We start from the raw sequence: 240,923 nt of genomic DNA, 5'->3' as shown, positions 1-240,923 counted from the left end.
GGGGGGGAGGGGGGCAAGGAGCCCTCCTAGTGGCCTAATGGTGATCCCCTGGCCGTTCCAGGCCATCTGCTCTTGAAACCAACAGCTGTGTTTTGCTATTCTTCAGCCTAGCGTTTTCTTCCCTCCTTCCCTCCATTCATCTCCCATTCAATGCATCCTTCACCTACCAGGCGGAAAGCCTTCCCAAGATCCTCAGGTGATGCACACCTCTTCCTCCTCCAGGTGTGACCTTGCAGCCTGGGATACATCTGTTCATGCTGCTCTCTCTTTATGATATCCTCCATCAGCCCCTTGAGGGCAGAGCTCTTCATTCTCTTTCAGTTCTCCCCCATTTAATACATGCTGAGCGCCCAGAGACATCTTAAGTAGCTCATCAAAACTTTACACAGACAGAGGCTAAGGATTGGAGGACCCTGCGCTGCAGAAACAAGCCTTGCTGCATTGTACCATGTGGAGGCCATTTTACAGCCAGAGCTTGTCAGCTGTCTCAGGGCAAACCTCGGGCAGGCTGGGAGTGGAAGTGTACATTCTGTAAGTTCCGTAAGAGCCCATTCCCACCAGACATGTAATCCCTACATTTGGAAGGCAGAGACTGAAGGGTCAGGAGTTTAAGACTCTGTCTCAAAGGCTGGTGAGATGGCTCAGTGGGTAAGGGCCTGTCAGCCGTGTCCAGTAACCTGGGTTCAGTTCCCCAAGACCCATTATGATAGGAGAGAACTGACTCCTGCCAGATGTCCCTTGACCTCCACATGTGCGCTGTGGCACAGGTGTGCAAACACACACGCTCACACACAGAAAAATAAGCAAACAAATAAATGTAACTTTAAAACCAAGCAAACAGAAGAGAACCCATCCTCACACTGCAGGGGGCTAACTGCAGGCGGTAATGTGCTCGGCAGATCACACATACAGCCAGCAGAGAAGGCTGGACTCCCAGCCAGTGCCCTTGGCAGCCCAGCCCAGCACTACTCTCAAACGGGAAAGTTCCAGAACAGGTCCAGATACCTAATCAAGGACATGGGGTTTGAAGTTGAGTTACACCTGTCTAGTGAAGAGCTGTGATGACAGGAAGTTACACTGTATGCAGGGGACCTGCCTCAAAGGGGACTTACTATCTTTTAGCAGCTACCATTTTATACCCAGCTAAGCAGTCTGTTGTTGTATCTTATCTATTCCTCACCACAATCCCACCGAGACCATGGTGCTAGTGAGAACAAAAGCCTCATTTACCCCTCCCCCAAGATCACATTGATAGAGCCTGTCAAAGGCTGGATGTGAATGCACAGCCCACAGGTCCTGTGCTTCACACACTCTTGGCTGCCTCACAGCCCCTCCCATTGGATGCTGCACCCCTGGGATCCAGGATAATGGGGCCCCAGCAGGAAAGGCAGAACCTGTCAAGTCAAGAGTCTCCAAGCTCCAGGAGATACACCTGGTTGGCAGCCCAGCTCCAGCTGCCCAGGCAGGCCTGGCTGGCACAGGGCACGGGCTCATGGCCAGCGCCTGCTGGCCCTGGGCCAGTCTCTTGGGGCCAAGGTAATGTGGGGCCCAGAGCTGAATGCCCCTCTCCCCAGCTCATTAGCAAACATCTGGGCTCAGGAAAAAGGCTGACCTGGAATGTGACTGGGCTGCAAGCAGCTGCCCCCTCCAGAGTCCCTGGGGAATATGAGCTCCCTCCTGCAGGGCATGGGGCTTGAGCCAGCTGTTTCCTCTAATCCTGTCAGCCTGGCCTCCTTGGGGGTCCAAACTTAGGGCCGTCTCATGGAGAAAGAGTGAAAGCAGCCAGAAGCCTTCCTTCTCGCTCAGACCCCTGTCAGCGCTGTTAAGAACTGATGAGAACAGTCGGGGTCTCCCTACATGCTCTTCATCATTCATGGACCCTGTGGCTCTGTGCAAACTATTTCATGCTTGTGCCTTGGTTTCTCAATCTGTCAAATGCAGTTAGGAAAAACATACAGTCCGGCGTGTGCTAGCATTCATTCATCTATTTAACAAATATTTATCATGTTTACTGTGTGCCAGGCCACCATGAGATGTTGGAGGTCCAACAATGGACTAGTTCAATAAAGACCCAACCTTCCAGAAACCTAAGAACAGAGCAGAAGATACCATAGAAAGTCAACGGGCGGGAGGATTTTATGCTTGTATGTGAACTAAGCTGGGTGAGGTGAGGTACTGGGGGAGGGGAGAGTTGAGAGGCTTCCAGAAAACAAGGCAAAGAGGTGATGTTTAAGGTGAGATTCTGAGAAGGAGCCAGGATTGAAAGAGATAAATGGATGCAAAGTGCTGGGCACAGTTCCTGGAAAATAGCACGTGCTCCATAAAGCGAAAGCTATTTTAGGGAGGTTCGTATACACAGTGCAGCAAAGGCGCTGGAGTCAGATTCTCTGGACGGGGTCCAGATGCTAGCACGAAGCTTCCCTGCCTTGCTCCAGGGATGAGCTTGCTGAGCCTCAGTTTCCTCATCTGGCAGTTAGGAACATTAGGGAGTTCCTGCAGCTGAGAGACACAGGCAGTTGAAGGCTGCTGCGGGAGGGAGTCATGATCCTCAGTGGTATCGACACTGGTAGGTTGTCCTTGCTCCAGTAAATAGCCCAACCTGTGTCCTTGTAAGCATCCCTACTTCAGCTCAGTGGGTGAGAGCTGGAGGGGTAGCTCAGTGGTTATGGGCATGTACTGCTTGCTCTTCCTGAGGACCCAAGCTGGATTCCACATCAGAGCTTGATTCCCAGTACCCACATCAAGAGACTCACAACCGCCTGTAACTTCAACTCCAGGGGGGGTTCGATGTCCAAACCTTTTGGCACACACACACACACACACACACACACACACATCTCTCCTTCCATGATATAGGTTCTGGGGAGACAGAACTCAGGTTGTTGGACCTGGTGGCAAAGCTCCTGCTGAGCCATCTCTCCAGCCCACAGAAGAGATTTTGATGGTCTTTTCAGGGTTGGGAAACCAAGAAGTAAGACAAGGACTCCACTATCAAGAGGGGCAGGGGGAATGGAAAGAAGAGGGCTCGAGAACCGAAATTGATGGATTCTGAGATGGAAATATAAACCCGTGGAACTGTCCATTTTCTGCTTCCCTGAAGCAGTAGAAATCCTTCCCTCACCAGCAGAAATCAGCTTGTGTGCGCCTGACAGGGGGCGAAGAAGGTGAGCTGTGTCCCACGACCCTCATGTTCCTGTTATGGCCCCACCCCACCCCAAAATGAACAGCACTGAATTCTGTGTCACTCAGACTGGAAATGACAGACTAGTTCTGGGTTCACTCTCCACATTTTCCCTTAGTTTCTTCCATTTTCCAGCTCCCAGTGGCCCACCGTACCCAGAATGAGTGGGAGAAGATTTTTCCTTCTCAGAGTCAGCCTAATATCCCACGGGGCAGGGTTTCCCTCGAAGTTTTTGTGCTCTAGGTGAATCCATTAGGGGGAAAATAACAAACCCCCATCCTGCCCAGTGGAATATAGCTTAGTGGTAAAACACCTGCCTAGAACGCTTGACATGCCAGGCCTGAAACAAACAAAGCCTTTGTGGACATGATGTACTCATGCTTTACCTTCTGTGACTATCTTCCAGCCCTCATGGGGAGGGGACCTCTCAATAGACAAAGGAAAGATCTACTACAACCATTTCTATGGTCAACAAAGCAAGCAGAACTTTCTCTGTAACAAAGGGAGGGGTAGGCAAAGTCCAGGGGGCAGCAAATCTTCTCAGGCACAGTCTACTATCTGAGGACAACATGGACCCACAATCTATATGGAAAGCGATTCTCTGGATGGTGATATGTGTGACCCTGTTATTAGTTCACTAGCCATTTAACTTTCTTCTTAGTATTGAGTTCCAGGATAGCTAAGACTATATATTTATGAGACCGTGTTTCAGAAAAAAAAAAAAAAAGGTGAGAGGGTTGGAGGAGCTTTTCTCACAGAATGAAGAATAATGGGTTTAGAAAGTCATATACAGATGCTAAAGCTGATGATAGTTTAAGAGACAGGATATTTGGGGTTTCAAAGGTGTCACCGCAGGGGCTGTGGAGATGGCTCAGTAAAAAGCCAGCCATGCAAACCATGAGGACCTGAGTTTGGATTCCTAGAACCCACACCAAAACAATAACAAACAAAAAGGCACTCTCCCCCCCCCCCACACACACACAAACAAGCATGGGGCTGGTGAGATGGCTCTACAGGTGAGCCCTGGCTGCTTTTACAGAAGACCCAAAGTTTGTCCCCAGCAGCCATACGGCAGCAGCTCACAGGCACCTGTAACTCCAACTCCAGAGGATGCAGTCACCTCTCCTGACCTTTGCTGGCACGCCATGCACCCGTACACATCAACTCACACAGGAACACACACACAAAAATAAACTAAATCTAAAAAAACCCAAAACTAGAACTATTTCTGAATAATAAATGGACTTAACGAGAAAAACATTGCTGATTTCAATTCGGATCAACTATTCTTACCAAATTCACATCAACGAGATAGGCCATTAACAACAACTGGCTTAAGAGTATCAAATCAAGTTTAAACTGGTTTCAACTGGTTTAAGTCAAATCGAATTTAAACGCAATCAAACCACCAGGCAAGAACCCATCCCAGGGCTTTTGAGGAGCACAGAGGCTGAGGAAGAGCCTGGCTGTGGGGTCAAGGCCAAAGGCCGCCTGTGCAATTACCCCCTATCTGCCTGTTTGTGGGTAAGCTCATTTAGCTCCCAAACCTGTCTTCACCTATGAAGTGAGGATAACGCTATTCTCTCCCAGGATTGTTACAGCAAGTTCACAGTGGACAGCAACCAGTCTGTAAGACATGCCCAGTGCTAACTATATAATCATGTACAGCGATCGAAGGAATGTTGGCTCAAACCGGCTAGACACAAAAGAGAAAATAATGGCAATAAAAGCCAACTTTATCCTACCTTCCCCTCACCTTTTTTTTTTTTTTCAACTTTTTTTTCTTTTTTAAAGAGATGGGTTTCGGGGGCTGGAGAGATGGCTCAGAGGTTAAGAGGACTGACTGCTCTTCCAAAGGTCCCGAGTTCAACACATGGTGGCTCACAACCATCTGTAATGAGATCTGGTGTCCTCTTGTGTCATACAGGTATACATGTAAGCAGAACTCTGTATAAATAATAAATAAATAAATTAAAAAAAAAAAAGAGATGGGTTTCACTATATAGCCCTGTCTGGCCTAGAACTCAGAGATCCACCTGCCTCTCCTTCCTGAGTACTTAAAGTTGGCACTAAGTCCAGCTTTCTACCCTCTATTTCTTCCTTACTTATCCCACATCTTCCAAGAATCCTTAACGTCTCACCCCCCAACTTGAGCTTCCGGCTTTGGAACTCCAAAGTGAGGATCAAACAATCAAAGCCTCTAAGCCTGCACACAAACACTCAGTAGCCATTTTGCAGGTTGCTCATCTCTTCGACTTTTTTTTTTTTCTCCCATTTCCATCCTAGCCTGGTACTGACAAAGTCCATGTGTTCAACAAACAAGTTGGAAAGCTACGTCGGATTTCAGGCTGGAAGTCCCATGGTCTCACGAATATGCATCAGAATGAAGCGAAGTGGGGGCAGAAAGGACACCTTCACTCATCCCGGAGGACAGAGCATTTCCCACCAAGGTCTCCTTTGAGTGGTTCACTTACCGCTGCTCACCTCTTTTCTCTCCCTGGGAGCTTGCGGATTTCCACAGTTCTCAGAAACAGGCTGACTACGTGCCGATACCTTACATGTCAGTGTGCCTAGGGCCTTGTGCTCCGCTAAGTCCCAAGCTCAGTATTTTTATATGCTTGTGCTAAAAGCACAGCAGGTGAGCCTCAAAGCCTGCCGAGTGGGAATTCCCCTGATCTCATTTACAGGTGAAGAAGCTCAAGTTTGAAGACTAGGAACCTCCCGTGGTGCCTGGCGGGTGAGGGATGGAGGAGGTGCTTGGATCCAGGCGCTTTACTGTCCAACCTGGAGGTCTGCGGTTTCCTACTGTATGGCCTCCTCTCCCTTCTGCCCATCTACCCTCTTCTTCTGTCCCTTTACTGCTGTCCTATCCCACACAGAGCTGCTTGCTGGACACAGAACATCTCCCCTGCGCCTGCCCAGCTGTGCCCCGACACCATCCACCGGCGTTGGGAGTTGAGGTGGGGGTCTCGGCACACTTGAAGGAAATGGTGATGGCTTCCAGATGAGCTTATTATCCTAAATTGAACATTTTTTTCGGCACTTAAAATTTCCACTTTCTCCCTTCTACCCATTTGCATCTACGCAATTAGAAAGCATGTAACAGGAAACCATTTGGGTCTCAGACCAGTCCAGAGGAAGGCAGCCTCAGCTCCGTGGACTACATCCTTGTGGAAATACTCTGCAGAGTTTATTTGGACAGGCTCAAAAATAGTCCTTCCAACAATGCAATCAGATTGAACCATGACAAGTAAAATGCAATTATGGGTTGGTTACATTAAAAAAAAAAATGTAAACAGAGGTTTGAAAACCAACAGCAAAAACAAGAGGCATCTCAGCCCAATGTCTGTTTCCTGCAGCAGGATTGTGGGACTGCATTCTTGGGCCTTTTGAAAGCGGTGAGAGGATGACATTCACTCAAAGGGACAGCTCAGCAAAGTGGCCAAGAGGCCACATCCCAGAACAAAGGCAGGCTTCTGCAGACAGCAAATGTGCCCCAATAAAGGCTCCCCAGCCATTCGGAATGCAACAGTCATCCACCTAAATGAGTTCAAAATACATATTGTTCTGAGCCAAATTATACAGTGTCAAGTTCAGAGCGTACGTATTTATATATGTTGGCAGTGCAGGCCACTTCTGGGGCGCCACAGCTTTGCCCTAGTATCCTGTGCCCAGCTGGGTGCCCATCACTGGCTCCTTAAACCCCTGAATTTTCTTGTCTGGTTCCAGAAGGGCAGAGGAGAGGTGAAGTAAGAGCTTCACAACTCCACAAAGGTCCAGGGGCCCCAGACGACTTGAATTTCGAATGAAACTTCAAGTAAAACAGAACGCTTCCCTTTGCCAACAAGCTGGACCGTTCTGAAGGCTTGTCCGAGGTGGGGGCAGGAATGAGAGGACAAGATCAGGCTTCGTGCTTCCGATGCTCTCTGCAAGAGCTACAAGTTGGGAATACCAAACACTCTGGGATGAAGACAAACAGCCAGCCTTCCTTTGCCTGGCTAACGTCCACAATCATTTCCTCCATGAGAACACTGGTTCCTGGGGCACTTCTGTAGAACTCCAAAGGTGCTGAGGGGCCCAGATCCATGAAAACAGGGGCCTAACACTTAGCCAGAGACAGGAATTCAATCCTATGTCCCTGTCCATTCTGTGTTCCCATCATTGTTTCTATCTAGAGATTGAAGAGCACAGTTTTCCCTTTGTCTCTTCGGATTTGGGGAGGGCTGTCTCTTAACTCTGATGGTAGAAAAACAGGAGGGAATTAGAGGGATACTAATATATAAAGCAAATATGGAAAAGAGCTGGAAGGGAGGAGCCCAGCTGTGTGACCGCTCTTGTAAAGGCATGGGCTGCTCTGCACAGGATAAGACCGTGTGAAAAACAGCCAAGCGGCTGAAGCATGCCATGGCTATGACTTGTTGTCCTGGGCACAGCCCATCTTTGGCAGAATACCCCTGCCGCCTATTCAGGTCCACATTTCTGGAAAGGGAAATGGAACAAAGAACAAGGGAGGAAAAAGCAGAGGGAGGGGAGAGGCCACCCTGAATGTATTCACCAAAGCTCCTCTGAGGACTGCGGTCTAATGGAGGTGCCCGTTTAACTGACCCCTCTGCACTCTAGTGCACGAACTGCTTGTCCTTTCCCAGCCACAAACACTCCCACCATCCATTCACAGTGGACACCTACCAAATCCTGAGCACAGGTGTGCTGTACACCGCAGAAGAAACTGGAAAATAGTCTAGGTCATGCCTGACGAACCCACAAGAACAAAGCCAGAGGGCCACTGCAGTGGCCATTTGCCTCAAACCTCAGCATGTCCTTCCATTCAGGTTGTGGCTACCAGCTCCATACGTCAGCTAGAGCTGAGATGGCACCAAGTTTCGTGCAGCATTGGGATTGACATCAATGGGGCAGATGTCAGCACAGCAGGTATGTCGGGGAGCAGCCATGGTCCACCGGTGAACCTGTGTGCAGGCCTAGAGCAGCATCAGGACAGCGCTCCTCAAGACTTCGCAGGGCCACCACTGCACAGGGCTACCACAATTGGGGGTGGGGAGGGGGTGCATTAGGGGAGTGGGGAGGACACACCTGACTGCAGCTTCAGGTCAGAGAAGCCACAGCCTGGCCATTCAAAGAGAACCCTCCTGCCATATAAAGGAATGAAAGTCTTGTACTGGGCTTGCCATTTTTAATTTATTTAAGACCACCTCCTTACAATTTCCAAAGAGAAAATACAAAAGAAACAATTGGTTTCAAACACATAAACAGTGGCTGGAGTTGAAAGCATTGCTGATGGCACTGTCATAGGACGTCAGCGCACTCCAGGGCACTTTAGTATTCCTGAGGAATAAACATGGTTTTTCTTTCCTCCCGCTGGGATTTTCTCGGCATAAGTCACTGCTCCTATGAAGCAAGGACACTCAGTTAGAACAGGAAGGAGACGTTCTGATACCACTGGCTGTAGCCTCGGTCAGACCCCAGGATCAATGGCTCCAATCACTTCAGAATTTCTCTTTCATCTGTTTCACAGCAGAGGCTCCCCAGCCTGAGAGGAGAAGACTGGAAGGGGCAGGCATGGACAGTTAGTCCTGACTCAGGAGGTCACAGGTGAGTGCCAAGCACAGCTGAGTCAGCAGCTGCTAACTCTGGTCTGGCAGCTCCCTCACCTCTGTAAGACTCTGCCCCTCTGCTGAGAGAGGATACAGCACCTCCCCCATAAGCCACTGGGAAGTGAGGAAAGAAAGACTATGAAGAAAGTCCTCAGGGTGGTGCCCGGGGCCCAGCCAGTGCTTGCCCAGCAGTTATCACAATGCAGCCAGCCATGCCACATAAGCCTCCAGTGGGATCTTGTTCCTAGGCGGAGAGCAGGATGACAACATCCAGGCACAGACTCAAGTCCAAATGAAGTTACGAGGCCATTGGAGAGAGAGTGTGCAAGGCTGTAGAAAATGTCATATTTTCCACAGTACCTCCCAGCCATTAGACGCCTAATATGCATAATCACCTCTGGTCCATCATCCAGCACAAGCAGCCTGGAACAATGGCAACGCAACAGTGTAAAGACCCAGCACTCCGCCTGCTCCCTGCTGTCCACCCTCAGCCGCGCTCTGCTGCCAGGGCGGAGAGGAGCTGGGAGCGGTGGGGCAGCCTGTGCCCTGGTTGGTGCGCCACACTCAGCCTCTCCACGCCCTGACATTAGAACGAAGCACTGGATGCGCTAACAGGGGGCACGGTGGCTCACAGCATCCGTACCTCCAGTCCCAGGGGATCTGATGCCCTTTTTCTGGCCTCCATGGGTGCCAGCATGCAAACGGTGCACAGATATACAAGCAGACTGAACACCCATCCTCATAAAGTAAACTAAAACAGCACAGCTAGCAAGGGAGAGGTGCCGGTTCTGGGCTTACTTTGACAAATTTTCCATGCAGCATATACGGAGACTGCAGGTCGTGCTGACAGTTGGAGTAGGCCATCCCCAGTCCCACGCCAGAGCCAAAGGCTATGGGCCACGTTCTTCCTATTGGGCGAAGAGAAACCCCAACAGTCAACTGTTAGGCGCAGAAAGGGCCTTCACCTCAACGTGTGTTTAGCATGTTCACAGGTCCTTACCAGGCATCACACTGCCGACCGACACATGACAGGGCAGCTCTGTAATCCAGCACATTCCTTAAGTACCCAGGCTGCTAAATTTGATGCCATAGCCAGGCTGCTGTTAATTGTGCACCTGAACTAGTTTCTTAACCTTGTCAGAAGGAACATCTGTCGGTAAGATGTTAGTTGTTTAATTATTAATTTCACCAACATTCACAAACTTTGGTTATACTTAGTAAGTCATAGAGTTGACTTGCATACTCTGTAGTTCCAGTCCTTGTCAGTTTTCCATGGAAAGAGGTTTTGGATTCTAGTCAATTCTCAAACTTAAGTTTTCCCAAGAAGGAGATCCTGCTTGTCTGTTGCTCAGACTCTCAGGAAGAAGCAAGGGCACCGCTAGCCCACTTGCCTTTACTGCCAGCAAGCCTCCTGTCCAGGTCACTTTAAAATATGTGGGCATGCACACTGGCCAGCATGAGACTCAGGCTTTTGAAAGGATGTCATGCTTAAGATACCAGACAACCCTGACTCACTGGCCCCCAGGGAACACTGGAGATGTCCAACCCATGCAGACTGAGTTGACATTCTCCATCTAGCTCATTGTACAATGGACAGGTTGGCAGGGTTAGTAAAACAGACATTGTAGTGAGGATCCAGTGAAAGTCACTTACTTTTAAAGAAGGTGAGGGAGAAGACAATTCCTAATCCAAAACCAGTACCTGCAAAAATGGAAAACAGTGTTACAGTGCAGGAAGCCAGTGACCCAAAACAAAGGTGAACTAAGTCTCTTCCAGATGAACATTACAGGCCAGGCGGACGACTTGGAGGTTAGCTGTCTAGCTGCTACTACGCTCTCTCATTGTCAGGAATACTGCAGGTGCCTTCAGTCTCACTGCTCACAGAAGGAAATGAGAAACTTTATTCCCTATCATGTTCTCCTGGAGTGTTGCACAGCAGGAGTGAGGGTAGGAAGCCTGAGAAATTGTTCTGACTCTTTTTGCACTCTGACCCACAGTCTCCTATTTCACAGGAGAGTCACTGAATAGCTCTCCTTGTCACTTTGGTTCTCAAGGTGATGCTTACCTTTTTTCTTTTCTTTTCTTTTCTTTTTTTTGAGGAAGGAATGATCTAGAACAATTTCCAAAGGTTATACTATCACACAAGTCAGTGTCAAGACAGAAAGAAGCGCTTCCCTCTCCCAGAGCTAAGCCCTATCCCCTGCTCTAGCAGAATACTACATCCCCAGCCTCACTAACACCTCACTAGGAATTTCAGCTTGAAAAGAGCTCTGGCTTTTAGGATAAACTGAGTCAGACTTTGTGAAGCTCTGGTGCCAACCTCAGAATTTCTGGTCAGCCACACACGACCTCCACCCTTACTTGGCTGTTTGCTTTAAAAGAGAAAAAGACATACGTAAACTGAAGCCTGCTTTAAATAGCAATACTGGTGTGATCAACAGGCCTAGCTGTATGTGCATGAAAAGTTTCTACAGCACTATCTTACAAGAAACTGACCCATGTTACCTCACATGATCCTCACCTGCACAGGAGTGTACATGAATCCACTTCTCCACGAGAGCCAAGCTCTGGCTGTTTCCCTTTGCAAGTTCTATTATACCAACGCTCAACTCATGAACTCTGATGCTCTGTTTTGGTTTTGAGACATTCTGGCTCTGTAGCCCAGGATGTCCTCCTTCCTACCTAGCCCCACTGGGATTACAGGCTGCACCACCATGCCCACCATGCCCAGATTATTCTGATGTTCCGTGTGTCTGCTCTCTGACCCAGCAGAGCCTCGGATCAACATCATTGAGTAGATCACATACAAGAGCTGGTTCTCACTTGCTACAAATGTCTCACTTGCTACTTGTGCTGTTGAAATCTGCTAAGCTTTTGCTGTAGCTTTGCTCTTTGAAGCAGCACCTTGCCGAGCAGCCCTGGCTGGCATGATACTTACTTTGGAGTCCAGCCTGGCCTCAGCCCAAGTGCTAGGATTCTAAGTGTGCACCAGCACATTCAGCTTTGTGCTGCTGGGATTCCAAGTTTCTTCTTACTGGGCTGGGGATATGGCTCAGTGGGACAGTACCTACCCCACATGCACAAGTTTCCAGAATATCAAACCTCAGAGAATTCCTCAAGCAAGTTAAATGTTCTGTTCTGAAGACGGAAAACCAACGTGAACAGGCAAGGTATGTATTTTTAAATCTTCATAGGTATGTATTTTTGATCCAGTAACTTTTTGTCACTTGTGCACAATCTAGATGGTGTTAGATTTAATAAAGTGTACACGCTACTCATACAAACTCGTTTCTTCTTATGAATTTCCTTATTTGTTTGGTGTGCATGTGTTCAGATTCATGTGTAGAAGCCAGAGAACCACCTCAGGTGCTGTTCTTCAAGAACCACCACCTTGGTTTTTAGGAGAGGGTCTCTCACTGGCCTAGAGCTCACCCAAGTAGGGTAGGCAAGCTGGCCAGAGAGTCCTAAAGCTCCACCTCTCCCATGCTGGTATTACAAGCACATCTGCAAAGCTGGGCTTTTATTTCTTTTTAATATGGGTTCTTAAAATTGAGGTCAAGTCCCCATGGCTGAATAGCAGGCACTTTACCAACTGAACCAGCTCCCTGGTCCCAGGATGACTATTAGTCCTTTTGGGGGAAGGGGTATATAGGGTCTCACTATGTATTCCCGAGTAGCCTGGAATCACTACTTAGACAAAGCCAGCCTTGAACACAAGACACAATTCCTGTCACAAGACAAGGTCAGTTTCTGCAGCCTCTGCTGAGATTGAAGACATGCACCACCATGCTCAGCAGGTTTCAATCATTCCACCACATATGGGGCCATGATGCATTTCTTCCACAGACAGACAAGCAACATGTGGTCAACGGCAAATTTCCATTGGGTTGAAACTGGAACCAACAGTGGAAGGGGAAACCAGGGAAAGGCAAGCACAGGAGGAAAAGGCAAGAGAATTCCCCATGAAGGGCCCAACAGATATTTCTGAAGACCCAACTAGCAGGATTAAACAACAGGGTTAAACAAGACCCCACACCAAGAGGTTTCTATTAGCAAAGAAGAATGTTCACGGTACATTCTCTGCCACCAACAAACCTGGGGAGGAGAGGGAAGGCAAAACAAAGTAGAGTTTCTAAAGAGAACGCCTCTAGCAGGCCAGCCAGGTGCTCTGAAGTGTCACTGTCATCACAGGAGGGAACAATCCTGTGTGCTTTAGCTGGAAGATGGTGTTATGAATGACTCTGACCTGAGGAATGAGTACAGGCCTAGGACAGTGTGTATATGGGGGGGGGGGGAGGGTTGCCAAATTTTAGCAAAAAGAATTCTTTTTAATGTAAAAAAGAAAAGTTAAAAACAGAAAAGATAGCTCGGTGCGGTGGTGCACGCCTGTAATTCCAGCACTCAGGGAGGCAGAGGCAGGAGGATCTCTGTGAGTTCAAGGCCAGCCTGGTCTACAGAGTGAATCTAGGGCAGTCAAGGCTACACAGAGAAACCCTGTCACAGAAAGAAAGAAAGAAAGAAAGAGAGAGAGAGAGAGAGAGAGAGAGAGAGAGAGAGAAAGGGAGAAAGAGAGAAAGAGAGAAAGAGAGAAAGAAAGAAAGAAAGAAAGAAAGAAAGAAAGAAAGAAAGAAAGAAAGAAAGAAAGAAAAGAAGGAGGTTACAGAATATGAATATAAAGGAAACACCAATACACTATGTTTGTATTTTAAGCTACATGCAATCACAAAAGAACAAAAAGTTTGCCAGGAATGGTGGCCACGCCTATAACCCCAGCAGAGGCAGGAGGATCTGCGAGTTCAGACCAGCCTGGTCTACACAGTGAGTTCCAGGCCAGAGCTGCACAGTGGGGATGCACGCTGTATTGGCATTGCTACCCAGTCACGCTGGCCCTTACACTATACTCAATAAGCCTGTTTCCTCCTAAAAACCACCACCACCAAAACACCAAGAGAAGATGAGCTAAGGTTTAATTTACTGTTGATGAAAAACATTTTTAACAAGATTAGTCTTGCCCAGCAGTGGCGGCTCACACCTTTAACCCCTGAGCTTGGGGGGCAGAGGCAGGACTGGTCTACAAAGAGAGTTCTAGGACAGCCAAGGTTGTTAACACAAAGAAACCCTGTCTCAAAACGCCACCCCCACCCCCAACAACACCACCCAGGAGGAGTGTAAACACACCAAGCCATGTAGCCTGTAGTGACAGCCCGGGTGACAGACCCCTCCAGGGCGAGCTCTCACATTTATCACTATGCTCTGCTGTGCTCGGGTGGCTTTGGGCACAGGCTCTTGCCACTGTGATAGAGCTACCACACATTCAGTACAGTAAGAAATGTGCTGCAGAGGTTCGCAGCCCCGGATCATCAGTCACCATGACCTGCCTAACTGTGCCCGGTGAAACAATGACATCATCTAAGGTTGCAATTCTAAGAATACAGCCACACAGCTGACCCACACCTGGATACATGGCCGGCCTCTGTGCCATGGGAATTTTAACTAAAGTCAGCCATGGTCCTTCCTGTCCAAAAGACCCTACGCTATGAACTAGTTTGATACCAAATTTAAAATTCAGTATCTGAAAATCAGTAATGCAACCCCAATTTCCATTTTAAAAAATCTTGGGAAATAGTTTGTCAAGGTTGTTCTGGTAAGTAGCCAGTCGAGGCTGGCATAATGAAAGGAAAGAGAAGGAACACTGTCACTCATGAGCGCCCGGCGCCTCCTTTCCGAGGAAAGTCTCTTCCTGTGCTTTACGGCATGAGGGTTTTGCCTGCGGGTATGTCTGTGCACCATGTGCATGCCTAGTGCCCATGAAGGCCAGAGGAGGGTGTTGGATCTTCTGGAATTGGAGTTACAGATAGTTTAAGATGCCGTGTGGGTGCTGGGAATGAAACCTGAACAACCCCACCCCCACCCTGCCAGGAAGAAAGTCAGTGCTCTTAACCACTGAGCCACTTCTCCAGCCCAAGAAAATTCTTTTTAAATCAAACAACCTTTTTCCAGTATGTTAGTACAATTCCAACACATGGGAAAGGAGGCAAGAGGATTAGGAGGAGTTCAAGGCTGTCCTTAGTTACATGCCAAGCTCAAGACAAGCCTGCACTACATGAGACCCTGCCTCAAAAACTAAAACCTCTATGGTAATATACCCTTGTTTTCCAGATGTTGAAAACAACTTGCCCAGAACAACCTACTGCTTATAAAGTAGTCAAGTGGGCCCAATTTTGCCAGTCTCATTAAGCCACTGTTCCCAGGACATCCAGACACAGGATTCTCCTCTATTTTCAGACCACCAACAATATCTTCCACAGGAAATTGGAGTGTCCTGATCTGTAGCAGAGTGAAGCAAGATACAGTTAAACACAAGCCATGCTCTCTATGCAACAGCCCAGAGTGCTAGGCAACCAGGCTAGTAACAAGCCCACACAAAGCCAACACGGCTTGTTCAGATTCCTACCAGACTAATCCAACCACATATATCACACAGACTCGTCTACCCGGCAGGACAGGAGAGCTTCAGAGGACAGACAACACTGCCATCACTGCTGGGCTTACAAAATGGCAGAAGGTTCGTTTTCAAGGCACTACCCCAGCTCCACAGCTGCAGTGTGAGGAGGACAGCAGATCACTCCTGGAGAATGAGGTAAAGGGTTAGTTGACAGAGGCAGGTCAGCGTGAGCAGGTGGGCCTACAACAGGGCTTTTCACAGTCACCATCTGGAGGCAAGGGTTTGGAAAGGAATCAAAAGCCCAGAGGAAACTATTGCAGCATTTTTCTTGTCCATTTGACTCCATGCCTGTTCTTCCATTTTTCCCAAAGAAAGAAAGCTCTGATGATCAATGCTTCCAAGCAGCAGACCACAAGTGATGCTCAGCTCACTGCTACCAGCATCAGTCAATCAAAAGATGAGACATGCCCACACCACCAAGAACCTACATCTCAGGAACCCAGATATGCACCCAGCTAGCCAGTTCCTGCCAACTGCACTTATCTAAAAGTGTAACCAAGCTCAAAACTCCAGGCAAGTCAGCCAAACCCAGTTCTCAAGGAACCTTCTCTGTGGTCTTAATTAGATGGGGCTGCTACATTTTTAATTCTTAACAGCAACTCCACCCGCCATTTCTGTATTTTTAAAGACACAAACTACCAAGACGACTCTATTCTAGAAAAAGGATTTCCTATCTTTTCACCTGTAATATCACACGCGCAGAGATGACAACGCTGGAATGCTGCTGAGCTCCCCGGAGTCAAGCCCTCGCTCGCTCCCTCGTTCTCTTTGAAAAGGCAGCATGCTGCTTCAAAGACAGTCCCACCTGGCCTGGGGACGGCTCTGCAGCTGCTTCCACTCAAGACTGGCACCTCTAGGCCAGGTTTAAGCTTTGGAACAATAAAACAGGAAAGGTTTGCCTTACAATAAAAACAAACTAACAGGGAAAGAGAAGAGCCGTCTCTGCCGTTGGCCACTTTTTCTTGTTGCTGCGTGACAAGCTCTTTTGGAGGAAAAAGCCAAAGGGAAAAGTACAAAGCATTTTTCACCTCCCCCTGGAAGCAAATATTTAACTATGAATGCAGTTTATATAACTTCGCCTCTCCGGCTCAGCGCTCTCAAAAGCTCGTGCTGTCTGAAATGACAAAGAACCCTCGGGTAACAGAGCACAGCTTATCAGCAAACATCTCCGCATGGCAAAGTCCAGTTGTCAGGGAGAGAGGGACAAGGAGAAAAAAACAACAGAGGGGCCTTATGGCATTGACATTAGGCCCAGAGCCCATGTTTTCTGCAACCATTTCTTTTAGAGAGGAAAAAGAATTGGCACAAATCCTTTCAAAGACATTATTTCAAATCATTCTAACCAAGCAACCTGATGGGTGCTTAGTGCCCAGGAGGGTGTCAGTAATCAGCAAAAAAACATTTTGGGGCGGATCAACTGGTCATCTGGTACTAGTTTTAAATTACTATCATTACATTTGCGTTCACGTGCGTGCGTGCACGCGTGTGTGTAAGAATGACTTGCAGGAGTCGTTCTCCCTACGAATCGTTTAAGTCCTGGGAATGGAGCTCAAGTACCTTTACCAGCTAAGCAATCACCCATCCAACACCGGTTGCTTGTTTTTGTTTTTAATATTAAAGATTTTATTATTTATTTATTTATTTATTTTATGTGCCGGTTTGCCTTCGTGTATATGTGTGCACCAGTGTGTTCCTGGTGTCCCTGGTCATCAGAGAGTCATCAGATCTCTTGGAGTTACGGAAGACTGAACCATATGTGGGTGCTGACAACCAAACCCTGGTCCTTTGCAAGAGCAGTAAGTGCTCTTAACCACTGGACCATCTCTTCAGCCTGTGATACTGATCAACAACAACAAAAACTAGAGAATGCAATGTCTAACAAGTACACATGCAATGCAGATTTATCTTCTGCCTAAGTGCACCTTGAAAAGCAACTTTAAAGGTAACAAGTGCATGCCATAAGCCATCACGGGGAAACATACGCTGGGGCTCATTACGGGCATTCCTAGTTAAAGGCAACTTCAGACACAGAATCTGCTGGCAGGCTACATATCAGGCACAAAGTCCAAGCCACTGCAGATGAGAAGGAAACCCAACCAGCAGGAATCCCCAAGCAGGCTCTATAAACTGACTGCTCTCACGATCAGCCTTTGTACAGAATAAGCTGGAGCAACACACGAGCCTGAAGAACGCACTCTGCAGAGGCTGCAGCTGCCATCAGTTGCGAGGAGGATCAACCCCAGAGAACGAACAAAAAGTCACGCAGAAATTTGCTATAAATTTCTTTTAAAAAAAGCAACAAAAACAAACAAACAAAAAAGCGGTGGTTAGGGGTAGAGACTAGAGAGATGAACACTGGCTGCTACTGCAGAGGACCCAGTTTGATTCCCAGCACCCACATGGTGACTCACAAGCACCCATAACTCTAGTCCCAGGGGATCTGATGCCCTCCTCTGACTTCTGCAGGCACCAAGCATGCATGTGGTGCATGAACATACATTCACATAAAGTAAAGTGAGTGAATCCAATAAACAATTTAGAAATAAACATTAAAAATTCATTGGGGATTAAAGGCTGTAGGCCTGGGAACAAGGGAACCCAGATATTTGAGGCCAGGCTGTACAATTCCATCTTGGGGGTCACATACTGGGAGGGGGATCTATTACAGATTCTTTTCTATTTGCCAACCACACAAATTCTTGTTTTTGTTTTTGGAGACTGGATTTCTCTGTGTAGCCCTAGCTATCTTTGAACTCACTCTGTAGACCAGACTGGCCTTGAACTCAGAGATCTGCCTACCTCTGCCTCCCAAGTGCTGGGATTAAAGACGTGAGCCACCATCATACACCCTCACAAAAGCTTCTTAACCATTACTAAGACCTCACCTTAGTGTACATTTAACATTTTAAACAAGGATTCACTATTCATAAGCCTGCAGCCAACATAGTTATCAGGACTAAGAATTATTTGTATCTAAAAATTAAAACTGGGAGGCAACTCCACTTGATTTTGCACAGCTCATATTAGTACTCTGAAGAAGATAAAAACTCATGTACCACTCAACTGCTGGTTTACAGATGTGAAAAGCTACAGAAATTCCCCAGTCTTTAGTGCCTTCACTGCTGTGTGCCCAACAATTCCTGACAAAATAGGCAAGAATTAAACACTGGAAGATTACTCTCCTGACAGTGGCACGGTATCCCCCAGGCAACACCCAACTTTGGGTCAATCACTTTACCAGGCAAAACCCCAACCTGCTCAGCCACAGGGAAAGCCACCTGCCTCCAAGGGTCGCTGTGCTGCAGCTCTGCAGCCTCTAGCCCTGCCTGCTGAAGAGCTCCGTAAGTAGTACTGAGCTCTGTCACTGTCATCATAGAATTCAGAGATGTCCACAGCCTAACAGTTAACCCTCTTAGCGTACAGCTCGCTGACTCACACAGACTCACACAGGGTCGCGTTCATCAGGTGAGCCACAGCTCACAATCTAATCTTTCCTACTCCGAGCACTTGTCTATATCTCACTGGCATTAGCATCTGCTTGTATGAACACACCAGGTGTGTGTGTGTGTGTGTGTGTGTGTGTGTGTGCACAGTCTTGCTATGTCACTCAAACTAGCCTTGCACCTCAACCTCTGGGATTATAAGATATGTACCACCACACCCAAGTTTTCTTTTCTTTAACAGAGGATCCCTTCAGCTTTATCACAATTAGGCCATTTGCTTTAAAATGTAATGAAGATTTCCCTAGAATTGTCTTGTTTAATATGTGCAAACTAAAATGAACTAAACCAAATTGACCCATTTATAATGGGCATGTTTTCCTGTCAATCATGTTTCTATCATGCTATTACACAGTCAAAAGCATTTGTTACCACAGAATAAACAAGAGCGTGCTTTTACAGAAAAGAACACTTGGGACTGACTTCAATGAGAAACACATTTCCAAAAAACATTCCTGTTATGAAAGATACTCTAAGCCCAACTTTTGAAAGAGAGAGAGAGAAAAAAAAACAGTTATAAGTCAGCTGTAAACGGTACTACTTAATCCTCTGGGGCAAAGACAGGCTGTTCAAGTGTCCACAGGTAAATGCAAAGTCCTATGAATTAGCCAAGAAAAGATGACAGTGACAGAGCGAAGAACTCGGGCTGTACAGACCTGCTCTCAGGAGTCACTCTTGCTTGGGCTCTGTAGGAAGAAGAGGGTGGCTGGCCGTGGAACTCTGCTCGACTATGTGAGTGAATGTTCATCACGAGGGTTCTGATCAGAGCAAGCAGAGCAGAGCGTGAGAGTGCTGTGCTGGAGGAAACCCAGGTCTCTTAAAGCAGCGCCTATAGAACACACTTCAGCTGACAGCCACACAACCCTCACTCAAGAAGGCTAAAGCAAGAAAGAAACATGGTTGTAGACTTAAGTTTTATTTATACAGTATTCTGCCAGAAGAGGGCACCAGATCTCACTATAGATGGTTGTAAGCCACTGTGTGATTGCTGGGAATTACTCAGGACCTTTGGAAGAACAGCCAGTGCTCTTAACTTCTGGGCCATCTCTCCAGCCCCGTTGTAGACATTTTACTGGCATGCCCTAATTTATTCCCATGTGTTAACACTATGTGGGAAAATGAGATGTGGCTCAAAGATGGGGAAAATAAAACACAGAATTCTCAAGCTCCAATAAGCACATTACGTGCTCTCGTGCAATGGGTTGGCCGTAGTCCTGACATTAGCAGCAGTGTGCACTGTGCGACCTTGCAAGCTCTACTATGAACCCATCTTACAGGAAGAAACAATTCAGAGGGACTGAGTGACTCACTCAAGCACACAACACCTGAAAAGGCACAACTCAAGCCCGGGCTGAGCAGATGAGGCAGGTCACTCTACAGAAGTCCCTGGCTCCGGAGGCACAAACATTCCCAAGCAGGTGAGTAAAGCTACACTCTGGCTTACCTGAGGGAGGCGCAAAACAACGTGGAGTGCAAGAGATGCTTGGCTGGTGGGACTGTACTACCTAACAACTGATGTAGTATGTGGGTATATGCGTATATGCGTGTGCGTGTGTGTGTGTGTGTGTGAGAGAGAGAGAGAAAGAGGGAGAGCACTATTCCTAAATGGCAGTAATTGCCTCTGAACAGCAAATTCTCTTAAATATGACCAATATTTCAAAACATCTACATTGGGCTGGAGAGGTGGCTCAGCAGTTGAGCATAACTGGTTGCTCTTCCAGAGACCTGGGTTAGAGTCCCAGCACCCACATGGCCGCTTTCATCTGTAACTCCAGTCTTGAGGAATCTAACACCCTCTTCTGGCCTCTTCAGGTACTGCACACAAGCGGTGTAGACACATACCCAGGCAGAACACCCATACACAGAGTAGCAGAGTGAAAGCCCTCACCAGGCAGGCACTTGTGTTCCTGGATTCAGTTTTCTCACTTAATCTTTACAATAGACTTCTATTAGGCTCATTTCAGAGAAGAGAAACAAAGTCACAGCAAGGTTAAATACAGACTTGCCCTCAGTCACATAATCAATTTATACTGAGTACAAGAGACCACCCCTTCTGAAATGCATTTAGGCCAATAATTTAGGCATTTCCTTAATTATGGAAACTGAGTACCTACTGTGTGCTATTCTAAGCTCTGGGAAATGCTTTCTCCACATAGGTGCACTGTCCAGTGTTGGGGTGGGTAATAGCCAGAAACCAGAAGTATAAGGAACAATGGCAGAAGAAAAGGAAGGAGGCAAGAGTCGGCTGTCAGAAGCTCCCTGATGAAGCAAACCAGCCTCTGGGTTCTACTACCCCACAGCTGAGCCTCGTGGCTGCTGCCCACTGGGCCTCGTGGCTGCTGCCCACTGAGCCTCGTGGCTGCTGCCCACTGGGCGACGCGGAAGCAGCAGAGGGCTTACAGTGGGCAGCAGCCCATCAGATGTGCACTTTATGCAGCTGACTCTGGCAGAATGAGGACAGAGCCAGAGAAGTTCCATAAAAGGTGGGGACAGCAGTTAGGGAGAGCCCTACAGCAGGAGGCAAGGGGCAGATTTCAGTGTTCCTTCCATAGTAGCAGACTTGTTTTGAGGCACCTCTCATAGAGCCCAGAGCCTGAGCAGCAGGGCAAAGCCCCTAGATGCAGTCTTTCTTTCTTTCTTCTTTTCTTTTTTGTTTGTTTGTTTTTCAAGACAGGGTTTCTCTGTGTGCCCTTGGCTGTCCTGGACTCCCTTTGTAAACCAGCCTGCCTCAAACTCACAGATCCACCTGCCTCTGCCTCCCGAGTGCTGGGACCACAGGTGTGCGCCACCACACCCGACTTCTAGATGCTGTCTGAAGCTTCTCCTCTCCGCCCGTGCGGCTCACACCTTCTGTCTGTCCTCCCACCCCAGACCTCCGTGCTAGGCAAGGTGGAGCTGCTGCTGAGGGCAGCACAAAGCAAAGGCTTTGGCGGCGCTAGGGGCTTCTGAGGGGCAGAAGTGGCTGTTCTTGGTGCCAGTGTCTGGCTAGGGATCCAGAGGGAGGGACGCAGCAGAGAGCCTCCTGGACAAAGATAATAGAGTTGGCAAAGGGACAAATGTTTTCTTTAAAAATATATTTTTTTAATTTATTGTGTGTGGATACTCACATATGTGAGTGCACGTGCCTGCCAATCCACAAGAGGCCAAAAGATCTTCTGGAGCTATAGTTACAAGTGCTCTGACCTGGGCTCTCTCTGGGGAGGGGACTGGGGTCCTCTGGGTTGGTTGGTCTGTTGGTTGGTTGGTTGGTTTGCGTTGGGTTGGATTGTCGTGACAGGGTTTCTCTGTGTAGCCCTGGTTGTCTTGGAATTCACTCTGTAGACCAGGTTGGCCTCCAACTCAGAGATGCACCTGCCTCTGCCTCCCGAGTGCTGGGATTAAAGGAGTGAGCCACCAGCATTCAACTTGAATTTGTGTTCTCTGTAAGAGCAGTGCATGCTTTTAACCACTGAGCCATCTCTCCAGCTCCAGAACAGACATTTTTGGCATGAATAAATATTTTTGAACACATAGAAGTGTTTGCAAACGTGCAGGATGGACCAACTGGAATTTCAGGGCTTCTGTGAGCAGCGACCTTCTCTCACTGTTCAAATCTGCCAGACTATAAGGTAGGAAACACAAGCGGCAGCTTGTCCTCCAGCAGAGCTGTCCGCCCTTAACTGCCCAGCACTACAAGCCTCAGAACAAACCTCTCCAACAAAGAACCCAAGAACTTAGTTCTCATAAACTAAGAAGAAAAACTCTAAAGTACAAGTTACAAAACATAGAAAACTGTAAATTGTACTTAGAATATAGCCTCTTTGTGAAAAGCTAAGATTGGTGGCATTTATTCTGATTTGAAGCCAAAATCTACAAGTAACAGATTTCAATGTCATCATAGGAATGATGACAAGAAGCTGGACGTTTTCTAGGACAAACCTTACTATTGAGTGAATAACAGAGCTTAGTCACCTGACTTCAGGTTCAAATCTACCAAGAAAGAAGTCTGAGTGGCATAACTGTGCAGGTTCTGATAGAAGAGGAGGCAGAAGTATTTATTTGAACTCACAAACACTTGCCAAAGCACTGTGAGAGATGTGCCCACCATTATGTCAGCACAGTGCCAAAACAACAGATGAGTCTAGGCACTTCTGACTTAGGTTAGACAGCCAACACTAATGCACTGGGGTCCGGCTCCTCCCAAGCTGTCAACTAGGAACCAGTTTCATTACCCTACCATAGGGTAGGGCTTGGAAAGACTACACAACTTTATAACACACCCTGCCTCTCGCCTTCCCCTGTTCTTCCATCTCCCTTATGCACCGCTAGTGGCCCACTAGCTTCTAAGGTAGCCTCCTCATCAGGCAGACTCCCTCAGCCACCAACACTCACCCCTGTGTGCTCAAGTCTAGCCCTCAGCTTTTGCTCCCTCTCTGCTGCCCCAGTATTTCAAATTAGCTTTCTATCGTTTTAAAAATGACAAGCTGGCCTAGAGGTGGCTCAGAGGTTAAAAGCACTGGCTGCTGCTCTTCCAAAGGTCCTGAACTCAATTCCTGGCAACCACATGATGGCTAACAACCATATATAATGAGATCTGGTGCATCCTTCTGGCGTGCAAACAGAACATGTATACATAATAAACAAACCTTTTTAAAACTTGACAAGCTAAAGAAACTACTAAAAGGCAGGCACATCTCTTGAGTTGGACACCAGCCTGGTCTATATAGCAAGTACCAGGCCAGCCAGAGTTATATACTGACTGTCTCAAACTTTTTTTTTTCTTTTTAAAAACAATTATTATCTATGGATAGGGAGATAGCTCAAACAGGCAAATCTTTTGCTTCATACCAAGCAAGCATGAAGACCTGGGTTCAGATCCCCAGCACCCACGTAAAGGACAGTACACATCTGTGATCCCAGCATGCCAGATCTAAAGCCTCTGAGCCAGCTAGCCTGCTTTGCATAGCAGCAAACAGAAGATCCTATGGAAGGCAAGGAACAACACACATACCATCCATACATACAATCATACACACATACAGATTTAAAACACTATTCTCGTTCCTGTGCTTTCTTTCATACCCTTGCACGGTGAATTTTTGTCATTTTTACCCCTTCTTACCGAAACTCTTTGCCCCCAGCAAGTCCCCCTATTCCTTCCACATCTTCTCTTGTGTGTGACCTACAGGGTTCAATTAGAATCTTTTACCTAAGCAAGGAATGGGAACACATATAGCTGTTAGCGACAGAACACTTACCCAGTATGTATGAGGTTCCACCCGCAAGAGCCCAGCACGCCCTCCCCATATACATTTTGGCCCAGCAAGATAGAGGGAACTGTCACCAAGCCCAAGGACCTGAGTTGATATACCAGAACACACATAGTAGACAGAACCAACTCCCACAGATTGTCCTCTGACTCTACACACAAGCCATGGCATGCATGCATACACATACAATAATGCAAACACTTTAAGTTCTGATTATGTACATGTCTGTGTTGCCAGCACTACAATCAACACCACCATCACTTGCAGCCCTCTTTGGTCTGTTCTCTCTCCTTAGCTTTCTAAAATCCCTTACTACTTCCTTTCATTATATTACAGAGTACATTTCCTAATGTTACATATAACTGGAATTGTAACGTCATAGATACTAGCAACGAGATCCTTATTACTGAGTTTCTCAGTGTAAAGCTAGCCCATGACTGCTGGTTCACCTAAGACAGCAGGTAGGTTATTTGAGCTGTTTTCAGGTTGGGGCTTAGGGACATTCATGTGTGCCTGTGTGGCCTTGTCCTCATTTCTGTTAGCTACGTCACTTTGTAAGGAACCACGGATACTCAGGCAAGGTGGTCCTAGCAGCTCCTGTTTCCGTATCTCAGTGGTACTATTCTCTGACTTGTAAAGCTCAGTGATTTTAATGGCTTTGTGGGGTACCTCATAATCTTGCCACCACGAGTTTCCCCTGCAGCTGCTGATGGAGCTGTCCTTTCCGGTCCTCCTTAGTTCTGTGATTCAGTGTTCCCTCTGTGCTGAAAACAAGTCCTCCGTCAGCCATGTGCACTGCTAACACTCTCTCCCTTTCTACAGCTTTTAAAATCTTGAAGGTGTCTTTCAGAAATCAGTTTTACAATGGAAACAAACCCAGTGTATTCTCTGTAAATCCTGCTTTTTGTGCTCTAGGAGCCTTTCTCCATGCCTGGTCTCAGAGCCTCCTGTTTGCCCCTGATGGTTTTGTGGCTTCAGCTTTACACTCAGATCAGGTCCATTCTGTCTCTGTGTGGACACAGCTGTTCCTGCAGTTTGTTGAAAAGATTTCCCTCTCCCCATTAAACTGTGGGTCAAAATGAACTGGCACACATTCGGGTCTTTTTTGGACTCCAGACTATTCTGTGTGTATATCCTTCCTCCAAGCCACCCTGCTTTGTACTTAAGGTAATGTAAGGCACCAGCTCTGTTTCTGTTAAAAATTCCTTTGCTAACACCTGTAATCCCAGTATTTGGGGGTCAGTGATGGGAAAATCACTATAAATTCAAGGCCAGCCTGGACTACAGTGAAACCCTGACTGAAAACAAACAAATAACAACAAAAAACTCTTTTGTGAATTTAAACTATTTATAATTTTACAGATTTCATTTTTTAATTTTAATTTTGGACTTATTTTATTTTATGAGTGTTTTGTCTGCATACAAGCATGTGTACCATGTGCATGCCATGTGCAGGTCAGAAGAAAGCACTGGGTCGCCTGTAGCTGGAGTTACAGATGGTTGTGAGCCACCGTGTGGGCACTGGGAATCGAGTCCAGATCTTCTCTAGAAGTAAACAGTGCTCCTAACCACTGAGCCACCTCTCCAGGCCTCGTGTAGACTTGAAAATCAGTGTAGCTCAGTGACAGGGTCGGGGTCAGCTGCACCACTACCTAAGCTTTGATCCCAGCACCAAAACCACACCACAAGCCAGCCTCTTAATTCCTAGGCAAGCTTTGAGCAGTATTTTTCCTGATAGAAATGCAAAAACACTAGCAGGGTGTGGTGGTACATACCTGTGAGCTCTGCACTTAGAGAAACTGAGGCAGGAAAATGCCTGTTAGCTAGAAGCCAGAATGGACACACAAGCTAGCCATGGCAACAGAATAGAACCATTTCTCAAAGAAGAAGATATATCAATTTCTCTAACGAGTTTCTAGTTAAGAAAAAAACAAAAACGGGAAAAGTGTCCCTGTACCAAACATGTTCAGCACTGAGCATCTGTTATGTTAGCTGCTGCTTCTTCCCTCACTCGGACTCAGACTGCTCCAGTGGAGCAATGCCTGAACATTTCACTAGGGGGTCAACAGCCACAGTACAATATTACCACACCAAATAACTTCTATAAGTAAATATTTAAATTTTTACTTGGATTCAATCCTGAAATACACTTGCCAAAGAAAGCAATTCAGCATATTTACTAATAAACTGTTTCAGGCCACATTTCAGGAAAGCATAAAACCACAGCAGAACAAAATTTAAATGTTTTCAAGTCCCATATAGTGCCTAATTACATTATCCTGCAATGCCTGCAGGAAATTCTCCTCCAACAAGACCACAATGTTCCTTCTTACACTACTGCTACAAACAGAAAAAGTTTGCTCACACTGCTTTGAAAAACATACAGCAAACATGACTATCAATTCAGCAATTCACATGGACTAATTTAAAAACCCAAACCATACAGATCCAAAGCCTTTCAAGTATTTAGTTCAGACTGACTGACACTACTCCATGAAGAGGCAGGTATTAACCTGCAAACATGGGGTACCAAAAGGCAGGAATAGTTCCTGCTGAGCCGCCAATACCCAAACTCATCAGATGAACTGGTACTTTAAGAAAAAACATCAATTTGCTTTTTTTCCATGACTTCACTCAATGGCCTCTTTCAGTAAAATGTTTAGTAAACAGCTTTAAGCGATCAACCCAACCAGACTTGATTATTGGCTCTGCTGGCGAAGGGGAAGCAGGTCAGGCTAAGAAGTCACTTAGTGTCTGCTTTCCTATCAACAAAGGAACAAGGCTAAACTCTGTTTTCACCAACAAGACACTGGGCAACTTCTCCCTCTATTGACTGAGCTGCAGATAACCAGGCACCCATCTCCAGCCATGCCACAAAGCCAGAAGTCATCAATTTCAGTGCACCACTGTCTTGGGTCAGCTTGCCACCCTTGGGCTCCTGCTGTTCGCCTCATATGGGCTCCTGCTGTTCTTACCTCAGCCATACTTTATCATAACACACTAACCCACTCCCCACTCTCCTTTTGCTCAACACCCCTCACCAATTTATTTTCATGTACTTGTGTGATTTTTCTAAAATCTGAAATTCTACCCTGTCCCTCTTAAGGGACAACAGTCAATAAATGTTCTCGCCTTAGCTGAGTGGTAGTACACACCTGTGCTCCCAGCACCACGGAGGCAGACCAGTCGATCTCTGTGAGAAGGCCAGGACAGAACTCTGTGAGTTCCAGGACAGCCAGGGCTACACAGAGAGACCCTGTCTCAAAAACTAAAAACAAAACAAGTGTTTTTCCATGCTCTGTCACCCTCATGGATGTGCACAGGATAGACTACTAAGCACATAAAAGGAAAACAAGCAGCACAGCCCTTGATCTGAGTGGAGAAAGAAAACCAGAGCAGCACATAAACCTGATAAAACTTAAAAATAAATCCACAAAATTAGCAAAAACCATTAATGACGCATTCACATAAAACTAACGGAACATGCCATTCATAAAATGTAATATTCTTCACTCCTTTTTAATTTCCTGCAATAAGGCTCTGGCACTGCTCTTAAAGCAACATCCTCCTCTGCTTGTTTAAACACGAGTGTGCTCTCTGCTCTCACTTGACCACTCCCAAACATTCCTTACTCCACTTTTTATTTTTTGTTTGTTTGAGATAAGGTCCTTGCCATGTAGCCTTGACTAACTTGGAAATCACCATGTAGACCAGACTGAACATTCTTGAACTTGTAGCAATCCTCCTGCCTCTGCCTTTCAGGCTTTAACACTACTTCAAAACTAAGATCTCTTGACCATAACTTAGAACCAGCAAGAAAATAAAAGTTGCAGGGTGCGGTGGTTCATGCCTGTAATCCCAGCACTCAGGGAGGCGAAGGCAGAGGCAGCCAGATCTCTGTCAGTCTGAGGCCAGCCTGGTCTACAAAGTGAGTCCAGGACAGCCTAGGCTACACAGAGAAAACCTGTTTGGAAAAACAAAACAAAAAACAACAACAAAAAAGAAAAGTTGGTTTTAAAACATACTCTGAGTCTCGGATATGAGCAGCGACTATGGGCTCCAAAATTCTTAGCAATGCCTGCCATTTGCTTAACAATTGCCGTGTCCTTTCCTTAAACCAGGGGCTGGTAGGGATCTAGAGTGAACAGGACAGCCTCTGGTTCTGAAGGAAGTGACATTCCAGAGAGGATGACCAATCAAGTTCAGAAGCAAACTGCAAATTTCAGACGGCATGCCCACTCCTAGGGAAAAAGACTGCAACCTCAGCAAACAGGACACTAAAGAGCATCCTAAGCATCCAACAGGATTGCCAACACAGACAATGTCAAATTTATAAATAAACATGGCCAAAGAGAAGGGTAAAATGTGAGGGAGGGCTACAGTCTGCCACAGAGAGCATGTTTAACATGCTCTAGAGCCTGAGTTCCATCCCCAAGATTACAAACTCTGTGTGAATGCAAGGGACAAAAAAAAAGGAGAAAATAAGGGTTGGAGAGGAAATGAAAAAGGATCTGTTATGTCTGTCCCTTGGTACCTCCTGTCCAAAGTCAGGGAACCATGTCAGATAATCATCAATTATCTATTCTTCAACACTAACTGCAACAAGAAAATAGATATTTTAAACTGGAATTAACAGGGGGAATAGAACTGTTTCTGTTGGGGGCTGGAGAGAAGGCTCAGTGGTTAGGAATGTTTGCTATTCTTGCAGAGGACCTGGGTTTGGTTCCCAGAACCCAAGTACATGGCTCACAACTACCTGAAACTCCAGCTCCAGGGGATCAAATACCATCTTCTGACTTCTGTGGACATCCACGCTCAGTGGTCCATACAGAAAGAAACACACACGCGCGCACACACACACACACACACACACACACAAATCTCTTTTAGAAGGGGTCTTGGAATAGGCAGAGGCTAGAGAGTTGGCTCTGCATTAGTTAGTTTGTGCATGCAAGTGCAGTACCCAAAGTGGTCAGAAGAATGCAAGTGCAGTACCCAAAGTGGTCAGAAGAGGGCTTCACACCCCTTGGAGTGGGAGTTAGGGGTGGTTGTGAGCTGTGCTGGGAACCAAATCAGGTCCTCTGAAAGAGCAGTAAGTACTCTTAACTGCTGAGCCCATCTCCAGCCTAAAGAACACTTAAAAAAGTACCCAGTTGTACATACTTGTAAGAAAAAGTCCTCTTGGGGCTGAGGGTATAACTCAACAACCGAATGCAAGGCTGTGGATTTCCATCCCCAGCACTGAGAGGGCTCAGAGAGGCCGCTGTCCAGGCACAGTAGCCTCTCTGCAGTCTGCAGAGCCAGAGCAAAACCATCAGCAGACAGAACTGTAAACTGCAGTGATCCTTTCTTCCCTGCCTGTATCTTCCCATACATCTCAGTGGGAACGGCATCCTCTGAGACTCCATCTCCATTCTGAAATGCCAGGAAAGCAGTCAGCAAGGGGGCGTTGCAATATTACTGTGGGAAGAAAAGAGCCGTGGAAGAGCAGCATTCTTCACAGTCTCGGGGCCGCCAAGCTCAACCTACCCTCCTCTCCCTTGTGCTGTAGCTCTTTTTCTAGCCCACTGTCTGTGGATCAAGCCACTCAAAACCTGGACTCTGGTATTCCCTCAAACTTGGAAACCTTTCTCAACTGTTACTGGAGCCGGTTTAAACCCAATCGCTAGAAGTAACGAAAACCAGCCTGGCAGTGGTGGCAAGAGGCAGAGGCAGGTGGATCTCTGTGAGTTTGAGGCCAGCCTGGTCTACAGAGTGAGTACTAGGATAACCTAGGCTACACAGAGAAACCCTGTCTTGAAAAACAAACAAAAGTAAATATACATATAAATAAAAGGAAGAATAGGAACTGACCGCATACACCGCCTGTCCTCACTGTGCTCTTGAATGGTGCACCCACTTCTACCATGTTACTTAGTGTGACAAGGCTCATGTGCACCCCTTCTGTTTACTTCCAAATTCTGATCACACTTTACCACTGGACCAATGAGATGGCTCAGTGGGCAAACATGCTTGCTGCCGAGCCTGGTGACCTGAGCTGATCCCCAGGACCCACACTGTGAGGGAGATAACCGACTGCTACAAGTTGTCCCACTGACTTCCACATGCACACCATGAAACAAACATACACTAAATAAATACATTTTGAAATTTAAAAAAAAAAAATTTACCATGAAGGAAAATTCTAACCTTGGTGTTATCCTTCTAAGAAATGAAGACTGTTAAACAGATGAGACCAAGGAGAGAGACAATTACCTTGACTGAGTACAGAAAAGAAGTACTACAGAGAAGACAGGCTAGCTCAAGAAACCTTTCATAGGTGTATGCCTTTAATCCCAGCACTCAGGGAGGCAGAGGCAGGCGGATCGCTGTGAGTTTGAGGCCAGCCTGGTCTACAGAGCAAGTCCAGGAGAGCCAAGGCTACACAGAGTAACCCTGTCTCTTATACACTATCTAGCCCCACCTCATTATCCCACTCACCTGCCCCAACCCCCACAGCAGCACAGAACCCAGGGCAGGCGCTGCTACCTCAGATTCGCATCAGCATCGACACGGCATAGCCCATCACCTCCTGGACTTGTACCCGAAGCCACAGTACTAAGGCTTTTACATCTCTCTCCACTTTAGGCTGCTGTGGAGGCAGGTGTTTGTCTTGAGACAGGGTCTATCTGTGTAGTCCAGGCTGGCCTTAAACTGGAAGGGACCCACCTGCCTTGCCTCTTATGCTGAGGCAAAAGTGTGCCACCATGCCCAGCTCCTATAATTGTCTTATTCTTTTAGGTTACTCTCCATTTCAGGTTGAGGAAGACTCCTTAACCAATGGGGGAGGGAGGAGACTAGTGAAGGACAAGGAAGAAAGTGGGTGACTAAATCACATCTCTGCAGATCCCAAAGGAACTGTGCTGGCAAATAAATGTTAAATCTTTTCTCAAACTGCAAACTATTAAAAACAGACTAGAGAGAGGACTAAGTGGTTAAGAGCACTTGTTGCTCTTGCAGAGAATCCAGGTTCAATTCTCAATTCCCACAACTGTCTCTAACTCTGGCTCTAGCAGATCCAACACCCTCTTCCAACCTCTTCTGGCAACAGACATGTACCTAATGGGCAGACATACATGCAGGCAAATCACCCACACATCTTAAGTAATAAATATTTTTGGCCACTTCCAGAATAATTCATTTCTAATAGCAAGCCAGACCATTTAACCCTCCCAACCACCCAGAGATAGCAATAGTGACAATTTAAAACACAGAAACAGGCGCGGGGATGTTAGCTAATTTGCCCCTTATAACAGAACTGGTCCGGGCTGAATCTGGGAATTAAAAAGTAACTGTGATCAACTGCCATGTTTTGATTCATTCTGAATAATTTCTACACTCTACACTTCTGGGGCCTAGGGCATACAGTGAGAAAAACAGAAGACACACCTACTTTCCTGAGCTTATGATTTTATTCTTTCCAAATATCTTCATCTGAGGATATAATCCTAAATTCTCTTAAATAGATTTCCATGCAGGAGTGTAAAATATGAACCTATGTGATGGCACACACCTTTACTCCCAGCACTCAGGAGGCAGACACAGGCAGATCTGTCAGCTGGAAGCCAGCCAGGGTGACCCAGTGAGAGACCCTGTCTCAAAAGTGAGAAAGAAAAAAATTCTAATTTGCAACAATAAATATTAGTATAGAAGAAAGAGTGGGGGGGGGCTGGGGAGATAGCTCAGTCCCTTGTCTTCAAAACATGAGGACCTGAGCTCAAATCCCTTGCACCGAAGCAAAAATCCCAGCACTGGGGAGGGGGAGAAGGACTATAAGAGCTCAATTGGCAGCCAGTTTTGGCAAACTGATGAGCTCCAGTCCTTTCCAAAATATAAACTGGAGTGGGGTATAGTGGTGCACAGCATTAATTCGGCCACTCCCAAGGCAGTAGCAGAGGGTTTCTGAATTCAAGGCTAATCCGGTGAACATTGTTTTCCAGGCCAGCCAGGGCTACACAGTGAAACACTGTCTCAATCAATCAATAATGAATAAGGAGAAGAGCTATTGAGAAAGATTTCCAACATCCACTTCTGGCCTACACACCGATACCTGCTGACAAAGGTGACATGTATATACACATATTCACAAGAGAAAGATGGAGCGAAGGAGGAACATCAGCAGAGAGCCCGAGAGCCGAAGTGAGAAATCCTGGGGGGAATTCTCAGCTATGCCACAGATCAGCAATGAGATTTCAGTCCTTCACCAGACTCCAACTCACAACGTGGAAAAAAACATTTTTGAGATACTGTGCTGAGCAGCGCGCCTTACATCTGTATCACGGTCACTAAATGGGATTCCCTGGATCCTCCTTCCCCAACACCATGACCTCATAAAGTATGTCGTCACAGAACGCGTGTCGAAAGACAACCTGGAGTAACAAGGGGGGCTGCAGTGGCCATGATCTTACTGTCTGGGGCAATTCTTCCAGAGTATCACCACCGTCTCCAGTTTCAGACCCGAATCGGGTTCAGATAAATGAGGTCGCGCATGACAGCGATTCCCACCGCGGCCCGGCGGCGGCTATAAAACGCTGCCGTGACCTTCTTCCCAAGGCAGACTTCTAGCTGGGGAGCAGTGTGGGCTCCGGCAGGCTGCTCGCCCCGACAAGGGGACATGTGGCACGGAGTGGCAGAGGTCCCCGACGCATCCTGCACTCTCTCCCGCGCCCAGAGCGCCGCTGCTCTCCGGGACGTGCACCTCCATCCACCCGGGAGGCCGCCGGTCGCCCCCGCCGCCCGGGTTGACAGTCACCTGTCGGCGCCCCACAGCTCAAATGTGCACCGCGGGGCGGCACCAGGCCGCGGCTTGACCCCTGCGGCTTTCCGTCCACGCGCGGGCCGCTCCGCTCTAGCCAGAGCCTACCGGAGAGAAAAGCGCTCACCTAGCTTCACCACTGCGTCGGCCATGCACCGGTCCCACTTTCTGCCTAGGTCAGACTCCGACATGTTCCCCTCCGGCAGCAGCAGCGCTCCTCCAGGCCGGGCCCCCCCGCGCTCTGATGGCAAATATCGCGAGAGCCGGCCGCCGCCGTAGGCTTCCGGCTGGAGCCGGCCGTTCCAGATATCGCGAGAACATTTGCGTCTTCCGTCTTTTCCGGTTTTCTTCGCCCTGTCGTCAAGGTGACAGGTTGCGTGGAAGCCGTAGGTGACCCTGACCTTGGAGCTACGCGGAAGGGTGGCGGGGACCAACAGCTTCCAGAGTCTAGATACCCAGAGTCCATAAGGCCATTTTTCTCCTCTGTTTTTCATATTTGTATATAATGTATTTGGGTCATTTCCGCCCAAGTTACTCTCTCTGAGTTCTGAGTTCCCCATCCTATACCCACTGAACCCCTTCTTCCTCACAAACCTCCTCCCCCTTTTAGGACCCAATGAAGATTTTTGTTGTTGTTGTTGTTTGTTTTAAGGTTTTTTTGGTTGGTTGATTGGTTGATTTGTATTTATTTATTTATTTATTTTGAGACAAGGTTTCTTAGTGTAACTGCCCTAGCTGTCCTGGAACTCGCTGTGTAGACCAAGCTGCCCCTGAACTCAGAGATCCACCTATTTCTCAGAGTACTGGGATTAGAGTGTGCCAGCACACCCGGCCAGGACTCACAGAGTTTAAGTAGGGTTGCTAGCATGGCCGTGGGAGGGGAATATTTACTGGAGCAGGAACAACTTGCAGATGGATTTTAAGACAACCAAAAATCTTGTATTTTATGTACCGTGTGTGCACGAGCATGCCTCATAATGGCACATGTGGAGTCAGAGGACAACTGGTGGGAGTGGGTTCTCCGCCACATGGGTCCCAGGGATTGAACTCAGATCACCAGGCTTGGAGGCAAGTTTTTTTGTGTTTTGCTTTTTGTTTTTTTAACTAGTTGAGTCATCTGGACAGCCAAATAGACTTTCTCACCTTCCTTATCATATTCTCTATTCATAACTGCATGACACCACTCTTCCCTAATTCTGAATTTCCTTCAGGCCTCACCTCTTTTTTTTTTTTTTTTTTTTTTTTTTTTTTACCTGTTTAGAATGTTGGTTCTCAACGCTTCCATCTAATCTCTTTTCATTCTAAGTAATTAGAACCACCGTTGTTATGTATTGCTTTGATGAAATAGCTGCCTTATTCATATGAGTGTATAAGAAACATTAATTAAACCATTCATGGTGGTGAATGCCTATAATCCCAGCACTCAGGGAGGCAGAAGCAGGCACATCTCTGTGAGTTTGAGCCCCCCCCCCAAAGAAAGACCCATAGGAAATGCCAGGTGTGACTGATTGCTCATGCTTATAACCCCAGCACTGTCGGTGGTAGAGATAGGGTGATTACTACAGTTGGCTGGCTGCCAGTGTAGCTGTGGGTTCAGTGAGAGACTGTGTGTCAAAGAAATAAGGCAAAGAGTGATCAGACACACCTGGCAGCCTCCTCTGGCTTTCAAGTGTACACACACACACACACACACACACACACACACAGGTGCACTGTGGTGGTTTGGAAAGGAATGGCCCCCAATACGTTCATCTATTTGAGTTCTTGAGTATTGGAAGGGAGGGATTAGGAGGCATGGCCTTTGTTGGAGGAAGTGTGTCACGGGGGGGGGGGGGGGGGGGGGGTTGGCTTTGGGGTTTCAGAAGCCCAAGCCAGGCACTCTTGCGCTGTCTCTCTCTGTCTGTCTCTCCTTGCTGCCTGTGGATCTAGATGCGCAACTCTCAACTATGTCTCCAGTCCCATGTCTGCCTGTGTGCCCCCATGCTTCCTACAATGATGATAATGGACTAAACCTCTGAAACCCAGCCTCAATCAAATGCTTTCTTTTTTTCTATAGAAATTGCAGTGGTCACGGTCTCTTCCCAGCAATAGAACACTAAGAAAAGCATACAACAAACGCAATAGGCAGATAAACATGCGGCCCTCCTGTGAGTTTATGAGTAGAGATGCTTATTTCTTGACCCTACCCAGGGCGCACTAGTAGTGATAAGCAAGGTTAGATCTTGGCTCCTAAATAATATTTTCTGGACCTGTGTGTCTACATACCCCATTTTTAGTGGGTGCTGGAGTTCAAACCTGGGGAAGCTGGCACTCTCCCCACTGAGCTGTGTCCACAGCTAAATGCCATTTTTTAAACTGTCACTGAGGCGCCTAAGTAAAGCACCATTAGCTGGACATGGGGATGCATACCTTTAATTCCAGTAGAGATGTTTCAGTCCAGCCAGCACTACATAGTGAGACCCTGTCTCAAAAATGGATAGAATAAATAAATAAGGGGCTGGAGAGATGGCTCAAAGGTTAAGAGCACTGGCTGCTCTTCCAAAGGTCCTGAGTTCAATTTCCAGCAACCACATGGTGGCACAGCCATCTATGGTGTGATCTGATGCCCTCTTCAGGTATGCATGCAGGCAGAATACTGTATACATAATAAATAAATCTTTAAAAAAGAATAAATAAGCTCCATATGTCTTTGGGAAAATGACTGAGATTACAATTTTGGACAGAGAGGATACAAGATAAGTCTAGAGTATCTTGTCACAAAATAAGAAAATTTTCAAAGAATTTGAAATTTTCAAAGTGACATGTCCAAAAAATAATTTTTAAGATTTTTTGTGTGTGTGATGGAGTCTCACTATGAATGTGGTCTGAGCTGCCCTCAAACTCACAGAGATCTACCTGCCTCTGCTTCCAGAGTGCTGGGATTAAAAATGTTTACTGCTACACCAGGCACTAAAGATTTTCATCCATGTATGTATGGCCCCTATGAGTATAGAAGGGTCACGTGTGTGCGCGCACGCGCGCACAGAAGAGAGGACAAGAGAAGGTGTTTGATTCCCTGGAACTGGAGTTAAAAATGTATGCTCTGGCATTTGGATGCTGGAAATCAACTTCCCAAATCCCCACACACCTGTCTTTTTTTTTTTTTCCTTTCTTTTTTATTTTATTTATTTATTTATTTATTTATTTGAGACAGGATTTCTCTGTGTAGCCTTGGCTGTCCTGGATTTTCATTGTATACCAGGCTGGCCTTGAACTCACAGAGATCTGCCTGCCTCTGCCTCCCTGAGTGCTGGGATTAGAGACATGCCCCATTGATAATTTTCTTTTTTTTTTTTAATTTTTGTTTTTGTTTTTTTTTGTTTGTTTGTTTGTTTATTTGTTTTTTAGATGAGTCTCATGTGGCCCTGAGACTAGAACTCATAATTCAGCCAAAGCTAGTCAGGAATTGCTGGTGGTCCTGTCTCCACCTCCCAAATTTTGGTTCCACAGATGTGCACCACCATACCAGGCTCTAAACTTTTAGCCCTCCCAAGCTGTCTTGAAGGAGTGGCTGGCTCCTAACTGGATCCTCAAGAAGCCTGCACCCTAGAGCAGGCAGGTCTCTAATCACCAGGCTTTAGTTTCACAAGGGACGCTGTTTGCATTTCAAACAGGTTAAGATGAACGTCTGTGATAAAACCGCTTTGCATCAAAACAACCGATATCTGAACTGAAGAAAAATTAAAAAGCCACAGCTGTGGTATAAGGGCAGGCTTTAATCTCACCTGGTTCGTCAGCCAGAAATAGTGCCTTTGTCTGACTTACTGGATTGTAAAGTCTGAGCCATTAACGAGGGCGATTCACTGCTTTATTGCAGAACACCTGCATAAATAAAGATGCCATTGACTGCTTTATGCTTTCCCTTCAGTTAAAGCAAACTTGTTAAAGGGGACTTCACACCTTCTGTTTTACATCTTCATTCCCCAAGATGGGTGTTGCATCATTTGGCTCTCTCTGGAATGTACCCAGAGTCAGAGAGCTACTACCCACTTTTATTTGGTTCCGAAGTCCAAGTGCCCCACTTCATGTATGTGTCTGTAGGAAATACGGCAAACACAGGCAAAAAGTGCTACACACACACACACACACACACACACACACACACTCAAAACCCTGAGCACTGATTAAGGGCCAGGGAGATGGCTCCATAGCTCAAAGCACTTGCCTTGTGGGCCTGATGATCCCAAGTAAAAAACCGGGTGTCCTGTGTCCAAAGCTGTAACCTCAGCACTTCTGCAGCTGAGGGAGGGTGACAGGCAACCACGGCAGGGGCTTCCTCTGAGCTGTTATTTTTCTTTTTTCTTGTTTTCTTTTTAAATATTTATATATTCATCTATCATCTGTCTGTCCGTCTGTCTATGAGTCAAGGACTCATAGTCCAGTTTGGCCTTGAACTTGATATGTAGAAGAAGATGACCTTGGACGCCTGAGGCTCCCACCTCTGCCTCCCAAGTGCTGGGGTTACAGGTGTGGACCACCCACACTGGGGCTCTGCTCTGTGCTATATTCCTGATGCTTTGCACAGCGGTTGCTCCTGGTAAGCGTTTAGTTAACAGTTCTTGAATGCATTAATTAACAGGAATACTTTCCTTTTTCCTCTTTCTTTGAAAGATAGGGTCTCTCTATATAGCCCTGACTGCCTGGAGCTTGCTCTGTAGACCACACTGTGATTGAATTTACAAAGATCCTCCTGCCTCTGCCTCCTCAGTGCTGGGATTAAAGGTGTATGCCACTGTGCCCCATGCTTGCCCTTGATTTTTTTTTTTCCCATTAAAAGAAGACTTCTTAAGCAATTAGTGTATTTACAGGTCTTGGGCAGGATGCCAATCTCTCCAGCAGAGGGCAGTGGTGCTTGCACTCACTTTGACCTTGACCTTGGTTATGAAGAATTTTGGAGGCTGAACAAGCCTGGCCTAACCCAAGAACTCCAAAAACAACTCTAACCTTCCTTTGCTTCTCTCTCTGGGATTGCCTTTAAAATTCCGCTTCTGACCCCCAAGGCCACATAGAGATCAAAAGCCAGTGAACTCATTGGTTCCCCAGAGTAAGCTTTGGCCAAATCATGCCTTGTTTTGTTATTGGAGCCGTTAGGAAAGGGGTAACATTTCTATGTCTACTCCTGTGTATTAGTCATGGTTCTCTAGGAACAGAACTGATAGAATGAGTCGGGGGGTGAGGGATTTATTAGAATGGCTTACATGCTGTGGTCCAGGTAATCCTCAAATGGCTGCCTACCAACAGAAGACCCAAGAATCCTGTAGTTCTTGTGGTTCAGTCTACAAAGATGGCTGTCTCAGCTGGACTTCAGTATAGGCCAGAATCCTGAAGAATTAGTTCTAATGCCACTGAAGGAATGAACTTACTAGAGAGATTTCGAAGGGGTGACCTGGATTAAAGGTGCATCTTCTCACTTCCAATGATCAGGATTAAAAATGGGTCTTCGCTGGAGGAATGGTTCAGTGGTTAGGAGCACTGGCTGTTCTTCCAGAGCACCTGGGTTCAATTGCCAGCACTCTCATGGCAGCTCACAACTATTCTGTAACTCCAGTTCCAGGGAATCCAACACCCTCACACAGATATACATGCAGACAAAACACCAATGCACATAAAACAGAATCAGTAAGTTATTCACCAGATGTAGTGGCACACACCTTTAATCCCAGCACTTGGGAGGCAGAGGCAGGTCTGTGAGTTAGAGGCCTGGTCTACGAAGTGAGTCCAGGATAGGCAAGGCTATACAGAGAAACCCTATCTCGCTGTCTTGGAAAATAAAATAAAACAAAAGTGAGTCTTCCTACTTGAAATGATTTAAGTAAGAAAAATCCCTTACAGGTTTACCCAGCCACCTGGGTTTTAGTTAATTCCAGATGTAGTCAAGTTGACAACCAAGAAGGCCACCATCCCCAGGGGAGGAACTTTAGCAACACTAACTTTCCCATCTTCAGTCCCTTCTTCCTCTATAGAGCCTCCTTGGGCTGACAAGCAATGGAGTGTACAAGTGACATATCAAAAGGTCAGAGGGAGCAAGCAACACAGATAACGGGAGAGATTCTAAAGGGCCCAGGGAGGTGTAAATACAAAGATCCTGGGGCAGTACCCTACTGAGCTCTTTAGAGACACAAGATGGCTGGAATAAGGTGCATGAGCCAGGCTGAGGCAAGTGCATAGAGGAATCTTAGACACCCTGGCCAAGACTTTGGTTTTACTCTGAATGGATTGAGAAGACATATGATAGATCCCATCACAGGTACATGGCACTGGGACTGGAATGGTGGGCACAAAGGCAGAAGCAGACAGATTGTGGCAACTCTGTAAAAGTGATGCAAAAGGAGGCAGGAGACAACCTTGGCTTCCCAGGGTAAGACTCATCCATTGGGCTGGTGAGATGGCTTAGCAGATGAAGGTCATTGTGGATGTGTCTTCGAAACTTTAATTCCAGTAGAGGCAGGTGGATCTCTGTGAGTCTAAGGCCAGCCTGGCCTACATTGTGAGTTCCAGGCCAGCCAAAGTTATGTGGTGTGAGCCTGTCTCCAAGTAAATCAATAAATAAAAGGTGCTTGTTGCCAAACCTTAACAACATGAGTTTGATTCCGGGAACCCACATGGTGGAAGGAGAGAAGTAACTCCCAAAGGTTGTCTTTGGACCTAAATAAACATTCTCTTGCTCAAACACACACACAGAAACACACACAATAAATATTAAAAACAGCTCTGTAAATTTGTAGGTTCTACATCTCTATATATGGCCAATTATGGGTTAAAATATATCTCAAAATGTGTAGTTGTAGAGTATGTGCCTAGCATGTGCAAGGCCCTGGGTTTGATTAAAAAAATCTGTGCTTAGACTGAGAATGTTATTTCCTAAATAACACAGGATAAATGTTTACATTGTATGGACCAACAAGATGCCTAAGTGGATAAAGGTGCTTGTCACCAAGCCTGATGACCAGAGCTCAACTCCCAGGACCCTCATGGTAAGGAACAAACCCTGATTCCCAAAAGTTATCCTTTGTTCTCCACATGAGTGCTTCAGAATCTGTGTATGTGCACATGCACACAATAAAAAAATAAATAAATGCAATAAAAATTTCACATGGTTTCTTATTATATTAACTATAAGCAAATCTAGAACAGCTCATCCTGCAGCATTTTATATTAGGGAACTTACATTTCTGAGTCTTGGTACCCAGGGTTGGGGGAATCCTGGGACTAACTTCCACGGATACCAAGGGATGACTGTGCTTTCTAAGCTCTCCATTTTTATCTCCAGCAGTGACCTCTCCCTGCTTGCTTGCTCGGTGTGTCCACTGGAATGTTGACTTAGCCTGGGCTCCATAGAAATCACAGCCTGAGGCAGAGTTTCCAACCCACGCTCTATTAGAGAAGAGGGAGGAGGGAAGGAAATGAGGCAGGCAACTGGGGAAGGCGAACACGAGGTGGTCCTGCGGCCAGCAACACACGAGCAGGAAAACATAACTGGGGTTTCACTTGTACAAGAGCGGCTCCAGAGTTTCAGGACAGAACCGCAGCACCTCTGCCTCCTAAAAAGAGGAGGTACGGGGCTGAGGAGCTGGCTCAGTGTGGTAGAGCTTGCTGCTCAGGCATGAAGACTAATTCAGAACCCCAAACCTATATAAAGCCAGGTATAGTGTCCCATTTTTGTAATCCCAGTCCTTATATGGCACAGGACATGAGAGATGGAGACAGGAGAATTCTGAAATGCTCACGGACAGCTCACCTAGTACACCCAGCAGTAAACAATAAAAGATGCTGTCTTTTTTTTTTTTCTGTGTAGCCTTAACTGTCCTAGACCCAATTTATAGACCAGGCTGGCCTCGAATTCACAGAGCTCCACCTACCTCTGCCTCTCCAAGTGCAGGTGTGTGCCACCATGCCCAAAAAAAGACTTAAATGGTGTGGATGAAGAGAAAGGGAAGGACTGATGCCCGAGGTTGTCCTGTGACTTTGGCATGCACAAGGCATACAAATAATTAAGAAAGAAAAAAAGAAAAGGGGGAGGGAAGGATACAGACAGAAAGATAGAAGGAAAGAGAATGAAAGAAAAGAAGTAGGAAAAAGGTTCAGTGGGTTAAGAACTTTGAAAGGTACCAAAATGCAGGAACGTTCAAGTCCCCCACATAAAATGAATAGTGTTTGCGTATGGCACAATGCAGACTTTACACCTATTATAGGAGGACATGTTTTGATCTTAGCACTCTGAGGAGACTAAGGAAGGAGATTCAGTAGTTTAAGGACAATGTGGAGTGCTTGTGTGATGCTCTCTCTACAAAAGGAAGAAAAACAAACAGACACACTCAGCCAGGTTGGTAAGAGCATAGCGAATGGATCACTGGAATCCGCATCAAGGAAGTAACACCGGTGATGCTGGAAAGGATGTCATCCTCACATCGACCAGAACCAAACTGTCCAGAGGTAAATGCTGAAGGGAGTGAGGCATTGAGGCAGACTGGGATGAGGAGAACCTGGTCTGGATAGCAGGTTCAGACCATTTCTTTCATTTAGTGTTTATTTTTGAGACAGGGTCCCCTATAGATCAGGCTGATTTTGAACTTGCTGTTCGTAGCTGAGGATGACCTTGAATTCTTCCTTCTTGCTGCATCCATCTCCTAACTTTTGGGCTCATGTAACTGTACCACCACATCCCATTTAGATGGTTCTAGGGGCTGAACGAGGCTCACAAGCACCGGCTGAGTTAATCCTGCCCAGCCCCACAGGACACCATTGTGAGTTTTTCTCTAAAAGGGAACAAAGAGAAGGGAGCAAAACTTAGGAAGAGGAGGGGTCCGTAGTGGGCTTGCTTTTCCTCGGAGAAGTAATCACCTGTGTTTGGTTGGGTTGGAGAATGAGTCAGTAGAAGATACAGGCAGATCTCTGAGTTCGAGGCCAGCCTGGTCTGCAAAGTGAGTTTCAGCAGAGAGGGTAGAGGCAGTAACAGATGATGATGGTGAGGATGAGTGAGACCGAGAGGGAGAAAAGAGGAAGGGAAGGAAGGAGAAAGGGGGAAAAGCAGCAGGGATAGAGGGGTGAGGGGGGAGTCTGGAAATTCCCGAAAGAAACACTGAGATTTGAGGTCTGAAGACCTGGAGGCAGGAGGTCTGCTTTTGAGGCAAAGGGAATTCCAGACATCTGGAATCTCCTCTCCATGGCTGCCTGCATCTCTGGGGCCCAAGTTTTAAAGCTGAACGCTTACTTTTTGATGTGGTCACAATACCCAGGCCCGCAATATGTTCCCAAGAGTATTTAATTAAATGGGAATCTGGTATACATCTGTGACTAATTAATGCTGATCAAAAACAATTAAATATTAAATGTCAGTGCTGTTACCTGGTTCCTCACCAATAATTGCAAAAGGCTGAATGTAATTATCAAGTCTTGACCTCATGGGAACCAAATTCATGTTAAAATAACGAAAAACCAAAAGGGGGCTAATGAAGGGGTGGGCTTTGTGAATTTAAAAATGTACCTTGGGGTGGGGGGTATATAGATCAGTGGCAAAGCAATTACCTAGCTATGCATGGAGGCCTGGGCCCGAGCTCAGGCTCTGCAAAACAGCAATAACAAACACCCCCTCCACACATATAAGCGAAATACCTATTTGGAGCTATGAAATGCTAAGTAGCAGGGCAGAGGTTTCTGGGAGTTCTCGTCCTCAGCCTCTGGGTCTACAAAAGCTCCCTCCACACATCCCCCAGTGAATGGAAGCTCTATTCAGCAAGGTCGTAAACATGGATTTTAGAAATTTTATGTGTGTATTTACCTACTTGTCTGTAAGTTCACTACTTGTGTGCAGTACCCACAGAGGCCAGAAGAGGGCATCAGATTCCCTGGAACTGAAGTTATAAGTGCTTATGAGCAACCACGTGAGTACTGGGAATAAGACCTGGGTCCTCCGTAACAGCAGCCAGTGCTGCCGACCTGTGAGCCATCTCTCCAGTCCGCAGTAAGCACCTTTGACAGTTCGTTTTATGGTAAAAGGTCTCGGATGCTGATGACTGCTCTGTGAACTAGACAGAGTGGTTTCATTAGGTGTTTAGCAAGGACTTGACTTGAGCAAGTTCCGTGCTAAGTTCTGGAAATAAACACCAAAGAGATTGTAAAAATATAAATAAAATAAAAACAAAGACCTGCATGCAATGAATTCTGTCTTCAAGATCTAGGTTAAAGTCTGGACTGATGTTTCTCGAGAGTATGCAAACGGCTGCCACTGTGCCAAGAACCCTGGGAAAAGCCAGGGATGTGACTCAGTGAGCGAGGACTTGACCTGCATGTCTGAGGGCCTAAATTCAACACACCCTGTGTCACCTAAAGTAGAACCTGGAGATTCACCTGTGTCTCCCAGTGTTCTCTGCGTCCACAGGAGAGAGGTCACTCCCTTCTAGTTTCCTGCGCAATACTCTTGCTTCTATTCTATTTCTCCCCCTTCTCCCATCCTCTCTTTTGTTTTGTGTTGTTTCTTTGTTTGCTCTTATTTTTGTTTTTGAGACAGGATCTCTAGATATAGCCCAGTACAGCAGACTAGCCTGTTCTAGTCACGGTGTGCTGGAATTACGGGTGAGTGTGCTGTTGCCTGCTGTTGCTTTTCTTCCTTTTGGGGAAACAGGGCCTCAAGTAACCCAGGCTAACCTCAGACTTAGCTGCTAAGTGTCCTAGAGCAACCTTGACCTTGAACTCTTAATCCTTCTGCCTCTGCCCCTGAATGGCTGAGATTAGAGGCATATACCACCAATTGTGGCTTTTGTTTTCATTTGCTGTACTGTTTATCTTGAGGTGGTTTTTGTTGTGGTTGCTCTTGATACCGTACGTTGAACCCAGGTTCCACACAGTGGGTAAGTGTTCAAAGTTGTAAAGCTATAATTTTAACCCTTCGGAAGTGATTTTTTTGTTTGTTTGTTTTGTTTTCTAAGGAAGCAACAGTGGCTTTCTACAATCGCAAAGCTGCAGGCCAGCACAACCACCCTTGTGGTCCTAGTGAGAGGTGAATCTAGCAGATACCCGAAGATAGGCTACACCCAGGGGAACAAGTGTGCATATGGGGCAAATTCAAGGACAAAGACCCAGAGCAATGGCTTGGAACACCGTAGCTACTGAGATCCAGAAAAATGAGTCACGCCCAGCAGACCAGCAAAGGGATGGGTGGAGGAGAGAGACTGTGTCCAAAGCCAAAACTAAGTGAGTTGAGAACCAAGAAATTTCTGCACAAGGAGTAGCAGGGTGGAAAAACAAGGAGGTGGTCGGGAAAGGCTCCAGAGACAAACCGGGGGTGTATGCCGTGACTTTGAATCACATCCTGGCCCGGCCTAGATACGCCACTCCCCACCGTTTAACAAGATGTCAATGGACTGGCAGCCTGACAGCTCCTACACAGCCCATCTCAAAAGGGAGGCCCAGGGCTGGGAGTGTACCTCAGTTGGTCCAGCGTTTGCCCAGCATGCATCATGCCTGGGGTTGATCCCCAGCATAAAGTGGGGGTGGTGGGAGTGGAAGCAGGAGGATCAGAAGTTCAAGGTCATCTTCATTTATTAAAAAAAAAAAAGGGAGGATGCATACAGGTGGGTGGAAAGGATGGCTCAGCAGTTAAGAAACACGTTCCCTTCTTTTAGAGTGTACGAAATAATATTAGTCTTTCCTACCCAGAACCATAAAACTGGTGTTTACAACAAGGAATTCAAATATTTTTGTTTGTTTGTTTTATTTTTTAATTTTTTTCTGAGACAGGGTTTCTCTGTGTAACCTTGACTGTCCTGGACTTGCTTTGTAGACCAGGCTGGCCTCGAACTCATGAAGATCTGCCTGCCTCTGCCTCCCTGAGTGCTGAAAATACAGGCATGTGCCATTGCTACTGGCTAATAAAATCATTCTTAAATCTTAGAAAAAAGAAAGAAAAGAAAAGGGAAGCATGAAGAAATGAAGATCTTCTTCGGAACTCCTAATTTTGGAGCCAGTGAAATAGCTCACCAGCTAAAGGCATTGCCATTGAGCCTGATGGTCTAAATTTTATTCCTGAAGCCCTCCATGGAAGAGAAACGACTTCCAAACACACGTCTTAACACACTTACTTACACTTACGCTACTTCGTTTTCCACACACACAGTAAAGCAAGCAAGCAAACAAATAAATAAAGGTAACGTAAAACTATTATTTAAAAAGATTTCTTTTTTGCTTGTACCATATGTGTGCAGGGTTTCTCTGTATAACCCTGGCTGTCCTGGAACTCACTCTGTAGAACAGTCTGGCCTCAAACTCAAAGAGATCTTCCTGCCTCTGCCTCCTGAGTACTGGGATTAAAGACATACATTGCCACAGCCTGGCCTGTTTGTTTGTTTGGTTTTTTTTTTTTTTTTTTTTTTTTGTATCCTAGTTTTGTGTGTGTGTGTGTGTGTGTTTTAATCCCTAGTGCCTTGTTTTGTGTTGAATTTGTTTGTTGTGAGGCTGAGGTTTGAACCAGAGCCTTTTACACCCATGTAAGTATCCGGAACTGTACACCAGCCGTTTAAGATTTGACTGCGTCAGACATTCCACAGAAGCCTCAAGAGCAATGAAATAAGGGGGGAGAAAGTTCAGCAGACTCAGGAGAAGGGCTGAGAAAATTGTTGCTGTTGAAAGAAAGAAAAATAAGGCTGGAGAGATGGCTCGCTGTCAAGAGCACAGACTGCTTTTCCAAGGGATCCAAGTTTGATTCCTAGCACCCACTTTGGACAGCTCACAAGCACTTATAGCTCCAGCTCTAAGAGATCCCATGCTCTCTGATGACACACTCAGTGCACACAAACTCATATGGGCACACACCCACATATACAAATAAAAATAATAAATCTTATAAAGCCAGCACTGTGGATCCACATTCTGTTCTCCCCTTACAGACTTGTGCCAACAAAATTATTTATCACTCTCATGAGATTTACAAAGAAACACACACACACACACACACACACACACACACACGGTGTAAGCTGGTTGAGTTATATACACAGGTATGCATGTCTTTTATATAGGCTTCCAACAGAAGGTGTGGCCTGGATTAAAGATGGGTCTTTCCACCTCTAAAGAACCAGATTAAAAGCCAGGCATGGTGTCACATGCCTGTGATCCCAGAACTCTGGGAAGCAAAGACAGGTGGATCTCTGTGAGTTTGAGGCCAGCCTGGTCTACAAAGTGAGTCCAGGACAGCCAAGGCTACACAGAGAAACCCTGTCTCAAAACAAAATAAAACAAAACAAACAGAAAAAGAATCCAGATTAAATTGGGTCTTCCCACTTCTCCTTGCAGTGGTGGCCTGAGTGCAGAGTCCTAGCTTTGGCAGCTTTGGCAGTCATGGCTGGACAAGCTTTTAGAAATGTTATTCCCCTCTTTGATAGAGTATTGTTTGAAAGGAATACTGCTGAAACTGTAGCCAAAGGTGACATTATGCTTCCAGAAGTCTCAAGGAAAGGTATCACACCCAAGCAACAATAGTGGCTGTGGGACCAGTTGTGAAAGCAAAGGGTACGGAAATTCAACCAATCAGTTGAAAGTTGGAAAAAAATGTCTTCTGCCAGAATATAAATGCACCAAAGTAGTTCTAAATGACAAAGATTATTTCTAATTTTGAGACGGTGGTGACATTCTTGGAAAGTATGTGGACTGAAATCACTGTTGAAATGGGGTCACATGAAGTTGCTCATTCTGCTGATGTTCTCAACTATTTCATCATGTATAATAAACCTATGGTGTCTAAACTAAAAAAGTAAAAATAACAAAGGATCTTTCCATGTCAAATGATTTTATTAAGGAAAGTCCCTTTTATTCCCAGCACTAGGCAGAGGCAGGTGGATCTCTGTAAGTTCAAGGCCAGCCTGGTCTACAGACCAAGTTCCAGGATATCCAGGACTACACCAAGAAACCCTGTCTCAAAAATAAATTAGAAAGAGAGAGAGAAAGAAAGAGGAAAGAAAAGGTCTCTCAGGTGTTCCTGCCACTTGGGATTTAGTTAATTCCACACACAATATAAAGTGGAACCAAGAACAGCCATCACACTAATAAAACTTTCTCTGAATAATGGCTTTAGACACAAACAGTGTATGACTACCCGGGATGAAAAAAAATATATTACTGTCAAAAAAATGTTGTCAAGGAAATAGTTTAATCTGTAAGAATGTTTACTGGTCAAGCACGAGGACCTGAGTTTGGATCCTAGAACCAGAAGCCTAGAGAGATGGCTCAATGTCGAAGAGCACTGGCTGCTCTTCTAGAGGACCCAGGTTTGGTTCCCAGCACCCACACAGATACAACTGTCTATAAACCCAGTTCCATGGTATCTGCCACCCTCTTCTGGTCTCCATGGGTACTGCACGCACGATATACAGAATACACGCAGGCAACAACATCCATACATATGCAATAATAAAAACAATATATTTAATTTTTTTGTTTTTCAAGACAGGGTTTTTCTGTGTAGCCCTGGCTGTCCTGGAACTCTCTCTGTAGACCAGGATGGCCTCAAACTCAGAGATCCTCCTGCTTCTATTTCCTGAGTACTGGGATTAAAGGTATGAGCCACCATCACCTGGCAATATATTGGAGGTGATGGTAGTGAGCCCTACTCCTACCAACAACCATTTTGTTGTTGAGATTCACATCAGGAGGAAATACTCAAGGCCATTAAGAAGTTAACCAATTTTCAAATGGAATTGTGCATTTTTCATTTGGGGTTCCAGGGCCCTGAGCTAAGAGCAACCACACATCACAGATTCACTATGCCCTAAACCAAATTCTTGGTCTTCCCTATAGCCCCATATCTGCCTCCCAAGTTCAGCTCAGTGGATGCTAGCTTCCTCTCTAGCTGTCCACAGAAACTTTGGGATTCCATAGCATCTCGGGTCCCACCAACCTATCAGGACGGCTGGTTGCTCTGCCTCCTGATGTCTCCATATCCGACCTCCTGAAGCTCCCAGTCTGGGCCCCAGTGGAGTCATCATTACCCATCACCCTTGAACTTCATTCTCACCTTGTGAGCAGAGTGGCCTTTTCCTATGCATGGCCTCTGGCTGCTCTGTCGCAGGCACACTGGCCTCTCTGGTCACCGATGAACCAAGCAAGCTCCAACCTTGTCATTAATGTCACTATTGCCTTTGACCATGTTAATCTTCCCTTTGGTGCTGACATTCCTACCTCTCACATCTCCTTGAAGTTCTCAGGCGTATGTCACCCTCTCTACTCATCCAACCCTGACTATTCTATTTAAACATGCAATTATTTTCTCTAGCCCCCCTCCTCCCTCCCATTGCTCTAATATCTTTATCTTTAGCTTGTAAAACCTCATGTGATGTAATTTGCCCAGCTTCAACTACAATATACAATCCATAACAAATCTTTACTTTTTACATTTGTTTATTCCTCCATGTGTGCACACACCCTCATTACATGGCACCCATTTGGGAGTTAAAGGACCACTTTAAAGAATTAGTTCTCAAGAGCGGTGGTGGCACATGCCTTTAATCCCAGCACTTAGGGGGCAAAGGCAGGCAGAGCTCTGAGGGTTCCAGGCCAGCCTGGTCTACAAAGTGAATTCCAGGACAGCCAGAGCTGTTACACAGAGAAACCCTGTCTCAGAAAACCTAAATAAGCAAATAACAAACTAAAATAAGAAAGCAGACTGAGAGCTCATGATGTCAGGCTTCTGTAATCAAACTGTAATGACCGGTAGGTGTTGTGGCTCATCTTCAATTTCAGTTCTTGGGAGACTTGGGGATCCCCCAGGGCAAGCTGGTTACACTGACCAGAGGAACTCAGGCTTCAGATGCGTATATACACACAGCAATGCTTTTAGAAATATATTTTTTTCGAGACAGGGTTTCTCTGTGTAGCCCTGGCTGTCTTGGAATTTGCTCTGTAGACCAGGCTGGCCCCCCAAGTGCTAGGATTAAAGGTGTCCTTAGATCTATTTATTTCATGTGTCTGGGTGTTTTGCCCACATGAGTCTATGCCCCATGTGCATGCCTGGTGCCCTCAAAGGTCGGAAGAGGGTGTCAGATCCCCTAGAACTGAAGTTACATGTGGTTGTGAGCCTCCATGAGGGTACTGGGGCCAAACCTTGGTCCTGCTGTAGAGCAGAAAGTCCTCCTCCTCCTCTTCTTTTTCAGACAGGGGATCAAATGTGTGTGCCTCCATGCCCAGGTGCTCTCTTCTTTTTTTTTTTTTTTTTTTTTTTTTTTTGAGGTGTGTGTGGGGGGAGGTAGTTTTAAGACAGGGTTTCTCAATGTAGCCTTGGCTGTCCTGGACTTACTTTGTAGACCAGGCTGGCCTCGACCTCACCCAGATCAGCCTACCTCTGCCTCCCAACCACACCTGGCTGCTCTCTTAACTTCTATGCCATCTCTTCACACAGCCCCATATATAAATATTTTTAAAAGCAAAAACAAACAAACGAAAAACCTGAGTTGCCAACTGTGCTGCTAAGCTCTGTGCTGCCTGGGGCAACCCACTGCCCCTCTCTGAGCTATCTGTAACAGGGAAGTCATAAAGCATATCTCGCGGAGTCTGAGGGCTAAGCCAGCTGGTTGGAGAAGGGCTTGGCGCCTTGTGGATGTTTCATAGATATGATTTATCTAGAGCAGTGGTTCTAAACCTGTGGGTCAAGACCCCTTTGGCAAACCTCTATGTCTGAAACATACTTAGGTTATGATTCAGAACAGAAGCAAAATTACAGTTATGAGGTAGCAACAAAGATAATTTTATGGTTCGGGGTCACCACAACAAAAAGAACGGGTGTTAAAGGGTTGTGGCCTTGGGAAGGTTGAGAACCACTGGTCTGGGAGAAGTATCTTCCTCTTGTTGACACGGGGTTCCCGGAACTCCCTTTAGAGGGCGGGGCTTAAGTCGTCTTTCCTGACCTGTTCTCAAAAAAGCTCAGAATCCACCTGGAGCCAAGGCTACCAACCACAGGACCACTTTTTCCTGTCCACTATTTCCCTCTGAGGTGGAAAGAAGTTCACTGGAATAACTTACCGAGGGGCAGGGAAAGGAAAAAGCAGCAAAAAGTGTTTTAACAGGGAGGTACCCCACCACAGGCAGGAAAACCCCACTGCGGGCCGTAGATGCTGCTGCAGGGAGGAGTGGACACAAACTTGGACCGTTTACCGGGCCTTCTCTGGACCTGAATATCCTCCCTTCCGTCACACTTTTTTTTTTTAACCCACAAAATGGGTATTAAAAAAATAAAAATGACAGTTTGAAAAATAGACCATGTAGAAAAAAGGGATTAGGAGAGGATATTTAAGGTGGGTCTTCAGCCAAAGTATTCTTCCTATTACAGCCAGCTCCGAGAGTCAAGATGGGGAAAGACAGCCTGGAACACAGGCAGTGCTTCCCCAGGGAAGGAGCTAGAATTCTGGATTGCTAATGGAGACAGTTCTGCAGGGCAGCTTTGATCTCTCGCCCGGTGTGGAGCTGGAGACCAGCAAGCCGGGGACTCCAAGACAAACGGTTCTCCAGCAGCTGTCTTCCTGCTAGGGCGTGTGCCTGAAAATCCGGGAGGGCCTCCCGTCCAGTCTGGGCTGGTGCCCCGGCTCCCATGCCCTTGTCCTCAGTGCCCAGAAGTTCTGCTTGCCTGTTCCTCCCTGCCCTGGACTGAGCTGAGCTGGGGCCTGAACAAGAGTAAGTGTGAAGCGAGTTGCTCATTGGCCTTTAATTGGTTAGTTTTAAACCTGGGTTTGTGGAATTTGATTTGGAAAAAATGACAAGATGACAAAATAGAAAGTTATGAGAGGCTAGTGGCTCTGGGCATCCTTTTGAGGAGTCATGATGAGGGCTTCCTGGAACCCAGGGGGCTTAGGCCGTCAGAGGGTAGGGGAACCAGGGTTCTGGGTCAGCTCTGCACAGCATGTGTCTGACATCTGAATTCCAAAGTGTCAGCTCTCGCTCTTGGGTTTGCTGCAGGATCCAGCTGTGTGCTTGGAGATTCAGCCAGACTTGGTCCTGCATCATATGAGACTCTCAACATAGTTACTATAAAAGCTTGCTAGTTTGATAAAATCCAAGATTGGAGGTGGGACTCCAACCTAGCAGAGAAAAGACCCAAAAGGACTCCAGATGAAAGTGTGATGGGACTAGGGAAATGGCTCAGTTAGTCAAGTGTTCACCAAGCAAGCATGGAAACCTAAATTTAGCCCCCAGAACCCAAGTAAAAGCTGGGTGTGATGGCCTGCAGCTGTTATCCCAGTTCTGGGGACAGAGAGATGGGAGAATCTCTGGGATTGACTGGCCAGCCTCACTGAACTATGAACGCCAGTTTCAGTGAGACACTCGAAAATTAAGGTGGAGAAAGATTGAGAAAGACACCCAAAGTCAGCTTCTTAGCCTTTAAATGTGTGCACAAGTGTGAGCATGTTTGAGCATGTTTGTGTGTGTGCGCACACACACACACACACACACACACAACATTTTAATGGAACCTGTTGTGTAATGAAGGAGCCAGTCAGAAGCTCTTGGGAGTCCAAATATCCCACGATGCTAATCAGAGAGGGAACAGCGCAGTGAACTTTCAAGCAGGTTCCCAGCTGGCGATGCTGGCCAATAGCCCCACACGGGTTAACTGCCTCCCAGGACACACAGTGCGCATGTCCGCGGGCTAGGATCGTTGTGTCCCTGCCAACATTGTACAATTTACAAAGCGCGCGAGCAGTTCAGAGAAAATGAAAAGCAGAAGGTGACCCTAACGGCCAGGCTAAGGGCAGATGCGACATTTCCTGGACTTTCAAAGAAGTATCCTTGATCATAATCGGCTCAAAGAAAAATCATTCTCTTTGGTTTTGGGATGAGGCCTTACTGCGCAGCTCTGGTTGGTCACAGACTAGCTTCCTGCCGTAGCCTGCTCACAGGCTGGGATTATAAGCATGCACCATTAATGGGAACTTCAGTTGTTTGTTTGTTGTATGTGCGAGTGTGGGTGCCATGGCCTCGTAAGGAGGTCAGAGGGTAACTTGCAGGAGTTGGTTCTCTCCTTTCACTATGTGGGTTCCGGGGATCAAATTCAAGCTCCATCACCCCAATGGGCCAGGAATTATTTTTTGTTTGTTTTGACAGAGGGGCTCGCTGTGTAGCCTGTCTGGCCTTGGATCTCCCTACCTAGACCAGACTGCTCTCAAACTCACAGAAATCAGCCTGCTTCTACATCCCAAGTCCCTGGACTAAAGGAGTGCACCACCACCCCTGCCTGGGAACTATTTTTAAGCTGACATACAGACTCTACATGCTGCTACAGTTTTTCAGGGCTGAAGATGCTGCTCAAGGGTGGAGAATGGGCTTGGCATGCGTCAGGCCCTGAATTCATGCCTCAGCACATGAACTAAATAACAAAATTTCCGGGATGATGATTCAGTTTCACTCAGTGTAAATTAACATTTGCTTATTACTCCAAATGTTAAGTAGGAGTGCTGTTAGCTTACTTGATTAGTAAACCAGAATAACGAGAAAAACAAACTGATAATTTCTTATTTTACTTTTTTTTTTTGGAGGGGGAGTATTCTGAAACAGGGTTTCTCTGTGTAGTCTTGGCTGTCCTGGACTTGCTTTGCAGACCAGGCTGGCCTCGAACTCACAGAGATCCCCCTGCCTCTGCCTCCTGGAGTGCTGGGATTAAAGGAGTGCACCACCACAGCCTGGTTAAAACTGGTCAGTTCTAAATTACATTTAGTTGTGGGTGTGTACACGTGGACATGTGTGTACGCGGGTGGGCACGCATGTGGAGGTCAGAGACAGCTGTGGGAACTGGTGTTCGTGGTCCCTCCGTCACGTGGAGAGAGTCGAACTCAGGTTGTCAGGCTTGACAGCAAGCTCCGTAACCCACTGGTTCTCGCCAGCCCCCACAGAGTAGTGTTGCAGAGTAAGTTTTCCCGGTCCTAACTTGTTCATTCACAGATCCGGCGGCCACCTCTGACTCCACCCCGCAACGCCCGTGCCTCTCCGCTCCTCGGGGCTCTGCTGTTAGAAACGTGTGCTTCCTGTTTACAAAGGGTTATGAAACACGCCGGTTGAGGGGTCTGCCCTGCCATTGCGCTGGCTCTTCCTGCTCCATGAGATGGGTTTTCTCGTGGTCCTGGGGTTTTGTTTATCCTTGGAAGGCATGGCCTGCCGATGCTTAGAAACTCACAGCCCCATAAGACCGTGTCTGTTTATGGTGTTCCCTCATGTTTGATTTATTTGTATATTCTACCATGTTCCAAAGAGGGTTTACTAAACACACATCGGGCAGTGTCTTTCTCTTTAAGGCGACTGCCGAAGTCAGGACCGAGCAAAAATTAGGAGAGAAAAGCAATCAGCCGAGTTAGGAGGCGGGCTAGGAGAGGAAGTTGCCTAAACCTTGTCATTTCAAGTTTTGCACGGACGGGAGAGACGTGTATAAATCTTGCCCAGAGTTTCTGCACCAAACAGCGGAACACTTTGTTGGAGGACTTAAAAGAACTGTTCAGGGACCGGAGAGAGCGCTTAGTGGTGGTTAAGAGCCTGAACTGCTTTTGCAGGGAATGTGAGTTCAGTTTCCAGTACCCCGGTGTTGTTGCTGCGGCTACAATTGTCGGTCAGTCTGGCTCCAGGGGCTTCCGATGCCTCTGACCTCTGAGGGGCATCTGCGCTCACTCGCGTGCACATACCCACACCCAGGCAGTCACATATGCACAGAATTTGGAAATACTTTTAAAGTTTATAATTTAAAAAGATTGCTTCCCTTGGTACTTTAAAGAAATATTGGGGGCTGGAGAGAAGGCTTAGTGGTTAAGAACACTTACTGCTCTTACAGAGGACCCGTGTTCCGTTCTCGGCACCTTCAAGGTGGCTCACAACTACATAAAACTCCAGGTCCAGGGGCTCTGACGCCCTCAGACCTCCATGGGTGCCTGAAAGAATGTGGTTCACACCTCAAAGTACACATTCATACATGTAGTAAATAAATACATATTTTTGTTTATTTGTTTTTGGTTTTTCCAGACAGGGTTTCTCTGTGTAGCCTTGGTTATCCTGGAACTCACTCCATAGACCAGGCTGGCCTCGAACTCAGAGATCTGCCTGCCTCTCCTGCCCAAGTGCTGGGATTACAGGTGTGTGCTGCTATGCTTGGCTTATTTTTTCTTTTTTGAGATACAGTTTCTCTGTGTAGCCTTGGCTGTCCTAGAACTAGCTCTGTAGACCAGGCTCACCGAGATTCTCCTGCCCTTTCTTCCAAAGTGCTGGAATTAAAGGTACACAACACCACCAGCCAGCAAGTACATGTATTAAAAAAAAATAAATAAATAAAAAAAAAAAATAAAAAATAAAAATTATAGATATTGGTAGTATGTCATGTGTCCAAGTGATAGTTGATACAAAAATACGTTGTATAACATTTGAATCAAGCTAAACATACTTTACATACCCTCTAAATGTTTCTCTCTCTTATCTCACCCAGCCCGGCTTCGAACTCCTTATGCTGCACGGATGACATTGAACTTCCGATGCTCCTGCCTCCACTTCCCAAGAAATTCTATTACAGGTACATGCCAACATGCTTCTGCAACGCTTGGCCGTAATCCAGGGCCTAATACATGCTAGGCAAGCACTCTACCCTACAGGTTAACCATGTCCACCAAAGGTCTACCCTGGTTCCGAGGCTTTGCCCTCAGGACAGTGCTGTGGGTGGGGGGAGGGGTCAGAACCTTTGAGAGGAGCCGGATGACAGGTTGCCGAGGCTGTAGGTTCAGAACACGGTGCCCAAAGAAACTGCAGTGTCAGCCTGCAAACTGAAATATTTGGCTTGTGGTGGAGGCAACGGTGACCCTGCCTGGACACCTGCAGGCTGGTGACGTTTCCAGATGCGTGATGACAACTGAAGGCTGCCAGGTCTCTTGGCACTATGTGGGCCACCTAATATCCTTTCTTTTCCCCCTACACTGGGGACCCAATCTGGAATTTCATGCATGCTACACTAAAGTCCTTCTCACACATCCCTTTTCCCTTTCAGTCAACGAAAGGTGGTTTCTCTCAGTTTGCAGATAAGAACAACTGTCATGGTTTCCCGCATAGTTCTGGGCAGAGCTCGTTTCCCGGGTGTGTGACTTATGCAGCTGTTTGGGCACGCACTCAGAAGAACCGTGGCTGCACAGAAAGTTTGAGGCCAGCCTGCACACGAGACCCTGTTCACTCATACACATGCGTGTGTATGTGTGTGCGTGTGTGTGTGTGTGTGTGTGTGTGTGTGTGTTAAGAGAAGTGCTCTTAACTGCGGCCCATCTCCCAGCCCCTAATCTGTATTTTTTTACATTTTATTTTATTTTACGTGTATGGGGGCTTTGCCTGCATGCATAGATGTGTACCGTGTGCATTCAATACACACAGAGTCCAGAAAAGGGCATCGGCTGCTGTGGACTAGAGTTAGGGGTAAGTGTGAGTCACCCTGTGGGTGACAGGAACTGAATCTCTGGGAAAGCAACAAGTGCTCTTAACCACTGAGCTCCTTATTTGTTTGTTTGTTTGTTTGTTTTTCAAGACAGGGTTTCTCTGTGTGGCCCTGGCTGTCCTAGTACTCACTCTGTAGATGAGGCTGACTTTAAACTCACAGAGATCCACCTGCCTCTGCATCCCGAGCGCTGGGTATAAAGGTGTGTCCCACTACCACCACCACCACCACCACCTGGCTTTATATTTTTAAAACACTAATTTGAGGCAGGTGTGGTGGCCCTGCCTATAACTCCAGGACTTGAAAAGCTGAGGTAGGCCAGGCTGGTGGTGGCATGTACTATCGGTTCCCGTACTCGGTGGATTTCTGTGAGTTCAAGGTCAGCCTGGTCTACAGAGTGAGTTCCAAGGCAGCCAAAACTACACACAGAGAAACCCTGCCTCAGGAGGGGAAAAACTGAGTTAGAGGGATTATCACAAATTTGAGAACAGCCTTGCCTACATGATCAGGCTAACCTGAGCTACAGTATAAGACTGTTGCAGAATCATTGTGGCTGCCCTGTGGGGCCCGAGTTTTGGGGTCAAATGTAGAAATGAACGGGGGGAGGGGTGTAAAAGCAGCCTCATTAGGCAGTGACAGCAAGAACTGCAAGAACTCTGTCAAGAGGGGACAGTAGCCAAGACCTGGCTCCTGTGAGGAACTGAGAAAAGTCTGCACTCCCTGTTGTCTGGGCTCCTTGCCAGCAACTGGGAGTGGGTTTGTGGGTCTATTTTAGCGAGATTTCCCTTCAAATAGCAAATCCAGTTTGCTTGTTGGTGTTTCCGCCTGACCCTAAGAAGGACGAGAGAAAGGTAAGTTAGATTCTAGCCACTCCAGAAGTGACAATGACCAAGCTTGGGGCGGGGGGGGGAGCTCTATGGCTCACCTCCAAAGTTTGGAGACCAGGAGTGATGGCTCCCTATTTGTGGTCCGAAGCCTTGTATTTGCTGAGTGTCTCCCCTTGTCTCCATCCCCAAGGCTACTTCCAAAGCTGGCTGCATCCTCCGCAGGAGTCCCAGCCTTGTCTCCTGTCTGCAGAAGCTGCTGTCCCTCACATCTAGGACAGTCCCCAGCTCCATGCCATAGTCAGCAAGGCCTTCCTCCACTTCACGATTCCCCACCACATGCAGCCTTCCAGGTTAACTCAAGCACAATTGGGCACTTCCCTTTGCCTAGGAAACCATCCCTAGCTTCTTCCACGGAGTTAATTCTCCCTCTAACACCACTGGATCAGGAGCTCCGCCTCCGAAGGCCCAGGGACCCTTCCTGCTCCCTGTGATCTGTGTTCAGCTCCTGCAAGTAGGAAGCCCTCTTCTGGCTGCTCTGATGGGTTTGCTTGTCTCCCCCACCCAGACTAAAAGAAATATAAACTAGGAGCAATGGCCCGGTAGTACTTGCTTCGCTACCAGAGGACCAGAGTTTGGTTCCTAACACCCACCTCAGGTAGCTCAAGGGCAAGGACCTTGTTCGTTCATTTTTGCTATCTCGTCCTTATCCACAGAGATTGACACAATAGCAAGGGCTTATAAGCTGCTGAACTTGGCCCTCTCATGGCCATTGCTCTCTCAGACCCACCCAATTGCTAATGTGCTTACTATGAAGTGAAAAGAACTCCCTGGTCCGACCCCATTTTCTTGGGCGCAAAGGCCTACGGGAGCGCTCTCCGCTCAGTGCTAATGGAACGCTCGGCTTGCCAGGGAACGAACTCTTGTTTCCAAAGAAGGTGAAAGGATGAGCTACTGCCGGAACAGCAGGGGAACTGTTAGTAAGGGAATATTCTCTCTGAGATGGACACTTTTGAAACAGACAAGAAGATGCTTCCAAATATGAGCTACCGATTGGACGGAAGCCTGCTTGTTCCCGAGCCTGACTCCTCCCTCCCAGTCGGGTGGAATACAGACACTGTCAGGATGAAGCCAACCTGAGATCTTGAAGGGAGGGGATTCCTAATCGACCGTTAGTCACTGTAGGGCTTTCTGAACTATGCTAAAGCAACACGGAGAACGAACAGAGACGACTCCATAAAGGAAGTGCGCGTGCGCACGTGTGTGTGTTGCTGTGTAACAAATGATCCTCCAGCACAACAAATTAAGATAGCACCTAAGCGGGGTTTGGTAGCACATGCCTGTAGTCCCAGCATTGGGAGTCAGGAGGATCAGAAGTTCAAGGGTCGCCTTTGCTACATAGTGAGTTCCAAGCCAGCCTGGGTTTCATGAGAAACTATTTTTAAGAACAAATACTAGCCAGACCTGAGTGTGCACGCCCATAATCCCAGCACTTGGAGAGGCCGAGGGCAGGCAGATATCTGTGACTTCGAGGCCAGCCTGGTCTACAAAGCCAGTCCAGGACAGCCAAGGCTACACAGAGAAACCGAGTCTAGAAAAACCAAAAATTCAAAACTAAAACTAAAACTGAACTTTAGCCTTAGAAAAGGGAAGAACTTCAAGGGCTGGGACCCGCAGCAGAACTGAAACCTGACTTGGTGCAACAAAACTATCTCCGACTGGTTGGCTCATGACCGACATCTATTCTTCATAGACCCAGGGGCGGGCAGGGACAAGACAACAAAGTTAGCAGGCCTAGGGTGAAGGAAGGGTCACTTTTTGGCTCATAGGGTAGAGGGTCTCTCTCCAATCTCTTTACAAACATATTTTAAGTGGTGTGTGTGTGTGTGTGTGTGTGTGTGTGTGTGTGTGTATGGTTTGTTTGGTTTGTTTTTGCCTGCATGTCTGTCTGTGCTCCAAATGTATGATGTGTGCCAGGTGCCCACAGAGGCCAGAAGAGGGCATCAGATCTCCCAGAACTGGAATCATAAACTGTTGTGAGGCACCGTGTGGGTGCTGGGAATCAAGCTGGAATCTTCTGCAAGAACGGTGCTCTAACCGCTGAGCATCTGTCCCTCCAGATCCTGTGATTAGCATTTAATTAATTAATTTACTTGTTTTTGAGACAGGGTCTCTATATCCCTGGCTGTCCCAGAACTCACTGTGTAGACAGGCTGCCCTCAAGCTCACAGATATTATTAGCATTTTAAGGGTGTAGATCTGTTACTTGCTTGAGGACTGCACAGAGTTGACTTATCCCTGGTGGGTTCTTGGCCCAACCCCCCAAGAGCTCCCAATCTGAGCCCCTTTTTTTGCACTCACTCAACATGGAGCATGTTCTGTCCTTCTTCCTCTACAGCCAAGATGGGAAGGGTCCCCAGGGGCTGGAGAGGAGGTGGGAAGGGGGAAATTACTTCAGAGGTCTGGAAGCTTTTATGAGCATGGATCTCCCCTCAGTCAGATGAGGAACCCATCAGAATCTCTCTGGAGGCTGCAGTGAAGGTGTTCTGGAATGGCTGGTGAGCCTGATGAGGTGTTGGAGCCGGGTGCTGTCAGCTCGCTGGCTCTCAGAGCAGGTCTGGTCCCTGCTGCTGTCCCAGGATGAGGTCAGGTGTGGCTCATCACACAGAAACCTTGCCGAGCAGTAAACTTCATGTGTATGTGCTCCTTTACTCTGCACTCCATCTGACACAGGCAACCACGCGGCTTTCTTTCTCCTGTGGAGACCTAGACACAGGCAACCACGCGGCTTTCCCTTTCCTATGGAGACCTAGACACAGGCAACCACGCGGCTTTTCCTCTCCTGTGGAGACCTGGACACACAGACCTACTTAGAGGAGTTACTTGGGTGCTGGGGCGACTGCTCAGCTGTTAGGAATACTGGCTGCTCAGGATAGCTAAGGGTACACAGAGAAACCCTGTCTTGAAGAAAGAAGAAAAAAGGAACAAATACTGGCTGCTCTTGCAGAGAACTCAGGTTGATTCCTGGCACCCACATGGTGGCTCACAAGTGTCTGAGTCCCAGAGGATATCATGCCCTCTTCTGACCTCTGAGGGCACCAGGCTAGCATGTAAGCACTTAAACACTTGCAGGCAAACACTTAATACACATAAAATAAAAATAGATCTTTTATTTAAAAAAAAAAGTAGTCTCAGAGTGAGACTGAGAATGAGTGGACTCAGAGTGAGTGGTTACAGGACCCTGATTTCATGGGCCTAAGGCAGTCTTGCCTTTGTGGGTCACTTCTCTACTTTAAAATGAACAAACAAACTAACAAACAAGGGCTGGCAAGAGGGCTCAGCCAGTTAACCATTTGATATCAGGCTTTACAGCCTGAGTTTGATCCCCAGCATCCACAGAGTAGAGAACTAAGTATATAAGTTGTTTTCTGACCTGTACATACACACACACACACACACACACACACACACACACCATCACCACACTACACACAAACGTACAGAAATATAGATCCCACACATCTACCCAAACAACACACATAAACCACACACACAAGCATACACACAAATACACAGGCCACACACACAGATCACACACCACACACACCTCACACACAGAGAAACACACTACACACACACACACGTGCGCGCACACAATCATACACACAAACACACACAACATGCTTTCTCTCTGTGTGACAATAATGATGGTGAAAGTTAAAAAAATTAAAATATCTTAAGCAAAAATACATTCAGATAGAACAATTCTGTGGGCTGCTGAAAGAACCCAAGGCACATGCTGGCTGGGCCTCACCGGCGGGGGTGAGCGTGGACTGTGCTGCGCGTGCATCCCAGGCTTACGTGACCCTAGAACCACCTTGCTCAGAGACATTAGACGCTTGAGTTCTGGGACAGGACTATCTAGGTCTGAACCCTGCTCAGTGGCTGCCCGGCCTTGAACAGCTTACTCCACCTCTCTGGGTCTCTGCTACCACATATAAGCGGTGAGTTGAAATAATGCCTTCCGCATAGGATATTTAGGGGACGTACGTGAGGCAGAAAATGACTTAGGGCAGACCAGGTGTGCAGTCACGGCATCAGAGCTAACCTAACCCTAAGTTAGGCGTGGAGAGGAGCAAAGGACTGTAGGAAGAGACGGAGGTGGAGGGTGGCGTTAGGGGAAGCGCACATAAGCTTCTGGTCTGTATCAGAAAAAGAGACAAAAGGAAGGAAAGGAAAAGTTGTGCTTTTAAAATTAGAATTCAGAAAAGCAATCAGGCAACAAGTGTAGCAGTGAAGATCCCTGCTACATGTAACAACAGCGTCCTGTTACATGATGTAGCCCTGGCTACGGAGCTGTTGATCTGGAGCTCCTGAACCTCCTGCCTCAACCTCCCGAATGTTGAGATTATAAGGGTGCACCACCATGCCTGCTTTATGCGATCCTAAGGATGGGACCCAGGGCTCATTCATTCTATGGAAACACCCTACTAATTAGCTACATCTTCATACCTCTTTAAATTTCTTTTTGTAGCTTTTTTTCTTTTTTTTTAACATAGCCCAGGCTGACCATGAACTCCTCCTGCTCTAACCTCAGCCTGTCTTGCTCCGGGATTACGAGAGTATACTACCATGCCCAGGGTTCCTTTTCCTGCCTAGAAAATAGTGTTACAAGAATGAAACTAAGCCTGGCGGGGGGGGGGGGGGAGGTCAACTTCCTCTTCGCACTCAAGTTCTGCTCTCTGGTTCTAGCCTCCGTGTGTTCACTGTGACAACCCGGGGTCTCGGAGTGGCTGAAGATAAACACTGTCTTTGTGTCATACCTCAAGGTGTCTGTTGGTGGCAAGCTCCAGGTTTCCAAGGAGCTGGAGCCATCATGGTAACGTCTTAGCTGTGTTGTCCCTCCTTTTTTATTTTATTTTTTTATTGATTGGCTGATTGAGACAGGCTGTAATGTATCCCAGACTGGCCTGGAACTCATTATGTAGCCAGAAATGACCCTGAACTTCTGATTCTCTTTCCTCCACCTCCTGAGTGCTGGGGTTATGAGTATGCACCTTCATGCCTAGTTTATGAAGTGTGATGGATAGAACCAGGGCTTTGTGTTTTCTGGACAGACACTCTTCTAAGTTAGCCGTATCCCCAGCCCCTTGGTTCCCTCTCTTGCTGATTCCCACAGGAGGAGCGGTAACTAACTAATTGATGGTCCAGAGAGAAGGAGCTGAGATGCTTAACTTGCCCTGGCTTGGATGTGGTTTGTTCCTGCCAAGCCTGCTGCAATTCACTGCTGGGGTCACACCACTGAGAGGTGATAAGGCCTGCAGGAGGTGTCTGGGTCATGTCACAGGGGCTTGCCATCACGAAAGGAATCTCATAATTCCCACAGGAAGGGGTTATTATGAGAATGGGCTATCTGACCTTTTTGCCCCTCCCTCTTTTCCACTCTATACCAACCATGGGGTCAAGCCACCTTATAGTTCTTACCAGAGGTTGAACAGAAGCCAGGGCCAAACACTTAAGCCTTTATAACTATGGGCTCAAATAAACCTCTTTCCTTTATAAATTACATGACTTTGGTGTTTTGCAGCAAACATTTGCAGCAACAGAATGCAGACCCAGAGTCCCTGCCCCACCTCATCGCTCTCTCCCCATTTGTTGTTCTCTTGGAGAGCATGCATGCCTTCAGTCCTGGAGGCAGGCTTGGCTTCAGAGGCCTGTCCAGCATTGTTCTGGCTTGAGTGGCTAACTCTGCCTAATTCTAGGATGGGCAATTAGATAGACACATACAACCTATTTCTTCATAATCAGCCTTGTTATTCTCCCTCAGGGTTTTTCCCAGCTCCGGTTCCTAGATTTATGCCTATGTCTGCTCTTCTTTGCTGTTGGATTCGATCAGGAGGAAGGGGCATGTTATCTACTTAGCTCCTCCCACACTCCAGCAACCTCCTTAGGGACACAGCCAAAGGGGTTACAATCGAATTGGAGGCCTGGACTTCCCAGCAAGTAGACATAACACACAATTAATTTCCATCTAATAACGGAAGCAACGTGCCATTCAGATCCATGTCTGGAAGAGAAGGGATGACATCCCTAAAAACACTATGTTCTCCAAATCTGCGGCTGAAATATTTACACGGGGCCCCGCTGATCTGTACGTGGTGCTTTAGGGGGCACAGCCTGCTCGGACCAAACAGCGTTCCTGAGTTTTGGAAACTCACCCAGGAATCCATGTGTACTTAGACAGCTTAGGTCCCAAGTGGCTCTGTGTAGGCTGGATTCAATCCAAGGAGAAGCCATGGCTCTGGGACAGTCCTTTTTCTCCCAGGACCATCAGAACACAGACTGGTCAGCTCTCAGGAGCCTTCAGGAGGGCATCCGATGGTCCGTCAAACTGTCTAGTTCCCAGGCTGGACTGTGAAGACCACCGACTGTTTTAGAATCAGGCTCCGTTGGTGATCGACATAGTGAGAAGTCCTGGGCATGAAGGTCTCATTCATTTAACCCCCAAAGAGAGCACAGGCATGAGGGTAAAGAACTGGACTTAAACCATATCATCTCGAAAGAGCTGGGTCGGCTATGAGAAACAGGTTATAGACAAGCTGGGAAGGCCAAGTCTGAATGTCCAGAAACTACAACCAGCTTCTACCCAAACAAGAAAACAACCTGAACCTTATTGGAAAACAATGGAGCTCCAAGCGTGAGCATACATGGGGCCTATGCCTTCAGTGATTGTCGGGACAGTTCTCAAGTTAATTCACAAAACGAGATCGACAAGTCAGTAGGCTCAATGGGCGGGACATTGCTGGAGCTGAGGCAGCCAGTGAGTGGCAGGGCTCCCTTCAGTCTGCCCTCATCCTCCCCTCTTTGGTTCTCTGGTGGTTCTGATGGGATGGTCAGTCACTGTCCCTATCTGCATTCATGGCAGACCACACATACAAAATTATATGGATTTATTTAGAATGCTAAAGCGTGTACGAGGGGATGGGAGGAGGGGTGTGGTTCAGCTCTAAGGTTTGAGCAGATGCCAAAGGAAATTCACTGGTTTGGTTATCGATCTGAAACAATCCTTGCTGCCTTTAGCCATGTGTGCAAAGCTACGGTGTTCATGAGAAGAGGCTCTTAATTTTGTTATCTGACATCTATCTGTCTGTCTGTCTATGTTCTGTCTGTCTGTCTGTGTTCTGTCTGTCCATCATCTATTTATTTGAAACAAGGTCTCACTATGTAGATCAGCCTGGCCTTGAACTCACAGAGATCCTCCCTGCCTCTGCCTCCTGGGTGTTGGTCTTAAAGTTGTGCACCACCATACCTGACTTAATTTTATTTGAGATCTGTAAGATGCAAAAAGTGTTTATTTGCATTACAGCAAGATTAGCAACTAGAGAGAGAAATGTCTTTGGAGATATCATCACATGATTATGGACATCCTCAGAAGTTTCCTCCTGTTTTTCACATACGTGCTGTTCTACTTCACATGCATGCCGGGAAAGGCGTTTCTTCTGTACATTGTGATTTTTATGTACCTCAAGCACTTCCTATCAGCACATTAAGTAATCTCCTTATTTCACTCAGTAGAATTTCCATAGACATCTTACTATGTACATTTCCTTTTTGGGTTTTTTTGAGACAGGATCTTACACAGCCCAGGCTTGCCTAGAACTCTCTATGAAGACAGAGGATGACCTTGAACTTGTGATCCTTCGGCCTCTGCCTTCAAATGCTGGGAGGACAGGTCTGAAGCACCATGCCTGGTTTATGCAGTGCTGGGGATTGAACCCATGGCTTCATGCATACTAGGCAAGTGCTCGACCCATTGAGCCACATCTTCATCCTTGACTTAACATTTCAAACAGATCACTTTGGTGTACTGTGATTACAAACATGTGCCACCATGGCTGGCATCAGTTCATGACATTTTGATATACTTGAACAGGCTATACCACTTGCTGGGTGCCAAGGATGGCTCTGTTTGCCAGGGAATCCCATGGAAGAAGTTATCCTCGAAGAAGCTGCATTTACTCATAGGGAGACAGACAATGCAGCTACAGGGTGCATGAAAGAAAAGCAGACTGACTCTTGTTAGATTAAGTTGTGTTACTTTAAATTCTGCATAATGCATATAATGATAATTATGATAATTATTCATAATGCATTATGAATGTCTGCATGTGGGTGTGAGCACGTGAGTGAAGTTGCCTGCAGAGGACAGAGGCATGTGATTTCCTGAAGCTGGAGTTATAGATGGTTGTGAGCTGCCCAATACGAGTGCTGGAAACAAAGCTCCAGTCCCCTGGAAGAGCAGCAAGTGCTCTTAACCTCCGGGTCATCTCTAGAGCCTCCACGGAAATAGTGCAGCTTATGTCCAAATGTCAGAGAAGGTTCTGTGGTAACCAAAATCACACTCAGTACTCAGACAAGAATGCAATCTTCATCAAGGATGTAAGGTCCTGGGTCTCAACAGGTAACGGCACGTGCTGCCAGGCTTGATGACCTGAGTTCCATCGCTGGAACCCACATGATGGAAGGAGATCAACTCCCACCTGTGAAACATGGCACATGCGCACACACAGACAGGTTATTAAACAATACGATCTCTGGGGAGCTGGAGAGATGGCTCAGAGGTTAAGAGTAATGGAAGTGTTTTGGTTTCTTTAAAAACTCAGTTATGTTATGTAAATATGTTTTTGTTTTATCCCAAGTGTGGGATTTCAGTCCGGACTTTAGTTTGTCCGCAGCTGATAACTGTCACATGTGAGGTGCGGTCATCGACAGCTGGTAACGGCCTGACTTGTGCAGCACGGAGAGGGGCGTGGTCTAGGTCTCTGAGGGATACAAATATGAGAGCCCAGAAAGTGGTGTGGTGTGTGCAGACAACGGTGAGATGCTTTGTGGCACAGCAGCTTGGAGGAGACCACTGCCTTTGCTGTCGATGGCGCCCCAAAGAACCCATCATCCCAAGCAGCTGGTGTCTGCGGGCCCTCTCCCCACTAACCTTCTCTCTCCTACTTAGGGCTAGGAGGTTGGAAGGGAGGGGCTCTAAGGAACCCCAAATAAAAAAGGAGTTAAAAAAGAAAACACAAAGGCAACAATTAAGAGCCCTGGCTTCTTTTCCAAAAGCCCTGAGTTCAATTTCCAGCACCCACATGGTGGCTCACACCCATCTGTGATGGGGTCTGATGGCCTCTACTCATTTCCAGGAGTACCTGCAGACAGAGCATTCATAGAAACAAATAAATCATTAAAAAACAGTTAAACAGGTGCAGTGGTGCACACCTTTACTCTCAGCTCCTGGGACCAAAGGCAGGAAGATATCTATGAGCTTGTAGTAAGTCCCAGACAAACCAGGGATCCACTGGGAGACTTTCTCCAAAAAGAGGTGGCTGTGGAGAGGGTGTTTAGCGTGTGTGGGGTCTTTGGTTCACTTCCTTCTTTTGGAAAGGGAAAGATCCTGGGAACCGGCTCATCCCTATGGCTCCGTTTACAACTAAGTTCTAGTAGGTATTCAGTAAGCACTCCTTGAATAAATTCTCCAACCCCACTGGAGAAATGTCCATTTTAGGATAGGCAGAAGATTTCGGATTCAGCTCCTACTGGCTGACCTAGAGCACTGTCTTTGTGTCTGGCTCTTCACTTTAGCAGTCTGGAAGGCAGGGGAGCAAGGGGTTAAGTCGGAAGAGGAAGTGATTCAGGGTCAGTGAAGAATTTAGGGTCAGTGAAGAAGCAGGCAAAGCATACTCCCTGAAGTTTTTCCTTAGCTTTAGGAAAAACAAAACAAAACACATAGCTAGTTCTGCTCTTTAGTCTGGAGCTCGCTGAGTCAGGGATTCAAAGAGGGTAGCATGGGACCAGGAGTGGCAAAGGAATCTGCCGCAGATGCAGATGCCCCAGAGACACGGTGGGGCTTGAAGATGCTTCTCTCCATCCCTGCCATTGGCAAAGGAATCAAGGTCAGGCGCAGGCAACCAAGCCTAGTTCCCTGGAGTCGCAGAGCCAGAGTCTTTCCCAAAGAACATGAGCTTCGTTCCGCCCTTGGCCTCCATACAAGGCTCAGCTGAGTGTCCCAGGCAGAGGGTGTGAGAAGAATCCGAATGTCTGTTCATACCCGGTTATTTCAGTTCTCTTGGCTGCACTTTCTGAACCCTGAAGACGCTGGGCCTGGGCTTCTTTCTGTGATCTGCCAGGCCTTTGTTCACAAAAGGAAGGGAGGATGGTTATTAAAAGAACAGATTCCTCATTCCTCATGTCACCCCACATGACATGCCTTGATCCCTAAAATAACTCCAGATCGCCGGAGTGGAAGTTTCTCCTTCCTCTTATTTTATTTTTCCAATCTGGTTATTTTGCAGCTGTTTATGGAGACCATCACCATAGTGACAGTATCGGAGCAGGTCAGATGGAACACCGAATCCTTGGGTTATTAGTGGCTTTGCCTTTGTACCCGGAAGCATGACTTTTTCACCCCAAACCGTGTCTTTCATTTCTTATAAGCACTTACGGCCTCAGCTGCAAGTCAACCAGCCTCCCTTTTTGATGGATTGCCAGCGGTTTTAACCACAGAGGTGGTCCGCTCCAGGAAGAGGGATGAGGAGACTTGGCTTGGGGCTCCTGACTGGAAACTGTATTTACCAGAAACCTTTCCTTCAGCTACAACTTGGGTCAAAGTTTCAGGGTGTTGAAAGATGAACTATATAAACTACAAACCTAAAGGACCATGGCTGTTTGGTCCCTGGACGTGGAGATAGAGCTCAACAAATAAACACAGCTGGTGTGGGATGGCCTTTAGCGAAGACTTATCTCTTTTTTTTCCCCCACAGTCAACTCCTCGGTAGGAGTAATAATAATTGTTGTTTTTCTGGCATTCTCATACACTGCCGGTGAAATTGTGGCTATTTGTCAGAGGGATAACAAAAAGTCAGCTCCCAAGCTCTTCTTTTGATATGGAATTATTTTCGTGCACCCAGAGAAAGTGATTAAGAGAGGGAATGGAAGGGTTCATGCAAAGATGCTCAGTGATGGTGAAAAAAAAACAATTGTGAAACGCTGGTGGGTCATTCATTTTTTTCTGTTTTAATTACTGTTAGTTGGTGTGTGTGTGTGTATGCGTGCGATGAGGCTGTGTGTGTGTGCGTGCTGAGGGTGTACATACACGAGCACACTTGAGCATGAATTCGTGGCGTGTGTGCGTGTGTGTGTGTGATGAGCATGTGTGTGTGTGCATGTATGCCTCCACGTGTGTATATGTGTGTGTGAGATGAAGGTGTGTGTGTGTGTGTGTGTGTAAGTAATGAGGGAGTGCAGGGGAGAGGGCATGGCAGAAGACTCCTTTCACGGTGGGCTCCAGGGATTGAACTCAGGCTGTCTGGCTTGGCTTGCAGGGTCCAGCTTTTACATACTGAGCCAGCTCACCAACCCCATCTTTTGTTTTCAATCAAGATGCTCCCATAAAAAGGTACTGAGAAACCATTAAGCGTTCTGCCCTGGGAGAATCCTTAACTCGTAAACTGTCCGTGACGTGTTATTGGTTAAGAAAAAAGCAACTTAAAAACCTGATTGCAACATAAGCTCATTATGGTAAGTTATACATGTATGTGTGACAGAAAAAGATTAGTTTACGTTCTAAAAAGAAAGCAGCAGTTGTTTCTAGGCTATTTTTCTTTTTAATTTTTTTTGTACTTTCATCTTGCTATAAATTCCCTTTTTTGCTTGTTTGGGTGTTTTTGCTGTTGTTTATGGTTCTGTGTATCCAATTTAGTGCCTTGCACACATTAGGCAATTTCTATATCACTGAGCTACACCTCCAGCTCTAGCTATACTGCTTATGTACACACACATATACCTACCTACCTACACACATAATACATACACACACATATGTTTTTTTTTAAAGGCAAGGTATGTAGCCTTGGTAGGCCTGGAACTGGCTATGGAGCCCGGGCTGGCCTCAACTTCACAATGCTCCACCTACTCAGCTTCCTGAATTCTAGGACCACAGGTATGTACCACTTCACCTAGCTTTGCCTGTATTCTTGAATGATGACTGCACCTAGGTGGGAGTGCATCCCCATTTGATAGATGATGTAGGATACAGCAGGAGCCTCATCCACCTGCTCCTTTGTGACTGCAGCAAAAAGGAAGATGTGGCTATTTAGGTAGGAGAGATACAGAGCAGACTGGTTGCTCTTTTGATGCTGTGGTAAAAATGAAGAGTCCATTTTGGCGTGTGGTTCCAGAAGGGTAAGAGTCCATTCTGGCAGAGAGGGGATGGTAGCCAGGGGCAGGAGCAGAAAGCTGAGAGCTCATACCCTCAACCACTAACACCAAACAGTGAGAGCGAACTGGACTCACAGACCGTGGCCTCAATGACGGATTTCCTTCAGCACCTTCTTCCCAAACAGCACCACTGGCGGGGTATCCAACGTTCATCTGTCTGAGCCAATGGGAGACACTTCTCACTTGAATCACGGCACAGACTTCCTGACTGGAATGAGAAGGCAGATGGGGCAGGCCAATCTGTAGCGTGGTAAAAGATGGGTTCCGTAAACACGGAGCTAGAGAGCTGGAGAAGAGGGTCATCGTTTTCACTGCCCTCTTCTGAGTGCTTGGGAATGATGGGGACATAGGTCACAGACATCATGACTCTCCGGCTGATGTCACTACCTGTGGGGAGAGGTGGGGGCTTGGCTGTAAGGTGCAGCAGCAGATGAGCAGAGAGCAAGGTCCACAGAAGCCTGGAGCCTGTGCTCATCTTCTTAACGCCTCTTTGTTTGCACTGAGGTGGAGGAATAAAAGAAACACACACTTGGAGCAGATAGTGCTCAGCTCAAAGCCTGGCTTACCATGAACGGAGCTGTAGGGTCCCTGTCCAGCCTCCCCACTCGACCTACAAAGATCCATGGAACTGAACCGCTGCACTTTCATGGCAATCCCAACGACGCTTAGCATTCCAAACATTTCTGGATCCATGGGGAGCTACGAAGGGGAACTTTTCAGACATTAGCTGCTGGAACAATCACTCCTCAACAATGATTTAACCCCTTCCTCCCCAGGCATCATCTGATTGGATGATCCCTTCCACGTTTTACCATTGGAGGAGATACAGGCTTCTTTCTACACCTTGGTGTCTTCCCTTGGACCTTCTACATTCATTCAGGTCATGAATATAGGACAGGACACAAGGGACACATGATGGCCATGCTTTGACGTGGCACCATGTCATTGCCTCTCACGTGCCACTGGCTGACAAGTAGTCACATGGCTTACAAGGGACGCGCATGGTTCCAAGGGAGATTAGACAATATGGAGAGTGTGCCCAGAAGTGGACAGGGTGGTCATGTAACTGGAGAGTGTCAAGGTGCCTCAACTGATCATGAGTGGTATGAGGTAGAGTAGTGGAGTCGAGTGAAAGCTCAATAGAACCACAGTGGCCACCCAGGCACCTAACAGAGAACCTTTGGCAACTAGTTTCCTTGACAGATGGGTTTCATGCTATGCTGGTTCTACAAGGTCCTGGACCATAGATGTCTGATCTTGCCTTGAAGGTTTTTCTTCTTTTATAAGATTTGTTTTAATTCTAAATTGAGGGGGGAAGGGAGAGACAGCCAGCAGGGGGAGTGGGAGAGAGGAAGGGAGGGAGAGATCATGTACATGGATGTAGCCCCTGAGGAGGCCACAAGAGGGCATCAGAGGTGGTTGTGAGCTTCCAGACCTGGGTGCTGTGAACCAAACTCAGGCCCTCTACCAGAGCAGCCAAGTTCTCTTCTAACCCCTGTTTAGCAGTTTTAAGTTGTCAAGGAGCAACATTAATGACATAGGCTCAGTCACCACGTCACCTCCCATGTCCTTAGAGTATTTTCCTTTACATTTTACTCTCTGTCTGCCCAGCTTCAGGTTTAATGGGTGTCCTAGTTGGTTTTCTATTGGCGGTGATAAACACCATGACCAAAACCATGTTGGGAAGGGTTTATTTCAGCATATAGCTCATACTCCGTCACTGAGGGGACTCAGGGAAGGAACTCAAGGCAGGCACCTGGAGGCGGGAACTGAAGCCACGAAGGGCTGCTGCTTACTAGCTTGCTCCTCATGGCTTGCTCAGTTTGCTTTTCTCCTAAAGCACCAGGACCACCTGCCCAGGGCTATCGCCACCCACAGTGGGTCAGGCACACCCATCATTAATCGAGAAGATGGCCCACAGGTGTGGCCATAGGCCAGTCTGACGGACATTTTTCTCAGTTAAGGCTCTCTCTCCCCAGAGGACCCGGCTTGTGTCTCTGTCAGGTTGATGAGACAAAGCTTCGCCTGCTGATGACTGCTGAGCCAGATGTTCGCCACTATCCCTCCACCTCTGAAGACAGGGTCTCGTGCGCCCTAGGGTGGTTCCCAAGCCCCCTATGCAGCAGCGGATCGTAAAAGTGATTTTTATTCACCTGATGTACTTGTCATCTTGGAGGCTACTTCCTCCGACTCCTAACCTAGGCCTAGTTCTGGAAGCTTCTAGCCTCTGAACAATCTAATCTAGGCCTAGAATTTTTTTTAGCCTCTGAGACTTACTGCTGGATAAGCTCACCTTTAAAAATATATATATATATATATATTTTACATATGTGAATGCTCTATCTGCATGCCAGAAGAGGGCATCAGATCCCAGTGTTGATGGTTGGGAGCCACTGTGTGGTTACTGGTAGTCAGGACCCTCTGGAAGGGTAGATAGTGCTCTTTACCTCTTAGCTAGCTCTCCAGCCCCACTCACCCTTTCTTGTTATCAACTCTGGCTGGCTGGTTCAACTCAGCTGTTCTGGCTCAAACTCCTCTCCAAGATGACTGATTCAATCTGGCTTCTCTCCCAACCTCTGGTTCAATTGCTCTGCTTGGCCTCATACTGACTCTAGCAATCTGTTCTAATTTTCTGGCTCCTCGTTCTCTGTTCTTTCTGTCTTCACCTGTGTCTAGCTTGCTCTCTGTAACCTGTCTCTGTAAAACTGTCCCCACAGAAGCATCTCCTCCCTCTCCCGCTATGTGCTGCTCTCCCAAATCCTCGTTTTCCTGTCTCTTCTGGTGAGTGTTAGATGTATCCTATCCACACTAATCCGCCTCTTAATTAGATGGCCCTTTCAAACATGGCTGCTTCCTTCTAAAAACAAACTTTGCCTTCATTGTTTGGGATTAAAAGTGTGTAATAAGGGTGTGTCTGTGTTCCAGCCACATTGCTGGATTAAAATTTCTCCACAGGGGATGACTTTAAACTTTTCTTCCTCCTTCCTCCACCTCTTGAATGCTGGGTTACAGTCATGCACCATTATACCTGTTACGAGCAGTTGAGTTGAACCTAGGGTTTAGTTGTGTTAGGCAAGCAAGCGCTGAACCAATTTGGCTATATCCCCAACCTTCCATGTTCCTATTTTTACTTCAGTCTTGGTAACAACAGAGATATAGATGGCCATAGGTAAATATGTTCTCAGGTCTAGTCTGGTCCTAGAAGTTGAAAACCTCAACAAAGGTCTACTTACAATGTCTGTTCAATCGATTCTTTTGAACAAAAATTAGGCTGATATACTTATATTTTTACTTTTTTTTGTTTTTTTTTTTTTTTTTTTTTTTTTTTTTGAGACAGGGTTTCTCTGTATAGTCCTGGCTGTCCTGGACTTGAACTCACAGCAATCTGCCTGCCTCTGCCTCCTAAGTGCTGGGATTAAAGGCATGTGCCACTATGCCAGGCTCTTTAATTTTATAAGGTCTCTGTCTCTGTCTCTGTCTCTCTCTCTCTGTGTGCCTGCATGAATATCTGTGCATATGAACATGCAGTGCCCATGGAGGCCTGAACAGGGCTTTAGAGCATCTGAAAATGGAGTTACAGAATGCTGTTAGTGCTGGAATTTGAGCCCTAAAACCAGGCCCTCTTTTCGAGCAACTGGTATTGTGTTTGTTTGTTTTTGAGGCAGGGTCTCACCATGTAGTTCTGGATGGTCTACAACTTGCCATGTAGACCAGGCTTACATGAAGTCAAAGAGATCCACCTGCCTCTGCTTCCTGCGTACTGGGATTAAAGGCATATGCTACCATGGCTGGCTCATAGTTTTCTGTCTGCTTGTTTGTTTGTTTGTTTGATGTTGTTATAGTGTTTAAAGTTTTTGTTTCCAAGTTTTTGTTTTCGTTTTCTTTTTTTGTTTTGTTTTGTTTTTGGTGTTTTTTGAGACAGGGTTTCTCTGAGTAGCCTTGGCTGTCCTGGACTCACTTTTCAGACTAGGCTGGCCTTGAACTCACAGAGATCCATCTGCCTGTACCTTCACAAGTGCTGTGTTTACAGGTGTGTACTACCTTGCCTGGCACTGTTTCCAAGTTTGTTTGTTTTTTATTTATTTTTCATTTATTACAATTTATTCACTTTGTATCCCAGCTGTAGCCCCTTCCACTTCCCCTCATCCCCTTCCACTCCCACCTCCCTCCCTCTTCTCCTCCCATGTCCCTCCCCCAGTCCACTGATAGGGGAGGTCCTCCTCCCCTTCCATCTGACCCTAGTCCATCAGGTCTCATCAGGACTGGCTGCAGTGTCTTCCTCTGTGGCCTGATAAGGCTGTTCCCTTCCTCAGAGGGAGGTGATCAAAGAGCCAGCCACTGAGTTCCGTTCCTGTCAGAGATCGACCCTGTTCCTCTTACAAGGGAACCTACTTGGAGACTGAGCTGCCATGGGCTACATCTGTGCAAAGGTTCTAGGTTATCTCTAGGAATGATCCTTGGTTGGAGTATCAGTCTCAGAAAAGACCCCTGGGCCCAGATGTTTTGGTTCTGTTGCTTTCCTTGTGGAGCGCCTGTCTCTTCCAGGTCTTTCTATCTCCCCCTTCTTTCATAAGATTCCCTGCACTCTGCCCAAAGTTTGGCTATGGGTCTCAGCATCTGCCTTAATGCCCTGCTGGGTAGAGTCTTTCAGAGACCCTCTGTGGTAGGCTCCTGTCCTATTCCCTATTTTCTCCTCTTCTGATGTCTATCCTGTTTGCTGTTTCCAAGTTTTTATTGCTTGTATTTTTCTGTTGTTATTTGCAGTGTTTTGTCTTAAAGAGATAGCATCTTTCTATGTTGCCCAGGCTAACCTTGAACTCAAGCGCTTTAGCGATCCTCCAGCCGTAGCCTCCAGTAGCTGGGACCACACATGCCTCATCATTTATTCCAGTCTCACTAGATTGTGCTTTCGGTTCCCTCACTTTATAAGCTCTTGGCTAAGTTCTGCATCTGGCTGAGTTTCACTGGGACCACTTGCAATGTCTAATCTGAAGGAGGAATGGGAGGAGTTGGAGCTGACCAGAGTTTACATCCTGGATGACTATACTTTTTCTGGGTCACCATTTGACAGGCTCCATTTGTGGCACTAGATTGTATCTCAGGAACTACATTAATGGTTAGGGAGTGCCTCACAGTCCCACCTCAAGGAAGCTCTGGAGCAGTAGGGAAAAATGATAAGGGGGAGAGTAAGAGATAAGATGTACAAAGTGCATGGTTTCTATGGGAACATGAGCAGGAGGAAACTCCAAGCCCAGCTTTTGAGGGTGTGTTGGAGAATACCGTCTGGAAAGACAGGGTCTACTTATCCTAAGGCCAAGGTGAGAATCGGCCTGGGGTATATTTCATACATAGGTCCAGCCCAACCTGAGGGGCTGGCTGGCTGGCCGGCTGGCCGGCTTGATTCACTGAACATGAATTCTCCCCAGATGTGCATATAAAATCTCCAACAGCTGGCCCACATGTGAGAGGCCTTTCTGCATCTCTGATCAAGACCCCCCAGATGGACAGGATGAAAACACTTTTGGTCCAGCAGCAGGCAGCTGGGAGTTCTCCCAGGTACCTATTAGAAAATCAAAACAAAACCCCCAAGATGATTGTAACAAACCCCAGAGTAAAGGATCCTCTCGGCACCACAGCCTTGGGCTGTATTCAACAAATGGGTCACCAGTGCGTTGGCCTCCTCCCCTTTATGGCTACATGTTCTGTCAAGATGCTGAGTGGCGGGAAACGCGGCCTCTTTTACTACAAACCACAGTTTTCTTTTTTCAAAGGAGTCAGTGTATCCCACCACCACCCCCGACCTCCAGCCAGTATTCAATTCTACTTTATGCTCCAATTGCTAAAAGTTTCTATGACTCAAATGCCTCTTGTTTTTATTTTTTGTTTGTTTGTTTTCAGACAGGGTTTCTCTGTCGTGGAACTCACTCTGTAGACCAGGCTGGCCTCAAACTCACAGAGATCCACCTGCCTCTGTCTGGGATTAAAGGTGTGCACTACCATGGCTTGGCTTTAAAAGCCTCTTTTACTTTTTGGTATATGGTTATTAAAAAAAAAAATCTGGGGCTGGAGAGATAGCTCAGCAATTAAGAGCACTTGGTGCTTCTCCAGAGGACCTGAGTTCAGTTCTCAGCATTCACATAGCAGCTCACGGTTGCCTGTAACCAGTTACAGGAGACCCAGTGCCCACTTCTGATCTTTGTGGGCTGGGCATCTGCACTCATGTGCATATACCAATACACAGGCACACATAATAAAATAAATCTAAAGATAATTTCTTTAAAATTCCAGGCTGGCCCTTGAACTTGCTTAATTTATGTATTTAAGGATGACCTTGAACTGGTGATCCTCCTGCCTCTGCCCCTCAGCGCTGGCATAAGAAGCATAGACCATCATGCTCAGTTCTCTATGGTGCTGGGGATGGGTCCTGGGGTTTCATGCACAGCGGGCAGGCACCCTGACCAACTGAACTACAGTCCTGTCCCTTCATTTGTATGTTTACCCAGAATTCCTGGGGTGAAGATGTTTCTTCTTAAAAATTTTCTACTCTTCAACATCCTGTTCTCCTTCTTTTGGTAACAGTTGCCCAGTTTCCTCAGATTACCAGGGTCTCACCTTTGCCAACCTGAGGCGAGCAGCTCATGGTCAAGGCCATTGGCTGTTGCTATGGTCTGAGGCTGAGTAAAAAGAACACTTGGTGAGAGGAGGAGGAGGAGAGAACCTACTGCCACGCTCAAGGAGTCCCAGCGTTTAGTGGCTAAGGAAATGGGTCTGTAGAGGACATAGTAATGGAGCATCCTAGAGGCAGGGTTAAGACAAGGAGAACCCTGCGATGTCATAGCAGACCATGAAGAGAACGCCTGTGAGAGAAGGGAGCTAAGGGTGTCAGCCGCTCCTGGGGAGAAAAAGGCCCTTACAGATGACCTTAGAGTTGCTTTAGTGGATGAGGGAAGAGAACTGGAGGTTAGGAAGTGAGAGAAAGGGCTTTCCGTTTTCCAGCAGGAGATGGGGTGTGGCAGATAAGCTGAAGTGGGTGAAGGAGTCATATGAAAATCTCTCTTAAAAAATATTACTGGGAGGTGGTGGCACATGTGTTTAATCCCAATACTCGGGAGGCAGAGGCAGGTAGATCTCTGTGAGTTCAAGGCCAGCCTGGTCCACAGAGAGAGTTCCAGGACAGCCAAGGCTACAAAGAGAACCCTGTCTCAAAAAACCAAAGAAGAAGAAGAAGAAAAGAAAGAAAAAAAAATGTTGATGGGCTTCAGAGATGGCTCAGTGGCTAAGGGCACTTGTTGCTCTTGCAGAGGACTCAGGTTCAATTCCCAGAACCTACGTGGGAGCTCACAACCATTCATAGCTCCATTCCCAAGGCATCTGATGCCTTCTTCTTACCTCACTGGGCACCACACACGTGTGGCACACGTCCACACGCAGAGACAAAACATCATACACAAAAAGTAAAATAAATCTAAAATAAAGATTTGTAAAGATGTTGGCTAGGTGACACAGGTCTTTCATTAGCACTCAGGAGGCAGAGGCAAGTAGAGCTCTGTGAATTTGAGGCCAGCATAGTCTGTATATCAAGTTTCGGGCCAGTTGGCATTATATAGTTAGACTCTGCTCCTTCTCTCCCTGCCCCTAGAGGGTCATCCTAGGTCTTGGGAAGCTGAGGCAGGAGGATCATGAGCGTGAGGCTAGCTTGGGCTATACCTATCTTAAAATAAAAATAAAAGCAAAGGCCGTGAGTAGTGACACATGCCTGTAATCCCAGCACTCAGGGAGGCAGAGGCAGCCAGTTCTCTGTGCGTCTGAGGCCAGCCTGAGCTACAAAGTCTAGGACAGCCAAGGCTACACAGAGAAACCTTGTCTCAACCCAACCAACTAAACAACCAACCAAAGAAACAATCAAACAAACAAACCAAACCCAAGGATTAGGAAGTTGGTTCAGAACTTCTCAAGAATCCATAAAACCCTGGATATGGTACCTAGCACTAAAAAAGACCATACACACATGTGTACATACATACACACATACATACAGACGAACTACTTTAGTAACTTGAGAACACTTTTCACCATGACCAAATATGTGACAGAAGCAATTAAGAGAAGAAGGATTTCGGGGGTACAGTCTTTCATGGGGAAAGGCATGGCAGTGAGAGCTGAGACAATGGCACTCCAGGTAGGGCCTGCCCTCAGGGGCCCACCTCCTCCAGCTAGGCTCCATAACCTCACCAAATGGCACCACTAACTGGGGAACAAGCGTTCAGACACCGGAGCCTGTGACAGACATAGCATTTTCATACCTTGTGACCCCAGGAAACAGGTGCAGGCCTGTAAATGGGAGGAGATTTAGCAGCCAGTTCCTGGTGGACCCCTAGTTCCTGGGATAACTGTGCACTCACTAGCCCAGAAGTCTCAGCTGTAGGACTTAATTGAGGAAGGAAGGATAGCTAACTGGGCAGTTCCGAGCAGTGAGTACTCAGAGGAGTCCTAGACCAGTCAGTGAGCACCCCCACCCCACGTGCAGTGGGAGGGCTGATCTGCGGCTCCTTCCCTTGTGTGATACACTCAGAGCTTCCTTCCCATTCTGCCTAAGTTCAGGAGATGCTCATGGTTAGGTGCCATGTGGAAAAGGCCATGATGGCGGAGGATGGTGCATGCTTGTCTTCTGAGGCTACTTAGGATATGTCACGTGGTCCCAAGGGCAGATGCAGATGCAGAAAGAGCAAAATGATGGAGACTTGTTCATTTTCACCTCAATCTCTTCTACGATGATGAGGAACAGAGCCTTAGCTCTGTGGATAGAGTACCTGACCACTGTGTAGGAAACCCTGGATTCCATCTCCGCTCCCCCAACACACTAACTAAACCAGGGGTGGTGGTGCTCACTGGTAATTCCAACTCTCCAGAGATGGTGGCAGGAGGATCAGGAGTTCAAGGTCATCTTCAGCTACACAGTGAGTTTGAAACCAGCCCATGAAACCTTGGGTTTGATGCCTAACATTGATAAATAAATAGACTCTATCTCAAAAACAGACAAAACAAACAGTCAAGACTCAAATTGCTAGTTCCAAAGATTTATTGGAAGGAGTTAAGGAGATAATAAGAATGATGCATACTTTTATTCCCACCATTCAGGAAAAGGAGGTATCTTGGAGTTCTGGGCTAGCCTGGTCTATATAAGAAATTCCAAGGTTACATACAAAAACAAAAGCACATTGTAGGTACCTATAAAAAACAAGCAGCCTATAATCCCAGCACTTGGAAGGCAGAGGTAGGCAGATTGTGAGTTTGAGGCCAGCTTGGTCTACAGAGTGAGTACCAGGACAGCCAAGCATACACAGAGAAACCCAGTCTCAGAAAGTAAATACAACAAAAAACAAACAAAAAAACAAACAAACACACAAACAAACCCCTCAAGCAGCCAAAGCTTCATTATCCATCTTGGAACACTGGCTCAGATTCATCTTCTCATGTTGATTCTATGAAGTTCGTGGACTTTCACTGAGCTCCTCCCACATTCTATGTGCTACAGGCATTGGGACTGAAAGACTTACCTCTGAAAAGCATACATTCAGAAGAGGAAATTGAGAGGGAATGTGAGGCCATGTCAGGAAAGGTTGCAGCAGACACCAGAAGGAAGGAGTGAGCCGAGGCATAGAGAGACGACTGATTTCCTCAAAATGAAATTCTCAAGTGCATCTTGAGAAGTACGACATCTGTGGGCAGGTTGGGGTTGTGTAAAAACCTAAGCCTTGAGGGGAACCTGGGCTCAATGAAGAATCATCCCTGGCAGCTCGTGTGTGTGTGTGTGTGTGTGTGTAGTATATGCATGAGTGTACACACACAGCATGTGTGTACTAGTGTACTTGTCCATGCAGACACACATGTGGTTAGAGGCTGATATCAGGATGCATTTATTTCTCAATTGCTTCTCCAGTTTATTCTGTTAGACTTTCTTGTCCTGTGTATGGGGGTTTTGCCTGCGTACATGTGTATGTACATTTGTGCTTGATGCCTACAAGAGGGCACTGAGTCTGCTGGAACTGGGGTTGCAGATGGTTGTGAGCCACCACGAGGGTGATGGGAATCGAACCTGGGTCCTCTGCAAGAGCAACAAGTGCTCTTAATCACTGAGCTATTTCTCCAGCTTCCCAGCACTCCAGCACTCAGAAGGCAGAGGTAGGCAGATCTGTGAGTTCGAGGCCAGTCTGGTCTACAAAGCAAGTTGAGGACAGGCTTTTAAAACAGAGTCTCAGGGAACCTGAAGCTGGCCACCTTGACTACTGTGAGCTGACCACTGAGCCACACTTTTCCTGTCTCCAGTTCCCAGCACTGGGGTTGTAAATGTGCGCCTTCATGCCCAGCTTTTCTGTGAGTGCTGGGGATCTGACTACACAAGCACGTTATCCACTCTCCCCAGCCCCCATGAACTCACAAGTTTTTATATTATCAGGAACACAAGTTTGGAGGAGGTAGCTAACAGATGCGGGACCAAGCAGGTTGTTGGCATTAAAACTTTTTTTTCTAGACATGGTTTCGCTGTGTACCCTTGGTTGCCCTCAATTTGCTTTGTAGACAGAGATCTGCCTCTGCCTCCCGAATACTGGGATTAGAGGTGTGTGCCACCACGCCTGGCCTGGGCATCAAAACTTTTATGGCAGCAGATATTGAGATGTGTCTTTTGAAGCTGATGGGAACGATCTAAACTAGAGGGAGAACTGGTGGCCAAGAAGGTGCCATGTTCTGGAGAGGGTGGGCTACAGCAGGGGCACCACCTTTCATTCTATCTATCTGTCTGTCTGTCTATCTATCTATCTATCTATCTTTCCTTCCTTTTCAAGGCAGGACCTCACTATGTAGCTCTGGCTGTCCTGGAACTCACTCTGTAGACCAGACTGGCCTTGAACTCCCAGAGATCCTCCTGCTGTGCCTCCTGAGTTCTGGGACTAAAGGCGGCACCACTGCTGCCTGGCTGGCCCCTTCCTTTTAAAAGCAGGAAAGGCAGAAAAGAGAAAGAAGATGAAGACTTGGGAAGTGAAGGGGCTTCCGTGGGGCTGATTCTTTTGTATTTGTGAGGCAAACTTTTAGGGTTAGGGTAAAATGTGAGAGGACAAATAGGAAAGCTTGAGAAACCCCCACTTTACAGTGTGAGGAGGTAGAGTAGGATGGCCAGGCCCACCAAGTCTGTGGCTATCAAGTAAAAGTAACGGCAGTTGCTGTGAATCTTCCAGAAAACGGTGAAATGTTCTGATGCAGGGTTGAGGGAAAACTGAGCTTCACGGGGGTTGGTCAGATGAAAAGTGGGGGAGCAAACGGTGAATGGATGTTTGTAAGGAAATATGACGACTGTTGCTGAGGGAGGGTGCACGCATGCGCGCTCACACACACACACGCACGCACACACACACGCACACACACACACATTTTATCACATGTGCCCGTATGGCTGTGGGGTAAATGTGAGAGTCTGGCAGGGTCACAGGTATGCAAGTCTCTCTGAGGCTCAAGGGATGCTAAGGTGTTGAAGCAGTCATGAGGAGGTTAAGGTTAGGTTGAGATCTCTGAGAGCTTGCTGAAGATAGACAAGCCCATAAAACCATGGAAGCTGTGTCTGGGAAGAAAGGAAGGACAGTTGTGGGTGGAGAGGGAATCAGTAAGGAAGAAGAGACACTGATAATGCTTATAGTGTGTACAGGTGCCGAAGTCACAGGGCACGGTGGTTGTGGGGGGGTGAAAATCAGTTCATGACAATCATCAGCAGTCACAGGTGGAACAATACATCATGGACCTGTCATCGGGGGCAGGCCAGGCTGTCCTCATCCTCCTCAGTGCTGGGGCTACAGGTATGCCCTACCAAGCCTGGCTAGGTTAGGCTTTCAGAGCCGGGAGAAGAGTTCACTCTGTAAAGTGGTTCTTTGAAAGAATGAAGACCTGAGTTTTATTTATTTATTACAGTTTATTTGCTTTGTATCCCAGATGTAGCCCCCTCTCTCATTCCCTCCCAATCCCACCCTCTGTCCCTCATCTCGTCTCTGCCCCTAAGTCCACTGATAGGGGAGGCCATCCTTCCCTTCCATCTGACCTTAGCTTATCAGGTCTCTTCAGGTCTGGCTGCAATGTCTTCCTCTGTGGCCTAGCAAGGCTGCTCTTCCCTCAGGGGTGGGGAGGTCAAAGAGCCAGCCACTGAGTTCATGTCAGAGACAGTCGAAGATCTGAGTTTTAAAGTTCTTGCCTCACATTCACAAGGACCTGAATTCAGTCACCACAACAAATATAAAAAGTAGACATGGTCACATGCAGTTGGAATTCTAGCACTGGGGGGCAGAGACAGCAGGATGCCTGGAACTTGCTGGCCAGCTTGCCTGGCCTAGCCTTGCCTAGCTGGGCAAGCTCCTGGACAATGAGCTTCTATCTCAAAAAAACCAAGGCCATTCTAAGACCCAAAGCCGACCTCTGGGCTATGGACGCACACACGGACGCACGTATGCATGCACGCACTTCTGGTGTTTCTACCCAGAGCCTTGTGGGCTGTTATGTACAGGCTTCATGCTCACAGCACTTGGTGACAGACGTAGAGGTGGGGTCTGCCATATGGGCAGCCAACTTGCAGACTGAGCTAATGACCTGTCCTGTGAATGAAAGATGCTCTGGCCAATCAGACTTGGTCTTGGGAATCTGAACTATGAAAGACATTACCATTGCTGGGTAATAGAAGCTGGTGCAGAGAATAAGGAGAGCTAAAGGTCACCAGAGTGGGCCCCATATACCTTAAAGCATTGACAGCATGCGGCTGGAAGCCAGCCGAGGAGAGGATCCCAGCTAATAGCAGAGGCAACAGAAGCAGCAGAAATAGGCCCTTGGTGAGATGGCAGAGAGGCAAAGCAATGTGCCATCAGGCTGGACAACCCGAACTCAGTCCCCCCAAAACCCACCCAGAAGACTGACTCATGAAAGCCCACTGCAGGAAGTTCGTACACCTGCTTCCCACGCAAAATAAATACGCTGAAATGGGACTCCATGCAGAGATGGAGTACGCACCGCTGAACCCTGTGGGGCCCCTGTGCCCTTCTATTATGAGAAACTTTTAAATTATGTAAGGTTGTGTGATACGTGTGTACATATCCATGTACGCATGCTCACGAGTGGGCCGGGGCTTATATCAGATTACTCTCCACCATGTAAATGTATTTTTAGAGTCTTAAAAGTTTTTAAAAGATTTATTACATTTTGCCAAGTGGTGGTGGCACACACCTTTAATCCCAGCACCCAGGAGGCAGAGGCAGGTGGATTCCTATGAGTTTAAGGCCCAGCCTGGTCTAGGTTTTAGGATAGCCAGGGCTACACAAATAACCCTGTCTTGAATAAAACAACAACACACTTTTATGTATGTGTGCATGCCACGCGTGTGTGCTCTCAGAAGCCAAAGAGTGTTGGATTCCTCTGGAGCAGGAGTTCCATGTGGTTGAGAACTGCCTGACTTGGGTCCTTTGGAAGAGGTGTTCTTGTGCCCCCGCCCACCCCCAGGAAACAACAGATTAAAATGTACTTTAGTGAGAAGGGTTTACTCAGTAACTATATTTTATAATCTGAAGCTGTGTGGCATCAGGACAGAAACCACTCACTGCATTACCAACTCCCAAGTTGTTTGGTTTTTTTTTTTCCCTCTCTATGTAGCCTTGGCTGTCCTGGACTCACTTTGTAGACCAGGCTGGCCTCAAACTCAGAGATCTTTGGCCTGCCTCTGCCTCCCTGAGTGCTGGGACTGACTACACCCAGCCCAGCCAGAGAGCCTTTTCTATGCCTTTCCAACACTAAGATTACAGGAGCACCCCCCCCCCCCCACCCAGCTTTTATGTAGCTGCTGGAGATACAGACCCAAGTTCTCAGGCATGTGTGATGAGAACTTTACCCTAGAGCCACCTCCCCCAGCCTCCAGCCAGTCTGAGGAACCTCTGAAAGGGTTTTAGGCACAGAAGCAATGTGTTCACACTGCGGGCACTTGGTTCTAGGCTGCCTCGAACTGAACTCATACAGATTTGGGCACATTGCTTAGGTCCTCTGAGGATTATAAATAGTACTGATCCTACAACGTTGAAACAGATTGAGAAACTCCAGACAAAGCTCTCTGGATAAGGCTCTGGTCAGTCTTTTCTTCAGGTGTCACTTATTTCATGCTCTTATCCCTCGGCTTTTTGGAGGGATATCTACTTTGTGGGTTCGTTCTTATCTTCATAATGTCTTCCCTCTACACCTACCACCAAGAGTGAGCCCATCCCAACATCTTGGGGTTTAAATACCTTTATATGCTACTCACTAGCAGCAGGCTTCCACACCCAGTTCCTTACTGGGCCTCTCCACTCAAGTTTCCAACAGGCATCTCAACTATAACTTGACTCAAAGATGCTCTCACTGTCCCACTCCCTACCCCACCTCATCCCTATCCCTCCTGTAGCCTTGCCCAGTTCAATGGCAGATCTTTTCAGTGTGGAAGTACTCAAATCTTGAACATCTTGAACTCCTTCCTGCTTCCCATTGCCAGTAACACATCAGCAAACATGAGAATATAGTTCTCGTTGCCTTTTCCAATACCCTTCATCTCTGCTGCACGACTCGAGAGAGGTTCTTTATGTTTGGGGTGCCCTGTACGAGGGAAAGGGCTTAACAGAATCCACCACAGAGGAAGCCTCATATTGGTCTATGTGTGTGTGTGTGTTTGATGAATGTATGAGTGCATGCATATGTATAGGTGTGCTGGCCTGTGAGTATGAATGTAGAGGGTAAAAGTCTATGTCAGGTTCTTCCTTGATCTTGCTCTATCTTATTGTTTGGAAACAACGCCTCGCTATTTATTCCTGGCTGGCCCTGAACTCAGAGATTTTCCTGCCTCCGCATCCTGACTGCTGGAATTAAAGCCATGCACCACCACACCAGGACCTCTCCCTGAATTTCAAGTTTGCCATTTGGCTAGGCTGGCTAGTCACCGAGCTCCAGAGATCCCCCTGCCTCTCACACACCTCGAAGATTACCGATATGCATTACTGTACCTGGTTTTTATATGCTATGGCTCTTAAGCTTGCACAGCAAGAGCTCTACACAAAGTGCCATCTGTCTAACCTCCATATCAGTGCTTTCAATTTTTTTTTGTTTGTTTGTTTTGTGGAGCCAGATGTGGTGGTGCATGCCTTTAATCCTAAGACTCGGGAGGCAGGGCAGGCAGATCTCTGTAAGTTTGAGGCCAGCCTGGTTTACAAAGTGAGTCCAGGATAGTCAGGGCTGTGTTACACAAAGAAACTCTGTCTCAAAAAACAAAACGTGTGTGTACATGTGTCATTATGCTTGTTTGCATGCAGGAATGCATGTGTTTGGAAAACAGAGCATTACCTCAGGTACTATTCCTCTGACACTGTCCATGGTGACATCTCACTGGCCTGGAGCTAGACTATGTGGTCAGCAAGTCCCAGAAATTACTCTGTCTCAGCTTCTCCAGTACCAGGTTATCAACTCAGGTTATCAAACTCAGGTTATCTCAGCACACTGTACCAAATGAGCCTTCTCCCTACACGGTGCTTTTTAAATTAAAATGTTTGGGACACACAAATTGCTTTCTGGTACCCTAATTCACCCTACAGTCCAGCCCATAGTAAGCTACGGTCTTTGGGGACCTAGGTCAGAGCTTGTTGCTGCTCCTGAAGCTCTCTGCTGACACAATTCCGGCTGGCCACAGTGGCCTCCTTGCTGTCTGTGGGTACACCAGGATCTCTGCTGTTCTGTGTGGCTATGCTAGGTACACGGCCTGTTCCACCGCACCTTCAGCTCTCTGATCAAATGCCACTTCCTGAGTTAAAGGCCCCTTGGACCATCTCTAAAATGGTTGTCTATCTACCTGTTCCATCCACTCTGTTTTTCCACATCTCACCCCCAACACTGTCTTTCCAAGATCAGTAACTGTCTCCTGCCAGCATTTAAGCTCAACAGGGCCTAAACTCAGGGCAGGGGCACTTATCCAGTAAGCAGGAGACTCCATCCCCAGAACAGAAAGCTCGCCCACAAGCTCTATGCTGAACATGCGCTATTCTGCTCAAAGCTGTAATCTCCACAGCCTGCCTACACAGTGCTTGGCCAATAGCTACACAATAAATACTTAGGGAGTAATGACTTTCTAAGTGCCACTCCCTTCTCTGAACTCCTGTAATACTGGTCTATGCCATTCTTGAGGGACACAGCTGGATGCGGAGTTCACCTCGAATGAAGTTTACTGATCCCCTTTTCCTGATCTTATGACCTGATTACAGAGGGTGAGCAAGCCGTGTAGGGAGGTATTATGAACAAGACTTGCATTCTACGCGTCTTGCATTCTAGATAACGCAACAAAACGAAATTCGATGTTCTTCTGAACAGCTACTTTCTGGTTGGGGCTGCGGTTCAGTGGAAGAGAATTAGAGTAGCATGCCTAAGACTCTAAGTTCACTCTTCATTCCCCAAAACAAAGAGGGATTTCTGAGTCACCATACGGAGCGAGTAAGTACATTAGCCAGATAATGTAAAAAAAAAAAAAAAAGTATACGTAACAGCCGGCATTTATTGGGCCAATGTTTACCCATGCCTTCCTCACAACTACCCTGTCTGGTAGCCATCAAGTGCGGGCAGGGATCTTTATCCACCTGTCATCTTTTGGTACCTAAAGGCTGCAAGCCTGGTAGTGATAGCAGGCGTTCAGCAACAGGGGCGGCCGGGCCGGCATCCCCTTGTAGGTTCCGTTCGCTCTTTCAGGGCCGGGCCTCGTCCGGCGCACCAGTTCCGGGTCCGGGTGGGGCGAGGAGGGCCGGTCCTCGGCTACTTTCAGCGCCTTCCGCATCCTCCGCCTAGGGACCGGTGAACCGCTCCAGCTTCAGCTACCCCGCGTCCTGCAGCCGCGAGGCGCGAGGCTGGCAGTCGGATGGGGCACACGGACTGCCCTAGACCCTCCGGAAGCCGGCAGCCCCCGCCTCACAGACGCATCGTGCCTGGCCCGCCCCTCCCGCACCAGGGCCCGCCCACTCGGCCGCCGGGCCTGCCCCCGTTCACGCCCCCCGCGCACCGCTCCTTACTTGGCGATCGCCGTGGCCCCGCGCGCTCATTGGCCGCGAGCTGGCGGCGTGGGGGGCGGGCCGGGCTGGCCGGGGCGGGGAAGGAAGGTGGCGGCGGCCCGGCGCGGGAGGGGGGAGGGGGGCTCTGACCCGGATGTTCACTCTTGGGCACCCGGGGAAGTGGAAGCGCCGGGCCCTGCTGCGGGGGGGAGAGCCACAGACGCCGGGACAGGGACCGCCGCCGCCGCCGCCACCATGGTAAAGGGACACCCCCACGGCCCCATCCCGGGACCCCCTGTGGGAACTCGCGTCTCCTCCCCCGCCGACCCGCCAGCCCGGGGAGGGTGGGGACCCGGGGTGGGGGAGGGGCGGGGTTCGGGACCCTAGGTAGACGCCTCTCTTCGGTTCCGGAGGGGCGGGCGGGAGGCCCGACTGTCCCGTGACCTCGCCCTGGGCTCCAGAGGGAGCTCAGTTCTTCCCCCAGCATGTCTAGGCTAGTCTCGCCTATCCCAGGTTAGACCTTCCTTCCTTCAGGGGCCTGACCAGGCACCCCTCTCGAAGGCCTTCATCCCATGGCCTGAGCTAGGCTCCTTTACCTCGGTCCCAGGGTCCAGGCTAGGACGGTGCTTCTCGCTGCGGTGGCCCAGGCTAGGCCCCCTTCCCCCAAACTCTTCTCCTCTCCATGGCCCCAGCCTGCACCTCGACAACCCCTTTGCAGTGGCCTCAGTCTAGGTTTGTTTTCTTCACGCTCATAGAATCTTCTCTCCGTGGTTCTCAAGTCTGGACTCTCCTCTGTGTCCCCTTCCTGCACCTCCCTGCCCCTGGCCCTAGCCTTCTCCTACCCCTAGACTTCTCACGACTTCGCTCAGCCTGCGTCAGCCCCGCGCTGTCTCGATCTCACCCTCCCATCAAGACCCTGCTTGCTCCGTGTCCTGCTCCTGACTCAGGTGTCCCCTCCCCTGTTCCTAGGACGCTCCTTCTTGGCAGCCTCTGGCGAGCGGGGGAGAGCCCCAGCCCGGGTGGGGGTAGTCTGAGTGCTGCTGCCTTCCCTAGGCTCGAGGCTTGCCCCTTGCTGGGGAGAACGTGGTGTGAGCGAGCAAGCGAGGGAGAGAGAGAAGGGCGGCATCTGTGTGCCCGGAACGCAGAGCAGGGCATTTCCCGTGGCCGCCGCCTCGGTGCAGGCTAGTGCAGCGCGTCTTGTGGGGCGCCCTGCCTGAGTGGGGTGCAGAGTGCTGACGGTGGGTAAGCCAAGCGGGCAGGGATGAACGCACAATCGCTCTTGTGAGGCCACAGCCCTGGGCCTGGGGGTCACCGAGCTCGTAGCCCAACATATGGCCCGGACACGATGCACCCTAGCAGGCGCAGCCTCCCTTTCCCCCTGAACTGTCAGCTTGTAAGGGTTGGAACTGCTGATTATGGAGGTACTTCTGATCAGGTGAGCCAAACTTACCGCCCCCAGACTTAGCTCTCTGTCTGGCTCAGCTAGTGGTGTTTGTTTTGGTAATGAAGTCAGGTACATGATGCTAGCAAGTTGTTTTTGAGGATCCTTAGATGTGTCTCCCCCATAACCCTGCACCTCCCTCAGTCCACCTGGATGCTTACAGAGCAGGCCCAGTTTCTAGGTGGAAGGGTTGGAGAACTCCTTCACATGATCAAGGAAGCCTTGTAAGGTTGATTGAGAGGGAAGGATGTCCACCTGCTTAGTCTATCACAGCCTGGGGCGCGGGAGGCTCCCCTCCTGCCTGGTAGATGTTTGGGAGTGGACTTTGGGCCCTAGGTGATTTTGAGGAGTCCTGTTTCTTGTTTAACCAAGGGTGCAGCAACTGAATTGGGGGAATGACTAATTCTGATTGGCTAATAAACTTTCTATATGTTGATTAAAAACATAGGTAAGGCTGTTATTTCGTACTATTGCTCTGGACCCTGAACTTTGTATGGAGAAGGACTTCCCAGGACAGTTTTGAGTGAGACTTTGAAGAGTAGAGTGAAGTTTTCTAGGTGTGCTCCCAGTGCCAAAGTGGGAGATGATGGTGGAGTAGCCAGATGGGACATAGTCCGACCCCACAGAGTCCTCTAGGCTTTAGCTCTCTTGGGCCGATAGGTGAAGAAAGGCTGGGGCATTCACTGTGCCATGTTGAACCTGTGCTCACATCACTCGTGGACATGGAAGCATGTCTGGCAGGCACCCGTGATCCTCCGTGTGTTTAGCAAATATGATGGGAATGTTCAGATACGACAAGGGAGGGTCAGGCACTTATTTCTGCAGACCGTGTGGCTCTTCCTGTTAGATAGTGCACTTGTGAGGCAGTACTAGGGCCTGTGGGCCCGATCCCCTAGCTCTTTGGGGGCAGAGATTTTGGTCGTGTGTTTTCTGTTCCTGTCTGTCTGGGTCCTAGAATAGTACCTGACACTGAACAATTTGGCTTGGAAGGCTGGCCGTGGTTCCACACACCTGTAATCTCAGCTGTTTAAGGCATTCAGGGCCAGCTTGGGCAACAGTGAGACCCTGTTTCAAAAAGAAACAGGAGATTGCCCAGAGTGTTCTGGGATGTGTGTGAGCTTAGCCACCTGGGGTTTGGCAGCCATTCTCTCATTAACTTGTCCTTTGTGTCCCCCAGACCCCTACGGAGTTTCTGACCACCTCTCTTCAGATTTGTACCATGATAGAATGATCCAATGTTCTGGGTAGTGGGACAAGCCAGAAGTGGCAGAGTGGGGCCTCATCGTGGCTTTGTTTTTAGTGGGCTAGGTGGTAGGGCACAGAGCGAGCTCCAGTTTCCCCTCTGAGGGGAGAGAGGCCAGAAATTCTAAATTCATTTTGCTTTGGAGTGGAGTCCCTGATTTTTCTTGGAGTCAGGTTCACCATCCCTATTAAGGACACTTAGGCAAATGGGGTTCATTTGCATTCCCTTAGCAGACAATCTTACCACTGTCTCTAAGTGCCTCACAGTTTAAAAGCACTTTGCCTAACGGAGCTCTGGCTTCAGATTTGAGGGTTATTATTCTGAGATTTAAGATGCTGGCACTCCATGGTGGGGCTGTAGCAGTGAAAGGGCCAAGGAGGCCCCTCAGGAGCTGTCACTCCAGATGGCAGGCATGCTGACAGGAGCGGTAGAAGAGGATCCTTCCGTTGTTAAAAGGGGAAATCATGGGGTAGATACTCATGTGTTTCCTTGGTCTCCTTCTGTGAATAAGATGCATAGTTCAGATGCTGGAGAGAAGGCTCAGTGGTTATAGGTGACTGCTGCCAAGCTTGAGGAGCAGAGTTCAGTTCCCATATGCAGAAGGAGAGAACCAAGTCCACCTGTGAACCCCATACTCACATAGTTCCACCTCCCTTTCCCCAATCAATAAATGAACTATAACTTAAAAATTCAACTAAGAGTCCCCATGTGTGTTTAAGTCCTGTTCAGGTAAATCTAGCCAGAGTCTCGCTTTGATAAGTAGCTGGTGATCACAAGTTTAAGACTAAGGTAGAGCTTCCTACTTATAACTTGGAAGCTCTACACTGTTACATTCCGTGGAGGAGGGAGGAAGACACAGGGCAAGGACCTGACATTTCAGAACCTTGCCTGCCAGAGAAGGATGTCCTTATTACGAGGCCCCTTGCCCGTCTAAAGCTCCAAGGTGTATGTGGGTATCATGAGGTTGCTGTGTGCTGCCTGTTGCTGAGGAGGCAGTGGTGAGCAAGGCAGACACACACATGGCCAACATCGGCTTCTGTTGAGGGGCCTAGAACTGACAGAGCTTGGAAAATTGGGCATTGTCACACACCTGTAACTCCAGCTACTCAGGAAGTTCAGGTCCAGCCTGGGCAACATGGGGCGAGAGACACCTTGTCACTCTCTCCTGTTGATCAGGGAGAAAGCGTTTAATGTAACTGTACGTCCGTCATAAGCATGAGCTGTGGAGGACGTGGAAGGGAACATTGTGGCTTGAGCTGGGTTCCACCCTCTAGGCTTTTCAAGTGTTCTTGGTCCAGTACCTCCCCATGGCAGTGGAACGAAGTGTGTGTTTGCAGTCTGCATCCCGGGGTGCAACCTTGTGGCATGGTGGCCGTCTACCGCTGTCACTGACCAGGATCAAGAAGCAGGGGCTACTCAGCCTGTTTTGTTCCAGGAGAACCTGGGCTCACAAGGTCAAGTGAACTGCACGAACAGCATGTCTGTGTGAGGCTGGGTTTCTCAGAAGCATCAACCCATAGGCCCGCAGTTATAGGGGCTTGAAGCAGGTCTTCCGATTGAGGGTGGGTTATGGAAGGCCAGAAGAGGCCACACCACACGTTCGCCCGCTTTGGGATCAGCTAGTGTGATGCCGTTCTAGGCATTCACAGATCAGTGTTTCAGTGTAAGGAGGTGGAGATATTTAGGGGGCCCTAGCCATGTGCCATGCACTCTGCCAGAAGCTGTTGGGTTTTGCCTTGCAAAAGCTTGATGAGGAAGGAGCAGCCTTGGACCACAGACAACAGTGTATAAGAAGTTAGACTTAGAGCTGGGCACAGTGGTGCACTCCTTTGCTCGGGAAACAGAAGCAGGTGGATCCCTATGAATTCTAGGCCTTCCTGGTCTACACAGCGGGGCTCCAGGCTCTCTAGGGATACATAGAGAGACCCTGTCTAAAAAAAATCACCTCCCCCACCTCAAAAAAGAGAAAGAAATCAGACTTGGATTCATTGCTTATATGGGTGGAGTCCCTTTTGAGAGAGAGGACAAGGACGTTCGACAGTCCAGGGGCTCTTGTGCGTGGGGAGACTTATCGACTGTACCTTGCACTGGCTGCCTGGTGCTCAGGAAGGCATTTCATAGCACTTGAGTAAGCTTGCTGCCTTCAGAGTGGGTCGTATCTGGTTGGAGTCCTGATTGCCTCAGTGTGTGACCTAAGTGAGCGCTCTTCCCTCCCTCCTTCCCCCCAGTTCCTTGATGTGCAGCCTGAGGGGAGCATTTCATAGGGACATCAGGAAAAGGAAATGGTTTTAAATTTAACTTTTTTTTTTCCATGTGGAAGTGCCCCACACTTTGTGTGTGGAGGACAGGATAACTTTGGGAAGTTGGTTCTCTTCTTCCACCATTGGCCCAGAAATGGCATATTTAATAGACTTGCCACACAATGAGTTGGAGCCATGGCTACCCTGTCCTGTTTTGCTTACCCAAGTGTATGTGACTGGAATGGAAGCCACAGTGACTGTCCTCTCACCCTGGAGAGGAAGGCAGGGTGTGTCCCGGAAGCTTAGTATGCTGAGAGGGAATAGTACGGGAGAAGAAGTGTGAGGGGCCGTGTGTGGGCTGTAGCTGGGTGTTCCACCTTCTCTAGGAAAACCTGTAGATGCCCCAGTCCTCAGCCAGCGTGGGGGCTGGGCCTGAAGCCCAGGAAGACCTTGCCTAGCCAAAGAGGAAGGGGAGGCCTGGGTGGGGCACCATCAGCCAAAGTCCACTGAACCAAGACCAAGGCCAGTGTAGTGTCAGCAGTTGTGGGTTTGAGGACCACTGGGTAGACAGCGAGAGGAAGTGTTTGCAGCCAGATGCCAGTTGCCAAGCTTAGGAGTTTGCATTTGGTCTGGACAGCACGGAGCCAGTGACATTTCTCACAGGGCAGGTGGAAATTTGAGCAGGCTAATGGAGCAGTGGTATTTTAGCATGATTCCTCTAGCCATGCTGCGTAGAGAAATCCTGGAGATGGAAGAGGGAGGGAGGAGGAATGCATCCCAAGGTATCGCCTGAGAGGTGCCCTGAGGGTCGGGCCACTCTGGCTGTGTTCTGGGAAGGAAGGCATGGTTGGAGAAGGGTAGAGTAAGGTAGAGAGGCACAGAAAGCTGGAAAGATTTGCCATCGTGAGGGGGACATCTGCCCCGCAGAGAGGCCTTCTGATTGGGTGATTTGCCATTGACAAAACAGCTATTTCTGATCAGTTTAAATCCTAGATAATGCTATCCCCAGAGCCTTGATAGATGGTTGAGAACGGAATGGGCATTTTGGCATGGTTAGCCCAATGCCCAACCAGCTATCCCGGATCTGCTGGTGGCACTTGTCATTTAGCCTAGTGCACTGTAGGTTCTAGACACATAAAAGTGCTTGAGACCTCCAGCTACTGAGGAATTTTACGGTGTGACGGTCTCAGCAGAGTGCCCACAAGAGCTGCGGGAGCTGCTTTAATGGGCTGGATTCCATGAAGTGCTATGAGGCGAGCAGAAACCAAGGCCTACTTAGGCTGTCCTGACTCCAGGCCCTTTGTAAGGTTTATTTACATTATGTGCATGAGTGTTTTGCGTACATGTGTGTTGGTACACTCTGTGCATGCCTGCACATGTGGAGGTCAGAAGAGAGTATTAGACCTCCTAGAATTAGAGTTATGGGTGGTTGGGAAGCCACAATTTGAGTTCTGGGTACAGAGGAACTAGTGCTCTTAATCTGTCGAGCCATCTGTCGAGCCCCACCCCCTACCCCAGCCATTGCCATTGTGTCATTCGTTCTGTGGACATCTATTAGATGCATCCACCAGAGTCTTAAACTTCTAGGTGAGCTAGAGATCCGTGTAGAAGCTACACTGTGACCCAGGTAGGCCTCCTTGCCACCCCTTCACTGTGCTTCCTGCTGTTGCCACCCTGCTTCTGACATTTCTAACTTCCCTGCGGTCAGCTTTCAGTCTTCTGATCCTGCCTGGTTCAAAGCAGTGGCTTAGTGGTACCACCCCCCTGCCAGGGTGGTTACCGTCCATGGCCTTGCCATGGAGGGGTTAGTATGGGGATTGCCAGAGTGTGTATGGAAAGTGTAGGCAGAGCCTGGCATAGTTTAAGTGTGGGAGGCATGTTGGCTGCTGTTACGTGGTTATTTTTATTAGCATGGGTAGCTGATGGCTGGCTGTTCACGTAACCTCCCAGCTGGCCTGGGAGGCATGCACTAGCCCTATGACACTGCTGTAGTTGGAGTCCCTCACCCAAAGCTGGCAGCCTTAGGGACCAGCCCAGGTAAACTCCAGCCTGGTGGGAACTTGGTTCAGTGTTTCTGGCCTCAAGAGTGGAGTTCTTACCACGATGTAGGTCGTTGGCAGCTGTTCTGCCTGGCTCTGACCCTGAACTTCTGCTAAAAACACTCCCTGAAGCTTCCTCTTCTTGTGCTAAACTCATCAGTATCCTCTCCAAAACCGTTATCTGTTTGGCTGCCATTGTAGTGATATCACATCTAAAAGAAATTAATGGGATTATATTTGCCAAGGGAACCATCTTTAATTTAAAATACAGTCAATAGCTAGGCTCTCACCAGGCACTCTTCTCTTAGGGACTGCAGTGGCATATGTAGTTGGTTCTTGACCAAAGTGTTAATATGGTGTGTGACTGTGGTTAAGCTGTGACAGGTACCTTTGCCTGTATCAGCTCTGCTGGTGCAAATGGCTCTTAAGCAGCTTCCAATTAGCACTAAGCCAGGGGCGGTTCCTGGTAGCCATGAATGGTGGAAGGAGAGTTCAAGTCAGGTTTGCTCTGTTGTGCTGTTGCTCAGGGTTCCTCTGCTGGAAGCGCTGACCTTGCGGGGCTATCTCTGGTTTTACATAGGCAGTTTCCTGTGTTGTAGTTTGTACTAATTACTAATAGATAGGTGAGGAGCGTGTGTACACCCACCCTGTGGTTCAGAGCGTTACCCTAGCAGTTCAGCCTCTGAGGGAGCCACTCTAGAATTTCTCCCTGTGCCACATGGGTTCATTTTTATTGGTCCTCTGCACCTCTTCTAACTGCTGGTGACCTCACCTCTACTCAGGTACAGGTTGCTATGTAGACAGAATGCCTTTGAGCTCCTGATCTTCCTGCCTCCACTTCCCAAATACTAGGATTAGAGGTGTGTGCCATCACTTCCAGTTTGATGAGGATTTTGTGCGTGCGTATGTTCGTGGGCGGGTGGGCCCGCGGGCCCGTGCGCGTGCCTGGGTGTCTTGGTGTGTCTAGATCAGAGACAGCTCCATCCACCTTTACATGATTCTGGGGACTGAACTTAGTTCGTGGGGTTTGTATGGCAAGAACCTTCCTTTCCACACTGAAGCATTTTTCTGGCCATTGGTGAGGATTTCTGCTATGAGTTTCCTCAGTGTATGCTCTGCAGATAGCCCCTTTGATGAAGTCTCATTTGGGCGTGGGCATTTTCACATGTAACAACATGCAAATGGTTGTTTCTGGCTGTCCTGTGTTTTGAGGTGACAGCTTTGGGCTTGAGGTATGCACTGATGGTCTTGGAATTGGAGGTTGCCAGGAAATTACATGGTTGATTGTGTACCCACTCCTGGAGCTCTGATTAGTCACAAGTGTCCCTTTGCTTCTGCCAGGGGGTTGCCCACAATCTTGATCTCTTTCTGTCAACCCCAGCCCTAGATCCATTTCTTCCTGTTGTAGATAAAGAAACGGAAGGAAGCTCAGAGAGAGTGGTAACTTGCTCAGGGGCCCCAGTGAGGCACCAGCAGTTACCATGTGACTCCAGGCCCATCCTACTCAAAAGTTCCTGCCAATCAAATTCTGCCAGGTTGGTTATTTTATAGATTAGAAACTGAAGCTGAATGGTCCTTTGGTAGGTCTAGCCACAGTGGCTGGGAGTGTTTGGGCTTAAGAGTTTGTATTTTGGGTCAGATTGTTGAAGTAAAAGCTGTTAGGCTGGCGGGAACTGCAGTGTGGTTTTAGAAAGGGCCTGGTAGCCTGGATGCATTGGCTCAGCCTTCACAACCAGGACTTGTCTCGGCCCCAGGACAGGTCTTTCCGCAGGAAAGCATCCCTGGCTTCCGCAGTGACGAAAAGGCCAGTGGCAGGTTGACCATTGAAGACAGTGCCTGTTGGGGAATGTTGGTTGGTAAGGCTTTCAGGGTTCCCTGATCTGTTTTCCTGTAGTACACATCTCAGGGCTTGGGCTCATGGTGGTATAGATGGCTTTGGGCATGCTCAGTTGGTTATTCTTATTCTGCCTGCTAAGTTTGTTGATTATTCTTGGGAGGAAAGTGCTAAATCCCCTTGTTTGGTTGTTAGTGCTATAGCAATGTCTCTTTGTCCTTGGCAGGTGTTGTGCGTCCATAGGTGTTGAACGACAGATTGTCCATTTGTTCTTAATGATGCGAATAGCTTTCTTATATGAGGGTGGACCATGTGGGACTTCTGTTTTTTGGTAGTTAAAAATTGATAGAAATGAGCTGGAGAGATGGCTTAAGTTAAGAGCACTGGCTGTTCTTCCAAAGGTCCTGAGTTCAATTCCCAGCAAACACATGGTGGCTCACAACCATCTATAATGAGATCTGGAGGCCTCTTCTGCCATGCAGGCACACATGGCAGGCAGAATACTGTATAAATAATAAACAAATCTTAACCCTCCCCCCATTGATAGCTATCAGTGTTTTGTGTGGTCTAGCATAATACAGATAGAATATATAGGTAAGAAAAGAGGGCAGTTTGAGTGGGAGACCCTAGCAGTGTCCAGTTTTCTTGGCACACTCTCTCCCTCTCTTTGGTTTTTTGAGACAGAGTTTTCTTCATGTAACAGAGCCCTGGCTGTCCTGGGACTGATGCCTTTTTTTTTTGAGATAGGATTTCTCTGGCTTGATTTGTAGACCAGGATGGCCTCATGCTCATAGAGATTCACCTGCCTCAGTCTCCTGGGACTTCTCAGTGCTGGGACTAAAGGTGTGTCTCACCACATCTGGATTCTTTGGATGGCTTAAAACCTAGCTTTCACAAGGCTACACTAGCCATCAGAGTGAAGGTCTTGATGGAGAAAGGAGGACCTGAACGGTGTCTGTCCCAGAGGTCAGGCTTGCTCACTCTTGATACCAAAGGCTGGCAGTGTGGCCTTGGTGAGAACCATCTGTGCTGATAGCAGCCAATGATGTGATGAGCTCCTTATCTGTCTTCTTGTCTCTGAAATGGTGACATTTAAAGTAGCTACTTTCACTGGTGTGATAGTGCATGTCTTTGATCTTAGTACTTGGTAGACAGAGGCAGGAGGATCTCCTGGTTCCAGGACAGCCAGGGCCACGTAATGAGACTCTGACTCAAAAGCAAACAAAACACCACCAACAAAAAAACCTCTACTAAACCACAGCAACACTGGGTCTATAACTGAGTGGGAGAGTGCTTGTCTAGGGTAAGTGCCCTGGGTTCAGTCCCCAGCACTGCAGGGGTTGGGGCCTATTTCTGATGGGTTTATTAAGATTAAAGGAGTCCGTGCAAAGCCAGGCACACAGTCTGTTAACTCACTGCAGGCTGGCAGGGCTCCATGCCACATCCATGAACGCGCCTAGCTTGTTGTTAGCCCCAAAAGAACCTTTGAGTATGGACACCCATTTGCCTCATTTGTATGCTTGGTGCTTGGTGTCATCCTGGCTCTCTGAGCAGGCAGGCTGCAAACTTCACCAGCTGTGAGGGTCACCAAGGGTGCACCTGTGTTTGTGAATGAGTTATTTGAAATGGGGCTTTTGTTCCAGGTGATAGTACGAACCACTCTGGGAAAATGGATTCCCCCCCTTTCTTTGAGCATGAGTGACCAACCTTGCTGTTGCCAGCTATACTTGGTGTCTAGAGACTTTGAAGGAGCCAAGGCGTGATTGCTTCTCAGTGCTCCTTGACAACTCCACCTCCCATTCTATTCCCATTTTCTCCCCCTCCCCCCTTTTCTCTCTCCTCTGAAGCTGGCAAGTTTTCATAGGCTCTCTTGGCTTCTGTTCACCCATGTTGCCTTTGTGAACCCACAGACTCACCGACCTTCACTGCCTCAATCAAGATTACTATTTTGTTTGAGGGCACTTGTCAGATACTGTATTTTGTGAGACAGAGTCTCACTATGTGGCTCTGGCTGGCCTGGAACTTGCTGTACAGACTAGGCTGGCCTCAAGCTCACAGAGAGTCACCTGCTTCTGCCTCCCAGGTGCTACGATTAAAGGCACCTGCCACGGCACCGCGTGTCTGATGAAAAAGTTTTCTTTTTGTGTCCCAGTGCTTGCCATGTATGTCCCTGGAGGCCAGAAGAGGCCATCTGATCCCTTGGACCTGGAGTTAGAGGTGGTGCTGGGAACTGCACTCAGGTCCTCTGGAAGAGCAGTGAGCACTCTTACAAGTTGGGCCGTGTTTCCACCCCAGCAAGTGTTTGGTAGATATCAAAGCTGGGTTAGGGTGTGTAAGAAGGAAGCAAGATAAAGGGAAATGAGATGAGCAATGGAAGGGAGCTTTGTGTTAGTGTTGGAGAAGCCCCTCCCCCCTCCAGCTCTGAGGCTGAGGTGGACACAGTCTACCTTGTCATAGGGCAGGGTTAGCTGAGCATAATGATATACTGTGCTGTCTCTCAGGCGTCACATGTGGGCACTTGAAATAAGCTTGTGTGTATCTGCAGCAGGCTGATCATTTGTCCTGCAGATTGCCATGTTGGATTGGTTGGGCTAAGAAATCCTGTAAACTTCAGGGCAGATTAAGGCAGGGAGGGCCCTGCAGTCAGGTTCCACGTTTGCTCTTTGGCTGCTTTCTGACCCACAGCGGGCCTCTCTGAGTGTTACTTCCAGGCTCATTGTGCAAGAACACCAGGCTAGCCTCTGTGACATTACCATGTTCTTGCCACACTTCTGTGTATGGAAGACATACAGATGGAGGCTTGAAGGGTTGTGAGATGCTTGTGTAAGATCACATAGCTAGTGCAAGAGCTGAGGTGGTCTTAACAAAATGTATGTACATGTGTACTTAATGTTCAAATCTTTAAATCTGCTTGAGCATTAATCATTGTTTAGGGTGAAAACATTCAAAATTCTTTTTTTCCAGCTTTGTTGTAGTGTTTGTTCTTGAGGCAGGGGCTTGGCCGAGTCTCAGGTTGACCAAGCTGATCTCCAGCTTCCTGTGTGTTCACAGATGACCCTAAACTTCTGCTCTCCAGTCTCCACTTGGAGTTACAGTTATATACTCCCATGCCTGGGGTCATGTGGTGCTGGGGATCAGCACAGGGCTTCCTGTATAGTGGGCAGGCACTCTACCAATTGAGCCCCATCTCCAGGCCCGGAAGAGACAGTTGTTGAAATCATAGATGACTGGTTGCTAGGTGCACAAATTGGCAGAATGCAGACATAGAACAAAGGTCAAATCCTCAGGTCCTGCACCATTTCTGTTAAATCTCAGTTTGTAAAAATTTTGAATTGGTCTATGTAACCTCTACTGGCATTGAATTTGCTCTGTATCCAGGGATGGCCTTGAATTCCTGCTCTTCTTTCCTCCCAATTGCTGGCATAACAGGCGCGCCACATCTGTTCTGTCCTGCACATCTGTATGATGATCTGGGAGCTTTGTGGGGCTTGGTTCTTCCTCTAGCATCACTAAGAAAGGGCAGGGGGAGGAGAGGCTGAGATTGAGGACAGGTGTTGGTGAGTGCTGGATGACACTGGTCAGCTCCTAGAGCATGTTCTGCTGAGTTCTCAGAATTCTCCTATGCACAAGATCCTTTGCTCTGCTTTTAGGGGTCATTAAACATGGTGTAATGTATATAAACTGCTAAAAACTGCCAATATTGGCTGAGGCAGGACCTGAAGAGGGTGCTCTGATTACTCTGCCCTCAAATCCTTTGCCCATAACCTCTGTGGAGTCTTAGAATTTGACTGGTCTTACACAGTGTGGGCTTGTCCAAGGACCCAGTCATAGAAGAAATCCAGTGATAGGTTTAAACTCAGACCCCGGGCCCTTTGACCTGTGGCTCCTCATTTGTGTTGGGAAGTGAGGTTAGCAGAAACAGGATGCTGGTGAAAGTGTTAGGGAGGGGTGTTGTCTAGCAGTGTGTGTGTGTGAAATGCCTGTTATGTAGAGTGTGAAGACCATACAGCTGCATGACATGCTTGTGGCAGTCCTGGAAAAGGCGGAGGAGTCAGTTTCTGTCAGAGGGGTCATGTTTTTAACAGGTGAGGTTTGTACAATCCTGTGCTGTGTTATAGGATGGCTGTCTGTCTGTCTGTCTGTCTTCCATCTGTGCCCTATTCTCTTCCTTTAGGGAAATCCCCAGGAGTGAAACTGTAGGGCAAAAGGATAAGCACTTTTCTCCCATGTTTTTCCTGGTCCTGTAGTTCAGCGAATGTTCTTCTAGTGGCCTATGCACAGCTGCTGTTCTCTGGGGCCCTCTGAGCCAGCCTTGGCTTGCCCGCCTAAGAGCAAGCTTTACTTCCTTCACTTGCTCTGTCTGCAAGTTGAGATGGCTTCCTTTCTGCAAGGTCAGCCTTCATCATTTCCCCTGTCTAGCTCCCTGCCAGAACCCGGGGTCTTCTCTGATGTTAGGTGTGTATTCTGCCGCTGAGCTGTGCCAACCCTGGTCACAACCTTTTATTTATTTATTTATTTATTTTTTTAATCACCTCCTTAGTATGTAATTTGCTGTCATGATTTGAGTGAAATGTCTCTCATAAAAGTTTGGCATCCCCTGTTGGTGGCTTTCTGGGGAGCATTAGGAGGTGTGGCTTGCTGGAGGAAGCAATGGAGCCTGGTTGTGAAGTTTGAAATACTCTCCCTACCCCAGTTAGCTGTCTATGCCTCCTGCTTGTGGTTCCATGTGCAAACTCTCAGCTGCTGCTTCTGACTCCTGCTTCCTCTGCTCTGCCATTATAGAAGCTAACCATCTGGGACCGGAAGCCCAAATAAACCCTGTATAAGTTGTGTGTTCATTTTCCTGCTTGTACCTGAGAATGACCATGAGAGTGTTAAGAGTACAGTCAGCCTTTTTGTTAACAGATCAGCAAGCAGTGGACACAAAATATTTGGGGGGGGGGAATTGTGTCCACATTGAATGTTCTTAGTCTCACACACACACACACACAGGCACACACAGACACACACATTCTTTGGTCATTTTTTTCCCAAAAGTACAACCACTGCATGTAATTTGCTATGCTTAGTATTATAAGTGATCTGGAGCTAATAAAACTGTACAGCAAGGGCCAGGTGAAGTGGTGTACACATAGGATCCCAGTACTCAAGGAGGTAGAGGCAGGAGGCTCTGGAGTTTAGGGCCATCTGTAGCTGTGTATCAAGTTCAAGACTAGACTGGCCTGCATGAGATCCTGTCTCAAAAATCAAAATCAAACAAAAAAAAAACAGAGTGAGGGGCTAGCTCAGTGATTAAATTCACTTACTGCTCTATCAGAGGGGATCAGATGGAGTTCGGATCTCAGATCCACATTGGGTGGTTCACAAATGCCTGTAACTCCAACTTCAAAGCGTCTGATACCCTCTCCTGCACTCGAAGAGTATCTTAAAACACATGTGTAGACAGACATACATAAACGATTAATGAAATCCTAAAAACAAAACCCAAGTTTGAGGCTAGCGTGGTCTACATAGTGAGCTCCGGACATCCAGGGCTACACAGAGAAACCCTGTCTGGAAAGACCAAAAAACAAACCAAAATAAAAGTGAGGGTGGACACACTACATCATGTTCCATGGAGGACGTGAACATCCATGGCTGCGGTGCCTGTGAGGGTGTGGCATGTGGGTGCTGCCATAATACTGAGAACAAAAGCAGCTTGAACAAAAATTTATTTGGGCTAGGGGTCCACGGTGTCAGGGAAGACAGCATGGTGGCGGGAACAGAGAGCTGGCAGAGCACATCTTTAGCCACACAGGAAGCAGAGTGTGAGCGCCAGCAGGAGGGGTTGTGCACTGTCAAAGCCCGCTCCACAGTGACAAGCCTCCTCCAGCAAGGTTGCACCTTCTGAAAGTTCCAGCCTCCCTAGACAACACAGCGGGGGACCAAGTTTTCAGTACGTGAGCCTGTGGGGCCACTTCTCATTCAGATCACTGCAGGTGGGGAGGTGGGCGGTTCAATAACCAAACCCTCTTGGATACCGAAGGACTAACTGTGCTGATTTTGGAGTTAAAAATAAGTTTCAAGGCAACTGTAGTGGTGCCTGGCTGTAACCCTGGCACCTGGTAGGTAAAACATTGGAGTATTAGGAAGAGTTCAAGGTCATCCTCGGTTACATAGTAGCCTGGGCTGTGTGAGCCCCAGCCTTGGAAGAAGAAAAAACTGGGTGTGATCCCAGCCCGTGTGGGACAGAGGAGTACTGCAAATTCCACACCAGCCAGGGCCACACAGCTAAACCCTGTCTATAAATGAATAAATAGTATCACCCAGGCCTCCAGATTGGGAAGACTGCTCACAGCATGTGTCCAGGAGCCTGGCTTCTATACTTCCAGGCGGGGGTAGTTACAGTGCAGCTTTAAAAATAGAGTTGACAGCCAGGCATGATGCCACGTGCTTTTCTGATCCTAGCACTCGACTCTGAGGCAACAGGCACAAGTTGGAAGTTAGCCTGGGCTATATAGCAAGATCTTGCCTCAAATGAAATAAGATTTAAACAAAAGTTTTCTATGTGTTTTGTGTAAAGATTTTTTTTTTTTACACGTTTATTTCATGTGGGCTGGGGTGACAAGTGCCTTTACCTGCTGAGCTATCTCACTGGTCATTGTTTTGCTTTAAAGGTCTGTTATTTTAGCTGTAGGACTTACTTTTATTTACCTTGTATGTCTCGGGTGTGAGTGTGTACCAAGTGCATGTAGGTACCGATTCCCTGAAAGGCAGCATGTGCCCTTAACCAGTGTGCCATTGCTCCTGCCCAATTGTTTTGAGACTTGCTTGTGCAGCTCAGGCTGTCCTGGAATTGTCTGTCTTGTCTCCGCCTCTCAAACGCTGGGATTGCAGGCCGGGATCACTGTGCATTGCTCTGCCACATCTTTTATCTTGTGTTTTGGGGGAGAAGCCTAATCCCTATAAGTACTGGACATTTTCCATCCAGTGAGTGGGAGGACTGCTTGCTTCTTGTCTGGAGAGGTGTGTGTTCTCAGTTTTGGTCTGGCTCCCTTGGGAATGCTGAGGCCCTGGTGACCCGATGGTTTTAGTTCAAGGCTTCTTTTTATTTTTTTCTCCTTTCCTTTCCTTTCCTTTTTCCTTTTTCCTTTCCTTTCCTCCTCTTCCTCCTCCTTCCCCTTCCTTCCTTCCCCTTCCCCTTTCCTTTCCTCTTTCCTCTTTCCTTTCCTTTCCTCTCCATTCTCCTTTCTTCTTTCCTTTCATTTTTCATTTCCTTTCCATTTTTCCTTTCCTTTCTCCTTCCCTTCCCTTCCCTTTCTTTCCTTTACTTTTCTTTTTTAATGTATATGAATGCTCTATCTGCATGTTCACCTACATGCCAAAAGAGGGCATCAGATCTCAGTATAGATGGTTGTGAGCCTGTGGCTACTGGGATTGAACTCAGGACCTCTGGAAACGCAGACAGTGCTTTTAACCACGGAGCCGTCTCCCCAGCCCAAAGGCTTCATTCTTGATGGGGCAGAGTAGGGTGGTTGGGCGGGCTCCTGATGCACTCTGTTGCTTTGTCCACCCCCATTTCAGGCTTCATCCCAGCATCTGATACGGGTGTGCAAACAGATGTGGGAAGCGTAATGAAGTGTTCCTTCGGTGAACCTAAATTGTGCTTCAAATCAAAACAGCCGTGGGGATTTGGGCTCTCTGAAGGGAGGTTTGAGAACTTCTGGCCTCCCTGTATGGGAGGTAATAAAAGCATGTCGCAGGATAGAAAGGAGCTGTGTCATCTGTCAGTGGGGCAAGGAGCTGGATGGACCACTTCCAGCGTGCTCAGCCACAGGCTGGAGGGGCCCTTCACCACAGTGCCTTGGGGCCACAGTCAGGGCAGCTAGAACTCAGAAGTTATTCCACTAACTTGGCTGATGGATGGTGTTCAGGCTTTTGGGTCTGAGCATTTTTTTGGGGGGTGGTTTATTTCAAGACAGGGTTTCTTTCATTCACTTAGAACAGCTTTGAAGACCAGGCTGGCTTCAAACTTACAGAGATCTGCCTATATCTGCCTCCCTGAGTGCTGGGATTATGTTTAAGGTGTGAAGATTGTTGCTAGATCAGCTTGGGAAGAGGAGAGGCGGGGCACGTCTGTGTCTTGTGCTGCCCAGGACTCCCTCGCTGCTACTGTAGGATCAAAGGCCCCTCTGTGGCTTCTTGCTTTTTGGTTTTGCTTTAGCCTGCTACTGGAGTGAACTAAATGTGGTGGGGACATGTTTTTTTTTTTTTTTTTTTTGCTTGGCCAGCCACCAGCTTGGTGCTTTTTCTTTGAATCTACTTTAGCATCTTCCTGAAGCAGACACATCTGGTGTGATACCCCAGTTCCGTTTATTGTACACATGAAGAGCAGTGATGGTCCAGCCTCAACCGCTCACGGTACCGCTGTGTATCTCCCCGTGGCTGTCTGGATGGCATACCCCAGAAATGTCGTGTGGTAACAAGGGCACTGTGCCAGGAGCCTGAGGTCCACGTGTTCTGTGTGCGATGTTAAACCATCCCTTCCTGTCCCCTCGCCTCGCTCTGCATCCTGGTTATGAGAGCATCGGGGTCCCTCTAGGCCCAAGAGTTAGTTGCAAGACATCATTTAGTGGTTACCTCTGGCCACCTTATTTCCGTGGAGGGAATCTTGGTGGTGTGAGGGAGCATAGGGCCCTGACCTGCACATGTAGTTAATTCATTTGCCCAGAAAGTAAGGAGGAACTTTATATCTTTGCATGCACTTCTCACTCCTCTGTCTCGGCACTCCCCTTTGGGTAGCCTGCAGCTGGTGGAGTTATCCAGCCAGGCATGGGTCTTGATTCCCCCCCATCTCTGCCCCTTTCCCCTTCCCATTATGGGCTGCTGTCAAGGACCAGGAGCATAGATGTATCTGTATGCCTGATGGTTCCCCCACAAACACCCCCAGGTCTGAATGGGTGTGGCTAGTTTTCCTCTGCCCTAGCAACAAGGCTGTTCTTGGATGTGTGAACCTTGGCTCTCAAGCCGTGCTCCGTGGGTTTAAATCCTGCCCCATTTCCTTTGAGCTGTGAATCTTTGGGCTTAGCACACTGGACTGCTTCTTCCCCATTAAGGCCTGTCAGGTGAAGTGAAGCAGGAAAATGCCTGTGCCTTACCTAGCATGTGATCAGGCCCGTGTTGGTTTTCTGAGGAACAAGGGAGCATGGGTCACATAAGCAGCCCCGGAACACAGTACGTGCTTAGTAAATGGTAGCCGCTCCTCTCTGCTGTACTGCCTGGAGGTCCAGGACTGGGAGTGCTGAGTTCCAGGGGGAGAGCACACAGGTGTTTGTTTTCCTCACATTTGATTCTGGTTGGTCCAGAACTGACTTCTACCTCACAAGCTGTTCATACCAGAAACAACAGGAAGACAGTGTGGACCATACTGCCCCACCGCACGTGCTCACACTGCCCTCACGCACGTACAAGGTCTGGAGTTAGAGTCTCAAAAGTCAGTACATTATCCTAGTGTATTTGGGCTGCTGTAACAAAACACGTTAGAGCAACAGAAGCCTCCTCTTCCCAGGTCTGTAGGCTGGGAAGTCCAGAAGCAAGATTTGGTGTCATAGCCACAGAAAGCCCTGCTGCTGCTGCTGTCACAGCATGGGAGAGACCAGAGGGTCACCATGGCTTCCAGCCTCTTTAAGGGCAGGCCGCAAACTCACGGTGTGGTGGAGGGTGACCTGGGCTCCTTGCATCTTCCCGCTGCCTCCACCTCCTAAGCACAGTGAGCAGAGTTGGTGCTCTGGCTATACTGTTTAACATCCAAGTCAGGGTAAGTGTGGCTTGTCAAGCATTTCTGGCAAAAGCCCTCAGAATCTTTCCTCAAAGAATCTCTGGAAGATGCTGTATGTAGGCATCAGAACTTAATTCCTGTGTATGTGCCCATGCCTTGGGACCTGTTCAGCAACCTTTCTTCATCCTTACCTCTACTCTGCCCCTGTATGATTGCTCTCTTCCTTTTCGTTGCTGTAGCGTGTTATCTGGTATTTCATGCCATGTAAGTAGCTTTTGGTTGCTTCCAGCTGGGATAATTTTATATGAATAATTTATCCATGAATATTCATGGATAAGGGTTCATGTGGTCTCCCTCCCTACATTTCTTTACTCATAATAAGCAAATACAAATTATTCTATTTCCCCCTTTTACGTAAAAAGTGTGTCCTCTGTCCTTTGAACAAATTTATTACTGGATGAGAAAACAGTGACTAGGCCACGTTTCTCAGTGATCCAGGGGCTCAGGTGCCAAGTGGCCTCCCAGTTCCTAGAAGGGGTGAATGTGCTGGGCTATCAGGATGGCTGAGACCTTGGTTTTGGAGGCTGCTATTGTTCCTGGCAGTGGGACTTGGGATTGGGTTGTGTGTAACCAGGCCTTTGCTCTACAGACTGCAAGTGGAGCTGAGGCTGTGCTGTCTTCAGTGAGGTCTTAGGAGAGTTTTGATACAGAGTTCACATATAAAGGCACGTAGCTTGCTTACCAGTTTCTAAGAAATCACCCCCTCTGTACTGGAGAGATGATTCAGCAGTTAAGAGCCCTGGCTGCTCTCCCAAACCATCCAGGTTGGATCCCTGTCACTAACATGGCGGCTCACAACCATCTGTAATTCCAGTTCCACAGGGTCTGCTGCCCTCTTTTGGCCTTTTTGGGAAATGCACACATTCACAGACATCCATTCAGATAAAACAAAAATATTTTTTGTTAAAAATAATTTTAAGCCAAGCTTGGAGAATACCATCATTTTGCTTATTTAATTTTTTCTTTTTTGAGACAGGATCTTCCTTTGTAATGTTTGACCACTAGGCCCTTCTTTCTGCTGGGCTCATTTGGTATTTGTTCTCCTGTCCTCTCATCCTGTTGGCAGCTGAGACTATAGGCATACACCATTGTGTCTGGTAAGCTGGGCCTGTTTTTAGTTGTTTTAAAGTAGATGAGGTAAACAAGCAGATGTTTTTGTTTGTTTTTCCCAGCGTAGTCTTCTGGCCCAGTACACTCTCAGATTGCCTGTTTGCTAAGGCCCCAGAAAGTGACATGATCACCCTTGTCCTCCTCAGGTCTCAGTTTGCCCATGTGTAATTGAGACTATGAGACTGGATGGGCTTTTAAAGGCCCCTTTTATGTGTCATTTTAATGCTTGTGTCCCTAACAGGACCAGTGGTCATAGCCTTCTCATTAATTGTCCTTGTTTATTGTGCCTAGAATAGTGGCAGATAAGAAATAAGAATGTTCATTGATTGAGTGTAATAATTTAATCTCCACTCATCCATCCCAGGGTGCTATTATTCTAATTTTATAGATAAGAAAATTGAGATTCAGGTAGGGTAAGTAATTTGCTTGTCATTATGTTACTGGTTAATTGTAGCATTCAGTGTCCCTTGAGGATTGCCAGTTAGTGCAAGGCTCATCCTGTTAAGTCTGTCTGTGCAACTGCAATGCCCTTTTGAAAAGTAGATGCTGTTTGCTCCACATCTAAAACTCTGATTTTAAAAGTGAAATTCACCTGGCTTGCTTGCTTTCTCTGCTGAGGTTGGAGGCAGTGGTTCCTCCGGTTTAGGATTTAGGAATGACATGGCGGGCAGGTGTCTGCACAGCCTCTCTAAGCAGCGCCTTAAGCATCGGCTGCAAGGCTGCTTCCCACTGCTGTGCCCTCTGGGGGACGCTGCTCAGCACAGGCTGGTCAGAGCTGGGCAGAAGCCAGCAGCTCTAGGGAATGGCAGTGGGTGGGGAGGGAGAAGAGGCAGAACTGGATCTGTCGCTGTTCTGTGGTTGCTTGCCTGTCTCAAAGGGGTGGAGACCTCCCTTACGGCCTTCCTGCACCGCGACACGGGTTTGCTGGCTCAGTTAGGAAGTTGACTCTGCCAACTCTCCTTCCTGGCAGGTGACCTCATGCAAGTCTCGTGGTCTCTGAGCCTGTGAACATTCATTTCACTCATCACCCAGCATTCCTGTGGACGCTGTGCTATGCCAGGCCCCCCGGGAGCGAATGCAGGAAAACAAGCACTGCCATCTTGTAGCACATCCTTGCAGTGTCAGGAACCCTGTGAGGTTTGGAAGAGAGAGCGAAATGCCCTCTCTCTTTCCAGAGATGAGTTGTTGGTTCCTGCAGGCCAGTGAGACAATAGAGAACAAGCAGATGCAGGCATGGATGTAGGTGCAAATAGAGATGCAAGGTCACGGTGCTGCAGTGGTACTCACTGATGGGTCTTTGGCTACAGGTGGCCGACATGGCCCTGGGTAGGGACAGGACTCCTCATTCATGAGGGGTTGCCCATGTCCAAGCAGCTGCTTCTGTATGGTGCTCAGCTCTGCTAGCGGTCCACAAAGTGGCATTTCTTCTCCTCAACCCTTTACCTTTATGTACAAGTAGAACTTTTGTATCTTAGGAACTGTTAAGTAGGGCTGGGAGGCCGAGGATGGCAGCAAGAAGTTTAAGACCTTTCAGAGTGGGTTTCTCATTTTCTCTCTCAAAGTTCTGTAATGCCACTTTCTCTGTCAAAAGCAGTACTGATGAGTGACATATAAATGTAACTGGAAAGGCAAAATTCTTCCTTTAACTTCCCTTGTCAGAGATAGTGTCTGCACGCATATATGTGCAACTTTGGATGCTCAGGGCCCTGAGCGTGTCAGAATCCCCTGCTGGAGTTACAGGGAGTTGTGAATTGCCCTGTGGGTGCTGGGAACCATCCCCAAACCTCTATAAGAGCAGCCAGTGCCCTCAGGCTCTGAGCGTCTCTCCAGTGCCCTTCACAGCTCTTGCTGCCACCAGGTTGATTTTGAAAGCGTTGTGTCAATTCACAGTGCCCCAGCAGTGTGTCGGCCTGCTGCCTCCTTGTCCACTCAGGGTGTTTCCCTCAGCTTCTGGCTCCACAAGCATAAACAGTCCTCACTTTTCCCTTGCAGGCCTTTGGTTGGCCAGATGTGTTTCAGTCTACTGTGCTTATTGATTATAGTCAATATTGTGTTCCCACCCTTGAGCCATGTGGTAACATGTTAGCCATGTGTCAAGCCTCACATTAGAGACTTGTGGATGGCAGAGAGCTCCCCAAGTGCACATGCACAGGGTGGATTACACAGTGGTGGATTGCACAGCGTCCTCTGAGTGCCGCAGGATGGGGAATTGGAGCTGCCTCATTAGCGGGGGTGAAGGCCGAAGCAAGTGCCATGGGCCTGTCTGCAGTCCCCAGAGGCCTCTGTGATTTCCATGGCATCTTCCACTTTTAACTGTTTTGTGAATTCAGTTGAAATTTGATCCATTACAGTATGGCCGAGGGCCTAATTAGCCAGAAACCTCAGGAAATTCATAAATTAAAGAGTCCATTAATCACAGTGCCCTCCCCTTGTGAGTGGCTCTCATCTTCTTTGTTTTGCCTGGCTTTCCTGCCACACTTAGTTCCAACAAGACTTGGCTAGAATGGCTGCTTTTCCCATGAGCCTCTTGCCTCACTGGGATGGCATGGGTTAAAAAGCTAGGCTTAGCCCTGCCTAGCTTTTGGGGCCCATCCCATCCCTCAGCCTATACAGCACACCAGTCTCTAAGTGCTTTGGTTGAGTGCCTCTGGAAATCCTGGAGAAGGCCCCGTTGACATGAGTGTGGTGTCCTTAGTGGCCGTCTGTCCCATGGCCTGGAGAGAGGGTAGCACATGCCAGCATACCCTCCGCTGAGGTCGTGCTGAGGCTCCATGTCGGCATCTTCCCTCCTCCCAGTATGACTTCTGTGGTTTTGTGTTGGCTGGTGGATTCCCGGGATCTGAGTGGTTCTGGCCACAGGTTCTTCTCTTCCCTTTCCCCAAATAGACCACATGTATCAACCAAGTGGAACAGTTTGAGGGTTTCACGTGGCGAGACGGTCTGAAATGAACTCTGCACAGAGCAGGAGCAGTGGCTCTGCAGTCTGTCCACGGGAGTGGACCCAAGACTCCCTCCCTCTCTCCCTTCCTGCGATTGAACCCAGGGCCTTGTGCTAAGCAGGCACTCTACCACTGAGCTATGAGGCCACGTTGGCTAGATATTTCTGCATACCAGTCTCTGTATGAAACCAGAGAGGTAGTGTTTGTGGTTTGTTTGTTTTTAAGTTCCCAGTGGAACAGCTGGCTATGCTTTAGATTTACATCTGGTCTTCTCCTGTGGGTTTTATTAATATCCAGAGAGTTCGTGTTTTGTTTTGTTTTTGTCGTGCATTTGGGGCTGGGAAGATGATTCAGTGGGTAGAGGCATTTGCTGAACAATTGGCCTGGCTACCTAAAGATTGATCCCCAGAACCCGTGTCAGGGTGGGAGGAGAGAACTGACACTAAGGAGGTGTATGCAGACACACCCACAATAAAATGAGCAACACTAACATGCAGAACTGACTTTAATTGCAAAGGCCCCTTGAGGTGACACCTGTGACCCCATCTGTTCCTAGTGTTTGTCCATTTCCCTGCTTTAGCAGGGGTGAGCTCGTTCCTTTTCCTGGAGAACTCTCCAGTGTGATGCCTGTGGTGATAAGAAAAATGTTAGTGAGCTGTTGATTCTGGCCTTCTTACATGGGAAGAGCCAGGATGTCTCTCCCTGTACTGGCGACTGTACCCATTCTCCTGTTAGCACCCTGCTCACCATACAGGCTTGCAGAAGAATGGTCATTCTGAATGATGTCATTGACCTTGATGAATGAAAGCAAGGAGAACAGAACAGCCATGTACTTATCATGGTCCTGGCGGGCAGACCTACTAGCACAACTCAGAGTGTCCTCCAAGCCAGGAAGTCAAGATTTAGGGGCTAGTCATAAATGTGAGAAAATAAGAACCAGTGCGATTGCTTTAGAAAGTGCTAGCCGCTCCTGTCTTGGTTCTCGGTGTTCTCAGGCCACCTGGCTCCCTCCCACCTGAACCTGGAGAACCATGAGGGAGCCTCATGACTGCTGGGGTGCACTGAGCTCTGCGTCCTCAGCCCCTTGTTTTTCTTAGACCATTCTTTTTCTCTTGCAGGGACACCCTTACTCAAGAGCATTACTGACAAGAGCATTAGCTGCCTCTCTGCACTACTCAATTGGACTCACAACTTATTCTAGGCCCCTGTCCTCACCCAGGATGCTTGTAGTCACTCTGCAGCTTAGGAGCCACGAGTCCCTCCAGGCCCTTCCCTTCCTGCTGCCTGGCTTGTGAACGCAACCCTTTCTTCCTTCCTGTTAGCTAGTGTCGCTCTTTCCTTTGAGCTCTGCTGCTGAGGGCAGATGCTCAACAGCAGGGCCCTAGGCTTCGAGGGGCACTGAGCACCATCCAGAGGACTGCCTGGGCTCAGCGAGTGCTCAGGTGGCACAGGGCACAGGGAAATCCTGTGCTTCAGAGTGGGATGGGGCTGAAGGCTCCAGCTGTGGGAATTGCTGTCCAGGCAGAAGGAATATGCTTTCAGAACTCTCAACAAGAAAGAGCTCAGTTAGGGAATCCCAGGCAGATGGTGAAGTGGGCAGGCGCTCCTAGTCCCCTGAGACCAAGGTTTCTCCTTTTCCCTGGAGCCCTTGAAGCGCTTCATCACTGAGGGCTACCCAACTTTGTGTCTTGGGGATCTTGCTCTGGCCAAGATGTAGGGGGGAGGCTAGGTCAGGTGTGGCTCTGTCAGAAGACAGCTGTGTTCCCTTGTCAAGGGGTTGGGGATGGAAAGAAATAAAAAAATAATTAGCTAATAAATTCAGATGCTTTCTAGTGTTATTACTGGTAACCTTTCAATAAATACCCACTGATGTTTGCAATGTAACTACCCAGTTTAGGGTTATGAACCCCAGGTTTGGTTTTGGTATAGATGTGCTGAGGAGATGGCCCTTTGCAGTCATCAGATATGAGAAATAACAGGAACAAGATGGTCTGGAGACAATTGTCTGGCCCCAAGCCTCAGCCTTGTCACTGAATGGCCCTGTATCCCAGGGCCACTGTTGAGCTATGTACCCAGGGACAGCAGACCCAAGCCTGTTGAGGGCCTGGCCACTGAGGGGCAGCACACCTGGGTGGCACCACAGCTGCCTCTGTGAGCTCCATCCCACTCTTCCTGGGAGTGGAAGGGGAAGCTCGTGCGTTTGCTGGTTACAGGTTGTTTTTGTTTTTTTCACTCTGGAGGCTTGTAGGACATTGTGCCTGTGATTTCTTCTGCTTGCCTCCATAGTCCTTCCTCTACTCTCTTGCTTCTGCCCTTGGCCTCAACACTCTTGAACCCAAACAAACTCTGGGTATTTCGGAATAGCCCCAGCACACCGAGGATGCTGAGTTAGACATTATCCTTCAGGCCTTTCAGCAAAGCAGAAACAGCTGGTGGTAACGAGAGAAGAGCCACAGCCCTCTCCGTGGCTGATGGCCCTGCAGTGTTGAGTATCGGTCAGTGATAACTTTTGCAAACTTGGTAATTCAGCAGTCTCTCCTTGGCTGCAGATGAGAGCATCCCCCGCAGGCAAGAATGAGTCATGTAACAGCAAAGACGATTCTTAACCAATAATAAACATCTTTCTGCCATTCTAGGGGCAAACATCGGCGGTCATGTCACTGGTGCTTGTCCAAAACAAGCGCTGTGTGCATGTCTGCAGCTTAGATGCCTTCCCTTCATGCCGCCTCCTTCAGAAACACAAGATTTTCCAAAAGCAGCCTGAGTATCAGCCTGAAAGTGTGAAGGGATGAGATTGAGGGTTTTCTTTCCCAGGACTCCTGTGCCAGCCTCTGCCCTTCTGGAGTCTTTTCTCATCTGGGCATAAAGAGTTCTCGATAATGGTCTCTGTGTGCCCTTCCTCTGCCTCCACTCTGAAGGAGCAGCTTAGGGGCCTTTGCACTCAGCTCTGGCAAACATGCTGTGTAGCAAGCTTAGCTGGCATCATGTACTGTGGAGCCACACTCTAAGGGCCCCCACGGTGAACTGTAAGGGAATGTCAAAGGTAAACAGTTCTGTGTCTCATGGATGAGCCCCAACAGGAAGAGGCCTGGCTGCTCGTGTTTGGTTTCCTGCCCTTCCTTGTGAGTGTGAGCGCGTGCCATTTGTGCTGATGGGGAGAGCAGTTCTCTCCTTCCATTTCAGGTTTCCAGGCATCCAGGGTGGGTGTTCAGGCTTGTGAGCTCGTACCTGCTGAGCCATCTCACTGGCCTCATGGTCTGGTTTCTTAAGGTAGGGCACAGCAATCACAGTCTTGCACCATGGGGCTTATTGCCAGTCTCTCAGGGCACCTGTTCGCAGGTGTGCTAGTATCGTTTTGCAGAGTGACATTGTCTCTCAGTTGTCAAGATTGCTATCCATGGTGACATCATCATCTTTACTCTTCTGGGCTTTCTTGGGGTTGAATTTTTGTCCAGTTTGAAAAGAACTGGGACCAGTGGCCCCTTTTGCCTTCTAGATCAGAGGAGTTGAGCAAGTGAAAAAGCCTTGGCGTTCTTCTGTAGCTGTGCCCACAGGCAGCAATGCTGTGTTGGGCACGGTGTTCCTGCTAAGAGGAGGGTTCTTTAAGCTTTCTGGCTACAACAAAACAGGAAACACAGACCTGCGTGTGGTAGAGCATGATCGGAATCCCAGCACTCTGGAGACTGAGGGCACAAGGAACACAAGTTCCGGGTCAGCCTGGGCTACATAGCCAGGCCTTGTTTTAAGGGGACAGCAGAAGAGCCCTTGTCTAGTGCAGTGAGACTCTAGGATCACAACTGCTTGTATCTCAGTTCCAGGGAATCCACTGCCGCCTTAAGACCTCCTCTGGTACCAGGCACACATATGGTGCACATGTATACAGGTAGGCAAACGCTCATACATATAAACATAAATCTTTTTATTTTAAAGAAGGGAAAATATTAAAAAGCTAGGAAAGTTTTGTAGGGGGTAAGGTCAGTGACAAACAACTGCCATGAAAATTTTTTATCTTAAATTAAGTGCTAAAAGTTAAACTGGTTTAGAATGGGAACTGAGACTCTGGAACAGCATTGGCTTATTCAAGTGGAGGGTGGAGGTGGCTCCCTCCCTCTGGGCTTGAAGTGCTGCCATGGTGGAGAGGGGTGTGGCCCTTGGAGGGCAGGTAGATGAGAAGCTGTACCCTTTCTCTTGTTCTTCCCATCTTCCTCTGCAGTTTGCACAGTGGCAGCAGGCTTCGGAAGGAGCTTGGGCCCGAGTGTTGGGCAAGCCTCATTTGAATCTCATGGGTTCAGTCTTTGACAGGCCTTGTGACTCCAAGCAAGTTCCCCAGCCTTTCTTCCTGGGGTGGGCCCAGAGGCGGTATCTGTTGTGAAGACTCACGTTTGTGACTCCCTCAAAAGGATGCTATGGTAGATGGTGTGCCAGGAGCCACACCAGTATACCCTTCTGCCCCTAGTCTTCATGAGCCTTTGAGGTTCAGTGGTGGCATTCCCATTGTGTACCTGAGGGGAGGAAGTGAGTTAAGTGACTTCAGAGACCTGTCCTGGTCTCATGACAAAGCTCAAATGCCAGCGGCAGAATGGCTGTTTCTTTAAGGTCTTAAAAAATGAATGTTATGGTCACGCCCTGCTTTTATAGTTTTAGAAAACTTAGAGACTTAGCAGTGTACAGCAAAGAAGGTAACTCCTGCCTCAACCCACGGCCTGGGCAAGACATGTATTGTAGGGTGTTTCTCTGACCTTTTTTATTTTTTACCTTGGTGTGCAAATGTAAGTGTAATGCTGTCTTTAACAAGGAACACTGTTACAGACAGGTAGGGCATGGCAGTGAACGTCGAGATTCTGCCCCACCAAGTACTGTCTGTATAGTTGGGCAAGTTCTTACCATCTCTGCGCTGGTCCCCTCACTTATGAAACGGAAAAGTGATGCTACGGGATGCCTTATTAATACTATGCGGGCTGAATGAGCTCACCCAATGCAGTGCCTAGGGTGTACCTGCCTGCTGGAAATGCTGGTTTGCATCTCTTCCTATAAAATGGCAGTCATGTGCATACATAATGCTTTTTTTACACAGACAGCTGGCATGTGGAGGTCAGAGGAGAGTTTATAGAAGGTGACTCTTCTACCATGTAGGTCCTGGGATTCAACTCATATCATTCAGGCTCATCATCATGTGGTCTTACCCCTTGAGCCATCTCAGCAGCTCAACGATGCTTTCTTTATGAATCCAGTTTTTCTCTTGTGTACTATGCTATTGTATGGACATGTGGAAGTTCATCTTGAGACTGGCTTCTCCTGCCTTGAGCATCCTGGCATATGATATAGAGACATGTTTAGTTTGAGACAAGCATGAGGGCCCTGTCACCATTTCTCAGCCCCAGTCCTGGTGCCTTCCTTTGCTGGCTGTCATCAGAATGTCCAGGAGGTCTCACTTTGTTCTTGTAACCTTCAGGGTTCTGACCATGAAGTGTGACCTTTTGGTCCTGTTCAGTGACAACACAAGTATGGTTTGTGCGTGTCAGCCTCCCAAAGACTCTGAGGTCAGGCGTTTCTGTGACCACAGAGCCGCTGGGGTTTCATCTGAAAATGGAAACCAGCTGGCCGGCTGTGTGGGTCAGATGGGAGCCAGATGGGAGCAGGCAGGCAGGCAGGGCAGCCTGAGGCAATAGCCAGTGGTCTCGTTCTACCCATAGCCTTTGCTGCCTTTAACTTGTTTCCTGGAATGCCAGGGTCATCCAGGACTAGGTGACAACCAGCCCAGAAGATGTGAACCAGAGCCCGAGCATGGTGATGTGTACCCCAAGTCTTGTGGGAGAGGGGCCAAGTGGCTGCCAGGGTCAGGACACTGACCACCACAGCAAAGGAAGCTGGGAGGCAAAGTTGGTGGCAGTCATCCAGCACCTGGCACTAGCAGTCTTTGGATAGGAGAAGCCCCATCTCTGCAAAGCCTTCCCAGGAAACATGGTGGCTGAGTGACAGCTTGTTGCCACAGTGGAAAATAAAGTCACTCTGGCCACCAGGTGGGGGTCATATGCAACACAGTGGGGATGCCGGACATTATCACAGTTGAAGGAAGGTGGGATGCCACATCATTCTTTGTTTTACACGGTCACAAGAGGAACCAGGGCTGACTTCTGATTCAAGGAGGAAACAGCGTGGGAGATGTTAACCCATCCTTGTGGGTTAAAGAGGATGAGGGAGGCACTGTATTAATTTCTGTCTCTAATCACTCTTGGAAAGTGGAATACTGGGTTTCTAGCTCTTGAGCCCCTGCCTTTTGCTGTCCTGAGGATGCCTTCTAGAATGCAGGACATATGCAAGGTCAGAATGAGAGAGCAGGTGATTAAATCTGTTTGTTGTTTTGGGAGTCGATGCTGGGCATTGCACCTAGGCCCTTGAGCATGCTGGGAAAGTGCTCTTCCTCTGAACTACAGATAAACTTTTTGTTGTCACTACTGATAGTCATTGATGTGACATAGCATTGTTTTGGCTTGCAGGCTGCTGGGACAGTTTTGAGTGATTTTTGTAAATGGGGCAGACAGAGGTCTAGCCCTGAGCTTGGAGGCCATGTGCTTGTCAGCTGAGGTCACTTGGCTATGCCACTGCATCTACACAACACTTGGAAGAAGATGCATGGAAAGTTCCATGGTCCCTGCTTCCCTAGGTCTCCTCAAAGACAAGGTCCAAGGTTGCTAGATGTTCCTCAGCCACCATTTACACTTCTTCCCACATCCTTTCCCAGTCCTTCACACTGACGATGGCAAAAGTTTTAAGTGCTCACAGTAGAAGTATTCCCATGAGGGCTGGGCTGGGATCGGGACCCATTCTAGTCACCAGTGTGACAGTTGTCATGTTGGGACAGTGAGTCTGTGCTTTTGGAACACATTTAGTATTGGAATTTTATGTCTGGCTCTGAAGAGGAGGCTCAGCACTAGTTGCTGTTTCAGAGGGCCCAGGTTTGGTTCCCAGCTCCCTCTTCTGGCATCCTTGGGCACCACACACAAATACCGCTCAGACATCCATGCAGGCAAAACACTAATAACACGTTTTTTAAAAAATGCCTGAGCTAGGTGTGGTGATTCTCACCCTTAATCTAAGCACTCTGGAGGCAGAAGCAGGCAAATCTCTGAGTTCACGGTCAGCCTGGTCATTAGAATGAGTTCCAGGGCAGCCAGAGCCTCACAGAGAAATCCCGTCTCAAGCAAGCAAGCAAACAAACAAATGTGTCTGGAGAAATTAAAACCCCCTCAGGTTGGGCCAAGCTGACAAGACCCAGTTGGTGAGGAGTCGTAGTCTTTGAGAGCCTAAGAAGTTCAATGGCGAAATTCCTGGGATTGAGAAGGTGTATAAAGACAGAAAGTGCTCTAAAGAAAAAGTGCTTTCATTCAGCCAGGGTTGATGTTTTAAGTTCAGTTTTGCTCTTCACTCATGCCCTAGGCATCCCTGTATTGAGCTGCAGACCTAGTTACTGTTGCAGAAGGCTCAGCTGCCTGCCTGTGTGGAAGGCTGGTCTCCATGTCTGCACAGCAGGGGCTCCAGCACCACCTTTGAGTTGTGCAGAGAAGGAAAGGAACATTCTAATAGCATTTGGCACTTAATTGCTAGTTACTTCCTGAGGGAATTGTGCAGGCATCCAGCTTGTCTGGCCTCTAATCACCAAGCCCTGTATACAGTGCATTATCCTCCCTTCACTTCCTCAACACACTGCAGTCTTCAATGTAGCTTTCACCATTTCCTCCACTTTTTCTGAGCACTTGCACAGTATCCCCAGCCTATCTTGACCCTGTGGCTTTACAGTTCCTCTTGAAGGAGAGCCAAGTGTTTGCAGTTCTCCAGCGCACAGTGTGTCCTGCCCAAGCTGTGCGTACCACTTAGGCCCATGAACCACTGCCATCTCTGTTGTCGCTCATCCCTGCAGAGAGCCTGGCAGCTCCTGCCAAGCCAGCCTTCTCGCACGCCACGTTTCTGTTGCTGACCTGGGGATCTGGTGAGCCTCCTCGTGATGTACCACACTAGACTTGTGACAACAGAGCCCTAAGCCATGGCTGCCTCCTGCAAAGCCACCACCGTCTCTGCCTCTAATCTGGGGACTATGGTTTTGTTTTCTTTCTTTTTTTTCTTCCTTTCAAGTAAAGTTTCCCAGCATTCACTGTATAATGCAGTTCTGTAAATTTTTAGTTAAGTGTACGGAAATCGTATAGCCACAACCACAGTCCAGCCTCAGTGCCTCCCTCACCCTGAAAAGGGCCCCGAACCATTTCTACTCATCTTTATCCCCACCTGCCCCAAGCAACCACTCATCCACTCATTTCATATATGTGGATAAAGAATTTAGTAGCATTTGTGGAGCTGAGAATTGAATCTAGGACCTAACCCATGCATGCTAGGTTCTACCACTGAGCCGTATCCTTAGCCCCCCCCCCAAAAAAAAAGTTTTATTCTGAAAATAATGTTTATCAGAAAACATTTGCAAGGGGTAGGGACCAGGCTGTCACTCAAACTGCCTGTGCCCTTTGGGATGTGTGGGTAAAGGGAGCTTGGGGGTAGGGGTTGCTTTCAGTGCCTGACCTTTTTACACAGATCACACCATACATGCAAACAAAACAACCAGGAAAAATGGTAAATGGAAGAGCTTGTGTTTTACTTGTGGAAAATGCAAAAAAAAAAAAAGAAAAAAAAGCCAGGCTTGGTGTTGTTCTAATTCTAGCCCAGGGAAGCTGAGGCAGGAGTATCACTTTCAAGGCCAGCCTGGCCTACACGGAGAAACATTGTTGACGGGGGAGAGAAGAATGATTGACTCAGAATTACCTTCTATGAATGAAACCTCTTTCATTTTGGGTTCGCCCAGTAGCAGTATCTAACAGCTTCTGGAGAGCTTCCTGTAAAATCTCAGGTTGCAGTGTGTGACATTATCATTGTACTCTCTTTAGAAATGAAGGTTGCCTTCACTTTGGGCTGTTACAAATACTGGATTCCCGAGTCACAGGGTTTGTGTGAGCTCCCTCGAATTGTTTTTCTTCCCAACTTGAAACTTCTCTCTAGATTTCTTGCCTGAGTTTCATTTATCCCATAAAATGGCTTACATCTTGATTGGCTCTGGTTCCCAGCAGGCGGATCTGTTCCGTGGGGCTAAGGAATTGAGAGGAAAGAGAACTGCCCATGTGAGGCCAGGGCTGTGGAGGGTGGCATAGGAGATAGTGCACCAACACAAAATCTTGCAGTCTAGACAGCAGTTTGGTCTTTGGCAGTTTGGTTTCCTAATTTAGAAGTACCTGGTAGTGCTGACACTCAAACCATTCAGTGCCACGTCCAAAGTGTTCAGTTTTGGCCCCTCTGTTTTTTGTTTGTTTCCAAGGCACCTGTGGAGTGGGTGAAATGGGTCCCTGCAGTTTCATAGTCCTGGTGTTGGCAGCCATTTGACATGCTACTTCGCCATCCCCTGTGGTAGCTGCTCAATAAGTGAAGTCGTGTATGTGTCCTGTGCCCATTCGGTACCCTCACCCTGTCGACAGGCTGCTCTTCCCTGTCTGCCATTGAGACTACTCTTGCCCCAGGCTAGGCTGGCAGCAAAGCCAGATCAGTGCCCACTGTGCTTCTGTGCACTCCTGCCCTCACTTGGTAGTGGAGTGCCTGAGCAGATGGGCTCCCGGTGTGCTCAGGCCTCTGGGTGCCTGCATGCTCTGGTGGAGGTACAGCTGGTGGTCAGGGCACACAGGATGCAGAGGCTGGGACCCTGCTGTCAGTCACTACAGCTGCCTGTCACTACAGCTGTGCTCCCACTTTTTTGTCTTTGAGAGAAAGTGTTGTGGCTTTTGGTTTGTTTGTTGTTTTGTTTTGAGGCTGGACCTCACTGTGGCTCTGGCTGGCCTGAAACTCACAGATCCTTCTGCCTCCTCCTCCTCCTCCTCCTCCTGAGTGCTGGGATTGAAAGCACGCCACCAAGCCTGGCCTTGGAAGTGCAACTTCGAGCGTAATGGGCCATCTTTGGGATGGAGTGGTGCGTGGACGGACGCCCATGCAGACTCTGCTCCTGAGTCGCTCTTCCATCTGTTGATTTGTTGAGGCTCAGATTTCAAGCATGGTGATGGCCCCTTGCTGAGAATCCCAGGTCTCATTCTGAGCAGTTAGTCGTAGGCTTGACTCATATTTACTATTTCACTGTAAGGAAAGGATGGAGGGAGCTGTGAGGGTTGAATTTCAGGAGAAAGCTTAATCTCCATAAAGCACTAATTGTTTTCACATTATCCTGCCAGCATCCATTTCTGATTCCCATTGATCACGAAGGTATTTCTTATTTATGTGCTCCCTGAATGATGTGTCTTCAAGTACTTTCTAGGCAGCTCATTGGACCAGTCAGCAATGTGTGTGTGTTTTCCTTTAGCTGTGGAAGAGTTGTCATCCCCTCTTCTCCCCTGCTCCCACATGCCTGGATGTGCCCTGGCCTCATCCTGTTAGCTTCATGTCTAGACTGAAAATGGGAGTGAAGCTGGAAGAGCTGAGGCAGAAGTTCCAAGTGTTACGTCCTGACTCTTTTACAAATGAAGAAATGGGCTGGGGAGATGGTGCAGGGCGCTCTTGCCTCACAGTCATGAGTTCGAATCCCCAGAACCTGTTAACAACCAGACCTGTAGCCTCATCTGTGATCCCCTCAACGAGATAGGATGAAATGGGAAATGAAGACAAGAGTCCACAGAAACTTGCAGACCAGCTAGCCTGGTGTATTCAGCAGTAGACAAAAGGACCAAGGTAGAGAGACCAGTACCTGAGGTTGCCCTCTCTTCATGCACGTGCATGTGCGCGCACACACTCACACACACACACACACACACACACACACACACACACACACACACATCTCTGGAAGAGAAGCCCAGGAAGTGTTCTGAGTCTGTTGTGCGTGGATGCAGGTGGAGCAGGGAGCGGCAGCTGGCAGGGACGGTGTGACAGCTCTGCTGTGGGTCTTCAGGTCTTAGAGGATGCTGTATGGCAACGGGTTGGAGTAGCTTGAACATGTCTGGCAGACAGAGAACTGTTGGGGGAAGGAAGATGCAGGTGGAAGAAAGAGCAACCAAGCAGCCAGTGTTCTATGAACAGGCTGCCCTGGGTGACCAGCAGAGATGGGCGTGGCCAGTGTTGCGGGGGTTGTGTTAGGGACTGGGAGTCCAGAGTAATCAAACTCCCCCGAAGAGAATGATTCTTTAAGAAATGAAGATCTTAACTCAGAACTCAAAATCTGTTACAGGCTTTTCCCATTCCACTCCAAGTGTGTATGGCAATGTTGTACAGGAATGGGGTGTCTACGATGGTTTTAAAGCTCTGATGCCCGTCCATGGGTCTAGAACAGCCTTGCATCCTACCTCCCTTTTCCTTAGGTTGTGATGTCCATCTCAGGTGGATAGTCAAGGCCAGCAGGCTCTTGTGGACAGGCAGGTGCTGTTAAGGACCTGCCTCCAAGGCCCTTCTTGAACTTGTATGGTCTTGGAGGGAGCTCACACAAGAATAAATCTGGCTGGTGAGCAAAGCTGTTTTCCATCGATTGGAAACCAATTCCTACCCTGCCCCTTGCTCTGGAATTAATCTTCCGGTGAGAAGCTAAGTGATGTTCCTCAGCCAGAGGCAGCAAGGGAAAGCAGAAGAAAGTGAGCAAACCTTGCTGATGACCATGAAGGCCTCTTGGTCAGCCCCTGCTGGACCCATATAGCACCTGTGTCCTCACTGTCTTGGAACCACCCTACGTTCCAGAGCTGAGGTGCAGACAGAGCCCCCTGGCTTGGTCTAGTGCAGAATCACATGACAGACAGTACATAGGTAGACCAAGTCCCTGCCACATAGAAGCTCAGGACACGAGCAGTGGGAAGCCTCAGGGCTCATCTTGGGAAACTTCCCCTTTTCCCTCAGCATGTTCTGGTTGTATTTGGTTCATTTCCGAATAGAACTTTCTCATTACAGTCTACATTTCCAAAGCTTTGGAAAAAGCATCACATTGCTGAGGTGCACAGGGGTGCCCCCTCCTGCTTGAGCAGCGCCTGGAGCACTGAGCTGCGCATGTTTACAGAGTACAGCGGGGTCACTAGAGATAGCTGCCACATGTGCCTGGCGGCCTCCGTGTCTCAGCAGAGCCTGCGTTCCCCAGTCCTCCATCTTTTCCCGAAGCAGTTATTCCAGCTGGCAGAGCTGTGACAAGGGATTCCATAAGCATTCCCACGATCCTCTAAGTGAGGAGTGTGACCTCGTAGCCATGTGCCTGGTCCCTCTCCTGCCGTGGGAGGCAGTGGGAGGTAAGAACAATACTCGATGGATGGATGGATCCCCTGTCTGGGGCTCTGCAGAAAGCCAAGCATTTGTTGGCCATCCAAACACTGTCAATCTCTGGGGAGTAGAGGATTAGGAGGGGAAAGTGAGTTGCCTTTTACCTATCCTTGTGCAGAAAGCTGAGCAGAACACCCCCCTCTGCTTCTCTGAGCTCAGCCCCCATCTATCTGGCACAGAATTTATGAGCTAAGTATCAAACAAACTTGGCAAAGCAAAGCAAAGATGTTTTCTCTTTGTGTCACGAGTGAGTGAGTTTTGAAGCTGTCTTTGCTGAGGCCCCTGGGTAGCAGTTTATCTAGTTTCCCTGTGCTGGGGTGGACAGGGGGTGGAGGACTCCTGGATAGATGCCTTTCTAGTACTGCACTACTAGAGCATCTTTCTGTGACAGTAGCCCTGCTTGCCCCTGTGATTTGTCCCCTGGTGTATCCCTTCTTCGTACCAAGTCTCACACTGTAGATGGAGCCCAGGCAGCTCAGGCATTCACAGGACCAAGCAGAAGCAGTTGAGGCTCTGTGTATTCTCTTTCTTGGAAATTACTCCCATGCTAGCTGGGAAAGAATGTCTCCCAGTGCTTGGTGGGGTTCTGCATGAAGCACAGTGATTGGTAGGATTGCGAGTAGCCCCCTGCTCGGTGGGGTTCTGCCTGTAGCGCAGTGATTGGTGGGGTTGGATGTAGGCCCCTGCCCAGTGGGGTTCTGCTTGTAGCCCAGTATTCAGTGGGGTTGCATGTACAGCCCAGGGCTCGTTGGGTGTGCATGTAGCCCCTGACAGCCGTGTTTTTCTGTAAGTTAGGAATGTACAGTGTGGAGGTGATGGGTTTCAGCACTTCAGCCTTCCCCTCAGTCTCTCCATCTTCTGGCCTCAGAGGCCTTACAGCATTTTACAGAAAGCTGTGTGACTGTTTTTTTGTGGGGTCAGCACTAGAGGTGTAGCCCAGGCCTTGTGACTGGTAGGCCTGTGAAAGGTGAGCTGTATCCCTGAGGCTGTTACCTTTAGTGAAGGCTGTGATGGGGGCATGTGCGTCAGGATGAGAGTTTATCTGCCTGGGGATGGGAGGCGCCATCCTGAGAAACTGAGTGCTGGTCTCTGTAGAGTCGGTTCTCCTGGCCTCCCTTTGCTTCCATTCACACAGGTGCGCATAGATGCACAGTCCAAGTCAGCAAGAGGCCATCCCCCTTTGATCTGGCCTCTGAACCATCCAGGCCCATGGCTCTCTGGGCCTTCTGGGCACAGTCTTGACCGAATTGTGATGGGGAGCCCAACGCTGTTTCCTAGAGGTGGCTAGAGGGGCCTTCAGTTTGAAATGTGAGACTTTTTAAACCATTTCATTGCGTTTCTCTTTCCTGTTGACTCTTGTGTAAAGGTCATTGAACATTGACTGTCCCAGATATGTATTAGTCACTCCTGCTTCCTCTTAAAAGAGATGTCACAGAGCAGGGGTCATCTCTACCCTTATTTTCTCTTAAAAAAATTGTTTTTATTTGATGTACATTGGTATCTTGTATGTCTCTGTGAGGGTATTGGAGCCTGTGGAACTGCAGTTAGAGACAGTCGTGAGCTGCCATGTGGGTGCTGGGAATTGAGCCGGGATCTTCTGGCAGAGCAGCTAGTGCTCTTAACCACTGAGCCATCTCCAGCTCCGTCTACCCGTGTTTTTTAGGGGAAACCTTTGCTTGGGGTTTAGAGGCCTGCCTTAGGCCATGTACACAGATCTGCTGGGATTCCAGTATGGATGCAGGCCTCCTCTAATGTGCCATTCCTCACCCTGGGTACTGCCTGCTTCCTCTGCAGCTCAGTGCTGCCAACCCAGAGGCTGAAGAACACTGCTCCTCCTGTGAGATGTCTCAGAGAGGTGGCAGGGTCTTACAACAAGGAGCATGGGGTTGTAGAGCACTCAGAGTAGTGGCCTTGGCTGTGGGCTACAGTTCCAGCAAGGAGGTTGAGGCAGGAAGATCTCTTGGGCTTGCTCGCCAGCCTCTGTAACCTACTTAGGAAGTCACAGGCCAGTGAGGGGCCTTGTCTAAATAATAACATGAGAAGGTTGTCTCTGGCGCACACATGTCTGTCTGTGCGCATGTGTGGGTACCTCCACACATACATAGAAAGCATAGCTATAGTTTTGCTGATGTCTCCTTGGCTGTGAGGTGGAGCCTGCCACTTTTGGCTTACTAGAAGCTGTCCTGATGTCATCACGTATGCTTAACAAAGAGAGATTTATTTGTACAATATTCTGCCTGAATGTATGTCTACACGCCAGAAGGCATTAGATCTTATAGATGGTTGTGAGCCACCGTGTGGTTGCTGGGAATTGAACTCAGGACATTTGGAAGAACAGCCAGCGCTCTTAACCTCTCCAGCCCCCATCAGGCATGCTTTAGATGGTAGTCTGATGGTAGCATGGTGTTCAGCACTACTGCCCAGGGTTGGGTTTAGTTCCTGGTTGGTAGGACAGCATTTTGAAACAGGGTTGGTGCCTCCCTGTCTAATTCTTTCCAGCTGCTCATGGCCGTTCGACTCCTTCCCTTGAGAGCTTCCCTTGAGACAGTGCTCTCAGCAATCATTTGAGGATAGAGGGTGGGAAGGCTTCAAGCCTCTACGGGCATGGCATGCTGGCAAGGGGCTCACCAGCTCAGAAAGCTGTGTGTGCAGATGGGGGAGTAACCGGTCCGCTTGGAGAGATTACTTTGGTTTAGCTGAAGAACCAAAATGATTGGCTTTGTGTAGCCCTTTTTGGGGGCTACATACGTGTATGCCTTCAAGTAATGTTAACGAACAGGCAGAGAGCAGGCGTAGCTTTAGAGACAGTGGAGCCTAGCCTCTGCTCCCTGGATCAGCTAGAAGAGGGTCTTAGTAATCCCTGCTTCTCCTTGGATACTGTTTTAGATGGTGTGGGTTTCTTTAAAGGCGCTTCTTAGACATTGCCTTCCATTAATCCTGCAAGGGAGACGTCATGGTTATTTCTATTTAATAGATGAAAGAATTAAGGAATTAAGGAAGGTAACAAACTTGTGCAGACCCCCACTGGGAGGACATGGCAGGTGCAGGCTTTGGTGCCCTTCTGCCTTACTTCTGAGGTCCCGTCTATCAGCCACAGATTTACCAGGCTCTTTATCTTAGGTCTTGAACAGTGAAGCCAGAAAGTGTCATTTTTGGGCATCTCCTTGCCCTGTGGGTCATGATATAAACAGGAAGAGAGGAGTACCAGGTCTTGGTTTAAATTTGCAAGCATGTCACTTGTTGCTAAAATGTTGCATTGTAGGTTCCCATCAGCAGATAGCTTTGGTGATAACAGTGGAGGGGCGTGGGGACAGGTTCTTGCAGGATTCTGTGTTTGCTGCTCTGTTACCCGTGATTGACAGTTTAGTGTGGTATCTGGCCTTTGAGCTGGGACAAGCAGACAGCAATGCACGGAAGTTGGATCCAGTTTTCCAAATTTCATCACACACGGGCCTGGGAAGTAGGAAGGAACCACCAAGTGCAGTGTGCATCTTCTAGAGCGCCAGTGTTCCATGGCACCTCCAGTGCTTCACAGTTAACTGCACACTCAAAATAGCTAGTAGAGAGGATTTGGAGTGACCCTGCCCAAGGACTTGGCGGGTTGCAAAGATTGGCCTTGGTCTGACCAGTACATATTGAGCACATGTTTGAAGTGTGAGTATGCTTTAAAAGTTCAAATAGCTGTGTGTTGTTGTCGTTTTTCCTTTTGCTGTGCTGGAGCTTGAACCCAGGGCTTCATGAGTGTTGGGCAAGCATCTTTATCTCTGAGCTACATTCCAGCCCACCTAGTGCCTATCTGATGCACAAGTATTGTGTTCCTTTTAAGCCCCCCATTAGACTTAAATCAAGAAACAGCCCTGTCCTACTTGTAGGTAATATGCTTGGGTTGATGGAGATTTCATTACCCCCTCCCCCAAATCTACACATGTTGCTGCTTTGGGACCTGTCTGTTTGTGCTGTTGGCTGATGGGAGCTGATTTGTCATATCCCTACCCCCACCTTTGAAAGCTGTGCCTTATGGGGGTAAACCTACGTCCAAATATCACAGATTGCATCCAGGCACCTTGTGAATGTGTTTAGGAGAAGGTTCTTGTCAGTTGGCTGCCCCTGCTACGAAAGAAGGTGATGTGTCTTGGCCAGTGCACGTGTAGACCTTTTTCCAAACAGTTTTCTTCTATGTTTGGAATACAGTGACACTCTGGATTAATTGTCTGGCTTTGAGGAGAGTCTTCTTGAGTTTCCTGCGCCATTGAGGTCGATGTGGGTAGCACACATGCCGTCTATTGAAGACACCTTGGGAAGGCCCCTAATTATGGGTCTAGCTGCCAGTTGACAAAGCGGAGGGATTAGTTGCAGGTTATGTGAAACCAGCCAGGATCGTGCGGAGGCAGCAGCTGTGGACATCTGCGAACCATTAATGAGCAGACCATAGGTGAGGGCGCCCCGTGGACTCTCTGGAGGGCCAGGAACCCATCCACCAGAGGAACTGTCTCCAGAAGGCTTTAGTGTTTTCAAGAAATCACCTGTCAGTGGTGTGTGTGAGACTGTGGTTGTAATCCAAGGAGACATTTTGGTGGTCGACTGTCCCCTACCCCCACCTCACCCAGGAGAAAACCCTCACTGTTGTTGATTGATTCTCTGAGCCAGCAGGCTATTACAGGAGGTTAATAGCAGAGAAGAGCCTGTTGGTTAGCGGCCTCTGTAGAACGTTTGGGCATGGAGGCCAGTCTGTGTTGCCGTGCTCTGGCTCCAGGGCCAGAGGCCTGAGCTTTCTGACTCTCTTGCTCGCCTGTGAACCTGGCACCACCTTCCCCAGGACACAAGGCCCAGTCCCCAGTGGCTGAACAGCAGATGTAATGCTACTTTCTTTTGAAATTGGTTTGCGTGTGTCCTTCCTTCCATCCTTCTTCCTTCCATCCATCCATCCTTCCTTCCTGTCTGCCTGCATTTTGAGACAAAGTTTTTCTGTGTCCTGGCTATCCTGGAATTAGCTCTGTAGACCAGGCTGGCCTCAAACTCATGGAGATCCAAAGTGCTCAGATTAAAGGCATGCCCTACCACATTCAGCCATGTAGAATGTTCTTCCCAACGAGCAGTTCACCTAAAAACTCGGAGTGGTCCGAGTTATGTGGTTTTCTTTTCCTTCCTTCCCCTCTCTAATTTCCTTCCAGTGGACCCAGAGCCTGTTAATACTGTCACTGTCAGGCCTGTTGATACAGAACTTCCAGTGTTCTGTTGGGGGAGGGAGCAAGCCCAGCTTCCACCTCAAGTTTCTGCAGGTGGAAAGCACAGTGTGGGGAGTGAAGGGTTTGTGCTTGGGCCCTGGTTCACTTGCTGTTATCACCTACTGAGTTACAGATAGATCTGGGCCACGGTTGCCTCACATAGAAGGTGTCTGAGACCCCGTCAGTATAACAGTTCTGTGGTGGGTGAGCTGCTCCTTCAAGAGATTCAGCTCCAGGTCAGTCACCTGGCTCATGAGCAGGCCCAAGAATGTGCTGGCAGAGTCTGGAAGAGCCTTAACCTAACTGTTGTCATCTGACCTGGCTGTTTCTCTTCTTTGCCATCCCTGTTGCCCTAGTAAGTGGAAGGCATCAAAGGCAGGCAGCCATCACTGTAGGAGTACTGGTAGGGGGTTGAGTTTTAGCACACAGAACAGATGTGCAGGTGGCTTGGGTGGCCACCATCTGTGTGTTGAGATGTGGAAGAAGTGGAGGGGACAGGAAGGACATCTGCCTTCCACTAGAGATAGAAGAGCCCAAAAGTGGCCCTGCTTGCTGAGTGCAGAGTCCAGTATGGGGACCTGTTGCTTTCAGAGAATTCTGCCTTTCCATCAGGTTTGCAGAGTGAATTTCAAACGAGAAGCTACTCTTGAGCTCTGTGGGTGGGGCCTGAGACTTCAAACAGAAGCTCAGCTCTGGCTCTGGGGTGTCACTCAGTTCAGAGCCTCAGTTCCTGAAGGACTGTGTAAGGGAAAGTCCGTTGATGGTGGCAGTAGAGCTAGAAAGGAGCCTCGTGCAGGATGCTAAGTTTCCACTGGAATGAGAAAGCACATGGAAATTCCCACTGTTGGGTCAGATGTCTAAGTATCTTGGGACTCTTGTAGGCCTGTCACATGATGCAGTTTTGATAACCTCAGGTGCGCTTGGAAACACCCACAAATGGGGAGGTGGTTCAGTAGTACAGCTCTTCATGGCTGCAACCGCAGCAGGATGAGGAGGCATCAGGGAGCAGGCTGGGATGTGCAGGAGATCCGAGGGAAGACCTCTTGACAGCAACTGTGGAATTAGTCTGCCCTTGTCCTTCTGTCCTTCCTCTCACAGCAGCTTTAGGGAACCATTGCTAGATGGCACATGGGACAGATCTTGGCTTTCAAGTCTATCCTCCTTTGTTGGTGCTCAGTAACTTGGCAACTGAAATGATACCCCTCCTTCCTAGAGACTCTTAGCAGCTTACTCATGGAAAGGCTGTGTCAAGTTACAGAGAAACCAGGGGAGAATGGGCCCTCGAGTGCCCAGAGCATGTCCTGGCAGAGAAGCCATGTCCCTACGCCCCTGCTGAGTTCTGCAATGTGGGAAGAATGCACTGTCAAAATGACATTGCTTCTTGCTGCCATGCTGGTCACTTTAAATTGTTAATTTTCTGCCAAGGTAAGGCAGGGGATTGTTTCTTGCACAGGAACTGGCAGGTCATTCAGGGACCTGAGCTCCTTCCTTCCTGAGACATCACCATCTTCTGGGGCCGCCTGCATGATCCAAGACTGTGCTAAGTGATTCCTGATGTGTCATGTGATGTTTGTTTTAGCCTGTTTAAAAAGATGTCAGTGACCCATCCATGACAGTGTGCAGTAGACCCAGAGTTTCAGAGAGGCACCTTCTGCCCAACCGCCTGTTGCTTTGTCTTCCTGGTAGAAGATTTTTCCATGGAAACAAATGCCATCCTGAAGATACTGTTTGTGTTTGGGCCACTGCCATCACTGTCCCTCCTGGGGGCAAGTTGTTCAATAGAAGAATCACTTTTCATTTCATTAAGCCAAAATGCAAAGCTTTCTAGAGTGACCCAGTGGGGAGGCTGGGCTTCCCTTCGGTTCTCTCCCAAATAGCCCCAGCACAAACTGTTCTAAGTTCCAAGGCAGAAAACAGATTCTGCTTTTAGACAGTTGCTTGCTGGGTCACAAGACTGTCCGAGGCCAGTCCTGGTCAAGTGAGACACCACAAGCTTGTGGTAAGTCAGCCCAGCCTCCAGGCACCACAGCTCACCCCTGTGAAGTGAGTATTCACTAAACCTCTCTGGAATGTAAACCAAGGTACCGGCTCTGCAGGCTTTGAGAGTTGTTTACATATAGATGCGCTGGAGGCCAGATCTGCCCTAACCGGTCAGGAGGATGAGGCCCACTCTTGCCTGGAAATATTAGTAGTGTGAGTACCTAGTCCTCCCTGGTGTTAGATACACCATGTTTCAAAGAATGCCCAACTGCATGTACTCTGAGCTTCCCAACCCCCTCCTAGACAACACCTCACCCTCCCTGATTCTGCCCAGTAACTGCTGACTCTGAGCATGGGTAGGGAGAAGGCCCTTTGCCAGCCAGCCTTTTCTCCCAAAGCTCATCTCTAACAAGACTGCCCCCCAGTGGTCATCACAAGAATCTCTGTGTGCTACTGCCATTGAACAAGATTACCCAAGGACTAGTGTCCCCAAAGTTCCTCCAGCAGTTTCTGTGGGTTCTGAGCTCAGGGTCACCCTGGCCCAGTCATTCTGGCTCAGGGGCTTTGTGTTCACTATGGGAGCCAGACATATTGCTGGGGCTTAGGGAGCTGTCTTTCTCATAGGGTCCTAGTTACTCTTCCTGCTGAGAAAAGCCGCTAGTTTCATCTGTTGTTGGAAGGCCCCCACACTAGTCCTGCTGTATGATTGCTAAAGCAGTCACAGACACACCACATTTCCAAGAAGGGCTGTGAACAATGTGGATGCCGTAGCGGGGAGGGTCAGGCATGTTTTGTGCAGTAGAACACCTAGCAATGGCTGATTTTGGAAACTCAGTCTCCTGTGATACAGGGTGTTGACATGACTCTTCAGGAGCGCCTAACCCTGCAGAGCAGTGGATCTTAGAGTCCAGAGAAGAAGGTACCACAGGAACTCAAACCTTACCTCTCACAGAGATAAGAGCAGCACTGAGAGGCTGATGGGGCTCTGAGCTGGCGCCCAGGCTAAGCAAGCTGCCTGCGCATGGCTTGGGAGTAACTGAGCACAGCTCGCTCACCCCAAGGCCCAGTCACCTCCCACTCCAGATCCCGGCCACTTGTCTCCTCTCTCTGTTGTGTTGACTCTCAGGGCAGGAGGGCAGGCTCTCATCAGCCCTTCCCTTCCCTTCCTTCTGTGGAGGTGGCCCTGCAAGGCCTCCTGGGCCTACCTAGGATACAGAATCCCTCCCACCCCAAGCCCCTGCTCCCGTGTGCCATGTCCCTGAGTATCCTTTGAATGTATAGTGGACATTGTGCCCAGCTTTATCAGTGCTGGGACAGTGTGTGTACAGTGTTCAGCTGGGGCTTGTCGCAGGCTGGGACATGCCTGGCTCTTGGTGTCCCCTGCATAGGAGCTGATTGTGCTCTTTCTGTTGATGGGGACTTTGTCTCTGTGAGTGTTTAGCAGGGCAGGTTTGAATGTCTGCAGGAGACTGGGTGACAACAGTCTGGTGGTGTCTGTACCCTCTGGATATTTTAGCCTGTGGTGTTTTATTTGACTCTCTTGGGTCTCACCCATATGGACATTATTTTACTTGTTGCTGGGTGATTTAGGCAGACCTTTTCTGCCTCAGTTGAGGTACTGGAGAAGCCACCGCCCTTATCCTCTCATACCCTCAAGCTCTTATCTTGGTTGTTTTGTTGGTTTGTTTGCTTGTTTGTTTTCCTAATTGATTTTTTTTTAACTGCACTGTAAGCTCTGTGAAGACCAGGGACTTTGTGTTCACTACTGAGCATCAAAAATACAGCTTGTTACCTAGGAAACAATAAATAATTATTGAGTGACTAATTGAATGGGCAGAGAGTTGTGGAAGGCACAGTGAAATGGCCTTTCTCTGGCTACTTAGTTTTCATCCCATCCCATCGCTACCAGTGTGAGGGAGAGCCCAGAAAGCTTGTTTTTTTTCTGAAGGAGGGCACTTGGAAGAGGCCATTTTAGTCAGGGGGCTGCAGTTTACCGAATAAGTAACTGTGGCAGCCTAAGAAGATAGGTACAGGAAGAAAGGTAAACCACTGTGTCTGCCAATGCTGTGTCCTCTGTGCCTCTTTCATGTGCTCATCCCACAGCATGTGGCTGTTTGGACAGTTAGTTCTGTGATAATTGGGACCAAATCTCATGCGTCATGCCAGGGGAGGGGGGAGGGAGGGAGGGAGGGAGGGGGGAGGGAGGGGGGGAGGGTCCATTTTGGAGGCATCTCAGGGCAAACAGGCCAAAACCAGGCACAGACTGAAGTCACACAGACATCTAGTCACAGGAAAGATTTTCCCATCTCCACTTGCTCTGGTGGTATTTCCTCCTAGTACTTTATTTAGGAAGGCTGGAGAGCTGTCTCAGCGCTTAAGAACACTTGTTGCTCTTCAGAGGATCCAGGCAGAATCCACATCATGGTTCACGACTATCTGTAACTCCAGTTCTGTGGGATCCGATGCCCTCTTCTGACCTTCGTTGGCACCGGGCATATGCATGCAATACACACCCGCAGACAGTACATCCACATACATAAAATTTAAAAAAGAAATATATATATATCTGTTTGCTGACTACATAGGTAATGGATTAGCACAGTTTGAAGCTTTACAGCATGTCTTGTAAGACCTGGACAACAGAGGCTCCTCTTTGCCGGAGGCTATGTGACTCTTCCCACACTTACAAATTCTGTATTCATCATTCCCTGAGCTGCTGCATTAGTTTGAGGCACATATACATCCCTGTATAGCAGACACATTCACTCATACTTGTTTCTGGGCCTTATGAAAATGAGGACATCTCCTGGGTTGTCCCCTGGGGACCCCCTCCCCACCATCCTGTTTTCTTCATGTTCTCAGTGCTGTTTCCCTTTGGACCCCTTAGGCTTGGTATGACTCCTAGCGAGTGGCTCCAGGCCACTCTAATTTTAACTTTTTACGGGCTGTCAGTAGGCTTTCCCATGTTGTTTCACTTATGGGAAGCATTTAGTCATTTCCTAACCTAATGAGAGTTAAACATCCCTAGCCAGCCCCAGAAATGTGTTGTGAAACATTTCCAATTAGGATGAATTGGGATGAGCACAGAGTCCGGGTGAGAAGGAGTACGTTTGGGGCAGGAATGGCCTGCCACTGGGTATAGTCTGACAGGTAGAACGAGGGCCTTCTGCAGAGGCCTCTTAGGGTGAGGAGCAGTGCCTGCTGGGGCTTTGGGGTTATAAACAGGCTGTCCAGAGATCAGAATGGTGTTCTTCCATGCTGGCCTTCACCTGTCAAGTGTCTGTGGTTCACTTTCTAATGAATCCCCACAAGTCCCAGTGTGTCAGAGTTACAGTTGCATGAGCTCAGCTTACATATGTAGACATTTTCTTGACAATTCTGAGGAAGGTTGCTAATGTCTGTTTTCCAAAACCCACAAGTTTTTAGGGCCTGAGTCGTCTTTGATAAACACGTGCCAGGTGTTTCTGAAGAGGGCCCTTCCTCTGACCTGGGTACTAGGAGCAAGCCCCCCTGTTCCTCCCACAAAAACTGACTCATTTAGCCAGGCATTTGTGGGAGACTGTCCTTTGCATTGTTAGATGTTCAGTGGGGTCCCTGACCCTAGTTACTAAACCCTGGGCGCATCCTTTCTCCTACTATGACAGGCAAAAGGTGTTCTTAGCATCTCTCAGCAGTTGCTAGGACAGGTCAGGTGGACATGGCAGGTCCTACAGAAATCCTAACCAGTGAGCCGTCTCTCCAGCACCCACCCAACCCTTTATTTGGGGGCAGGGTCTCATGTGCGTCTTGGGTTCACTGCATAGGTGAGGATGACTTTGAACTTCTGAGCTTCCCAAGTGCTAGAATTGCAGGCATGTACCACCATGCTGTTTATTCTGGGTGTTGAACCAAGGGCTTTGCTCTCACATGCCAGGTGAGCACTCTGCCATCTGAGCATACCCTCCACTTCTTTGTGGGCAAATGAGATTGAATACCCCGTTCTAGTTTGTGGCAGCAGTAGGTGGAAGGGATATTATAAAATAGTGATATCTGTGTGTGTGTGTACACTTGTGCTCATGTGCACACATGCACATGTTTGCAAGCATTCTAGAAGGCAGAATCACAGAGGGCCCCTGGAGCTGGAGCTTTAGGCAGTTGTGAACCGTCTGGTGCTGGGAATTGAACTCTGGTCTTTGGAAGAGCAACATATGCTCTTAGTCTCTGGGGTGCCTCTCCAGCCCCTGAGAGCACTTTTTTACATGCATGAGGCCTGTATGGTATTTATGTAAGATGTGACAGGTGTTGAACACATACTGCTGCTGTGTGCGGACTCCCCAGTCACCATGCTGCTCTGAGAAGGTTGGTTACCCGGAGGCCTGGACCCATCCCACACACAAATGGAGGCTGGTGGAGGTGAAGAAAGTGGCCCAAGGTGCTGAGTCGATGGTGGTAGGCCTGGGAATGGAGATGCCTTTCTAGAGTAAGTGAGTTCTCTGTGCCATACCCGGGACCTGTTATACTAGCTTCTATGCGGTTGAGCCAAATCCATGCCTTGGCTGACATATCTTGCCATAAAAGTACATAGCACAAGCAAGAAGCTCATGACAACGGAAGCCTCGTTAAACAAGAGCAGCAGCAGGAGTATTGGGAATTCTTTGTTTTCTTTTCTTCAGAATTATTTCTCTAGAATAAATGATCATGTATAACCATCTGGAGCAGGGGACAAGCCTGCCTTCTTCCCTTCCCCCTTCCCTTCCCTTCCTTTCCTCAGTTTGCTGTGTATGTATATATGAAAAAACAAGATTGGCTCCAGAAAACAGTGTGCCATGTCTGTGGTGGATACAAAGTAGGCCCCTGCCTCATGCTTGCTGTGGTTAGTAGAGTCAAGACGGCAATAATACTGGAAGGTTGTGGCTCATTACAGCCAAATGTGGCCTTGTAAGGATTCCTGTGTGTGTTTTTATGAGACTCTTTGGCTTGCTCATTTAAGGCTTTCAGAAGCCGTGAGATGAGTTGGACCAGAGCAGGTATCAGATAGAAATCAAAGTCTCTTCATGGTTTTGGGGACTCCCATGGCAGCCTGCCCTTGGAACGCCCTGCCCCCACTATTCACACACACACACACACACACACACACATCCAAACCCTGACCCAGGCCCTCAATATCCTCCTAGGCACACTTCCTCACTTGGTCCTAAGGTCTAGCTTTCTGTGCTGGGGCCCTCCTGTGCCCCAAGTTTCCTTTGCTCTTCAGTGGTCTTGCCCTGCTCAGCCCCAGCCTCTTCTTCCCTCACTCCTGCCCTTCTATCATTTTTGCATGTCTGGGGTGCATGGTGCAAGGGGCTCCTGCAAATGTTAGTCAGGAGGGGATGAAGCAGCATGCCATGTGTCACTTTGGAAATGTGCTAGGTGGGATTAACCTCCAGGCCCCCGGGCCAGCATTTGGCACAGTTCATTATCCTGCATTTTACTGGCTAGGGTGAGCTCTTCTTAATTCATTTATTTTGTGTTTGTGCACTTGTGGAAGTCAGAGGACAGCTCTTGGGCAGTCAGTTCTTTCCTTCCACCGTGTCAGCCCCAGGGCTTGAAACCAGGTCTCCATGCTTGGTGACAGGTGCTTTTCCTCTCAGCCATCCTGCCACAAGCTCTTGACTGTTGGAGCCTCAGGTCTTAGACCAGTTTGAAAATTAGCCTGGGAAGCTTTGTAGGCATTGGCTGAGTGCATGAACGCTGGACTTGTAATGTCACTGTGCACCTTGACATATGCACATGTGCACAAACACAAAATCAGTGAATTAAGAAGGGCTGGCCTTAAAGCCCCCCCCCCCTTTTATCAGGACCCCTGGCCTGGCAGTGTCACCTGATGGCATTCATCTTCAGCTTAGAGCAAAGGTCACCATAACTTTCTCACTGTAGAACCAGTGTTGGCAGTTGGCACCTGTAGCTGCCAGCCCTTCTGAATAGGAGGGGGGCTGAGAAGGGGCTTTGTGGGCCCACCATCCTGCTTTCTCCTCCTTCAGGATCTCTTACCGACAGGCTGCCCTGTAAAGGGGACAGGCTATCTGCACAGTATCCCTCCAGGCTGCAGGCGCACACAGGCCTAGCAGAGGGTCTACCACAGGGCTCCTTGGGTCTCAGAGTACCCTGAGCAGGCAGCATCAGAGGGAATGAATGCTTTTTTGAAGGAGCTTTTAGTATTGGCGGAAAAACTTAGCTACTTTTCTCTGTTCCTGCACAGAGCGACCAGCAGCTGGACTGCGCCTTGGACCTGATGAGGCGCCTGCCTCCACAGCAGATCGAGAAAAACCTCAGTGACCTGATCGACCTGGTGCGTACTGTCTTCATATGCTTTCACTTGAGGCCAAGACACATATTTGCTGTCTTCTGGGATGCTCTTTCTGTGGAATTCAAAACACAGGAAACCTTCGCTCCCAGGCCAGACCCCCACCATTGGGCTCCAAGATTCCTCCCGACAGAGAAGATGAGTTTCATATGGTGGACTTTCTCTGAGCCCTTCTGTATTGATAAAGTCCAGCGTAAGCATTAATTATAAATTTAACTGTGACCCCTTCCCCAACATACCTTGTCTACAGTTTCTAGAAGCTTGCATTTGGGCCACACCTTTACGGGCACCCACCAAGGTCGACAACCCAGGCCCCCGGCAGTGTCCCTTTCTAGCCTGAAAGGTTTAACAGCACAGGTTTTTGTTTTGTTGTGAGACAGGGTTTCTCTGTGTAGCCTTGGCTATTCTGGACTCACTTTGTAGATCAGGCTGGCCTCAAACTCAACAGAAATCTGCCTGTCTCTGTCTTCCTGCATGCTGGGTTTATAGATGTGTGCTACCATGCCTGGCACAAAGTTTTTTGGGTTTTGTTTGTTTTGTTATATATATATAAACAATAAAACTGTTTTAGAATTTACAAGGCCATCTCTTGACAACAAACAAAGCTTTCAGTACTGAGACCAGGTTACAACCAATTGAGGTGTTAACCAAAGGGGTCCCGTGGAAATCCTCCAACAACCCATAAGGTTGCCAAGAGACGAGACAACTCTACACAAAATGACAGCAAGGGGCCATTGCTGAAGACACACCCACACTACTCACTGACGTGGAGAGGTCAAGCTGGTGCCTACATCGAAACTTCACTCCTATGTTTTGGTGTTTTTGGTACAATACTTTACCCTGCAGGCTACCAAAAGAGAAATATAGTCACCAACCAAACCAGAGAATCTTGACACAAAGCTATTTATTTATTTATTTATTTATTTATTTATTTAATGAATGAATGCTCTGTCTTCATGCACACCAGAGAAGGGAATCAGATTCCATTACAGATGGCTGTGAGCCACCATATAGTTGCTGGGATTAGAACACAGGACCTTTGGAAGAGCAGTCAATGCTCTTAACCACTGAGCCATCTCTCCAGCCCTGACACAAAGGTTTTAATACATCTGTTTTAAAAATATTCAGCTCTTTTTTTAAAAGTTTGCTTTTTTAAGTTTAAACATATAAAATAATTGGCTTTAAATTGATGCCTCAGATGAGCTGGTGCTGAAGTACTATTTGAAAATACTGAAATACTCAACATTGTAAAGCCACAGGAAAAATTGAAATCAGCTCCCAGGAGACCTTCCAGCTTACCAACATGATTTAATGGGGCTCTGGAACGAGGTCTGCGTTTCCCATCCTGTCTTCCTGTGTGAAGCAGTGAGGCCTCCTTTGCAGTGGGGGTTTTCAACCATTCGTCTGCTCTGGTGACTTACTTGTATTCTGTTGTTGGATTTGAGAACACGTTCACCAGGAAAACAGTGGGATAGTAGGAGATTTTCATCAACCCCAGCAAAAACTCCCTTAGCAGCCGGGAAGGTCCCCAGTGCAACCATCTCTGTTTATAGGACCCGAAGCCCCAGCTGTGAGCAGGTGTGTGAGGCAAATATGAGGCCGATGGAAGGAGTTGTGAGACTTAATTGAAGAAAAAGAAAAAAAGATCCTCAGGATGTGAGAAGGGAGTGGTTTCAGGAACATAGTGGCCCTGTGGAAAAGCTAGCCATAGGTGTCTCGTGCTGAACTTGGAAGAGAAGGTGGGTATAAACGAGGTAGTGTCAAGGTGCACCTGGGTACACAAACACACAGACACACAGACACACACAGACACAGACACACAGACACACACACACACACGGTATATTGAGATGGCAGTGACAGCTAGGAAGTCAGAGAGGCTTGAAGTGGTGAGTGTCCCATCCAGCACTCTGAACGCTGCTGTGTGCAGGGTGTCCACTGTTTCTGTGGCCTTATTTAAACCTCAGCCATCCTGTGAGGCAGCTCTGCCAAGTGCAGTCTGGGAGGTGTTGACTTTTTCTTGGTCAGCAGTCTTTGCCTGACCCTGTGTGGACGAGGGGGGGCCAAAGTTGGAGGTGTGACCAGGTCTCCCTGTCCTCAGCTGTGAGAGAGTTGCCTTTTCAACTCTGCGGGAAAATGTGCTTAGCAGAGGTTCAACTCAGTTATTACCGTAGTTTTGAAATAATCCTGACACGGAAGCATGAAAGGATGAACTCATTTTTCTCTTCCGACTCTTGATGTTTAACGGGCTGTTTTGTTCTTATGGCAACCGAAGCATCGTGCTACAGCTGCAGATTTCCCCCGAGGCCCCCTCATCACTCATCTATGAGATGTGTGTAGCGTGACTACTTTGCTACGGATGCCAGTTTCCCTCAGGTCCAAGGGGGAATCACAGCATGATAGGGAAGGAAGGGAGGCTGAGGGGTGCCTTCCCCCAAACACTGGGTCAGGGTGCTCTGCCTCAGTTACCTGAGCAGGCTGCACAGACACAGGGCCAAGTGTCCCAAACGACGTCTGTCCTGGCACCTGACTGCATGCCTCCTTTTCATGCTGTCTTCTACAAAAACTGACCGGAAAGTGGTAGAGGGGAGAGGGAAACCAGGGTTGAGGGTAGGAGCTAACTTGTTGACTGCGCCTAGAAGTTGAAGTCCTCCAGAGGGTTACATACTCGAAGGCTCCATCTTCGGCTCATGGCACTGTTGGGAGGCAGTGGAAGGAGGTTGGCCCTCTGGGGCAAGAAGGTGAAGGAGGTACTGGGACCCTGGCCCCGTCCTCTGTTTATGGTCAGCATGAGGCGAGCAGCCTCAGCCCACACTTCGTATTAGGTTGTTTGGCTACACCCCAGGACCGAGAGTCCCAGAGCCAACTGACCATGGACAGAGAACTCTGAAGCCAGAAGCCACAAGCCAGACAGAAGAAACTTGTCCTCCCTTTAAGTTATGGTGGAATTTGGTCACAGTAGTGGAAACCTTGCATACTACTGGGTGTCTACATCTGAGCGCAAAATTTCCATCTGATTTTTTTTTTTTAACCTTTTGAAGGTCCACATGTCCAACTCACCTTTTTGAGAAACTGAGGCTGTAGGGAGGTCTTGTGGCCAGATGGCATCAGGGATGCTGGTGTCCCCTGCTCTGCGTTCAGTGTCACCTGTGAATGGGATCATCTAGCCAGAGCCTGGATGCGGCTGTCTCCACGATACCCCAGTTTTACCTGTGTGGAGAACAAGCTAAATAACTTGATTCACTAGTAATGTAAGATGTTGGGAATGTTCTAGAGACATTTTTCTTTTTATTGCTTGGTTTTTGAGTCAAGGTCTGGCTGTGTTATCCCAGGTTGGCCTTGAATTTGACATCCTTCTGCCTCTGCTCCCCTGTACTGGGATCAGAGGCACCAGCTACCATGCCTAAGTCTAGTTTAAAGTTGCTGCACTTTAAAAGTAGTATATGGGACATGAAGGAATTCCCTTCTTAGAGCAAACCTTTCAGGGTTAGCTTCACGGTGTGGCTTGAAGGGTGCCAGCTTATGTGGAGTCAACCTGGGATCAGGGGCCTCGGGATCACCTGGAACGCAGATCCCTCTCAGTGAACAGGTTGGGGATTTGGGGCGCTTATTAATTTTTTAATTGAAGCATGATGGATGTCAAGATGGAAATGGGGCATGACTTCTCAACAGATTAGGCTCTAGTGAAGCATGGCTCGTTAAAGCCGCACCAACAAGCTACAGAAGCCACATGTGAGTGATGGCCTGCCGTCAGGGTCCCCTGTATGCAGTCCACGTGTGTGGAGCACTTGGCCTGCCTTGTGCTGGACCCAGAGTTGGCTGTAAAAGTCACTCCAAACACATTGCGGTTTTTCTCCTGTTGTGCTCAGAGGTGACAGTTTGCAGTCCTCTTATCCTGTGCAGGTGGCTCTGTGTCCTGGTGTGGTTCTGAAGTCACATTCAGTTTCAGTTTCTTCCCAAAGCTAAGATTTCAGAAAATTCATCCTACCTATGGTCACATTTCCGTAGTTCGGGGCTGGGGTGTTTCTAGCGGGGCTCACGCAGGGACCACTGCATTCCTGTGTGCCCACCTACTCAAGCCATCGAGGAAAGGACCTGTTCTTGAGGGTCATCTCCAGCTTTGAGACCCATGAGAATATTGGGGTTTGCCTGTGTTCCCCCTCTGGCTCAGCCCCATTTACATGTCAGAGCCAGGCTGCTGCAGAGGGATCTGTCTGGTCCATGCAAGGCCCCGTTACAGAGTCCCATCAAAATGTGCTGTGTGCTTGGGAGCCAGGCCCCGGCAGCCCGGTTTGCCTTGAGCCAGGTCAGCACTCTGCCTTCTCCACAGCATCATAGCCTTTGCTGCCTTGGGATTCTGCTGGGAAGTGACCATCCTTTGCAGGTGGCCAAAACATTATTTTATACTAATTCCATTGTGTTAGAGGGAAACTGGCTGAAATTGGTTGCTAAGCTGTTTCAGAAATACCCACACACCCATGTGGCTCGGGGATCATGTGATGTGAAGATCCTTTGACCTTCTGTGGCCTCTCTGCTGGGGGATATTTTGAGTCTTGAGCTGAGGAAGGATTTCTTTTTCTGCAGATTGGCACCTACCAGGCCATCCGTCCTTTGCCTTTTTAAGATTACACCAAAAATAGCCGTGGATCGCTCGCCTCACAAACATCAGTCACTGTGTTTTTTATAATTCATTCATTCCTTCCTTCCTTCCTTCCTCCCTTCCTTCCTTCCTCCCTCCCTCCCTCCCTCCCAGAGGTTTCATTCTTGGGTTTCCCCAGACTTAATTAAACAAAGGGAAGACCTCAGAGCTGGGATTGCTGCTAGCCACTCTGGCCAGGCCTAGGGAGGAGGAGGTAGAGGACCTCCTCCTGATGCTTGACCACCCTGTTGAAATCCTGACCAAGTTTGGTCCAGTATATTCCTTGTTACAACAACCAGACTGTCACTCTCCAGAACTGGAAAGGGCCATGGGGGGACACGGGGCGGGGGAAGTCGGGCCTTTACACTCCAGCCCCAGCAGTAACTGCACTTGGAACAGCTCCTGGAACTTGCCCAAGTGGCATTGAAAGGGTTAGGCTAACTTTGTAACCTATATGTCTTCTAAAGCCTATAGTTTTGAGTTTTAGGTCCAGGTTAAGCTAAAGCCTCTTAGTACCTTTCCAGAGAGTGAAGGAATGTGACCCTATCTGTGAGGACAGATATAAAAAAAAGGGCAAGCAAACAATGACCTTCACTCACCAAAAGAAGGACCAGACCCTTGTCCTTGAGATAGCGTTTCTTAGCCACGAACCTAGACTTCTTCTGATTAGCTTTTGACCTCCGGCCAAGAGCCCGCAGCCCTAATCTTCAAGGATGAGCTAACCACCCCCACCTTAAAGTGCAGCTGCATCCACACTTGGCAGGACTGGCCAAGCTTGAGCACCTAAGACTAACCAATTATCTTACTTTATAGCTTCCTCATCTAATCCTAAATTGCCAAAACTAGAACTTCAAATCTCCCGCAATTTTTCTTTTAAAAACCTAAAGGCCTTTGTCTCCCGGTGCCACTCTTTGCTGACCAGCAGGGGTGACCCCGTTGTACAATGGTTAATAAACCTCTTGCTTTTGCAACGAGTCTTGGTCTGGGGGAGTTTCTGGGAAGGGCGCGATTGAACTCCTGAGCTGTGAGACCCCAGGTCTTACAGCATGAGGTCTGCAAGGGGCCATGGTGGGACAGGGCAGGTCGGAAGGCCAGAATGCCTGGGTATGATTACGCCTTTGGGCCACAGATAATGAGAGAGAGAGTGTGAGAGAGAGAATGAGTGAGTTTGGGGTGAAGCGCCCTGTGGTACCAGGTCATCTGTGTCACCAGTGGGCAGAATTGAGCTTAACACTGGAGCTTCGGTTAGTCAAGTATTGACTAGCAGATTAGAGGCTGAATGCTGAGCACTGATACTGTTTTTACTTAGTGTTGCATAATCTGGGAACTACATTTCCAGTAGTAGTTGTGAGGAAGGGAGCATAGCATTCATTCTGGCCCTGAGTGGTGGAGCTGTGGTAGGTCTAGGGACCACAGAGACCACCATAACCATGGAAGGTCAGACATGTTCTGCTTTTTTGCCTGGGAACTCCCATGCCCTGTGTTGCTAGTCTGCCTTTATTGCCAGCATCTAAGACAGTCTAAGCCAGTAGTTTTCAACCTTCCTAACACCGCTACCCCTTCTAATGGTCACCCCAAACCATGAAATAATTTTTGTTGCTACCTTGTAACTGTAGTTTTGCTACTGTTATGAAATTGTAATGTAAATATCTTTCCCCATGGTCGTAAGTGACCTTTGGCCCCCAAAGGGGTCTGAACCCACAGGTTGCGAACTACTGGTCTAGGCCAATATTTTCCCGCCTTTATCTTAACAATTTAAAATATCTCCTCTTTTCTAAAGAGTTCTCAGCAAAGGTGGTTAGACGGTTCTTGAGTTTGTTCAATAGCGTATCTCCAGTGAGTTCTGCCTGTGCCGTGGAGGAAGCGCAGCTTTTATTCCTTGGCTCTCCCTTCCATAGGGAATTCCACTCTCTGTCACTGCGAGCCATGGTCTCTGTTAGTGTCTCCCAGAGCTTCACCTGTTCGTGGGGGTGAACGTTGAGAACTGGGAGATGTATTCTGTCTGTGATGTTATTCTCTGTTGGCTGGGTGCCAGGTGCTGCTTTAGGTGCAGGTGACAGGCCTTGTTCGGGAGAGCCGACAGTTGTGGGAGGTTCTGGAAGGAGCACTGGGTGTGGGCAGCTTTCACTAATGTCTGGTGAGTAGAATAAGGATACAGAGTAGGTAGACCTGCTGTGAAGGTGAAGGCTGTAACAGCTGCACCTGCCTCCCAGATGACACTTTGTCAGCATGCTGTCCTCGCCAGACACCCCCACTCCCATTGCTCACTGCCTTTGAACTGGCTTCTGACTGGCTGTGCCTTGGTCTCCTCTGTCCCCAGTGTCCTGACAGTGCAGAGAACAACTCTGTCTTTGATTTGGGAGGTGCAGATCTAAAGCGCTGTGGCCGGTGACACTTTGGACTTTATCTTTCTAAACAGTGTATTCCAGTTCGTAACATGCTCACAGACAAGGCATCTTAATATAAAAATCATGTTTTCTCCCCCTTCCCGCAAAGCCCTCTCTCTCCTGTGGGTTGACTGTGCCACCTGGTGCTTGGCTTACTAGGGACCCTTGCCTTGCCAGGACCACATTTCTTGTGGCCTTGGATATTCCCTGGGTGGGAGAACCCCACCTTGGGGTCTGCCAGGTTTTCTCTACTGTAGTCACTCTATTCTTGGGCTCGAGCAAGGGTGTGCCCTAGTCATTGGTGACGGGCACCAGCCCCCACCAGGTTTGGTTGTTCTGATGTTTTTGAGCTTTTTCTTGATGGCCCTGTGTTTGTAATCCCATTCTCAGGGAACGCCTCGTAGCCAGAGGTCCCCAGCAGTGCCTTTAATGAACTCGTGCTTGGAAGACAGTGGGGAACATTTTTATTTTTTATGCCAGTGTTCTGCTTTCTGAACCAAAGAGGCAAGCTGACTGTTGGCCTTGGGGACTGAGGGAGCCTTCTGCCACCTGCCAGCACCGCTTACTACATGTTAATGGCCCTTCATGGCTCCAGCCTATTGTTGAGCCAGGACCCTGCCACTTGATGGTGCAACTTCTGGTTTGTGACAAGGTATACTGGAGTGGCACACCAAGTCAGGATGTGATGTGATTTGCCCCAAGGAAGAGGGACTTTGTGGAGCACCCTTCTCTGCCTTGCTCTACAAAGGTGAACCGATTCAATTTGATGAGTCCTAGAGCATGCAAATTCCACCCAATTTCAAAAAAAGATGAAGGGGCCAGGCATAGTGGTGCAAGTCTTTAATCCCAGCACTGGGGAGGCAGAGGCAGGCGGATCTCTGTCAGTTTCAGGCCAGCCTGGTCTACACAGTGAGTTCCAGGACAGCCAAAGGTTACAGAATGAGACCCTGTCTCAAACAAACAAATAAAAGAAGCTAAAAAAGAAATGAAGGACTGATTCGATGACGAGTGAGTCAAATGGTGGCTTGTGGACAAGCATGGGGAGCTGGGTTCAGATCCCCAGCACGTATAAGAGCAAGGCCCAGTGGCCAGGTAGGAAGCTCCAGGTTCAGTGGGAAGCCCCTTCTGCCTGAATGAAAAAATAAGGTACTGGGGAGGCAGAGGCAGGCAGATCTCTCTGAGTTTGAGGTCAGTCCGGTCTATAGGGCTACACTGAGAAACTTTGTCCCAAAAAAACCAACCCCATCCTCCCAATAAAAAAGAAAGAGAAAAAAGCTAGAAAGCAGTTGAAGAAGGCTCACTATCCAGATGTCAACCTCTGGCTTCCACCTCCACATGCACATATGAGTTCAGCTCAGTTAGAGCCAAGAGCCCACAGCGCTACACCTTCTCTTCCCAAACAGCTCTAGAACAGTAACAGACTTCAGTGTGGCCAGTGGTCCAGCATGTTCCCTGGCCAGGTATTTTGTTCACGCTCTCTGTCACCCTTAAATTAACTACCCAGTGCACATTGCACATTTGTGACTTTTCAGAAGGTCCAAGATTCAGGTGGGAATTTTTTTTTTAATTGTTCTCACATTTAGAATATGACTTTATTCTGAGGAAAAACAACCATATGATGAATCCTTTTTATGGGCCTTGACATGGGTGATCATCATCGTGACCTTGTTTAATCTTAGGTCACTCTGTGAGCCATAGATGAGAAAACTGAAGAATAGGGCAAGGACCTCCTGGAGTCCAATCCTAATGTGTGTGGGGTGTCGCACCGCGGTGTTGATTCCCACCATCGTCTCCTTTAAAGCAGAACCCCACAGTGCACCAGTGGTGACAGCCAGCAGGCGTGGTGAGTAGAAAGATGACGTCCCTTTGAAGTCAGGAGCCTCACTGGCAGCTTTGGTGGGGGCTGTTCTTGGTTTAGGCCAGTAGGTCTCTGGGCTATAGTCTCTGCCACATGGTCTCATTGTCCCTGACTCAGTTCTGAGGCTGGGAAACAGAGGAGCCTCGCTGTGGATACCCTCCTGTTGGGGTCACTGCTTCCAGGACTCCCTTTTCCTAGCAGGAGAGACACGGATTTCTCTCAGGTCTGAACCACGCCGCCTCCCACTGTGGTAAATACACATAGAGAGAGGGCAGGTGCAGCCTCCAGCATTGAGTCAGCGCTGCTATAGCGAAGAGTGAGGCTGCTGCATGGGACTGGATGTGGGGGTACTTCTAGCTTTGAGGTCTTGGGCAGATAGTTTGCCCGAGTTTCCTGCCTTTTAGTATGGGGCCTTCATTCCAGCCACCGGTAGTGGCCAGCCATCTGTAGGAGCTGGATCTTTCAGCTGTACCCTCCCACACCTGGAATCCTCTCCTTCCAGAATATTGTAATCCAGACACCCAAGGCCACCTCTGAGGGTCTTTCACAGTCACCAAATGAGCCTGTATTTATAGCTTTCTCCCCTTCTTGTCCTGAGTCTTTTTTTCTTGGAGGCTATACCTACTCAGGTCTCTGACACAGAAAATACTTACAGGCGCTAGTAGCCAAGGGCTGTTCCGGCTCCAGGCAGAGAGCTGGTTGGTTCTGTACACTCTTTGAAAACAATCATCTCCAGTTGCTGCCCCTCCCTTGCCAGGCCACCTGGGTTCTCATACTTGTGGATTGGGCTCGTGCTGAATTCCTAGCCAGGTGTTTCTAGGGTGCTGGTCTGAGTTTGGGCTTCTAAAAAATGTACTTAGGTAAGTAGGGAGGATTTGGGCACCACAAAAGTGGGAGCTCCTGTCAAGCCCAGCTCTTGCCTTCCTTGTGTGGCCTCAGTTTCCTCACAGGTGAAATGAGATTCGAGCAGCCTGGTGAGTTAGACATCGTTGCCAAAAGCTCTAGGTCCCGGAATGTGCTTCTCACTGAAGAGCAGCTATGGCAGTGTTCTGTCCAGATCTTCAGTTCAGTGGCACACCACTGGCTGAAGGTGGGCGACAGGTAGTTAGTTGGTCCTAGACTCAGCCAACTGCTGAGTTTCTGAATTGGGATCAGCCCCTGAGTGACTCCACAGCCTGCCATCCTGCCCACTCGGGATGTGCCACAGCTGCTCCCAGGAATCGCTTTTTCCTTGCCACTGCAGGTCACTGGCAGATGGCTGGCTCTGAATACAGACACTTTTCCAAGAGAAAATGCCGGTAGGCAGCTGCTCAGTGTTCGCAGAGCCTTTATCTTTCCATGCCGAAGGCTGCCTGGCTCCATCATTAAACATGAAATGCGAATGGGGTTGGAGCCAGCAGTGGTAACCACACATGACCCTGAAGCCAGGTGCCAACACCAAGCAGCCACAGCAGCCGGGGCTAGAGGTTGGCTCCAGACACAACCCGAGGCTTTGCACGGCTTTTGGCAAGGTGTTTTCGGAGTTTGGGGCCACCTTCCTCTCGGGTTAGTGGCCCTCATCTGGCCAGACATTTTGCTCTGTGATCCAGTGGTTTGTGACTGCTTCCTTGCTACATGTGTTTGCGGGCCTGTTGAGCTGGCAATTAAGGCTCATTAGAGACCCTGTCAGTCATAATGTGCACAGAGCCTGCCTGGGAGAGGCCTCCTGAAGGGCTGGGCCATCCAGGCCTAGGCCTCTGTGAAATTGGTCTCTGCAAGTGATTCTGGATGCTTGGTGTGCAGCAGAAGAGGAGTGAGCTGCTCTCGTCACCCTCCAGACTGCCAGGTCCTGGTGGGCCCGTTACCTTTTATGTAATTGAAACCTTTAAGCCTACGAGGAAAATTGAAGTTACAGATGGTGGGAAAGTATCAAATGGAGGCCTGGAGTGGGGACCCAACAGCAGGCCACTCTAAGGACAGATGCTCAGCCAAACAGAGGAGACTGAATTGTCCTTAATCTCCATCGCGTCTCTTTCTGGAATGTGTGGGGATACTTAATGACTCTCGACTAGAAGCTAAAATAGCGTTCCCAGTTGAGAACACAGCCCGCAGGAGATTTTTCCCAGGCTGGAAGTGATTATCCTTCACACAAGTCAGTTGCTACCCCTTACCCCCCACCCCCAATGAGGAGGGAAGTGTGGCAGTATGGTCTAGCAGTGCAGTCCTTCTTCACCTGCATTCCTAAAGCAGTCTCCCCAACTTTTCCACTTGCAAACAGCTTAGAGTAATTGTTGGTAATTGTGTGCTGTGGCTTTAGGTTCCCAGTTCCCAAGGAATCCCCCTCTGGCTCCTGAGACCCCATAGGAGATAGTGGTTACCCATAGCGTATAGACAGTGTACCACCCTACCCCCCAAATTTGGGAGGATACACACTCTCCAAGTTGTGTGATCAGAGATGAGAGGGGAAAGGGAATGCATATGCCTCCTGGAACTGAGTTGTGTGACGCAGGCCATCAGCCCCAGCCGGCAGTAGGTTGGTCTGAGTTAGCTGGATCTTGATGCACCCTAAACATCCAGGTGAGTCCAAGTAAACTGTCTCAAGCCCAGGGTCAGTTGCCTTAGCTGTACAGGCAGGAGTTTGAAATATCCCTTGTTCTCAGGGGACTCCGCAAAGTTCCCATGGGGGAAGGGCTTCATGCATTGCTAGGTGCAGATGGTCCTGACTGGCATAACAAGAGCAAGGAGGTAACAGTATACTGTTTCCTGAGATTCTGTGGCCTGAGAGGGAAGGAAAAATACAGCCTGGGGGGCAGTCAGCCTGTTTGTTGCCCTTCCTTCCCTGTTGAGCTTGCTTGCTAAGGAGATGTGTGGACCCTCATCAGAAGTGGCCAGCTCTTCACTCACTGGCTGGTCAGTAGGTAAACTCTTCCCTTACGCCCTCTGCCGGTCTTTCTTCTTCCAGCAAGAGGGGAGCTCAGGGTGAGCCGTGCTCTGCCCTTGGTGACAAGAGTCACCTCTAGTACTTCTGAGGCCGCAGGGCATGTGGCAGAAAGGACCTTGGAGATGAGTCCAGGAGATGCTGGAGGTTCTCTGGAGATGGTGCAGTCTGCTGGGAGCCATGGAGACTTGGTTCTGTGTCCAAGTGTCATTCAGAGAACACCAGCCAGCTTGTTGGGTGTGAGTACAGTCACACCTCCCTAGAGCAGTTCAGTGGACATTTATGGTCACACTTGAGTCTTTGGGGAGCTCGGAGGCTGGCAAGCCTCTGCTCCCTCCACAGAGTAAGCTCTTGGAGACTCCCCTTTGACCCTGTGCCTGTAAGGCTCCGGGTTCTTGTCTGGATCATGCTTACAGAACACCTGGGTTAAAAGCACCCAGACATGCCTTAGTCCACCCTCCTCAATGCAGCTAGGCTGATTGGATGCTTTCACATCAGTGTCCCTTTTCCTGAGCCACACCCCCATGCTAGCTCTGTTCTCCTATGTTTCTGTTGGGACCCTTCTCCATACTTCAGCCTCAGCCACGGAGCATGTCCATACTGCTGCGTCTCCTGTGGGTAACCACAGCTGTTCTGATCACAAGATGACAGCAGCTAGAGGACCGAGTTCTAGAACAGGGGGTCCAGAGCATTGCACACTGGATGCCTCAGAGGTACAAGCTTCAATCTACCTTGATGGGTGCCTTTAGGGGAAGCTTCTTGGAGCAGGTGGAGGCATAATTGAAGATGGGTAGCAGTGGGCAAGCTGGGCACAGACTGCGTGGAAGCAGATGCATGTCTGTCTGCCATAAGCCTGGGTATTGAGCCTAGTGTTGGGTCTGGGTTCACAGGTCCTTTGAGAGGCACGTGGTAGGCACATGCTCATTTTTCAGACTGGTGATCTGCAGTTAGTTACAGGATGGAAGTAAGACCTTGAGAGCCTACTGCTCCTTGACCTTGCACTTCTGTGGAGAGAAAATTGTGCCAGTGCCACTGCCATTGGCTGCAATCTTGTTGGACCCAGGCATCTCTGTTGGGCAAGTGCTTTCTCCACGCAACAGCCACTGCCTTACAGGGGACTCAGCCCCTGACTTGACACTCAGCTGAACCCCCAGATTTTGACTTAGAAGAGTGGGAGCCCAGGCTGTTTCCTGATCCTGTTAACCCTACACCTGCAGGTCTGGCAGTGCTGCGTGCAGGGAGGCTAGTATCCTCGGGTGTAGAGTCAAATGACTGGTCTAAAAAGAGCACTCTCAGATTGCACGGAATTTAGTGACAGCCCAGAGAGCAAGGGGTCAGAGAACTGTCAGCTTATCTGGGAAAGCCACTGCTTCCGCCTAGCTGGTGGCCAAAAGGGCAGATGTCCCCTTTGTGTGGAGCAAGGTGGTGATGCCATTTTTCTGAGCAATTACATATTGTCTGCCTATGCGTGAGGATGTGTGACTGTTGAGAAGAATCCCAGCTCTCGGTTTTCCTCGATCCTCTTTGTCTTTAAAACAGCAGGAGAGTATTCCCCATCAGACCTTGGGAAGAGTGTGTCCTGGCTCCTCGTTGGCCCAGTGGTCCTCTGTGGCCTTTAAGGGATTGGTCACCTGGGGCTGCTAAAGAGATGGCGAGGACGATGCAGAGGACGTCGTTCTCTGGAGCATATCTGACAGAAATTGAACTTGGTGACTTTCCGTCCCAGAGGCTCGCTAGAGCTCCGCAGGCCTTGCAAATGCTCCCCCAGTTAAAGGGGCTCCTAGCTGTGTGCAGAGCTCTTTTGCGGCCGTCCCTGCCCTTCTGTGTTTGTGTTTCAGATTCCATCGTTCCAAAATGTTTGCCGCTCAGCAAGTCTCCAAAGTCCTCATTTTTTCTGGGGGCAGCTTTCCTGTCGGCCTCCCATTGGTTTTTATTCTGCTGTGCATAAGAAAGACAGTTTCTGGAATTGTAGAAAGACTTTGTTTTGTTTTGTTTTTGTTGTTGTTGTTGATGATGCTTCTAATTTGAGTTTGCCATGACACTGGAAGGTGGCAAGGGATGATCTGAGAACCTTTGCTGTTTACATTGATGCTTGATGAACCCTAAGAGAGGGGACTAAGGACCAGACCATTGGCTTGTCTCCACTCCAAGAGAATGAACCAGAAAGCTCAGCCCTCCTGCAGCTTCACTGCCCGGGCATAGGGGGCTGAGGCAGAATCTGGGAGGAATCTGAAACAGTGAAGTCAAGGAGAAGGAAGAGGCTCTGCTGGCTAATGGCTTGTGACTCATATGCACAGAGACCCTGGTTTTGCCATGCCCTCACATTTCCTTGTCTGAGAGCTGCCTGGCCCCTTCAGCGCAGTGACCATACAGAACGCTGTTGCTGTTGGAAACTGAAGAATGTAGCTGTCCAGCTTCTAGCCAGGAGGGTCTGATGAATGTTCCCTTCACTTACATTCTGCACTTTGATTGATAAGGAAAAAACAAAAACATAAAAGTAAGTTGGAGAGAGCTGGTCCTCCCCCAAGAACCAGAGGCAGAAGATTGCATCTTCTTTCCAGCGCTGGCAGGCCCCACCCGGCCTGGCAGGAGTGCCTTGGTTGTCTCATAAACAGGCTTGGTCTGGGAGACAGGTAAAAATATTTGGTAAGAGTAGATCGTGCTCAGTCTCCTTTCCCTGAATGTTTGAACTAGGCCAGGAATGTGGGCTGGGCAGCTGGGGGAGACAGTTGTTTGGAGAAATTTGGATGCTTGAAGAAGCCAGGGCTTTTTACCATCTCCCCACTGACCTCTGAGAGTCTATGTGGAGCTGAAGAGGTAGCTCAGTTTTTACGAGTACTAGTTGCTGTTTAAGAGGACCTGGGTTCAAGTCTCAGGACTCACATGGCAGTTCACGACTGCCTGTAACTCTAGTTCCAGGAGAACTGATGCCCTCTTTTGGCCTCTGAAGGCACTATACATACATGATGTACAGACGTATATGCAGACATAACACCCATACTTATAAAAAATATTTGCCAGCCATAGTGGCACATACTTTTAATACAAACACTTAGGAGGCAGCCTTGTCTACAGAGTGAGTTCCAGGTCGGCCAGGGCTACATAGTAAGCCCATCTCAAAGAATAGTCAGTGTGCTGGGGTAAAGCAGAGTTGGTGGAATGCTTATAAAATCCAAGGTTCAACCATCAGCAGAAACCAAGTGTTGGGGTACATGCCTGTAATCTAAGAATTCAGGACAAAGAAGCAAGAGGCTCAGAAGTTCAAGGTCATCCTTGGCTACATAGGAAATTCAAGGCCAGACCAGGCTACCTGAGACCCTGTGTGTTCTGTAGTGATTAGGTACTAGCTCCTCAGCACTGACACTATGAGAAGGGGTCTGATTTGAACATGGAGCTTAGAGAAGCTGGTATGGCTGTGATGGTCCCACTGCTCTACAGAGTATGTAATTAGTGCTTGATGGAGGGCAGGGTGGTTTGTAACTCACGGATTTTGCTTTATACAGAGTGCTGTGAGCTTTTGATGAGCTAGGAGCACCCTGTTCTGGGTGCCCATAGAGATAAGAAAATCAACGAAACCATGGCCTTGAAACATCCAAGGTCCGAAACTGAGCCAGAGACTCCCTGGTTGCCTGTGTGGTCCTGAGATGTCCTGTTGGCGTGCACTTTCCTTACTGGAGTCTGTTTCCGTGGCTGGACCTTGCCTGTCAGAGACCTGCAGGTGTCCGCTTGCCAGTGGCGGCAACTTCTGCTCCTTGCCTGTGCCTGCGGCAGGTACTCAGTGTCTATGTACGGAAAGAGTTTCTCGTGGGGTGCTGTAACCCCCAGCTCCCGGGTTAGGAGGCTGGCAATGGCAGAGCAGAGTTTAACCCGGTGTTTGATTTCCCACTGTGTATTCTGTTTCCGATGCTGACATTTGTGCCACTAGGAACACTATCTTTGCTTTCATAGTTTTACTTTTTCAAAACGTAACTTTGGGGCCTTGGGAAAAACAGAAGGATCAGGCTGTAAGCAAGTAGAGCCCTCTGCTGGCTGTTGAGGTCTCCGGCACCTACCCCTTTCCTCTGGAGTGGGGCCAGCCAGGACTCTCCCCAGCCATGATCTCATCATCACTCATCCGCATGTGCACCCAAGTGAACAGGGTCTGCTTTCGATCCTTATCTCTCCAGTGGCGGGCTCTCAGCCAGCAGGCAGATCAAAAGATGGAATGTGTTCACTTGGCCATTTTTTTAAAAAATCAAGGTCCAAGGGTTCACTTCTGAAAGACGAGGGCGCCAGGGATTAGATGATCCGGAGAGTTGAACCTCTCTGGCTTTTGTGCTTTTTTTTTTTTTTTTTTTTTTTTAAGGGTTCATCTCAAGTTTCTTTTTCTGGTTGAACAATTTTTTTTTCAACATTAATAACTAATGGAGAAGAGGAAGAGGCAAAGTGGAACCATATGAAAGCACACACAGCCTTGCTTGTGGCCGGAAGCTTCTGATTTGTGTCGCCTTTCATGCGATCAGCTGTTGGGTTAGATAGTAGGAAAATACGCCGGTTGGGGCAAGAGCAGTACTGTGATTTATTCTCAGCCCAGCTGTACTTGTGTCCCTTGTGCCCTTCTTTAGATGCTGGCTGCTGGTTTGTGTGACCCGGGGCAGCTTGTTTCTCAGGCCCCGTGTGCCCCTTCTTTAAGACGAGTCTGTAGGCCAGCAAGATGGCTCAGGGGATAAAGGCATTGCTGCTAAGCATGGTGACGTGAGTTTGGTTCCCAGGTTTCACATGGTAGAAGGAAAGAACCAACTGCTACAAGCTGTCCTACGTCTGTACTACCGTACTGTGACATGGGCACTCCCTCAGAAATCAAACCAACCAACCAGACAAGCAAACATAATTTGAAAGAAAGAAAGAAAGAAAGAAAGAAAGAAAGAAAGGAAGGAAGGAAGGAAGGAAGGAAGGAAGGAAGGAAGGAAGGAAGGAAGGAAGGAGAAAGAAAGGAAGGAAGGAAGGAAGGAAGGAAGGAAGGAAGGAAGGAAGGAGAAAGAAAGGGAAGAAAGAAAGAAAGGAAGGAAGGAAGGAAGGAAGAAGAAGGAAAGAAAGGAAAGAAAAAGAAAGAGAGAAAGAAAGAAAGGAAGGAAGAAAAGAAAAAGAGAAAGAAAGAAAAAGAAAAAAGAAGAAAGAAAAATGAAAAGAAAGAAAGAAAGGAAGAAAAGAAAAAGAGAAAGAAAGAAAAAGAAAAAAGAAAGGAAAAGAAAGAAAGAAAGAAGGAAAGAAAGAAAGAAAATAGTCTCTCTGATGGGGCTGGAGAGATGGCTCAGGTTAAGAGCACTGACTATTCTTCCAAAGGTCCTGAGTTCAGTTCCCAGCAACCACATATAGATGGCCCATAACCATCTATAATGAGATCTGGTGCCTTCTTCTGGGCATGCAGGCAAAGTACTGTATAAATAAATACATCTTTAAAAAACTAGTCTCTTGGGGTTGGAGAGATGGCTCAGTGGTTAGGAGCAGTGTCTGCTCTTCCAAAGGACCAGAGGTCAGTTAATTCCCAGCACCCACATGGCAGCTTGCAACTGTCTGTAATGCCAGTTCTAAGGGATCTGATACCTTCACACTAATACACATAAAATAAGTTATTAAAAAAAAAGTCATTTTAAAAAAGTTTTAAAAAAACTAGTCTCTATGAAAACCTGTCCTGGGGACTGACATGCATATGCCAACAGGCTACATCCCATGGTGACAGGCACTCACCTTTTTTGTGACTTATCATCACCATTGTCTGGTATGAGGTTTTGCTATGTTGCCTATGTGGGTTTCGAACTCTTGAAGTCAAGTGAACCTTCTGCCTCAGCCTCCTGAGTAGTTGGAATGACAGGCATGTGTCACTGTCCTATCCCCAGTTAAAGCTTTCTTTGCTGTGCTTGGGCTGAACCCAAGGCCAGGTGCGAGCACCCAGTAGTTGCTGTCCCTTGGCGAATGGCTACACTCCTTTGTGCAGTAAATTGCTTTGCTCTGAACCTTCCCTTCAGAGAGAAGGCAGGTCCTGTCCCAGCAGCATGGTGTTATTATTCCAAGTCACTGGAAATTATTAAGTTGAACCCCAGCAGCCTGGGTTGGACAACGCCCTCGGTGTTAGATGAAAGTTCTGTCCAAAGGCTGGTGAAGGCAGGTAGATGAGATGGGCAGTCTGAGATGGGCAGTCTGGAGAGCAACCAAAGGCTGTTACGCTGGCTCTGCTTCTCACCGACCCACAGCACAAAGTAGGCTCTTAAGTATTTGGACCTGATCATTCAGTTACATCACTCTGTAAACTCATGATTCTTGATGCCCTAACGTGTGACACAACCAGTGGGTGGGAAGAGCTGAAAGGGGAAGCTTTAGGTAATTGATGGGGTTACAGAGATGAGCAGCCACCGTTCTCCAGCATGATCGCAGGCAAAAGACCCCCGGTCCACTCCCAGGGGACCCAAGAGTAGATTGAGAACCCTCTTCAGACAGTGGGACACGTTGCCTGGCCAGGGGTCCGCTGGTGGCATCTGTGGGCACAGCAGTCACCCGGGAGACTTGGCAAGGGGCAGGGAAGAAGTCTCTACCAGTGGTGTTCGGACAGCCAGCTCAGTGTTGCTCCGGGAACGCCTAATGGAAAAGTGGGGCATGGAAGGGGGAGGTGATAAGATTGTTAGATTGAACATATAAAAGCAACTGTTCTGTATAACATGCGAGACATGGTCAGACTGAAGTAGGCTTCATTGTGAATCTGAAACTCCCTGGTCAGCCTGCAGTTTTTAGACACCAACCCTCAGTGGGGGCGGGGGGGTTAAAACAAACTTGCATGTTGAGGGAGGGGATAGCTAGTCGGCCAGTGTTGGGAAGATGGAAGGATGGTAGGATGAGGGCAGGACTGGCACGCAGCCACGCTGTATAGTCTGTTCTTGTTTCCAGTGACCGTCTGGTGCCGTTGCTCCAGACTAGATTGTCTTTGATCAGAAAAGGAACTTTCACAAATGGAACTGGAAAATATGGTCCAACTTGAGCACTTACTCTTAAGAGAACTGAGCAGGTGAAGAGCCAGCCATGACCCGCCCCAGTGTCTATGTTGGGGCATCCTGTGTCCTGCATGGTGTCCATGGCTTTCCACCGTGTGCCGCCATAGTAGGGGCTCAGCTAACTATGTTCTTCTGTGGTCGGTCAGGACTTGTGCGCTTGCAGAAGCTCAGGGTCAGATTTTTAGGGGTGGCTTGTCTCTGACATGGTTTGCCTGCTTTGTTTGACAGATATATATATATATAAGTATATATATATACTTGACAGATATATATATATAAGTATATATATATACTTGACAGATATATATATAAGTATATATATATACTTGACAGATATATATATATATAAGTATATATATATACTTGACAGATATATATATAAGTATATATATACTTGACAGATATATATATAAGTATATATATACTTGACAGATATATATATAAGTATATATATATATATATATTTTTTTTAAGTGAAGCATTGTCCAGAGATCTCCTGGTTCTTCCTTTTTACCATTGCTGTGACTCTTCAGGCTGGATTTGAGGTTTTGGTTTGGTGGTTACTTGAAACATTGAGAATTGAACCAAGGACCTCATGCACAGTAGGCAAGCACTCTGCCACTGAACTATCTTCCCAGTATTCTATTTCCTCTTGAGACAAGTTATTCTAGTTGGCTTTACAACTCACTTTGCAACCCAGGTGGTCTTTGAACTTAGGATCCTCCTGCCTCAGCCTCCCTAGTATTTAGGATTACAGGACTGTACCACCAGGCCTGGCGATGCTGACATGGAACTCAACAGGCTCAAATCGTCCTCCTCCCTTAGCCCCCTAAGCAGCTAGGATTACACATATACACATCTGTGTCCAGTTGGAAATAGAGCCCGTTTCCCAGCATTTCCCATCATCTCAACAGCCTGGCTGGTAAAGGAGAGCTGGCATGCCAAGCATCCCTCAGCACCCTCTGTCTGAAGCAGCATGCTGCATTGAGGTGCAGAGAGGGCTGGCATTGTTAGAGCAGACAGTGGGACATTGGGTCCAGGCAAAGAGGACTAGGAGGTGTCAGAGCTGATTTGAACATACATGCTTTCCCTGTGTAAAGGAGTCCCTAGCAGCAGCCCAGTGGCATGAGTGGGTCCTTGGTGGCAGGCTGCAACATGGAAGGTGGCATGGAGGTGCCAGGGTCATTTCATTGGGCCCATAAAATTCATCCAGTGCCTCAGATCCAGCTGCCTCATCAAAGCTTGTGGGGCACTCCCTTCCACAGCAAAGGGTGTCCTAGGCGGAGGACTAGCTGTCACAGCTGCAGTAGGGGTCTGGGAGGAGCTTCGTACCTTAACTGCTCTCTGTTCTTAGAAACCAGAGTGACAAGAGTGAAGGAGCGTGGGTGTCACCTAGCCCAGGATTGGATTTCTATATTTACTGCTGGCTTTGGTGAGAATGTTGGGTAGCTAAATGACTCTGGACCTCAGTTCTCTAATCTGAAAAATAAGCAAACAGGACGCTTTGCAATACCTGGCTCAACATGGTATGCAATACCCAGCAGGTACTTAGCGGTGCTAAGAGAGGAATATCGCCAAAGCTAACGTTGAAAAGCCCCTGCCTGTTGGTTGGTTGGCTGCTCAGGTGCACGGGGACCAAATTCTGAAAATGAGCATGTCGTGCTTTGCCTGGAAGCATGTGCTTCTCCTTGGGGGGGCAGTGTATGTGCAAGAGGTGGACCATCCATAGAGCAAGAGATGTTCCTGTGGCACTGTCCACACTGAGCTGTGATGTGCCCTGGGACAGCAGCCTGAAGCATCAGAGCCTGCTTGTGCTAGTGATGCTGGCCTTTGGGAGAGACACAGGACCTGAGCTACAAAGTGGCTCCCCTTTGTAGGCAGTCCCTTTTCCAAGAGTTACTGGTATGTTAGCAGCCCTATGCCTGGTAAATGATGAGGCAGGGTCCCCATAAACCCAGGCCCTGAAATGAGAAAGTCAGGACATGGAAACAGTGTGGAAGTGACTCAAGCAGAAAGGCATCCGCTTCTGCCGTCCCTTCCTGGAATATTCTGGTGGGGACTGATGTTTGTGTTGGGAGGAGGCAGCCCCAGCCTGCTCCCTCAAAGGCTGCAGTAGGAGTTGGCAGCACCCCATGGTTTGTAGTGTCCCCGGTCATCCTCCCCCCAAGCCACGAAGCTGTCTAACCGGCATCCTCTGCTGTATAGCCCAGGTAAAGCTTCAGGTGAGCTGACTGTACTCTGCTGTGGACAGCACATGGATAACTACTTCTCTAGCAGAAACAGCCGGCTATGAGCAGCCTGGTAATGCTTGGCCGGGGGCCTGGAAAGAGCTGGAAACTCCACCCGGCATAGGAGCCTGCGGGAGTTCTCCAGAGCCCGTTATTCTTTGAGTTCTTAGCATTCCTGTGTATTGGAAGTGTTTGCCTTCTTCTCGGGGCCTGAGCTGGTATTTTGTCCACCAGAGACCGATACCCAGTGCACACATCCTCAGTCAGACCACCCTGGTGGTCAGGTAATTAAAGCCACACCTGAGTTTGGAAAGACTACATTGGAAGTCACGCTCCACGACAACTCACAACCAGGTTTCTTTGTAGAGAGACATGGTTGGTGTTGGGCACGTGTGGAGAGGAACAAACAGACTCGGAATCTCGGCAGGGCTACAAGCCAGATGTTAGCCTGGACCTGAACTGGAGCTGTTACTGTAACCACACGTCCCCTTGTCCCCTCTTTCTCCAGGTTCCCAGTCTGTGTGAAGATCTCTTGTCTTCTGTTGACCAGCCACTGAAAATTGCCAGAGACAAGGTGGTGGGCAAGGATTACCTTTTATGCGACTACAACAGAGACGGGGACTCCTACAGGTGAGCTCACAGCACAGCCCACAGTGCTCACCTCCCGCACCGAGGCCTCTGCGCTGGCACACTGGTGGCCCGGCCACCCATCGTTCTGTTTGTCCTTCTTCCTCCTCCTTTCAGCTAACCGTCTGATCCACTAACAGGCCTAAGTTTGTGCCTCCCCTGAACATCAAAGAGAGGGCTGTAGTATCTTGCAGTCTAATGGAAGAGCCATGCTGTTTCAGGGCCAGCTACCCTGATGGGGTGGTGTGTCCGTCCTTCCGCCCTTCCTTCCTTTCTTCCTCTCTCCCTTCCTTTGCCATCACCATGTGGGCTGCTGCAAGAGGCCAAGTTGACATTGGTCCCTGCCCAGGAAAACACATCTAGTAGCTGATGAGTAGCTATACCAGGATCCACACAGCCAGTTAAGAGCTGGCTCAGGGCCTTGGGGAAGAAGCCCAGAAGGAGCTGTGGTCAGCTCCAGAAGGACTGGTAAAGGAGATGGTCCTGGGCTAGATGTTTTTAATGGATTAACTAACTAACCAACCAAGTAATTGTTTTGAGATGGCCTCATATGTAAACCTTGCAACTCTCTGTAGACCAGGCTGGCCTCAAACTCACAGAGATCCTCCTGCCTCTGCCTCTCAAGGGCTGGGATTAAAGGTGTGTGCCACCATGCCTGGCTCACTTGGGATAATTTTCCTTAAAAATTCTAAGTGTGGCTGAGGACAGAGTCTTATGCCTATAATCCCAGCACTCTTCGAGGTAGAGGCCAGTGGATTTCTGTGAGTTCAAGGCCCACCTGGTCTACAAAGCAAATCCAGGACAGCCAAGACTACACAGAGAAACCCTGTCTTGAAAAAAACAATAATAATAATTCTAAGTGTTAAAATCCCCAGAACATTCCAGGATTTCCCTGGAGATGCACACACTGGGTTTGGCCTTAATAGAGACCACACTACCAGTGTTCTTTTTGGAGAGGGTTGGTTTTGGGGAAACAGGGAGAGTGACTAGGAGCAGCAGTGTGGGCTCCAAGCCAGCAGTGCTTCTATTAGGAACGATGGGACTCTGGCCGTCCCTTGTCATTTGTGGTCTACAGAGCAGAAGCAGTGTGGCCAGTCATCCAGCAGAACATGCAGGAGCATCATTCTGTAAGCGTGACCTGTGTTCCAGGTACTGCTCATAGCTCTTTCCTGGAGTCTGTTCTGTGAGGAATGCAAACATCATAACACAAGCACACGCATCAGTGATATAGACTGCAAACATACTACTAAAGAGAACAAACAGGGGGTGGGGTCCAGAATGAGGAGCCAGCTGAGTCTTGGTCATAACTGTGCTCCAGAATGCTGGAGTTGAGTCTGCACAAGTAAGGAAGCTGCTCTGCAGGCATGCAGGGAAGAATAGGATGAAGTCCAGGTTTGTGCGCCCCTCCCTCAAGGGCTTCAGCCCTTCCAGGGCACCCCTGATCTCCAGGCACCAGAAGGCTCTGGGGATCTGAACCTCACAGGGGAGCAGAGGAGGTAAGGAGAGCGCTTCCCTCTCCCCTTCTGGATCTGAAACTTCAAGGTCCTCTGATTTTCTCCACACATTTCCATCCTGTGTTTGATCGTTTGCTTAAATAAGATCCTTATGGCGAGGCCGCTGCCAGCAGCGCTGCTTGAAACCTGTTAGCTGAAACAAAAAGCCTTCTGGGGAAATGAAAGGCCTGACTTTTGAAATCTAAGCATTCCTGTCCATCTGTCTTTTCTCAAATGGCCTCCATTTAAGCTCTTAAATGTGTTCTGAGTGCCCCTTCCACTAAGAATATTCTGGGTAATGTTATGATTTTTCCCCCAGCTACAATTACCCCGGCTCCAGGCCTAACGGCTGAAACGCCGTTGTCGTCGTCTGAGGCAGGAGGAATGTGAAATGCACTTACAGGCTTCTTAGACCTTAGGCCCTGGTCTGCATGTCCGCATGAACGTGGGTGCTTGTGTCCTAACAGGTTGCTTTTTTTGGGGGGTGGGGAGGTCTTGCTTTAAAGTATTTTTTAACCACATTTATTTTGCATGTGTGTATGCAGGTGTGTGCACACATGAGCTTATAGAGATCAGAATCTGAAGGAGTTAGTTCTCTCCTTCCACCATGTGGGTCCTGGGGGTTGAACTCAGGTGGTCAGGCTTGGCAACAAACACCTTTGCCTGAGTCATCTTGCAGGTTCCAGGTTGCCTTTCAAAAGAGAGTCATGGGTTGGGTCCTCTGTGCCATGTGAAGATGCCTGGGGGTAGGGGGACTTGCCTGGCTAAGTATGCCAGGAGGGTCTCAGAGGAAGCAGGGTTGGGGGAAGTGGGGTCCAGGTCCGAGTCCTGGGTTCTTGCCTGCTGTCCCCCAGCAGAAGAGCCAAACCGTACTGACCAGGAAGTAGTGGTAACCGCCTGTACCTGTCAGCTGGCCGCTGAGATCTGAGGAAAGAAGCCTTTCTGAGTTTCCTTCCTTCCTTCTCTCCCTCCTGCTCTTCCTTTTCTTCTTGTTTTGTTGTGTTTTAGAGGTAGAATCCGGTTATGTAGCCCAGGCTGGACTCAGACTTGATCCTCCTGCATCCGCTTCACAGCTGCCAGGGCTGTGAACATGTCATACCGCTGCAGCTCTGTTGTCACTCCCTGTTTGTTGGCCTGAAGGACCCTGCAGAGCTTGTCAGGGTGCCATACAGGCAGACACCTCACAGGTGCTCCTCAGCAAAGACTATAGCTAGTGCTGGTCTTGGAGTGTCCCTGGGAGAAAGGCCTGGGCTGCTCCCTCGACCCTGATCTGGCCAAGGTCTTCAGCTCTGTGGGGAGTGGTGGACAGGCTTGAACTTGGAAAGGAGGTTTCTTGTTTTATTTGGGAGTTGAACCTAGGGACTTGAACACAGAAATGTTTCTAAAGGCCCTGCTCCTTGTGGGTAGGCACATTTGCAGCCCAGAGCCCTCAAGAGACTACACACAGCAACTCTAACCCCTGTGCACTCTATAGGCCATCCCTGTGAAGTCTGGAGCTCTACAGCCACCCCCAACCCTCAGCTTTCACCTTTCATGTGGCTCACAGCTCACCAAGGTGCGGGCCCAAGAGACAGCGATCATACTTCTCCTCTCTTAACGTTAATCCCAAATTGAAAAGGTGTAAGGCTCAATGATCCCTGGGAGAAAGGAAGGCAGTGTGAGGCCCTGTGGGCAACCACGTCAGGGCGTGTTCATCCTCAAGAGTGTCTAAGGCTTCTCTGCAGGTAGTCAGTCACATCTCTCCCTCCTCTTTGTTACTCCCTCACGTGGTAAAAATTTTACTTTATGTTTCTATGTGTATGGATGTTTTGCCTGCATGTATGTCAGTGTACCAGTTTTATTCCTGGCACCACGGAGACCACAAGAGGATGTTGGATTCCATGGAACTGGAGTTACAGGTGTGAGGTGCCATGAGTGTGCGGGGAATCAAACTTGTGTCCTCTGGAAGAGCAGCAAGTGCCCGTAATGGCCGAGACATCGTTACAGCCTCCCCCAGCCTCACTTGTTAATTCTCTTCTCTCTAATCATCCAGCCCTGAGATCTCCACCTTCGCTAACTAACAAAACACAGTCTTCATGTATGCTTAGCCCTGTGTGTTGGGGAAGTGGCTGTGTTCCCTTGGGAGCCAGGCACTCAATTTCCCAGAGTGTTCAGATCCAGTGCCTGCTTCTGTAACTGACAGCTGTCTTCTTATTACTTATTGTCTGAGGCCTAAGGAGCCTCCAGCAACTCAGGGAGGTGATGGGCACCAACTGACTACTTTGATGGTGAACACAGAGGACTCAGGGAAACACTGGTATTTGTGGCCAGGGCACTTGGCATTCTTTCTGTCAGTTCCTCGAAGTAGCCTCTGAGTAGCAGATGGTAACCTTGTTTTCCACAGGAAGAAGTGAGGCTTGGAGCTAAGGTGTTTGCTGCATTAGCCAGTCTGCCAGCTTCTGAACCTTTGCTTTTTAAGAGTCTCCAAAAAGCCTCTTGGTGACTTGGCCTCTGAACTTAAGGCAGCTGAGCTTGGGCTAAGCGTTTCTGGGATGATTCATCGGACCGTCTCCTCCCTTCTTTCAGGTCACCGTGGAGTAACAAGTATGATCCTCCTTTGGAAGATGGGGCTATGCCATCTGCTCGACTGAGAAAGCTGGAGGTGGAGGCCAACAACGCCTTTGACCAGTACCGAGACCTGTGAGTTACCTGTGCTCTGGGGCTCTGACGGGGGAAATCTTACAGGAGCATGTGGCTGGGCTAATCACTCTTCCTTGGCTCTGCTGCCTGGTCACTTTTTTGCTACAAGCTGCTACCCTATGCAGACATGACCATATCACTCTGTTACCATTCACAACAGTGGCAGGTAAGTGGGGAGAGCACCTGATGTGTGTAAGACAGGCAGGGCAGGCATTTTGCATTCCCACTGTCTCATGTCCTCGCAAATGAATAGCTTTTTCAGTAAAAATAAGGCGTTTAGATGCTACAGTGGCACAGGCAGCATATAGCACTCACACAGAGAGAATGAGGAACTTGTCCAAGGCAGGGGCCGAGCCAAGACTCAAACACAGATAATCAGTGACACACTCACAGCTGAGGCGCAGTGTCTCTATGTAGCTCAGGCTGACTGAATTTGTGATCCAAGTGCGGAGGTTACGGGTATTCCAGCACAGCTCTTAGATATGATTCTGTTGGACTAGAGCTGGGGGTGCCCATGCTGTGACTGCTCAGTTGCCAGGGCAGAATGAGCTGAGGTCTCCTGCAGTGGGATATGGCAATCCCTTTCCACACTAACATCTTTTTGCCCGCCATCCCTTCCTCCCTTCCTTCCTCCACGTGTGTCCATGTTTGCATCTATGTGTGGATATTGCATATTCACACATAGAGGCCAGAGGGCCATGTCAAGACTCATCCACCATCACTCTCCATTTTACTTATTGAAACAGGGTCTCACCTGTTTGGCAGGACCCACTGGCTAGCAAACTCTTAAGAATCCTCCTTATCCAGAACCCACCCACCCACCTAAGTGCCAGGGTTATGGGCTCATGTGGACATGTCTAGCTTTTTACGTGTGTGATGGGGATCAAAACTGAGGTCTCCATGCTTGCATCTCACCAACCAAGCTACCTCCTTAGACCTCCACTAACAACTCTGAATCTTCAGCTGATCAGGGCACCAGTTCATGGAAGTATTTCAGTGTTCTTTCCATTCCTGTTTGCTCTAATTTTACATATCACCATGCCACCGAGACGCTAGGTCGTTCAGCCGTCACTCTTTCAAGGAAGGGCTCCAGAGAAGGCTATGTGTTTAATCAATAGACTCTCATCTTAAGTTCTGTATTAGAAACACAGTAGTACGGAGTTGGTACAAATTCCCCACCCCGCGCGCTCCCGGGAAGGGCCAGATAGTCACCAAGTTAGGCTTGCAGGGCGCAGAAGGCTGAGCTTGGTTGTGCCTTTTTGTATGTCACCTCTTGAGCCCTGAGGTGGGTGGGATTTGACCCTGCCTCTCTGCTTGCTTCAGCCCTGGTCTAGCCTAGAGGCAAGAAGATGGAAATAAGAGAAGCAGCGAATTTGAGCAGTTACCCTGTGGTGAGGGCAGGCCATGGCTTCAGTGAGCACACTGTGGGCTGGTCTTTCCCGGTCACATCAGTTTGCTGTGACACGTGTGGGAGGAAAAGGCTCCTTTTCAGCGTGACATACGGTCATCAGGAAGCCATCATGGTCTTAAACATTTCAGTCCCTCCCCCCACATACTTGCCTGTGTAGCAGATCGCTCTCGGTGTCTTAAATGGCAAGGCTTTACATATTGACGTCTTTTAATTCAAAGTTAGAAGGTCCCCTTAGGGAGGGCGCAGAGATTGAGAGAGCTGAATTCACATCTCCTTTTGCTTTGGCATTTACATAACTGTTATTCTCACAGTTCTAAGTAAGTAGGGATCTCACATCTCTGATTTGCCTCTTTGTGGGATCACTCCTCCCGGTGGTGCTAAAAAGCTGCCCTGTTATCCTTTTTTTTTTTTTCCCCCACTATCTGATTTCACCTCACCATAAAAACAGCTTCAAGTGAATGAGTTCTTCAACCTGAGTGGCCAGTGGAGTCACTTTCATGTTGTAGGAATATTGAGCGTAAGACAGCAGTGGTAATAATAAGTCACTGTCCATTGACCATGGAGTGTGACTGCCTCCTTAGGGACCATCCCCTCACAGAGATGAACTGACATGTTCAGAAGTTCAGAGTAGCTTAGACAAGTTCAGCAGCCAGAACTTGGCAGAAGTAGGGGACAGCACCATCCTGTTCTCTTTTCTTTCTGTTGCTGTGATAAACACTTGACTAAAGCCAGCTTGGGGAGGGGCAGGCTTATTTCTCTCGTGGGTTTCATTTGACCATGAAAGGAAGCAGCAGCAGCTCAGAGACCATGGAGGATCGTTGCTTACTGTCTGCATTTTCGTGGCTTGCCCATTAAACCTTTCCTGTATAAGCTGGGGCCATCTTCTGAAGGGTGGCACTGCCCACAGTGGCCTGGGCCCCTCTCATTACTCCCATGTAAGTCATTAATCAAGAAAATGCCCCCACAGACTTGCACACAGGGCAGTCTGGTGGAGGCAATCCTGAATTGAGGTTTCCCCTTCTCACGTGACTATATTGTGTAAAGCTCATGACAATTTAGCAGTACACATCTCCACCCAACCCCAGAATCATTTATTCATATGTGCAAAGCGCAGAGGCCTTTGAGTGCCTCTCCGATGAAGGTATCAGAAGAACTAACAGCACCCATTGAAGTGAGTCAAGCCATCAGGTGACAGGAAAGTAGTGCTGTGCTGCCTTTTCAGGTGGCTCTGGAACTGAAGACTAAGTGCCCGAAGGCTCCAGGCAGGCAGAGAGGCTCTGGTGCCAGTGTCCCAGGCTGCCACCCTGGGCAGTCACACAACTTGTCTCTGAAATCAGAAGAGGATTTGAAAGCCTGTCATATTTAGCCCCTTTATAGTTTTGAAAGTTTGTCATAGACCAGCCACCTTCGGACATTCTGGGAAGACAGCCTGCTGCCGGCTAAGCGTCAGATGGGAGTGGGCAGTGGCTCTCTCAAGTGTTGGGTCTCCACGTGTCGGGGGAGCCGAGCTACCTCATGTGATCCTGCAGAGCCTGTGGAGGCCACCTAGCTCCCCCATGACCCTTGAAGCAGTCTGTCTAGGTTTGGTGCCAAGGCTGTTTAAACAGCTGAGGTGTTTCTCCCTTAGTGAAATGGCTCTGATGCATTGCCATGGGCTGCCATCAGGGCCAGGTCTAGGTAGAGACCACATCGCTCTGCTGCGCTTGTCTCTGTTTGTCCCCTAGCTCACATGCGAGGACACTGCTGAGAAGCTTGGTTGGTTGGCCATTATGGCAGACATCTCTCTTCTGTCATTAAGGACTGTATGAAGGTGGCAGGATAGACTCTTCCTGTTTTTGGTGTCCTGAGGCTCCAAGTGTGCTGGGCAAGAAGAAGGGGAGAGTGCAGAGGCTCAGGAACAGGAAGGTCCCCCTGCTTGGCTGATTACTGTGAGGCCAGCTTCTGCCCATGTGACAGGAGACACAACTCACTAGAGGGAAAGTTTGGGGGTTGTCATGTGGGTCCTACCATCCATTATCATCAGAGCCTAAGGACTTTCCCAAGAACACATGGTAGGACTTACATGACTTGAACCACCCCATCTGGGGCAAATATTAAGAAAACAAATCATCTTTTTTTCTCATTTTTTAAGCACTTTAGTACCTCAACCTCATTCTCAGCTTCTCAGCACCTGGGTATTGTTTGTGTGAGCGTCAGTGGCCCTGAAAGCAGAGGCCTTTCTGCCTGGCTTAGGTGTTCAGGAGGCCCTTGTGGCACTAAGGGGTTTTTCCACATTGTTGCATGATGTATGAGGGAGGCAGACGGTGCCTTTCTCTCGTGGTTCCTCCCGCCATTGAACTATGCCCACAGGAAGATTCAGTTGTCACCCCCATGAGTGGAGCTGCAGGGATTCACGCATTTAACCTTTTCTTCATGTTGGCAAACAAACCAGACACACAGGCCCCTCTGGGAGGAGACATCCCACCCAGTGCTAGATATCCCCATGAGGGTCCAAGAAGGCAGGCTGCCTTCGGGCCCAGGGAAAATACACCTATCTTCAAGCAAAGCCCCCCCTTCCAGAAGGGAAAGGAACAATTGAACATCTGGCATCTCCTAGCAGGCCAGGCCCCATGCTGTGCCCAAGAGGGCTGGGTAACTGAAGCTGGTATGGCTTGACTGGGGTGTGTGAAAGCATTCCCATTTTTAACTTCTGATGGTTCCTAATAGTTGGGAATTACTGGATCGTGGCAAGTCAGAGAGTAGAGGCCATGCTTGATCTACGCTCAAGCCTTCAACCACCTACCTAGTATATGAGGAACTCCCAGGCTCCTCTCAGAACACTGGGCTGCTGTGAACCTCAGGGGACCCTCCTGTTTGTGCACTAACCCTCCCTAACACATGGAGGTTTGACTGTACTCCTAACAGTACAGGGCCTAGATGCCATGACCGTGCTGCCCGTGAGACCCAGTGTACAGCAGCAACAACGCATGCATATAGTCATGGTCACCTGCCCTAAGCCTGTGACCTAGTCTTTATTCCTCGAAGTTCTTAGATCATAGAAGAAGAGGGCAGGAAGTACCCCATCTTCAGAGATGGGGAGTACTCAGTGCCTCCTGAGGGGTTTCTGCCATGAGTGCAGAAATCCTTGCCATGAGCTCCAGGGAGAGACTAGATTGTTATCTTCAGGCCCCGGCTTTGATCCTGGTCTGTGCAGATTTTGACTTTGCCGGGAATTGGAGGTAATCCCCCGCACATGGAGTCCGTCTGGGCTAGAGTGGCAGCTGGGCCAGGGTCGCTGCCTTGCAGACCCTCTGGCTTATAACTCCCATGCAGGCCTGTGAACATTTCTCAATTAGGGATAAAGGGCTAGCGGTCCCTGAGGTAGACAGGGCAAGTAGGACCCAGGGAGCCAAGCTGGGGTCCTCCCTGGGTGCCTTTGAAGTCTCTTGGTTTCCACTTTCCTTGTTCCCTGCCCCCTCCAGCCTCCCCTTCTCTGTTCACCACCCCCCTCATTTACTGCCTTCCTTCTTTGCCATCTTGGGCAGAAATAATCACAATAACTTTTTAAATTCCTCCTGGAGAGCACCTGGGACACTGTGCCCAGACGGCATGAGGTTTTAGGTAGAGCTGATTTGTGAAACTGCCTGGAGGATGCCCGGCATGCCTTGCTTCAGTGACAGCCCATGTAAGGTACCACCTGCTCTGGGTCCTCTTGCATCCTATCACTTCCACCCTGGCCCTGGAATCCTAGCTGTTCCGTCTTCTCCAGGTGTCAAGGTAGTTGATGGTACAGCCAGCTCCATGTAGGAAATGTATGAGGAATGGGCAGGAGCAACCTGGAAGTGAATGCTCCAGTGCAGGGCAGTGGCTCCTTGCTGCTGGGAGCAACGCCTTCTCACCAGCCAGAGAACCACAGTAGGCTGATAGGAGCCCAAGTTCATCACCTTGATCTCTCAGGTTCCCAGAGAGGATGGGCGACTTGCCCTACTCCAGCTTTCAGTTTGGATTAGGCCTGGCCTCTGGTTCTTCCCCAAACCAGATGTTCTAACTGAGAAGGGGGCCTGGCACCACTCACTTCCAGAGCTGATTACTCCCATCTGCAGCAGACATCTTGCCCTGTGCTCTGCGATCCCTGGCTCTTAGCTCAGGGCAGATCATACCTTCAAACACACGGTTACAATTTATTGGCCTTATAAGTTAATTTTAGGGGGTGTGCAATTGATTGAAATCAAAACGTAATGAAGGCCAGAGTCTGGGGGTCCAGGATCAGGGTGGGAAGGAGCCCTGTGTGCTTCCTCGTCTGGGGTCTGAGAATATCTTCAAAAGCTGTAATTAGCTTTTCTAATCAACCCTGCTTTCCTGGAAGGACTTTATAGAGTAAAACAAGGTTGACATCCCTGCGGCAGACCCAGAAGCCCCTGGGCCTCTGCAGGAATAGGTGGGGTGCTTGGTAGATGGCCTTTCCAGCCTTCCTAGCTCCGCTTGGCAGCCATCTCAGACCTGTGGCTGTTTCTGCTCCTCCCCAGTATCTACGACATTTGAGCCGTGGTCCAGGGAGGGAAGACAACCACATTTGTGTCTGAAGCCTGTCACCATAGTGTCCTAGAACCCTGAAACTACATTTCTCTGGCTGTGTGCTCTGAGATAATAGTCCTTTCCAGATGTATGCCCTTAATGTCCACTCTTGTGCAGTTGGAGGAGGCAGGGAGAAGTTTCCTGGGGAAACCCTGCAGAGATGGGAAGCCCCAGCTGAGCTGAGGAAGGCCTCCCAGCCTGAGGTTCAGGTGGGAGACATCACCACCTCCCTCCATGAGTCAACTACAGAGTCAGAGAGACCTTGGCTCTTTTCTGCCCTTACCCACTAAGTGACTTGTGTACACAAGCTAGCTTACTGCCACACAGACTTAACTCTGCTTGCAACAGTTACTGCGTGATGCCTTCTCTTTGTCTGTGAGTGGCTATGGGGCTATGGGCTATGGGGTTGTGGCCTTGGTACAGTGACAGATATGTCATCATTGTCACTAGCCATGCTGTGCTTGGCCAACACCCACATATAACAAAGCATCAAATAAATGGGAACTAGAGTTAATGATTCTTACGAATCTTTCCTTGGGGTTCAGTGAGGACATAGGCAGGCACTGATGGTTCCTGTCATGGAGCTGAGGAGGCCATTCAGCAGTCATTTGTGGGCCAGGCCTTGTAGTTTCAGCCGATTTTTGATAGAGCCAGACCCTGCCCTGCCTCTTGTGGCCCCCACTCAAGAGGATGAAGAAGCACATACAGGACTGTGGACAGATGGACAGATGCCTGCACCATCCTGTAAATGCTGATAATGCGCCCCAACAGATACTGAGGGAATCACAAGCAAGGGGATCAGGCTGTAGAACGCGGGTGACAGGCAGCTGGCGTGGTCATCGCAGAGCTGGTCAAGCAGGCCTGAGGCTGTGGTCCTCCAGACAGCCTGCTGGTAAGGCTAGCCTTGGCTCGTGAGAGACAGCCAACTCCGGGAGCAGCCCACCATCCCCTCATAGGGCATCAGCTGTATGAATGGTCTGTGCGGAGACCCTTGTGGCAGAGCCTGAAGCCTCAGTAGCTGGTAAAGCAGTGCTTCTCAGTCGGTGGGCCACAACCCCCTTGCAAACCTCTGTCTCCAAAAATATTTACATTCTGATTCATAAGACTGGCCAGCTGGTCCTTAGCTCAGACTCTTCCCTTCATCTGGTCAAGTAAGGTTTGCAGTTGAAGGCCCTATGCTTCCCACCACTAGAAATGTCCACCCAGTACTTTGGTCTTAGGTTCTGAGCCCCCACAGCAGGCTGAGGAAGAGGAGGAAACCGAGTCAGCATGAGGCAACGAAGAATGTGCAAGAAAATTCTAGAACTGGGGAGACCAGCATGGCACAGTGGCCCCCTCTCTGTCACTTCACATGGGTCCATGTCCTTGTCTTTGCTTGGGTCCAAAGGTGAGCAGAGGTCCTGAGACTGGCAGTAGTTGAGCACCTTGTACCCCAGGGCAGCAGAGGTGTCAGGCTTTGGTTTTAATATGTGTAACTGCTGTCTTCAGCTCTGAAAAACATGTCTTGTCTCCTGGGGGCACAAACCTAGCACGTCTCAGCCTGTGTACAGGGTGCGAGCAGGTAAGGACCCAGGCCCACTGCAGTGGAATTGTTGTAACCGAATAGGAAGATGGGTTAGTGAGGGCTGCCACCTTCTGGGAGAAGAGTGAGCTTCAGCTCTCCTGGGCGTCTTGGACCCCCAACCTCCCCCCCCCCACGCCTGCTATTCTCAGTTGGGTATCTGCTACAGGTCTCAGAGTCCCTGTAGAGCTTACACATTACACCCCCAGGAGACAGTGATTGAAAAAACCACTGCAGTTCCCATCATCTGGCATCTTGAGACTACAGTGGGGATCGGCTGCCGTGGTGTACACTGTCTGAGTTTCATCTACTTAAAAAAACATTAAATGGAAAACAGGAATGTGTGGAAAGGCAGTTCGTTTGTGAACATGATCCCTCAGAGCCAGCATCAGAGACTCTGATTCCTCCCAAATTCTGGGTTCCTATAACCATATGGCACTCAGTCACGCTCAGGTTTCTGTGGTTCTGCATGCTGGAATAAAACATCTCTGGAAGCCAGGCCTAGCTCCCCCACTGTCAAGCCCTTTGTCTCTCCAGAGTGCCTCACTCCCCTGGCTGAGCTGCCTCCTAGGCTTCTGTGATGTTGCTTGGGGCGAGTGATCAAGGATACGGTCCTGCACTGCTCCTGAGGTGCAGGGGTCTTTCCTTCCCAAATTTCTGGTAAGGGTGTTCAGTGGCATTCCCTGGCTTTGGAGCCCACTGGGCTCCCTGCCTGCTCTGATTTCTGGTTGTGGCAGGTTTTCACTTCTCCCCGAAGCTAGGATGTGAGGCCACTCAACCTGGTGTGGGCACAGAATGTAAGCCAGCTACTCCAGACAACCATCTCAGCCACGTCCTTCCCAGCCTGTGGCTTGGGCACATTCCCCACCTTTCTCGAATACAGTTTTGGCTTGTGTATGTTTGTGTGTGTGTTCACATACGCATATGTACTCTCTCCGTATGTGTCTATGAAGGTGTGCCCTCCTATGCTAGCATGTGCGGAGGCCGGTGGTTGACATTGAGTGTTTTCTCCTATTAATCTCCACCTTATTTTTTGAGACAAGATCTCTCTCATTAAACCTGAGCTCACTGATTAGGTAGACTGGCCAGCGAGCCCAGGGACAATCTTGTCTTCACTTGCCAGTACTGGGATTACAGCGACACATGCCATGGCCAGTTTGTACGTGGGTTGTGGGGATCCCAGCACACATCCTCATGCTTACATAACAAGCACTTAGTCCACGAAGCCAACTCTTCAGCCCCTACAGTTTTCCCCACTGTGAAATCATGTATTCAAAGTCTTTTTAGCCCCAAACAAGTCACCAAAGAAGGTTAATTCGGTTGATTGAGGTGGTTTGGTAGTCCTGAGTCTTGCCCTGCTCAAGGGACGGAGCCAGCTGCGTGTCTGTGTGGAGTGCACAAGCAGAGGCAGTCATTGTTGAGTGTAGACGATCCTCAGATCCCCAAGCCCCTCCAGTCACACCACTGGTTTCCAGACACTCTCTGGTTTCCAGAGAGGCCTTCTTCATTTCCCTTCAAGTAAAAAAACCGAAGGCTGTAAAGAGAGGCTATAAAGGACAGCCGCGGCCCAGATGTGCACTTCTGAGTGTGACTGGCATTAAAGCTGCACATGCCTAAGCTGATTGCTATGTTTGCTCAGGGGATCGTTGCACCTGTGTGTACTGGAAGGAATTTCCACAGAATACCTGTCCCCTGTCTGTGGGCAGACTGAGACATGTTCTGTAAACTGTGGTGAAAACAGCTGTTCACACACAAACAAGGGTGACTAGGTTTCTGCATCGTATCTGAGCACAGCCACCAAAGCCAAGGTTAATCTCTAGTTTGTGTGCAAAGTCTGGCTCCCGGGCCCGTAGAAGCAAGGCTTTGCAGTACTTCATGTTTCTGAGGGGATGACTCCTGGGTAGTTCAGAATACATAGGAGCCAAAGGAAAATAGTTTGATGCTGCCAACAGGCACTGAGTCCAGGGCTTTTGATCTCTGTCATTTTCTCCTGTCTCCAGATACATTGCCACATACACTCTTAAAGTGAGCATCTCTAACCAGTCAGAAGAGCACCCCTTTCCAGCCCCTCAGAGTTACGGGCATCTGCAGTTCTCTGAGCTGCACACTAATGTATGTGGGGCAGCTCCTGGTTCCTCCTGTTGGCTGGAGGTTTGCAAATCAGGAGTTTGTAGACAGTGGGTATAAAAGGAATGTCACAGAGACATGCAGCCGGCTTTAGAAACTTCTTCAGGCACACTGGAGGCTCTCCTCATTCCACAGCTAAATTTGAGTTGCTCCCATCCGTGGGAAGCAGGTCCCTTCTTGTATCACGACGTGAAGGGTAGTCCAAGAAACCAACCACTGTTGGTAGCTGAAGACCTGGCGGTTTTAGTATGGGGGGGGGCGTGAAGGTACTGTCTGGGAGCTGGAATTTCAGTCCCTGGTTGTTCTCCTTCCCACAGACTGTCATGAAGTGTAAGAATCTTGTCTATGTGACCTTGTCCCTGATGTATCTGTATCATGATGATAGTGAAAAATGTCTCAAAGGCCACCTGTCACAGTCTTGTGTTGCTGTTTAGTGAGATCTCGGAGGCAGAGCAGACCATGTCTGTGACAGAAGGGCGTTTAGGAGGCAAGGGGAAATGTTCTGAACCCGAGGGCCGCCAGCACTGCCAGCCTGGCACCAGATGATGAATGGGGTCTACAGTTGAGACAGCTCTGACGGTTTCACTAGACCCTTAGGTAGCTTTGCAGCCAGCTTCCCTTAGCCATTCCCTCTGCCTCTCAGAGGCCTTGCGACCTCCCTTTGTCCTGGTCAGTCTTCAGCTTGACAGAGGTGCCAGAGTGTAGCCCCTCCAGGCTGACCTCAGTTTCCTCCGCTCTGCAGCGCCTTTGCTCGGGCCACACCATACTCTGTCTAAAAGGCTTTGCTGTTCCCTGGGGGAGGAAGCTGGTCCACAGAACCCAGAACGTGGTTGCTTTCTTGTCTCACCCCTTCCTCCCATATCTACTGTGGGAGGGTCGCCCACAGGCTGTGGATGACAGCAGAATCGGAATCCAAGTACAGGGTGGGAGGCAAGGCGCTGGCAGCAGCTGAGAGAGCAGGTGTCGGTATGTGCCCGTGTGAGTGTGGCGTGGCAGACAGGGATACTGACGCAAGGCTTATTGTAGACTGGTAAGCCATGTACTGTTCTCCACTGTAGGAAGGACTGTGTGAGGAGTGTGACATTCCTGCTCCAGGTGGTTGTAGGAGGCCCCAGGGATTGGACTAAAGTTGTCGGGCTTGGCAGCAGGTGCCTTTCCCTGCTAGGCCATGTCACTGGCCATGCCCAGTGTTTTTACGTGGGCACTGGGGATTCAAACTTAGATTCTCATGTTTGCACAGAAAGTTCTCTTACCCACGGAGCCATCTCCCCAGCCCCACACTTTTTTTTATATTTCAGACATGGCCTTGCTGAATTGCCTGGGTATCACTTGAACTCTTGGCCTTCCTGTCTCAACCTTCTAAATGATGGGTGCACAGGTGTGTGCGGCCAGGCCTAGATATCTTGGTTTTATTTAATCTGGCTTCAGAAAAAAAATCCCCACCTACCATCTTTGAGTCTTAAGCCCCTACTGTAGCTGGGTCTGTGGGCCTGGGTCAGCTCCCAGCAAGTGTGTCCTGGCATGGCCTTACCACCTTTCTTAAAGGCTGTGCCCAGGACTCAATTCATTTGAGACCTCTGTCATCAGACCTGGCCACTCTCCCAGGAGGCTGGATTGTCGGCCAGCTTCCAAAGCCACTCCAGGCCCATCTCCTCATTCCATCTGCAGCTCAGACTGGCCAAGACTGCCAATTAGGTGGGTCACACTTAGAGCTCAGGTTCCCAGAGCAAGTTTCCATCCAAGGCTCTGCACACCTCGGCATCAAACACTCTGAGGCCAGAATACACTTTAACTTCTGTGAAGTAGGGCATTTTGAGTGTGCTGTGTTTTCACTTTTGTGTTCTGCAGTGCAGACTGTGGTGTGGGCTCTGTACATGACTGACAGTGTGCATCTGGAAAGGGGTTCTTGGGGACAGGTCACCTGGCACTCAGGAGAGAGCTCATGATCCAGTTTAAGGATCTTAAGGGCAGCAGAGAACGCACTCACCTAGTGCATAATGGTGACTGGCAAATGGCCAGTCCCCCTGAGGGGCTTGCCTTGCGCCTCCTGCCTCCTCCAGTGCAAAGGTGTGCCCTTGTACCCCACTTACTAAAAGGATGACTTTGTCATTCTCAAATGGATGGATTAGAGCTTCTTCCCCTGAAGCCCCCATCTCTCCAGTCCCAGCCGCAAGACCAGCCAGTCACTCCACAGGTCTGTTCTCCTTTGCAGATGCCAGTGCCACCAGGCTTCTGATGGCACTTATGACATGTGGCTGATGGGTGTCTGTTCCTCTGACACCAGCAAAGCTGATTTTCTACACACACACACACACACACACACACACACACACACACACACACACGCTCTGGTGATCTGTCATTGAGTCTGCTGTGAGGCTTCTGGGGTTCTACCCCTTCATGGCCCAGCCTTGTCCAAGATGACATCTCTGGTCTTCTAAGAGGTGGTTCCTGTCTCCTGACCTGAGCAGGCCGCGCCATTTTGGCTGTGTTGATTTCATTCCTGTGTTGTTTTCATTTCCACTGAGGTGGGAGACCCGAAAAGAGCCTGTGCTTTCCTCTTTTAAGGAATGTTCTTTATTTGACCTTGCTGTATTAGCCCATGTGTACCCTTTCTCTCCTGGACCCCTTCCCCTTACTCCTTAGAGAACCGGAGCTTTTGAAATTTTCAGGACCTCCAGTTTGAGCTCCAAGTTGTATCAGCTAGATCCCCTACCCTCTCAGAGCTTGGCCACATTGGATCCCACAGTCTTGTTGACATGCAAGGCCGGAGAGCAGGCCTGGAGCCACTGCAGAGCCACCTTATTAAAATAACATGTTAGCATTTAAACAATATTAATACTATTTGACTCATTAAATGTACAAAGGCCAATCAAAATGCTTCCATGTGTGTGTGCTGTTAGTTCTGGCGGGAAACGCCTCCAATGGCTTCATGTGGTTTCAGACAGCATTTTAGCACATTCTTAAAATACCCACAAAAGCCTTTATGTAAAAACTCATAAATGTGAACCACATAAAATTATTTTTTTCCTTGTTTCATGTCACTATGATCAAAGTACAGTAGGTAAGAGTAAATTTTCAAAGCCTTGTTGAGGTCCTTCTTTAATTAATGCTTCACGCGCAGAGTAAAGCCATAAACCATATAATGGGGGGACAACCGTCTGTGCACCCCACAGCCACCTCCCTTCTCACAGTGCTTGCCAGCAATGCTGGGGCTTCTGCATGATTTCAAAATGGCCCTTCTAATCACCCGGCCTTCAGTCCCTCTGTATCAGACCGTCACGTTGAGACTTGCAGCCCCTTGACTTCCCAGAGGTCCCTCGTGGTGTCTGGAATCAAGTCTGTTCTTGAATTGCTGTGGTACTAGAGCCCTGTCTGAGGAGTCTCAGCTCATCCGCCCTGACCCACAGAGAACACCCCAATTCATGGGGAGCAGGCAACTGGCAGTGTGGCTCTTATGGAAAGTCAGATGGCCAGTGGGAGTCCTGGGACACTGGCCACTGTGGAAAAGGGCTGGAGACGAGCTGCCTCGTGAAAAATGCCACACTCGACCTGGCACCATTCCTTACAGTTACATAAAAGTCCAACATCTCAACGAAGACTGGAAGGAACTTTGGAAAAATCAGACTTGTGGGAAATGTCGATGCACGGTATTGTGGGCTAATTTTTAAATTTCTTTTTTTATGATGTTCTTGAAAAAAAGCTGCTTAACTCAGGGAGGGGAACTCACAAGGAGGTCACCCTTGGGCTTGCATTTTTTGCCTCTCTCAGTTTCAGCATTTTGAAACTTTAAACCCAGCCTGTGTGGCTCATAGGGGAACCTGAGGATACCTGAGAGAAACTGCCCAGAGCAGAGGCCAGGCTTCCGCTGGGACAGCCCAAATGCTATTGTTTTCTGGAAGAACACAGACCACTGAGGGTGGCTGTTAGGTCATCTAGAGCTTTTGAACTGGTCACTGGATAGTGTTGACAAAAGCTTTCAAGGCACCAACATTTATGCCGGTCCCCACTGAGGCAGCCTGAGCCAACACGGGAAAGAGTGGTCCCACAACAAGAGCAGCAGTGCGTGGAAGAAGGATAGTGGTGGCCAGGACGCTGGGCCAAGTGGGTAGAGCGAGAAAGAAAGAACCGGCAGCCACAGCCATGGCCTCAAAACATGAGAACATGAATCAGAATCTCTTGCCTTATCCCGCAGGGTTGGCCTGGAGGTGACCAGTCCATCTTTGCACATCCAAGGAACATTCTAGAATGCCCTGGTATGCACCGCACACCCTGTGAGAAGTGGCTCCTCAGGTCCCAAAGCACAGTACTTTGTTTCCCTTGTACTAGGGGGAGAGTGGCATTTGCTGAGTTTCTGAACATGAAAAAGTGGGTCCACGACCTCCTTGTAGGCAGCATCCTGAATTCACAGAGTGATGGCCCTGAGCACTGCCCCACAAATGCCCATCTGTACTCGAGGGCAGCATGGACTCTGGCCAGCCCTTGGGCAGGTGAGCTGTGTCCCACCCTGGCTGGTGGTTAGGCAAGACCAGAAATTCAGTTTGATTCCTCCTTCACAGTAAAGGTGCAGGAAGTGGCCCTGTCACTGAGGGCTGGGCCCAGTCCTCTGGGAACTGTGAGTGGAGGAGCAAGGATACGGGAGCAGAGTGGAGCCTCCTTGGGGAGTTAGGGGTGGAAGGTAGAAAAGCCATTGCACCTGCACTGTGTGAATTTGGGGGAGGATCTGTGTTGTTGGCAGGAGGGGAACTCTTTGATCTTCTCAGTTACGCTCTGGTGTGTGTCTTGTTGGCGGGGCAGTGGGGAATACTGTTGGTTTGTTATTGAGTCAGGTTCAGATTGCAGAAATAGTATAATGGCCCTTGGTGCCTACAAGGTGCCCCTGTGGGTATCGAAATCCTTGGATGCCCAAGGCCTTCATATAAAATGACAGGATAATTACAGAGGACCTACATGCCTCTTTCCATGTCTTCCAAGTCACTTTAGATTTGTTGCTGTGAGAGCGGGCCTTGCTCTGTAGCTCCATCTGGCCTAGAGCTCAATGTGTAGCCTGGTCTCAGACTGCTGGAAATCTGGCCTCACCTCTCAAGTGGCACTTGCACCCAACGCCACCAGGATTTCTTAGTGTGCGAAAGCTCTGGCGCTGAGTCAGCAGCAGTTGCACGGTCGTCTCAGTGAATCACAAGAGGAAAGTGTGCACATTTGGTACACATGGCATTTTCCTCCTTTCACCAAAGCCCACGGATGTGGAGCCATAGGTATAACTGACTCCCCAAAGACTTCTGTCTTTCTCTCCCCCTCATTCTCTAGCGTTAAGATTTTAGCATGTGGCTTTTTTTTTTTTTTTTTTTTTTTTTTTTTTTTTTTTTTTTTGTAAAACAGCTTTACTGTAGCCTAACCTACAGGTGCTCTTTAATTTTGACTGTATTTCATTTCAATATCAAGAAATAATTTTCACATATCCTGGCCCAGGGCTGGATAGTTAGAGCCTGACTCTTCAGCCAGAAACCACCCTCTTCACCCCAAATAATCATGTGCTGGATGTCCACTTTTTTCTTCAACATCCTGGCCTCTGGTCACCCTCCCTAGCATATGGTTCCTAACTGCATGGGTCATGGGCAGAGCTGGTCAAGAAACTGCTGGCACCAGCCCATGTCTGCCAAGGCCCTGTTGCCATGGTGCCAGCCTGAGCTCTGCGAGTGTGCCTGTTGCACTAATGGGCTTTACTAGGGTTCTGTACTGAACTTTATGTTGAGGAAAATACTAGCCACATGAGGTATGATTTCCCGGAGTTGTGCTGTTTGGTTGTCAGTGGCGTTTGAGGTCACAGTAGCTGACCTCACAGGTCTTCGCAGCTATCTGTCACCCTTGGATTTGCTATTCTAGCCTAATGGCCTCTTCGTTCTTCCCCTCCTCTCTTTTGTTGGATCATGGACTTTCCAGTGTTGGCTGGACCTGAGGAGGAAGTGCTGTCCCCTACACCTCCCTTCATTTCTGTTGGGTTTCTATAGCAAGTCACTCTGAAAAACCAGCATGATTCCTTGTGGCTCAGGATGTGGGCTTGTCAGACAGCCTTCCTGAGTTGATTCTGGAAGCATCATTTTCCAGTGATGGCCAGCTCTGTGCTATGAGGAGGGACGTACTGTGCTGGATCTTGTAACTGGCAGGAAGCTGAAGCCCAGAGACGTTCATTAAGCTTGCCAAAGACACAGAGCTCAAGAGACTTGATTTTCCCGGCTTCTAAGGCCTTGCTTTCCTGCCTCCCCAGCCATAGGATGGTCAGGCCAGGTCAAAAGGTCAGCCTTGGCATCTGGCCTGGAGGGTCCTTAATCCTAGACAGGTGTCTAGGTCATCATCTGAGCGCATCATTGCTGACAACAGTCTGGGACCCCAGAGCTTGGCTTGGCATCTAACGGTCCGTGGGTGTCTCTCTTGCAGATATTTTGAAGGTGGAGTCTCATCTGTGTACCTCTGGGATCTGGATCACGGCTTTGCTGGAGTGATCCTCATAAAGAAGGCTGGAGACGGGTCCAAGAAGATCAAAGGTTGCTGGGATTCCATCCACGTGGTGGAAGTGCAGGTATAGCAGCCAGCTGGTGGTCAGTGTCCCAGTACAGGCCACACCCTGCAGTTCAGCCCTGCTCTCCAGATGCCACCACAGGGGTCAGGCGATATGTAGAAGCCCCCAAACCTGCCCAAAGCCGATTGGGTGAAGAGAAGTCAGGGTGACAGTGATCACTGTTGCTGATAGTCCCCTGAGAGCTGAAGGCACGATTGCAGTTCTGCCCTGTAAAAGCCAGGGGGATTTTATAAGGGAGGGGCGGTGGCTTGGGGAGGGGGACCCATGACTCCCTCCTCAGCTCAGGTTCACGATGTTATGTTCTTGTCCCAGGAGAAGTCCAGTGGCCGTACTGCCCATTACAAACTGACCTCCACGGTGATGCTCTGGCTGCAAACCAACAAATCCGGCTCGGGCACCATGAACCTGGGAGGCAGCCTGACCAGACAGGTAGGGCTTCCACTCCAGCCTCTCGCCAGTGCCCACTGGTGCCAGAAGCAAACGGGCCCTTCGCCCTGATTAGGGGGAGTGCGTGTGGTCAACTGCCAACCGTTCAGCTAAGGGGATCGTCAGATTCGCACATCGCTGTCCTCTGGTCTGTGCGATAGCTGGCTGCCTGCTGAGGTAGGACTGGGTGATTTCTGGCCTCGTGTCTTCCATGCTCACGCATTGCAGTTTGTGAGCAGTCAGGCTGTGGGCTCTGTGTGAGCTGCTCCGTGCAGTTCAGTCCTAGCTGCTTGCTCAGAAGCCTGGCCTGAGCTCCCGCTTGTCAAAAGCAGAGAGTGCTGGGTGGGGAACCTGGATCTGCATGCCCGCTCTACAGCTGTGTGCACATGAAGGTTTGCCAAGCTCTGCCTCTCTGTTGCTCACCTGTCCTTTGCTTGGGTGTCACTAGATGTCCCTTTCAGGCTGTGAGCAGCACGTAGAACCTGGACTTTCCGGCACTGTGTGCCCTGGCACAGGCTTCTCTTAGCATCTTCGTTAGGAACCAGAGGCACCTAAGCAGCTTTCAGTCCCTCAGTAGTCCATCCAGAGTTTCATGCGTATAACCTGGCACTATTGGGACCCCTTACACACCTCTCCATCCTAGGAGAGGGCTTCACGGCACTGTGCACTGAGGTAGGAAGCCCTGTGCATGGGGAGCAGCTAAACACAGCAAAGTGAGCAGAAGCGCTCAGAGCCTGCTGCAGAGCCCTTCTTTTTCTTGAGAGTCTGTCTCCAGAAGACTCTTCTTAACAAGGCTGTTCTGCTGGGGGCCAGGGTGAGGCTCAGTGGTAGAGTGTTTGCCTAGAAGGCTCATTTCACAGCAGCAAAACCACCTTTTTGATAGCTCTTTAGAAGAAGCACACATCAGGAAAGTTTGGGTTGTAACCCTTTCTTAAGTAGGTTTGCATTCTGCAAGCCTCAAGGTTACCTTACATGCATTTGAAAAACAACAGTGCAAGGCCAGTGCCAGCCTGCATATCTGGGGTGCTGCTGGAGCCATAGAGTCTCCCCTGCAAACTCTTCACCACCTGTGCTATGTCGATGTATAAAGGCCAGAGGGAGCCTAGGTCCTCTAGACCCATCCCAGAACCTAGCACTAGTACTCAGGGCGGAGCTCATCCTGCTGTGTGGACATGGGCCCTCGGCTTCTCGGGCCCTTGACATGGGCAGGCCAGCCAAGTCCTTGGGCAGCCAACCCCACCACAACCTGCCCTTCCCTTCTCCCTGCCATCCAGTGAATGGGTGGGAACCCCTGAGTCCATCTGGAGGCTGCTTCCTGCCTGCCTCACTGCTGTGAACTGTCTGTAATCACACCCAGTGTACAATGACCTGAACCACACATTCAGTCGACCATCTTTCTAATAGTTTAAATCAGCGCTGTCAGCCTATGGCCAGCATCTGGCTCCGGAGTGCCGTGCTCAGCAGCCCTGCCAAGCCAAACTCGGCCTGCTGAGTGACTGTCCTCAGCACACCTTGTCTGCATTGCTTCTGCTGCCTCATGCCCTCGGGGCTTTACTGAGGAAATCCATGCCTCTGTCATCATCCTCGGGGCCAGAGTCATAACTCATCCAGGGTGCAGTAAAGCTGAGGCTCGCCTCCAATGTCAGTAATTATAAAGAGGAGGAACCACGGGAAAAACAAATGCACGCTAAGAAAGCACAGCTCCTGAGTGAGCAGGGCAGTGGGGCTGAGGGCCTCAACTGGGAGGCCCAGATGAGCCCTGGAAGTTTTTCTGTGGTTGCCTTGGATAGATGGTAAGGGTTCCAGGAAGGTCGGGTAGATCAGCACACAGCAAGCAGACATGGCTGCATGGCTATCTTCTTTGTGTAGATTCTAGGCAATTGCCACTCCCATTTAACAGGTGAGGAAACGAAGGCTCACACCTCTAAATAATTGACTAGAACAAAAGTGGAAGAGCCGAGATTTGAACCCACATGTGTCTAATACAAATGCCCTTCCTCCCATACACTCTTTTGGTCAGAGCTTGGGTGGCCTCCAGTTGTGAATGATGGGGTAAGAGGGTGGTCTCCCCCCAACACAGACACACGCGCGCGCGCGCACACACACACACACACGTACACACACCGTATTTTTTGCAATGGGTAAGCTGAGGGTTTCCTTCCACTGTCACCCCCCCCCCCCCTCCACAGTGTCAGGAGGAAGGCAAGCCCCTCCTGTAGTTCCTGGAGCCATCTTACCAGGCACTGACCCTGCGTGCCATTCTGTCCAGCTGTCAGGGCAGTCTTCATCAAGGATGAGCAGGTCCCTCTTCTCCCCAGTATTGTTCTCCCCCAGGCCCTTCCCTCATTTCAAAGTTTCCCAGGCCCTGTGTACAGGAAGGCCAGGAGCTGCTCTCCTCAGGGTCCCCGTCCCAGGGGTAGTTTAGGCTTGCTCTTTGCCCTGTGTTCCTTATATCATTTCTGGGAATGCACTGAGGGAGTTGAGAGCCCCTCTTGGTGGCACCTGTCACTGAGATAAAGGGCCCCAGCTGCATGTCCCTGCTGGTCAGGATAGCCTGCTGTGACCCTACCTCCCGCCCCCAGCTTTGCCTCGCCCTTCAGTGTGTCCTTTCGTTGCCTCCACTCAAAGCTGTCTCTTGGGGACATCAGTTAGATGGGAGATAGTCTTTGGCAAATCCCTGCAGCTGTAGGGCGGTGGGGACGGCAGCCGAGGCCTTTCTGGAAGCTCACTGCTGCCTCCTCACATCCTCCTGCCAAGGCAGAGGCCACATGTGAGGGAAGGAGCAGAAGGTGCCCCCTGGCAGGCTGCCACAAAGGCCCTCAGCAGGAAGGCCTCGGAACAAGTGAAAAGGCGCTGCATGCCAAGTACTCGCTATGAAAAGGAAGCTGCTTGCAGAGGTCACCCCGTGTGTGTGACAGCGGAGACGTGGGAATGAGGCGGACCGTAAATCTCTGGAAGGAGAGCCAAAGACTCCCATCCGGGGCAGGCCCTGCAGATGGTTGCTTCATTTTCTTTACAGATTCTAAATATTTAGACACGAAGGTGGAATGTTGTATTGCGTGGGGAGACTGGGCTCATTGGTCGTTTCCCACCAGACCCCGCTCCTCATCAGCCACAGGCACTCCACCGTCTTCAGGAAAGGCCTCCCTGACCTGGGCTTAGCAGCTGGGCTGGGCAAGATATTTTTGTAAGAAGACAAGGCCTGTGGCCCTTCTTTGCAGATGAAGGGAACGAAGGGTGAGGCAAGCTGTTAGGAGCCGGCCTGCCTTGGGAGCACAGCCGCTGGCAGCAGGCTGTGGTCCATGAGGTGCTCTGGATGGTGCCATTTGAGTTGAGTGTCAGATGGCCTGAGGCAAGGAAAGCCGGAAGGAAAGCTGGGGCGACACCATCGCCCACAAGCCTGCCCTGACTGTGGAAGGCAGGGCAGGAGACGAGGGGGCCAAGTGTGCTGGGGCTTGAGGCAGATGAGGTTGGAATGGACCCCCCCCAGAACTTCTGAACCCCAAGTTGTGGTTTTCCTTGGCATTTCTGGTAAACATATACAATATCTACCGACCAGAGAGGTTGTCTCAAAGAAAACAGTCTTCAGAATCCTCCAGAACTTGGTCCAGGCTGTAGCCCCATCCCCTCACAGCCATGTGACCAAACAAAACTCTCACTTTCTAAAACTTTGTGTTCTGTAGAGTTGAGGGCTTCTTTTGAAACCCTGTGCCACGCTGGCCCTTGTTTCCACTCAGTAAGGAATCGCTAACTCTGCAGCCCCCACGTCTTCCAGAATATGCAGCCTCCATCTCAAAGGTTGGACAGTTCTCCCTTCCTAGGAATGCAGCTGAGCACTGGCAAGGTGGCCTGACCCAGCCTCGTGTCTGTGGCACAGGCTGGGCACTTGGGCCATAGGGCCCTGGGCATGGTGCTTGCTTTAACAGATTGTCTGTGTTGCTGGGTATACCCGGGCACCGCATATAGGTGTGCAGTAAAGGCAAGGGCATGGAGGCTGAGGTGCACCTAGGGTATAAGTTAGAAGCCACCACCCCAGATGCTGAATGAGGTTCCTGTTGACTGAACTCACTGAAAAAAGATACTTTGTGGCAATGGGAAACACCATCCACCCCTGTTTGAGGACAACAGCCACCAGATCCAAGCACTTACTTCTGTCTTTGACATCTTAGCCACAGAGAAGAGGAAAGGGTCTTGTTAGGGACAGGCAAATTAGGCCCTGACTCCAGACTCGGTTGGAACCACCTTGTGGAACATCTGTGCTGCCACAGAACATAAAAAATGTTTTCCTTCTGGCAGCTGCTTTTATGAGGGTGTAATAATATATGCATTACAAAAATAGTTCTGTTCCTGGTGGGTCGGTGCTGCCAGCAAGCTGACCCCAGCCAGGTGTGGAGAGGAGGGAGGCAGTGGGGGCGGGCAAGGGGGCTATGGAAACCGCCTGCCTGTGCCAGGATCTTCAGCTTAGAGGCCCCCTGTGTGCTCCTGGGGAGTCCATCTGCTCCCCTCCAAACACTCTGTTCCTTAGAGGGCCTAGAGGGTCCAGCCTTTCTCTGCTGGAAGGTGGCTCTTGATTGTGAAGCACAAAAATGGGGATGAGGTACTGACGATTTGCCCAGTGGCGAGAGCTCTTTACCCCTAGTGCTGTGCTCACCCAGGGCTGCCACACTCAGTGAAAGAGCCCGGGAGAGACCTCAGAGCTGGAGGGAAGCAAGGATGGCCCTCTGCATAGTACAGGGGACTGAGACTGATCTGGAAAGGTGCCTTCCTGAGGCAGAGCCACCACCAGAGCAGGTCCTGAGGCTGGACACAGCAACCACGTTCGTGTAGGGGGTTGGTTTTGAAAAATTCCTTTTAGAAATTGGGTGGCGAGCCCCATCCTTTCAGGTGTGCTCCCCAGCTTTCTTCAGTACACACACTGGTCAGTACACACAGTCCAACACAGTTGTCTTAGCAGTAGGCTTTCACTCACAAAGATGATGTCCCACCAGTGACATGAGGGGCTGACCACAGCTAGAATGGGACAGTGGCAGTGACAGTTACGGCTGTCACTCTCACTACCCCAACTTTGTGACGACAGTTCTAAGACTCCCTGGGACCTCTTGCCAAAGAATGCCCATTACTCTTACAGCCCCCCATCACCAATCACCACAGCTCTCAGCCAAACCCCTGGCTAGTACCAGAACTGTGTCCTGCATTTGAGTCATGTGGCTCTGGAAGGCCCTGATGCCAGATGATGACTCTAAACTAGATTCTCACCTTGCAGCTCTGCACTAAATGGTCATCCCACTTCTTCCTTCTCGGCGGGCCAGAAGTAACTAGAGTCTAAGCAGGTGCCTGTCGTGGATGTTTAGAACCTGTTGGCCCACCTCTGCCACACGGTGACAGATTGCAGGCTGGCTCAGCCCTGCTCACATCCTGGTGCTCCCCCGCCCCGGCTTTACTAGCTCTCTTGTCCTGAGTTCTACCACACCTTGACCTCTCAGTAGCCCTTGTCCCACCCAGGAGGAAGGAATGCAATTAGCAACAGTTACATATCACTATGTGGGTTCTGGGAATTGAACCCAGGTCCTCTGGAGCTCGTAGCCCCTGTGCCATTTCTTCAGTGTCCATGTTGAGCTTTTAAATACTTAACACTCTCCTGGCTCGCTGTGTATCTGAAGGTGAGCCGATCTCTCCTGTACACTGTTGTACCCTTGTCAGAGAGGTAAAGCCTACATCAGGAAAACCAGACACCAGCAGATTCTCATCTCTCCCTGCCAAGTCCTCCCTTCATGCATGCAGAGCTGGCTGCTTTCCCTGTGCCCTCTGTAACCCAGGAGCCTGACGCTCCCCTGCCCAGCTCCCAGCCCTGGAGTGGTGAGGATGCCAGCTCTGTGGTGAGGTGGCATCCTCCACAGCTGTCCACATGGCTGTGGACATGTCACTGCATTCTGCTGGCCCCAGAGTCTTTTGCTAACAGGTCTCTGAGTCCCTCCCAGCTGACAGTGTCCCAGGGCTGCCATTGCTGGGCTGGTCAAGATGTGGCAGTGTTGTGGCGCAGGAAGGGTTCCAGTGTCACACCAGGCCTCACCCAAATCTGAGTAGTAGCCTGTACCTGTGCCTGCCAGGACTGATGTGAAGACAGGCACAGCCCAGAGCGACCTGTCCAGTGTGGCCCTTTGCCCTCCTTGTTGTGGCCCTAGGAGCTGAGTGGGGAGTCCATTCTCAGAGCAGCATCAAGAGACTGCCCTAGAAATAATAGGGTTTCAGGATGTCTGACAACTGGGCTGTTTGCAGCCCAAAACTTCAGTCCTTTGTACTAGAAAGGTGGCCATGTTAACAACAGCTCCACAGAGCCACCAGGGCCAGAGGACTGACACCACGCAGGGGCAATGGTGAGCTGGCTGGTTCTGGAACTGTGGTAGTCTCTGACTAAACATTTGTGTCTTTGCAGATGGAGAAAGATGAAACTGTGAGTGACTGCTCCCCACACATAGCCAACATTGGGCGCCTGGTGGAGGTGAGTGGTCCCTGGCTCCCCGTGCCCTGGTGTGGCACAGGTTAGCCTGCTCCTCCGCCTTCTCCCTCTTGGCTGCCGCTCTTCCTGCCCTGCCTCGAGTGTTCTGAGCTTTCTTCTATGTGGTTGCGAGCAGAGCTCAGCTCTAGGCCCACCCACCCCAGCACCCCCGCTCAGTTGCTGGCCTGGGAAACATGAAAGCCCTGTTTCCCCTGATCACTGGGTGTGAACAGTGATCTGAACTCAGGGTGGAAACAGATTGCTGGAACACCAGGCCTTGGAGCAGCTTCACTTGTGGCCGCCACAGCCTCGCCTGTCACCACGTCCCGTTTGGAAGTCGGGGATGTTGTTTGGACTAGAAATGTGTTCTCTGGTTTCACAGAACTGTTCACAAAGTTGGTGGCCAGGCAGCGCTGGTGATGTGGTTTAGACCCGCTCACAGCCGTGGTCAGAACTGGCTATCAGCCCCTAGGTGTTGGCTTCCTCCATGCCTAAGGATAAGAAAGACCCAAAACACAAATTATAGGTGGGGTTCTGGCAGCCGGTTCAGCGCAAGGGAGCAGTCCCACAGCACCCCACTGTGGCCAGAGTGGGGACTGCAGGGTAGACAGTGGGTGTGGGCCTCAGGGTTCCTGTTTGCCATCTCCACTGACTCACCTCCCTTCCCAGGACATGGAAAACAAAATCAGAAGCACGCTGAATGAGATCTACTTTGGAAAAACAAAGGACATCGTCAACGGGCTGAGGTAATGTTCTGAACAGGGGGCTTGACTCCTCTGTGGTTGTGGGCCTCCCAGATCCTCATCACAAGATGTGGTCGGGGATCGCTGCGCAGTTCGAAAGGCCTAGAATCTGGTCAGCACTTTCCATGACCTCTACCAGTTCTGTTCGCTGGGCTCATTCAGAGGCCCCCAAACAGAGACACCGAAGAGAGCTGAGCAGCCTGGCTTGGAGTCCCACTTGAGGCTCCAGGCAGGAGGAAGAACCCAGCTGGGGACGGGAACTGACTGAGGAAAGGGTGAATGGGCTGGCACTGGCCTTGGAGCCACATGGCTGGGATCTCATCCCAGCTCTTTCGTCCTTCCCTACACTTTTCTCAGTGGCCTTGTCCTGTCGGGAAGGAGGGTGCCAGCAGAGTTGGGAAGAGCTCTGCACCCCAGCTCTGTTGTGAGTTTGTGGGTTCTGCTGTGCCTCTGGGGCCCAGTCTTCTGATGCCATCCCCCGGCCCAGGTTTTAAGAAAGGCAGGGTGTGACTTGTGAGCGTGCTCAGCAGGCTGACGTAGGTAGACATTTCCTCCTGGTCCCGAGTATCTGATCAGGCCTGACACTTGGGGGCTGTGGTACCAAATGCACCGAATGTACCGCTCTCCTGCCAGGCCAGCGTCTGCTCTTCCCAGTAAAGAAGGAAATAGGAGCGTCTCAGCCTGTGTGGAGGCAGGTGTGAACCCCCAAAGACGGGGAGCACTGCCAGCCTCTGTGATTGAGGGGAACACAGCCCCAGTGCGTGGCTGCCTTCTTCTGTCTTGGCCTTTGCCGTGGCTGCCGGCCTCTTGTTCTACATTGCTGCTGTTCTCCTGCTGCGGCTTCACCCTCTCTGAACACTCTCTGTAGATCTCTTGACGCTCTCCCCGACAACCACAAGTTTAAGCAGTTGCAGAGGGAGCTTTCTCAAGTGCTGACGCAGCGCCAGGTCTACATCCAGCCTGATAATTGAGCCGATCCAGGTACCCCGCCGGAAGGGCGTGAGACCTTCCCACTAAACAGGACTCACCAACCTGCCAAGACCCTGCCACTAACCTGTGTCCGCCCACCGCCAGTGGGCAGCCACATTAACACGCAGCCTCAGCCCCACGAAGTGTGGGCACGCATGTGTGGTGTGTGTGCTCTGCACTCTGGGCGAAAGCCAAGGTGGGCTTTTGCTCCTGAAGCTCAGTCTGTAGCACTACCACAGCCTTTCCAACAGAGGGCACTGTGTACCCCCACCACACCCACACCCACACCTTCCGTAAACTCACACACCTCAGATCTGTTAGCACACCCAGCTCCTCCCACCTCTACCAAGGATCCTACGATTCCCAAAGCTACATCTTAGGACCCCTTGGGCCGCTGACTAGGAAAGCACAGTCTCCCCCTGAGTGTCTTGACAGTGACTGCTCCCCAGGTCAGGCCAGCACGCCTCCAGCCTGGGCACTCTGTACCCATGCTGCGTGTACCCACAGCCTTCCCGTAATGAGCTGCAGCTGTCCTCCAGCAGGCCATGCTGATGGAAAGGAAAATAATCTTGCTTGTTGACAGTGGCCAAGAACCATGACTTGGCTTGTGGCAAATACAGATGTGCAAAGGCACTCAGCATCTCAGAGTGGAGGAGGGGCTTAAAACAAGGCTCTAGGGACCTGCAGTCCCCGGGGCTGGACACCAGAGGCCTGGCCCAGACAGGGACCTGTGGGATTTACAGTGAGGCTTCAAGTTGGGGCCCACCCCCCACCCCCTGCCACTGCTGATGGGGTCTGTGTGGTCCATGTGCTGACCTCAGGTCCAAGGCAGTGGTCAGTCTACCCTCAGTGCATCTCCGTCCCCACGCCCCAGCAGAAGAAAGCCCTTTAAAAAGGGACACTGCTGCTGCCATCGGTGGCAAACCAGGGGAGGTGTCCTGAGGAGAGCCCAGCCCATCAGCCACCCCAACCCCAGCTCCGCCTGAGCCCTCATGCTGCTCCTCTTGCTGCTACACCAGCCCTCTGGTGAGTTCTTGGGATCCTGAACTCCCAAGAGGAGGCAGATGTGCACCAAGCAGCATCGGCTCACGTGCAGCTCCAGTGGCTTCTTCGCTCAGGTCCTGTCCTCACAGTCTTGAAGACTCCTCTTGGGGCAGTTTCTTGCTTCCCCTCTCTGTCCCACTCTGTCTCACCTTCCCCTGTTTCCAGCACTTGGGGACAGACTTTCCAGTATTGCCTCTCCCTGTGTGAACTTGAGCCACTTCTGAGCATGCCACCCTGCCTCTTCCACTGCTTCTGAGCTCTCAACAGTTGCTGCAAATAGTTTAGTACGCTCTTAATTAACGGATGTGTTGGGAAAAGAACTGCCACAGGAGACCTTTCTCTGACTCTGTTTCATTGCCTGATCTGGAAATAAGGCCTAATGGTGAAGATCCACCCTGAGATGGCTTCCGAGAATTGAAATACATGTAAATTGAAATTTACTTTGCAAATTGTAACTCTCTCCAAGCCTTAGTTGCTCCAGCTTTGGTCAAGGGTGCATCCCCGCTGCCCCAGGATATGACAACAGGGGCCCAGGCTCTGAAGGGGCTGCCTTTTAGAATGCACACTTGCAGGGCTTTGCTGGGCTGGGTTTGCGGCCAGCAGCCCTGATGTGCAGCAGAGACTCTGTCTTGATCCCAGTGGTTCAAGCTGTGCAGAGGCTGGTTCCTAAGCACTCGGTGGGGGTGGGGGTTGCCACACCTGCCTTTTCCGGGTAAGGAGCCAGCATCTGCTGCAGGTGGAGGAGGTGGGGTGGGTACTTCATTAGAAGGTCCTTACTGCCCAGAGCCTTCACCTGTCAGCCAGTAGAAGGTGCAGGCTGCATGGTTCCTGAAAGCTTCCAACAGCTTGAGTGGCGCCCCCCAATCTGTGGGCCTAGGGTTCTAGTGGTCAGGTTCCCCACACCTGGGCAATCTCTGCCCATGATGGCCAGCAAGGTACTGAGGTGCAGGCCCTGGACCCCCTTCCTTCTCTCCAGACGGTGTACCCTGTCACCCCACAGTGGCCCCAGGCCGCCTCCCTCTGAGTGTTCTGCTTGCTGATACCCGTCTCCTCCCCTGCAGGTCTGTGCAGACGTTTGCAGACAAATCAAAGCAAGAAGCGCTGAAGAACGACCTGGTGGAGGCCTTGAAGAGAAAGCAGCAGTGTTAGACCTCTGCTTCGCGCTAACCGGACCCGCCATGCACTCATTAGAGTCCTCTCTTTAGAAAACTTGTTTTCTGTTCCTTCTCCCTCTTCCTTTCCCTCCCTGACAGGTCACATAACCTGCATCGACCACGCAGCGCCATCTCTCCCCAAGAATAAAGCCTGATAACCACCCTCCTCTGGCTCCAAGGCCTGCTTCCCACGACGTTTCGCTGTCGAGACTCCGTTTTTCCATAGAGAGCGTGTGGTTTGGTTCGCCTGGGCCCTGCCTCCTCCCTCCTCCCGTTTGTAGGCATAAATACACTGTCTGCCACCGCGCCCTCCCATCTTTTTGTTACATTGGTGTAAAAAAATGTAAAACAAAAAATTTTATGAACTAACTGGTGTGTGAAAGATAGAAGAAAAACTGGAAATCTGATTCCATGTGTGTTTGGGAGTTGCTTGGAGTTGGGGGCCGGGGGGACAGGGGACAGCTCTGGAGGAAGGAGGCACGACCTCAGTACTGTCCTGCGCAGGTGTGCCCCTGTCCTGAGGAGACCACGGTGGGGGGGGGCTGGCGACCGGCTGCTCTTCTGGCCAGGTGCTTTTCTGTCAATTTTTATGGAATGCAAAAGGAGTTTTTGGGGTTTTTTTTTGTTTTGTTTTTGTTTTTTGTTTTGTTTTGTTTTTGTAAAGCTTAAACAAAAAAATCTACATCTTCTACTTGAGCCTCCATACTTAAAAAAAAAAAAAGGAAAAAAAGAACAAAAAAATAAATAAAAAGAAACTGGGACACAATTAGTGCTGGCCTTGTCTTCTTTCTCACCTGCCTCACTCTGCAGACCCGAGTGGCCTTCCCACACTGCGGCACTGCCCCCTGCTGTCCACCTCAGGCTCTGGGGAGGCAGCCACACTCTGCCGTGTGTGCAGGTCCCAGGCCACGTTCCACAGGGATGGGCACGCAAGACCCTGAGCTCTCGAGCTTCGCTGTCCTCTCTGCTGCTCTCAGGGACCACGCAGGCCTAATGCCTGCCTTCACCCTTCCTGGCAAGCTGGTCGGCTTCCTTGGGGGTGGGGTCACCCCAGCTTGTGTGTGGCATCTCTGACTTGTTAGTCCTGATTTCTCTTATTTGGTCCTAAGCAAAATTCCATGGGAGGCAGAAGAGCACAGGTGTCATGCTCACGCCTGTAAAAAAAAAAAAAAATCAACAATTGAGGCCAAGGAAGGAGGATCCTGAGTTCAAGGCTGGCCTGGCCTACAACAGCCCTATGTTGTCTCAACTACAAAACAAAATGTGCTGGCACACATTTGTAATTACAGCACTTGTGAGGAGTAACAGGATCAGCACAAATTCAAGGCCAGCCTAAGCTTCATAGTAAAGTCCAGGCTTGCTTGGCCTACACAGTGAGACCACCTCAAGGTAAATACTGAAGTTAGAGACTTGGGCCAGTGGATACTGTGTACTGGGTAAGGGCACTTGCCAAGCCTGATGGCTTCAGTTCAGCTCTGGAACCCACACAGTGGAAGAGAAGTGACTGGCGTGTGCACACCCGCACAAATTCTACTTTTCGTGCCGCGCAGATTTAGTTGCTTTGGGCTCAAAAGAGGTGCGACAGCACACAACAATCAGCTCGTTTTTTGTTTTTTGTTTTTTTTTTTTAGTTTTATTTCATAAAACAACCTGTAAAGATCAGAAGGAAGAGGTGGGCCTTGCCCAAAGACCTCCTGTGGGCTGTGAGTGGGCCAGGCACAGCAAGCTGCATTCTGTATGCCCCGGGGATGCCACGACCTACCCAGGGATTCTAAGGGACAGCATGGGACAAGGCAAAGCGTGCCCTCTGCACTCCCAGGCCACTCTGCTCCTTCCTTGCATGTCTCAGTGTGAGATCCATGGTGGCTGGCAAGGTCCCTGGGGCATTCCAAAGGTGAAGAGGGAAGACAGGAAGTGTAGGATGCCAACAGCTTTGGTGATTCCTAGCACCCAGGAGATAGCAGCACAAGGATCAAGAGTTCAAGGTTACTGGGGCTGTTAAAAGCACTGGCTGCTCTTCTAAATGGCCCTTGGCTACCTCCCAGCTCCCATGCAGTACCCCCCAGCATCCAAGGCCATATTCTGGCCCCTGTGGGCACCCGTTATCACCGAGGTTGCCAGGCATACAGGTAGGCAAAATAGTCTTAACAGCGATCTAAAAGTTCAGTGGGTGGTGGCTGCACACACCTTTAATCGCAGTACTCAGGACAAAGAAGCAGGTCCAGCTGTAAGTTCAACATAAGGCCAACCTGATCCTATGCTGCAAGTGTCAAGCCAGCCACAGCTACACAGTGAAAGCTTATCTTAAAAAACAACAAAACCCCAAAGCCCCTTCTTGCCCAAAATGATGCATAGCAGCTGGGGTAAGAGTTGAACAGCTATTTGAGTTCTTGAGCTAGGTTTTGTCAGCTGGTGGCATGTCCCCTGCCCACGGGCTCTCTAGCTACCACCTGGTGTCCGCTCACACAACAGGAAAGAGCCTGGGTAAGAAAGCCATGGCACAAGCTGGGCCAGGAGCCTGTCTTGGTCTAAGCTCTACCTGCGCCTGTCTCCAGCTCCAGTACATAATGAACACAGCCTCTGGGGTCCTAGACTTCCTGACTCAAGATTTCCTCACTCAATAGCCCAGTGACCAAGGACTTGAAGACAGGCCCTGTGTTGATCCCCACACACAGTGCCTCATCACTGATGGAGTAGACTCAGGGTTTTGATGCCCAGGACAACCTTTTCTTCATACCACTTCACCCCCCACATAGCCTTGGTGCCCCCACACCTGTGGTAGTGCCTCCTTCCTGCCATCCAAGGAACGGCTGTGACAGGCTGGTGATACGAAGACTGAAAGAACTCACCAAGACAAAAAAGGGTAGGAGAGTTTATTCGATAGATACACAGTGGTACAGTGGTAACAGACAAGACAGCAGAGAGCTGTAGGAGGCACCCCACAGGCTCCTGTCATGGGGGTCTTCTATGCATGCTGGCAGTTTAATGTCAATGTACAGCTGTTTGGGTCCTGCTTTGTTTTCCGAGACAGAGTCTCACTATGCAGCCCTGGCTAGCCTGGCACCCACTCTGTAGACCAGGCTGGCCTTGAACACATAGAGATCTGCCTGCCTCTGCCTCCCAAGTGCTGGAATTAAAGGGCCTGTGCCACTACACCAGGCAAGTTGCTTAGGTCTCAATGGATGTGACACCTGTGTAGGGTTACTTGCAGGCTAGGAAGACACATCATTCTACTGAGGGACAAGCTTTACAGTTGGGGTTGTGTCTCTTTGGGACCCGGGGCTGTCTGTGCAGTGTAGCATGAGTCACTGGAGGTCAAACTCAGTGACGGGCTGAGCTTGCTCCTTAAAGGGTAGAATCCTCTACAGTCAAGATACTCCAAGATAGATCACAGAGCCGGGTGTGGTGGTGCAAACCTGGGGTCCAGCACTTGGGAGGTGGAGGCAGGAGGATCATTCTTGGCCACTCACAGAGTTCAAGGTCAGCCTGAGATACGTAGTTCCCCAGAACAAATTAGTGGGTGCTATTTTTTTTTTTCTTGCTCTACAGTTAGGTTTTAATTTGTTTCCCTTACTCTATTCTATTCTACTGTTTTTAAACTTTGACATAGTTGCCCAGGCAGGCCTTTTACTTGCTTTGTAGCCAAAACTATGTTTCAATGGTCGATCTTCCTGCATCATCCTCCTTAGTGCTAAGATCAAAATCTATGTCACCAAGCTTGGTTTTCTTTTCTTTCTTTTAAATTTTATTACTTATTTGGACTGCCAGCTCGACCTGGCAGTCCAAGGGTATTATCACCTGGAACTGGAGATACAGGCAGTTGTGAGCTGCCTAATGTGGGTGCTGAGAATCGAACTCTGGTCCTCTAAAAGAACAGGATGTGCTCCTAACCACTGAGCCATGTCTCCAGCTCTGACTAAGCTTGATTTCCAATAATTATTTTTTAAAACCATAAAATTCAAACTGTAAACATATAAATTCACAAAACTTTGAAATCTATTTACATTGCTATGTTTTGGTGCCTTATCTGAAACTTGATATTTCTAGGTTTTTCAGTTAAGGATGGCTTTGGACTCCTGATCTTCCTGCCTCTGCCTCCTGAGTGCTGGGATTACAGGTGTACCCCACCAGACCATTTGTGTCATCCTAGGGATTGAACCCAAAACCTCACGCAAACTAGACAAGCTTTCTCCCAACGGAGCTGCGCTCCAAGCCCCTACGTGGATTCCTCTGTGTCATCTAAAATGTCTCTTTGTAGACACGCTCTCCTATGAAACTTTCCAGTCAGGAACACGGGCTGGACAAACGTGCTACGGGAGAAGAGGCAGGCCCTCACAGATGTAGCCCTTTGAGCTGCCCAGCAAGTGCTGTCTTTCTTCAGCAGCTCGGCTCCCTCTGCGTTACTCTGGGTTGTACATGCACCAGGGTGCTGCACGGTGTGACTATGGTCTTGTTACCTCAGACACCTCACTCGAGATGTTAATACTGCGTAGGTAGCCTGACACCTTTCCAAACAGTTTCCTCAAGCTCTGACTCACACCCTACCCTGTAGAGAGGATCTGTCCTTGCAAGCCACATGCCTGTCTCCCCCACCGCCAGAGCCTCTGGACAGACAGGGTCTCCGGTCCTTTCTGAGCATGTGCTGTGTCCTGTGGACACAGTGGTGTACAGACAGGTGCTCTTTGCCCAGCTCTCTGACTGGAGTGTGGAGGTAGGGGGTGGCTGCGTCCTCACAGCTGCTGGGCAGGGCTGGGAACTTAGCCATTTTGAGCCCAGGGAACCCACGGGGAAGGCAGGCCCTGCCGTGAGGTAGCCACTTCAAGCTTGTTACAGTGCATACCCACTAGAATCCCCTGGAAGCCCTAAAGCTGATTCAGACAGAAAGGTGCTGAAGGGTGATTTGGGACTGCTCCCCCTCCTGGAGAAGAGAAGATCTGGAGGCCATACTGTCCTAGTTGTAACGAGAGAGAGGAAAAAAAAAATCTCCAGGCTTGATAAATAACCAATGAGAATCCTAGCTGGGAAGGCCCGGGGTCAAGGACAAAGGGCAGGGTGGCTAGGCCCAGCCCTTCTGCCTCCAGTTTCTCTTGTGCATCTCTTGCGACTTAGAGAAGGTGAAGCCTTGTGAATAGAGCAGAGGGCACCATGAGAGGGGCTTTCCTACAGGGCATCTCACAGAAGTCACGAACGATGACATACACCTGTAATCCCTGTACTCCGGAAGGAAGAGAAGGAAGACTATGGGTTCCAGGCAGACGTGAGCTACAGTAAGACCCTGTCTCAAAATAAATAAAATTTTTAAAAATTACACACACACACACACACACCCTATCTGACTCACTAGAGAAGAGCCTTTGCAAACACATGGTCCAGCCTCCTCCTCACTTCTCCCTGAGTGACTTGATCGAGGCGCTCCTGGCAGGAATACTTGCATTTTTGTGGCTGAGCCTGGACTACAGCCAAAACGCCCTCACACTCGAGGCTGAGGAAAGACCTGAGGGGCCTGCTGTACTCAGGCCGCATCAGGATGAACATCCACTACTTCACTCCTTCACCTGCAAAAGTGAGAGGTATGGACCAGGGAGAGGACAGGAAAGCCAGCTGGGGCGTTTCTGGTCCACAGCAGCAATGGGGCCGTCATCACGGCAGGGTCCTATCAGTCAAGCTGGCTATTCCCGAGGGGGTACCAGATGGCTAAACCCCCTTTGGGTGGTGATGCTAATATAGTCACCATTTCCTCACCCAGGTTCCAGATGCTGGGACGTAAACCCAAAAGTGCACCTTACGTAGTCAGCACAACTAGATTCTGAGGAAATTAACACTGTTTTTGGTGTTATGGGAGGGAAACAGGCTTAGGGAGCTGGCCCAAGTCACAAGGCTCATGGGAGCTGAGACAGGCTTGAGATCCTGGAGTCCGTGAAACACTCCCCTATAAATAAGCAGCCTACCAGGTCCTGCAAGGCCCCTACAGTGACTCCTACTTGGAGTCCTGGCGCCTAAGAGAGGTGGGATCAAGGTTCAGAGAAGCTGCAGTCTGGCGCTTCCTGAGTAAAGGGCTGCTTCATCTATCAGCCAGGCATTCCCCCGTGGGCAAAGCCTGAGTCCCCATCAAGGGGTGTCTCCCCTACTGGAGCGACAAAGAGAGCTTCTCAGTCACACCTGTCACTCACGTCCTCCTGCCCATGCAGCTTCAGTTCAGTCCTGTACTTGGGGTCATGAGCCACACTGAGGTCCCAGATCTTCAGATTTGGAAGGGTCTAGGAAACCAGCATAGAGCCAGGTCCCAGGATGGGACAGAGCCAGACATCTGGCTGCAAAGATCACCTGAAGCCAGCAGTGGGTTGGGAACACTATGCCAGGGCCCTCTCTCCGTAGCTGTGGGCAGAGAAGCTAAAAGAACACTCAGAGGTGGATACCCTCTGTCTGTCTCTGTCAGGTAACCCCTGGCCCGGCATCTGGCTCTCTGGACCTACAATAATGTATGTGAATAAGCTAAGGCTAGCAGGAAAGGTTGTTGGTCCTCTGTCCCCAAAAGGTGCTGTAACAAAGCGAACTCCCTCTCTGCCTTCATCACCCCTGTTTCTTGTCACTACCTTCTTCAGGAAGGCACCAGTCTGTCCCTCTTCTCTACCTCAAAGGTGACCTTCACTGAGTTCTGACTATACTAGACACCTGACTCAATTTGGTACCTCAATTTGGGCTAACCACCTCACCAAGCCCAACTCAGGCAAGGATACAAGGAGCAGTAGTGCAGCCATGCCAAGATGTCCAGCCAAACCCTGCCCTTAGTTATCTGCCTTTTCCTGAGCCCCAGAAACAGGGAGCCCACTGGTGTGTCCCTTTTGTTGCCATGTTCCTTTGCCAGGGTAGGGTCTGTCTACAAGAGGGCAAAGAAATACAAGTTAGAGAACCAACGCCCTGAGGAGGCTGGACATGATTCCCCCATGAGGCTGGACTTGCCCAGGGTCCCTTACCAGACCCCAAGCACCATGAGAAGGAGCAGCAGAAACAGGCCCAGCTGGAAGGTACCATTTACTAGGTTGTGTCCAGTCAGAGGGACAACCCTTGGTCCCCTGGCTATGACATAGCCTGGAGTCCACAGGCAGATTTGAGGTAGGTAGATGAGAGGTGGTCACACCACCTTCTGGGGTCTCAGCTACGGATCCCCTACAGGCTCCCCAGGCAGCTGTCTTACGCCTGAGAGGTATGTCCTGGCACAGCACGAGCCAACTCCAACCAACTCCAGCCAGGCCCAGAAGTCCAGGCTACCTCCTAGGCCCAGTCCAGGGACGGCAACATCACTGCCCACACCTCATCCTTCCTGGGATGGCAGCAGCTGAGGTTCCCGTCAGCCAGGGCACTGGTCAGCTTGGAAGGAGGGGCTCTCGCTCTGAGACAGAGGCAATGGCGCGACTCCTGTACACCAGGAACTGGATGGAGATCTGAAGGCAGTGTCAAGGCTACAACAGGCATGCTGGGCTGGGGCTGCTCCTGCCACTCTTTCCTGTTCTGCAGGTGACAGGGGCCAGCCGGGACCTCCTAGCCTCACTCTTGCTCTCCTACCTTCCTAAGTGCCAGCCCTGATGCCCCAGCTCTGGCATCAGGAACCCTGGAATACAACCCAAAGAGCATGGGCCTTTCTCTCTCACTACATCCCCCGGGGACTCAGCAAATGTTGAAACAAGGGCCATGTTTACTTTCTGCCAAGCAGGAGCCAAGTAATGTCCAACTGAGCTACTTGGCAAACACTGACAGAGCGCTGAGGGCTGGGTCACATGGGGGGGGATGTTCAGATACTGACGCCAGCAGCTTAAAGACTCAGATGAAAAAGGAAAAAGACCGTGGGACTGATGGGTCACCCTGTATCATCAGTGAGGAAGTCCATTCACACTTGTCTTTGGGGTCTAGCTCTCGTTTCCCAGGCATAGGCATACGGACTTTTCTACTCCTCAGGGCCTTTGCACAGGCGATGCCCAGACTCTGCTTCCTTGTGTCTGAATAACTTCTCCTCTAACCCAGGAGAGATGACAATTGTCGAGGCCTGAGTTTACTCCAAGCCAGGACAGTCCAGTGGTGATACACTCTTGCTATCTTTCTCTGCAGCACGTGGTACCAGTCAAGCTAAGTAACTACCTAACCTAGTACATTCTGTCCCTGCTCACGGACGGTGCTGGTCCTGGCTAGGTACCTGGCACACAGAGGAGGTGCATGCTCTTGATGGACAGATGGACTGATAACACACAGATGGCAGGATACAGGTAAGTGAACAAATGGATGGATAAATGGGAAGCTGAATGGATGGGTGAGTGAGTGGATAGATGGATGGACAGACAGACGGGTACATGGATGAGGTTGGAGTGGTAAAAGGAGGCTGGATGAAAGGTTGGGTTGTAGACGCAGGATGGATAGCTGAATGGATGTGTGGCCGGGCTGGTGAGTGGATGGATGGATAGGCGAGTGAGCGGGTGACAGATGGGAGGGAGGGTGAATGGACAGAAGAATGGACGCGTGGATGAACAGGTGAATGGACAAATGGACAGGTGGATGGATGTGTAGATAGAGGGGTGGACTGGCCGGGAACTGCACGCTCAGGCTGAGGCTGCCTTGCCCACACAACTTTGCCAACATCACATACTCTAAAGGATACGATGGTGTCGAGCAGCAGCACACCCAGGCTGCCCACGAGCCAGGGCAGGTGGTGCAGCAGGTAGCTGCCCTCGCTCTGGCCCACCTCGGGGTTTTTGAGCAGCACGCTCAGCCCATACAACGTGTTCCCCAGCATCACCAGTGCAAACAGAGAGTAGGATATGCCTTGGGTTGACTGCCGCAGGAACTGGAGGGGGAGGGGATGGAGTCAGAGACCTCTAAAGGAGTTCCTGTTTACAATACCAGCACTTGGGATGCTGAGGCAGGAGGATCATGAGTTCAAGACCAAGCCTAGGCTATATAGCCAGTTAGGAGTCAATCTGGGCTACAGTGTGAGCCCTGTCCCCAAGATCAGAGAGGACTCTTATCATGCTAGACTGCAAGTGTCCTTGTAGGTGTGTCCTCTGTGACACATGCTCTTAGCCAGGTTTTCATTATGTGCCAGCATGGGCTTGGCACCCCAAACAGCCCTATCCAGGGCCCAACCCCAGCTGGCCCAATCCCAACTCCAAGCACTTCTCCAGGACCCTAGACATCATGGCTGCCTAGACCTGCTGGCCCCTGGCTCTGCAGCCCTCATAGACTCCTCCTGCTGGGCAAGCCTCCAGTGGGAGTCCTCATCATTGCCTGTCCAACTCTGGTCTCTCAGCTTAGCAGCTCCCCTGTTGCTAAGACACAATCTCATGGCTCCTCCATGAAAAGTGTCACAGGGGCCAATCTCCCAGCGGTAGAAAGAGGCTCAGCCAGCTGGGTGACTTAGCTCTTTTCAGCAGCTGCTGTGGTCCAGAGCTTCTGAACAAAAACCCGTGTGCCGTACCACCCTTAACCTGCCCGTGAGCCTTCCATGTGACCCACACCCCTACCGAAAGCTCACATTGGTGCGGATTTGAGGCAGTCTTGAGAGCAGGTACAGCACGCTGGACACGGAGCCGATGACAAAACCGATGACCTCCTTCTTTGTGAAGGGCTGGGGGGGAGGATGGAAAAGAGCACTCAACAGCTGGTGGGAGTCTTAGGGGACAGTCTCCCCAAGAAGAAGAGTGGCTCCCACAGCTTATCATCTGCATGATCATGTAGGGACCCGCGTGCCCACCCACGCTACCACCACAGATCCAACTCCTACCTTATTGCCTGGCTCCACAGACAGGAGCGTCCGTCCCCGGAAGCCTTCCCTGGGCACAGCCACAGGATCAGTGCTGCTCAGCAGTGGTGTGATACACACGGTCCCCAAGATGAACAAGAGTACAGAATTGATAGGGGTAGACACTGGATTGAGGCAGGAGAGAGGCCAAGATTAGGTATCTAGGTGACAGCAGACAGCCTGGGATGGGGGTCCCTGCCTTGCTTCTCAGTAGCTGTGACCTTGCACAAGCGACCTGGCCTCTCTGGGCTTCAGTTTATAGAAGGTACCTTTCCCCCAGCGATACAAAGGAAAGACAGTCAGGGCAGAGGGATCAGCACTCCGTCATGGATTCTGCTCTGTGACTCACCCTCCTTTCTGGCTCTGAACCAGAAAGAGGAGAGAGCAAATGGGGCCTCCCTTCGCCTTGATCTACACACGTCTCCACCTCATCCTGCTTCATCGCAGGTCCCAGGCTTCCCAAGGGCAGTAGAGCCTGACCCAGAGTGACCCCTGGACTCACACGCAGAAGGTCGATTCTTGAACTTGTAATGGAAGTACAGCGTCAGCATCATCAGGTCAGCCAAGACGTAATACACGGCCGTGTAGGTCTGAGAGAGAAGTGGACCCGGGCACTGGCTGCAGTCCAGGCCACGACATGACCACCCCAGCAGCCCTCCACTGCACCCCAACTGATGGCCAGCTCCAGTCACTTTGCCTCTTTGATCCTGTCTCCTCAACTGAACCAGAAGGCTCCCTACTCCTACCTCGGCAAACAAGGGATCAGGTGCACAAAGAGTCCAGCAAGAATTTAGCCTGGACAGTCAACAGGGCATCTGTAGCTGGTGCCATTAATATGGAGTAGCCATGGCCTTCCCAACTGACCCCAGTTCTGCCGGCCAGGAAATAATGTCTGGGCTTCTCCAGGAAGATACCACTTTCTAGTTTGAGGGCCCCAAACTCAGAAAATTTAGCTGGGCCCCCAACCCCTCAGAACCACAGACCCCTGTGGTGTGATATGCTTACATGGCAAATGGTGAAACTGAGGCTAGGACAGAAGCCCTGACTCACCCATCCCGACACAGCATGGTAGCCATGGAGTGCTGGCTGACAGGTCCGACACCCCAGCCTCCCCTCCCTGCCCTACTGTGCCTGGGACCCACCTACCTGCAGGGGCAGCTGGTCAGCAAGGAAGGAGCCAATGAGGTTGCAGGAATCCCCACCGATCCAGCCCAGGAGGAACCACAGAGATAGGGCCTGGTCCATGTTGCCTGTCCTGCAGGCCTTGATGTATTGGCTGTGGAAGAGGAGGGGACAGATGCTCGAAGGCTGAGGCCTGAGAAGCTACCTTAGAAGGCCAAAAAGAAGACTCGACAACAGTATAACTGGACCCAGTGGGCAGGAGATGGCCCAGGCACTCACCCTCAGGGTGGCACACAGAACTTCACAGACAATATGCTCAGAGCGTTTCTTTGATCTATGCAGAATTTTTACCAAAGGGACCCCTATGAGCCCAGGAGCACAGCAGCTGTATCGTTCCAGAAAAATCCACAACCTTACTTAGATTTTCCCCACTGCACCCTGGGGTCTCCAGAAGGGACGAAGGGTGTGTACAGAGTCCTGAAGCATGTTCCTCGGCCTTGAGAAGCACCTTGGCTTCTTTTTAAAAATCTGCTTGGTGGGAGTTGAAAGCAGGGATCGGGCAGCTGAGGTGGGTCAGGGCTCGGCCAGGCCATTTTCAGGAGCCACTGATGGTGAGACAGAGCTACAGCCTGGTCACTCTCAAGGCGCAGCAGAGAAGGATGGCCAGACTCCTGTGCTCTGTTTTTAGGTCACAGACTGTTTTTGGTCCCCAGACTGTTTTCTCTAAGACCCTTCAGGATGGGGTTAGGTAGGGTATGGAGCCAAATGTAATGTGAGCCACTGCTGCTAAGAGCCTTGGGTCTCAGGCCAAGACTTAACCCCCCTGTTGGCAATGACCCCAACACAAGGATGGTCAAATCAGTTAGGACACTGCACACTGGGGACAGAGTTGGCTGTTGTCACTGTGTCACTGCTCAGATTCACCCTGGACATAGCCTCTAGCCTTGAGGCTCTCTTGATGCTTGCTACTGACTGTTTATGACAAGGCCTCAGACAGTCCAGGCTGGCCTCAAACTCTCTGTATACCCTTCCACACCAGGCTCTCTGGTCTTGCTCCTGACTGTTACACATGAGCCATTTATTGTTCAAAATTCTTTTCCACTGTCCCATTCCCCGACCCCTACCCTGGGTCCTGGGTTGGAACTCAGAACTTCACATGTACTAGGCAAGAGCTCTTCTATACCCCAGCCCCTGTAGGCATAAGGTTATTGTGTAATTCAAACGATGATTTCTATATCCCCATAAGTGGTTGCAATCCTTGTTCTGAGACTCCCTTATCTCAATGGTGTGTAAACACACCCCAATTGTCCTGTGATATGCCAATAAAGCAGCTTACTTTACTCAGCCAATCACTGAGCAGGGGAAAGAATAGGGCTGGACTTCCTGTCAGCCAGGGGAGGAAGGGTTAGAAGAGGAAGTAGGGAAGTGAGCCACCAGCAGAGGCCCAGAAGACCAGGAGAGAGAGCTCAGCAAAGAAAGCCACAAAATGCAAATATCTCTCGGATATACACTGGGAGGAAGCCAGGTTAGCATAGAGAGTTAAGAATAGACTGGGGCTGGGGCTCAGAGGTTAAGAGCACTGGCTGTTCTTCCAAAGCTGAGTTCAATTCTCTGCAACCACATGGTGGCTCATAACCATCTATAGTAAGATCTGGTATGCAGGCAGAATGTTGTATAAATAATAAATAAATCCTGAAAAAAAATAGACTAATACTGCTCAGGATTGAGCTGTGAAACCTGTTAAAACAGAGTCTTAATTATTCGGTTGGAGGCCCGGTTAAGCGAGAAACTGAGAAACAAACACAATCTCATAAAAATAACCTTAACACGGCCCACAACTTTTTAAAAGAATAATTTGTCAATGGGGGCACGTACATGCCACAGCACTGTGTGGAGGTCAGAGGACAACAGTGCGGAGTCAGTTCTCTCCTGCCACCTTTATGTGCTTTCTAGAGACCCTGTTCAGACTGTCAGGCTGACATGACAGGTGCCAGTCAACCTGCCCTCCACTTTTCACTCTAGCCACCTGCACACATTCCCATAAACAGACCATAAGGAAAGGACTGGGCTGTAGCACAGCTGACAGAGCGCCTGCCGGGCATGCGTGAAGCCCAGGGCTCAATGCCCAGGACTGCCTAATCTAGGCCCAGTGGTGCATGCCTGTAATGAAGCTCTGGAAGGGCACTAGCAAGATGGCTCAGCACGTAAAAGCCCTTGTCGGACAAGACTGATGACCTGAGTTTGGCTCCCAGAACCCACGGTGTAAGAAGAGACTCGTAAAAACTGTCCTCTGAGGCTGGAGAGACGGCTCAGTGGTTAACAGCACTGCCTCCTCTTCCAGAGGACCCAGGTTCGATTCCTACCACCTACATGGCAGCTCACAACTGTCTGTAACTCTTGTTCCAGGGTTTCCGACACCCTCACACATACATACATGCAGTCAAAACAGCAATATACATAAAACAAAATTATATATATTTTAAAAAACCTGTCCTCTGACCTCAGTGCACACACATACACATAATAAAAGAAAGAAAAAATTTAGAGGGTCTAGAGAGATGGCTCAGTGCTTAATAGCACTCACTGATATTGCAAAAGACCTGGGTTCTCCTACGTCGTGGCTCCCAACTGCCTATAACTACAGTTCCAAGAGATCTGATGTCCTCTTCTAGCCTCTGAGGGCACTGAACACGTGTGCTGCACAGAGACAGACGCAAGCTAAACACCCATACATATAAAATAAGAAAACGAAAAATTTTAAACGAATTTAAAAAAATAAACTCCGAGCCAGGTCCAGTGGCAGGAGACTTTAATCCCAGCACTCAGGAGGCACAGACAGGTGGATACCAATCTACAGAGTGAGTTTCAGGCTGCTGGAGCTAGACAGCGTGACCCTGCCTCAACGTAAAATATTCATTAATTAGTGATAGATTACTTTTTAAAAGAAACTCAGGAGAGTAGAAGACATTGTACGGCTAGGAGCACTTGGGGCTCTTACAGAAAGCCCAGGTTCAGTTCCCAGCACCCTCATGGAGGCTCAGAACTGTGTGTAAACTACAGTCCCAAGGGTCCAGATACCCTCTCTGGGGACCACACACATGGGTGGTGCACTTATATACAGCCAAGCAAAATACCCAAACACATAAAATAATTTTTTAAAAATGAGAATGAAAAGACAGCATACAGTGGTGGCTACATGTGTGATCCCAGCAATTGAGAGGTGGAGGCCGGAAGATCAGGAGTTCAGGGTTACAGGGTTTCCCAGGTTGACCCTGAACTCTTGATCTTCCTGCCTCAGCCTCCTAGGAGTTGTAAAGAACTGGGGGGATGTGCAGGAGCTGAGGTCAGAGGTCAACCTTTGCATCAGTCTCCACCTTCCACCTTGTTTGAGGCAGGGTCTCTTGTTCACAGCTGCATATGGCACACCGGCTGGTTCACGAGCTCCCAAGGATTTTCCCATGTCTGCCTTCCACCTCACCAGGAGCACTGGGACTGCAGACATACACTACCGTATCCATCTTCATACGGGTCCAGGGACTGAATGAAGTAAGATCCTCATGCGTGTGCAGCAAACACTCTACACTGAGTGAGCTCCCCCAGCCAACAAGCAAAAAAAATATTTTTTCGTTTTTTGAGACTAGATTTCCTCTGTCTGTGTAGCCTTGGCTGTCCCAGAGCTTGCTCTGTAGACCAGGCTAGCCTCAAACTCACAGACAGCGTCCGACTGTGTCTGCCTCCCAAGGGCTGGGATTAAAGGCATGTGCCATCACCACCTGGTCAAGCAATTTTTTTTTTTTTTTTAAGATTTATTTTTAGTTTTTAAGTTGTTTTCCCTGCATGGATATATGTGTGCCCTGTGTGTCCCTAGTGCAGAGGCCGGAGGGGATGACTGCGCTCCTGACAATGGAGTTACATGCGGTAACCATGTGGGTGCTGGGAACCAAACCTAGGTCCTCGGCAAAAGCAGTAAATACTCTTAACCACTGAGCCATTTCCCCAGCTCTTATCTGTGTAGCCCTGGCTGTCCTGGAACTTGATTTGTAGACCAGAGTGGGTTTGAATTCAGAGATCCACCTGCTTCTTCCTCCCAAGTACTGGAATTAAAGGGCCACCATCACCACGCCCAGCCCAACAACAATTTTTAAAATAGTGACAACAGCTTTAGAGGTTAGAGCCCTTGGTGAATTCCTGATGGATGTAACTACCGCCTGCCTTGCCCTCCCACGATGCCCAGGCTGGCATGACAGCAGCTGTCTCCTCTCTCAGACCCCTGCTGCTCCTGGCCAGCTGTCTGCTGGTAGTAGCTCATACCTCCAAGTTTTTTAGCTACAGCCCTTCCCGCCTCTGCTGAGTGGCCGGGTGCTCTCCTTCATGCTTCACAAAATGGCACCATGGCAGCTTTCCAGCTTGTGCATATACTGGGAAGATGAGATCTGAGGCCCAGAACCAGGCAGCGATCTACCCTGGCCACAGCCAGAAGGTGGCAGAGCTGAGCCTGGACACGCTGGACCCTGTGCAGAAATGTCCTTATTCCCCAGCCTAACAACAGCCACATCATTCTGTAGCCCCGGCTGCCACCTTCACCATCAGCCTTACTTCACTTTAAGGACACGGCCATAACCAACGCATCCCAGCCTCCCGTTCTCTACCCCCATCTCTTTCCAGCTGGGCAATGAAGAGCCCATGACCTCATCTCATCTCATCTCGTCTGTGAACCAGGGGAAAGAGTGCTGACTATTTCACAAGGCTGGTATGACGTAAACCCCACCAGTACTTAGACACAGACCGGGAATAATACACTGGGTGCTCAATACATGGCAGAAAATGTTATTTCTGCATCAGCAGCACTCAACAGGAGGCCTGGCCCCCACTAGACTCCATGCACCCTCCCTTCTTCATAGCAAACCGGAAATTACCCGCTCCTGCCACACAGGCACATACTCACGGGAAGGTAGATGCAGCGAAGCAGAGAATGGAGACCAAGCCCAGGCCCACGCTGGCCTCATCCCAGCCATCCTGGGCACATTCACCAAACACATCCCAGATCCACTGGATGGAGCCGTTGGGGCAGGTGGAAAAGTTACTGGCGCCCAGCATCCTCCAGACCATGGCTGCAGTAGACGGTCCCAGCAGGGAAGGAGGGGAGGAAGCGCAGGTGTCTGAACACAGGCAAGGCTTCAGAGGCTGACAAAGGTTAGTTCTAGAAAAAGGGGAAAGAGGAGGTCGTCAGCCTTGGGAGGTCTCTCCTCATTCACGTCCCCTACCCAGGGTAACAACAGGCCCTACTTCACACAGCTGCGGTGCCAGTTAAATAAGTTCATATGCAGAGTGTGTGGCCCTATGTGCCAACGGCATTTTTTTTATATAATTTGTGAACATTTAGGTATTTTGTTGTTGGTGTTGTTTCGGAGGTCAGATCTAGAGCCTTGCACGTGCTGGACAAAAGGTCAACAACTGTCCTGCATCCCAGCATATATATATTTTTTTAATTTTGGATCTCAAGATAGGGCCTCATAAATTGCCCAAGCTGGCCTTTAAACCTTCAATCCTCCTGCTTCAGATATCAGAGTGCCGGGATTACAGGTCCATGCCACTAGGCCAGGCTTCCATTTTTTGTAAGGTCTCTGAGACCAGATCTCACTCGAAGGAAGACTATCCTATTTGTCTGTCATGTGGGAATGAGAAGGAGGTTTCTAGGGTTACTACCCAGGAGCCTGGACAGGACGCTGGAGCACATTCCTCCCGAAGCTAGAAAGCCCTTCAGACACCTACCTGCAAAGAAGCCACAGCCCAAGCTGTGGACACTGTCTGTCACTCTAAGTGCATGACAGTCTTGAGAAGGGATGGAGAGCAAGGCCTGGCTGGAGCTACGTCCTGCAATCCTTGCATGCACTCACACATTCTGTCCTCTGCCTAACTCAAAGGAAACCACACTGATAGATTCTGCAGGAACCTGAGGCCACAGGAGGGAAGTCATCTGCAAGGACCACCCCACCAGAAAGCAAAAGAGTCAAACGGCCATGGGAGCAGCTTCCCTGGAGGCTGCCATGGCCCAGGCTTCCCCTTTCGTCACTATGCTAAGAGGGTGTTTCCTCACCCAGGCAGACTCACTCCAGTACCTTAGTTCCCAGTTAGGCCGGGAAGGCCTGGCCTCCTTGCAAAGCTCCGGCTGGACCCATGGCTGCTGAGCTTGCAGTGAGCAGGGCAGGGAGAGGAAGCAAGTCAGCTCCTTTTCTCAGGAAGCCCAGACTCTCAGCCCTAATGTGACCTGCCACTAGAGCTGGGGGTAAGGGTGCCCCACGTCACTGTCTGGCCAGCTCACTGTGGCAGCTCTAAGTGGTGGGGCAGAAGATGGCTGGAAGGGCCAGAAGATGGTGGCACATGCCTTTAATCCCAGACTTGGGAGGCAGAGGCAGGCGGATCTCTGTGAGTTCAAGGCCAGCTTGGTCTATAAAGCGAGTCCAGGACAGCCAGGGCTACACAGAGAAATCATCTCCAAAAATACCAAAATGAAACAAAACATATCAAAAAGATGGCTAGAAGGTTCTTCCCCAGTCTTAGTGGCTGGTACAGTTGACATCAGCATAGCCACTTTGGGGAGCAATTACCTGACACCCCAATTCAGTCTAGGTAAGAGCTGTGCTTTAAGAAATCCCTTTGATTATCAGCCATTCACATCCTACCGGACTCCTCCCCTGAGAACCCCCTGTAGATTCTGAAAGGGCTTCCACAGTCCATCACACACCCATACACTATCATCCCTCACAACAGGCTGGGTAGGGAACACTATCCCATTTTAACAGGTAGGAGCGAGTGGCTTTAGGCACGTGAGTCAGCCTGACTGAGCCTGTCTACGAACTGGGGCTAATAAAATCCTCCTAAGCCAAACAAAATTATGAGCCTGGCATCTGTTCCAATGGCAGGGATGGTTTGAAGATGAGAAGCCAGTATCATGACCACTGGGGAGCCTCACTCCCTTTCACCAAGTTAGGAAAGAAATGAAGTGAGCAGGGACCCCGGGTTCAAGCAGCTCTCCCAACTCCTTCAAAGACGCCTTAATACCAAAGACTGAGCCTAGGACTTCATCCTGCTAGCCCTGTGCTCAGCCCTAAGCTACATGAAGAGCTATTATGAACGGTTCTAACTCTGCTGGTTCATGCCCAGAAAGGCTAGCCAGGAGACAGATTGGCAACACCTAGCTCCTCTCCCAACTCCAGCCAAGGAGGTGCTTCCCACCAAAGCAGATGCAGGTTCCGTTTTGATACTGGATCAGGGTCAAATTCACAGAGGCAAGGTGCCAAGGACCCCAAGAACTGCCCTGCTTAACCTCATCCCCTGCCCCAGGTCCCGAGTCCCAGGCACCTGCACAGGCCGTTTCTTCCTCTAGGAAACCCTTCTCCACTATCAAGACCTGACAGAGATACCACATTTCTAAACTGCCTTCTTTCTCCAAGAGGTCCTGCAGCCAGCCACTCCTCCTGTCCCCTGGAACACACTCACTCCCCGCAGATGTGTCACCCTCCTTGTTACATTGCTCTTCATGCAAGCCTCTCTCCCCTCTCCCTGCCTGCACACTTCCTGTTCTCGTGGGTCTGGATGGAGAATGCAAAAGAGAGGGAGAGGGGAGGGGAGGAAACTTGTGAGCTGAGGGAACCTAAGTCCCTCTGGGCAAGTGATGGAGCTTCAGGGTTCTGAGGCATAAAAAGAAGGGAACCGTAAAAGGGACTTACCTCCTAGACTGGCTGCAGACTTCAATAAAAACCCAGGCCAAACCTCGCTAATGGTTTGAGCCTAGGAACGCATCCATGTTTGCCATGTTTACCACTGAGCTACATTCCCCAGTATTAGGAAGGGCTGACTCTCACGGATCATGTCCAGAAAGGCTGGCCAGGAGACGGTATCTCCTGCCACACTCAGGTCCTCTCCAACTCCAAGCAAGGCCAGAAGGTGCTTTCCACTAAAACGCATCTGGCGCAGTCAACAGCGATAGTCTGTCCTTGCTGTCACCCCCACCCGGGGTCACACAGTTGCATGGAGTATACACTAACTGAACAAAACCCGAGGCTACAGGTTTGGTTTTTTTCCCGGCGATGGGGGCCAGATCGAGAAAGGGTTTCTCTGTGTAGCCCTGGCTGTCCTGGAACTCGCTCTCCAGACCAAGCTGGCCTCGAACCCAAGCTGGCCTCGAACTCAGAGATACGCCTGCTTCTGTCTTCTGCCTCCCAAGTGAGTCCTCACGCTTCTACCCAACTTTCCATGGAATCCTGCCGTGAGCGTGGCGTGGGAGGGGGCATTCTGGGCTCCCTACCTGCAGACCTGGGGAGAATGTGTTCGGGGAGCGCACTGGCTCCAGGATCCTACCCATTCCAGGCCTCCAAACCAAGGCTCTAACTCCTTCCGGTGACTCTGCGGGTTCGAAGGGATAATGACAGGGCAGCTGCTGGGGCAAGCGCCGCGAGGCCCCCGCCCAGTCTACGGAAAACAGGTTAACCAGAAGCCCAGATGCCGGAAGGCAAAGACCGGCAGGTGAGACGTGAAGCCGGACCCGCACCCCTGGCCCGGTCGGGCTAAGGCCCAGGATCCCGCGCCCCAGGAGGAGACCAGCGCCGGGGAGCGTGCAGGGCTGGAGAAGGGTGTAGGGAAGGCTTTGCTGCGTGTGCCTGGAGTCCCGACCCCCGGCCCGGGCCTGCAGCCAACCCCCTTCAGTCTCACCAGATCAGGATCCACCGCCGAACCCCAGCTTCAGGTTCGCAGCCGGCCAGAGTCAGCTGACCTCCGCGAGGTCCCGCCCCCCACGCTGTGGGTGGAGTCTGAGGCTACAGGGCGCGCAGGCGCAGTCTCCATGCTGCGTGCTGCGTCCCGAGCCGTGGGCCGCGCCGCTCTTCGCTGCGCCCGCCGCTCCGGGCCTTCGGTCGCGCGTCCTCTCGCCATGTCCCGGCCTCCGCCACCCGGCGCCGCCTCTGGCGCCCCTCTCCGGCCCGCTACCGTGCTGGGCACCATGGAGATGGGGCGCCGCCTGGATTCGAGCGCTAGCGCAGCGACGGTACGCGCCTTCCTGGAGCGCGGCCACAGCGAGCTGGACACGGCCTTCATGTACAGCGACGGCCAGTCCGAGTGCATCCTCGGTGACCTGGGGCTCGGGCTGGGCAGCGGCGACTGCACAGGTAACTGCCGCACCTGGCCTCCCCCCAGGTAGAACTGAGTTGTTGCCCGTACCCAGAGTGCACCGGCCAGGGTCTGCACCCCGGGAGCTTCGTTAGCTCCCGTAACCACAACTGGGTGGACCCCAAATCCGGAACTACTGAACTGAACTTTGTCCCGCCCCTCCTTCGAAACTTCTAAATGTGCAGCTCGGGCGCGGGGCCATGGAAGCCCCTACTGTCACCTTACGCCTCGTCTGGCCCTTTGCCTCCTACGGTAATCCCTGCCTCCCAACACTCCAGTTGCCCGCCCCCACCCCCGTTCCTCCAACCAAGCTTTGTGGTCATGCTCTTCCCTCTTGCCCCCACTACCCCTGCGCTCCAGGAGCTTACTTCTCATTCTAGTCTTTGGTCAGCCCCTAGACTTTGTCCTGTGCAGTTGACGATACCTGTGGGTCTCAAGAAGAACAATAGCAGCAATGCCAAGAGCCCAGCTCGGGGCAGGGCTGGAAAGGTGGTGTCGGGAGAGGGCACTTCGGCCTTTCTGCCCAGTCTGTGCCAGCTCTTGACATGGGACTACTACAGTGGAGAAGAGACTAATCCACAGAGAGTTCAATGTCCAACGGGAAAGACTGAAGCCGTGATTGCTGGGGAGTGCGGGAAGGAGTAGCTTGTGCAGAGCAGTAGGGAGAGCAGTAGGGAGAGCAGTAGGCAAAGCTCACAGAGCAGTGGGGCCAGACCTTACAGTGTAAGTAGCTGTGTGCTGAGTGGAGAACAAGAGAAAGGGGCATCGGAGGCTGGAGGCTTAGCTCCTGGAAGATGGAGTCTGAGAGTGCAAAGTGCGTGAATGGGGCAGGATGGTCAGTGGCATGTGCCCCTGGATGGAAGATGAGGGGGACCGTCCCTCCTTGCTTGAAGCCACTGGAGTTTCAGCAGGGCGACTGTCACTTTTGCTGTCCCGAGGCTCCTCCTTCCTGTTCCTGTGCAGCGGTCCTCTCTGGGGTGCTAGAACAGGAGGGGCGTCAGTGAGCGGCTCTCTCCACCTGGACACTGTAGAGTTCATCTGGCGACTTTCCTGATAATGAACATTTTGGTTTTGAAATTTTTTTTTTTTTTTTAATCTTTAGCTTTTCCCTCCTCTTTAGCCCATTTCTGCCTCTTTCTTTGAGTCTGAGGATTCACTAGGCCAAAGTCCTCAGGACACACCTGTGGCAGAAGTTCACCTGAGAATGCCTTGGAGGCGGGTGTTGTAGCAGGGAGATGGTGTGGTCTTCTTGCCTTTATCCTGTGAGATCAGAGGGCTCCACTTGGTCTTGCTGAGGCAACAAAAGCAAATATCAGAGCACAGAATCCACCCATCATCAGTCCATGTAGTTGGGGTTCCCTATTGGGTAAGAAATAGTGCTAAGTAGGTGACTGAGCTCCACAGTGGGTCTTTTCAGGGATTCTGGTAAAGGCTGATCACTGCCAAGAAACACATTCAGGCCCCTGTATCTCTTCCCTAAATAATTTTTTTTTTAGATCTATTTATTTTATATATCTGAGTGTTTTGCCTGTACGTATGTATGTGCCTATTGAGGTCAGAAGAGGGCAGTGGATACTCTGGAACTGTAGTCACAGATGATTGTATGCTAACGTGGGGTTCTGGCAACCTCTGTTAGAAATTCTCCAAACCACTGAGCCACCTCTCGAGCCCCTCCTGCCTAAATTCTTACATAGCACTTTACTGGTCTGCCTGCTTTCATGCCTGTCCCCTTGAGCTTCTCCATTCTATGGCTAGAGGGAGCCAAATGATGGAAGTTGTTTTTAACAAAAATCTCAATCTTTCAATTTTAACAATAGCCTGGGGAGCCTGATGCTGGGTGAAGGCCAGTCAGATCAGAGAGGCAGAGAAAGAACCCAGCTGACCTTCCTTCTCAGCTTATGGAAACACCTTCCCCACCTCTCAAAAGCCTCAAACTGAGATGGGTGCAGAGGCATACACCTGTAATCCCAGCACTCGGGAGGCAGAGACAGGCGGATCTTGTGAGTTCGATTCTAGCCTGGTCTACAAGTGAGTCCAGGCCAGCCAAGGCTACACAGAGAAGCCCTGTCTTGAAAAACAAACAAACAAAAAACCTCAAACTGAATGTCCCTCCCTTTTACTCTTTGTGTGTCTTTCTATCCATCCTCCTGACTTCCTCTTACTCTATGGGTTTTTTTTTCTCTCTCTCTCTTTATGGTCAACTGGTGTTTTGCTCTGCCTCTTGACCTATGGTTGATTTTATTTAATTCAAGCAAAAAGCTCTTAGATTAAAGGTGTATGCTAGGGCTGAGCCATACCACAACTAGAAACAGGTTTTTTCCTGTAAACAGAACAATCTCGGGGTTCACAGTGTGAAATATCAAATATCCTGCAGCAGACAGGCTCACATCATCCTGACAAAAGCTGGGAACACCGAGTGCAAGGTCTGAGATGGTGTTCAAGCAGATGCAGCCCTGTGTGGTCAACACCGTTATCCACTGAGGCAACTTACCGGCCAACGTGTACTTTTATTTATTTATTTATTTATTTATTCATTCATTCGGGTCCTTTGCTCATTAAAAAAAAATCTAAACGTTTAAAGGTGTATTTTTTTAAATTATTTTATGTGTACAAGTGTTTTGCCTGCATGTATGGTGCGTACCACGTATGCCTTGTACCAAAAGAGGGTATTAAATCCTCTGGAACTGAAGTGATGGATGGTTGTGAACTGCCGTGTGTTAGGAACTGAGCCTGCAACAAGTGCTTTTAACTGCTGAGCCCTCTCTCCCGCCCCTATTTTGTACTGTTAATTAGAAATTATTTTTAAAACTCCCTCACTTCACAGATAGCATGATTGTCTACAGATAAAATCGGAAAGATTTAAATAACTACCTGAAACTTTAAGATTTATTTACGTATGAGTTTAAGCTTAGGAGTGCTCTGTCTGCATGTTTGTCTGCAGAAGAGGGCGTTGGATCCTACTGTAGATGGTTGTAAGCCAGCATGTGGTTGCTGGGCATTGAACTTAGGACCTCTGGGAGAGGACCTCTGGGAGAGCAGCCAGTGCTCTTAACTGCTGAGCCATCACTCCAGCCTCCTACCTAGAATTAAAAAAATAGTTCCTATTCCCTCCTTATGAGGACAGTTCCATTATTATCATCTCATTTTAAAAATTAGGAAATAGGAACTAAATTAAGTAATTTAGTCAGAAACATTTATATTTACATGGCCACTGAGTAATTCTAATCAATCCTTTTTCTTGTTTGTTTGTTTGTTGGTTGGTTTTTCTGAGCCAGGGTTTCTCTGTGTAGTCCTGGCTGTCCTGAAACTCATTTTGTAGCCTAGAATGTCCTTGAACTCAGAGATCCGATTGCCTCTGCCTCCCAAGTGCTGGAACTGGAGGAGTGTGCCACCATGCCCGGCCTTCTAATAAATCTCTTAATCATTATAATCTTCCTGCAAGTGAAAATTGCCACCAAGGCCAACCCTTGGGATGGGAAGTCACTGAAGCCTGACAGTGTCCGGTCCCAGCTGGAGACATCCCTGAAGCGGCTGCAGTGTCCCCGGGTGGACCTCTTCTACTTACATGCTCCCGACCACAGCACCCCTGTGGAGGAGACGCTTCGTGCCTGCCACCAGCTGCATCAGGAGGTGAGGGTGGCCCCCGAGCCCAGAGGGGCGATCTCTACGCTTCTCGTCCCGACTCTGCCAAGACAGTGAGGCTCTCTGGCCACAGACTCCTCTCCCAGGTTCCTCACCCAGTTGCTCTCCCTTTCCCGGTTCCCTGGGCTGAGCTGAGTTGTGACGAGACCCTCTCCCCTGCAGGGCAAGTTTGTGGAGCTTGGCCTGTCCAACTACGCTTCCTGGGAGGTGGCTCAGATCTGTACCCTCTGCAAGAGCAACGGCTGGATCCTGCCAACCGTGTACCAGGTAAGGGGAACTTGATGTGCTTGGCCTACCCAGACCTGAGGGGGATCCCTCTCTCCACAGCAGCCACTCCCCTCCTCAGAGCCTGTGCGCGCCACCTTGTCTCTCACCAGCCTGGCTCTTATGCACCTGTTTGCTTATTGCCTAACCAAACATCCGGATCCCTTCCTCCCATGCTGCACTTCAGCCTGGAACATACCCCTCCATGTCCTAGAAAAATGCTCAGCTTTAGCCTAGATGGCTCTTCCCCGGGGAATCCTCTCCTCAGGAGCCCACAGGAGCCTCCAGTCTCTGAACCATACCTTCTTATGGGTGTTCTGAGTTATACAAGATGATCAAGGAAAGAGGGTCACTCTAAGCTCATCAGAGACAGCTAAGCTCCCTCTGAGACAGCAGGGAGGTCCAGCCTTGATGAACTGAACCTCAGACAGCTACCATGAAGAAGGATATTTAGTCTTTGTTAACAAAAGTTGGGTTTTGGGTAAAACAAATTCCTCATCCCAAAGCCCCATCTAATGGAATCTGTTTTGTGAAGGCACACAGCAGGCTCCTGCAGCTTTAGTCCTTACCGTGCACCGTCTGCAGTAGTCAATAGTGCAAGACGCGCCAGGTGTGCCAGGACCCGCTGTGACCAAAGGCTGTAAAGCTTCTCCAGAAAAACAGCTCTGGAGATAACAGGGAAAAATCCCTGTTTTCTACAGTGATTTCAAAGGTCAAAGTACTTCTAGAAAACAGCTTTTTCATTCTGATGTTTGCCCTAGACACAACGAGAAGCAAGTACCTCAGTCTGTTTTCCCTAGATACAGTGATTCTACTAGAATCCCACTACCTTCAGACACTGAGTCAGTGCCCTAGAACCTACCTTTATTGCTATTGCCTGCGGGTTTTTGTCATTGTGGTGCTTGTTTATTTTGTGGCTCTGGGGATTTGAACACAAGATTTGATGTGTGCTAGCAGGTACGGTATCCCTGAGTGACACCTCAGCCGGCTGTGTGTGTTTTGATTTCATTATTACACATCTTGGAAGCAGAGGATTTGCAAGGTTTTTTAGTAGTTGTAACTTCAGCATCCATCCCGCAGATGAGGCCTGGAGGTGCCTGTAGACTGATCACCCAGGCCAGTTTCCCCTCCCTGCACCCGGCATCCTCTCCCCACTAGAGATTTTAGAAATTACTGAACCTGGGATGGTCTAGATTTAGAGTGTTCAAAGTACAAGATTGCAAAGCTGGACATGCTGTCACACATATGTAATTCAGCACTTGGAAGGCTGAGGCAGGACAATCACTGTAAGTTCGTTTATTTGGTTTTTTGTTTGTTTGTTTTGTTTTGTTGAGACAAGGTTTCTCTGTGTAGCTTTGGCTGTCCTGGACTCACTTTGTAGACCAGGCTGGCATGGAACTCACAGAGATCCATCTGCCTGCCTCTGCCTCCCAGAGTCCTGCAATTACAGGCATTTGCCACCACACCTGGCTGAATCATTGTAAGTTCAAGGCAAGCCTGGGCTAGAGAGCAAGACTTTCAAAGAACAAAAAACAGGTTTAACAGGTAAAAATGATACGCAACCACGAGGACCAGAATTCTCATCCCCTAATCCACATTCATGAAGCCGGGTGTGGTGGTATGTTCCTGGTACCCAGTGCTGTGAAAGGCAAGAGATGGGAGGATCAGGGAGGCTTGCCTGCCGCCCACCTAGCTCCAGATCCGGTGAGAGACCAAGGCAGAAGGTGACAGAACAGGTCGCTCCACATCCTCCTCTTGCCTTCGCACCAAACACATGCACAACACATACCTACACACACAACAACAACAAAATTTAAAAGTGGAGGGCTAGCAGGCACAGGGCACACGCTCTTACCTCCAGCTGCTGGGGAGGTTGAGCCCACGAGTGTAGGAACTGCCTGGGCAGTTTACCAAGTCCCATCTCTGAAAAAGAAAGGCTTCCAAAATAGATTATTTTTTAAAAAGAGGAAGGCTGGATCCCTTCCTTTGATACATCCACACTTCGCAACAGGCCCCTCTCCTTCCCTGCAGGGCATGTACAACGCCACCACCAGGCAGGTGGAGACTGAGCTCCTCCCCTGCCTCAGACACTTTGGACTGAGGTTCTACGCCTACAACCCTTTGGCTGGTATGGGCTGCCGTGGGCACAGGCCCTGTGGGTGGGTGGGCATGCCGGCCGCCTCTACGGGTTGCTGTCCTGGCGGACGCCTTTCCCAGGCTCCTTCCTCTCCAGTTCAGAGCTGGGTGGGATCTGGAAGCCTCTGGGAGGAGTCTGGGCTGGGGTCTGACTGCTGCCTTCCCACAGGAGGCCTACTGACAGGCAAATACAAGTATGAAGATAAGGATGGGAAGCAGCCAGTGGGCCGCTTCTTTGGGAATAACTGGGCTGAGACCTACAGGAATCGGTAAGCTGGGGGCTCTCTACGTGCAGATGTGTAGGGGCCAAAAGTCCCCTTTGTCTTACATGACGTTCTTAACTGTGCTCCTGGGGATAGACGCGCCACTCCTGCATCCCTTTCTCTGTTTCTTCATTCCCAGAAGAAATGGCAAATCGTGGGCTTTCTCATTTTCTCCTACCTTCATAAGGAAATGAGAAAGCCCCACCTCCACCCAGACCTTGTGGTCTCATAAGTCTTTTCTACTCTGAGAAGTGCCCTGCCAGGAGGGAAAGAGATGACCATTGGGGGCTGGAGAGATGGTTCAGAGTGCTGGCTGCTCTTCCAGAGGTCCTGAGTTCAATTCCCAGCAACCACATGGTGGCTCACAACCATCTATAAATGAGATCTGCTGCCTTCTTCTGGCATGTAGGCATAAATGTAGGCAGAACACTGTATAAGTAATAAACAAATCGTTTTTGTTTTTGTCTTAACAAAAGAGAGAAAAGGGACCTTGGGTGAGGTTTTGGGGGTGCTAAGGCCAACTCTGACTTCACAGTAGCTTCTCCATGGCACTGGGTGAGCGGCAGACAGGTCTGCAGTTTCTACGTCTAACTAGTGAATGGGCAGCCCAGGAGCTTCCGGTACCCTGTAAAGGAGGAGGTCCTCTCCCAGGGGGATACGGCTCCTTTGGCTACAGGATGGGGTAGGAGCAGTGCCTGGGGAGGCCCTTTGGCTTCAACTCTCCATGTGACTGAAGATTTTCAGCCCATACACTCTCCCCACTCACTCAGCTTCTGGAAGGAACACCACTTCGAGGCCATCGCCCTCGTGGAAAAGACCCTGAAGACCACGTACGGCACCAGCGCCCCCAGCATGACCTCGGCTGCCCTGCGCTGGATGTACCACCACTCACAGCTCCAGGTAGCCCAGCACCATGAGCTCAGCTTCTGTCCCTTCAGAGACCCAGGGTTGCCCTTCAGTGATTTCTAGAGAGAGTGCCTCCTCCAGGGCTGGGCACATGATTTGATGTGCAAAGTGCTTTCCAGGACAGAAATACACAAAGATCCCAGATCTTACCAGGGGGTAGGCAGGGAGGGGCATGTGACAGGAGCTACCAAATAGCAGAAGTGTGCTGAAATCTGTGGCTGTCTTCCCTTGCAGGGTACCCGAGGAGACGCAGTCATCTTGGGCATGTCCAGCCTGGAGCAGCTGGAGCAAAACTTGGCCGCCACTGAGGAGGGGCCCCTGGAGCCGGCTGTCGTGGAAGCCTTTAACCAAGCCTGGAGCATGGTGGCCCACGAGTGTCCCAACTACTTCAGATAGACTGTCCTGGCTCACAGCCAAGGGCTTCTCTGCCACCTCTCAAATTCACACCTTGGTCGTTCCTTGCCTTATGCTGACTTAGTGTGGTCTTTTCTGCGGCTCTCCACCCATGCGGTGTTGTAGATTAAATAAAGCAGGTGTCTGACGGGCCACAGCCAGGACTGCAGCTCTGTCTCCTCTGCTCCCTCCCCCCTGCCGCGGGATCCATGAGAAAGGGTGGCACCAGGAGCTGGGCTTCAGAGACCATCGGTGTGGGAGGGTCTCACTGCCTGGCAAGGGTCTCCTCACCATGTCCTGATGCAGACTCACCCCTCACTCTTGTACACATGACAGAATGAGGTGGGAATGGGTGTGCACACCCGCTAGTTTAAGCACTCAGGAGCCTGAGGGAGGTTTGCTCCAAGTGAGGTCAAGACTGAGCTATATAGTGAGTTCCAGGCCAGCCAGGCATACTCAGTGAGACCCTCTCTCAAAAACAAACATGGTAAATTTAGAAGGCATGCGCTTTAAATCTCTCCTTCAAAATTGTCTCACTGAATTTTCAAACGTGGAAGAATTTAGATAAAATCTACAATTAGAGCCACTGTGAAAAGAATAATGTTAAAATCAGGATTCTGTAGACTTGGGTTTGAGAGAGGGTCCCAAGTAGTCCAAACTGGCCTCAAACTTGCTATATATCTGGGGATGACCTTGAACTTCTAATCCTCTGTGTCCCAAGCATTGAGATAGACTTGGGTCACTGTGCCTGAGAGTCAAACCCAGGCCTTCACACATACTGGCTAATCTGACCCAGACTAAATTTTTTATCATTTTTAAAAAATTTATGTACATTGGTGTTCTGTCTGCATGTGTGTCTGTGCGAAGGTGTTAGATTCCCTGAGCTGGAGTTACAGACCGCTGTGAGCTGTGACACCAGCTGATGTTAAAGGCCGAGGGGCCTCACACTTGAGGCCTGCACGTAGGCGAACGCTAAAGGGCATCTCTTGCTGTTGCTCTCCCGCCGCTGCTACTCTCTGCTGCCAAACACTGAAGGGAATGAAAGCTACCAGAGAGCATCCTTGAAGAGCCCAGGGCTCAGTATTGATTCCCTGAGGATCTGGCCTTCAGGGATTGACAGTGTCCTTGATTTTGTCTTTAGCTAAGCCTGTCAGAATAACCGTTCCTCTGTGTACTGTTATCCAGCCGTAAGGGAGGAAATACAAATGTCCTGGGAGTAAAGCTCTGGTTGGATACTCCCTAGAGGCTCTTACATATCTGTGTTGCCAGAGTTACTGGTGAAGAACACTCATGGCATGGGATTCAATATGAGCACATTTGCATGGAGCACACGGCCATTCCCTCATGGAATTTGCATAATTCACGTTGTTGTTTTAAGGCAGGGTGTCCTGTAATCCAAGCTTCAAACTCGCTATGTAGCCAAAGAGAACCATGAATTTCTTAAGCTGCCTCAACCTCCCAAGTTCTGGGATTACAGGCCTGTGCCACCACACCCGTGCTGTATGTTGCTGGAGATGGGCCTGGGGCTCTCTCTAGGCTAACAAACCACTCTGGGCTACATCCCCAGACTCTTATGTTTAGATTTTTTTTTTTTTTTTTTTTTTGAGAAAATGTTTTGACATACTGGTTAGAAGCACTTGATTCAAGAAATAATCCGAGTGGACTAGGACATAGTCAGCAAAATGCCTACACCTCAGAGGCCACATTAGTCAAGGAATTACGGTAGAACCACCCACGTATGACAGAAGAAACAGCTGCTGTCTTCACTGAAGCATTATGGGAGCTATTTCTCAGTGTGGCGATGCTGCTCATAGGTGAGAGAAGAGAGTGTGACTGGCAGTCACTTGGTCTGCTGCAGCTTTCGTAAACGTGGCTCTATCAGCGTGAGACGGAAGGGAGGTGTCGCCGTGCCTGGCGCTTGGTGCGAGGCCTTGGTCTTGGGTAATGTCTTGAACAAATTCCCAGAGCAAGGGATGCGGTACACTCACTCCTTTCTTGCTGCTACTGCTGCTTGTTATTCTTAGTTTGGTTTAGATTTGTGTATATATGTGTGTCTGTGTGTGTGTGTGTGTGTGTGTATAGTTTGAGACAAAAGTAGGTAGCCTGGGCTGGCCTGGAAATCACAGCACTCCACCTGCCTTTGCCTCCTACACGCTGTGATTACAGACGCGTCACTATACCTAGCCACTCTCCACACGAGTTATTTAAAACTCCCCTGGCTGATTAATCAGCTTGACAAATGCTCAATGACTGCTGCTGTCCAAGCATTTTCTCACAGTGAGCTGCAGTTGTTGTTTTGTTTTTGTTTGTTTGTTTGTTTTATTTTTTGGTTATTTTGTTTTTTTGAGACAGGGTTTCTCTTTGTAGCCTTGGCTGTCCTGAACTCATGTTGTAGACCAGGCTGACCACGAACTCACAGAGATCCTCCTGCCTCTGCCTCCCAGAGTGCTGGGATCACAGGAGTGTGCCACCATGCCCAGCTTATAAACCGCACTTTCTGACACTGGTCCTGTCAAGGAGGACCTTCATCTGCTTGTTCACCACAGCTGAACAAATAGGGAAGGTCTAGAATGACAACAAAACCCGAGCCATAACCTAGCCCTCAGTGAATTTTAAAAAATAAATTTATTACTTGTCTATTCGGCCGTATGGTGGTGGTGGGTACATGCCTTGACACTAGAGGACCTGTTTTTAGGGGCTATTCCCTGTTTCTGAAGCATCAGTTCCAGTGATTGGCACAAGCTGTCAGGCTTGGTGCAAGAGCCTGTACTAGCGAGCCATCGCTGACCTTCCAGGAACGTATTTAGGGACTGGTTCTCACTGTGTTGCCCATGCTGGCCTTGAACTCCAAGTTCAAGTGATTCTCTCTCTTCTCAACCTCTTCAGCTAGCTAGCTAGCTAGCTGGCTCCCTAAAATTTATTTTATTTTATTTTATTTTTGTAAAAATGGGAGAGTGAAATTGTTGCAACTTTTCTACTAACCTTGAGTAAATCAGAATCAGAGCACTCAAAGAAAGACCTCCTCATTAGACTGAAGTGAATCATTGCCTAGGAACAAGTTTGCAGAATCACAGAAGAAAGAGAGAACTTCAGAAGCTAAGAGCCCAGGGTTTTTTCATTTTGTTTGTTTTTTGGTTTTTTTGTTTCTTTGTTTGTTTGTTTATTCTTCTGTGCTAGGGCTGGACCCAGGGCCACACACATACTAGGCCAGTGGTTCTCCACTGTGGTAGTCCAGGAATAGCCACACAAACCATGCAGACTCCAGTCTCAGTCAGACACGCATGGTTTATTAAACACAGCACCCCAAGAGACTGACTTGGTCAAGGACACAGTGAACTCAAGGAAGCCAACTGTGACATCGACTGTTCTTAGGGCAGTCTTTTATAGGAACACCAAGTGCGGAAGACAAGGGGAGGGCAGTAATACATTGTAATACATTTTGGCTAACTAGACAAAATATTGTTAAACTAACCTTTAAGCTGATTGGTCCCAAGAGAAGTAAGTGATCTGTAAGTCTTCCAAAGTGCAACCAGAGTGTAACCAAGCACACAGCTGTTTAACAGAACATGAATTAATAACCCCATTGAGTCACAGCAATATATGAGCTTAACCTGACCCTCTGGCAAGATTTGTTAGTGTCAACTATGAATAAATACTTTTTTGTTTGGTTATTTGGTTGGTTTTTCAGACAGGGTTTCTCTGTGTAGCTTTGGCTGTCCTGAGCTCCCTTTGTAGACCAGGCTGGCCTCTAACTCACAGATCTACCTGCCTCTGCCTCCCTGAGCACTGGGATCATAGGTGTGTGCTACTGTGCCCAGTTAGTTGAATAACGACTTCTAGGAGGCATAATTTAAATTTTTTGAACTTAATTTCACCTTGTGAAAAATGGATACTGAATACAAAATGGCTTCAACTATGTTACAAAGAGCAGGCCCTAACATCAACCTTCCTAATGCTGCAACACTTTAATACAGTTCCTGATGTTGTGGTGAGCCCCAGCCATAAAATTATTTTTGTTGCTACTTCATAACTGTAATTTTGCTACTGTTAGGAACCATAACATAAATATCTTTGTTTTCTGATGGTCTTAGGCAACCCCTGTGGAAGGGTTGTTCTGCCCACAGAGAGGTCATGATCCACACAGCTTTAAGAACTCTGGGTCCCAACCCCATGTTGGTTAGCATGAATGAATGTGGGTATCATGAAAATTTGGTTAACAGTGAAAGATTTCTGGACACTCAATGGTCAGTTATTAATTTAAAGCCAATTAGTCAAAGATGTTTGTGTCAGTCAGTGCTCTTCTTACTCCCCAGCAGCCTTAGCTGGAAACACACAGCGTCCCTGCCATTCAGCATAAGCAAAGCCCAAGACAGCTCAGCTCAGATTCCATTCTACTTTATGTTGTTTTTCCCCTTACAGAATGCAATGACTCAAGTACAAGAAAACCATGACTTCATAGTGTCCCTACTGTCAGTCAGCATTAGTATAGTTTTGGGTTATTTTAGAATATTTGGTTTTAAAATTTCCTAAATGGTGTTAAGAACACATACTACCCCTCTTTCTTCTTCAACAAAGTCTCTGTGCAGATATGGCTGGCCTAAAACTCACAGAAGTCCACCTGTCTCTGTCTCATGAGTGCTAGGATTACAAGTGTTTGCCACCATACCCAGCCCAAGCTCAATTTTAAGTGCTGTTTGGTAGAATAACCCATGTGAGAGGCTGGGCACCATGGCACACAGTTTTAATCCCGTCACTCTAGAGACAGAAGTGGATCTCTGTGCATTTGAGGCCAGCCTGGTCTACATAATGAGTTCCAAGACAGCCAGAGCTACATAGTGAGACCTTGTCTTAATAATAACAATAACAACAACAACAACACATGTGAAAAAGATACAGGCAGCCATGCTGACTAAGCCAATCAAAAGTATATGAGCCCTTTATTGGCCGGTGACCAAGAGTGTGGATTTATGCCTCAGAGTCTCTTGGTGCAGAAGAAAGCTCAAGGGTATAAAGTTTTTAAAAGGCAAAACCCACACAAAAAGTAATTTACTTCAAAGTTAAATCAAGATCAGAGTAACCTTGAAACATTCATTTCTGGCAAAACATAGTAATTTTTTACAGATTATTTCAGACACAAGATGACAGTTATTACCCAGGTGTTCGAGGCCAGCCTGATCTGCAAAGCAAGTCCAGAACAGCCCAGGCTACACAGGGAAAACCTGCCTCAAAAAAAAACAAAACAAAACAAAACAAAAAACAGATGACAGTTCTTTTTGACAGTTCATTTTACTTGTAACTTCTTCAGTTAATGTTAAGTTCGTTTGGGTTAATAGCTGGACCGTTGTTAACGAGCTTCCAAGGCAGATATCACGTGAAGGGGGTAGAGAGCTGAGAACCGTCCAAGCCAGAGGTTCTTGTGGGTTGCCACCCTTTGGGGATGTTGAAGGACCCTTTCACGGGGTCACATACAAGATATCCTGCAGATCAGCTGTTTATATTACAATTCAGTAGCAACTTACAGTTACAAAGTAGCAACGAAAATAATTATATGGTTAGGGGTCACCACGACATTAGGAAGGTTGAGAGCCACTGGTCTAAGCAAACACAAAATGGAATCAGGACAAGATGGTGTTACCTTAGTCACTGGGTACCGAACCCAAGACTAGGCAAGCATTCTACCAACCGAGCTATAATCCCAAACCCTATTTTGGGATTTGAAACAGTCTTCTTATGTAGGCTTGGCAGACCAGTTATTCCCTATGTAGCCCAAGACAGCCCGGAACTTGTGTCTGTCCTGCCTCTGTTTTTGGAGTGGTGGAATCACAGGAGCAGGCCACCGCACCCTTTGTGGTTTGGTCCCTGCCGGCCTCGTATCTGCTATGTAACCCCACCTGGCTTTGAGCTGGTGGCAAGCTTCCTGCCTCAGCCTCCAGAGTGCCAGGATCACAAACAAGAACCACCACACCTGACTTCAACCATCTTTGTAAAAGGTTATGATGGAAAAAAAAAAGGTCATTTCCATTTGCCCCCACATCACAATGTCCCACAGCCTTCATTTGTGTGAATCCAAATGTTTTCAAAGATTTCCTGTCGTGAGCGCCTGCTACTTTAGAGACCATCTACCTGAAAGTTTGAGGGTTATCTTCTGGATGAAAGTCAAGACTGAGAGGCCCTTCTCTGCCATCCTTCCCCTGGGATCCTGTCTAGAGCCCCCCTGCCCCCAGCAAGCCTCAATTTAGAGACAGCACCTTATGGCTCACCCACCTACTAAACCCCTTATGGAGGATACAGAGACCTCAGGGCATTTCAGGAGTGAGCCTAACAGCGAAGAAACCCAGCTCCAGTGCAGAGGGCCAGCCTTGGGCAACACAGTACCGCCTTTTCCCTGCTAGCCCCGCCTCCAATGGGCGTGGTCACGGAAGGCTACTTAAAGCGAAGAGTGCTCTTGGGACCTTTAAGGCTGCCTGCTACTGGCTTCAGTCTTCGTAGGTTGTCTATCTTTCCTTGTCTTCCCCTTCCTTGGCACCGCCATGTCCCGGCAGCAGGACCTGCCTGCTACTGTACTGGGTGTCATGGACATAGGATGGAGCTTGGAGGAGTCGGTGCGCGCTTTCCTGCAGCGCGGTTACACCGAGATAGACACCGCCTTCGTGTACGGGGACGGCCAGTGCGAGACTATCCTAGGTGGCCTGGGGCTCCGGCTGGGCCGCAGCGGCTGTGAAGGTAATGGGCACGCCTGCCATCCTCTCTGCAACAAGCAGAGTTGAATGCTCACAGTACAGCTTCCCGCTCCCCGCTCCTGGCAATCTGATCGCGTCTTGTGCACTGCCCAAGAGCTCTGAGAAACACAAACTCCGCAGGTTAGCCTTACACAACTCTACTGTTTCGTTCCCTTCTTCCAAAAAAAGTGGCCCAGGACTCTCCTTACAATACACCAGCCCTGGCTCAAATTCCATGTGGCTGGCCAGTTCTCTGGGGCATTGGGAACACTGGGCATCTCGCGCTGGCCAGCCTCTCACCAATAGTCCCTACAGGTAGGTAGGTGCCTCTGACACCCATGATCTGATGGGCTCTCTGTTTCTGCAGTCAGCGCAGCGCCAGCAGAGGCCCAGCCTAGACTTTGGACCAGGCAACAGCTCTGCTTTCATATTACAGCCTTGCTCAGGGATCTCTGCTCCAAACTTCTGGGTGCCTGTTAGTTTATCAGTGGCTCCAGCTTTACCCTCAGCTGGCCTAGGGAAATGGAATGACGTAACGGGAGGGAGTTTCTTCGACGACCACGGCTGGAAGAAGAACCATACTTGGGAGGCAAGAAGGCAGCTTGGTTCAACACAACCCAAGAGCCAGTGTTTGTTCAAACTTCCAGAGTTTTTGACTTCGAGTGGTTTGTTTTAGACATATTTAAGCACAGCACAATTTCGGTGAAAACATCCCCGGGGACAACTCAATTCCTATGCACACAAAGCATGGATCAAAGTAAGCTAAATAAAGATTAGACGTGACTACGTTGAAAGTCAGGTCGTGGACTCAGTGGCGGGCTCTTTGATCACTTCCCCCTCGGGGGTACAGCCTTGCCAGGCCACCGAGGAAGATGATGCAACCAGCCTGGATGAGACCGGATAGGCTAGGGTCAGACAGAAGGGGAGGAGGACCTCCCCTATCAGTGGTCTAAGGAAGGTGCAGAGGGGGAGATGAGGGAAGGAGGGTGGGACTGGGAGAAGACGAGGAAGGAGGCTGCAGCCTGGATACAGAGTGAATACATTTTAATTAATTAATTTAAAAAGGAGAAAAATTTCTCAGAGATCTACAGAATATGACATTTAAAGATGTTTTATTAATAAAAGGCTTTTTTTTGACAATGAGAAAAAATAAAGAATTTGATAACCTTATCCTAAATGCTTTTTTTTTTCTTTTTGGTAATGAAGTTAACCTGAATATTTTTTAAGAGCCTAGCTTTTCTTTTTTTTAAAGATTTATTCATTTTATGTATATGAACACTGTTTTTATGCACAGCAGAAGAGGGAATCAGATTCTGTTACAAATGGTTGAAAGCCACCATGTGGTTGCTGGGAATTGAACTCAGGTCCTCTGGAAGAACAGCCAGTGCTCTTAACCACTGAGCCATCTCTCCATCCCCAACTTGAACATTTTTTTTTTAAATAATTTCAAGTTGGAAACATTCAAAATGTGTCACAATTATTTTTTTTTCACTGTAACAATATGAACATATGATTAGATGAGGAAAAAAAAAGTCAGGTGAAACTTCCATAAAGATAGTTTCTATAGACAGGCAGTAGTGGCTCACACCTTTAAATCCCAGCATCGGGGAGGGAGAGGCAGGAAGATCTCTGAGTTCAAGGCCAGCCTGCTCTACTCACTCTATGAAGTGAGTTCAAGAACAGCCAGGGCTACACAGAGAAACTCGGTCTCAAAAAAAAAAAAAAAAAAAAAGGAAAGGAAAAGAAAGAAAAAAGAAAAGAAAAATAAGAAAAAAGAAATCAAAAGGAAAGAAAGAGAGAAAAAAGATAGGTTTTCTAGATTGAGGAAAAACAAGCTTATGATAAGGGTCTGAGGGAGGGTCCAGTGTAGTCCCCAAAGGTCACCAAGCTAGAATGCACATCTGCTCCCAGACTTCTTGGCAGATAACAGGTTATGCATTTCTTTCCTAAAAGAAACACCCCTGTGTGCTAGCATTTCGGGTTCCTCCAAGTGCTTATCTCTGGGCACAAACTCCTCCGTGCCTCCCACAGTGGCCACGTGTCTCTGTGCCGAGGCTCTGCAAAAAGCTCCTTCTGAGTTGGTTGGGAGCTCAGCGGGAGCAGGGTCAGGAGTGAGACATTGAAGAAAGCTACTGCTCCAAAGAAACTAAAAGTACCTGTAGCTTCCAGGTGTGATTCCGGCTGCTGAGGCAGGCAGATTCTGAGTTCCAGGCAAAGAGGAAAAAGAGGGAGTTGAGGAGGAGGGAGCAGAAGAAGAAGAAGAAGAAGAAGAAGAAGAAGAAGAAGAAGAAGAAGAGGGAGAAGAGGGAGAAGAAGGAGAAGAAGGAGAAGAAGAGGGAGAAGGAGAAGAGGGAGAAGAGGGAGAAGAAGGAGAAGAAGAAGAAGAAGGAGAAGAGGGAGAAGAAGGAGAAGAAGAGGGAGAAGAAGAAGAAGAGGAAGAAGAAGAAGAAGAAGAAGAAGAAGAAGAAGAAGAAGAAGAAGAAGAAGAAGAAGGAGAGAGAAAAAAAAAAAAAACAACTAAGGGCTTGGTGCCAGGGACAAAGACAAGATTTGCCAATACTGAGGCGGGTGGGTGTGGCCGCCTTAAATCTGCGGGACAGGTGTACGGGAGAGAAAGGGAAAGTCCTCAGCTGATTCCATCTGAAATGTTTGCCTGCGAGGGAGGGCTCAGAGCGGTTGGCCACTCTGCCTTAATTTATTTGTCTATTTTGCGTTTATCTATTGAGTGTATGCAGTGCACATGCCCACACCACAGCGAGTGTACAGGGAGGTCAAAGAACGGGAGGACCAGCCTGCCTCCATCTTAGGCTTAAAAGCCATCTTACAATGAAGACAAACTAGGCTCATTCCTGTTTATGACTAAATCTCTGTTTCTGGGGATGGAGAGATGGCTCAGAGGTTAAGAGCACTGTCTGCTCTTCCGGAGATCCTGAGTTCAATTCCCCAGCTAACTCCCACGGTGGCTCACAACCATCTGTACTGGGATCTGGTGCCCTCTTCTGGCGTGCAGGTGTACATGCAGATAGAGCACTTGCATGTAAAATAAATACATAAATAAATAAATAAATAAATAAATCTTTTTTTTTTTTTTTAATTTCTGTTTCTAGGGATTAGACTGTGCCTGGGCTGTAACCTCAACTACAAAGGATTCTGTGCTGCCTGTACCAGGAATGGCAATCACGACTTTGTTTCAAAAGTTGTTTATAAAAAAATTTTTTTTAAAGTTGTTTATATTCAATCTTGCAGCTCTTCCTTTATTTCAAAAGGGTTGTAACAACTACCTTGCTAGTTTTGCCCACCTTGCAGCTATGTTTTTGTTTCAGAAGATCTTTAGGACTAACTTGTTATGATGTTCTGCTCCTGTAACCCCTGCCGGCCAAATTCCCCATTTAGACATCCGTTTGCATAAGCTGTGAAAGCCGTGTCTCCCTCACATCCAATGCTGAGTGCTCAAGCCCCGACTGGGGGGGAGGCAGCCAGTGTATAGGAATAAAAAGGCTTGCTTTGATTAATTGATTGCTTTAACTAATTTGACCATGACGATTTGGGCCATGGTCTATCTCCTTCCATCTTTGGGATTAATAGAACAACTTGAAGACATCGGTTCACTCCTTTCACCATGTGGGTTCTGAGATTGAGAGCACAGGGGCCATGCTTGGCAGCAGGCATGCCTGGGGCCCGAGGAATCCAGGAAAGGACATCTCCCTGGGACTGGAGTTCCACATGAATGGGAACCACCAGGTGGGTCCTGGGATTGAATCCAGGTCCTCTGGAAGAACAGCTAGTGCTTATAGCCAATGAATGAGCCATCACTCAGGCCCCATAATGCCTGGTCTAATTTAATGTTCTTAAAGAAGGAAAATTTCCATATTCATAGTTCCTCAGATGTTTCAGGATATTTGATTCTCATTGTGAACCCCAAGATTGTAAACTGTAAAAACCTGTTTCTAGTTGTGGAGAGCGTCGGCTCTAACACACACCTTTAATCCAAGAGCTTCCTGTTTATTGTAAACGGGTGGTTATGGTTAGGTTCCACCATCCCTGGCACACAGCTTTAATCTGAGAGCTTTCTGCACACAGGATTTAATAAAGTTAACCTGAGGTCAAGAGGCAGAAGGGGAAAAAAGCATCTGAGAGGGATTAAACAGAAAGGAGGGACACTGAGAGAAGGGTACTTAAGACAGCATGGGGAAGCAAGAACGGCCTTTGGGCCTTTTCCTTCTGAACGTGAGCTGAGTAAAAAGGCTTTTTCCTCCTGGGATGTTGGCTGCGCAGGTCAACTGGGTGCTTTTGCTGACTCTCTGAGTAATAGGTTTTCACCCCAGCATCTAGTTCCTAAGTCTTTATTGGTAAAATCGAATGGTTGGGATTTTCATTTTTTAAAACAACACTCAAACCTACTTGCTTCTGGGTTTTCAGGGCTCCCCCGACTGCCTTTGGACTGCTAAAAGGACTTTCCAAGTGTGGAAAGTTCCTCTTATCCATCCATCCATCCATCCATCCATCCATCATCCAACTATCCAACTGGGCTTCTCAGCAGGGGCAGGGAGAGGAGCAGGGACTCACAAAGATGGCCCAACACTGGCCTGTTTTCACAAGCGGAGTCTGTAGCTGGCCCTGACTTTCCTTCTCACAGGCCCTCAGGGGGAAGCCTCTCATGTCTCTGTCTCCAGTTCCTTCTGTACCTTCCTCACCCTGTGATCAGACCTGCCCATCATCCATGCTGCATTCAGGGTCATCTTTTAAAACATCTTCAGATGACACAGAGCTCTGGAGTTGGAAGATTCAGAGACCACCTACAACCTCTAATCTAAAGGCAGGACTCCATGTGGGGTGCTTTCAGGGCCGTTTTGCTTCTGGTCTGCTGCCTTTTCTCTTTTCATGTATCCCCCATCCCAGACCTGGAGCCCTGGTACCTGGGATGGCAGGTGTGGCTCCCACCCAGGGCTTTCTTGCTCATATTTTTAAAGCCTGTGCACTTCCTGTGAGTGGGTGTCTCTCTGTTCCTTCTCTGCTGGTCTCTCACTTGCCCTAAACACTCAGAGGAGATTCTGAGGGAGCCTGGTGAGCCCCCAGAAAAAGGTTTGTCTCCCTGCTATGGACCTGCATGCTCTTCCCTGCCTCCCTTTCTCCACATCCAGTTGTCCCCTGTGTAATTATCATGGTGAGGACCCTAACTACTCCTAATGTCCACTATCCCCTAAGCCTGAACAATTCTGGGGACTTCTCTGTGAGCTGTTATCACTTTAACTTCCATTTACAGTTGGTAGGACTGTGGAAAGGAGAGTAATAAAGTCAAGGCCACAGCCACTAATGGCAGTGCTAAGATTTGACAGAGCTGACCTTCCCTGTCCCCTGACCCACACCACACATATATGGAGAGGAATTTTAATTCAAAACATGGCTGCTCTGGCAAGAGAACACATCCAAAGACCTTCTAGGTTTGGGTGATCTGGCTGGAATACAGACACACCTCTAATCCCAGGAGACAGAAGCAAACAGATCTCTGAGTTCAAGGCCAGCCTGACATAAAGCAAGTTTCAGGTAAAGAAAGGCATAGGTCCAGGCATGGTGGTCCACTCTTTTAATCCCAGCACTCAGGAGACAGGCATGCAGATCTCTGAACCAGTTACTTCTGTTGACTTAGTAAGATGAGAGGCAGTGCAGGGGAATAGAGTTTGCGGGATTCAGGGCCAGTTTTTATCAGGACAGTTATACAGAGATAGGCTGAAGAGAGAACAAGCTGGAAACAGGTGAAGACAGAACTAGCCTGAGAATGGGAAGGAGCCAGAAGGTTAGAAGAGATTGCTGGGATTAGTTTGTGGGCAAGCAGAGCATTTTAGTGGAAAATTGAGAGAAGCCAGATTGAACCAGTCATCTTGGAGACAAGTTTGAGCCTGAACCAGCCAGCAAGAGCTCAGAAAAAACTAAAGAGTGAGATTATTCAGCAGTAAGTCTCATAGACTGAAAACATTCTAGGCCGAGATTAGACTGTATGGAGGCTAGAGGCATCCGGGACTAGGCCTAGGTTAGCAGACAGAGGCAGGGAGCCCCTGAGATGACAATTACTTCTGGCAAATAGAAGATCCTTTCACACATATCACCTAGCCCAGGTTGGCCTCCTACTCACTGTACAGCCATGGCTGGCCTTCTGGCCTCCTCCTATTAAGTGGTGGTGTCTTGTTTGGGTTTTATGGCTGTGAAGAGACACCATGAGCACCGTAGCTCTTATGAAGAAAAACATTTAATTGGGGCTAGCTTACAGTTTCAAAGGTTTAGTCCATTGTCATCTTGGCAAGAAACATAGTGGGATGGAGGCAGCTGTGGTGCTGGAGAAGGAGCTGAGAGTTATACATCTTGATCAGCAGGTATTGGAAGGAGACTGTGTGCCACCCTGGGCAGAGCTTGAGCATAGGAGACCTCAAAGCCTGCCTCCACATTGACATACTTCCTCCAGCAAGGCCATGCCTACTCTAACAAGGCCAAGGCCATACTTCCTAATAGACACACTCACTATGGACAAACTGCTCTGGCCAGCGGAGCTTGTTATTCGGGGGATAGAAGAGAATCTGATCCTGTGAAAAGATGAGCGAGAGAAAAGAACGAGTCCAAGCAAACAGGTGCTTGTCAAGGACTAACTTTACTGAGCAAAATCAGCTTTTATAAAGGGTTCAGGATGAGGAAGTAGGGTGGGTGAACAGTTACAGATTCTTCTCGGCCAGGGGCCTGAAACATCTTGTGATAAGCCACGGTTCTGTGAGCACATCTCTACTCCTGCCAAGTAGTATGTTTACCGCAGGTAAGGGAACGGGCAAGTTGAGGCAGGTTGGTGAGTTTCCACAGGTGGTCTCTGACATCTCCAAGCAGTATGTTTACTGCAGGTAAGGGAATGGGCAAGTTGAGGCAGGTTGATGAGTTTCCACAGGTGGTCCCTGACATCTCCCCCTCTCTAGTCTAAATAAAATGGAGGAAAGAGATGATTTGCTGCAGCTCGTAAGATGGGGAACTTTGTAAATCGGGGTCAATTGTTTTTAATTTGCCAAATGAAAATTTTAATTTTATGATAGGGGATAGAAACTGTGGTAGTGAGGCCAGAGGGCTGAACGTTAGAGACCTGCGGGCAAGGCAGATTGCGTCCCCCAGAAGTGACGATTTGGGGGCTAGCACCCAGGTCCTGCTTTGAGGGCCCAAGTCCACAACCACCAGTCATCAATCCAAACATGGGGCACAAACAGGGTCTGAGCCTGCTAGAATGACAAGGCTCGGGCCTTACCCGTCATGGGAGCGGCCTCCTCCAGGCGAGGTCGTCCTGTCTTAGGTGGACCAAGGCTTGTATGTTCATTCCATCTCTGACTTACCAGACCACTCACTTTGTGGAAAGTAACACTTTTTTAGATCGCCTGCCCACAAGATATAAGATAGCTCGCCCAAAAGTGGCCATGGAGAATTTGGAAAGACAATCTTGATCAAATTTTTATCACATTTTACCACAGTAAACGTTAGCCAATTATAACAGCCAATTAGGAAGCTGCAGGAACCATTAGGGAAACTCCACACTTATTTGTCCCTAACTAACAGGTGAAGCCAAGACCTCCCCCCGGTTGTTTTGAGGGACGAGAAGTCAAGGCGTTGAGGTGTTGTGCCGCTCTTGTCCATGGTGGAGTCCACGGGGGGGGGGTCCTCCGTGGTGCTCAGGCGATGATAATGGACCGCAATGGGTTTCATTGCTGAGTCTACCTGTGACTTAACAAAACTGGTTAATCTATTAAAGGCCCAAGGGCCGAAGGAGAGGAGTAAGAGAATGCCAACCACATAACAAGGGAGGGCTGTAGGATGTTCATGGTTCTGTAATTAAGCACAATGAGGATCTTTCTCAGGGATTTCCAATCCCTGAGGGTCAACCAATTAGCCTTTCAGGAAGCCATCTAGCACTTTGAGCTTTGGAGTCATAAATGCAAGCATGGCCTTTTCCCCAAATGAGTACTGGGTCGGGTCCAGACCATTTAAAGGTTAGAGGGTCTTTCCATAAGACCTGGGCATAAGAATCAGCCGTGGTAGGGTGCCAAAATCGATCAGCTGCAGATTTTCCATTATTATCATAGGTTAAAAAATTTAAAACAAATAAAGCATGGTTTAGCAAGGTCTTAAAATTACCTTTAAGTGGGTACTCCTCCAGAATATTGTAATTTATTAAGCATGTTTTTTTAAGGTTTGATGTGCTCTTTCTATGATGCTCTGTCCTTGAGGGTTGTATGGGATGCCTGTAAGGTGTTTAATATTAAGCTGAGCACAAAACTGCTTAAAGCTGGAGCTAGTATAACCAGGTCCATTACCTGTTTTAATAATCTTAGGTAAGGGCATAAAGGCAGAACAGGCAAGGATATGACTAATAACATTTTTTGTGGCCTCCCCGGTCTGTAATGAGGCACATAGGAATACACTAAAGGTATCTATGGAAACATGAATATATCTTAGCTTGCCAAAGAGTGGATAGTGGGTCACATCCATTTGCCATAGTTCTCCAGGGGTGAGACCGCAGGGATTGACCCCCAAATGCGGCTCAGGCAGAAGTGTCAAACAACCTTGACATTGTCGAACGATTTGTTGAGCCTGTTCTCGGGTGATGGAGAACATTTGCCGAAGGGTCTGGGCATTTAAATGATGTAACCGATGAGCCTCTTGTGCCTGAGTTACTGGATCGGGCAAGGCCACGGTGGCAACTGTGCCAGTTATAGCAATATTCTGTGTGGCCCGATCAACAAGTTCATTTCCTTTACTTAATGGTCCGGGGAGTCCCGAATGTGTCTGAAAATGTCCTATAAAAAAGGGGTCATCTCTTGCTAGTATTAATTGTTGAAGTTTGGCAAAAAGAGGTGAAGCATTTGTAGAAGGGCGAATATAAGGAACGGTCTCAAGAAGGGGAACCGCCGTGGCAACATCGGCACTATCGGTGTAAAGATTAAATGGTTGATCAGCAAGAACATTAAAAACCTGGATAACGGCAGCTAATTCAACAAGTTGTGCTGAGGTAAATTTAGTCTGAGCCTGAAAGATTTTGTTATTAATATTAAAGGCTGCAGTCCCAGAAGAGGAGCCATCAGTAAAGGCCAATCCAGCCCCAGGGACGGGGGATGTCTTGGTCCGCTTGGGGAAAACAATGGGCTGTTTATACAAAAATTGGACCAGCTTATCAGCAGGGTAGTGATTGTCTATTTTTCCTTGAAAGGAAATGCAATTAACGGTCCACTCACCAGAAAGCTGTAAAAGCCACTGAACTTCAGAGGCAGTGTAAGGAACACAAATAGTGTCAGGATCTTTTCCAAATAATTTAAAGGAATATTCTTGACCCAATCTTAAAATTTGTGCCACTAAAGACAGGTATGTAGGCAAAACTTTAGAAGGGGAGGCAGGTAAATGAACCCAAAATAATGGTCCCTTCTGCCACAGGAGGCCGGTAGGGGAAAAGGTTGTAGGGAAAATAAGTAGCCACAAGGGGAAAGCAGGAGAGTAATATTTAATATTTTGATCTTGAATTGCCTTTTCAACAATTTGTAGGGAAATCTTGGCCTCCGGGGTAAGATCCCTTGGAGAGGAGGGGTCGGTGTCCCCCTTTAATATATCAAATAGAGGTTTTAATTCTCCAGTGGTTAGCTTTAAATATGGCAGCCAATTAATGTCTCCCAAAAGTCATCGAAAGTCATTAAGCGTTTTTAGGGAATCTTTTCTCAGCTGAATTTTTTGTGTTAGGACTTTGTTAGGAAATAATTCAAAACCCAAAAATAAATGAGGGGGCTGTATCTGTATCTTTTCGGGGGCTATTTGAAGTCCATAATCTTGGAGTCCACTAATCAAACTTTGGCTAACATTTAGTAATTGTTCCATATTGGGCCCTGCAAGCAAAAGATCATCCATGTAATGAATGATATAAAGATCTGGGTAAAGGAGCCGAAAGGGATCTATAGCTTGTGCTACATATTTTTGACACAAGGTTGGACTGTTAGCCATTCCCTGTGGTAAAACCTTCCATTGAAAGCGTGGTGACGGTCCTACACAATTTATAATGGGGAGGCTAAAAGCAAAGCGCTTGCATTCTTCTGGGTGTAAGGGTATAGAAAAGAAGCAGTCTTTGATGTCTATAACTATTTTTGCATAGCCCGAAGAGACAGCTATTGGTGAGGGAAGGCCAGGTTGGAGGGCCCCCATGGGCACCATAGTTTTATTTATTTCTCTTAAGTCTTGGAGCAATCTCCATTTTCCTCCCTTTTTTTGAATGACAAAAATGGAGGTATTCCAAGGGGAGGTGGATGGTTCAATGTGGCCAGCCATTAGCTGTTCCTGCACGAACTGCATGGCAGCCGTTAATTTATTTTGTGGAAGGGGCCATTGATCTACCCAGACAGGGACGTCACTCTTCCAGGTTATCTTGTCTGCCTGGTGTGCAGGAGGAGCAATGGCCCTTAGAAAAAATGGGAGTTGTAACCAAGACCTGTCCTGGACATTTTAGGGGTGACTGCAATAAGATCCGGGGCACCCTGATTATTTTTGCCCAGTCCTTTTCCAGGAATAAATCCTTGATCAAGCATTTGACGAGTCACTGTTTCTGAGGGGCTAAACATAAAGACTCCCATCTGAGTTAGAATATCTCTCCCCCAGAGATTGACTGGGAGGCCCGGGACTACAAAAGGTTTAACATGTCCAGAGTTTCCCTCAGCATCTTTCCATGTTAAAAGCTGGGAACTTTGAAGGGTGTTAGTGGATTTACCTAGGCCCTGTAAGTGAGTCATTGAGGGCTGGAGGGGCCAAGATGTAGGCCAGGCATTTTGTGAGATTACGGTGGAGTCAGCCCCTGAATCTAGAATGCCCTCAAAAGTTTTTCCATTGAGCTCAAGTTTGAGAGTGGGACATTTTTGGGTGCTCTCTTGAATCCAATAGATATCTGAGGACCCTGGTATAGAACTTCCTCGATGAGGCTTTAATGAAGGGGCGGATGAATCTAAAGGTAGGGGAAGGGCCTGGGCCAATCGCTGTCCTTGTTTAATGAAAAGAGGTCCCTGTGAACTACTAGCCAAAATTTTTATTTCTCCCATGTAGTCATTATCTACCACCAAGGGAAAAACGGTGATGCCTTTTAGGGTATCAGAGGCTTGAGACCGAGGTCGAGAAGCCATGTGAGAGGCGAAGTAAGAGGCAGAGTGGAGGCAGAATTCAGCAACAGACAAGAGTCGGCGCTTTCTAGGATCATCGTCCACATTATCTACAATGTCTCTAGTTAATCCCCAATAGGAGAAAACAGTCGGGGAAACGGAAGATTCTCTTCAGTTTCCATTCTTTGATTTAATTCTCTTCCAACCTTTTGCCATTTCTTAGGATGAATAGTTGGCCCGTCTATCATAAACCAAGGACAGGCTTCATCAATAAAACAAAAGAAATTTATGAGGTCCTTTTTCTTTACCCTTACTCCTCTCTCTCTGACGGAAGCCTTGAGATCACGAATGAAACATGCTTCCTTTGACAATGAATGGCCCATCTTGATGGGATGGAATGATGAGGGAGAACAACACTTACCAGGCCTTACCGTCTCGTGGGTCTAGAAGCGGTGGCCTTCAGGGAGAATGACCTATCACTGTTCTCCAGAGTCTCCGTCCAGAGGGGATTCGTTCTTCTAGCCCCACGTCTGGGTGCCACCTGCTCCGGCCAGCGGAGCTTGTTATTTGGGGGATAGAAGAGAATCTGATCCTGTGAAAAGATGAGCAAGAGAAAAGAACGAGTCCAAGCAAACAGGTGCTTGTCAAGGACTAACTTTACTGAGCAGAATCAGCTTTTATAAAGGGTTCAGGATGAGGAAGTAGGGTGGGTGAACAGTTACAGATTCTTCTCAGCCAGGGGCCTGAAAAATCTTGTGATGAGCCACAGTTCTGTGAGCACATCTCTGCTCCTGCCAAGCAGTATGTTTACCGCAGGTAAGGGAACAGGCAAGTTGAGGCAGGTTGATGAGTTTCCACAGGTGGTCTCTGACATCTCCAAGCAGTATGTTTACTGCAGGTAAGGGAATGGGCAAGTTGAGGCAGGTTGATGAGTTTCCACAGGTGGTCCCTGACAACAAAAAATCAAACACACTGACTTACGAGGACATACCTATTCAAACCACCACAGTGTGTGTGTGTGTGTGTGTGTGTGTGTGTGTGTAGTGTATTCCAGCCCAAGCTGACATGCTTGTGGAGACCAGAAATAGATAACATCTTCTATCCACTCTACCTCTTTTTTTTTTCTTTTTCTTTTTCCTTTTTTATTATTTATTTATTTATTTATTTATTTATTTATTTATTAAGAAAAGGTCTTTCTTCAACTGAACAGAGTTCAGGATTTCCCTCAGATGGTTGGAAAGTGAGCCCCAGGATCAGCCTGTCCTCTCTCCCAAGCAAAAGAGAGTTTGAAGACAGGGCTGCCGAGCCCTGCCTTTCATTTGGCTCAAATAATACACGATGAGCACTTCACACACAAAATTGCACAAAGACACGCATACTCCCAGCTCTTAACTTCTACTGTTCTTCCCCAAAGTGAAAATGGCCACTAAGTGTATTCCAAGGATCAGGACTTCACAGAACCTTGACAATATCCGGTTCCAGCTGGAGACATCCCTGAAGCGGCTGCAGTGTCCCCGGGTGGACCTCTTCTACTTACACATACCAGACCACAGCACCCCTATAGAGGAGACCCTGCAGACCTGTCACCAGCTGCATCAGGAGGTGAGGTGGCCCCTGAGCTTGGAGAGATGCCCTCTGACCTTTCATCTTCACCCTACCAGGAGAGTGAGTGCTGGGAACACACAGCAGAGCAGGGCACAGGCCTCACTCCAGGCTACCGACATTGTCAGTCTGCTTTTACTGGTCTCCAGGGCTGAGTAGGGCTGTGATGGAGTCTCTCTCTGAGCTGGGCTGTGATGGAGTCTCTCCCCTGTAGGGCAAGTTTGTGGAGCTTGGCGTGTCCAACTATGCCTCCTGGGAAGTGGCTGAGATCTGTACCATCTGCAAGAAAAATGGCTGGATCATGCCAACTGTGTACCAGGTGAGAGGAACCTGCTGTGCCAGGACCATTCAGACTTTGGGTCCAAGCCTCCACTGATCTTTGGGCATAACCATAAACTAGTGGTTTATGATTATGCTCAATTCTACCACCACTATGTGTATGCCCTCATTGTCAAGGTCCAGGAATGTTAAGGACTAAACTGAGGACTTTACAAGGTACAGTTGGGTCTCTCTCTTGACATGGCCCTTCTCCCCAACTGTTTCCCTGCAGGGCGTGTACAATGCCACCACCAGGCAGGTGGAGAAGGAGCTCCTCCCCTGCCTGAGACACTTTGGACTGAGGTTCTACGCCTACAGCCCATTGGCTGGTATGGGTTGCCATGAGCACAAGTCCTGTGGGTGGGTGGGCATGCCCAGCCCAGCTTTATATAGTGCTGCCATAGGAGATATCCAGTCCAGTCCCTGGGAAGCTGGGATCTTTGAGAAGGGGTGCCTGGGTCCCCTTCTTTTCAGGCTCCCTCCTGCTCTCCAGTTCCTAACAAACAGGGTCCTGGCAGCCTCTGGGAGGAGTCTGGACCAGGGTTTCACTACTGTTTTCCCACAGGAGGCCTGCTGACTGGCAAATACAAATATGAAATAAAGGAAGAGGAGCAGCCCTTGAGCCGCTTCTTTGGGAAGAAATATGATAATTTCTACAGGGACAAGTAAGTTGTGTTGGGGGCTGTGTCTGGGTAGGAAGTTCATATCCCAGCACCCACGTAACAATCTTTCTAAGTTGCTTGCCTTCCTGTAGTACAGTGTTGAGCTGAGACAAGAAGATCGCTGGCCTTGCTGGCTGTCAGCTACTGCCAAGGTTCGGTAAAAGACCCAGTTTATGTAGTTATTTGTTTCTTTTTGCGATGGATGTTTTGCCTGCATGCCAGCCTGTGCGCCACATTCACGCAGTGCCTGAGGAGGCCAGAAGAGGGCATCAGGTCACCCTAAAACTGGAGTTACAAAAGGTTGCTAGCTGCCGTGTAGGATTTGGGAATGGATCCTGGTTGTCTGGATGAGTGGTGAGCTCTCGGAGCTACGAAGCCATGTCTCCAGCCCCAAGATGCCCTGTGTTAATGATGTACAGTAGATAGTGCCAGATCAGGACACTGGCATTTTCCTCTGGTCTTCGTGTGCACACATGAATGTGTATATACGCTCACCAGCCCTGGCACACAAATCAAATCAAATAACATGAAAGAAGAAAAAATGTGCTTGGTGGTATAGCTCAATGGTGAGTGCTTGTATAGCAAGTACGACGTCCTGGGTTCAGTCCTCAGTTCTGAGAAGAGAACAAACAAAGAGAAGAACTAAGAAAACATTACAAAACAGAAAAGGAAAGGAAAAATTATCAAGATTGTCAACCATAATACATGCACAGTGACAGAAGGAAATTGTTTTCTGGGCCATTCTTTTTTCCTTAGACAGGGCTCACTGTGTAGACCAGGCTAACCCATTACACATGGCCTTCCTTCCTGTTGGAGCTTCCTAAGCGCTGGAATTAGATGTGTGTGCTGCTATGACCAGCCACGCTGTAAGAAGAACATATTGAAAATCGATCCCTCCCTCGTACAATACATCCCGATCAGTTTCCCCTCCCTCCACTCCTTCTAGCTTCCTCCCACCTCCCCTCTTTCCCAGATCCACTCTCCCTCTGTTTCCCTTCAGAAAAGAGCAGATCTCCAAGAAACAACAACTAACAAGATACAATAAGACAAGACAAAAGCCCCCATGTAGAGGCTGGACATGGCCTCCTATAGGAGAGAAATTGTCCCAAGAGTAGGCAAAAATTCTTTTTCAAGAGAGGAATCCTTGTATCCCAGGCTGGTCTTGAACTTGCTATGTAGCTGAAGATGACCTGGAATATCTGATCCTCCTGCCTCTATGTCCCTGGTGCTGGCATTACAGACATGTGCCACCACACACGTTAAGTGAGGAGGTGGAGACTGAACCCAGGGCATCTGGCATAGCCAGGCAAGCCTACCACCACCTGAGCTACATCCCTGACCCCAGCCCCTCAGGCCTGCAGGGATTAGCTTATGCTCAAATGACACCAAGAGACTGATGCCTCTACTTCCTTCCTCACCAATGAGCTACTGGAAGGAAAGCTACTTAAAGGGCATTGACCTTGTGAAGGAGTCCTTGAAGACCACCTATGGCACCAGAGCCCCGAGCATGACCTCGGCTGCCTTGCGGTGGATGTACCATCACTCACAGCTCCAGGTAGCCCAACCATCCCTTGCTGCTTGCTCAGCTTCTGCCCCTTCAGGAAACCCAGAGTTGCCTGTATGTGCATTCTGAGGAGCATACTTGTACTTGTCCTCTCTTCTGGGACTCTTTTTCTTCTGGTTCTCATGAACATCTGCCTTTGTTCTGCCTATTCCTCTGTGTCAGGCTTGGCACAGAGCCTTGCCTCATGGATTAAGCAGCTCCTAAGAACTTAGGCCCTGCTGAGTCCCCATTAGCACTGGAGTCTACAGAGTCCTACTAAGGGGATAGAAATTAATGTAAGTTTAATTATAAGTCCTGCTCTTCAGTTGGAACCAGTCTCCTCTCTTCTGGGGGTCTGCATCTTGGTCATGAAGTCTCTTTGGGTTCAGCATTAGACAGTAACAGAGTATCTGATAAGCTTCCAAAGGATGCTCCATAAATTTGGCTAATAAACAATCAGGAAATAAGAGCATCTCAGAGTGGCATTTTTACAAATTGAAGAACTCTTCAGCCTACACGGAGGAGCACAGTGATGGGGCTGGAGGATGGTCAAGGTCTATAGGCCAACTGATCAACATATATTCAGTTCTTTCTGGGAGATTAGGATGTCAACATATGCAGTTTTTCAAATGTTAGCTACAGATAGGCAAAGAGAGGCAAGTAACAGGAATCTGGCTGTCTCTTCTTGCAGGGCTCCCAAGGAGATGCAGTTGTCTTGGGCCTATCCAGCCTGGAGCAGCTGGAAGAGAACTTGGCTGCCACTGAGGAAGGGCCCCTGGAGCCAGCTGTTGTGGAAGCCTTTAACCAAGCCTGGAATATGACTGCCCAGGAGTGTCCCAACTACTTCAGATAGACCATCATGGCTCACAGCCAGGGGCTTTTCTGCCACCTCTTGGAATCACACCCTGGCCATTCCTTGCCTTATGCTGCCTTCGTGTGGTCTTTTCTGTCAGTCTCAACCCATGCAATGTTCTAGATTGCAGCCCTGCTTGCTTCCTGAATAAAGGAATTAGAGAATTTTAATAAATTTAAAGGAATAAATAAATTATTCATTTTCTGAATGAAGCAGGTGTCTGAGGAATCTGCAGTTCAGACTGACTGTCTCTGAGAGACCAAAGTATTAAAAATTAGATTTTTTGGTTATTGAATTAAAGTTTAAAGCACAAGCTTGAACGAAGGCCAGCCAGGTAGAGACATATCCAGGCACCTGCAGGGAGGAACTAGCCTCACCCCATTCTTTTCCTACCTACTTGAGATACAGGTGCTAGGAAACCAGTCCAGATGGCCAGGCCAGAACCGTTTATGGACTGGTCACCTAAAGTAAACAAATTATTTCAAAAGTCAATTTCCCTTACCTCTTGGTGTAATGACACAGCTTGGAGCCCCCTCCTCTCCCGCTTACAGTTTTGCCCTTTACAAACCTTGTTCTCTAGACCTTTCCACCTCACTCCTCCTCTTCACCAGGGAGGTTGCTGCATCCTGGGCTCAAGCTTGTATCAAATAAATCTTCATGTGTTTGGCAACAGACTTGACTTCTGGTGGTCTTTTGGGGTCTCTAGGTCCGGTTACAACATTGGAGTTCCCACTAAGATTCCGGGACTCCCGCAGGACCCCAGAGCCTTGGTCGAGAAGGTCTATTACTAGCTGGTGAGATTTTTTTTTTTGGCTCAGTGTCTCTGTGCAGTGCCTATGTTTGTCTACTTTCTGGTCTCTGAAAAGCCTCGAGGTGATGGTTTAAATGGCAAGAGGTGCCTAGGAGTGGACACACTCAGGGGGCACAGCAGTTGGGGTCTTGGGAGTCATCCCTGTCTCCGGGGTGGTTGACGGAGTGCCCACCCACCAATTGGAGAGTTTTGGTGGATGTGGAATCCCACCATCTACTCTCCTCTTGTGCTTTTGGCTTCCATGGCAGGGAAACCAGAGTAGAAATCTGTTGTACTTGTCTTCCTATTTGTTATGATAAACCTCTTTGGGGAGTATGTTGTGCCTGTCCTGGAGGAGGAACCTGTTTCTGCTTTTGCCTTTCCCATCACGAGTGAAAGCCAAGAGCTTGGTTTCAACTGTTTTTTTTTTTTTTTTTTTTTTTTTTTTCAGTCACAGCGCACTACGTTGCTTGCATTTGTCTTTCTGTCTTGTTTGTGAATCTTTGTTTGCATTTGGACTGTGGGACTGTGACAGACACATGGGACAGACTTCCGCTAATCCCTCCCTGTTCTTCCTGACCCTTCCATGGCGGGCCATTTTGTCCTACTGTGGCGTAATTCATGGTCCCTCTGGTGTTGGGCAGGAATGTGAGGGTGGGGCTGGGAATGAAATTGTAGAGACCACCCCTTGGCCAGTGAGTGTCTGGCACCGGGCGCACCTCCACCATGGCAGTTAGCAGTGACTGGCTCTGGGACACCTGGGAAGGCCCGGGTGGGGAAGGTTGATGGGGGGACATAGTGTCACTTGTAGTGCCAGACCATCCCACCCTGAGTGTTACAGAACCCTCTCCCCCGGCAACAGTGCTCACCAAATCCGGGGCTAAGGGGTGGGGGGAGGAGAGGGCACCTTCATCATGGCGGGGCAGGTGGAGCTTGCTCACCTAGGCTGGTGGGAGAGCATTTCCACCTAGAGTGCAGAGGGAGGGAGCTCTCACTGCTTAGAAGAGCTCCACTTGTGCAAGCCTGCCTCCTGGAGGGGAACTGACAATGGTAACCTTCTACCATAGTGGGGCCCACTTCTCTTCCAAGGAAAGCATGAGAGGGCAGAGGTGAGCAGGGGATGGCTGCACCATGTGACCCCCTGGGAAACACTGTCAACAAGTCTCAAACTCCCAAAGGCAGGGCGGGCTGGGTGACAAAGTGATGGGACAGGCTGATGGGACAAAGTGCTTGAAATTACAGCTGAATGGAGAAAAAAGGTTTTGTCTGTTTAAATGTATGTATGACCATTACATGTTTGTTTTTGACTGGTCTTAAATGGTTAATATGCTCTGTAAGTCTTGGTACAGCATCTGCTGTATTCACTATTAGGTATTTGCCTACCCTTCAGTGACAGTGACAGGCTCCATTGCTGCTTCACCCAAAGCGGTGGCTTTGTGGAGCTTTGCCTTGTTGTGCCTGATTCATGAGACCCCAAAAGACCGCCAGGAGTTGAGTCTATTGCAAAACATATGAGGGTGTTTTTATTATAAGCTATAGCTTGGGCTCACACCCTCACCACCACAGCAATTGAGAACAGAGAGCCTTGTGCTCAGGGTAGGTGGTTGATTTAAAGATTCTAGTCCCTCCCAGCCCACCCAAAACAGGGGAATTCCTGTCTGGCAAGCATCTATTGGTTGAAACACAAAAGGGGATGTTGCATTTTGAATTGATTTGCTATAAAAAAGCCTCCCAACCATTAATGGTCTGGCTTCCCTTGTTTGGCTGTTCTAGGGAGAGGGGTTATCTGGGCTGGTTTCCTGGCAACTGTATCTCTAGTGGGCAGGAAAAGAGTGCAGTAAGGCTGGTTCCTCCCCAAAGGTGGCTGGATATATCTCCACCTGTCTGGCCTTTGTTCAGGTTCATGCTTTAAACTTTAATTCAATAACCCAAAAAAACAATTTTTAGTTCTTTCGTCTCTTGACCCAACCCGAGGGCTAGTCAAACAGGCTCCACCTGGAAGAGGGGCTGGGAATAGATTAGGGGCAGAGACTCAAAGAATGGGAAAAGAGGCAAGTTTCTGATCAAGGTCCTGTTTACTGAACATTCAAACAGCACTTATAAAGCAAAGGATCACAAGCAAATTTTCTCACGGCAACAACTCATCTGCATCACCTGGCAAAGCATCCGAGGATTCACTCAAGGTTACACAAGGTTTGCTCTCTGGTTCCCAGGGTTTCACGGCATTTATTATCTAGTTCTTGGGGACAGAACACCCTGCTGTAAAGACTGCCAAGGTCAGGCTTCCAGAAGTTGCCAAGGTCAGTCTCTGAGAAACTGAACTTTAGATTAGATCATGTCTGCCAAGGCCAGGAGGCAAAACTCCATTTATCAGACTCCTTCAGTCTCTCATTCCCCTCTTCCCATGATCATTTGAAGACCCAATCATGGGTCTTCTGGATATGACTCCTGGTGTTCTCCAGATTTACCTTTCCATAATGGGATCTGAGTATCATTAACTGTATCGATCCCAAGCATTCCTTCATGAAAGCCATCAAGCGACATAAATACAAGGCCCAAAAGTAAAAATCAAAATGAGTAGGGGACTCATGAGGATGGATATAAAGGTAGTAATCCAAGGAGAACTATTATACCAGGATTTAAAATATCCTCTGGAATCCTCTCTCTAGAGTCTCTCCAGGCTTTTTGTCCAGTTGCTGCTTCATCTAAGCAGGTTCCCAAGATAATAGCTAATGTCAGG

At 48.9% G+C, this 240,923-nt stretch overlaps 5 protein-coding genes, 2 long non-coding RNA genes and 1 pseudogene across 12 annotated transcripts; 5 read left to right on the top strand and 3 right to left on the bottom strand.

Moving 5' to 3' along the window:
- Positions 1–8,355: 8,355 nt before the first annotated feature.
- On the bottom strand, positions 8,356–33,122 carry Micos10 (mitochondrial contact site and cristae organizing system subunit 10). 2 transcript variants are annotated; one of them, XM_021630753.2, is made up of 4 exons: positions 32,966–33,122; positions 10,444–10,491; positions 9,589–9,698; positions 8,356–8,584 (listed from the first exon to the last, which is right to left on the bottom strand). In XM_021630753.2, exons 1-4 carry the CDS (start codon positions 33,027–33,029, stop codon positions 8,576–8,578), a joined length of 231 nt encoding a protein of 76 aa, XP_021486428.1. In that variant the 5' UTR covers positions 33,030–33,122; the 3' UTR covers positions 8,356–8,575. The 2 variants fall into 2 exon arrangements, with proteins under 2 accessions (XP_021486428.1, XP_060235170.1); XM_060379187.1 differs by lacking the exon at positions 32,966–33,122 and adding an exon at positions 16,217–16,331.
- A 13,087-nt stretch (positions 33,123–46,209) lies between these two features.
- LOC110544983 (10 kDa heat shock protein, mitochondrial-like) lies at positions 46,210–46,522 on the top strand (annotated as a pseudogene).
- Positions 46,523–84,958: 38,436 nt separating this feature from the next.
- On the bottom strand, positions 84,959–86,572 carry LOC132652958 (uncharacterized). Its single transcript, XR_009590539.1, has 2 exons — positions 86,060–86,572; positions 84,959–85,259 (listed from the first exon to the last, which is right to left on the bottom strand). It is a non-coding gene; the product is annotated as an uncharacterized LOC132652958 (long non-coding RNA).
- Positions 85,564–187,640, top strand: Capzb (capping actin protein of muscle Z-line subunit beta). 2 transcript variants are annotated; one of them, XM_060379185.1, is made up of 10 exons: positions 85,564–85,721; positions 133,858–133,947; positions 155,522–155,643; positions 159,699–159,812; positions 175,901–176,042; positions 176,355–176,471; positions 182,902–182,967; positions 183,634–183,710; positions 184,576–184,688; positions 186,782–187,640. In XM_060379185.1, exons 1-9 carry the CDS (start codon positions 85,719–85,721, stop codon positions 184,676–184,678), a joined length of 834 nt encoding a protein of 277 aa, XP_060235168.1. In that variant the 5' UTR covers positions 85,564–85,718; the 3' UTR covers positions 184,679–184,688; positions 186,782–187,640. The 2 variants fall into 2 exon arrangements, with proteins under 2 accessions (XP_060235168.1, XP_060235169.1); XM_060379186.1 differs by lacking the exon at positions 184,576–184,688.
- On the bottom strand, positions 187,444–206,592 carry Slc66a1 (solute carrier family 66 member 1). Of its 3 annotated transcripts, none has more exons than XR_009590538.1 (9): positions 206,496–206,592; positions 202,729–202,983; positions 197,808–197,937; positions 197,164–197,251; positions 196,644–196,786; positions 196,395–196,487; positions 195,522–195,707; positions 194,186–194,316; positions 187,444–188,028 (listed from the first exon to the last, which is right to left on the bottom strand). XR_009590538.1 is itself a non-coding variant. In XM_021656455.2 (9 exons), the coding sequence occupies exons 3-9, from the start codon at positions 202,890–202,892 to the stop codon at positions 194,239–194,241; spliced, it is 882 nt and encodes a 293-aa protein (XP_021512130.1). In that variant the 5' UTR covers positions 202,893–202,983; positions 206,092–206,189; positions 206,496–206,555; the 3' UTR covers positions 189,731–194,238. The 3 variants fall into 3 exon arrangements, 2 of the variants coding, with proteins under 2 accessions (XP_021512130.1, XP_021512129.1); XM_021656455.2 differs by lacking the exon at positions 187,444–188,028 and adding an exon at positions 206,092–206,189 and having other exon boundaries at positions 189,731–194,316; positions 206,496–206,555; XM_021656454.2 differs by lacking the exon at positions 187,444–188,028 and having other exon boundaries at positions 189,731–194,316.
- An 18-nt stretch (positions 206,593–206,610) lies between these two features.
- LOC110560498 (aflatoxin B1 aldehyde reductase member 2) lies at positions 206,611–214,709 on the top strand. The gene is made up of 7 exons (XM_021656453.2): positions 206,611–206,947; positions 210,391–210,578; positions 210,753–210,857; positions 212,886–212,982; positions 213,160–213,259; positions 214,024–214,153; positions 214,394–214,709. The coding sequence occupies exons 1-7, from the start codon at positions 206,626–206,628 to the stop codon at positions 214,553–214,555; spliced, it is 1,104 nt and encodes a 367-aa protein (XP_021512128.1). The 5' UTR covers positions 206,611–206,625; the 3' UTR covers positions 214,556–214,709.
- A 6,299-nt stretch (positions 214,710–221,008) lies between these two features.
- Positions 221,009–238,065, top strand: LOC110545299 (aflatoxin B1 aldehyde reductase member 3-like). 2 transcript variants are annotated; one of them, XM_060379183.1, is made up of 7 exons: positions 221,014–221,275; positions 233,830–234,017; positions 234,232–234,336; positions 234,568–234,664; positions 234,901–235,000; positions 236,423–236,552; positions 237,232–238,065. In XM_060379183.1, exons 1-7 carry the CDS (start codon positions 221,083–221,085, stop codon positions 237,391–237,393), a joined length of 975 nt encoding a protein of 324 aa, XP_060235166.1. In that variant the 5' UTR covers positions 221,014–221,082; the 3' UTR covers positions 237,394–238,065. The 2 variants fall into 2 exon arrangements, with proteins under 2 accessions (XP_060235167.1, XP_060235166.1); XM_060379184.1 differs by lacking the exon at positions 236,423–236,552 and having other exon boundaries at positions 221,009–221,275.
- On the top strand, positions 221,282–224,783 carry LOC132652957 (uncharacterized). The gene is made up of 2 exons (XR_009590537.1): positions 221,282–221,412; positions 224,379–224,783. It is a non-coding gene; the product is annotated as an uncharacterized LOC132652957 (long non-coding RNA).
- Positions 238,066–240,923: the final 2,858 nt, after the last annotated feature.

This window comes from Meriones unguiculatus, chromosome 3 (genome assembly GCF_030254825.1).
Source record: "Meriones unguiculatus strain TT.TT164.6M chromosome 3, Bangor_MerUng_6.1, whole genome shotgun sequence".
In the NCBI taxonomy this organism is placed as follows: Eukaryota; Metazoa; Chordata; class Mammalia; order Rodentia; family Muridae; genus Meriones; species Meriones unguiculatus.
Note: the sequence above shows the minus strand (reverse complement) of the source record. Positions and strands in the feature narration are given on the sequence as shown.

What these genes read in the sequence shown, in the direction of transcription:
- Capzb (XM_060379185.1), top strand. An exon ending in TTTGACCAGTACCGAGACCT is followed by an intron (nt 159,813 to 175,900) that starts GTGAGTTACCTG and finishes TCTCTCTTGCAG; the next exon opens with ATATTTTGAAGGTGGAGTCT. An exon ending in GAGGCAGCCTGACCAGACAG is followed by an intron (nt 176,472 to 182,901) that starts GTAGGGCTTCCA and finishes GTGTCTTTGCAG; the next exon opens with ATGGAGAAAGATGAAACTGT.
- LOC110560498 (XM_021656453.2), top strand. Translation starts at nt 206,626, where the DNA reads ATGCTGCGTGCTGCGTCCCGAGCCGTGGGCCGCGCCGCTCTTCGCTGC. An exon ending in GCTGAGACCTACAGGAATCG is followed by an intron (nt 213,260 to 214,023) that starts GTAAGCTGGGGG and finishes CCACTCACTCAG; the next exon opens with CTTCTGGAAGGAACACCACT. An exon ending in ACCACCACTCACAGCTCCAG is followed by an intron (nt 214,154 to 214,393) that starts GTAGCCCAGCAC and finishes CTTCCCTTGCAG; the next exon opens with GGTACCCGAGGAGACGCAGT.
- LOC110545299 (XM_060379183.1), top strand. Translation starts at nt 221,083, where the DNA reads ATGTCCCGGCAGCAGGACCTGCCTGCTACTGTACTGGGTGTCATGGAC. An exon ending in CGCCTACAGCCCATTGGCTG is followed by an intron (nt 234,665 to 234,900) that starts GTATGGGTTGCC and finishes GTTTTCCCACAG; the next exon opens with GAGGCCTGCTGACTGGCAAA. An exon ending in ACCATCACTCACAGCTCCAG is followed by an intron (nt 236,553 to 237,231) that starts GTAGCCCAACCA and finishes CTCTTCTTGCAG; the next exon opens with GGCTCCCAAGGAGATGCAGT.
- Slc66a1 (XM_021656454.2), bottom strand. Translation starts at nt 202,892, where the DNA reads ATGGTCTGGAGGATGCTGGGCGCCAGTAACTTTTCCACCTGCCCCAAC. An exon ending in CTGACCAGCTGCCCCTGCAG is followed by an intron (nt 197,252 to 197,807) that starts GTAGGTGGGTCC and finishes CTTCTCTCTCAG; the next exon opens with ACCTACACGGCCGTGTATTA. An exon ending in TGCTGCTGCTCGACACCATC is followed by an intron (nt 194,317 to 195,521) that starts GTATCCTTTAGA and finishes CACTGCCTTCAG; the next exon opens with ATCTCCATCCAGTTCCTGGT.
- Micos10 (XM_060379187.1), bottom strand. Translation starts at nt 16,316, where the DNA reads ATGCTTTGTACTTTTCCCTTTGGCTTTTTCCTCCAAAAGAGCTTGTCA. An exon ending in GACGGCTCTTCTCTTTCCCT is followed by an intron (nt 10,492 to 16,216) that starts GTTAGTTTGTTT and finishes CCATTTTTGCAG; the next exon opens with GTACTGGTTTTGGATTAGGA. An exon ending in CTCCCTCACCTTCTTTAAAA is followed by an intron (nt 9,699 to 10,443) that starts GTAAGTGACTTT and finishes TTCGCCCAATAG; the next exon opens with GAAGAACGTGGCCCATAGCC.